The sequence below is a fragment of the Phalacrocorax carbo genome, chromosome 6 (assembly GCF_963921805.1).
Source record: "Phalacrocorax carbo chromosome 6, bPhaCar2.1, whole genome shotgun sequence".
NCBI lineage: Eukaryota > Metazoa > Chordata > Aves > Suliformes > Phalacrocoracidae > Phalacrocorax > Phalacrocorax carbo.
The window spans coordinates 35,073,547-35,311,378 of record NC_087518.1 but is presented as its reverse complement, the minus strand read 5'-3'; the positions used below and the strand labels follow the sequence as shown (position 1 = coordinate 35,311,378).

Genomic DNA, 237,832 nt, shown 5'->3' with positions numbered 1-237,832 from the left:
GCAGAGTGTGGGTGAGTAGTAACGAGGCATGGAGCTGTAAATGCTGCTTTCCTAAAGAGAAAGGCAAGGAACAGTCTCTCCCACATGCCAGCATGAGACTCCAGGGAGCACTTTTAAGCAACTCCTTTGCTGTGTTAAAAACAGAGAGCTCCTTTTCCTCCATCACACAGGACAGAGGCGCCACTGATGTTCTGTGTAAAGGAGGTGTAGGCAAGCTGTGCCTCCTGAGCTGCCAGGTGTGAGCTTGGTTGCTTCTGCGCGGCTGCTTGGGGCAGAGGGGTTTCTTCATGCATTAACCAACAGTTTGCTTCAGGCTGGGCTGAGTGAGCACCTGTGGGCTCAGGGATGTGGCTCCCTGCCCTGGTGTGCAGCAGCGAGCTGTGGGTGCAGCCCCACTGTGTGTGAGTGACCATGGTTGTTGGTTGCTGCTCTCTTGTGGGTCATGGTGCTTTGCGCTTGGTGCTGGGAGAGGTTGTAGTCACAGCACTGCACACTTAGTGCTGGCAGAGGCCCAGAGCTGGCCCTGGAGCTGCTGCCTGCAGATGGCAGTGCCTGCACAGAGCTGCTGCATGGTGCAGAGCCGTGCCCAGAGCTGGGGAGAGGAAGGGGGCTCCTCCGGAGGGCACCCGTGCCTCTTGGTCGCCCTGGGCTGCATCCCCATGAAGCTGGGGGTCTGCCTGCAAGGGCTCCCAGACCATGCCACTCGAGGCTGTGTCGCCTGGCCTCATCCCATCATGCAGCTGGGATGCTGTGACTGAGCTGGACGGTGATGCTTCCCAGCAGAGCATTTGCCTGAGTCACCTCCTACCCGATGCCCACCTCATTTCTGTTCTTGAGCTGCCCCTCTGCCTCCAGAGGCTCCAGAGCAGCCTTTGCCTGCTGGGTTCCCCCACCAGGCATCCCCTGGGTTCCTGTGCCTGCTCCCTTCAGCCCAGCAGAGCCCGAGAGTTACTGTCCCATGCCAGGCGCATGTGGAGCAGAAGGGAAAGCAGGACTTGGGAGCAGTGCAAAGTCCTGGTACCTCTGCAGCACCTGAGCCCCCTGTCCTGGAGGGTGTGAGGGGCGGAGCTGGGCTCTCCCTAGCCCCATGGCATGCCTGTTGCCGCTGGGAAACCCTTGGCACAGGGTACAGGCCAAGAGCAGCAGGGTGCAAAAAAAAAGGGGGTGGTGAGAGGTGCCCCAGGGCCTGCTCTGCTCATCGTGTAAGCACAGAGGTGGCAAACCTTGTCACAAGAGTGAGCATTCAGAAAAGCCGTTGGGTTTTGGCTGCACTTGATGCTGCCACTGCTCAGCTCAGGTCTGGGCATCCCTGGGTGACTCTGTGTCCACAGGGCCAGGGGTGCTGTTGGGGGTAGTGTCTGCTGGAGGGACTGTGCGTGGCTGTGCCCACCCTGACCTATCACAGGGCTGTGCTGGGTGGCTTACACTGCCAGGCATGCGGGTGCTGGGGTTTTTTCCCCCAAAAGTCTGAAAAGTGAAGCAGCAAGGGCAGACAGGCAGATCTGGTTCCTGGACGCTGCCAAACCTGCCATGGGTGGGGCACGGCACTGCGGAGAGGAGGAGTGTGCAGGACGGTGAAGGCTGGCAGGGTGCTCCAGCCATGGTGTCAAATATAAACCAGGTTTCTCCTGGCAGGGGCCATGGTAATGCTCTGCACCGTCATCACTCCTGGGGAGCAGCCACTCAGGCACTGCAAGGTTTTGGTTTCTGTGTTTACTTGGGCACCAGCTGCTTCCCCCTCTTTGAACCAGCTCCTCGCACTTGCAAACCCCTCTTTCAGGCAGGTTTTTAGAAAAAACCTACTTTCAGCATCTTTCCCTCTGGGGCCCCAGGGGAGTTTGACTGCGGGTGGTTTCTGGCAGCTGCTTTGCCATGAGTGAACATCCCCGTGGCCTGGAGGACCGTGCCAGATCCCTGCAGCAGGACAAGCACCTGCCCGGGGTCACCCAATGCCAGATAACTGGGCTGCCGGGGTGGCAGGGCTTGGGGTTCAGCCTTCAAGCCCCCTAGTCCTTGTCCTCCCTCCCTTGGGGGCTGCTGTGGGCTGGTTGGCACCCAGGGGCTCTTTCCCAGCCAAATGCTCTGTCTGGGGGGCTCTTGATCCCACCAGGGTCAGGGAGGGAGAGACCCAGGCCCCTGCAGAGCTGGGCTGCGGCGCTCAGCAGGTCACCTTCTCTGCCCTCTCCTTGCAATTTGCTCTGCTGTGTTGCTGCTGAGGTGATCTTTCAGAAAGGAGGATGTTGATTTTCTGCTGCCCAAAAATGAATGCTTTTCAGATGGCAAGGTGCTGGGCTTGGCAACTGGCCGCGGGCAGCTGACTGCTGGGACCAGCCCTCCCGCACAGGCCTGAGTCAGCGCTGCATACCATCCCAGTGCACCCCCAAACTCTCCCACCCCACTCCCCCGTCCGGGGTGACACAGCTGGGCAGAACCTGGAGCACCTACCTGGCCCCTGCAGCCTCCTCAATCCATCTCTGGAGTCATGCTGGCCCCCCAGACCTGAGCCCTTTGAGGGTCGCTGGGGGTCTGGCTGTTCCCAAGCTGCCACAGCCAGCATCGGAGGTGGAGGTGGTGTATGACCTCTCCACTGCAGATGCTCTGCCTGCGCTTCCTGCACAGTCTGCAACCCAGCTGCCTACGCATGTCCTCGGCTCTGCTTCCCCCAGGGCAGCCGTACCACCTCCCTCTCTTCTCCCCCAGCTTGGGCACCATTTGGGTCCCCTGCGGGCGCAGGGGTGCCCTTGGGTTTGCGGGGGGCCGTGCCCACAGCACTGAGCCCTGCAGCATCCTGCGTGGCTGCTCCCAGCTGGCTGCAGTCACGTCTGAGCTTGCAAATCTGCTGGAGGGGTTAAAGCAGAAGTTGGGGAGTCCCCGCTCCCCGTGCCCAGCCTGGCGGGGCTGCCAGACCCCTGCCATGGGGCTTCCTCTGGGCTGACGGCTGCATGGAGGAGCCCAGTGTGATTTTGAATCATAGCTCAGAAAAACCCCTACGGCTGAGCCCCAGTGCTCTGCAGAGAGATGATTAATCTGTTTCCTCTGTCACCACTTTCTTTTTCTTTTCCTTTCCCCAGCATCCCACCAGCAGCACCCCGGCCCTGCAGGTGCTCCCCAGTCGCCCCAACACACTCTGCTCCCCTGGCACAATGCCCATGCTTGCTGGAAATGGGCCTCCCCAGCCTCATCACAGCACAGCACCCAGAGCAGAAAATGCACCCTCCCTGTCGGCTGCTGCTGGGGCCCCCAAAAATGGCAGCAGACACAGGATTTGCATAAAGGAGCAGAACTAAATGTGCTTGCTGGAGTCACAGTGACCCCAGGTCGTCCACACCAGGACCCGCGTGGCTCACCATGGTGCCAGAGCCCACAGGAGCCTGGGGTGCAGGTGGCTCCCCAGGACCTCTCGTAGAGCCGTGTGTACCCCCTGCTCCATGCATGGCTATGAGCCCCTCGCAGCTCTGGTGGCATCTTGCCCCCAGCATCTGCCCTGGGAGAAGAGGGGACCATTGAGGCGAGAAGGGAGGCCAGGCAGTCTGCAGCTTAGTGTGGCCTTGGAGCAGGCTGCACAGAGCAGCGCGGGGCTCCCTCCCAGTGCCAGGCAGGATGTAATGGCACGGCCAAGGACTGAGGCTGGGTTCCACGTTCCACAGGAATAGGAAGAAACCTCTGTTCTGCTTTCCGATGCCCCTACCTGCATAGGGACCTGGAGGGGTGGCTTGCATGGGCTGTGCATGCACTGGGAGAGGAGCAGAGCAGGGTGCTCGGCTGCTGCAAATCACTGCTTTAGCTCCCCAGTGGCTGCAGACTGAGAGGGAGAGCTGCAGGCTCCCATCTATGCTGCTGGTCCTAACCTAAAAAAGGCAACCAAGGGATGGATCTGAGTGGTGCTGAGCAGCTGCGCCTTCCTTGAGTTGCAGCTGTAGCCCAGCATTGGCTGCTACCTGAAGTGAATTCTTACTCCATCCCATCCCGAGAGCCAGGAGCATTTCAGGAGCTTCACAGCCACCCCATATGTCAGACAAACTTTGGACAAATCTGCGTGCATGGAGCTGTGTGGCTCTGTCTGCAATATAAATACTCCAAGAGGCTGCTGAGACCGAGCATGGTGGCAGGGAAGACAGAGGGTACAAATTCCCGGGGTGATTAAGCGGGGTAGCAGAGGCAGCTCAGGGCACCCGGCACATTCCTGCGGGGCCTGATGCAGGAATGCCTTTGCACTTCTCTGGGTTTTTTAAGATGAGACTAACTGTCAGGTAAGGTAATTGCAGCAAAAGCCAAGTCATGTGAATGTTAAGAGTTAGCAGATGAGCCACAGGACAAGCTATTCGTGGTGTAAGCACAAGGCTGCCAGCCCTGAAGATTTTTTTGGAAGCCTCTCTTCCTCCTGTTTTTCTTAAACCTCTTGGCTGCTGACATCTTGTAACTATGAAATACCCCAGCTTCCATTTTAACAAGGCTCCAGCTCTTCTGTTTGCAAAAGAAAAAGCTGGGACACATGTCTCAAGCATGTCCTAAGGACCCCCAGACCAGGGGCAGGTAAAAATGAAGAAACATTCATCTGGGTGTGTAAAATGCTCGGATGTGAGGCAGGCATTTGGGTGTGGGCTGAGCTGAGATCTGAATGCCTGAAGCACCAGCAATGTCACTGAAAGGTTATTGCAAGAAAACACAATTTATTCTGAGAAAGCTAATGCAAAGCTGGTGAAACCAGCATTTCCTCTAAGGTGAGGGACAGAGGAGAAGTGCCACACCACTCGCTGGCCCTGTACAGACACCCAAAAAGTTCTTTTGCTCAGACTGTTTAAATACATTTTGCCTTCTGTGAGGAGAGCTGGGGAGAGCACAGCAGAGCCCCCGGGCACCTCTGCCTGGCAGAATCCCCTGGCTTGCAGAGTGATGAGCCACACGGGACGTGGGGATGTGCCTTCACATGGGCTTCCTCCCTGAGTGGAGCGAGCACAGGTCAGGGGCAGGACGCCTTCACCCCTTTCACAGCCAGCAACACCATCTGCAGAGACCAGCCACTCAGCATCACTTGGGGGGGCTCTGCTGAACGGGGGGACCTGGACCCTGACACCGCGAGTGACAGCCCAGCGCCTCCACCTGCCTCCGCCCACCGGTGGCAGCTCGCGAGCTGGCACACAGGGCTGGCTTTGAAGCAGTGGGGCAGGGAGCCTGAAGAGTGCTGGGGCTGGAGAGCAGTCTGCACATGCCGAGATCAAAATGAGCGCGCCACTGCTCTGTGGAGCGGGCAACTAAAATCATTGCAGAGCGAGACTCCTAACATGGAGCTGCAAAGAGGGCTTGATCTCTCTGCCTTTGTCAGCCAAAGTGCCAGGATTTCCCCAGCTGCTGGGACCATTTAACTAGCGATGCTGTGGATATGGAGTCTGTTCAGCTCTCCTAATCCCTCAGCTGGCAATGTGTCCAGCGCCAGAGCACCGCCCAGCCAGCCCTCTGCCAGGCACCAGCACCAGGCCCATCACCCTGCCCACCTACCCTCACCACACTGGGTGGCTGGGTCTCAGCTCCCACAGCTGGGCAAGATGCTCTGTGGGCAAAGCAGGGCAAGGCATAGGGGAAAACAGATGGAAACTATGGAAAACCTTGCCACAGCCTTCCAGTTGCAGCACTGGCCACTGGTCATCTCTGGGTGGGAAACTGGGGGTGAAATGACATGTGGTAGGGCTGGAGGGTCAGGCCACTTCTGCTGGCAGGTGCCCTGTGTGACAAACCTTTGCTAGTTTGCACACGGTTAATGTTAATGGGACTGTGAAGGGGCATGTAAGATGAAGCACTGTTGAAGGATATTTTAAACCCCTTTGCAAAGAGCTTATTGCTTAATGAAGCAGACCCACGGGGATGATGGGGAACTAACTGACTAGCTTTGGTGTGGGGACGCAGCAGGGTGCCTGCCCCTGTCCCCTTCCAGCTCTGCCCTGCGCATTCCCTCCCAGCATGGGCAGGCTGCCTCCCCAGGGCAGCCGTGGGCAGCTCGGCCCTCGCCTCCCCAGTTGCAAAACCCGCGCTGCCCGTCCAGGTCCATCTCCTCCAAACCTTTACCAGGCCAGTGGCTGCTCTCACCCCTTTTCTCCGGCTGACAGAGCCGCCATGGGATGCTCTCTTTTGTGGGTGGCTACGCCCACATACACCCAGGAGAGTGGGATCAGAGCAGAGAGGTGGGAGCAATCAGCAGGTTCCCCAGACCCACAGGAGAAAAGCAATGCTTTCGCTCGTCCCAGCTGGATTCCCCCAATGAGCCCCGTTTGTCAGGTGGAGCTGATTGCCCTCATGGCAGCTTCTGAGAGCTGTGCAGGGGCAGCCACGGATGCTGTCCCTGTGCTGGGGATAAGTACATTGTGCTCAGGCCAAGCAAAATGCAGACAACGGACAACTGGCCACTTCAAGGTCAGGGATAATAAATAATGCTCAGCACTGGGGGGGAACTGGAAATGGCAGCTTTCAGTGAAACACCATAATTCCTCCTGAATTAGCTGCATTAGGGAAAGCAAGCCTAAACCCTCCTTGTTCCGGTCACATTCCTCCCTGTCCCTGCTCGATTCCCAGCTTGGCTTCATGACCTTTTTTTTGTTTTTAGAGCATTGGTTGCTGCCACCCATAATTTTATATGTGGAAAGTTTTGGGCCAGCTGGGGGTATGGCCTCCACCCCAGCAGACGAGGAGCTGTGGGGCGGGAGGTGAGCCAGGAGCAGTGCTGTGGGATGGCCATTGCAGCTGGAAAGCACCATTATCTGCCCGTGAGCTGCTGTTGGAGTGGTGGTGGGAAGCTCTGGCAGCTGGCAGTGACCATCCAGCTCCATGCCTGGGAGGAGCTCTGGGATCTGGCAAATTACAGGGGGGGAAAACAGTGAACTTTATTCATTGTCCCCTCTCTCTCCCCCGAACCCGGCACAATCCTGCCTTCGCAGGCCAGGCTGCCGTGTCAGCACCGCACACAAAGGCCTCTCAGTCTGCGGGGAGCTGGAGCCAGGCCAGAAGGATTTTTAATGCTTTAAATGATGGCCGAGCACTGGGAGGGATCTTGAGGTTCAATTCAGGGGCTACAGTGAACGGCGGGTGCTTTACAGCCCCTCTGCCCTCCCGAGACCTCCTCCATGGGAATCTGGCTTTCTTCCTGGGCTTCTGCAGCATGAGTAGCTGTGGGGCTGAGCCGTGGGGTGCTGGGCTTGTACGCCTTCTCTGGAGGCTCCCCTGTGCACTGGGGCAAACCTCTGGTGGCTGATGCCATTTCGGGGTTTCCCTCCCCACTGGTGCTTGCCCTTGGGCAAGGCTCATAGAATCATAGAATGTCCTGAGCTGGAAGGGACCCACAAGGATCATCGAGTCCAACTCCTGTCCCTGCACAGGACAGCCCCAAAATCCACACCATGTGTCTGAGGGTGTTGTCCAAGCGCTTCTTGAGTATCGCCAGGCCTGGTGCCGTGACTGCCTCCCTGGGGAGCCTGTTCCAGTGCTCCACCACCCTCTGGGTGAAGAGCCTTTTCCCAATATCCAACCTAAACCTCCCCTGGCACACCTTCCTGCCATTCCCTCGGGTCCTATCGTTGGTCACTAGAGAGATCAGCGCCTGCCCCTCCTCCCCCTCTTGTGAGGAAGCTGCAGGACGCGGTAAGGTCTGCCCTCGGCCTCCTCTTCTCCAGGCTGAACAAGCCAAGCGACTTGGTCAAACCAAACTGCTCCACCACCGCTGCCCGCAGCCGCCCGCACACCGCCCTGGAGCAGAGGGGAGGGCAGCGCCCCGGCCTGCGCGGCGGGCGGAGCGCTCTGTTGTCCTTCCCCGTGGGCTCCCGCCACCGCGGCCACCACCCCATGGGGGCGTGACAAGGTGTCCCGCTGCCCTTGCCCTCCATCCCCACGTCGCCGCCGCCCGCCCTGCTCCCCGACCCAAGCAGCCCCCTGCCCGCCCGGCCCCGCCCCGGCCCGGCCCCGGCCCCGGCCCCGGCCCCGGCCCCGGCCCCGGCCCCGCCCCGGCCCCGGCCCCGGCCCCGGCCCCGGCCCCCGCCCCGGCCCCGGCCCCCGCCCCGGTCCCGGCCCCGGCCCCGGCCCCGCCCCGCCCCGCGGTCCCCGCGCGGGCGCCCCCTGGCGGCGGGCGGGGCGTGCCGGGGCGTGGCGCGGCGCGGCGGAGGAAGCGGGGGCGGCGCGTCTCGATCGTGTCCCTCCGCGCGGGCCGTCGGTCGGTCGGTCCGTCCGTCCGCCCGCCCGCTCGCAGGCGCCATCGGCGGCCGGGCAGATCCCTCCGCGTCGCGCCGGTGGCGGCGGGAGCGGCCGTGGCCATGGCTCGCCTAGCGGGGCCAGCGCTCGCCTCCCTCCTCGGCCTGGTGCTGGCTGTGCTCCGCTGCGCCGAGCCCGTGGCCGGTGAGTGATGGGGAGGCGGCGGCGTGGGGGGCTGTGGGGGCCCGTGGGACGGAGGCGGTGCGCGGCCGGCTCCTCGGCGGGAGGCTGGGGGTGCTCGGGGCCACCCCCTGCCCGCCGGGGTCGCGGCGGGGACCGGCCCCTCTCCCGGCGCCGCCTCAAACGGGCCGGTGTCACCTTCCTCCCGCGGGCCGGCCCGGGGAAGGGGACCCGCGGCGTGGTGTCATCGGGTGGGGGGGCGGCCCTGCGGGGGCCGCTTGGCGTGGAGCGGGGTCCCCTGTGTCCGTATCCTCCCGTCCCCACGCCCCGAGCCGGGCTCACCTGCGAGCCCAGCGGCTCCCCGGGAGCGCAGGCGGCGTGTGGAGGGTGCACGCGTGGGGACTGCTCTCCCCCTTCTCCCGCGGGACCACTCTCCCCTCCCGTGGGGGCTTACACGTAAGGGAAAAGTGAAATGGAAGCCGTCCTTTACAGGCAGCGCACGGCAGCGATGTACGCCCTGTTGCAAAAATGGTTCGAGTGCTTGAGGTTTTTTTGATTTCAAAACACGGGAGAAAATGGTTTGCTGCTTTCCACCGCTTGAAATACCTCTGCGTCATGTTCATTCTAGGCTCTTTGTTGAGGAAATATCCACACATCCAGAAAGAATTTCTGTGTATCCTCCTCCTTCAACTGTTAATCGGTTCAGGCATCATGAAGCCATGTGTGCACATCTGAAGAAACCGCTGCTTTTCGTCACTGTTCCCTATTACATGTTGGCATTTGCAAAATATTTTACAGCCAGGCTGCGGAACGTGGTCCGTAGCCTTAACTGTTGGGTCCTGATGGATTTCTTGCCTCCCCCAGCAGCAGTCCTGCTCCTAGAGTAAAGCATGTGCAGCCTTGCAGCGCGGTAAAGCTTTCAAGGACCAGCTTATCGATTACTTACGTGACTTCTCATTCTTTCTTCCTTTTTGCTCCTGAGAGGCCAGGTTGCAGATGACTTGTGAGGAGTGGGAGAAAGTGGTAGTGGAAGTTGTTTAGTGTGCGACCGAACAAGATGCTGATAATTTCAGCAATTTTATTCTTTGCCATGGTTAGGAGTGGAAGCCGACATCTGCAGAGCTTTTACCACCACTGCTGTCTTGGATACAGAGTAGTCGCATTAATCTATTTTGACTCTGAAGTCGTCATTGTGTGTCTCCTGGATAAATGCGTTGTTCCCCCCCCCCATAACCCCCTCTGAAATCTGACTTGCTTAGTTTCGCTAATATGTTGCAAGAAGATGCTTGGAGTAGGAGAAAAAAAAAAAAAGGCGATTTCCTGAATATGTTTTGGACAGCTTTGCCCAAAAGGGGCCAGAAAGAGGGTCTTCTGAGGGTAGGGGTCTTATAAATGCAGAAATATGCTTTCTTGGTAGGGTAGAGGTGTGGTGCGTAGTAGGACTGTTATTTCGGGAAATGGCTTGCACAGTCCCGTAAGGAAGCAAAATGCTATTTTTTGCAAAGACTGAATGTCGTGTCCACTTAGTTAAACCATACCTTCATACCAGCAACTGATCAGCTTATTGCTAGCCCTACAAGTTCCTTCTCTGAGAGCAGCTGAGAGGAAAAGTAGCTGCGGTATCACTTGCTTTCACTTGACTGGGTAGGGTCACCTACCAGGCCGGTCGAGGTCCTCCCATGCTGCAGAATTTTTGGCATGGTGGGTGAAAGCTCTTCCCAGTGCGAAACACAGACTGCTTGTCAGAGATGACAAATCTAGACTGAAAATTACTCCTGTTGTTTGTGAGGTATTGACCTGCATCTGGTTCTTGGGAGTGGGAGCTGTGGCTTGACTTAATGGGAAAGGGAAAGATGAAGTCACCGAAAGGGTATTTTCAGGTGCATATTCAACTGTCTTGATGCTCTTGTGCAAGAGAGGGCAGGTATCTGATGTCAGCCCTCTTGGTCAATAAAGAGGAGGCTCCTGGATGCACTAAATGCTATGGTTTGGACTACTCAACTCTGCCTCATCATGCAAGCCTAATGGTGTAGCAACTTGCTTTTCCAGTTGAGCCGTCACTTAGTTTTGCAAAAGGCTGCAGTTGAAGTTGCAGTAAGCTGGGGTGGGGCAGCAACACCTGTGCTTTCGGTGAGGATACTCTTCTGATAATTGCTGTGAACGTTTTGCTCCTTTTCTCATCAGGCAGCGCAGGGTGCAAGAGGAATCCACACCAGTAGAGCCCACCCTAATTACCCACTGTCATTATTAGCGCTTGGGTTTTGCTAAGCCCGGCTGCTGTTGGCTGTCTGCCCGCATCTCTAACAGGTTGCTGTACGTTTTAATCTGAGAGCGCAGAGGACTGCAGTTTGAGATATTTAGTATTCAAACAGTGAAACTTTTGAGGACTTTAGTTACTGCTGACAATGCCGGTCTGCTTGATGGGGATTTGCTCACAGAAGAGCAAGTTTTACTTGATCTTTTGAAGGTGTTACTGTCTATCAAATTTGTTCTTATCAAAGATGCTGATTTAGACTTTCCAAAGGGAGTGTGATGAGAATCTGGCTAACTCACATCTCTGCCTTCAGGGCATCAATTAGTCAGATTAGAAATACGTGAAGATCTTCTTGCTGACATTCTCAGGACTTGAATCCTTGGGAAAAGAGGACTTACGCCTCTGGTGGCATTTGGCATTCGAATCTCTTACAATGGGTGGGTTGGGTGGTTTTTTTTTTTTGTCAGCTTCCACAGCTATTTCCCTCCCTCCCTCATTCTGGGTGTCTTGCTGCTGTTGCAGTAAGTGGGAATTTCTCTTCAATATGCTCTGGTCCTGTTCAGCTTGTCCTGTTTTCAGAAATGGCATCTGTGCTGTGACAGAGGCTGGTGGCTGGTGTCCGAACCCAGGACAAGGAATAGGTGGAAGAGCAGCAGCAGTGGGATGCTGGCAGCCTCTTTCTTCTGGAATTGGGAATCTTGCTTAACAGAAAAACTGAGCAGCCACAGTTTGAAACTTCAGATATAACGTGGTTTCCCTTATGTCTGTACTCTTGGCTAATGAATGCAAAGTTGAGGAAGAATGCAGTGATTATTAATTCTCATTTTCCTTTGGGACACCTTAGGGAAATGTCACCCGTGTTGGGGAAAAAAGACCTTCCCTAAGCATCTGTGTTAAAAAGTCCTTCCTTCTGTAGTTACAGTCTTAGTTTCTGTAATCATCTCTGAAATCATCTTGCTCGCAGAAGTCAAGGGCTGTCAGTGCCCATCTAAAAGAAACAGTGCTTATATAATTCTAAACACGGTCATCTGAGAGCTGCAGAAATAATCGTTCATTCTGTTTAGAAAATAGTCTGTTCCTAGGGCACATGTCCTTTTTTTAGACTGCTATGAGGATGAAAAAAGAGCTTTGTGTCTCAAAATGGCACGGGCGTCTGCTGTTTGTTCCATGCAGCAAGCCTTCATCTCATTTCTCTGACATCACCCTGGACGGCTGCGGAAGCGCTGCTCAGCACAAGTAGTGGGCTAGCACTTCTGTGCAGGCAAATATACTTAACGTTCAAATTAGTAAAGATTTAGCGCTGGAGAATGACGGAAGACTTTGGAGAAGACGGGAGCATGGATCCTGTCTGCCAGATTGCCATGGCAACACCAATACCTCTTCAGCTCTTTAATTGCCTTCCCTACATTTTTTTGTTGAAAACTTTTTTTTTTTTTAAAACAATGCTTCGTGTTGCTGTTCTGGACTGTAGGCATTTTGGCTTTGTTGGGAAAACTGAAAAATAGGGGAAGGCGGGGAACAGTAGCTGTACAAGGAAATGGAGAATATGGTGACTGACAGACTTTTGAACTGTATTATGAGTTCCTCCTGAATTCAATATGTATTATAACTTGTAGTTCTTCACCAGGAACAGTGTCACACAAACTGTAGCTGCATCTGATAGAAATCGCAGTCCTTCTGCAGGTTCGTAGGCCTAAGACCCTGAGGACAGGAAAACTTCAACTCTATCTATGAATTTGCACAACGGTTCCCAGCCCTGTTCTTAGGAGGGCTAATTATTTTTTGCCAGTTCCTAAATATTTGGAGGAGAGATTTGAAGCAGATCATGGCAGGGGGTGCAGTTTTGTGCGTTGTGTGTCTGAGAGCTTAATGTAGTCAGATCTGCAGTTTGCACTCTTGAGTTTAAAAAAAACAACCACCTGATGAACTTCTAAAGCAAAATTTCTTCTCACTGGCTTGTTCTTCTAAAATCCACTTACATTTTTTCTCCAATTTTTTTTCACACTTCTCTTACAAAGCCTAGAGAAGCTAGCAAAGAAAACCAGTTTAGATACTTGGGTTTTCTCTCCTAAAAGCTGCAGGATGTTGGCTGAGTGCCTTCACACTCCTCTGAGCTCTGCTCAGCTTCTCTGTTGATGAGTCTTGCATTATCCAATTGATTTTAGGCTTTTGTGTGTTAAAACAGTGGAGTTCTCTTAATAATCTGATTAAAGCATTTTTACTTTACAGAGAAGCTTTGTCCTTAACTACTACCTTCTGTCTGTAGTGTGCAAACTGCTTGGCTTGTTCAAACCCCCCCAATGTTAATGTTTTCTAAATCTGAGCTGAATATAAGGGTTTATAACTTTTTCACAGTAAGATTTTTTTCCTAGTTTGTTGTCCCCTGTCCCCCCTCACTGTGGCTGCTATAGGGTGATCTGTTCTTAAGAAAAAAAGAAAAAGCTACTTTCATATTTTCAGCTAGCACTTATTTACTAGTTGGTTCTTCTCTGGTATATAATCCCACTGGAACTGTAGCCTGTTAAGGTTAGTGAATAGCATAATTAGTTACCACTCCTTTGTGGTTTTCCTCCAAAATTTTGTTATCTTTGGGTATTCTCTCCATTTCTACAGTGCTTCTTACTCCTTACCAGCTTTTTCAGCAGCTGTTTGTGCGGTGCAAGGTGTTGTCCTAGGAGTATTTTGTCCCTTTCTGCACAGAGAGGACCTACTGCTCTTCCTCTAAAATTGTACCTCATGTTTCAGTATTTTCTCTTGGCTGTTGTCTTTCACGCTCTGTTCTTCCCAAAGGGAATCAGAAGCTGGTTTATGCTCCCTTGGAATTTGAGACCTCTTGATTTGTAGTGTAGCTGGTATTTCTGACCGTGCTGGTGGTTGTCCTCTTCAGAGCTGATACAGCTACGAGCTTGCGTAAAGATTCCCCGTGCATCCTGTGTTGCTGCTGTTCGAGGGCTTTGAATAATTTTTCCTCCTTTCTCTTCACACATAATGGGTAACACATTTGAAATGACAGGCTATTTCTCATTAATGTCAATCGAGACAGAAAATCCACTGACTACATAAAGGTTATTGAAACCTCTTTTGTCCTTTGGTTTTCTTTCTAGTCTTTAATGTATTTTTAAGCCTGACTTCTATGTTCAAGTAGGTTGTTTTACACCCTCTCCCACAAGAGAGCTTTTGAACCTATGGACAAGTTTCAACCAAATACGACAGAGGTCTAGGTTCTTAAAACATACTGAGTTTCTATGAGCTTAATGGAAAATCCACGGACCGAAAGAGGAGAGAGAAACCCATATAGAGTCCTCCTAAGGAGAAAGCTGTACCACCAGCTCAGCTGTGTTCTCTGCCGGAATATTGCGTTCCTCTTATTTAAAGTAGAACCTTTGGTCAGAGCCTGCACCTTCTTACATGCAGGATAATCAACCACAAAACTACAGAAAACCAGCCTTATAACGTCTCTTCCTCACAGCGTTAATTGTTTTGGTATTTTGCATTTTTATTTCTCCTTGGCTTTTTCTGAACTGGTGGTTGAGGAGTTTATTGGCATTACTTTCCTTTAGTGTGTACAACAAAGGCCTTTCAGATTTTCTCTGGTTGTGGCTCTGTTTCCCTATAGCAGCCAGCTCTCTTAAAAGTTGAACTCTGACTCTTACAGCTTCTGATCTTAATCCTCCACTATTTCTTTTAATTTTCTAGCCTAGAAGATACCTGAATTTATTGTGAACTTATGAAGTATAGAAACCCAATCAGAATATCCAGATCATCTTGGCATCCTAAAGAACAATGAGGCAGAAACACAACTTTTCTTTTCCTCCTAGATTTGCTTTGACTGTCTCTTTAGTCAGAAAGATTAAACCTAAGTGAAATTGTACTCCCATTAGTGTGAGCTTTGGTAGATTTGGATGATGAGAATCACAGCACTTCCTATAGTGTTTCTGTGAGTAACATTTCCTGCTTGAGCTCATTTTACCGTAGCGGCTACCTGGTTTTTTTCCCCTCTGGCCTTGGAAAGTACTCCTGATAGGCTAACTGTCAGGTTAGAATTTGTGTCTAAATGCAGGCATGTGCAAGGGTTTGTATGGACTCTAGGCTGGGTAGTATAGCTAATAACATTAATCTCACATGTATTTAGAGCCCTCATCCAAGAAGTCTTTCAAACTTGGCTATGATGCATGTTAGAAATTGGGTGGCACTTTCACAAAGTGGTGGCCTGTCCACTTCTTACGAAGCCAGTCGTTCGATAATCGTGGGGTGTCTTCCCAGTATTCCCGTAATATGCCCAAAAGGACTGATAAAAATCATGAGGTGGTTCAATACATTAAAAACCATGGGATTTCCCCTTGAAAACCCACTGGTGTATTGGAGCGAGCCCTCCACTGCACAAAGGTGCGAGGATTTGAAACATCGCTGCTTGCGCTTGGTCTGGGCTTCGATAGTCTTGGTGGTTTTGGCAAGCTAGAGCAAGTCCAGAAAAACAGCAAATAGTTCACCATTGCTGGTTTTTTAAACGCAGCAGAAGACTGTCAAAAGCTGCCTGTTAAACTCAAAGCCTTGACAGCATGCTGATGCTATCTCTATATGGCTTCTAGAAAAGTGGCTTTATCTTCTCAAGACAAGGCTGTCTTCTCTCATGCTGTACACAACAAAAGCTTCCCAGTTAACATAATGCATGTAGCAAAATGTAGTGGTTTTTTGCTGGCCGAGGTAGAAGGTAAAGTTTCTGATACTGTTAACTCTTGAGCACTACATGGTAGAGTAGCAGAAAAGTAGCTTTTGAAGAAAGTTGTGTTGAAATGCCTTGGTTTTGTATGCATAGTGAAATTGTTAAAGATATCGTGAAATACAAGAAGACAGTGCATTGTGCACAGGAATGTTAATTTTACTGTGATAACTGTAGTGTCAATTTCCTTTGTGATTTTTAAAGAGAAGTGGTTATGTTACTTTTAAAAACTAATTTTAATATAGAATATGGTTATATATACATCCACTTCAGCTTTAGCTGCTTTTCAGTGTATTTCTAGTCAGCCTATTTTAGTCTGAAGCTGAAAAAGTACACAGTAAAAGTACTTTTTGCTCCTTTCACTTCTGACTTACTGTGTACAAAATATATATTTAGCTGCCTGTGTTGCCTCATTCACTATGTGTCTCTGTTAAAGAATTCTAAAGACTAGTAGTAGTTTAATGACCTGCTAAACAGCAGTTCAAGGCAGGAATAATTTGTCAAAAACCAGGAGAAAATTAATCATTACTTTGCCAAAGCTTCCCTGGTGTGTCTGTGTTTGGCCTAGCAAGCTAAACGGGAATGACCGATTGGGATCCTTACTGTGACCCTGAAAGTCATCACCCTTTTGTTCCCCTCTGTGCAGTTGTGCCGGGAGGTGTTTTTGGCCAAGTGCTAGTTAAGCTTTTACTATGTGGGTTACAAAATCAGCTGGCTGTTCAGGTCTCGCTGGGGACATGGGTACTCGAAGAGATTACAAAATTGTGCTTCAAAGCATGGGCACAAAAGAAATAATCCTCTGAGTATTTGCTTCACTGGCTTGATTGGTGTGAAAAGAATGAAAATTCGAGGCAGTGAGGTGAGAATACCAAGAGTGCTTCCCCTCCCGGTTCTCTGAAATGTGGTAAGGCTCATTTTAACCCTCCTCCACTTCCCTGGAGTAGCATAGGTGGTAAGAGAAGTCCTTTTGCAGTTTCTCTTGAACAGTCTAACTGAACTAGCTGGAGCTAATCTGTGCTGTGAAAACAAGTTGCTGTAGTATTAGACAGAAGCAGATGAAGTTTGGAGTCGAAGCCTTGTGGTTGTTGCCGTTAAATGGGATAAAAATTGTCAGACAGGTGCAAATCAGTTTAAGAGTTGTTGACCGCTGTGGGGGGGGGAATGCCATGCAAAATCCGTGTTAATATTTCTGTCGCTTAGTAACCCTGACCTCAGGGGTTATCTGAAAGGGGCTCAGGGTGGAATTTTGTTCATTTCCTGAGAGCTCTGTGGAAGCAGCACCATCCAAGTGCCCCCTTTTCAGAAATCAAGTTAGCAGAAACAGGCATACTTGTATTATGGGAAATATTGATAATTTTCTTGGGCAACTGGGTTTAATTTAACTGTATTCTCTATAGGGATTGCAAGTGTGAAACAGTCCTATGGTACTTGGAGTGCATATGACCTGTTTCCGTGCTCCAGGGTTATTAACACTTTAAGCCCTCGATAGCACTAACGGGAGTCTGTTGCAAGTTGTCTTAATTGTTGGGCAGAATTTCGGCTGATTGCAGGGAGAGCTTAGTGGGACTGATATGTTAACTCTCCTGTTTTTGAACCCCATTTCTTAATCACCAGCACATAAACTTTGGTGGTGATTTGGACCAGTTTTTCCTGATGCCCCTTGCTGAATTTGTATTGAAAATTTAATACGCCTTGAGGAAAGGAAAACCATGCTTAAAAGAAACAAAGGCAATGTGCCCTACAGGAGTTTAGGTTGTTGGATGTTTTTGATGCTTCTAGGTGCCTTAACTAAGATTGGTTAAATACTTTCCCAAATGCAGTAAGGTGGTTGAAGTAGGGTACAGAAAGACACAGACGTGTGTGTTTGGGGGCTAGGAGACAGAACTGGAGGCTGGGAAGAGCATGTGACTTCTGGGTATGTGGGCAAGGTTAGGGTAAGACCCATATCTGGTTCCAAGAGCTTTATCCACTAGTTTGGTGCCATTCAAATGGCAGGCTCTGGTGTAGGTGGACCGGGTACGTGTTTGTGGTTCTGCAGTGCCCTCTGCTTCTGCAGGGTTTCCATAGTTCTTGCCCTTCTGCTCACTGGAGAAATAGCCACAGCGTGCTGCTTCGGGTCCCCGTGAAGCACTTTTCAGAGCTAGAGCTTATGTGCCGCTTCCGTCAGAACGGCCCTCACTAGAGCTTCCAGTAGACTTGGATAAAAATTGACCAGCCGTGAACTGTATCATACCTAATGCCTTTTTAAAAACATAATACCGAAAATGTCAAGTTTGAGCTATAGAGTATCTCCTCCTCAGAAATATCAAATTATTTGCTGAAAGTCTTAATCTCTGATGTTTTCACTTACTCCTGAACACAATCATGACTGAAATCAGAGTGCCGCAACAGTAGTAATGTTGCAACAAGTTCTGGATTGCTAGAAATGTACGCAGGTGAGCTTATGAGGGACAGATGCCCCTATTCTAGTGCCAAGTGACCCTAGAGACAGTAGAAAAGAAGGAAAGAGTTTGAGATAAAATATTGTTAAAGAAGGCTTAGGAGTAGTTGCCTCTTCAAAGAATTTCAGTCCAGAATTTTGATCAGAAAGTAGTAATTGGTGACACTTAACCCAAAATACGTGAGTGCTGACATGGATGTCTTTGTAGCTTGATGAAATTACTGACTGTCTTGCTTTGAAAATCTACCTAACAGAAATTCTGGAAGCATTTAGTTGCCTGATAGACAAATCTGTATTTGATTCTTCTTTCAGTCTGGCTCTTTTGATGCTGCCAGAGGTCAGTTTAAACTATGTGATAGTGTCTTTGCTTCTGTTCCAGTCATGAAATTTTCTACTGTAAGATTTTAATTCCCTAAAATATGCTAATGAAGCTTTGACTTGACATGTATGGCTACTGATTTGACTCTTGTTTTCTTTTACTTCCAGCTTTGCAGTGTATGGATGAGTCCAAGCCATGTGTTAATGAGGGCAAGTGCATTCCATATCAAAATGGTACAGGATACTGCAAGTAAGTTGGTTTCATTTCTAATCAATTTAATTACCAGTCTTCTTTCATTCAGGGTCCTACCCAGAAAGGAAATGTGAATTGTTAAGATTTTCTTATCAGGTGCATTCAGCATAATGTTTTCAGCACAGCTGGTGTTCTTGATAATGTGTTAGTTCTTCTGTGCTAGCTTTTTGTAATGTAAAAAATCTGGAGTTCTTGTTCAGATTTTTTGGTTTGGATCTTGTTGGTTTGATTTCTTTGCGCGTTAGTTTAGGAAGCGAGGCCAAAGCAAGCATAGAGGTAAACTCTGTACCTTGCTTCCAGATCCACAAGTTGTTGGAACTTGCTCTCTGTCTTATATCTTGCCTTACTTCAGCCCTAATTTGAATATTTTTATGAGGTTTTTCAGAACTACTCTGCACTCTGGAGTGTGCCAGTTCCCTTCCGCATGCTGGAGAGCAAGTAATATGTGGAAGTTGCAGAAACAAACTTACAAAAAAAACCAAATAAACACCTACATTTGTCTTTATTGTGTAATTGATTTTGGTAAGTGTTGACACCTATCTTCAATGGTGCCTTCACTCTGCTGCTGCATGGGAAGCTGATCAGCAGGAGCTGTGGCGGAATGTGTGGCGTCTGGAGAATGATATCACATCTATTTAAATGCAGTTCACCTTTCAAACTGTAGTATTTAGATTTTTTTTTTAATGAAGTGATATTTTGCAAAAATATAAATCCTTCTTGTTTGGCAGGGTTAATTTGCTATGTCTGCAGTAAATGGATTTTTTTCTAAACCTTGTTTATTTCATCAGTGCAAGTTGTGCCATTTTCTGGCACCCTAAATCCCTCTTTTCCTAATGCTAACATTCTTTAAATATTAGTGAATTTTGTCTTGTTGATTTAGCTCATCTAACACACAGCTCTGCTCTTCACCCTTTTCTACACATCCATCTTCCCTAGCCACAACCTTTAGTTCTTTCTGTTTATGTGGTACATTAAACTCGATATACTTAAATTGCACCTGTGGCACACAAAGGGGAAATCATAATCTAATCTGAGGTTCTTCTCAGTTTCAAATCAATACCTGGTGTGCAGGAAGGCCACAGAAAGGCAAACACGTAACTTGTTATTCCCTGTTGGTTTTTTTTCAAATCTTTAACTATTACTGCTTCCTAGTCTTTTCCTTTCTGTGGCTTTATGCTGCTGTCAACAGAAGTGAGCTGCCCTTCTGAAAAGAAAACTGGAACTTTTCCTGCTTTTCATCTGTAGTTTAAGACTGAAACAAGAAAACGTGTGATGTTAGTAGGTCTTTCTGACACGTACTTAAGCATGTTAGTCCGGAGCCAAAGTGTGTGGGTCACGGTGAAGGTAATAAACGAGACTGGTTGATTTTGGTGCTGCTTGTACCGCCCTAAGAACATTTTCTTCAACTTGTGTGTTCCTTTTAGACATGTTTTAGACTGTAAAGGGAAAAAAAAAGGTTTAGTTTGTTCATCTGATTAACTTCCGTTCAATATTTGTAGCACAGTCCAGATCTTGACACATTTCCCTTATCACAGTGGCAGCTTTGACCACTCTTACGTTTTATTTTAGTGCACAGAGTTATTTATAATTGCAATGTCACCACCTTCCTTTTTGTGCAAAGGCTTCTTGCAGGTCTTAAGCCAACCCCTCCTTCAAGTAACAGCTTGGTCCCTTTGCAGGTACCAGAGTAACTGGAAAGGCTAATAGAGGCCTGTATAGCGAGATCAGAATGTGTCTGTGTTCTGGTTCTGGCTCAAGAACTCCTTTATGCAGAAAGGAAGGAAAAAATAGCAAAAAAAAAAACCCCTCAATTGTGGAGACTCTACCTTTAGCAGGCTGATTTTTAGCATCCTGTTTTGGTTTTAATTTTTTTTTTCTTTCCTGCACTATGAGGAACTCTGAATAAGGGAACTTTCTATCTGGTGTAGTAACATTAATGACTTTCTGAATTTTTGATGGCTGTAAGAGTAGAAATGTTTTGTTCAGGAAACTGAACTTATTACTAAAGCAAATGTCTTCGCTTCTGGCTCTGCAGGATCACTCACTGATTGGCTAAATCTCTACCCCTTCCACTTTTTTTCAAGTTTTCTGTGGTACTTCCTCTGCTCGGCAATAAGTTATTATAATACGCTCTCTTCCTCTTTCTGTACCTCCTCTTGGCCAAGTTGTTTGTTCTAGTGTGTGGTCAGTCCATCTAGTTCATCTTGCTGTCTGTAAGAAACAAGCAAACAGATGAGGGACAACCTGCATCAGAGATAATAATATATAATGAAATAGTTGTGAACAACTCAAGCACCAGTAAGCAAAATGCCTAGTTTAGATATCTGGCAAAGCAGCAAGTCACAGCTTAGAGCTGAAACAGCTTTCTTTGTCAGAAAATCCTGTAGTGTGTCTCCATTAAAAGAGAAAGCTAGCTTTCTGCTAAGAAACCTTTGTTCTGGTGCATCTGGCTTCTGTTATGGGAACAGCGATTGTGACCCTTGTAAGGAAATCGGAGTTGGATCTTTATCAGATTGCTCTTGCAAGCGCCCTTTAAGTAACTCTGTTCCCCTGATGACGCTGCGGGCCCATGGCTGTCGTTTTGTGGCAATGTTTGATAGAATTACTGACCTTCTTTGACCTTGGTTTTATATTTGGAAAATTACACATTCCTGTGCTTGCGTCTTCCAAGGTCAGAATTTTTGTTTAAGAGCCCTTTCTACCCCCATTCAGTGACTAGCATGGTAAGGATGCAGACCTTATTCCAAGGAATATGGCCATATCTGCAGTAGCAGTACAAAGGGGACCTGTCATTCCAAACTTTCTGGGTCCTGCTTTGACAAAAGGCAGTTTCAGCTTGGGGTTTGGCTTTGCGCTGCGCTGTGGTGGGGTTTTTGTTGTTGTGGGGTTTCCCTCCCTCAAAGCATCTGCAGGCAGCCTTTTGCACACTGAGGTGTTAAGCATACTCTTCCATACTCTCATATCCAGCAGAGAAGCAGGATAACGGTTGCTTGTTGCTTAATGCTAATTGTGAACATCACAGGAAAACCATTTCTCATCTCCCTGCAGCTAGAGGACTGGGGATGTAGTACTGGGAAGAGTCTGGGAGATAGTACTTGTGGTACTTCTGCAGTTGCGAGCAGGTTGAGGAGGTGTGATTACAGGGAGCTGTTTCAAGGACAAGCAGAGCAGAGATTTTTGGCACTGCTGCCTGCTGTTTTCTGAGCACGAGAGTCTGTGCTGATGCAGATGGATGCAGGATTGGGCAGTCCCTCTGTGCTTGGAGTGGGGCAGGGCCCTGAAGCAGAGAGTATCTTAACTGGTTTCGCAGTGTTTGGCAGCTGTGCCCCTCCCAACTTCCTTCCCCTGTGCTCCAGTGGCAGGGAGCAGAAGCAAGGCTGTGCCAGGGAGAGAAGCAGAAGTGAGAAGGAAGGGAGTTGGGGTAAGGGTGCTCCAAGGTTTAGGGAGGAAACTGGGCCTTGCTCATGCATCATAGGTTTTTAAGATTGGATTTTTTGACCTTGGGACTGTTGCACACTACGTGCCCAGAAGGGATATCGTTACCTCTGTATGAACCAAAGAACTGCTTTAACTCTAGTGTATTTTGTCGAGTCCTGATTTTTAAAAAAAAAAACAACCAAACCAACCAACCAAACAAAACAGTACTGTGGCAATCATGGCTTGTTTGCTGTGCTTAGTTAAAAGTGGACCGTGCTGAAACCAGCTGATTCCAAAAGGACAGTCTCCTTCAGCACATCCTTTCACGCCCAAAGCTGTCAGGATCCGTGCAGCTTTGTGTGCTTCTGTGCCCCTTTGGTGAGCAGTGTTTCTTCTCACCATGCGCAGAAGTTTGTGCACACTTCTACATTGCATGATACAGTTTTTACCCCTTATCTGCAGGGTGGCAACAGGAGGACCTCAAAGCGTGCTAAACTCAAAGCAAGAACAGCATGGCAGTAAGGAGCTTCCAACCCAGTTCTAACCCCCAGTACCTCCAACCCCCTTGCCAGGTTTTTGACCTACCTTTCTTTCCAGCTGGATCTTTATAAATGAATTTTAGCTTGATTTAAGAGGACTTCTGGGGCTGAAAGCAAGATCCTAGACTGCAGAACTGCTTCTGAGACTGCAGCAGATATCTTCTCAGGGTCTATCTCAAGAGACTAATCACTCCTAAACCAGTGAATGGGGAATACCCATAGGAGACCTTGTAGCAGGATGAGGTCTGAGAGTTTTCCAGAAGAGGCTAAATGCAAAAGTTGAAAAGTTATCCCTTTCTGAGAATGGGCTGGCCTTTCCTCTTTCCTTCTGTCTCCTTTCAGAAGTTAAAGGAGACCCTTGAGACTAGGGTAGAGGAAAAAGGAGAGAGTACACACACTTCAGCTTCAAATCTGGGAACAGGGCAGTGATTCAAGTCATTCGGTCAAAATTTTCTCTTGTGATTTACCTGTGCATAGCAAAAGCTATTTAGCTCTGATGGTCAGAAGAAGCTGAACTAAACCTTGCCCATGCAGACTTTGGTGGCTGTTAGTCCTTGGTATACTGCGGAGTGGTACACTGTAGAAGTGCTTTCTGTGGACTGGAAACAATAGCTGTGTACTGCTTTAAACGCAGAAGAGAGAGGCCGTCCCATCCCATAGTTTGCATTCAAAGTATGACGCATAAATGGGAGCCTTGAGACATGGGAAGGAACATTTGTAAAGCTAACCAGAGAATCCTGTTCTCCCTCCTGAGAGGAGGTGTAGGTGTGGGAGTCAGAACCCGGGAGCCAGAGGGAAGTCTGGTTAAAATCTGTAGCAAAATAGCTGAGACCCTTCTCACGTTAGTCATCAGGCTGCGTCCCCCCCGTTCCCTTCCCCCCGTTCCCTTCCCCCCCAACTCTGAAGCGTCTTCCAATCAAAGTGAAGGGAGCATTGGGTTGGGGGGGAGAAAAGCAAGACTACTAGGAAATTCTTCCCTTCACGTTTTAAATTAAAACCATCTGCTTCCTTCTGTGCATCTCCAGATGATATCACTGGGCTTGAATAGGAAACTCCCATGAAAATCAAACATCTGGAAGACTGGTTAAAACAGTCTATAAGGTGCATTTGAAAAGACTGTCCTATGAATGTGCAAATACAGTAAGGCAGATGAGGAGGTTTTTCCAATAGGCCAGACATATTTTCCAGAAGTCTTTTGAAAGCAAGAAAGAGCTAAGTGTTAGGAGGTAACTTCAATGTAGTTTTGTGGCAGATGAGCCAAAAATTCAGCTTTTGTGAGCCTTCTACATTCACTTTTTGTAGCATTAGGCTTTTAAGGTGAATGTAGCTTTGTGGATTTGTGGATACTTCAGATTTGGATAAATACTTTAGTTTTGTTTTTATGTCTCTTGTTTAGCTCCATGAGAGCCTGAGCTAAGGCAAATGCAGGCTGGAGCTGAAAAGGAGGAAGAAAAAAAAAAATGGGCTGAGCTCTGACTAAAGTATTTGTGCTGGAAAGTAGCCCAGAGAGAGTAAAGGAGAAGCTTTAATTAGAAGCAGCTGCATAGCTGATGCAGCCCACAGGACATTTTCCCATTTCAAACTCTCTAGCTTTCAGAAATCATGATTTGAATTAAGTTGTATGTGAAATTTGTTCTAAAAGATTAAATTCCTGTTGAAGTAGGTTAAGAGACCTCATGTGCTTCCAGAAAGTGCCAGAACAAAATTCGTCTTTCTGAGTGTTAGATGGAAAACTGAGGAGAAACAGTGGCTTTTATTTGGGAAAGATTTGGTTTCCTGTTCTGAGCATGTCATTTGGAGCTGACACAAGCTGCTACAATTTTAAGCTGCTCTGTAGACAAGTGGCACTTTTTTTTTGTTCTTCTAAAGAGAACTTGAAAGAGTAGGTTGGGATGAGAGCAGGGCAGGGGTGGTGGGAAGCTGGAGTTGCTGTTGTGGATAATCATATCCTTTAAAGAAGTCTGGACTTAAACCCCACTTTTTCAGTGTTTCCCTCTATTTTTGGAGAAACAATGTGGTGTCCAACATGAATCGGGCAAATATTTGCAGTTTTGTCTACACCAATATTTAGAACTAAATTACTAGTATTTATGCCTAGAAATGATGTCAGGAGACATGGTTGAAAATCTGGACTGTAGGTTTTTTGTTCTTTAACATTCAAAAATGATTGTACTGAATTGCTGGAGGGGAAACTTGCATAACTGTGTGACCAAGCACTTCTCCAGGAGGAGAACAAAGTGGTGGGTACAAGAGCCATGTATACCTGACCTACAATCTTTCCCGAGGCAGGCACGTTCCCTCTGGCATATTCTGTAAGGCTTTGTCCTTCCAAATATGAAGAACTAAAGTTAAAAGAGCTTCTGCTGTTCCCTGTTGGAGTGCTCCTTCATGTTTTTCAGATTAGCCTCAGAAGATAGCAGAACAAGCCCAGCCTTGGAGACCTCTTCAACTTCGTACCAGAACATTTGTGTATGAAACGCTGGGCTGTTTGTGGGTGATAGTTGTGAGCATCGTTTTAGAGCCCAGGCGTCAGCTTTCCTTTTAAAATCATACCAGCAATACTCTTAATCAGTGTTTAGGCTCCCTGTTGCCTGTGGGCAGTAGTTAAATACACCTTCCAGTATCCCCGAGTGTTAGGAGGGTGGGAGAGAAGGCATATTTTGGTGGCTTATTTGCTTGTGGACAAAACATGAGGCATTCCTTTAGACCTTCTAGTTTGTTTTACAGGCTTTCAATGAAAAAGTACTTCAGGGCTTATCGTTTAGGTGGGTTTGGTTTATTTTGTATTTGTTGGAGTGATGGGTGGCATTGGAGGACCTCTTGTTTGCCTGATGAGATGCCCTAGGTGGGGTTCTGTGAAGTTCTGGTTTGTTGCTCTTTCTTTCATGATAAAGAGAACTACAAGTGCATGGCCTGTGTCTGTTGCTGTTAGTTGGAGGATCTTGGTGTACTGATGGCACTGAAGATGTCTGAGCTGCTGAACTCTCACCATCGCTGGTAGTAGTGAAACCAGAAGAAATCCCTATAATGAAATCCTGTAAGTCTTCTGGGACTGAAGTTCAATTTGACTTTACACATTTATCAGCTGCATATAGGTGTCCAGAAGCATGACTTAATTGTAGTTATCCAGATGGTCTCTGAGTATAGCTAGCTAGTGCACCATGTGCAGGCTTGAATGCCGTGGGAGTCGAGCAGTCCTCCAGCTTCTGGCACAGTCCTATTTGCTGGTTGCCAGATTTCTATGTGATTGAGCTCCTACAAAGCTGTGCTGTAGCGCACTGGCATTTCTAACTGATTTCTAAGCCGTATCAAGGAAGGATTTGGGATGTTAAAGGAAGCCTATAGAACTGCCATGGTTTAGGCCCTGAATACCCGAGGTGGCCTCTCGTGTGACATGGCAGTAGCTCATGCTGACTGACAGCCTTCAGCTGTTATACCAAGGATGGCAGAAGAGGCAAAGGATATTCTGCAAATGGTATTGTCTCAGGATTTGGCTTCTGTAACTTTATTAATCCTGCTTTGCCCTGCAAAAACTCTTCTTTCATGTCTGTTCTCAGGCATGAAGTTGAAAGTAACATGGTATGGTGAAAGGAGCTTAATTTGGGTGTGGGGAATGGTAAATTACAATTATGCACATCTATTATATCACTTTCCTGCTTTAGACATATGGCTAAGGCTAGTTAATAAATTTTAACATGAGAAAAAACAGTTGTGGTCATCTAGTAATGACCCCTTGCGTAACTTGGATAATAACCTCTCTGAGTAGCTGTGTTTGAACTAGCGTGCGTACTCTTTCTGAAACGGCCAGTCCTGGTGTTCTTTTAAACAAGCATGAGTGATGGAGAAATTCTGCTGCAACCTTAAATGCAGTGTTCCAGTTGTTTCTCTCTGCTGCTGAGAGACTGTGTATAAGCCTGTGTCTGAAGATAAAGATATTGTCCTGTTTCTAATTTGAATTTATCTAGCTTGAACTTCTAACTGCTCAATCCCGTTACCCCTGTACCTTCTAGATTGAGAATTATTGTTAAATCTGAATTTCTGTGTGGGTGCTTGGAGCTTTTAACTGTCTCCTTCTCTTCTCCCTTTGATAAACAGACTGAGCCACCTGAGCTTTTCATTGTGTCAAGAGTTTTCTATTAATCATTACTGTTGGCTTCTTTGAATTCGTTTCAGCTCTTCCTTCTTAAAGAGCAGACACTAGAACTGATGTAGTGGTCTGGTAATGGTTGTGCCGTGCAAGTATTATGTGTAGCATAGTCTCATTTACTCCTCCTTGATATTTGCTGTTTGTACAACTAAAGTATTCCTGGCTGAACTGCCTTGCTAGGAATTCACGTTCAGCTGATTGTTAGGAACCCCCAGAGCAAGCCTGTCTTTCCCAGATCAGTCTCCTGTTTGGGGGAGGATGCTTTATATGTTTTGTTTCTAGATGCATGACTTCTCAGGGCTTAAAGTACTCTTTGCATGCTGACTGCTTTGTAAAGCAGTTCATGTTACTACTCTCTATCAAGAATGTGTTTTCTCTCTTACCTACATGTTTGACTAGTGTTGTTATTCATGGATAGGTGTTGAGTAGCACAAGACCAAAGGCAGATCCCTGTAGTATTCTGTTAAAAACACAGCTTCGTGACCCATTCCTTTTTTTTTTTTAAACTAAATTTTAATGCCTATCCAGTTAGGTGGTGGGTTTTGTGTTGTTGGGTTTTTTTTTTTCCAAGCCGCCATACACATCTAAATGCATAAGGAAAAGGCAGTCTCTTTCCTGTTACATTCTTGTCTTGGGGCTAGCTAGACACTTTGTGTTTCTTGCAGTTGGAATTCCTCCCTTTGGATTTAAGTAACTCATTGATTTAATAATTGCACCTATCCTGTTTTGGAACAAAGAGCATCTAATGTTCTGAACCTCTGAATTTTTTGCAGTGAAATACATGTCCTCTCTGGCTGTCTGTATCCTGGGTTACATACCAGTTACAGCATACAGCTGTGCACTATAGGAAAAACTGCAAGTGGACAGCCCTGTTTTGTATGTTAGGTGTTATTTTTATCCAGCATAAAATCTAGCAGCTTTCTGTACCTTAAAGAAGCCAGTGGAACCATGGGTGAAACAAAGGTGGGGTTTGCAGGCTTGCTTGCCTGGGTCCTATATTGCTGGAAGTTAAATGGAAAATTCGTAGTACAAAGGCCAGCTAATAGATGGATTACAGCTGACAAGTGTAGTCAGACTGTATTGACATAAGTTTAGGTTAGAGAGAAATAACTGCAATTATTCTGCAATCGCAGATCTTTGTATAAAATATTACCCTAGTTATAGATAGTGTGTGTGTACTCATTTTTCTGTGGGAGACAGAGGAACAATGACCTTGTCGTTAGGGTGCTAGCCGGGGCGTGGGAGACCTGGCTTCAGGGCTTGCGCTGCTAGCTGAGTGCAGGCTTCAGCATGTCATAGTCCCAGATGCACTTATCAACATGAGGATAACAGTATAGTCCTGTCTCATGGGAGTGTTGTGGAGAAAGATCTGTTACAGATCTTCAGGCCCTCAGACACTGCGTTTGTACAAGGTTTATAAATATTTTGGAAGATGGATAATACCTGGTGTTAATACCTATTACTGAAACTGCTTGGCTTCCTCCTAAAAAAGGATGCTTATTAGAATGGGAGTAGATGCAAGGAATTAATTGTTACTCAGCCATTCTTTAACACTTAGGCTTTTACTGAAGTTTTGAAGGGAGGTGCAAGGAGTTCCTGCATTTGATGTAACTCTGATTGTATGCAGTATTTTATTTATTTTGCAATTTGAAGTTAAGTTTTCAGTGGCCTCCTTTGGGACATTACCAGAAGACAGCCCTGTTACATCTATGACGTTAGCATTTACATCTGTTAGCGCTACCGTTAATTATGGCAAATTCCAAGACTTTCCGTGGTCATGGGATTTCATTCACGGTGTCTTTCCAGGACAGCAAGGCTTCAGGTGAATATGCCGCAAGTAACTTCTTCTCTGTTGCAGGTGTCGAGAGGGCTTTCTTGGAGAGTACTGTCAGCACAGAAACCCCTGTGAAAGCAATACCTGTAAGAACGGGGGAACTTGTGAAACTACGCCTGTGATAGGAAAGGCTACCTGCAAATGTGCTCCAGGGTTCACGGGAGAGGATTGTCAATACTCTGAATCCCACCGCTGCTACGTGTCCCAGCCCTGCCTGAACGGAGGAACTTGTCATCCCCACAGCCAGGATACATATGAGTGTGTCTGTCCTCCAGGTTACACAGGTGGGGTTCTGCCTTTGTACCTTCAGACTCCCTCCTTTGTGAATTAATTCATCTTGGAATGTTCTGGAGCAGTCATAATACACTCTCAAATTTACTAGCTCCAGCACAGGAAATAAGAAGTCGTCGTCTAAACAACTTCATGACCAAAAAAAGCAAAGGGGGGGTAGGGAATCAAACTCCATACCCTTTACGCATAAGCAGAAAGATATTTAGATCTTGTGAGGTTCTCCATGTGGGAAAACTGAGTGCAGAAGCTACTCTGGAGTAGCTATTACGCTTCGAATTCAGAGTCTACCTTCTGGAAAAGTTGAAGTAAACATGCCAGCAAAATCTTTCTATGGGAAAACTAGGATTGAGTGCCTGAGGGGAAGCATGGAAACTCACTCTTTTCTTTCTTGAAGGGAATGTAGAAGAAGAGTGACTGTCAGTGTGTAGTATGATTTCAGGTCATGGGTTCTTTTTATAAATTACAACATTCTGTATTTGCTGTTACCCTGTAAATAAAATGACTTCATACTGTAACCACAAATTGATTTTTGTTTCAAATATAATACTGTAAAATGCAGACATAATTTTTCCTGTAATAAGTTTAAGATTTAGTACATCAATCTCTTGAGGTAGCATGAAGGAAATACTGTTTTCCATAGAAATAACTTTTTGTTAATGGAGTGCTTTGTCTTGATCCTACAGGAAAGGATTGCCAGTGGATTGATGCCTGTACATCTCAACCTTGTGCCAACGGAAGTACATGTACTGTATCTGGAAATAAGTTCTCCTGCATCTGTCTGTCTGGCTACACTGGCCAGAAGTGTGAGATAGATGTGAATGAATGTGCCACACCAGGCCTTTGTCAACACGGTGGGACCTGTGTCAATTTGCCTGGTTCCTACCGCTGCCAATGCAAGCCAGGCTATACAGGGCATCGTTGTGAGAGCATATACATGCCCTGTTCCCCATCACCCTGTATGAATGGAGGAACTTGTCATCAAACAAGTGACTTCACCTTTGAGTGCAACTGTCTGCCAGGTAAATGGTGCTTCTTCAAAGTGCTTGGTTTTGTAGTCCTGCCACTGCATTCCTGCCTGTGTGCTTCTGAAAACTTATCTTGGAGTTTGTGTGATACTGGTGTAATGTAACCCTGAAGGGAGAAATTGCATCAAGGCAGGAAGCTCTGCTAGGATGTTAACTTCTGAGTGTCAGGATTTCATTATGTGGAAGGGAAGAAAAGGGAACAAGGCTAGAAATGTCAGGTTTCTTTGTGGAATGCAATTAGAGGCAGAAAATCAAATAGGTAGGAACTATGAGGTAGATTCAAGGAAATTAGGGCGGTATCTCATGATGCCCATTTGGAATACCAAATTCCATAAATATATAAAATAAACCCTTATAAATACATGGTTTTGTGTCAGTAAAGGCCACAGTTAATTTTAGTGCTTGAATGAAGATGAATGTCTTTTTCCTTCTGTCTTTACTCTTAAAACATGTTGGTTTCTATTCCCTTCCTTTTTCTTCTCTAGTTCCACCAGATCTTATGAGATATCATTCCCAACTCACCATACCCTTTTTGTCCTCTAATACCTCCAGATAAATTATGCTTGCTTGTTTTCTGATGCTGTTAGCTGCTCTGAGTTAATCTGCAGCAGGGGTGACATGCTTACTCAGGATGATGGGCTGTATTGGTTTTGTGTGTCAAGCTGGGCTCCAATCACCAAGGCATCTGTCTCTACAAATTACCATATGTCACCTAGTTGGGACCCTGGTGGTCTCATCCTGTCCTGCTCCTCCCCATCCACTTGTCATACTGACCTCAGGGCAGTACACGTTGTCTTTGCGCATCAGGTTTTATTTTTTCAGGCTGCTATTTTTTTACTGAGTGATTCAGTCCATGGGAAACTGATTGTTTGGAAATGCTTTTGACTAGACTTCCTACTTAAGTGTATTGCAGTTTGGCACATGAACACTTGGTGTGTGGTAATCTAGAAAAGTAAATTCTTTTCCCTTAAGCATTTCTCTGTTGTTATTTATGTGAAAGATGTAGCTGCTGTATACTGCTTAGGATGAATGCAGAGTGACTGCGTTCTCATGAGGATCACCTGGAGTCATAGGTATCTGTGGAAAGAGCATTTAGAACTTGTGAAGAATACTCTCTTTCTAAAGACCTTTGCATTGAAGTGTTGGTTCAAATGACCTTGAACATACATTGCCAACCTTAGCTAGTGCCTGCACAACAACTTTTTGGGTTGTCTGGGCAAGCATGTGACTTTGAAGAATTTAGGAAAGTTATCTTAAAATAGAAGGTTGTATCATGTTTATTTTTGTGTGAAAGCAACCATTTCTAACTATGCTTGAAGAAACAGTGCTTGTACTTATGATATCTTTGAAAATGCCATATCTTAACTAACAGTTGCTCTCAGGGAATTTACTGCTTTTCTGCTATGCACCTTTTTAAAAGGAAATTGCAGACTAAGTAGCTCTGGATTAACAGGCATGATCTGAAATTTAGAATTTTCTTAAAGTCAGGTCTGCTGAGCCATTTTAAGGAGTTTAGGATCTCATGCAGAAGCAGTGTGATGGGAAGAAGAGGGGAAGATCAAGTTTGAAGGACTTGATCCTTTAAAGCTGATAAGTTTGTGTTCATGACTCTTACAGGGGCACGAGACTGGGTAGGAGCACATTTTCCCTTAGACAAGCGTGTGGGCTGGCTAAACTACGGTCAGGAAATGAAAATGAGATTACTATAGTAACAGTTAGACACCCACACTGCTCACACACGTTTTGGGTTATTAGCTGCTTTTTTGGACTTGTTACACAATGTGTATAGTGGGGGTGAGTTAATGCGGCTTTGAGAGCCTTCGCTTCTGTATTTCCTGTATTTGTTTAAGTTGGCAATGTTGTTTTGCTAGCTTGATTTTTTTTTTTAAACTAGTCGTTTGAAAAAGAGCAAAAAAAGAGGTTGGAGAGGCAAAAATGCTTACATTAAACCCTTTGATAAAGGCAAGGCATCCAGCCATTTCTTCTCCCTTAACAGTGAAGCATGCAGCACAAAATTTCTGAAGTGTTGGAAAGGGTTCTGTCTGGGAAGGAAAGGTCAACAGAGGGAGAAGAGAAATTGTGGTCTGTTGCGCCCATGGAAGATGAGAACAAGGTCTGCTCATCTGGAAGAGAGTGCCAAGAGTATTGACTAGAAATTCCTCTTTAGACTCCTTCTCTAAATTGGAGCAATGCCGATAGTACTGTGACTATAATTGGAATTGCTCTAGCCCTTCCTTCTGGACTGCCTAGAGATGTTACCATAGCTCAGCGTAGAGGCAGGAGTCAGTTACATCATAAACTGCTGGAATGGTTTTTGATATGATTTTGTATCTTATGACCTGTGAAACTGCTTTGAAGAAACTGACTGTGCCCAAGCAACAATTTAAGCATAATCAGGTTACTCCTGGACTGGCCCCAGAATAAGTTCTTGTTTCCTGTAGATGTTTTCTTCTTTGCTTTTGAGTGAATTTCAATTTTTGTAAATATAGATAGATGAGAATGAGAGCTTGAAAATATGGAAAAAGCCTACAGCCTGGGGTTACACATCACAGCAGCTTCTTCTACTTAGTGCAAGCACTGTTTACTAGTGCAAGTACTGTTTATCCACAGTGTAGTCAAGCTGCTATTTTAAATTCTCAGGTTCCCATTTAACTTGTGGATTTACACAAACAAATCTTGCATTAGGTAATTCATGAAGTCATGTGTTAGAAAAGGTCAGCATTTGGTGGCAAGTGTAAGTGAAGAGTTATAATTACTGTTGGTATTATATCTGTATGAATGGTAACTTATTTTCCATCCATCTGGTGTAATAATTTTTCCTCTGGGCTTTGATTTAGATAAAAAGATTGCAGACAAGTGAGCATGTTAGGTCAATCATAACAGATAGTTGTAGTAAAAAAAAAAAAAGGCAAAAAACAAAAACACCCAAAACAAAATAAAAAACCACCCCAACCATCTGTGAAAGAGACTTAACCTGAAGCATTAGCAACTCCTTTAAATAGAAGGATGAGCTCGTAGTTATAAATATTTGACAAAAAAAGAGTTCATTTGGCAACTAACCTTTAATGGAATGTTGAACAAGTCAATAGAGGAAGTCCTTAGCTGGGAAAGTGATTATTCATTGTTATCCATCAAAATAATTACCCATTAACTAAGATAAGGACCCTAGAGAATTCCAAGGGCTTGTTCAGGAAACGATCTGTCAGGCTGGAGCAGGCTGTTTATGAGAGCTGGAACACTTCCTGGGAAGAGGAAGTAACCTCACACCGGTTTGTAGCAGACTGTCACAGTGCCCCGCACAGTGAGCATCATTAATGGTGTCTAGCAGACATACAGAATTTCCCGTGGTGGGGAAGACTCTGCTTGCTGAGGTTTAGAGATGAGCTGCGTCCCATGGGGTGTGAGGTTCTGCATGATGGCAGTCTTGGGGTACCAGACAGCGTGCGTTCCTCTCTGCTCCGGGTGAGCTGGCTCTCACGTGGAGCAGCCCATCTCACGTTTCTTCCAAGAAGCTGAACTGTCGGAGTTGCATGCAGGCAACTGCAGTTGGGCACCTGGTATGTAGAAACTTACTTCTCTGTTAAAATGATGCAGGTCAGTTTTAGCATTCTGTGTCGAGATCCCTAATTTCTTGTCAACAGGCCGTAAGTCTGGAAATAACTTGATAGTTTAATTCAGGTATAATTTCCTGTATCCGTACATAATTGGTCCTGCAGAAAGTCTGAGGTGTCATAGGTTGAAATAGGCTAAGGATTAAGATTTGGAAAGAATTGGCTATAGTGCTCTGGAATGGGCTGGAGGTTTCGGATGACATAAGAATAAAGTTTTATCTACATGTATACCTCTGTGTACTAGAGGAGGAACAGCATGCTGTTAACAGTGGGAATGCTCTTCCCCTTGAGGTTTTTATTCCTTAGTTTACTCTGCTTGGAGATTTGGAGCAAAAGTCAGGATATGTATTGCAGACTGTTCTGTTGGAGGGAGAAAGCAAAGTCAACATATGAGTCTCAGCACAGGAGGGAATGGGAAACAGTGTCAGGTGTCCAAATACATCAAACCAGTGAACTCTCTGGCTTTCTGGAAAACAGTCAGGTTATGTAACTACAAAATCAGGTCCTGCAACCCAGCTTAAGTTCATGCTTGTCATGCTCAAATGTAGGTGTGTTGGCCCAGACGACCATGGCTCTAAAGGACCTGTTTTATGAAAGATTGCTAAACTTTATTAGGACAGTTTTATTTGCAAATTAAGCAGATTGCAATATTGTGGTGTAAGTTTGACTTGAAGAGGACACAAAATTCCTGCCATTATAGCTGTAGATGTTCTGAAACTAAGCCAAAGTTGTTCTTCAGAGTAAGACAAATTTAAAGGGAATTTGGGAGTTGGGATGTTACCAAAAATGGAAACTTGTGGGTTTTTCAGCTGTGCACTCAAAATAGTGTCATCTTCACGATTTCAACCCTTCCTGATTCCCTTTCCCTTGGAGATGTCTTTTGACTGAGTACACTTGGCTGTGTGTTATTTCTCTTGAACCATTTACTACACCACATTTTTTTTGTAAGCTCTTTTTTTGTTTCTATTCTACTGTCACTAGTGGTATCCTCCAGCTTTTAGTGTGGGATTAATGGTTTCCTACATTTGCATGAGGTGCTTGAGGACCAGCTCTTAGATGGTAATATCGCTGGTTAAAATGTGAACATGTACAATGGCTTGGTGAGGTTTTAGTATTGGGGTGACTTCCATGGTTTATTATTACTCAAGATCATTGGGGTGCTTTCAATTTGTGTGCACTACAGTGAGATACTTCTAAATAAATGCCTGCTGTCGGGAATTTGTTTACTAGAAAGTAGGGTAGGTCTTCATATTGTCTGAGCCGAAAGGCTAGAAACTTAAACCTTTTGAGTTTGTGGTTCTGGGTGTGTTTCCATGCTGATCACGTTGCTGGCGTGAGTGCCTCTGTGGTCGGTGGGATGATTTTCCTCAAGCCAAAAAGCAAGCTGCTAGGACACCCCTGTGTTTTACAGCTGAGGCTTTGGTCATGCATGGTAGCTTTATACAGTTTTAAATAGTGATCTGATACTAATTGTATTCCTTGGTGGTTGTTCCTCAGCACCTTTTGCCAGGACGGTGCTGCTGTGATGATATGGCTAACCACGTATATTTCCTCTTCATTTTAACGTTCCCTACTGCCATGAAATTTGCAGGCTCTTGGGTGAAGGTGGGAAGGGCTTTGAAGGGAGAGGGTGGTAATACAGGGGTGTCTGTCTTTTTTTTTAATGATGAACCTGTTCTTCTTTGCTGATGGATGCTAATGCACTCGATACAGCTTAGCAACAGCACTCCTCTTTGCTTCTGCCTCTTACCTGTGGTACTGGAGAAGTTCGAGGCAGGAATGCATATGAATCATCTCAAATCTCTTGAGAGTAGTGGTAGTCTGGAGAAGATGCTTCAGAGCTTTACAGTCTGTCTCATCTGCCACACAGCAAGATCTGTGTCAGACCAGATGTTGCTTACAGGGTCTGTGTGACTTGACACAGATGTTATGACAGTGTCTGGAACAGGGCATCAAAAGTAGAGGGGTAAAAGCATAATTTTGGATGAGGGGACTGTGTCATGTTAATATTACATTCCAAAGCAGTGAAAAGCAGAGCTGATGTTTTAAATTAACGCGTGCATTCTGGAATCATTTACTGCATCCACTTGTGCTTTGATAAATAGTGCTCTCATCCAGCAGAAATGGCAGGTTTATTTAATGAAGCATGAAGTAAATCAGCAGGGAAAATCAAGGGGAAGATGGATTATTGACAATTCCCTTCCCTAATGTCCCCACCTCTCCTTATTTGAGAGGAGAGGGAGATCTAGCAAGGATGTTTTGCCAGTGTGGCTACATTCATTAGGAGCCTTGATTTTTCATTGGGGAAGGGTGTCTGGTTTCTTCTGCTTTTCAGTCAGGGCTTAGTGTATAAGCATCGCTTGGGTGGTGGCTGATCTGTTGATTGACTGACTTGTCTAGCACTGCAGAGGGCCAAATTAGGAATTTGGAAGCTCATTTTCAAAGCATAGAAGGTCTTTTTTTGATGTTGCCAAGACACATGAACTATGCAGAGGTATTAATGAAGTGAACACCAGGCGCTCTTTTGCCGTGGGAAGAACTTGTCCTGGGTGTGCTCTAACTGCTGCTTGGTGGGCAGTGATGAGTTTACCTCATAGTAAACTAAATCTCTTGGTCTTCACTTTGTTTGCTTTGAGTGACAGTGCTCATTAGTGACATAAAGAAAAGAATATCCTTGTCTTTTTGGTGGTGAAAACGTATTTGGCCATCTACCCACAACACCAGTGTTGTAACTGTGTAATCTGACCTCCATGCTATCAGCAAAGGCATGCAACGAAGTCTCTGGTCAGCGTGCTACATTGAAGTTCATTAGGATTAGGTTAGCAGGGTAAATCTTGAAAGGAAAAAAAGAAGCGGGGAAGCTGCATGAAGGGTGAATTCTCCTCAAAAGAGTCTGGAAGCCTGTTTCACTGTGCTCTTTTTCTGTTTTGTCCAGGTTTCGAGGGAAGTGTCTGTGGGCACAACGTTGATGACTGCCCAAATCACAACTGCCAAAACGGGGGTATATGTGTGGATGGTGTGAACACGTACAATTGCCGCTGCCCACCGCAATGGACAGGTACGTACTATGGAAAACATTCCTGTATGGGCTGGGCACACTTTACAGTAACAGAATGCAGGACTTCTGGCCTTCATCCAATGTACAATTGAAGTTGAATACGGCTGAATGCAGTTTGCATCTGTGACTTGTTCTGCAGTCTGGGGGCAGATGTCAGTGGAACCCTTAAAAGAAAATTGTTTGCATCAAAGCCACCACAATGGAGGGCAATTTCCCATTGCACCAGGCAGTGTTACAAGCTTGTATGTGCATGGGTTTGACAGACAGGTACTGTGATTCTGGAGCCTCAAGGTAGTGCAATTATCAGAGGTGCACTTTTGCTTGTATGGATTACTTTATAAGAGGATATGTATTATACAAAAGTATAAAGCATGGCTTTGCTATTACAGGTGTGTGCATTCATAGTGCTTTGCTGATACATCCTGGGGGTATTTTTAACCTGGGATAACAATCCTCATGTAGATAGTAGTAATGCTGCTGAAGAACAGGGCAAATCTGAAAGAAGTCATAGGTGGGGGAAAGGGAGGGGAGAGAAGTGTATGTATGGAAGCTTATGTTTTTGCTACCCTTATTTTCCTGCTGTGACTGATTTTTATCTGGAGTTCTCTGACTAGCAAAGCTACTTTTGCTTCGTAAATGAGTCTGCTTTACTCTGAGTCTGTAGGGGGAAAAAGTGTGAATTTCAAGAAAGTGTTATGCATGATGTAAGGAAGCAGCTTACAGGAAATTCAGTGTCATCTTTAGTCACAAAATGTCTCCATACCTCAAAAATAAACAAATACCTCCGGTTTTGGGTTTGTTTTTTTTTTTTTTGAGTCATAGTAGTCATTCTTAGCTGGCACACTTTTCCAGCTGAGTATAGTTTTGCTCTTCTTTCAAAATAATAGGTAAAAAAACAGCCCCAGAACTGGAAAACTGAGGTATGGACTCAATTTGCATTTTTCCTTTCATAAAGTAGATTGGGATACTTGTTTTGGAACTAAGCTTGAACTACCTCCTCAGGTTCTGAAGAACCTTTAGCACATTTTCCTCTGAATCCAGAAATTACTGTGTTTGAAACAAGAATGTCTGTAGTGATTGGTAGTTCAGACAAATGCACCGTGAGGAGTTTGCTAGAGACCAGAGGTTTCATGTTGTTCTAGTTTGTTTTTTTTTTTCCCCCCTCAGCATCATCCACATTATAAACCAGTTGTCATTAACTGCAAAGGAGGCTGCCAGTTATGAACCCTCATTAAATACATTATATATTCTTAAATGAAGTTCAAGCCACATAAGTGAAATGTGCTGCTGCTCACATAGCTTTTTGAAACTAGGTGTAAATAGGAGAAAATGAGTCCTCCCCTTCATGAGCAAGTACCCTTGCTTCTATACTGCTTCTCTCTCTGTATGTCCTTGAAGCCTGCAGAAAGTGAAACCTGCAAAGCAAAACATGAAGAGAGCTTGGGTGTGGAGCCAACAACCCTTTAGTGACCCCTAAAATCTTACTCCATGCCACAGAAATTATAAGCCTCGTTATGGCTTCTAGCATGTCTCAGTATAGATTAATCTCAGGCTTATTCCTGAAGCATAGAGGATATGATGGATCATGACTGTGTACAGTGTGAGTAGATAATCTACAGGGGATTATTTTGCTTTGTAGAGGCATTGTAAACTTAGCTTGGTTTACAGGATTTGGGTGGATGGCTGCTGTCAACTAGGGATTACTTCTGCAACTCACCTGGAGGAGACCTTGGTGGTAATAGGCTGTGATTCTGTTTGCTTTTGTGGTAGATTGTCTCTGATTAACCACTAAAGTTCTTTACAATGCAGTTGTGGTGGTTCCCTCTCTGAACCTCTTATGGGCTCTGACTGACTGGCCTTGAGAAAAATTTAGATGCTTGTTGTGGCCTAGCCTTCTGCCATCTTTCTTCTGTGTGGACAGTCTTTCCAGAAAACCTTGTGTGTGTGAAGGATGCTTCCCTTAGGTGAAACCGTGGAAAGAGAGAGAAACTCCCCAAGCCTTATGTTCCCATGGCTTTCTACAACAATTTAATGGAATGGGCTTTCTAAGAATTTCCCACATTTATGGTGTATTATGGTGAAGTTAAGGTTATCAGTGCAGCAGTGGTTTTAGATGATGGCTTCTCAAGGCCATTGACTTTCTAGACTTCAATGGCAATGGCTGTCTCACGATGGCGATGGAGGTCTGTGTCTGGGGCCTTCTCTATGTTGCTTTGCTTGAAAGCCTGTGCAGTGAAAAGCTCTTGGCCAGCTGGCCTTTAAGAATTCATTTATTTTACCTGTAATATTCCTTTGCCCAATAACTGTATGTGCAAGTTATATCCCATGATGCCCCAAAATCCTGTCCAGCTCCACAGTGAATGCAACCATATGGCACGAGTGGACAAACGTCTTGCAAGTCACCTTAATGCCTCTTGTTCTAATGTGGTCCTGCAGCTCAGCCCGGCAGTGACTCTGCCCTGTCATCGCAGTAGCATTTTCTTAAAAGAAGCTGTTTCTCTGAACGGACTTCAGTCCCTTTCCTGCAGCTTCAATTACAGACCAAGAAGGTGCAGGATAACAGTACATGCCCAGCTTGGAGACATGAGGTGTGACGCTGAGGCAGGGCACAAAATAGGGAAGGTAGGCAGAGGACTGCTAGAATAGATCAGAGAGAGATGGTTTTTTCAATATTAAACTGCAGCTGATGCTGACGGGGGTAAACTACATTTAAAAATGAGTTACTGGGCAATAAGGAAATGTTGTATAAGTGCAGGTCCATCCTTTGCACAAATGTGGTTTATAACATTGTAAATCATCTCTAAGGTAAGTGAAGAGGGGAGAGCTGAGCAAACAACTCTTTCAGAGTCTCTCTTGATAAATACTTAACAGCCCAACAGTGTGGAACTGTGAGAGCGAACACTTCAGGAGATCAAAAGCTTCCAATGAGACCTTGAGTTTAGAGGACGTGTGCAGCTTTAAAACAAAAAAGAGGCCCAAACACACCTGTTTGTAAGTAAATGTCAGCCAAAAATGAAAGGATGTTAAATTTTTTAAAGTTATTAACACTGTAGATGTGCTGTCTTCATAACAGTTCTTCTGCAGTCTTTTCTTTCAAATACTTAAATAATCTGGGAGAAGTTTAAAACTGCAAACAGACCAATTTAGTCTTTATTTAATCTTTGTGCTGTGGATGATGATCTAGCATGTTTGTTAATATAGTCTGTGCTTCATGGCATAGAAAAACCAGTCCCATTCCTTGCTAGAAAAATGAATCAGCTGTACTGCATTCGATTAAGAGTAGTTTTGTGTAAAGTAATATTGAAGCATCCTTTACTGAAATGGAACCTGTCCTATTCCTTTTGGTAACCATCTGCCTCTTGTAATTCCCTGACAGGTGGTAGGTTGGACTACATAACCATGCATTTTTTGAAAAATATTTTTCTGCTTGCTACTAGAATCTAGCTTCTGAGATACTGTTTGCTTTTGGTCTCATTTCCTAACCTCAAAGAGAGCTCACGGCTCCCTTTTTATTGAAGTGCGTGCCTTCTCTTTCTCATTTTGCAGCTTTTTCCGGAAAGATAAAATCTTGCCTTTCAGAAACAATGATGAGAAATTCCTGCTGTCATTAATGTTTTTGTCACCTTCAAAGTTCTCGTATTTCATATGGTTATAATGATTGTCAGCCTTATAAATTTGTAACTGGCAAGACAATCTTGGATGTGTTTTGGTGAAACTGCCCCAGATCTTTCCTGTTGCTGAATGTTAACTGATATTTGTTAGTTTGTTTAAGGATGACTTTATCTTGTCCCAGGCTAAATCCTTTGTCAGAACCAGTGTTTGCTGGGTCCTTCCAAGGCACGATGTTGCAGATGCATAATGAAGCTCACTTTTTCTTGCAAATAGATAAGCGTGTTTTCGTGAAAGACTGAAGTCTATTCCTCTGTGCTTGGCAGACCAGAGAATTTGGTGTGTTTTAAGTGCGATTTGAGTCGAGATTAGCCCAAAATCCTGGCTAATGTCTGTGCCATGTGAAGACCCTGCTTTTATGCTGCTGTTTTGCAGCAGTTGACCCAGCCTGATGGGCTTACTGCGGTCAGAGGAGGAAGGTGTCTCTGCCTTCTGTGCCTGCTCCCAGCCACCCTTCCCCTTCCTCTCAGCAGGCTCTCGTACTTGTGGGAATATGCCACTTTAACTCACTAATCTAGTAAAAAATCCTGTCCAGCTGCTTTTTTTTTTTTTTCTTGTTTGGGGTCAGGAATTAGAATTCACAGAGCAGACTCATGGGTGAGCAGATGCAGAGGAAGTGATGGCAGTCCAGAGCTGTAAAGTTGTGTGGAAGGTTAGGGTGTCCTTCCACAGAACACAGTGAAACAGTCTGAGGATTTAAAGGCAGCTCAGTCATTCCAGATGACAATTCATATAAAGAAACAAAACTTGGTTTCAGATGCACCTATTTACTGCATTGATCTAACCTATGCAGTTTCGTGTCAAGAAAGATGACTTGAGAATTGGGTACCAAAGTGATCAACAATATGAAATGCTGAGAATGCTTTTGTTTTTCTTGACTGAGGAGGGTTCCTACTTTGCTGTGGAAAGTTTGCAGTGTTTCAGAGGATCATCAGGAATCTGTGTTTGGCCCAAATGAACTTTCAGGAATGTTGCACAGCAGAGGTTAAGATTTGTATCCTCCATGGAGTTAAGTCCTTTGCATGGTTTGCTTCTGAAGTGCTGCATATGGGGTTGTGGGATGAGTCTCTGGGTTTGGGGGACACATGATGGCCACACTCGAGTGAGTTTTGGAAGACCTGCATTATAGTGCTTCAGCTTCAGGCTTGGCCTGCTTGCCTCCTTTCACTGTTTCTACCCTGTGGCTGGGAAGGCAAGACTCCCATGGCAGTTGTATTTATTTAGTCTTTGTTTTCCCCTGAAAAGGGGGCTCCAGTGAACTGTGTATTTTAAAATCTAGGAGATCTTTGTCTCAAGGGAAGCACAGTGTGCTAACAGCTGACTCCACCAAATAACTCCAGCATTGAGAGGTAGCTTAAGAAGCAAATGTTTGTCTTGAGCAGAAAAGCTCTTCAGGGAGCAGGGCTGTGCTTTTTAATTAAAATAGCTGTTAGCTTGGTCATATGCTCTTAAACACTAGCACAAGGGTTACTTTTTCTGCAGAGCTTTAGGCAGGAATTTTCAAAGGGGGGAGTTAAGGGTTCGATTAGAGTAATATTTGCTCCATACCTTGGTTTTCTTTGAAAATCCCAGCCTTAAACTCTGGGCAGATGTGACTTCTTTGCTAAGAAGGGAGGATAAACATCGAAAGGCTAATGTTTAACATTTTTATGTAAGACCATATACTCTGGTATTTTGTTTTTTAAAACTTTCTTTGCCAGATACCACTTTCCTCAGCATCTGTGTCACAAAGTATACAGTAACAAGTCATGCTAACTCAGTGTTCAAAAATACTGCCTTGCTGGAATACTTGGAGGCTTGAAATGTAGAGGAACTAACTCTGACATAGGTGACATGGATTGTAAATGTTGGACATGCCAGTCTTTTAAATGATGGAATATACATCCTAGCTACTTTCTATAGGGTATTATTACCTCCAGAGAGCGCTGTCAGGGTCGCACTTTTTTCTGGTTCTGATTGGCATGCACATACATGAAGAGCAGTTTTTATATTGTATTGTATTTGCACATTTACACTTTATATTTACACTAAATTTGCATATTTACACTTTATGTTGTATTGTATTGCTTTATATTAGCACAGGGAGACTGGATCAGACTCCCGTGATAAGTGCAGCCATCTTTCCCAGTGGTGTAGCAATGGTGGACTTCCTGGTGCTTTTCCAGGCTTTATTAAAAAGCATAATAGCCTCTTTGGTACTGGCTGAGATCTGTCTATGCCAGACTTGGCAAGTTGGCTGGTGATTTGCTGTCACTACAGTAGTATCTCCAAGAGACCGCTCTCTGAGAGAGGCCAAGAGGGATTATGATTCTTTTACTTCCGTCATGTTTGAACTGGCAGATACAAAGGGAGCAGGGAGCACGTGGCAGGCTTCAGACCTGGCAGCTCCAAGTCTGAGTGTACAAATGATTTGAAGCATCGGACATAAACAAACTTTATCCTGGATGTTGTTTGTTTCTCTTGTGGTACTTCATTCAAGTGTTGTGCAGAGCAGAGAGATTTCACAGGCATTGAAAGTTACACCATTAGTACTTCATCCCGTATGGATTCTGGAACACTTACCACAACTGCGTGTTCGTTCCGTGCTGCTTTCCATTTCCCAACACCAAGCCTTGGTTAGGGGGTGGCTGTAATAAAACACCTGAGGTATTAACAGCTGAACTGATCTGATGACAGAATGACAGTATCCCATTTAGACCACGCTGCTGCCTCTTCCCTTGTGCCTTTGGTGACTTTCCAGGCCAGCAAATACTCATTGCGATCAAATGTGCCAAAAAAGTCTCTTGCGGAGCTGTCTTTTAAGTTTTCAGTACATCTTGCATGTGTTTGGCACTACAACAATATAGGCTAGACCACGCTGGTGAGGCTGGGTTGGTGGATGTGCACGGTGAGACCAGGCTAATAGCTAACAGTTGTTTAATCTGCAGCTGACTCGTTTCTGGCAGTTTCTGTCCCTTCCCTTGTACTTAGAATGAGGTGATTTGTCTTTGGATAATTACTAAAGATGCGTCGCTGAGATAGCTTGAGCATATGGAGCTTTTATTGTAAGTTTTGGCTCCAACTATTAAATTTTTGCCTTGCAGATCTTTTAACTTGTTAGGTATTTGCCTGGATCACTGGATTTTCCCGAGAAGGTAAAGAGAAGGGCAAAATGGAGAGTAACTTGGTGATGTGTGTTTCCTTTTGATTACTTCTCTATTCTGCTGCTGTCTGCTGTCACTTCACCTACCACTCCCATATTAAACCAGTCTGGTGTTAGTGCATTGCTAATGATTTTTAAGGCATTCAGTGCATTTGTATTACTGCCTCTGAAGAGCTTTGTCAGGACTGCCCTCTCTACCCAGTAGTCTGTGATCAGTGATTTAGGGCAGTATTTAATGGATCAGGGTGTGCATAAGTCTCTTAAAGCCCAGAGTTTTGTATTTGGGGGTTGTAAAATCCCTTGTAAAAGCCCATTAGTTCCACTACATGCTTCCCAGTGTGGTTATGAAATTAAACTCTTCTCTCCACCATGTTAGTCTTCAATAAACACAGATTTTACTCTGCTCACTACAATTGTAAATTCATCTTCAATTGTTCAAATTCTATATTAATCTCTTAAAGTTTATATCTTGGATGGCATTTGGCATTGCCCAAGACACAGTAGGTCTATTAAAAACAAAACCCAGCACCTGAGGTTTGGGAATGGTCGCTACTGCTTTGCTACTCTGTAGTTCTGTATTTCAAATGGCAGAAAGATGCTGTGAGATCCTGGGGAAGGAGCACTTTTTTGAGGGCTATGATGCCTCTCACTTCCTCATAAAACTCCTGCAAGGGAAAAAATATTTGGCTTCAGCCTTGTTTCAGGGAAGACTACTGTAATACTTAAGCAGGGAAGACCTTTACTAAACACACATGCAACTGGGGGCACTTTTTGCAGAGGTAAACAGTGTAGTCCTTTGAATTCTGTGTGTGCCTGAAGCCATCCTTGGAGCTGAAAGCAGCAGTTGCATTCATTGGATTGCCTGCAGGAAGCTGTGGAGATGGCTTTGTCAGAGAGTCTGGAATTTGGATGTGATCTGGACATCGCGCTTAAGATCCCCTTCAGTATTACCTGCTTATTGCTCTGGATGTTCTTGTCTGTATAAAGATGTCACCTCTTTCAGAGAATTTTGAAGTTCTTTTCATTGAAATACCTTGTGTTGATAAAGCAAGTTATATAAATGAACAAATACTTTCTTTTGTATACTTTCCATGTGCTGTATCTTCCCCGTAGTAGCTGTTGTATTATACTTTCTATAATCTGTCTTTCTCCCTTTGTGGGTAACAGTTGCTTTGTAAGTCTTTTATTAAATTCTTCTCTCCATTGGTTTGTCAGACTCTGAACCCTACCCCTTTTCAGTGTCTTTATTAAGAGGTGGTGGCTTAAATACAGCAAAATGTATTCCAGACTGAGGCTTTGCCATTGCTATTATACAACAACTGTTTGCATTAGTTATTCTTCCTTGTAGTCAAATGTCTTGTCAGTGATGTTTATTTTGTTGATTAAAGCTGTGATTGAGTGGAGGTCCCCACTGAACACTTCCAGGGAAGCTGAGTCTTTCCTCAAGGAGTGCCTAACTGAAACCTTCTGCAACAAGTCTGTTTGCTTTTGTATTTTACTTGGCCTTGGTGCATCAAGCATTGTCTGCTATTGCACTGCCCAGCAGACTCGCTTGGTTGAATCTGTCTGAAATTCCCTGGCTTTCTATTAGATAATATAAATATTTTGTTAAAGATATTACTGCCTACTGTTCATCTTCTTCGAGGCCACTAATTAAATGCTTCAGTGCCTGTATGCATTCATTAATTGTAACTTAGTTTTTTCAGGGAATATGGATAATTCTGTGGGTTAAAGATTAATTATATGTTCCTTACAAATACACAACTCAAAAATGTGGGGGCTAAAGTATTTTTCACAAACACCATTTTACTAGAAGGCCTGATGGTTCCATGCAATTTTTCCTTTTTTCCATTTGCTGAGGAGACTCACACAGCAACTTGAGGAAACTGAGCTTTGGCCTCACTGACCAACATGGGTTGGGTTACACTGTTTTCCTTGTGTTACAAGAGAGACCTGGACAGAGAAATGTCCTTCCCCAGCCAGATGTGGCCTGCCAGCCAGCATCCTGAATATACACACTGGTGGTTAGAGAAGGGAAGAAACTGCATGGTTCCGTGCAGTGTGGCACTGCTGACCTTCTGTCACAATTAGATTCGGTCGTTTATACAAATACTGTTTCTTATCTCTTAGCCTGTTCTTGAGCCTTGATAAGATGCTGTTCACCTTCTCACTTGGTAGTCCTTTGAAAGGTGGAGAAAAAAACGTAAACAGTTCCAATGAGCCATCTATAGCTACACTGATTATATATATAAAAAAAACAAAACAAAACAAAAAAACCCATACAATAATCTTTGGAATACTTTGTGAATTAAATTACTCTTTCAGAGAGTTTCTGTCTAGGTCTGGTCTATAACTTCCCAGATAGCCCTTTCAAGACAGCTAGAGAGCTCTTCCTTGTGTACTGGAGTGCTAGTCTGAGATAAGTGGCAAACTTCTGGTGGGGTACTGAGAGGATGGAGGTGTAAGAGCTTCTTGAAACCTGATGCTCCTCTTCCAGTGAGTCTCTTAGGACCAGTTTGTGATTCTTGCTGGATTATTCTTCCCTTCCAGTATCACGAAACTTTTAAGATAATCTGACTTCCAGTTCAGTCTGAGTCCAGTGTTGTCGTGGTTGTGATTGTGAGAGAAATGAACATTGCTGTCTCCTCCCAGCTCATTTTCAAGGAACTGATTTTTTTTTTTTTCAAGCCACAGAACACTTCTTTGCATCCTTTGTCCTACTAGATGTTTTTAGTGCTTAAACTGCGTGTCAGATCTCCTCTCAGGAGCTTTAGCCTCTGGTACTCCAGCTGTGCATCAGCAGTCTTTCCTGCTGGGGAGCTGTTAAGTGGCCAAGAAAACTTTCTCCTTTGGCAGAGCAGACTTTCCATAAAGATGAAGACCTCTAATTGAACCAGCTGAAGGTCCTGCATTCATCTGCAGGACCAGTGCTGTTGGAATTGGGGTTTATGCAAAGCCTCTATGGTTCAATAGGATCAGCTTTTGGAGGTACCTGTTGCTGCTTCCCAGGGTGACTGTTTTGATTTCTTATTTGCTCAAGCTAATGCTCTGCTTTTTCAGGGCAGGATTGTACTTATGTGCTATCTGCCTTACCTTTATACAGGCTTTATTTTCTTTTTAACATAAAGACCTCCAGGAGAAGGGGCTGGTTTTCTCATCAATTAAATCTGGTACAACTACTTGAGGGCCTTGAACCACTGTATCCTGTGTGCCTAAAGAGGAGCTCCTGGAGTTCAGATCCAGTTCCTGCTGGTCTGAAAACAGGAGCAATCAAAGCAGCAAATGTCTGCCTTACTCCATGTGGCTTTTCTGAGGGGAAATATGCAGGAAGTAACTTAGTTTCATAGTGGGCAAAAAGTGCTAAGAATTGAAGGCTGTTCCCTTTTTCTACTTCTAGTTTTCAGTTTTGAAATACCACATGGACTAGCTGTTTACTTTGTACAAGGTCACTTAGAACCTGAGTCGGCATTTTGCTGATTTGCCAGGCTCTGCAAATATCAAGGTCAGGTTAGGCTTTTATTAGCTTCTTGGAGTAATTTGTGTTTCCTTTCTTGTTGTCTTTTATATAAATGTTTCTACATTTCCATTAAAATATTGTACAGTTAATGTATTCTTGCCTTCACTAGTTCACCCTATATTTACTATGTTTCTTTTAGAAATGTAATTGAAACTAGCAAGACCACAATAAAAGAAATACCTACAGAAACTTATGGCTAAATGAATTAACATTTAGCTGAAGTGGTTGTGGCTTTCAGAAGCACTAGGGTTATGAAGATGTGTACTACACTGTACAATTCAAAATTAAGTTTGTACTTGGAAGTTGAATTTCAGTTCTGTAAATGAAAGTCTTGATTCTTAAAACTTAACAAGCAGGAAAGAAGCGTACCAAGTACATTGCTACAAATAAATATACTTGGTTCAGTTAAAATTAAGTCAAAGCAGCATCCCTTAAGTAAACTGTTTCAGAGCTCTTTTGTCTCATTTGATTTAAATCTACCAAACCTGGCAGTGAGAAGTCTTGTGCAGAATATTCATTGAGAAGTTTTAGAATTGAATCATGTTTTATGTCTGATGCTGAAAGCAACTTCTGTCTCTGCTGTGAAGTCGTCATTCAGGAAGGTCCCAGGACAGATACTACATTGGAGACCTAGGTCGCTAGCAACATAAGCATCAAATCCTTTCTTTGGGCAGGTGCTGCCAAGTATTCATCTATTTCTCTCATTTGCAAAGAGTTGAAGTCTCTACTGAGGGCACATTAGCCCTTTCGGGAGGATGAGAAGTTGGGGCCATCCTGCAGTCCCACTAAGAATTAAGTGATTCTGCTGCTTTGAGGGAGGGCAGCCTTGAAAGTCATTTACAAGTGTGTGTGCTGGTTTCTGGGTGGAACCCAACAAAAGAACCCAAACACCAGCAACAAAAAAAACCCAAACCCACACCTTCCAAAAACCTGTGTGGAAGAACTGCAATACTGACCATTAAACCTGTGTTGCTAACACCTAAAGATTCAAAACCACCATATAAGCAACCATAGCATATCTAGAAAAGCCCAAACCTCACCAAACCACCTCACATAAAAACCCTTTATTTCTGTTTTGAAGATGCTGGGCTACAGCATGTGTTTCCCAGCCACTCAAGCCCCACTTCAGCAATAAGGGCTCAAGCATTTTCAGTGAACTTCAAATTGCTTTACATTCTTGCCAATTCATCAGCTCCAGTTAAGAAATGAGCATGCCGTGGACTTTAGTCTGGGATTTGTAGTGTTTTAAAACATAGTTCCAAAATCTTTCAAAAAACTATTACACTTAGATCGCCTAATGGTGATGAGACTGAGTACTTGTTAATATAGTTAAATTGATATGCTCTGCTTGCCGTATGTTGCTTTCGATTCCTATACTTCTGCCCAGAAGTTGAGTCTGGATTTAAATTATAACTTCAATAAAGAACAAGTTTTTTTCATTAAAATACACAATAGTAAAATGCAATAGTTAATTGCTCATTTATGCCTCTCATCTATTGATTTGAATTTCCTTTGTTTTTAAAACAAACTGCATTAAGATGGAGCTGTGTTTGATTCATATTCATAATTAAATACAAATATGATTGTGATTTAGTAGCTGCAAAAGGAGCATTAAACATCTCAAGCTATGCGAAGATCAAATTTAAGGAGCTCAAACGTGCTATGTTCTTGAAATACAGTTGAATTGCTTGGTGAAACTTAAGCTCAGCTTTTTTCCTCCTCTTGTGGAGACATTCATATACTTTTTAAAAGTTCAATTCATTTTAGGGCTGTGGAAATATGGAATAGCCTAGGACACAGGGTTATTGCAAGGACATCAGTGAAGTCACTTGGTACTGTCCTTTCTAGAAGTGGAGAGTTAGTGCTAGAAAAAAAAAAAAATCCTAAGTGTTCATATTACTAGTAACACTTGAAATGGGAAGTTAAAAACAAACCTAGAGAGTTTATATGGGGGAGTAGTTTGGTGATCTTTGCTTTAAAAACAAAAACAAAACAAAAAAACCCAACAACAACAAACAAACAAAACCAAACAAATCACACAAAAAAACCCCACAAAATGTTATATTTCAGGAGTTCTGTTCAGCCACTCACAAGGCAAGTGATTTTGAGAGGCATAACAAGCCGGAGCCGTGTGGCAACTTTGATGCTGGAAGCTGTTCATGCTTTAGTGATACTGAGCTTAAATTGGCCGCCGTCAAAAGGAGGATGTGAATGCTGCAAGAACGCTTCTGCAAAACAATTACGCTATGGATGAGTGTTCGTCAGAGAGGACGTTCTTTGATCTGGGTTGGGCCCCCTCCAAGAAAAGAAGGAAAATCACTTTTATAATAAGCAAATAACGTCTTGGTTATTTTGTTAAAAGGAAGTCAATTGTGTTAGTGGTGAGATATGCACAACTACTAGGAACCAGTCTGAGATAACTGACTCTTTTCAGTTTGGTTACTGATAAACTAATATCGAAAGCTTAATGAACAAACAACTTCTATTATGACAAATGCATGGGTTTGTTTTTTCATAATATAGAGAGCTATGTTTTGCAGATAACAGTATGAAGTGTTAGATTTTCCCCCCAACTGTTTTACTAAGTAAACTGGGATGTGAGGATTAATCCTGAAAACTCTTATATGTTTATTATCACTGTTAAAATTTTATTATGTTTTTTTCAAGTGATAAAATCCTTCTTTTGAAGTAGTCCTGGTGGAGGAAGGAATACATGTACATAACAAAATCAGTTTGTGCAAGTTTGGTTGGTGGGGGGTTTTCTTGGTTGTTTATTTTTGGTGGTTTGTTGTTTTGGTTTTTTTTTTTTTTAATAATTTTATTTCTTTGCCACTAAGGGAAAAAAATCTAGAGCTCACAGGACCAAAGGCTAAGTACTTTGAAAACAAAAGGAATCGTGGTTTGGGTACAGTAGATGGAGATGGTTAAGACGGAACATTTTTACATTCCTGCCAACAATAAATGTTTCAGTTCTGTGTGTTGGAGGAGGGTGTGTGTGCACTTGCACATAATTTCTGAGCCATTAATGAACAAGGTTACTGTTAAGCAGCATCTAGTAAGTATTTTTAAATTGGCAAACCTGAATGAACTGGAGCCCAGGCAAATCAGCAGGGAAGATCTGTGGCCTGCTCTTTAATTTTTTATTCTTGGAACACAGGGGGAATTCCAGGCAAACGTAAGTGTGCAGCTGATGCTGTAGTTGGAGATGACAAATAGGTGGATCTTGGTAGTAGCAACACAGTTACTTAGGAGTCTTGACCCAAATAGTGGAAAGCTGCTGCAAGCTAGTGAGGGAGGTGATGATGTCAGCTGCAGGCTGTGGGGGGGGAAAGTCACATCAAACAAATCTAATCTTATTCTCTGATAAAGAGCGATCTTTTGGTGTTATGTACATCATATCAACATTTTAGGAAGGGTGGTAAAAACAAGTTATAAGGAAGTGTTTAAAAAAAAAAAAACAAGCTTTCAGTGCTAGCAAGTTCTTAACGTAACAGAAAGGGGAGAAATAGTTTATCAAAAAGAAGATTGTGGACTGTGACCAGTACTCCGTGGTTGCACATGTGCACCCATATGCCAGCCTGGGAAGAAATTAGCTGGTGCTTAGCCGTTAGGTTTTATCTGTTCAGGAAACTCAAAATAAGATTGAATACTTGAAACTTAAGCTAAACAATTTCAGCTTAAAAGTAAACTATGCAACTTTAATCGGGAAGATGAATAAGTGTTGAAATAAAATATTGATGCAAGTGGTAGGTTCTCCGGATCTTGATGTCAAAGCAAGATGGATTTGGATAAATAAATATTTTAGTAAATGTTAATTGTAGAGCTTCCGATGGATGTGACTGTGAAATTTAGTATCCCTTGAAACTGATTACCTAGTGGTCCAGTGGTTCTTTTCCTTAAAACTCCCTGAATCAGTGTACATTTGTTTTCTTCCCTCCAATATCTCCAGTCAGTAAAGCATTTTCTTAAAGTATTAATTTTGTTTCTAAAAAAATAACAAAATAAAATTAAAAAAAAAGCAACCAAAAGAACCCTAACTATTGGTGGCTGTCTGTGCAATTACCTGGGGGAATGAAAATGAGTATTTTAGGTAGAAGAGTCTCAAAAACTCTCATCAAGTAATATTCATTGCACAGTTATATAGGAAAGAATGAAGTTCTCACAAGAGTTACTTTGCTGCTGGCCTGTTGACACTGTTTCGGCCAAGATTTCCTTGTGAGACCATCTTCTCTCTTCTTAGTCCCTCTGGCTGCTGCGCAGGCAGACCTTCATTCTTTCTGCTTCTCACATCCTCACAGATGTATCTTCCTATACTGTAGGCTGCCGGCTGGCTCTGACACTATGCCTTTTTAAAGTTATTTACAGTTCAGCTCCTGCTTTGGGGTCATTTAGGGGGGCTAGTTGTCTTTGCCTAATTTGACAACACCATTGTTGGTAGTTCTCAGGCTCGAATGTCTTAGAAATAAGAAGCGGCCATCAAGTTGGACTAGTGTTTCCCTTGGCTGTATTGTCTGTGCAAGAATCTTCTTGTGTCTGAGTGTCTGAACTTTTACTAAACTTGTTTCTTTCTGTGCATCAGGCCAGTTTTGCACTGAAGATGTTGATGAATGCCAGCTCCAGCCCAACGCTTGTCAGAACGGAGGTACCTGCACCAACCACAATGGTGGCTATGCCTGTGTCTGTGTCAATGGTTGGAGTGGGGACGACTGCAGTAAGAACATTGACGATTGCTTCACTGCCTCTTGCGCTAATGGATCTACTTGCATTGATCGAGTGGCTTCTTTTTCATGCATTTGTCCAGAAGGAAAGGCAGGTAAGGGCTGAAAACTTGCATAGGTCTGTCACTTAAGAGAAGATACTTCCTGAAGTTTATGCATTTGCTTGAAGTGGTGTGTTTATTTTATGCACTTTGTGACCAAACCAGGAAGAACAAAAGGAAACACGTGCTGTCCACGAGCAAAGACTTCTTAAACCTCTGTAGCCTGGGACAAAGACGTATCTGTATTAGGCTGGAAGACATGCTTATTACAGTTTAGGTTGCAGGGAAAGCAGATCTTTTTCTAGTGCTTAGCAGGACCTGTATTGGCCTGAGAAGTTATGCACGAGGGTGACTTGCTCTGTGCCACTTATAATTGTACTCAAAACTCTAGAAGGCAAATTTACATATTTTTGCATGAGTGAGCATGCCCTTACTGCTATCGTGGAAAATTTGCTGTTGTATGGTAGGTAAAAATATGAAGGTCTCCTGACTACTAGCCAGAAATACAAGTGATCAGCATATCTGAATTAAGAAAGTGAACTTCATGTGCATCTGTGTTTTCAGCTGTCAGAAATATCATCATGCTGCTTAGGGAGAAGAGTTAGTTAACTGCTCCAAGTGGGAGATTTTGGTAATGGTAAGGCGTTGTACTGCTCCAGAAGTGCTGGAGACACCTCTGAACTCACAGAATCTAGGTATGTTTTATAAGTGTGTGGTGAAATCCCTCTGGTAGTCTATAGGTTGAAGTCTATAAAATATTGCTCAAGCTTCTGGCTGTGGGAGTCTCTATTTGAAATATCAGATCAGTGGGTTTGATTGTGGAATGTACAGTCTGACTGCTGTATCTCACTTTTTTGAATAAACTCTTGGATGCTCCTCTAGGTCTTCTGTGCCATTTGGATGATGCTTGTGTTAGCAACCCATGCCAGAAGGGTGCTCTGTGTGATACCAATCCTGTGAATGGACACTATATCTGCACCTGCCCTCAAGGCCATAAGGGAGCAGACTGCACTGAGGATGTGGACGAATGTGCAATGGGTGAGTTTCAATTCGCTCTTTGTGAGTACATGAACAGGGAGTTAGGGCCTTTGCTTTATGAACTAACAGAGGGGCAAGAACACGCATTTTGTCATAGCTTCTCAATGTAAGTGCAATTCCTTTCCTGCTCTCCCCCTCTCATTTCAGTGTCTTTAGATGAGTTTTAAATCTTGTGCGAGACTTGGGGCAAAGGGCTGAGCCAGAATAGCTTCCCATGTTTGAACTGTTAGCCTATGGAATATGAAGAGCAGTGAGATGCTTACCATTCCTCGTTGTGCAAGAGGGCTTTAGCATTGTGTGAGGAGTGCATGCAAACAGATGCGGTAATTAAGCTGACCCTTAGAACTCCAGTGTACAACAAAAGGACTGCATTTTGTGTGGGAGCTGTTGCAGCTCCTGCCTTGGAAGAAATATATCAAGGGTGTCTGACAGCCAGAATATGGCTGGATCTTTTGAGTGCATTCTGAGACTGGTGACTATGTGGGCTTTTAAAGCTGTAGTTCTGTGATACCACACTGTTGTGTTGTTTTGGTGATTAGCTGGACTCTCACAGACGTGCTTATAATATTGTAAGTGCTAGTTTATATTTCGAGAGTGTGATGTATGAAGGTAATACCTAACCAGCACTCATGGAAGTATTGGAAAGAAGCTCTTCTTTGAATTTCGTTCCTCAGTCTGTCTTGGACGAGAGTGCTGTTCCTTTTTGAAAACACAGGAAGGACTAGTTTGGTGGTTTTGTGCCACCAAGGCATCTTGACAGCCTCAGGAGTGAAGTAAATGTAAAAGACGATCTAAAGATAAGGCCTTGAAAGCATCATTAATTCTCTAATCCCTGCTAGTTGATACTCTTAAGAACTATCATTAGTAATACGAACTAGTATTGCTCCTTTGGTCCATGGGTAATGACGGTAATCTTTTTGCCTCTGACAGGCAAGTAACTGCCAAAGTTTTCTTCACTCACACTAACCTTTCCCCAGAAGGATGAACAGTCTTTCCCCAGTATTACTTGCCAGAAAGGAAAGACCACTGGAAAAGACCGTGACTAATAAAGAATGTTCCTCCAAGGAGAGGTTTTGACACACTGATATATATTTTTCTTGCAGCAAACAGCAATCCATGTGAACATGCTGGGAAATGCGTAAACACAGAAGGTTCTTTCCACTGTGAGTGTTTGAAAGGCTACACAGGACCTCGCTGTGAAATGGACATCAATGAATGCCATTCAAATCCGTGCCAAAATGATGCCACCTGCCTGGATAAAATTGGAGGATTCACATGTCTCTGTATGCCAGGTGAGGGGAGTTTCTGACAAAGGCAGGGCTTCCAGCAAAGGAAAAATTCAGAAGGCAGAGCGCAAGGAGGGTTGCCAGCTCTGCTGAGGTGGAACACAAAATTGCAAAGCGATGAGGCTAAATGAAATGGTGAGAGAGGGTTTGCTGTGGTGGCACCAGCCACGAGGACTTCACATTTGTATGCGGGAGGGAGGAAGCAATTAGAGGACTGAGAAAGAAACCAACCTCTACATCAGCAAAGGAAGTTAACAATCTGACCTGGAGTATAAGTGAACATATTTGTTGCTATACCCAGTAAAGTGCATGTGCAGGAACTTTGTGAAAGCAAAACAGGTGAAAATATTAAGAGTGTGTTTTGAGATACGTATATGATGATTCTGGATAATAGGGTTTGGGGTTTTTCTCTACTTAAAATATCCCAAATAATGCAAGCTCCCATTTACCTGAACAGATAACTGTAAAAAAGTTAGTTGATTGAAATTGTGCTTGTAAAATATACATCTGGCATACCGATGACCTGTGTAGTCTGCTATTTTGCTTTCTGATAGAAAGTGGTAAAAAAGAAAAGGGTGCAAGTTGCCAGTTGCACAGTCTTAGAAAGTATGATGAAAGAACTGTGACCCCTGCAGGTGATCAGCTGATACCTTGAAAACTAGAAGGAGTTTTTATTACTATCTAATATGTTTTGAAAGGTGGAACTCTAGTCCCAAGTATTTCACTCTTCTTAATGTTTTTCTTTTACTCTGTCATTAATTTTAGCTCAAGACTTTTTAGCTATCTATCTGCTGTGTTTGTTTCTTTGCCTTTTACCTTCTATTGGTGCATACCCAAATATATTGATACCTTCCCAAGTGTTAAAACATAACCCCTTCTCATCAAGTGGAAGAAAACATTAGATGTGAATTCAGCACAGGCTTGTCCTGTTACCGCCGATTAAGTGCGCGTGTTCAGCAATTGTGAAAAATACACATTCGACATCTGTTTTCATCCTCTGGTATATATCCTTACCTCATAGGTTCTGTCCAAACTGCAAACTTGCAATGAAACTAGGCTTAGACTTTCAGCACTGGTATAAGAGGCAGTTACACTCTTAAGGGCATATTCTAAGGCCTTCAGTCACTACTTTATTTTTTTTTTTTAAACAGGTTTTAAAGGTGTTCACTGTGAAGAAGATATTGATGAGTGTCTAAGTAATCCCTGTGTGAACAACGGAGAGTGTCTTGATAAAGTCAACCGCTTCCTCTGTGTCTGTCCTCCTGGTAGGCACTTATTTCTTGAAGCTTTTCCTGCTTTACCTCATTGCATAGATAAACAGTGAGAGATTGCAGGCAGTATATTTCTTGTGAGTTTCTGTTGTCTTAGTGCAGCATCTGTTTGAATGAGTGAGTTGCAATCACTGATAAATAAGAATAGATATGTATTGGTTGCAGTACGATTGTGCCTGCAGCGGGATATAAGTGCCAAGAAACATACAGTAGGACATCTCACCTTAAAGGGTAGTTGGCAGCAAGAACTTCTATTATTGTGGTTATCGTAGTGAGATATAGATCAGTAATTCTAAATATATATTTAAAATCCAGAACCTCTGCATGCTTTCTGTCTTTTTCTGAGGTTTTTAGCCAGAAGCTATTTTTGCATCAGTATAGCTTATATTGCTTGCATGAGGACAGAGATGGGTTGGGTCTCCACTTCCAAAAAGAAGGACAAATGCTGTGAGCCGAGACATCAATGTTAGCTATAGTGTAAACATCACTTGTCTTTGTGAAGGCTGGCAAAAAGTTTTGAGGTCAGAATATACTTGACAAAAGCCTGCTCTGCATCTCTTCTTATTGAGTAACAATGTTCTGGCTCCTCCTTTTGTTCTTTCCTCCGAGAAACATTCCTGGAGTTGGTTTTTTGTTTTGTTTATCCTTGAAGTACCTAAGGATCTGCATCAGGTGACATAAGCTATTGATAGCTCGTTAACTATTTCAACAAGTGTAATGAAAGATACAGTGCTGTATTGTACCACACTTCACACTGCTCTAGTAATTCTAGTCTGGAGGCTCTAGTGATGTATGCATTATTGTTTCGTTTTAAGTTACTTGCTTTGATTACTTGAAAGCTTTTATTTGTGGCCCCTTGGTTTTATAGACAGGCATACTGTCCAGAGGTGGACACCACTTGTGCTCCATCTGCTTTATTTCTGTTTGACTTGGCCAACTCAGTTTTCAAGCTGAGGCTCCTTTGACCTGGAGGATAGAAACTATGCTTTGGCTGGTGGTTTGGACGAGGAACCAATCCACCCAGGGTGTGGTTTGTGTGCTTAATGATGCAACAGAGTTTAGATTTAGTGAGCTTATATTTGGGTTGTTTTAAGGATTTGCTAATAAGTAATTCCTGACAGTGCAGCTGTTTACATTAACTACTTCAAATTACTTCTGGATTTTCAACTTTTTTCTCTGTCTTCCAGGATTCAGTGGTGCCGTGTGTCAGATTGATATAGATGACTGCTCCAGCACCCCATGTCTCAATGGAGCCAAATGTATCGACCATCCCAATGGCTACGAGTGCCAGTGTGCCACAGGTTAGTCGTGTGTTCAGGGCCCCTGAACTGGAGATCATGTGTAACCTAAATACATAAAGGGATGGTCAAAGAAGTGTCAGCATTCTTTCTTTCTCTGAAATACTGCTTGTTTGTTGCAAAGCTACTCCTTTGCAGCATAGCATAGCATTTGAGCACAGAAAGCCTTTCACTTGTGACAGCAGTAAGTTTGCAATTAGGGGGAGTTCTGGCTTCCCTCTTTCAGCCCCATCTCTTACTTCCCCGAACGTGACAGCTTCTTCTGTATTGACTGTGGAATCTGCAAGTGGAGTAGCAGCAGTGTGAAGCCTTTTATCTGTGGCTTACCTTTCTTTCTTCCAAGTCGGATTATATAGTATACATTTGAAGAACAGGAGATAGACAGAGCAGTATTACTGTGTATTCTGATGTCTGTTGCATCAGGCTACTTTATGTCAAAAGCGGAAGATTGAAATGCAGTAAACATTGTGTCCTCTGGAAGAAATACTGCACAGTAGCTGCCTGCCAAAATGTAGTTAAAATGATTCATCAAGCATCATACAGAAATTTTGACAGAGCTGTGGATGGAACTGAGGTGGATTTTTTGTATGCACTGAATTCCTTTACTGCTTGGTTAATTACACATTTAGAAGTGTCAGGTTTAATTATGGGATTTTCTTATCTTCAGACCTTTAGGAGTGATGTAGATATACTTTATCTTAATTTTTTACATCTGGTCAAATAAGAGGATGTGGGCAGTTGAGAGCCGTTACACTCTAATTCTCATTAAGGAATGACTTTTGGTTGCTTTCAGTTAATGGTGCCTGATCCATTGCTCGTGATGCAGGTTCAGGCGTGGAATGCATTGGCTTTAGTTCTTCCACTAGGGAAGAGGCCGAACAATTCCTGGAGCTGCCTTTGTCCCAGAGACGTGCTGTTAGGTTCATTACACTTATGTGCAGTTTTTCTCATTTTGAATCGTTCAAATAATCAAATTGTTAAGGCAAATTCGACTTTGCTAATTTATTCTGCGATGTACAGAATATAGCAGAGATTAGCATAAAAATTCCTCCCCAGGCTTTTCACACACACCCCCTCCCCCTTCCCCAAAGTGCCTGAAGGAATGATGAATTTGTTGGAAGTTGGGGAGTGCAGTAGTTCTAATCAGGAGAGGAATAATTATTGTTGTCAGAATTCTCCTTTTGATTACTGCGTGTGACAGAGTAAGCTGACACTTGCAAAAAGAAGAAAAAGCTCAAATATTCTCCAAACTTGGAAACTACCTTAGAAAGACTTCCTCAAGCTTGTGGGTGGTCTGGTTGCTTTCATTCACCAAGAGTGCAGAGCTTATCAGGCCTAGGAGGGTTTTGGGTCATGTAGCAGAGGACAGCATGGAGAGCTGTGCCTTGAAAAGCATGTTCTGAATTTGGGCACTAAACTACTGGAACCACCATCAGTGCTTTCCCAGATGAGGAGGGAAGACTACTGCTTCTGTGAAGGCACATGGTGTATGGAGCATTTTCAAGGAACACGCTGAAAGCAACCAAATGTACGTTACTGAAGCAGCAGCTCTTAGTAAAATCCTTCATTAGTACTTTGGCTGAAAATGGAAGATGGACTCTACTAGGGCCTTTTCCGTCCTGTCTGAGGGATTCTTATGTTCTGTATCCAAGTGGGTTTTTTCTAGTCCAACTCTTGTCTGCAAAGAGTGAAATCTTATCTCAGAAAGGTATGTTCAGTTAAGAGACCGAGAAATATATCTGATCTTTAAGTGGTTCAGCTGAGCTACGATAGGAGGCAAGGTAGTAATTTTTGAACTAATATCCGCTAAGTATTATATTTAATATTGACAACCTTCTATAAGACTGAAATGTGGAATTCATCATTGGGGCAGGTCAGTTACTGGAAAATAATGTTTGAATATATTCTTGCTCTATTAATCTCATATTGTGACTGATACGTGTTCCCTGAATGGTAATCGCCAGCTGCCGAAGTGATTAAAAACTGCAAAATGTTTGGCCAAATGCTGTACAGATAGCTCTATTTACTGCTTGCTTTTTGTCTTTTCTTTCCCTTCTGGCATTATTCCACTTCTCCTTCCCAGTGGTAGATCATGGCTTTTCTTTTCTTGAGTTGTCTTAGGTCTTTCCTCTTTTCTTTGACTCTGTACTCTTTTTTTTTCTTTTTTTTTTTTTTTTCTTTTTGCCACTGTTCGTCCTCTTACCGGTTTGTTTTTCTTCCTTCCCTAACATCTTTTTATATCCATCTCTCTAACTAGCTTCCCTTCCCTCTCCCCACCTACTTCTACACCCATTCATCCATGCATACGTTCGCAGAACTTGGAAATGTTAGCCGTCACCTGGTATGTTTGACCAGAGAAATAACCACAAACCTGTATGAAAAATGGGGAGCCTGTTATCCACTTATAATACTCAGGTGAGAATCACTCTTCAGCTGTTGAAATCCCCTGCAGCTTGGTTTGTATCAGTCTCCAGATGGTGTTTGAAATTTGAAGTTCTACCTTCCTAATCTCCAGCTGCTGGAAGGCAGTGTGAGCTGTTGCTCCAAAACCTCCTTTCTGAAAACCATTTATTTTAAATTGTCCCCGTTTCATATAGCTCTGCTCCATCATGGAAAACAGAGCTCTTGAGGGACTTGCTTGCTGCTCTGATCTTCCTGAACATTGTTTTGGCCCTCTGGTGAATAGATTTTGTCCTTCTCTGTTGCTCAGGATGTTTCCCAGCTGAAGCAGAATGAAACAGGCCAAACTGCTGCTTGTTTCATTTCTCCTAACTGAAGAGGTTGCATGCAGTCTTTCACAAATTTGCTGTTGGTGCTTGATTGGAGTTACTGAAAGGTTTTTCAATGAGAGGGGCAAGAAACATTTTAATAAGCAGAGCTGCAGAAGCTTTGACATGAGCCAATGGAGTTCCCTTGGGAAGGTTTCTGCAGCATCTTTTAGTAATTTCTTGTACTAAAAAAGCCAGCCCCCTTGGTATCGTGTAGAGGAAATAATGACAGGAGAGTGCCTTCAGATAGTTTATACTGATGAGAATAAATATTTCTCATTGAGATGTACGTGTTTCCTCTCATTGCTACTGTTCTGAATAAACTGAAGGTAACCACTTCCAATGCCAGGATCCTCCATGCAAGATGTCGTTCTGTAATGCTGTGAGCAGTGGAAGAGTGTTGTTTTCCAGGGCTGGAAAATGGGCATCATTTGAGATGCCCAGTTACCCTTTGTGCTGTCTGCCACTTTGCTGATTCTTAATATGGTTCTTTCTATACTTGCGTTATATTCACTGCAGCATCATACCAGTTAACTTCTTAATTATTCCTGTTCATCATTTTTCCTTAGGTTTTACTGGCCTTCTGTGTGAGGAGAATATCAACAACTGTGATCCTGATCCTTGCCACCATGGGGAATGTCAAGATGGAATTGATTCATACACATGTATATGCAATCCTGGCTACATGGGTGCCATATGTAGCGAGCAGATAGATGAATGCCATAGCAGTCCTTGCCTCCATCAAGGGCGCTGCATTGATTTGGTGAATGGCTACCAATGCAACTGTTTGCTAGGCACTTCAGGTATATAAAGCACAAGTGGAAGGACTGGATTCTAACAGAATTCAAGCCTTTAATTCTTATGTGTGCTCTGGTGTGTGCTAAATTTTCATACAGAGATAAGGTTATGGTATGAGAGTGTCCTTTGCACATTACTGTTCCTTGCTGGGTTGTGTGGATTGCCTAACCCTTCCTAGTACTGCAACTCATCTTGGAAAAATTTATATCCTATTTACTCCCAAAACTTAAGCATGCAGTAAAAAAATTAGGTATGCTGTTCAAAATGGTTTATTGTTTCGTTTAAACATTTAGTACAAGTTTAGGGTCGTATTCAGTCGGCACCCAGAGACTCAGGTGGCATTGCCTGGTGTCATGGTGCTTCTGCATTGTCACTTGTTTGAGTTGCACCAATGCACGTGTAACTTCAAAGCAGGTGGGGTTCTTAATTCGACTATTTCTGGGAAATAATTTTGTTGCCTGCCTTGTAAGATTTGGCCTCCTTATTTGTCTAACTTTTTTTTTCCAGGAGTGAACTGTGAAAATAACTTCGATGACTGTGCAAGTAACCCATGCGTTCACGGTGACTGTATTGATGGCATTAATCGCTACAATTGTGCTTGCAAACCTGGATTTACAGGTAAAGTCAGCTACCTGATATCTTTGAGTTGTTTTGAAGATAATTATCCAGGTAGCTAAGGAAGCTGTTCTTTGCATATTGGCTGCAAGGGATTCAGTTAGTATCTGGTAAATCCTTCTAATCTTTGAATCTCAGCTTCTTACATTACAGCAAGTTCTACCAAGCAGAAAAAAATGGCCTAATCTGTGCTATGAAATGCCATTCTTGTTAGGTAATTACGTTCAATTCATGGTTCTTGGTTTTTTAACAAATAAACCCATGTGACTTCGGTTTATTATTTACAGCTTCTTTCCAGAGAGACTGCGGACAATATTAGAGAGATGTTTGATTAGACAGTACCTTGGGCTTTGACCATGAACAGTATTTCTCCTTCTGTGAAAGCAAAGCATTAAGTCAGTGTTCTAATGAGCTGCTCTCCACTCTGAAGTCTCCAACTGAATAACCTGCTTTTTTCAGTACTTTTCTTTCATAGTGTGGTCCGTTCTGTTTCCTTTTTAAATTATAAAGACTTACCTAATGCAGAAAAGTAGGGCTGAAAAGAGAAGCTTTTAGGCACTTTTGGATCCATGCTTAGAACTGTAGATCTACATCAGGACTATTTCTGATGACTAAAGCACATCTCAACACTGTTTATAATGGACTTAATATGTTTTGAGCCCTGTAGGGTAATACGCTCATAAAATAATTGTTGTAAGGCAGTTGGAACTGTTTATAACAGTTTTCTCATCACGTTTGTTACTGTTTATGACTGAATGATTCTAATTAGAATTGATCTGAAATGCATTAGAAATAGCACTAAGAGGTTTCATGTGTCTTGTGCTTTTGTCTTGGTGTCTTTCTGAATTTCTGATGCTCCTTCCTTCCTTTGGCTCTGACATGGTGGTACTCTCTAGTCCCCAGAGCCGGAAGAGGAATGATCCTGATCACTCTTGCCTTTCAGTCTTCTTTGTTGCTGGCATACCGTATTTGTTGTCCTACTGGACTTCTTACTGTTATGCTGTTAAAATAAGTCAGTAATATGATGGATCGGCATGTTCCAGTATTTAAAGAGCTGGCTTGCATGGGGTCTCATGACTTTGTCCTTTCCTTATGTTAAAAATGCTTTCAACTTACTGCAACATTCACTTTGTTTAGCTTTTCAGCCTCATAGAATCTTACGGTCACTACTTCAAGGATCTTGCAGTCATAATCAGAGGCAGGCAAAACAGGAAACGGTGATTTTAGAGTCCCTTTTGCGCAATAAACCACAAGAACTATATTTACTGCAGACAGTATGGCAGTATTGGTTGTTCAAAGGGTAGGTACTTTCAAAGCAGAAGAGCAGGGATCAAGAGGTTTGTTCCAAGCATGATACAGTTGAGTGATTTTTGTCTTCCTAATGAATATTAACCGGTGATTTTTGGTAGAATTCTGTTGAGATTCTTGAATGGTTTGTAAACACTTGTTGAGTGTAAGTGCTGTTTTCCAGGCACAGAAAAGCACTGCATCTTTCAAAAATGCTTCTCTTGACTTCAGTTAGAGCACGGAGGCATGCAAGATCTGTCCTGCTGCATTGGCTTTACTGAGTTGTCTCTCAGTGTATGTTCTTGCAGACATGCAAAGCAAATGTTTATAACAAATATTACTTAATAAGTATTGGGTTTTCCCCTAGGCCCACGTTGTAATGTGGACATTGATGAATGCACATCCAGTCCCTGTCATAATGGTGGAACATGTATAAATGAAGTCAATGGCTTTCGGTGTGTATGTCCTGAAGGTTACCATCACCCTCACTGTCAGTCACAGGCAGATGGCTGTCTCAGTAATCCCTGTGTACACGGCAACTGCACACATATTACTAGTGGGTAAGTACTTATTTTCACGTTAAACTTATCTGCTGCCTTCTATAATTTTTTTTTTGCTTGCCCAGAGTTTCATCTTGACTTGATGTTTCTGATTTTTCTATAATTTCTCAGATTAGGATCCAGACTTATCCACTGCCCATGACATAATCACAGGAAAGTGTAGACCTTTAGTCACCAGCTGTCTATGGTGTTTCAACATAGGTTTTTCTGTCCCGCATTGTATTCTTTGCTGTCTTTGCATGGGCATGTAGCGCAGGGTGGACTGCCACCGTCTAAAGGGAGAGTGTGGCAATTCAAGTGAGTGGAGTGAATGCAATTAAAATAAAGAAATGGTTCCAAATTGAATCTTTGGGGAGCAGCAGCTACCTATTCCATTGAACTCTGAAACGTTGAGCATGGAGGCTTTGGCTAGTGCTGTTCTTGCTACCCAAATAATCTGTATTAAGGAACAGGCAGGCAACTTTTGACACCAGGAAACAGAACAGTATTTGGCTTAGAACAGTTTATCCAAGGCTGAGATTTTTCAGCTTTAGTCACACTGTTGCATTCCTGAGAGAAAGAAGGAAAGCTCTTTCAGGCTATTTTGATGGCAGTAGTTGATTCTGAATCTTCCCATCCAGGAAGACCAAATGCTGATTTCAGGAGGCCAGAATCAGACCTCTTTTTGGTAATGATTAGTCTGGAAGTGCAGGGCCTCCGGAGTCAACAGGTTTGGGGAGGTAGGGCTTGTGTTTGCGAAACTTTCCAACTGTACGTGGAATAGCAGTGCCTCCCAGATGTGTGCTGTGTCCTGGGAGGTATTGTCAGCACTTGGGCAAGGAAGTGATTTACCACTGCAGGGTAGCTAAGTAGGGCAGGATTCAGCACTTTCCCTGGAGCTGGAAGGAAGGCTGCCTTTATTGCTAATTCAGCCTCTATGTAAGCTTGGGAAACAAATGTTTTGGTTCATCTTGTCTATCATCTGTCACCTGCATTCTTATTTATGCCCCTGTACACCTTACGCTGGGTGCCAGATAAAAGAAGTCTTGTTTGCATGACAGGGAGGGAGGTCAGTGTGTGTGTTGTGTGGCCTGAGTCCAGGGTGATTCACCAAGTCCTTGGTTCTATGTCATATGGGTGGAGTGCTGCTCTACTTCAGATTTTGAAACATGATGGAGAAGGTTGCTCCTGCTCCCAGCCAGCTGTTCTAATTTGTAACCACTACTTTGTATTAAATCAGGCTAGTTATCTTTGGAACCTATTGTTCCCCTCCACTTTTTCAGTATCTTTTTTTTCCTGTCTTTGTTTAAATGTGTTGAGATGGTCTTATCAAAGCAGAAGCATATTTCTGTTTGACAGAGCACTTTGTGGAAACTGTAATGGAGGGAAGTGTGGCTTCAAGGGAGGGTTTATTTTCGGTATTTTCAAAACTATACAGCTGGGGTAAGCAATCTAAACATAACTTAGGGCTCTTCTAAAGAAAGGTCTTCTGGTTTTCTCTCCAAAACTAATCTGCAGGAGAAGCTGGTGGAGGAGTTTTTTCAGAATGCTCTAAAATTACTGCTGCTTTTGCCTTTGAAGGTACAAATGTGTCTGCGACCCAGGCTGGATAGGAGATTACTGTTCAACAGAAGGGAACGAATGTAAATCAAACCCATGCCAGAACGGAGGAACTTGTGAGGATCTGTTGAATGGATATAGATGTGCCTGTAGGAAAGGCTTCAAAGGTGAAAATTCAGATAGAAGTTTCTGTTCTCTTTTTCCTTTCCACTTCACTGAACCCTTAGTGCATTTTAATCTTTTCATTAAACTTCATGGAAGTAGGAATCAAGAGGGGAAATGCCATGGTTGTATGAAGTTAAAATACAGGCACTTCATGTAGACACGATACAGTATTGGAATACTTAGTAAGACCATATCTAAGCCTTGTTTGGACTCATTAAGAAATGTCCTGGTGGCAGCTCAGCTTCATTTTCTTTGTAAGAAAGTTAGACTGAGATATATAAATGCACTGGGAATTGAAGGGGCATTAAACTCAGAATTACTGTGGCTGCTCTCTGCTTGTATCCACTGAGCCCATGAGGAGTTTCTTTCTTTTTTTTCTTTTTTCTCCTTTTCCTTCTGCTTAGATTTCTCAAATATGGAAATGCTGTCCACTGCTGTGTAGGATAATCATGCAAGTCACAATCTCTTTGGTCCTTCTTCCGAGAAGCACCAAGCTCTTAGCAGCATACTCTTCTGGTTTTTCCCCTTCTGCTCTCCAGGTGTGAACTGCCACGTAGTGGTTGCTCCTTGTTCCCCTGATCCTTGTGAGAACTCGGGAATTTGCCAAGAATCTCCTGACTCTGAAGGCTACACCTGCCAATGTGCCCCTGGCTGGGAAGGTAATGTGGATGGGGAACATGCTGTACTTCCAACACTGAGCAGTATTGGCACTGGGCCTTTTGACCATTGCCTCAAGAGGGGTCTTACTTTGGACTCTCCGTGTTTCAGGGGAGAGATGTACAGTGGATATTGACGAATGTCTCTCAAAGCCCTGCAAAAATCATGCTCTGTGCCATAATATTCAAGGCAGTTACCTGTGTGAATGTCGGCCCGGCTTCACTGGAGGAGACTGTGACAGTAACATTGATGACTGCCTTTCAAGTGAGTATCACCAGATTGTTCTGTTTTCCAGTTTTCCCTAGAAATAATTTTACTGTACTATTGATGACTGCTATTTGACAGATACTGAAAGTTCTTTTATAATTTCTTACCAAAAAGAAAAGAAACCCCCAAACCTCAGCTTTGTAAGACTTGCATGTTGGAGGGAGTCAAAATCTATCGTGTTCAACCGCTAGAAATGGACTAGTGTTGTAACTGATAGCAGGAGCTGTTCCCAGATTCTTACCTTGAAAAGTTCCTTAGAGTTTACGTACTTTAATAAGGAGCACTGTTAAATGAAGAATTACATTTGCCTGAAATTTTCATACACCAAGTTAAAATAACACTGCAGGGCTTACCTGTATTTCATCATTAAGCTTGATTGAGGTGTGGTTAGAATCTGGGATACAGCAGTCTTTCCTGAAATGCCTCTGTCTGACATTAAGAGAGAGTCCTGTTGCTGTTCCAGTTAATCCATATTTGGAAGCAAATTAAGCAGCAAGAAGGTACTCTGTTCCAGAATAGGTATCAGTTGCAGCAGGATAGCCTATACACTGATGAGTACTGAAATTGTTTAAGTTGCAAGAAAGCAAATGTTAATTTCTTGGCCTTGACACTGCTGTTTACAAGGGAAACCAAACACATAGTAACTTCTTTTTTCTTGCTGCGCATACTCCGTATCATCATCAGTTAAAATCAGAGTCTCCTGAGAAGTGTCATGTGTTTCAAAGTTCAACTGTTACTATTTGAAAAGTGTTGTATCAAACCTTGGAGGAGTTCATAATGTTGTAATTGTTTAATTGGCTGTCTCTTTAAAAAAAAAACAAAAATCTATTTTTATTAGCATAGCTTAAAGCAAAACTGAAGTTTTAAAGGCTTTAGGTATGAACTTGGAGAGTTGTGTTGTGCATTGAAAAAAATTTAAATTTGTGAGTGCTGTAGAGAAGGATCCAAACAAGTCTATTAGCAGAAGTTACCGTGGGAGACCCCAAAGCAGCACTGCTGAAAGAACTTCTAAGACTGCTGTCTCAGCCTGAGCTTTTGATTGCCTTTTTCTGAGCAAGCAGGTACAGTACCAAAAAAAAAGTCACGTAGGTGCATTGACCCAGAGCTTTGCTTACTGAAGCCAACAAAATTACTTCTTGTCCTGTTAGTTTTTATGTGGGTGTCTGGAGATAAAAATGTTTTTAAAGTGTTCATGTTTGTCTCTTGAACAGCTGGGGAATCTTTCTCTATTCCTAAGTGTTCTGAGAGCTGAGAGATTCATCCTGTGTTGTCTGTTAGGCAGCACACCCATGAGGTTGAAGAAGAATTTTAAATTACTGCTACAGCTGATTTCATTTAGCATAACAAAAACCTTCCATGGCTTGAGCCAAATGTCTTTAATCTATGAAGCAAACAAACCCTCCAACAAGAACTTATTGAAAAGTTGATACTCGAGTCTCCTTTTTCTGTCAGTAAATGTACAGCACAGAAAATTAATGCGCAGCTTTTGGCTTCAGTCATAAATGGCTGGCTGCCATAGACACAACATTTTATAGCTGCCAGGGGTCTCACTTTGTGCTTTTTCTCTGCAGTAGTCAGATGACCTTTAAATGGGTGCAGGTGTGTCTCTTATAACACAATTTTTTATCATGTGAGCGTATTTCTTAGTCAATAAATGAGCTTTAATTACCTTTCACATCTGTTTTCTTCATTTGCCAGTGAACAGAATGATCTTGTACTTATGTTGAACTCCAGATTTTTGGTGGAGACTATTTGCATTTTAAAGTTTGTGTTTTAGTAGTACTTAAAGATAGTCATAGATCAAATAAAAACCCCACTCCGTAACCTTTTTTTCATCCCCCTTCCTGTATCCCCTTTTCATCCACCCCTTTGTCCCCAAGTTTCTCTCCCTGCCTTCATATACATAGGCTTTTGGTCTAGGAGATGCAGACTAGAAAAGGAAACTGGCTTCAGAGGCAGTATCCAACAGAGGAATGTGGATCTTAATCCAAGAGTGGAAGGAGCAAAGCAGGAAGAAACTACTGAATGCTGGAGCTATTTCAGGCAGATTGATACTTGTGGAAGTAAAGGGAATATAGCAGCAGGGGGTGGCTTAGACCAAAAAATGGTGATACACAAGTAGCAAGACCATGGTAGGGATAAAGAAAATGTCAAGAAATGCAGAGGTGAGGAAAATCCAAGGTTATGTATGAATTCGTGAGCTTTTCTACCAGCCTTTCCCCAGTCAGCCTTTCGTACTGAGAAAAATGTTAAGCGCTCAGTAACACATTAAGTGCTCATAGATATACTAATTTAGACATACATATTTGATTTGACTGGACTACTTTCATGCTTAAAATGAAGCACACGAGTCCTTTCATGTGTTGAGCAGTGTCTGGAAAAGAGAGAGCAATCTGAGTTCTCTTATGAATAAGACTTGATTAGGAAGAAGAAACCGTTGCTGTGCTGTTTGTATTGTCATTCTCAGTAGGCATTTATCAAAAAACAAGAGTTTGAATTTTTAAACCATGAGACTTTGGGTCTGGTTTTGTTGGTTTTGGCTGAACAAATCCCAGCAGAGAAGCCTTTAGGCCCTGAAGCTTGGTCTTGATCCACACCTTCTTGTGAATTTGTTGTATAATGCTTTGCAGTTATTTCTTCCATAAAGTGGCTCAGAAAAACTTGTTAGTAGACTGTCACGCTCTGGGCTGTGTGATACTTATTTTTTCCCAAAAGCTACTACTCTAGGCCTGGCCTTTGACTGTTAGATATTTTAACACTTACTGTAATGCTTCTGTCTTAGATCCCTGCCAAAATGGAGCTTCATGTGTGGATGGGATAAACTCCTTCTCATGCATCTGCCTACCTGGATTTCATGGAGATAAATGTCAAACAGATACCAATGAATGTCTGAGTGAACCATGCAGGAATGGAGGCACGTGCACCCACTATGTCAACAGCTACACATGCAAGTGTCAGCCTGGGTTTGAGGGAACCAACTGTGAGAACAACATCGATGAATGCACTGAGAGGTGAGATAACTCCACGGGGCTGCTCCACTAAGGAGCCACACAATGTGTGCTCGTGGTTTGAAGTCATTCCTGCTCAGAAGCAGTTTTCAACAGTGAGGATCTGTTTTCCTGCCTTTTGTCACTGAGGCATACTTGCGATTCATGCAATGAAAACTTGCTTACCTTGTGCAGGATACCAGTTGACAGACAGTTGCCTCTCAAAGTTGGTCTTCAGTTTGCAAGACTAGTTAGAAGCTTAGTTCCATAGTAGGAGGAATATGACAGTGTTTAACAAATGTTAAGACAGTAACAGATGCTGGCTTTTTAAAACATAAATAATTTATATTTTTATAAGACCATTATCATATAGGGGAGGAGAAATAATTAGTTGGTTGTAAAGAGTTACTGTGTTGAGAAATACAAAAGCTGCAAAAAGGGAAGTGAGAGCCAACTCTCAGAAAGGCAGGAAAATTAAATTAACCCTGAGCTGAGTTATTGACTGCAGATAGTATGAAGAAGCAACCAGAAGGAACACTAAATCCACAAATTCTGTACTGGAAAGGTTTAATCATCAGAGATCTTTTAATGCTCACAAATTGGATGTGGTTTAACAGTGTTGAGATAAAACCTGAGGTCATTCTAAGGGGGGACATGTGCAACGGAGTTAAAATGCTCAAACTGGTCCTTGTATAAATGGTTCACTTAGTTTTAAAAGCTCTTTGAGAGTTAACCCTGTGTCTCCACCATCTGCCTGCATATTTATTTTAAGCTTTGTTAGGATTGATGTAAGTAACTTCAGATTCTCAAATAGAAACAATTTCTAATAAAGCTTGAAATGTTTTTTTAAAAAAACCACATTAAAAAATAGTCTGTTCTAGCCTAGTTACCACAAGCAAATAAGGTGCCTAAATGCAAAGCTCTTGGCATTCTCATGCGTTTTCTGCACACAACGAAAAGATCTTTCTTATCTTTTATAAAATTGCATTTGTGGGGGAGGAAATATTTTAACATCTTTTGCTTAGGAACAGGATTGTGTCACTAATGAGGGTGTGTTTAATTTGCACAACAGTTGTTTAATCAAGTGAAGTAAGTTGGGTGTCTTAGCAGATCGCCTGGTTCTTCCTTGAGGTTTATCCTGGTTTTGTTTTTGTTATCAGTCAGGACAGAAACCAGTCTTGCAGGTATGGATGAAGGATGTAGCAATTTTCAATGCTCTGCCAAGCTTAACCAGTCACACCTTCTCAACCAAAATTTACTGAGCTATACTTAAGAGCACCGCGATCGTTGGTTAATTTGAATTTGGTTCAAATGATTCTTCCATGTCTTGTGTGAGAAGCCACCTATGAGAGAGTGCCCTCTTCTTTTAGAGATGGGTACCTGATTTCAGTGAAACCTGCCGAGTGATTGACAGCTCCTCTGCCTTCTTTTCCTTGTTTTGCGGTGAATGTAAACAGCAGTTTCTGCTCCCTGTAAAACAAAATTCAGCCCACAAGGCAGAGGAACATCTCTTAGAAAAAGGTTAATGTTGACATCTCTACTGTAATCACAGTTAGAATTTAGATACTTAAAACTTGGGCTGGTGGTTCAAGGAGGTGAGTCAGCGGCTTCTCTCATGGAAGCACCCTTTGTCAGTGCACAAAACAGATAACAAGCATGAATTAGTTTTTTGTACTTTATCAAACTGATTATCTTGAGTCTGATCTAGGGTTATTTTCAGAGGAGCAGGATTTTCCTGGCAGGCATTTCTTTAGAAAGAAAAAAAAGTCAATTTTGTGTGAGGCATCACCTCTCCTAACTTTCCCAGTCACTTCTCCATAGGACACCTAATCTGGCAGAAGTTTTTATGATCAGAAGATTGGCGGGGGGTGGGGGGGTAATTCCTTTGATCTGAATTCTGCCAGGGCATGTATGAGTAGTTTTACAAATCAAGGACTTAGGGTTCTCATGAGAAGAGGAGAAAGGGATTTAGCAATACCAGTACTTTCACATAATTTCATGAAGAACATGCTTGTGCTTTGCATGTTACATGAAATTTTTCCTTGAGAAAACATAGCTGTGGGTCCTTTGAAGCTTTAAAAAAAGGCAAATTGTTTTGTTTCTCATAATTCATAATAAAACTGTAATTTGTAGTAAAATTTTAATAAAATTTATCAGTCTAAGCAAGCCACACGCCTGCCTGGTACAGTACTGTTTGTGGTCACATTGAAGCTGGGAAGATTTCATTAAATAAGTTACCTCCATCACTAATGACTCATTGAAACCCTGCTTTACTTTCTTTGCCTGCCAAGGTAGAAGACAGCAAGCTGGAGGGTGAGGAGCTGGAGTCCTCTTGAATTGCTGTTTTCTGATTTAGCAGGAACTTACCAGTAGTCAGAAGATCCTGTTTTCCTCACTCATTTCAGTAATGTTTATGTGCTGTTTTGGCTGTGAGCTAATTGCGTTTTGTCTCAGCTTACCTTTGTTCTCACTCTCTTGCAGCTCCTGTTTCAATGGAGGTACTTGTGTGGATGGGATCAATTCCTTTACTTGCCAGTGTCCGGTGGGGTTTACAGGACCCTTCTGCCTCATGGAAGTTAATGAGTGTGATTCACATCCTTGCTTGAACAAAGGCTCTTGCGTGGACAGCCTAGGCACATACCGATGTATATGTCCTTTGGGTTATGCTGGGAAGAACTGTCAGGTGGGTGACATTTTCTTGCCTGTTTTGCACAGGACACAGATGTGAGGTACCAAATGTGGCAGAACTCTGGTTCCTTCAATTCCAGTTCCCTGGGCTGCTGCAACCCAAGGGAAAAATAAGTCCAGTGCCTCCGTCTTAACAGAGCAGGTGACCCTGTTCAGAACTCTGGAAATCAAAAGTGTTTAGTTATACAGAGGAGAAAAATGCTTGGTTATTGATGAGGACAGGTGTCACTGCAAGTTTCTAGATCAGTTTTCTTCTTAAATGAAAAACAGCTGTTAGCTTTGAAAATGGCTGCATTTCATCTGAAGCATAAAATTGTCCTGATTGAAGGCAGAGTCCTGTATTAAAAAAACACACCAAACACACAAACCAAGACAAATCCCCACCACTTTAAATGGCAGAATATCAGCCTGATTAGCAGGACCTTGATTTAACTGTTCTATTTTATACAGGGAGGTGTAGTTATTCTGGGTTGATTATAGATTCCCCCCTGCCCCCCATAAGAAGCCAGAAAATGTTTTGGGGCAGTGACTGATAAGATTGTCCTGTAAACAACCTCAATAAAAATCTCTAGTCTTACTTTCAGACTTAAGTTCAGGCAATTTACAGTTTTCCACAGCTGAATATAGGAGCTGCAAACCCATAGTGTAAATGGCTGACTAGTACCTGTTAAAGACTTTAAGCTTGGCATATGACAGTGGAAACAGAATGCTGATTTTATTTGTCAAATCAGAGCTTTTTCTTTTTATTCTGTGCATATCAAAATAGCAAGAATAATTTGAGACTATTTCTAGCTTTGAAACAGTGAACACTATATTGCCTTCCTTCATGAGAAGCCTGAGTGCTGCCATTTAAAAAAAAAAAATCTGTGACTTTTTTAAACTACTGGAGGACACTACAATTTTGTAAGGATTTTGCAACTGTCTTTCATGCCAATGTGTCTTTATAAAGCAGTGGGTGTTAAAAGAGGCATTTTAGTAGCCGTGGGGGAGGTGCTTTTCCAGAAGTGTGTTGCTAGACATTAAATTGTCAGGTCTGCTTCTAGGTATTGCTAATGGAGGAAGTGAATGCAAAATAATGAAGTGATATAAAAACCAACCCCTGTGCTACCCTGATTATGCATTCTGGGCACACCACTTAAACCTCATTGGGAGAATTAGCATTGAGAGTGATCGTAAAGTACAGTGAAGTTCAGTAGTTCCTCATCTGTTATGTTTGCTTTGTTTTTAAACTTGAGAAAAGGATTAATGTTCCTGTCCCCAAATTAAATGTTGTGGATTCTCAGAAAGTCTGCGTTATGTTTGGAAAAGCTTGATCATAACGTATTACTCATTTAATACAAGGAATCAGAACTTTCTAAATTCATAAGTACTATTCAAAGCTGTATTGGAGAGATATATAGATTACAGCTACACTGTAGTTCTTGTCTCAGTGGTAAACTGACTTGACCTAATTAGCAAAGCTAAATAAGCAGCACAAAATCAGACAATGATTCATAAGTTTTAGAATTTGCATGTAAAACAGTCAGCTACTCATTACAAATGCAGAAGCAAGAGGCTTACTGTTTTAGTTCTTCACGCTCAACTACATGTGATAAAACTTAATTCCAAGTTTCTTTTTGGTTGCCTGTGAAAGCACAGATTTTTCTGCTTTAATCTTTGTGAGCAGACAGTTTGCATCTGAAAAGCAGAACTTTCTGCAACTGAAATTGCATTTTACAGCCAAAATTCAGTACTACTGGCTTTAAAAACCTTGTTCTTCCTTCAAGTCAGCCTGAAATCAATCAAATAGCTCCATTACTTTGAAGACTAAGCGCTCAAAAAGGAAATTATGTTTAGTGGCTGGTTTATATTAGGTCAGACAGAGTTATTTTGGGTCCTCACACCACTTTCCTATGACAATTTACTGAGTTTTAGTCTCTTTGTTTGGAAACTGTTGGTTTTTTTAATATAAGGAATCAAGAAAAGCAGTATACTTCTACATATCTTCAATTCATAAAACAGTTGTGGGGTTTCAATTGAATCTCAGAAGAGAGACCATACTAGAGCAAACGGGGCCAAAAGCAGGTATGGCGAGCTAATGACAAAAAGGAAAAACAAAAAGGAAGAAAAAAATGTGTGGTACACACCTGTCATCTTCAAAAAGCAGTGAAGATGGGGGGAGTTTGGGAGAAGAAAGGGCACCTCTTACTGTTGACAGCTGGAAGTCTTCTACTAATGTGGAACTAGAAGCCTAGTCTGAGGTAAAACTTAATTTTCTCAAACCCAGCCAGCCAAAGATCCCTCTGCAAGGTGTGAGGATCAGCTTACTCTTGAAATGCTGCTGCCATCTGGGGTTTCTTCTCTGTACATTTGTGCTTTCCTAGGCATATGAGCTCTTGAGACTGTTGGTGAAGCACCTGGCTTAGACTTGGGAAGTACTATCCCTTTCTTTCCAGTGCACATGGAACCAGTTTTGCAGAGCTTCCTTTCTTTGTTTCTTGAACTTGTACTCTGAGTAGTGTTTCTTACGGCGCTTGCCATATGTCACGTTGTGGATTTTTTATTTTTTTTTTCTTCAGGCACTTACAGATCTGTGCAGCAAGTCTCCCTGTAAGAATAAAGGCACGTGTGTCCAGAGCGGAGCCCAGACTCGATGCGTTTGTCCATCTGGCTGGACTGGTGCTTACTGCGATGTGCCCAATGTCTCGTGTCAAGTGGCAGCTTCACAAAGGGGTAAATAAGCATCCTCTGTGCTTTAACTGAAAACATTTCCCCATGCATCATTAATCTCTGCCTCCTTTCCCTGTACGCCTGTGAGCACAGCATGCATTGGAAATCCCAGAGAGCTTTGCCTCTAGGTGGTTGGTCGTGATCGCTTCTAAGCTAAAAAGCTCTCTGCAAGGTTGTATTTAGGAGTCAAGGCTTTCTTGATTCTCCCTGACATAACAAGCTAGCTTCTACCATAAAAAACGTAAGAAAAGAAGATTTAAACAGTTTATGAAGTCTCAGAGCTTCAGTAATACTGTTTTACATGGACCACCTTTTTGGAAAATACATCAGCTATTTACGCCTTTCTGCTAAATCCCAGGCAGGCCAGGTTTAAGACATGTTGTTCTTGTACAAGAAGGGCATCTTTTAACTCATGATCTTTGTAAGTATTTTCACAGAGAATACTGGCTACTAAGTGTGCTATTTAGCTATATAGGTAAAATACCACGGCCCCCAAAAGTAGCGATTTCCTGCTTCAGATGATGTACGTGTAAATATTCAGTTTTGAAGTTAATTTCTGCCTGGAAGGTGGCTTGTAGCTCAGGCTGATGGACAGTGTCATGCCATTTTTAGTCCAGGAAATCAAGCAGATTCAGTGTCAAAGGAGAAGGGTGTCAAGCTCCCATACCTTTCGCAGACATTCTAGGTACAAACATTGAACCTTTGTACTGCAACAGTAGTACTTCATATGTGTATTCACCAGCCAGTAGTAAAATAATACAGCAATACAAATACTTCATGCCGGTATTGATGCTGATGATCCAAAGGGGACAGAGCAGCAACTTCATTTGGGAGCCAGTAGTGGTTCTGACCCACTGTAATTTAAAGAGTGACTCTTCAATTTCTGAGTTTCAACTTTTCAATTTGTTGGGTCTAGCCATATTCATTCCTGGCTGAGCTACCAACACTGGTGGCAAGTATTTTTCTTACACGTTTGCTCACTTTATTTAACATTGTTTCAGGAGTCCCAGTGGACCAGTTGTGCCAGCACTCTGGCCATTGCCTCAATGTTGGAAACACGCACCACTGTCAATGCCAAGTGGGTTACACTGGCAGTTACTGTGAGGTGCAGCTGGATGAGTGTGACTCCAGCCCCTGCCAGAATGGTGCTACCTGCCGGGATCACTTGGGTGGATACCAGTGCGAGGTAATGCATGGTGGTTTAATAGAAAGAGGTCTAAATATTTGAAGCATTGTAACTCAAAGGAATCAAAAGAAATCAGAAGCACATGCAAGTGGTAGAATAGCTTCAAAGAGGGGATAAAAGCAACCTGTCGCTGGAAAGAATTTTTAGTTTAGCTGTGGCAGAAGCAGTGCTCCTGAGAGGCTTTTAAGACTGAATTAGAGGTGTGATCATAAGGAGGTTGATGGGCATTTGAACTCATTGCCTCTTTGGGGATGAGTTCTTATCTTGAAAGACTTTTTTGCCCGAGGTGTGGTTTATAGTAAAATATAGGTAGCATGCATTAAAGGAATGTTGTATTCTCCCTATTGGATGGGCAAAGTATCCCTTGCCTCTCAGAGTGGGAGATGCCTTCTGCTGCTTTCTGTTTCCTACAGCTGATGCAGAGAGCAGTGCATACCATGGGATTATGGAATATCAACCTTCCTAAGATTTTCAGAATGGTAGAACACCTTGAAAGCTCATACCCAGAAGGAAACAATGAGTTTTATGTAAACCTTAAGTCAAAACTACTAAGCCAGCCTCAGTGCTAAAGGGTGTCAGGATTTGATCACTATGTTTTGCAGGAGTAAAGTGACTCAGATTGAAACATGCAGTGTGCTGTTGTGTAGTCACATGGTCAAGTTGTGTGTCTAAGCTGGCTGGCTGTGCAGCCCTTGAAATCACTTGCAGTTGTATAGCTTCAAAGGCAGTCATAATCTGTCCCATTGAGGGTTGGTTTTGTCTGTGTTAGCCTTTCTCAGATGTCTACTAATGTATCTGTTAGGAGAAGTTATTATTGACGCTTCTTTTTATACTGGCAGTGTGTGCCTGGATACCAGGGTGTCAACTGCGAATATGAAGTGGATGAGTGCCAGTTTCAGCCGTGCCAAAATGGAGGAACATGTATAGACCTCGTCAATCATTTCAAGTGCTCCTGTCCACCAGGAACTCGGGGTATGAAGCTCAGCAATTAAGTGAATGTTACAAGAGTGAATTTTCCTTTCTGACTACTGGTTTCGTGATGCAGAGTCTAAAGGGAATGCGTTATTTTCTTTGAAGAATGTTCCCAAAGTGCATTGAATCCCTTGAGATACATATTTTCCCTTTAAAAATAAATATGCTGCTTTTTTTCCTTTTTCTTTTTTTTTTTCTTTCTTCTTTTAAAGGAATAGGTCATGACAGTGTCTTTTTGGAATGTATGATCCATCTTTGGCAATCCATCTAGATGGACTAGATTATCATTAAGGTCTCTCCCAACCCTAACTGTTTTGATATAGTAAATCCAAGGTTTCTTTTTGGCTAAGATGCTGCAAAATACACAGAAAACTTGCTTGGCTCTTGCATAATTTCCAGTGTCCTTTACTTGTTTAAATTTTGGCCCTGCATTGTCTTCTGTCCTGGAGTCTTTTGTGGAAAAGTTCAGTGCCTCTAGGCTAGCTTTAAACTATTTCAGCAAATTTGAGCTCTTTTATTAAAAACTCTTTTTTAAAAAACAAAAAAGTCCACAGTTAACATAATGGTGGTTTTCAGTAAGTGTGATTCCACAGCCTGTTTAATGTCAAGTCTCTTGAAACCTAACCTTCCATTTCCCTGTTATATCTGACCTGATGGCCCTGACTTCTACCCTTGAAAATGTTCAGGATTGCACATTTTAACTCATCAGTGAATGTTTTCTCACTTGACTTCTTTTCTTAAGTTTATTTCTCAAGTCAGTTAAAGATTACATTCCTCTGAATTTACTTTTTCTTTCTGAGGAATGTCGTCTCAAAGTAGACAGATTCTCCAGATGTGCGTCAGAACTAAATTCTTTGTTCATAAAGTAAATTTAAGGAAAATTATAAAATAATCTCATATATTTGCCTCCTGCCCATGCACATTACCAGTTTATTCACTCTAGTGTGGCTGTCAGCACATCTCCCCAGTCTTGATAAGTGTTTATTTCATTGTAAATCATTGCATTAGCAGTTCTTCATGGATTGTTTTTAACCGATCCTCCAATTTTAAAAAAAAGTTGCTTCTTATGTCTCTACATCAAAGTGTGTTTTTATATACTGATTTCTGCATTGCCAGAATTTCTGTGTTGTACTGAAGCACGCGCTCCTGAATATATTGCTTTTAATTCTTCAATCTTTATTTGTTGAGATTGATTAGGTTTTGGATGTAATAAATTTTTTTTAAGTGAAAGGAATTGGAAAAGATTGATATAATTACTTATGATATCAAGACTTAGCTTTTGTCCCTGGCCGAGTTTGAAATTAATACTTTACTGATACCGGTGTAAGCATCCTCCATGTGTAGGTGAATGGCTTTACTTGCTCCAGATGAATCAACTGTATTAATGGACAAAAGTCCTTGCTCAGCTTACCCTCTCTGCCCCTTTTATCTATTATACTGTGCAGTGAAGGCAGAACCAGTACCAGACATTGTCTCTTGAAAGGGAACCCCATAGGGAGAGGGAGAAACTGCCATCCCTAGCCGGTGTTGAGAGTTTACTGTAAGTCCCCAGAAGTCAAACTGCAGGAATGGCATGCCGGCCAGGAATCTGTATTTTATCACAGTTGCTTTTCTGTTGGTTTGTTGTTGCTTCTTTTAATGATGTTGCTACAAATGCTCTTTGCCAAGTTTCAGGGTTACCGCCAAGTTAAATGAATGGTGGGAAGCTCGCAGCCTTGCAAGGGCAGCGCAGGGCTCTCCGGCTGTGCTCAGTCGCAGGGCTAAATTGAGTGCATCTTTTTTGGTTTGGTTTTGTTTCTGTGTTTTTAATTATGCCCTTAAATTAAGTCAAGCATGCAGGCTGCTAAATACCAGTATGACCTACCATTGAGAACAGCCTGGATCTAAAACACATGCTTGCTAGGTCTGATCTGAGTCTGGCTGGCTGCATGGGGTATGGATTGCATTAAGCTGAGGTCTTTACCTGTTTATATCTGGGACTGTGTGTGACACAGTCTTAAAACTCGATGAGCAGCATAGGAAATGAGGCTGTGACACTGTATCCTCAAATTGTTACTTTTTACTGTCTCAACAGGCCATTTCTGTGAGGAGAACCTCGATGACTGTGTTTCAGACTCAGGAGTACCCCGTTGCTTTAACGGAGGGCAGTGCATTGACCAGATCGGGGGCTACAGCTGTATTTGTCTCCCAGGCTTTGCAGGCGAGCGATGTGAGGGCGATATCAATGAATGTCTGTCTAATCCTTGTAACCCTCGTGGAAGTCTGGACTGTGTTCAGCTGATAAATGATTATACATGCGTCTGTCGTAGTGCTTTTACTGGTGAGTAGTCATAAACATGCTTCCAATTTCAGAGTAATATCTTGAAAAATGGTCATTCTTTCCCTTTCTGGCAGTCATGTTATCTCGTCGCTTCCCTTTACAATATCTGGTTGTTTCCCTACTCCATGTCTCAGTTTTTAAACCAATCTTTCTTTCAAACCTTCTAAGAAATTTGGCTTCCAGAACTGTCTCAGACAAAGGAATCTCCTGAGACACTTGGCTGCCAGGACTTTTTTTCTGTGGTACTTTTCTCTCCTTCATGATTTCACATTTCTGATATTGGAAGCTTAACTGTCCACATGTCAGCTTCTCCATGGCTTTTCATTTTGCAAAGCAGCTTATGAATTTTCTCTACGAATCAGTGTCATGGTATCCATAATTAGCTTTTGGCTTCCTTTTCTACTCCTCACTCCGTTTCTTCCTTACATTGGTGATGTGGTCAGGATGGAATACTCTGTGCATAGACAGACTGTACATTCCTAGCTTAGTGATGTGATCCTTCCGCAATTCAACTTTGAATCACAACTTTTGCAAGAATTTCACGCTGCACAAACTTACGTCTCACTCTCTCTAGATCTCTTCTTTGTTAGCATTGCTGCTATTCTGCTCTCTGCCTCCCACTGGGCATAAGTCTGGGCTAATAGTCTCCAGATGTGTCTTAACTTTCAGCTTTCCAGTTTCCATGTCCGTTTAACTGCTTATGTATTCAGTTTTCCTCTGTTAAAACCTTTCACTTTCCCTGCTTACCATTGACCTTCTCTGCATGCTTTACCAACAGTTTTTACTTTTTTTTTCTTAAAATTTAAAGATGCTGTGATTTTCCACCAAATTTCTGATTGTCAGATGCAAAGAAATAACAAAGACATGCATCTGAAGAATTCACATAGTAGTTTTTGAATGCATTACCTAGACTGACAAAAGAAGTTCCTAAAAAAGCGACACATGAGGGAAGCGGAGCCAGGCTAGCTAGTGGGACACTGGTGCTGGTCATCAGATGAGTTTATATTTAAGCCTGTCTGTTAAGCTTGCTTTTATGAATTATGCCTCATGCCGCTTCTGGCTCTCATGGAAGTGTTGCTGGACTTGGGGCATGGGGAGTGTAGACCTCCTGGACCCTAGGAGGAGCAGGGAGAGCTGCTGTATCTCAGACATTAAATCTGTCTGGAAATGTTAGGCACAGAGGGGGAGCATGCTTCTTCCTCTAGCTGTTCGTCTTCTGCACATTCCACATTGACCCTTCTGCCTGGGAGGGGACGGGGGTGGCTTTGCTGTGGTTTGTGACTGATAGGATGCCAGGATTCCGAGGGCTATCGTGCCCTGTGGGCTCCTGTCTGTGAGCAGTCATTCTTGGCTGCACATGTGTAGAGACTTCTATAAATTTTTTCCTAGGGGGTCCAAGTCATGCTTAGGTCATCCTCATCTTTCTGAAGTCTGGTGTCAGTTTGACTTTGGGAGATGCTGCAAATGCTAGTCAGTGCAGTAAGGCCTCTCTGTCTAGCTGATCAGTCTGACGAGGCTCCGCTTACTCGTCCTATTGGCTCGTGGGGCATCTGGTCCTGAGGGTTGTTCATTCATGGTTAGTGATTTGCCTTTGGACTCATTGAGCATCTCCCAAAAAGTAAAGAATTCTTAGGAACCCCCAAATCGATGTGGTACAGCACCTTCAGCCTCTGCACCTGGCTGACTTGGGGGTGACAGCAGCAAATCCTGTCTTTGTGCTGGGTTGCATGCATTCTTGAGGAGGCAGACAAGGTGGACTGTCTCCAAATACACCTTGTGGACTCTGGGGTTGTGCCTTCCTCTGCCTCTACTTTGGCAGCTATTGGAGACCATATGTTATCTGAAGAGATGTTCCCTACCTGAGGAATGTTCTGAGGAGAAGTTCTCACTGCAGTGTTTGGCTTGTTGGCTATTCATTGGAGTGTTTTGCTTTTGATGGCTTTTTGATGTGCGCGCGCACATATTTCCCTGCTCTATTCTCCCCATGTGTGTACAACTCAGGTCGTCACTGTGAGAGTGTAATAGATGTGTGTCCCCGGAAGCCTTGTCAGAACGGAGGTACCTGTGCTGTTGCCAGCAACATGCCAGATGGGTTCATCTGCCAGTGTCCTCTGGTAAGCACTGTATCCTGAAACTGGATTGCCTGCCTCAGCTGTAGAGTTCAGTGGCTACAGTCTCATCAGTTTTACTGGTTCACTTGTAGGTCAGGGTTATCTTTCCTGTGCTACTTGCAAAGCTGTGTCCTTGGACACTCTTTACCCACATCCTTTAGTTTATCTGCTTAGCTGGGAAACCCAGGGCTTCCAGGTGCCCTAGGAGAGTGATACTGCCTGTTGTTACCCCAAACAATTCTGCTGTTGAGGCAGGATAGCTGGCTTTTCTGTCTTAAACCTACCATTAAATTTCAACAGGTTTTTTGCTATCCTACGTTCTCTGTGCTTACAAGACTCCCCTTGTTCATGGCTCTTCTAAGTCCATTTCAAAACGTAACAGAGCCTTACAAGTTCCTAGTTTATCCCTGAGGCTAGATCCAGAAAATTCTGCAATGAAGCTAGAGAAATTGTAGGGGAGAAAGGGTTTGCACGTGACACCTTGTCTCCAGCCCTCGGAGTGCTGAAGAACATCTGTGAGTGTGGTTGTTTTGCCTTTTTGTTTCCCCCATAGGGCTATTCTGGAGCAAAATGCGAGTTCAGCAGCCACAGTACTTGTGGACAAGTGAAATGTAAGAAGGGGGAACAGTGCATCCAGACATCTTCTGGTCCACGGTGCTATTGCCCCAAGCTGTCCCTGGGAGAGGAATGCCAGACAAACACGGGTTGTGCCAGTGCCCCCTGCCAGAATGGTGGAAGCTGCCACCCTCATTCTCAGCCTCCTTACTATTATTGTCAGTGCCCTGCTCACACCCAAGGCAGCCAGTGTGAACAGCCTGTAACTTTCACACCAGAGCCCCGAGGATGTTTGGATTCCCAGTGTGCAGAAAAAGCAAAAGATGGCTATTGTGATGAAGACTGTAACACTCATGCCTGCCAGTGGGATGGAGGCGACTGCTCCCTGACAATGGAAGATCCTTGGGCCAACTGCTCCTCTTCATTGCGCTGCTGGATGCTTTTCAACGGAGAGTGTGATGAGTTCTGCAACACACCCGAGTGCCTGTTTGACAACTTTGAATGTCAGCAAAATAGCAAAACATGCAAGTAAGGCTTGATCCTGAGAACGGTTTCTCTGTGACACTAATCTATCTGCTGCTAGCGCTTTCAGTAGTTGGTACGCTTCATGCCTGCTGCTCCCACCTCTTCCGTTGTTTCCATTGCTGTCCTTGCTCTTGATGAAAGTTTGGCATCATGGAGTTTCTGGTCCTTTGTGTGTACTTTTCGTCTGTTTTTGGAAAGAAGTTCTGGAATTTGTATGCGATGAACTAAGCTGATAGCCTGAGCAATGGTAATGTGTTAACCTGCTTGATGGATGTGCCCTGCTTTCTGTGAAAATGTAAATAGGAGGCATTTCACCTTGTACTTGATTTTAATAGTACTGTCTCCTATCCTGAATTTCACTCCATACCAGCAATACCTGTATTTTTACTTCCTCCTTCCACCCTGCCAGATTGCAAGCTTATCCTGGAGTTATGTTTCTTCTCCTTATATTCAGAATATGAGTGTTATTTTACCTCAAATGATAATGAAGAGTGTAAGTCCTTGGCCCCTAGACTGCAGGTAGACTGTACAGAATGTAGATGTCCTATATGCTGCCTGTAACCCTTTCACTGTTCTAGGTATGACAAGTATTGTGCAGATCACTACGCAGACGGCCGCTGTGACCAGGGCTGTAACAGTGAGGAGTGTGGCTGGGATGGTCTGGACTGTGCTGGTGACAAAGCTGAGAAGCTGGCAGAAGGGACCCTAATCATTGTGGTCTTGATGCCCCCTGACGAGCTGCTGGGTGATGTTCGCAGCTTCTTGCGCACTTTGGGAACTCTCCTGCACACCAATCTGAGAATCAAGCTGGACTCCCAGGGAAACCCCATGGTATTCCCATACTATGGGGAGAAATCAGCAGCACGGAGTCGGCGATCGCTTGTGGTCATTCGCAAGCACAGAGAACTAGAGCAAGAGGTCATTGGGTGAGTGTATGCCTTTGTGTTCCTCCGGTCTTGTTATGCTGGTAGCTCTTTGGGGCTTTCTAGACCTTTTGGGGCTGTAGCCCATCTATGTCTTTATGGGAAAATTTGAAGCTATTGCAACTGCCAAATTCAGTGCTGGGTTGGAAAGACTAACTTAAAAGGCCACAGTTTAAGCTGGTGCTTTTGGCTAAAGTTTCTGTTGCTGAACTCTCTGCCCTTTTACTGTGTTTCTGCAGCACCAGGGTGTTCCTTGAGATTGACAACCGTCAGTGTGCAGAGGATTCAGAGCAATGCTTTCAGAATACAGAAGCTGCTGCAGCTCTCTTAGCTGCACAGGCCATCAAGGGCATGTTGCCCTATCCTTTCGTGTCTGTCCAAAGTAAGTAATTGCAGAGGAAGGATGGCTTGTGGAGGAAGGCAGTCAGTAAATTTGAGCTTGCAAAATTCATGCTTAGATTATTGAACATATATCTCACTGTTTGATATCGTTTCTGGGAGCTAATTTATTCATCCCAGTTATAGAAGTATGTATGTGCAATATACTTATTCTGCTCTGAGAGAACATCTGGTTAGTAAGGCAAGGAATTTAAGTTTGGAGCCTAGCCATTTTAATACCTGTAGAAACAGTAATCTCATGTGCTGCAGCTGTGTGTCACACACTGCAGTGATCTTGTCTGCACTAAAACTAAGCCATGAATTTGATGAAAAAGGTGCCCTTAGAAAAGGGGGGAGGAGGGCATTCCTCAGACATTTTCTCCTCCGGCTATATGTAATCCCTTTGATTTCTGCTCCCCTCTCCCTCAGTCTGAGGACTGGCTGCAACTTTGTACTAGGTTGGTAATATCACTATTTCTAGTTGAGTCATGCTTGTATCTTTATGTAGATCAGCTCTCTCTACACTGGTCCAGGGTGGCTGTCTTCAGCCAGCAGGACTCTTGAGGGAGGAGCAAGATCTTCAGTTCAGCAGTCATATACTCTAAGAAATACTTTGAGAAACAAGATTAGGCAAAGCCAGAAAGACTGGAAAGGATGTATTCTTACAACAGTTGCAGCAGAGCCTAAACTTCCTCAAGCCTGTGCTCTAAATGCATCACAATATAGAGACAATACACTCTCTCTGGGGAAGGCTCTGAGTGAGAAGGGGAAGTATATAGTCTGAAAATCGTTGTCTCCACTTTAATCTCATTGTATTTTAACTGGAATTTTTAGGTGAACCCTTGTTACCACCGAAGACCCAGTTGCTTTACCTACTTGCTGTGGCAGCTTTGATCATCCTCTTAATCCTTCTCTTGGGTGTGATGATGGCAAAGCGTAAGCGCAAACATGGTTCATTGTGGCTCCCAGAAGGCTTTATTCTGCGCAGGGATCCTAGTAATCATAAGCGCAGAGAGCCAGTTGGGGAAGATGCTGTTGGACTCAAGTAAGTTCGCATTTAGGCCACGGATGGTGTGTTTATTAGTGTGTTAGAGGATTTTGAGAACATGGTGTATAAGTCTTTCATTAAAGGTACTTAACTCCATAGAGGAAGCTGCCTTTTAGGCTAAGACCTCTTAGGCTATTTCTCTAAATTTTAATACATTTGTTTTGGATAGAAGAACTTTAATTAACTGTGATCTATAAAATGCCAGTAAGGAATCCAATCTCCTGGTTATGTTTGGTTTTCTGACACTCTCTTTACTTCAGCGGTTGGGTACTGTTTGCATGATTTTATCCTGGATTAGGTAGTGACGTTTTTAGGTTGATAGGTAACAATGAACTTCTAACACATGTAGCTCAATGCGTTAAAGACATGACCTGGAAATAATGGAAAGTTTCAAAATAAGAATCCCATTTATGTGGTTTTGGCTTTCCACTGAATTAACCAAGTTTGCAGTTCTAAATGCATGTAATGCCACTGTTGGCTGGCTGAGATTTCTGGTTTCTTGGTCTATCTGTTTGCAAGCTACCACACTTGCAAGCATCCCAGCCTTGGTCTCTGCAGGCTAGTATAAGAAGCAGTAGTAGCACCTGGTCAGCCTGCAAAGTGATGTGTTCTCCTTGTTTGTTAGAAATTTGTCCGTCCAAATCCCAGAGGGTAACCTGTCAGACTCTGGACCAACTGAACACTGGGCAGGTGATGGTGGACCTCAGCCAAAGAGAGCAAAGGTAAGAAGCTTCAAGACTTGAGTATCACAAGCTTACCACAGAAACTGCTAGTGAGGAAAAAGCTGCATTAACTTCCAGAGTATGCCCCTTGCTCAAAGCCTCCCTTTGCTTAGGGGTTTGTAATATATAACTAATTATATCTGAGGAGCAAATCCTCAGGTTAACACTGCCACCACAGGCCAGTAGAGAAACCAGGCAGCTTCTCTTCCAGTGTCCCCTCCCTACCCAGGCCCTCCTGCATCAAAGGGAAGAGAAAGTTAACAGTAGTATAACGTCTTCCAGTTCAGGCCTGATAGCATATGGTCAGAGTGTGGAAGTTGAGAATGCCAAGCAGAGGTAAATGGAGACTGTCATTAGCTTAAAATAAAACAAAACAACAACAACAAACACCCCCCCCCCCAAAAAAAAAAAACCAAAACCAAAACCAATGAAACAAAATAACCCAACAAACCAAAGCAAACTCCCAAGAACTTTCAGTGTCTTTGGCCACTTGAAGAGCATTTTGAAGCAACCGCTTATTTTCCAACTGCTCAGGCTGAGGATCAAGCCTTGCTCCCCGAAGGTGATGAGCAGATAGATCAGCGCCAGTGGACACAACAGCACTTGGAGGCAGCAGATGTATGTGGGAGCACGTCACTAGCCCTTACACCACCTCAAGCAGATCAAGAAGTGGATGTGCTGGATGTCAATGTCAGAGGGCCAGGTAAGTACTGTGAGTGTGCATGTGTTCTGCCAGCCAGCCACCAACCTCCCTTGTCTCCAATGGCTGGGATTGCTAACATTTAAAAATTACATGGAGCATACAGGAACACCAGCAGAAATTTTATGGTACTCAAGGAAAGCTCATGTGCACTCCAGAAAAGAAAGCTAAGAGATTGGGTCGTGGTCTGTAGCATATGAAATGCCATCTAATCAGGAGAAAAATAGTTCATTTAGCAAGTACCTGTAGGAACTACAGCTATAGGATCTCCCTTATAAGAATGCGTGCCTAAAAGATACTGTCAGAATGCCATTGTGGCAGAAATCTGAAATGCATAGCTGTGCTGGAAACAACCCCCAGCTTCTCCAGCTGGATCACTGCAGAGATCTATGACAGACTTCGCTGAGGACCAGCTTAGCAGGATTTACACCTGATGTGTCTGTTATCTGAGGTGGAAGCAAGGATGGCCTTTTCCTGAATAAGGTGGCTTCTGGCAGACAGTATACCCCAATTAGCAGTGTGTGAGACACCTGTGTTGGAACATAGTGGCAATGTAGCAAGCTTGCCAGTGATTTTTTATTCATTGATTTATATCCTCAACTTACAAATTCAATGAGTTGATCACTGTAACACAACTGTGAACTTTGAAGGAAACTTCTTTAACACGCACCTGTGCACACAGACTTGTTCTCTTTCAGACTCAAATGACTAGATGCAGTAAGAATGCGCTACTGCTATTTCTTGGTGTAGCACTAGGGCTGTGTAAGCTGGTAATGGACTGGGTGGGTGATCTGGTAATAACCAATTCCTGTGTTCTGAGAGGAGAGGGTTGACCAAGAAGTTTATCCTGGTCAGGAATGCTGCAAGCGTGGCTCTTGTTCATATGCAGAGAAATGATTCTGATGATATTGCTGCAATTGCTTTTTTATTGGATTTTGTGGGAAAATTTCCATGCAATTTAATGATGACTGGACCCATTATTCTCTCAGTTCCCTTCTATTGTCTTTTCTGCTCCTTGACCCATTAGCTATCCTAAATGCAAAGCACAAGGAAGGAGGGATTTCCGTGTAATGAGTGTGAGAACATAAACCATCAGTTTCTGCCAAAATTAAGCTTTTCTTTGTTTTCCCTATTGAAGCTTCTAGTTGTGTGGTGGCCTAAAAGCTTTCCAAGTGCAGGCAATAAAGTTCTTAAGACTTCAGACTGCTTAGTTTCACGTTCACTCAAAGCTTTGTCCAATAATAGCAATGGAGTAATACTGACCTGTGAGTTGCTTTCCCGCCATTCAGATGCAGCTGTGATGCTTGAAGCAGGCTGCTGTAAGCTATCCCGCTCTGCAGCATCAGAAGCAAGCAGCTGAGTTATTGTCAAGGGAAGAAACAGTTTAAAAAGTCTGAGAAGCGTTGGAGTAATGGGTTAGTAAGGAAGGGTAGAATTCCTCAGTTAATGTAGCTGTTTATCTGCCCTGGCCACCTTTCTCTTACTTTGCAGGCAGAGGGAAGAAATAGGCACTTCTGAGAGGTAGTTCACCTCTGTCTCAAGCAGAAATCTCCTGAAGACTAGGTGGCTCGTACTCCAGACTAGATGCCTCACTGCTCCTAAGTACAAAGGGTGTTGAGGCTGACTGACTTGGGTGCAGGTGTCTGGGCTGGAGCCATCTGAAGCTGGGTCAGTTAGATCCTGGTCACAGGTCCAGGTGGCAGGTAGAACAATGGAGACCTTTTGTAGAGAGAGGAGAGGCAAGTCAAAACGCCTTGGTGTACCCAGAGGTTGTTCCCTCTCCTAATCCAGCGCCTTCTGCCATCTCTCGAATTCAGGGGGATCCAAGAGGTCCAGTCTCCTATAGAATTAATGCCTAGAGATTTTGCCCGTGGGTTCTCTGCATCCCAGCTTTCAGTATATTGTTTCTGTGTAAGAATCCTTCAGTTGTACCTATCGGTTGAACTTCTGGTTTTACCATCTCACTCTGAGTTTTACATTTACTCAGGAGCTGTGTTCTTGAAAGACAGCAAACAGAAATGTTTTTATAAAATGCTGCTGTCACCTTTGTTTCCCCATGCTGTTCTTTCTCTGAGTCCCCCAGAGTGGTGAGGACATTCTTTTCACTGGAGTTATTGTGAATGTGTAACCAGGGTAATGCAATTATAGGCATAACTGGTAACACCACCTATAATTAAAACTGATTAACTGTCCGTATTATATGCCCCTCTTTTTCTGTTACTAAAACTTTGGTGGTTCGGACTGGAATTTTCCATGCTGTGTGTTTGCTTCCAGCTGGATCCTTTTGGGGTTTTCTCCAGCTATTTCAGAGAACAAGCTTGAAGGAGGAAAAAAAGACATTGTCCCCTCTTTTTTTCTAGTAGTCCATCAAGCACTTAATTGTGACAGTCTAGCTGGACGTGCTTTTTGCTAGCCTCATGAAAATACCCGTGTGTGGCCAACTTACAAAGCTCTGAAAAGAATTGCATGTACCTGAGCCACTTTTTGGAAGGTGGCAGCTAATTTTTCCAAGGATTTAATGCATACTGAAGCTGTGTCCCTATAGAACAGCTAGGCACGATCCATCCAGGACTACTGCAGTGATTGAGCAAGGAAGACCTTTCCTGTGAGTGCTTTTCCCAGGGCTGTGGTTCTGGAGAAAAGGAAAGCTCCTTTCTGTGTCCGTCTCTCTGCTCTTTGTGTACGGGCAGTACGGAGGAGACCACAGCCTGACTTGAATACTGAGAAGTGTTCATCTGGGTCAAGGAAGCAGAGCCAGCAGTGGGAGGGAGAAGCACAAAAGGAAGTATAGCCTTGGACAACAGGCAAGGGGGTCTATAGACAGAACTGGATCTTGGAACTGAACCCAGGCCCATACGTCAGCACTTCGCTGCCATCCAGCAAATCCTGAGAAAGCAGCTCTGCAAAAGCCCGCGTGTCCTGTGATTGTGAGCCACTAGGAGGAGCATGCATGCTGCTGCTGCCAGCCTGGCTGGCTGGGGAGCAGACCTGGAAGCCACAGCCCTCATCTCTGCGGGTGCTCGACACTGTTCCCTGTGGCAGAACAATACATTTCTAGAAAGTTTTGGAACTGCGGTAAAATGAGAGTCAGGAGAGCCTGGTGATCAGAAGGTGGGAAGTGTGTCAGGGCATTAGAATTCTGTATGTTACTTTCGATAGGAGATCATCGCCTTGTTTATTGGCACAGAATCTGAAGTCTGCCTCCACGCCATATGCCATTCTGTAGGGCTCATGCACTTCATTCAGTGCAGATAGCGCGCTGTAGATTGAGAGTTGTGCAGGCAGGGAAGCTGGTCTCTTGTAAGGTCCAGGAAGGTCCCCTGCTTGTACATGAAATAAATCAGGCAGTTGCTGAAAGATTGTCTTGAATTTCTGCTAGCAAGCCACACTGGAGAAGCAAAATTCACCTTTGCAGAGCACCAGTGGGGCATTTAGCTCAGTATTTCACTCCTGCTGCCACCTTAGTGCCTCTTACTTTCCAGGTGCCAGTGATGTGTGTGGAGTAAAGCAGTAAAATCAGTAAGCAAGTATTAGCATCTACAGCTTGAGTCTTTGGGTTTAGGTAATGAATATGCTGTAAAGTTCAGAGTGTGCTGAAACTGAAGCACTTGGTGTTTGATAGGTTGCTGAAAATATGGGGAGATGTTTCATTAAAAAGGATGAAAAAGCAGCATGAGCTAGTCTTCCTGGACCACCCTCTCTGATCAGCAGACAGGGAGGGGAGGTTCTTCTAAGGGAGCTAAGTTAAATTAGAGGTTTGGAGGAGCCTTTCTCCTTCCAATGGCAGTGAAAGAGTCCTGGTTGGATGAATGTGAATTTAGCCTTCATGGATGTCCCATCGGTGTGAGCCCATCACTGGAGACTTGTGGAGAGACACAAGTATCTTTCAAAGCACTCAAACTGTGGTGAGACTTCCAGCAATTTGTAGCTGCGGACAGTCCATGCTGCGATGGAGGGATGTGTGGGGAACAAGGCATTGTGTGTGTAGGATGCTACTGGTACGGCAGTGAAAAATACTGGATTAGTTCCTGTTCTGTGGGACCACCGGAACAGGTGTACCTGGTGTACTTCTGTGAAACTACAGTGTGTGCTTGATCAGTCTGTTAAGGGCTCTAGTCATGGAAGTTATTAAAAGCGGAATGAGGTTGGTTCAGGCAGTCATACTGTGATGCTTTTCAGCTCTGAGCGCTTGACTCACAACTTCAGGGTCCTTCTAACGAAGGCGTTGGTGTGTAATAGATATAAAGGCTTTTGTCTGCATTTCTCTTCAGGTTACTGTCTGTAAAATGCCATCAAGAATCGGTGGCTCATCATCCAGTGATTTTTTTTCTCTGTAAACGTTTTGTGGTTTGGGTCGTGGCCCTCCCCCCCCCCCCAGTATGTGATTAGAACATCCACTTAGCCATCTGAAGTCTCTGATTTTTATAGCCCTTGCTTTTCTTTAGGAACTTTGCTAGCCTTTACATTTTGAGGAAGATTTTCACTCTTGCAGCAAACGTTTTTTGTTTTATAATGACCTTACTTATTTGAGAAGTATCTAAGTTTTGTTGGGGTTGCAGTAAGTATTAAATTCCTGCTCGGGAGGAAAACACCGCACTAACTCTCTTGGGTTTTAAGATAAGAGACAATGTCTGAGTTAAAGTGACTGGAGGGGTTGTCTCTAGCTGTAGGTGTTCAAGGGGAGAGGATTGTGTGAGGGTTTCATTTCCGTTGCTGTCATCACCAGGTTACTACAATAACATCTCTTCTATTGCAGATGGATGTACTCCGCTTATGTTGGCATCTCTGCGTGTGGGAAGCTCTGATATTAGCGAGGATGATGAGGATGCAGAAGATTCCTCAGCAAATATAATAACAGATTTGATCTATCAAGGTGCCAACCTGCAGGCCCAAACAGACCGTACTGGGGAGATGGCGCTGCACTTAGCAGCCCGTTATTCAAGAGCAGATGCTGCGAAACGTTTGCTGGATGCTGGTGCAGATGCTAATGCACGGGACAACATGGGACGGACTCCCCTGCACGCAGCTGTAGCTGCTGATGCCCAGGGTGTCTTCCAGGTACAGCAGTTGAAGAACCCCTTTTAGAGTAGCTGTGCTCTGTAATTATATAAGCCTACCCAAGCTGTGCTCTGTTCACTCACAGCCTTGCTCTCACGCCTTCCACAGTGTGACGGCCAGGTGAAACTGTATTTTACATCCAGTTTCCTCAGGTATTCATAGCTTGAAGAACCCAGCATGCATCAATCATCTGGCATGTATTGATTTGGTCTGTTTGCCTGTGTCACCTATTACGTGCGTCCTTGCATTGCAATGCTCAGGGTGCTTTTTCATTATGAAGTTTCTCTTGAGTTTCTGCCAGATCTTCAGTTTTGCTCTGTAGTGGTATTGAAAAAAATCCATCTTCCCTGTTATCCAGATCCTGATCCGTAACAGAGTGACGGACTTGGATGCTCGGATGAATGATGGAACAACCCCATTAATTCTGGCTGCACGGCTGGCTGTGGAAGGAATGGTGGCCGAGCTAATTAATTGCCAGGCAGATGTGAACGCCGTAGACGACCATGGTAATGTGAACATGACGTACTGGGCTGGGCAAACATTTGTCATGGTGCAAGTAAGGCGGGGTGGGCTTCTGCACTACCAGAGTGTGGGCTGCTCATAAATTCTGTAGCTAAATCAGACACTAGGCCCTCCTGCAGAAGTCCTCCCAGCAGTAATAACTGCAGGCTGTTGCACAGTGGCTTGGTTAAACAGTCCTGGAAGAGAAGAAAAAGAAATACGGGGTTGGATATGCTGGGATTTTCTGGACTGCAGGCATGACTCTGTGGATAGGTGATTTTAAAAAATGAAAATAAAAAAATCCCAGATCAAGTGCTGAAAGTCCCATTGCAGTTTGGTAGCATAGGGGTATGTCACAGCGTGGTGATTTCCAAAGTGTAAATTTGACTTCAGGGCATGCTGTGAGCTGCACTGCAGTCGCTTTCTTCCCTCAGTGTACTCTGCGTTGGTGCTTTAGGAAACAGCTGCTCGGTTTGTTACTGAAGTTGTTGGCTTTCCCCGCAGGTAAATCTGCTCTTCACTGGGCTGCTGCTGTCAACAATGTAGAAGCGACACTAGTGCTGCTGAAAAATGGAGCCAACAGAGACATGCAGGATAACAAGGTACAGTTTGGGTGTGCTCAGCATGGCTATCCTTCCTAACACAAAGCATCTCATTGCTGTTTGAAGTGAGCTAAGTTCAGATTTTCTAAATTGGGTGCTCAGTGCAGGTCTTCCAACCCCGAGGGTGACTGGAACTCTCCCCAAGTGCTGCATGTCCTGTAGGATTTCTGATGTGGGAGAGCAGTTCTTTCCCTTGGGCGGCCAAGTCCTGGGCATCAATGCTGTCCTGCAATACGCAGACAGTGGTGTGTGAGAGCACCAGGGTAAAGTGCTGCTGGTGTCAAGCAGCTGGATTCTGGTTAGCAGAGAGCCAGATCTAGCAGCACAGCAGCTGTCATGTTTCCAGGGATCTCAATGCAGGGTGGATATGGGGGAGAAGCCCCTCAGTTTGAGACACAGTTTGCACTGTGCAGACCTCCTGTAGCCTCACTTAGTTTTGCTGTGTCTTAGTCCTTGATTTCTTTCCTCTTCCTAGGGTTTCTTTTTTGGATTATTATGTATTTCTCAGTATATTTTAGAGCTACCAGCAAGCTGCAGTTCTTCACTGGGCTGTTTTAGTCCTTTTTATCTTTCCCTCATAGGGGATAATGGGAGAAAGGCACCAGATGCTTTCACAGTTCCTCCAAGGACCCATGGCAGAATAGTGCACTTCCTGGTGGGGTAGTTTAGCCTGTGTGCTCCACTGCCGTGTATGAAATAATCTCCTGTAATCTGCCTTTTTCAGTGAGCACCTCTCAGGGTGGGTCGTTCTTGGAGACAGTTAATGCAACAGTGCATTAAATAGTGCTTGCAGGTGTTGCCGCGCCATTAAGGGAGTGTTAGCTGTAAGTCTCCCCACAGTGGAGCCACTAAAATACTTATTCTCTGTCTTCTCAGGAAGAGACACCACTCTTCCTTGCCGCTCGGGAAGGCAGTTTCGAAGCAGCAAAAATCTTGCTGGACCATTTTGCCAACCGAGACATCACAGACCACATGGACCGCCTGCCCCGAGATGTGGCGCAGGACCGGATGCACCACGACATAGTGCAGCTTCTCAACGAGTACAATGTGGCGCACAGCCCCGCTGGGCACCCCGGTGCCATGCTGAACTCTGCCCTCTCCCCAGTCATCTGTGGTCCAAATAGATCCTTCCTCAATCTGAAGCATGCTTCGTTAAGCAAGAAGTCACGAAAACCGAATGCAAAAGGCATCATGCCCACAAACCTCACCAAAGATGCAAAGAGGAGAAGGAAGAAGTCCCTCAGTGAGAGCAAAGGGCAGTTTTCTGAGAGCTCAGTGACCCTGTCACCAGTTGATTCCCTAGAATCACCCCATGCTTTTGCATCCGAGCCAACATCATCTCCTGTGATGCCGTCACCGGGGGTGTTACACTCGTCACCCAGCTCACTGCTGACTGCTCCATCGGTGCAGCCTGCGCACGCAATGTCTTTCTCCAACCTCCATGAGATGCAGCCCTTAGGACGTGGATCCAGCACTGTGCTCCCGTCTGTCAGCCAGCTGCTTTCACAGCACAGAACCACCCCTCCTAACAGTGGGCTCGGCAGGCTCCGGCCAGCCAACGTTTCCACTGAGTGGATGAACCGTATGGAGGTGAATGAGTCCCAGTACAACGAGATGTTTGGCATGGTGCCGCAGGTGATGCATTCACACCCCAGTGTTTCTCAGCAGAGCGGCTTGGTTCAAGCAGATGCAAAGCACATGGGAGTATCCAGGGAGTCTCTGCCCCCTATCATGACTTTCCAGCTGGTTCCCAAGAGTGGCATAAACCAGCAAGCACTGCCACAGCAGGCCCAGTCAAACTGCGCTCAGAACATGGCTGCTCCTCTTAGCTCCATGTACCAGATACCGGATTTAGCTCAGCTGCCCAGCGCGTCATTCTCCGTGGCTGCCATCCCTCAGCAGGACGGGCAGGTGGCTCAGACAGTCCTCCCGGCCTACCACCAGTTCCAGAGCTCGATGGGGAAGTACCCCACGCCTCCGTCACAGCACAGCTGCTACTCCTCGGCCACAGAACGGACTCCTAGCCACAACCGGCACTTACAAGGGGAGCACCCGTACCTGACTCCGTCACCTGAATCTCCAGACCAGTGGTCAAGCTCCTCCCCACACTCTGCCTCTGACTGGTCTGATGTGGCAACCAGTCCCAGTAACAACCAGCGTGGGCCAGTGGCCGCTCACATGACAGAGCAGCAGCGGAACAACATGCAGGTGTATGCCTGAAAGCTGGCCAAGGTGAAGCCCGATTAAAGTGGACTCCAGAACTCATGAAGGTCTTCCAGCATGTAAATGAAGAACCATTTTAGTATCCAAGAGTCTTAATGAGCCCAGGCTGATCTTTCCTTGGGAGGACTTGGTCATTGTAGGCATGTATGCTTTTATGCTAAACAGAGAACTGTAGAAGCTGGTGATGGAGAAGACCAGCTGGGTCACTTCTAACCAACTCCCATGCACCTTGGGTGTGATTGCTGTCTGCGCTGGATTCTCCAGTCTGCTTTTAAATATGTTCCACCTTTTCTCTGGGGAGACAGCTCTACAGCTTAATGCATCTCGTGGTCGTTTCTCCAGAAATTTAGCCAAAACCAGCTTTGTATCCTTATTTTGTTACTCCTTTTTGTTAGCTACATAACCTTTCTCTGAAGCACCTTCTATTAGTTCTCCTCGAGTTCAAGGTGCCTTGTCTTGACACAGCTCAGAGCTGCATCCACATTCCTAGACCCCTCCTTCCTGCGGCCACTCTTGCTCAGCAAGCAAGCCGGACTTCCCAAAACACCTGCAGGTCAAGTGACACCTTCTGTCACACAGCTTCACCCTTTCCTCTTCAAGGGTCTTTGTCTTCTACAAACCCACTAACTCCCCTTAGCATTCTCACTGCCTGCCCCCCAGGTATTATGAGATTATATATACATATAGTCTTCTCTTAGGTCTTTCCCCCCTACACACCAAAAACGCTGGTCTGACCTGGTCTTCCCCCCGCAGCGGCCTTTAGGCACTTCTCTCCCACGTTGTATGTCTTCCCTGAGACACGCCTGACCATTTTGACACACTACCCTCCCTGTGCCCCCGTCCTGCCAGGTGTGTCCGTGACTGCCTTCACGGGCTTCCGTGCCGGAAGAGATGCCCTGCAACTAATATAGGCCTTTTGGGAAACTCTTGGGATGAGCATGAGTGTTTCAAAACCTGATAACACAAGCTCCCAGCGTTCTTGCACAGTATTCCCCTCCCCTCCATCCAAGGGTGGCTGTGTGTCCTGTCCTCAACATACCATATGCTGCCTCTTTGTCATCTTATCAAGAAGAGTTGATGATGTCGTTACATGTTTGCTTTGTGTGTCCTTCTGCATCAGGAACGGCATCCAGCCCTTTGAATGTGCCCCTTTCACTCCAGCCCTGGGGCGGGGCTGCCTCGCCTTGGCACGGTGCCACAGCCAAGGAGGCTGCAGGACTGACTCCCAAGTAGGCTTCCAGCAGCAGCAGCAGCAGCATGCCTGAAGCCAGGAGCTGGGCTTAAGCAGCAGACCAAATAGCTCAGAAACCACTGCCTCATGCAGTTTGGTTAACAGGTTTGGGGCTGTCCTCTGCTCTCAGCTTCAGCCTGTATTGAGATTTCCCAACTGAGGTGCCCCACATGCTCTGTGGGACAGTAGTGCCATTTGTACTGCAGCTCCCCCGATTTTCTGGAGTTACGGAAGCCAGCTGTCGCTGACCTTAGACAAACAGCCGCTCTTCCTGCTTTGTCCGCAAGAGTAAAACTTCCCTGAAGGGCTGTGAACTGGTCAGCAGCCAAAGTGAACATTTTTAGGGATGGTTTGCTCCTACCTCTTCGGGGGAACCCTGCAGACACGCGTTCCAAAGAGATCGGGGCTGTTGGCTGCCGCCAAAGGACAGAGAAGGCCGCTCCCCTCCGAGCAGCGGCCATTCAGCATCCTACCATGTACAGTATTTTCTCTGATGTTTCTTTCCATTCTAATCAAGAGTAAAAGCTTTCTCTTTCGATTTGACTCAAGGGTACATGAAGGCAGGGCCTCAGGAGGAGCTGGTTCCGGGGGCCATCAATTTGGGCTGAAGTTTTTAATTTTGAAGTTACTGCTTTTTACGATGCACACAGCATTCCCCGGCACGCTCGCCACAGTGTGTCCTGTGAAGTTTAGCTGCAACCGACTCAGATCTCCGGGCAGGAGTCTGCAAGCTCCTGGAGGTCTGTCCAGGTACATGTTTCACTGCAGATAATGAAGTGTTGCTACATCAATGCTAAAGAAACAAAGGGCTTTTCCTCATTAGCCCCAAATAACCAAGTGCCTTTTTATATATGTGGCTACCTTTTACAAGATGAGTGCTTTCTGTGGAACGAAGCCAGTTTTGTGCCTGGCGTGTTAATATGATGGCCCTCTGCCTGCCTTTTTTTTTTTTTAACTACTTGTAAAGATATCTCCTTAAGGTGGTATTTTATCTCATAAGTTGTAGAGTAACCATTCACACAGCAGCATTTTCCTATATTAATAATGGAAAATATTTGCTTATTTTTACATTTTTTATAAAAGTCTTTTATGAAAATAGTTGCTGCAAAATGTATAAGCAATTTTTATCCCCAGAATAAAGAGTATGTGTCCGGCATTTGTATGCTGCTGGTTTTTTGTCTTCCTGGCTGTCACAGCACAGCCACTGGATTGTAAAGACAGAATTATAAATGAATCATCGGTGTTCGATAGCTGTTCAGACCCCTGGCAAGGGAAGGCTCGTTAGGACCTCCACGGTCCACATCAGGAGAGAGCATTTGAGGATCAAGGGTCCTCTGTGCTGTGGCTCAGCAGTGCACGAACCCCACTGCTTGGCTCCATCCAATGGAGTTGTTCCTGGGGGCTGAAAGCAGCCTAGCTCGGGTGTGTAGCAGGACAATTCTGGGTCTCTTGGTTAGCTGAGAAGGGGTCAGTAACCTACAGCCAAGCAGCTGGGCACGCTGGGAAGGACAGGGAGGGACTGGGATGGGGCCTTTTTGAGATGCTTTGAATAAGAGCTCTCACTTGCCCGCGAGCTGGAGAAGGGCTGGAGCTTTTGTGTGGCTTTTAGAAAGGTTGTGGGCAAGCATGGGTCAGGCGGTGGTTCGTGGAGCTGTGTATTCACTCGCCCTTTCAGGTCCTGCTTGCTGCCCTGGGCTGTTTCTGTTCCTGCAGCCAGGACCAGGCCCTCATCCCCGGGGCTGAAGCTGCCTCCCTGGCTTTGGCTTAGCAGCTGATGCAGGAAGATGTGTGATTCTCCATCCTCTGAAACAGGGAATCACAGCTCCTCTGCGTCATTTCCAGACTTGAAAAGTTTTACTTGAAAAATTAAAGAACAAATTGACAATGGCTGTGTTCCTATATTTTGAGCAGGGAGGTGCCTTGGGCTCAGCCAACTCTCACCTGGCCCATTTCCAGCTCTTGCTGTGGACTCAGATGGAGCCGGTAGCTGAATTACAGCATCTTGCAGGGATAAAGCTGCTGGGAGCATTTTAAGAGTTTAATATTCAAACAGCACGGCTCCCTTATCTTCCCGTAGAGCCAGCGTGGCAAGTACGAACATCCGGGAGGCTTTCATCCATCTTCTCCCACAGGTTGCACATCTATGCCAAAGTTTAGCGAGCTCTGCTGTGTCTTTGGCACAGCTGCATCGAGTTTGCTGGTGCTCAGGCTGAGACTTGAAACTGCATCTCCTAGGGAACGACGATGCATGCCTCTTCCCCTGCCTGGGATGACACGGGGCTTGTGAAAACTTGTTGTGTTGCATCCAAATAAGCCTAATTGAACCAGCCAGGCAGGGAGCTGGGGTACACTTTGTCTAACCAAGGAGTAATGGAGTAGCCTCAGGCTCCTTTGGGAAATGTCTGCATGGTTTTTCATTAAACAAGAGTGGAGTCGTGTCTTCTGCAGGGATTTGCTGTATTCGAAGAGTTTACCCATTAGTCAGTGTGGCTGATCTCTGAAAAGGTTGTTTCAGGAGAAATGCAGCAGCTGTGTTTGGACACAAGAAGGCTTCAACCCTTTGATCCTGGAGGGCGCCTAGCAAGCTGGCTGAGCCTTGGGAGGTCTTGGGGAGCAGCAACAGCTGTATCCTGGCTGTGTGGGTGAAGGAGATGGGTCTGATCCTCCTCCCTCCCTGGGGCAAAAGTCAGACCTGCCTTTGCATGCTGGCAAGGAGCTGCTCCCTGTGGGCGTAGCAGCGCTCGCTGGGCGTTTCTGCAAATGGTGCCACAAAGGAGCCATGGGATATCCCATGGCTTGAGCCTGACAGTCAGAAGGAACGGCTTCAGCCAGCTACAAGCCCTCTGTGTTGGGAGATGATGGGCTTGGCTTTGGTCTGGATCCTCCGCAGGTAGCTGCCTCCTGGGTAGCTGCCAGTGGCCTCCTCCAAGAGTCTCTGAGAGGACTCAGGAAGAAAAGCCAGGCATTGACTGTAGCTGGCAGCAGCAGGGCACTGGGCAGGAGCTGCCATCTTTGCAGGAGACAGCTGGAAGAGCTTTCAAAGCTGCTTTGGTATGTTAGAAGCCAACAAAGCGATGCTCCAGAGCAGCATGGTTGAACCAGTAGGGTAGATGACCTTCAGCCACCTCCACCTGGTGCAAGAGGACACCCTGGGCTGAGGAGCAAGGACCATGATGGAGAAGGCTGTGCCCACAATGCCGAAGGGCTCTGGCTGCTGGGGCCAGGGGCAGCCCCCACGCTGTGGCTCCATGCCAGTGGCAGCCTCCCTGGGGCCAGGGCTGCAGGTTCCCCACATGGAGCAGGGGCAGTGGGGGGCTTCTGCTGCAGGATCTGTCCTTTCCTCCTGGAGGGACGCGAACTGATTAAGTCCTCTGTCACCACCAGCCATGGGGGCTGGGCACCCCCACTGCTATCTGATGGTTCCCGTCAACCCCAGCCACAGGGTGTTCCCACATACCCACGTCCTGCATCCTCCTGACAAACATCCCAAGGCAGTTCAAACACGGGTGGTGTGTGGGTGACGCACGGATGGGCCAGGCAGGGCGTGGGGCCTGGCCAGCTGCCATCCTTTGGTCAGGGATATGGGCGATGCTGGCGGGTGGTACCCACAGCCCCACTGGTCACTGCAGGGATGCTCTGGCTGGGAACAGGGCAGCTTCCCCCAGGGCTCATCCCCACCAGCCCCTGGGCCAGCTGGGGCTGGGCCAGCGGGCATCCCTGCCTGGTGTCAGGCTGTCACCAAAATAGGGAATAAACCTCCTAACACCAGTGTAGTGTTAAAAGGCAGGCATTCTTTATTCACAGTGCCGGATGCACGGGGGATCCCTCCACATAACACGCATACGGCGGATTACATCAACCAAAACTTATATTGTCTGGTTACATACATATGCATCAAATTTCCCGGAACTAATTATCATATTTACATAGTCATTACGCATGCGTCCTTGAAAGCTGAGGGGCGTCTCCGGTGGTCCCTGGTGGTCTCTGGTGGTCATATCAAGCGTCCTTTGATTGACCGCTTCCTACATGCATGCGCACTGCCAACATAATTTGTTTCTTTCTCCGTAGCACCCAAGCGGAATGTAAAGTATGTAAGGTAGAACGCCCTTCACCAAGGTTTCTAAAACACACCAAAAACCTATTACTTTGGTTACATTAAAACACTCCTCAACTTATTATTAAAATGGATAGGATACATAGGTAGTAGCCTAGCAATAATGTTCACATTTTAACTGTCCCATCACCTTGGTTTCAGAGACTAAAATACAGATCAAAGAATGCATAACAAAACCACTACTATCTTGGTGCCAAGGCTGCTCTCCCCTGCAAAGTTACCTCTGTGTTTCATTGGTAATTAACCCTAATTGCAGATGGTTTGTTGATCAACTAGGAGAGGTTCTTCCTGTCTTCTCCGGAGAAACTTTCAGTGTAAACAGTGGAGGTCTGGGCAGCTTTCCAGCAAAGCAGGGGGGATGGAGGGGAGTCAGTAGTAAGATTTTTTATGGTGAGAATCACCTGAGCTGGGCAAACAGTGATGCTGGTGAGCACTAGGCTATAAAGGGCAGCTCCTCTCCTCTCCCGGTGACCCAGGAGAAGCCATTATTCCTCCTGATCTCCAGACAGCAGGTGAGGAAGGGGACCCTCACAGCATGGATGCCGCTTTGGGATGCTCTGAGGTGGCTTATGGGTGAACAGGAGCCAGTCAGTCCCAACGCCGACAGCTCCCAAGAGCTGAGTGCTGGCCTTGCTGGATGGGGCAGGCTGCAGCAATGCAATTTTCAGCCCCGTGTTGACTTTTGTCACTGCTTCTTTGAGGGGAAGATGAGCTGAGTCTGCAAATTGGCCCCAGAGCCGGGGATTAGCCCAGATAAAGGGGAACTGCACTGATGTGGCTGATTTGTCTCCTCAGCTTGGGTCTGTCAGGGATGAAAACAATGCAGTGCACGTAGTCCCTGCAGCCCTACCGGCCCTAGCTCTGCCTGTGCTATTGCTGCTGCTGCCCAATGCCAGGGCAAGGCTGGGATCCCCCACCTGTGCCCATGGCACCACTCTGCCCATGTCCCCACGGAGCAGGTTGGCTCACCCCAATGCCTCCCACTGAGACTGGGACTGGTGGGGCTGGGACACCCTGCTGCCAGTGTGCGCTGGGGACGCCAAGCCATGCCTGGGAGATGGGGTGCAGGCATGAGGCAGTGGCATGTGCCAGGGAGGGGAGAGGAAGGCACAGACCCCAGGGCTGCCGTCTCCTCCAGCTGGCTGAAAAGGGCTGGATTCAGTCTGTATGATGGACTGAATCAAAATCGATCCATATGATGATCATGGGAATGAAGCACCTCTCTATGAGGAAAGGCTGAGAGACCTGGGTTTGTTCAGCCTGGAGAAGAGAAGACTGGGGGGGGATCTTGTCAATACTTATCTGAAGGGTGGGTGTAAAGAGGATGGGGCCAGACTCTTTCCAGTGGTGCCCAACGACAGGCCAAGGGGCAATGGGCACTAGTTGGAACACAGGAAGTTCTACCTAAACATGAGAAAAATCTTGTTTACTGTGAGGGTGACAGAGCAGTGGCACAGGCTGCCCAAGGAGGCTGTGGAGTCTCCTTCCCTGGAGACACTGAAAACCTACCTGAACACGTTCCTGTGCCCCCTGCTCTGGGTGTGCCTGTTCAAGCAGGGGGGTTGGATGAGTTGATCTCCAGAGGTCCCTTCCAACCCCTACCATTCTGTAATTCTGTGGCTTATAGCAGGGCAGGTTTGCACCTTCTGGGTGCAGGCGGTATTCCCTGTCCCCAAGGGACTCAGTGTGACCCCTCAAGCTCTTGCAGGAGACGCATCTGGGAGTGAGGAGGATGGTGGCAGCTGTCAGACTCACCCTGCTGCTGCTGGGCTGTGCAGGGCTCCTGCAGCTCGCTGGTGAGTCCCACGGCTTAGGTGGAAGCCACTTTCACAGCGGGGCCGGGAGGGACCCATGCTTCTCTCCAGCTGGCAATGCCAGCTGTCCCCCATCCCTCACCATGGCTCTCCCTCCACAGGTGCCCGGTACATAAACTACTGCCCTATGGGCTGGTACTACTACAAGCTCAGCTGCTTAAAGTACTTCCGTCAGCTCCTAAGCTGGGATGAGGCTGAGGTAAGCCCACTGGGGTGTGCACATGGCTTTGGACCCCCCATCTCCCAGGGGTGTCCCAGCACTGATGGCTCTCCCTGCAGAGGCAGTGCCAGGCCAGTCATCCCAGTGCCCACCTAGCCTGGGTGGAGGAGCCCCGGGAGGCAGCCACCCTGCGGAAGATCATCTCCTACTACCAGCAGGTGCAGTCCGTCTGGCTCGGTCTCCACTACGGGCATGAGGTGAGGTGGGGCCTGGTGGGGGTGGTGGGGGGCCAGGGAGCAGCAGAGTTATGCCTGTGACCCCTTTTCCCTGCACAGAGCCGAGCCTGGCAGTGGGTGAGTGGGGGCAAGTACAACGTTACCAGTGGGCTGGCTGGGAACAGTGCCCATGGGGGTACCTGTGGCATGCTGAACCACCTGAGCAGTGAGTGTCCAGACCCCGTGTTCTCCTCTAGCACTTGGTCTCGGCCGGCATCCCCCGCCACTCCTCCTCCTCTGGGGCTCTTCCCCCGCTGGGGGACTGTGGCGGGGGGAGCTGGTGCACTGTCCTCACTGTGGCCCTTGCTGACCCCCGGCCTGTCTCTCTGGCAGGCTTCACTCTGTGGTCCAGCGATGACTGCACCCAGAAGTATCACTATATCTGCAAGTTCACCCCTTAACACTGAGTACAGACCCCAGGCCCATGGGGGATCTCGTGGAGGAGCCCACAGCAGCGATGCTCCTTCCTTGCCACCTCTGTTCTTCTCTCCCCAACTCCTAAAAATACATCTATAAAAAAACAAGCATGCAAGTGCTGTGTGATTTTGGTGCTGGTGCAAAGCCCTGGTACAGTCCTTCTGCAGGCACCTGGGCAAGGGAGCAATAGGTGCTGCTGTGGCTCCCCAAGCTTCCCAGCTGCCAGGGGCTTCAGTGCTGCTGGTGCCAGCAGAGCTATTTAGGGGTGAGTCCCCTGGAGCTGTGTGGCCAGCAGCTCTCCTGGCTGCATGCCCATATTTGCTCATCCCCATCCCTCTGGTGCTAAATGGGAGGGGTGGGAGGATGGGACATCCCTGGGGTGCAGGTGGGGAGGACAGGAGTGTCCCCAGGGTGCAGATATAGAGGAGAGCTGGGGCACAGATGTTGGTGGGGATGGGAGCTGTCATGGGTGTGCAGGCGTGGGAATGGGTGCCCCCCCCAGGTGCAAATGGCTCCACAGGGGTCCAGGAGCTGCAATGTTGCCCCATGGCCATGTTGACAGCAGCACCAGGACCAAAGGTCCCTTCTTGTGTCACTGCAGTGTTGCCACAGGTATCACGTGGTTGTTTGCTCTGCTGTTTTGAAGATGGCTCTGTCCCCACCCAGCTCACGGGGTTGTTCACCCCCCCCGCCACGGAGCAGCACGTGACAGAGGTGAACCGCGTCCTGGGCAGCACAGATGGTGCGGACACCAAAGCCCCGGCTGCCCTCTGTTCCCTCCCCGGGACCGTGGGGGCAGTCAGGGAGGCCATACAGCACCTGATACACTGCGCAGTGACCACAGCCGTGCCAGCAAGCCACAGGCACCAGAGCTACCACCCCACAGCATAGGGAGCCGTGGAGAGCTGCCCTGGCCCCAGCTGAGCACATTCCCAGGCTTTGGGGCACAAGATAGAGACGTCTTGCAAGTCCCCCCCCTCCAAAGCCAACACTTGTTCCGCTGTCCCTGTCGCGTTGGCTGGCGCTCAGTGACCTTTGAGCGCTGGGGTCCGGCATTCTGATAAGGGCCTGGAGGGCTGTGCTGTGCCGCCTGCGCAGTTTATAAAAGCACCACGCAGGGCCCATCCTGCTGTCTGTCTGTCCATCCCTCTGTTTGTGCAGCAGCTGGGGTGAAGATGCTGCGCTTGGTCAGCCGTGCTGCACGCTGCTGGGGGGCAAGGCGGGCAGCGCAGGGGCCAGAGCGGGCACCCCAGGGAGCCCAACACCCCATGGCTGTGCAGAGGGCATGGTGAGCACCCACGCGGATTGGGTGGGATGGAGGCATAACCAGGGTGGGGGGTTGGGGAGCTGGCAGTGCTATTAAACTTTGCCGGGGAAAGGGGATGCTCTCCCTCCTCCCCACAATACCACCTGGCACAGGGAACCAGCAGGGATTTTCTGTGCCCATGGCCTGAGGTGCTTGATGGTGGCATCAACTTGGGGCACCGCCTGTCCCCAAGGCTCAGGGCCGCCATGGGACCGTTGCTGCTCCCTCTGCCCGCAGCCTCTCCAGTGCTGCTGGAACAGGCACCTGGCCCAAGGACGTGGGCATCCTGGCACTGGAGGTATACTTCCCCGCCCAGTACGTGGAGCAGGAGGAGCTGGAGCGGTATGATGGCGTGGAGGCCGGCAAGTACACGCGTGGCTTGGGCCAGCAGCAGATGGGCTTCTGTGCGGCTCATGAGGACATCAACTCCCTCTGCCTGACGGTGGTGCAGCGGCTGGTGGAGCGCGGGCGCCTCTCCTGGGATGCCATCGGCCGACTGGAGGTGGGCACCGAGACAGTCATTGACAAGTCCAAGGCCGTCAAGACCGTCCTCATGCAGCTCTTCCACGACTCGGGCAACACTGATGTGGAAGGCATCGACACCACCAACGCCTGCTATGGGGGCACAGCCTCGCTTTTCAATGCAGCTGACTGGGTGGAGTCCAGTGCCTGGGACGGTGGGTGTGGGCAGGGACTGTGCTGTGGGGATGGGGGAAGGAGGCAGGAGGTGGCCTGAAACCTAAAGATGCTCCAGCAAGCCTCAAAGGGAGCTTCTGCCCCCCCAGGCTCTCCATCAGCCCCATTTCTCACTTGCTTTGGCTGTCACACCCAGCAGCGTGGGGATGGGGATGTGTGAGGGCTGCAGGATGGATGCTGTCACCCACTGATGGAGCCCCTGTCCTCCCCCAGGTCGCTATGCCGTGGTGGTGTGTGGGGACATCGCTGTCTATGCCACAGGGAACGCACGGCCTACGGGAGGTGCCGGTGCCATTGCCATGCTGGTGGGACCCAACGCCCCACTGGTGCTGGAGAGAGGTCAGTGCCATGAGACCCCAGGGGTGACGAGCAGATGGGTGCCATCCCTGGGGGCCATACGCCCATGTAACAGCCCCGGACGGAGCTGCTGAGCTCTGGCAGCACCAGCTCTGCTAACCCTGGTGGCTGCCTGGTGCTGGGTACCCCAGGATCCTGGCTGGCTGCATACCTGTGGGCACCTTGGAGCGATCCAGGGAGGCTGGTGGATGCTGGGGCTGGCATGGCAGGCAGCACCCATGGGTGCTTGCCATCCAGCTGGGACCGCCTGGCACTCCCTGGCAGTCGGCTCTTCCTGTGCCCCCAGGCCTGCGGGGAACCCACATGGAGCATGCCTATGACTTCTACAAGCCAGATCTGGCCTCTGAATACCCAGTGGTGGATGGGCAGCTCTCCATCCAGTGCTACCTGCGGGCGCTGGACCGCTGCTATGCTGTGTACCGCCGGAAGGCAGAGAGACAGTGGCAGCAGGGTAAGTGGTGGCACCCCTGGGGTACCCACACCCTCCTGCTAGATGCTGACAGCCCTCATATTGCCTTCCAGCTGGCATCCAGAGGCCCTTCACCCTTGACGACTTCAAGTTCATCATCTTCCACACGCCCTTCTGCAAGCTGGTGCAGAAGTCAGTGGGGCGGCTGCTGCTGAACGACTTCCTGGCCACCCCCAACCCTGATATGGCCACTGGCCCCTACAAGGGGCTGCAGCCCTTCCGGTGGGTCTGCATGCTGTGTCCCCTGTCCCCCAGCCCAGCTGGGGATGTGCCTGTGAGGGGTTCGAGCCGGCCTCTCTCCGGGCAGTGGCGTGAAGCTGGAGGATACCTACACCAGCAAGGAGGTGGAGAAGGCGTTCCAGGCGGCCAGCCAGGAGATCTTCGACCAGAAGACCAAGCCGTCCCTGCTCCTCGCCTCCCGGAACGGCAACATGTACACGCCTTCCATGTATGGTTGCCTGGCCTCCCTCCTGGCACAGTGAGTCCACCCAAAAGCTGGCTCAGGGTTGGGGGGGAGTGCATTTTGGGGAGGGTATTCTCTGGATTGGCTGGTTTAGGGAGCAGGTGCCAACACTCATGCCCCTCCACTGTAACAGAGACCCAACGCTTTCATTGCACGTAACCTTGTGCTGTCTCCCAGCCAGCCTTTTCATCCCAGTTTGCTAGAGCTGGGCTGGCACATAAAGCCCTTCTGTCAGCGCTGGGAGGATGAAAACCCCCTTGTCATGACTGGGAGAATGGCTGTTCCTTGCCACTGCCATTGGCAAAGGAGCCATGGGAATGCCAGGCACCGGGGCAGGGGGGACAAAGGCCTCATCCCACTGCCCCTCCTTGGGCAGCCCTGGTGCTCCCCAGCCCCAAGCCCCTGCCACAGGCATCTTCTTGCTCTGGGGCCACCTGCCCTAGGCAACGTGGCAACGAGTTGCCATTTAATCCAGCCCCAAGTCCCAGGTCCCCCCTGCCTGTGAAGGGTACAGGAGGCAGCTGCTGACATGGCCCCCACAGCCCTGCATCCCCTCCCCAGCCCATAATCCACTCCGACCCCACTAAGCCCTCATGGCAGATCCTCGGCGCGGGACCTGGCTGGCTCCCGGATTGGTGCCTTCTCCTACGGCTCAGGGCTGGCTGCCAGCATGTTCTCCCTTCGTGTCTCACAGGATGCAGCCCCAGGTGAGCACCATGGGAGAGGGGGGCCAGGAGGGGAGGGCAGCGTGGGGCAGTGGGGCCAGGGCCACTGGCAGTACCGTCTCACCTGGAGGGTCCCTGCCACCAGGTTCACCCCTGGATAAGCTAGTCTCCAGCCTGGCCGACCTGCCAGCTCGCCTGGATGCCCGCAAGCGTGTGGCCCCACAGGACTTTGCTGAGATCATGAAGAGGCGGGAGGAGACGCATCACTTGGGTGAGTGGGGCCGGGGGGGTACGTGACGCAACCCTGCTGGTGCCCCACAGCCTGGCTGAGCATCACCACCCTCTCCACACAGCCGACCACACTCCCCACGGCTCCCAGGCAGATCTCTTCCCTGGCACCTGGTACCTGACACGGGTGGATGCCAAGTATCGCCGGGAATATGCCAGGAAGCCCATCTAGCGGTGACCAAAGCGGTGAGCTGCAGGGAGGGGGACGCTCTCCTCCCCACCGGCATCCCTGCTCACCCCAGATCCAGTGCTGGCCTCTGTGGGAAACCTCACCCTGGACGGCCAGGAAGTGGCGGCAGTGCCTTGGGCTCCAGAGCTGGTGGAGACAGAGGTGTTTTCTGCAAAAGCCCGGGCACCACAGGGGAATAAACATGCAAATGAGAGGGGGCAGCAGCCCGGCTCTGGCTCCTGGTCACAAGTGGTCCCCTCCCACCCCAGGGCCCTTCCCTCAACCACCACGGGGCTGGATCCGTGGTCCCTTATGGGATTTATCCCATGGGCACCCAATGCAGCTGCCTGCCCCATTGGACGTGTGCCTCAGTACCCCCCATTTTCCTAGGATGGGAGCATGCCTCAGCATTTTGGGGGAGCCAGGTAAACCCCAGCTCCCCGGTCTCCAGTTTGGGGGTGGTAAGGTACTGTTTTCCCTGTGATGCCAGCAAATTGAAACATCCGCATGGGAAAACCCAGGTGGGAGGAGGGGGCAGGCGATGTAGGGGCTTACAGGAGGGCTCAGTCCCCCTTGGAGCACTGCCTGCTCGCTGGGCCATGCCCTGGCACAGGACCATGGCTGGATGGGACCTCAGGAGGGCTGCAGCAACCGTGGAGGCCTTTGCACCCTTGAGCAAACAGCAGCAGGGCCAGGGGGCAGGAGGGACTTGGGCAGGGGGCAGGAGGGACAGAGCCTGCAGGAGCTTTGGGGTTAGGAACAAGGGACTGCACAGAAAAGATATCACACACTCTCCCCTCGTGGACCCTTTATTGAATGTGGGGCCACCCCAAGCTCAGCATGGGAGCCAGGGGTGGCCGGGTGTGATGCCCGCCCAGCTCGGGGGGGATCCAGGTGCTGTGGCCACGGGGGGAGTCCTTGCCAGCAGCTGGGGGCTACAGGTGGAGCTGGAAGACCTCCGTGACATGTGGCTTCAGCTCACCAAGGTTGGACAGGGGGGCTGAGAGCCCCACGACACTCCACTGCTCCCCAGCCACTATGCCAGAGCTGTGGTAGGACTGGAGCTGGACCCCTGCCTTCCCCAGCAATCCTAGGGAGAAGGAGAGGGGTTAGGGGCTGCAGGCTGCCCCACCACCCAAGCATCCAGCAGGTAGCAGGGCTCTGCCCACCCCAACACTCCTTAAGAGATCCACGATGCCATTTCTTTCCCCCACTCCAAGTACTTTTCTCCAAGCTGCCAACCCTGTCTCTCCATGCAACATCTGCCCCCTCCCTGCTGCAGCTAGAGATCAGTTCTGGGGATGATGTGGGGTCCCCCCAGACTGCCCCCCACTTGGGAGCAACATGGGGTGCTCACCGGCAAGCGCGGGCAGCGCGCTGGACTCGGAGGCTTTGGCTCTGTAGATTAGGATGGGGCCAGCCAGTGGGGCCGGCTGCTTGAAGGTGGCCCCATTAAGCTCCCGCAGCACTGGGGTGCTGCCCTGCACCGTCCCCGTTGCCCGATGCGGGGTGCCCTGCAGGGCCACCTGCAGCAAGCCGGCGCTGCTGTCGGGCTCAGGGGCCACATCGCTGTGGGTGGTCATAACCTGCCGGAGAGACGTGGCTGCTCAGCACCCAGGTCCTGCATGTGGCAGGGTGCGGGGAAAGGATGTCCTCAGAGGCCACCCTATGGGATGCCCCCCCAGTCTGAGAGGTGCGTTAACAGCCCCACAGGGCGACCCTGGGCTTGTGCTGCTTGACAGGGAAGGAGAGGGTCTGAGTGCGCCACGCTGATATGTAGAGCCCCGGGTGTGCACGCACCTTCAGCCCAGCCTCCTGGGCCAGCAGCAGGGCGTTCACCAGGGTGACCTCCTTCTGTGCCCCTCCAGCCAGCATACCCGCGGCCACAGCAGGTGTCAGGTAGCTCCCAGCCTCCCGCAGGGGTGTCCCTGGGGTGCAGGGAGGAGGCAGGGGGTGGATGGGTGAGCAGCAGAGAGGTCAACCCCACACTGGAACTGCCAGCCTGGGGGTGGTCCTTCCACCAACCCATTTATACATCCACCCTCCCTCCCATCCATGCACCCGTCCATACCGCTACACCCCCATCCTCCCACCCCACCATCTAACCACCCTCCTGTCCATCCCTCCACCTGGCTGCGCACCCAACCCCCTCCCATCTGACCAGCCCAGTGGGTCCCCACTCACCCCTGTGTGCTGCCCACCCATTGGGGTCCCTGTGCCCGGGCATGGGGTGCAGCCTGCCCAGCTCACCTAGAGTGCAGACCTGCACGCTGCCCTGTGCCTGCTTGCCTATCGTGCGCAGCACCACGCCCAGGGCCCTGGCCAGGGTGATCCAGGGCTTGCTCTGGGGTGCGAAAGCCTTGCTGAGAGCCTGCCCATTGACCTGCGAGGGAGCGCAGGATGTGTTATGGGAACCCGCCAGTGAGCACACAGGATTGCTCCCAATGCACCCATGCTTTATGGATGGGGAAACTGAGGCACAGAGGTCAGGTGCCAGGTGGGGGAACTCACTATGCCAGCCAGCCCCTTCCCTGTGGCCATGTCCACGATCTGCATGGCGATCTCCTTGCCGCAGCGGCTCTGCGCCTCCTGCGTGCTGGCACCCAGGTGCGGGCAGCAGATGACATTGGGGTGGTTCACCAGGTCACGGTCCTTTGGGGGCTCCTGCCAACACAGCCCCATGCCATCGTCAGCCCCCGGCACCCACCTGGGAGCCTGGGGTAGGGCATTTACACCCTCTTCCCTTGCAAGGAGAGGAGCTGGGGAGGGCTGTCCCTGGCTCAACTGGGTTTGCTGCTCTGCTCTGCCCTGGCCTGGCTTGGGTGGAGTTAAGGTGATTCTTAGCTGAAGCCAACCTCCGGGGATCCCCGTGGCCCCACTCACCTGTGTGAAGACGTCGAGGGCAGCCCCACCACACTGCCCTGACTGCAGCGCCCGCAGCAGTGCGCCCTCATCCACAATGCCGCCACGGGCACAGTTCACCACCTGCACGCCACGGCGGCACTTGGCGAACGTGCTGTCGTTCAGGAGGCCTGCGGAGGGAGGGAGCCATGAGGAGCCGTGAGGTGCCGTGAGCAGTGGGAGGCTGCCCCTGGCTCCCTCTGAGCCCCCCCCTCCCCGCCAGTGCCAGCCCCATACCCATGGTGGAGGGCAGCAGCGGTGTGTGCACCGTGATGAAGTCGCAGCGGGGCCAGATCTGCTCCAGCGGCAACTGCTCCACACCGAAGGCGGCCGAGGCTTCAGGGGTGATGATGGGGTCATAGCCTATGGTCTGAGGCAGAGCGGGCCCTCGCTCCTGCAGCCTGGCATGGTGCTTACAGCCATGCCAGGGGTGTCCATGCTCCCCATTGCTCCCCATCGTTCCTCCCTGCCTCAGCTCCTTACCTTCATGCCAAAAGCCTGCATGCGGGTGGCCACCTCCCTGCCGATGCGCCCTAGCCCCAGCACGCCCAGAGTCTTCCCGTTCAGCTCCATGCCCATGTACTAGGGTGCAAAGCAGAGAGTGAGTGACCGTGCCCTACACGGGCATGCGCCGCCCCATCTTGCCCAGGGCGCTGTGCCTGCCTCCTACCTTCTTACGGTCCCACTTGCCCTCCTTCATGGAGGCAGCTGCCTGCGGGATCTGCCTGAAAGGGGAGGCTGTGGTCAGCACAGGGGCAGGGGGCTGTGGGGTGCACATCCATCCCCCATCCTGCCTCGCGCTCACCTGGCCAAGCACAGGATCATCCCACAGGTGAGCTCGGCGGCGCTGAGGCTGTTCCCAGTGGGTGTGCTGGGGATGGAGAGTGGTGTCACTGGTTTGTCACCCCCAGGCTGACGGGGGTCTGCATGCACCCTGAGAGGCCAGACACCCGCAGGGTGGTGCCGGGGTGGGGAGGCACCCTGCTGAAGCCTCCCCGGTCTCCCCAGGCGCACAAGCAGGGACGTCCCCATGCTCCTGCTCTTACTTCATGACCAGGACACCCTTCCTGGTGGCCGCCTCCACGTCGACGTTGTCCACGCCGGTGCCCGCTCTGCCCACCACCCGCAGCCTCTCCGCCGCCTCCAGCACGTCGGCCGTGACTTTGGTGGCCGAGCGGACGATGAGCCCATCGCAGTCCTGGCAGGGGGGGCACAGGCACGGCAGGTGGGACCGGGGCTGGGGCTGGCAGTCCCGGGGTGGTCCCGGGGGGGCCGGCGGGCTGGGGACAGCCGCGGCCGGGGGCTGGGACCCGCCGTGCGAAACCGGCCGCGTTCTTGCATCAGACGGGAGGCGGGGACCGCCAGGCGAGGGGGGTTCTGCGGCCACCCGCGACAGCCGAACCCAGCTGCGCCCACCCACGCCCCCAGCCACCCGTGGGTGCAGCCCGGCCGCGCCACGCTCACCCGGATCTCCCGCAGCAGCTCCTCCTTGCTCAGGCCGGGTTTCTCCTGCACTCGGAGGCCGCCGGCCTGCAGGATCTCCCGGCAGCAGGGGTCCAGGCTGTCGCTGATCAGCACCTTCTGCAGCTTCCCCAGCGCCATGGCGGGACCCGGGACGGGACGGGACGGGACGGGACGGGGGTGCCGGCTCTCGTCGCACGCCGCCGGGAGGCTGCTGCTGCCCGCCCGCCGCGCTAAAAGGGCTGCGAGCGGGGCACGTTTTTCGGGCTCATTGGGTCCCGTCTCCATAATCCCACCTCCTTCCCTTCCCCTCCCCGCCCCGGGTCCCCCCCCGCCCCCGGAGGGAGGAGGAGGAGGGGAGTGGGGTCAGGGCTGCGGCGGGTCCCCCCCAGCAGCCCCAGAGCAACGGGCTGGAAAGCAGCGAAGCCGAGGGGAGCGGGGGGGCAGCGTGTGTGTGTGGTGTCCCCCGGCACCGCGGCCGTGCCTCAGTTTCCCTGTCCCGCACATCACAGCGCAGCGAGGCAGGAGGGGAACGGTGGTGGCAGTCACTGCGGTGCACGTGGTTCCCCGCAAAGCTGGGGGTGCGGCCGGCAGGGGAGCAGCCCGGCCCCCAGCCCATGGCAAGCCCAGCCACGTCTCCCCAGCTCGCCCAGGAATGGGGGTTCCCCAGGCCCCATAGCCCAGAGGTGAGGCAGTGCCGTGGACCCGGGCCACCCCCAGCATCACGCCCACTGTTGAGCAATGCCCCCGATAAGGGGCCAGGGGCACGGGGCCAGCCCTGGCCACCTGCTCCCAATGATGTGGGGTGCACAGGAGCCGCCCAACAAACACCCTCCGTGGGGCAAGAGCTATGTGGCTGTGTCCAGTGACCTCGTTGGGGAAAGTGCCGGCCTTCAAGAGGGGATGGTGTGGCGACCCCATGGGGCCGCACAGCCTGGCACACGGGATGGCAAAGGATGGAGGATGTCCCCTTGCTCATGGGGACAAAACCTCACAGTACAGCAGGACCAGACAGACACCAAGTCCTCCCTGGGGGGAGCCAGGATGTGGCCCTTCCTTGCCCACCACTTCCCATGCACTCGGGGTGGCCAGCAGGGATAGCGTACTCCCAAGCCAGGTCCTGATGGGACTGGCCCCCTTGTCTGGGCTGTGTGTGCCCCAAGCAGCAGGGCTGGACCAAACCACCCTGTGTGAAGCCAGGGGCAGCCCCAGAGGCTGTTAAACCCAGCAAAGCCCAAGTGATGGACCAGTGCTGCCAACATGTGAGCACCCAGCACTATGTACGCCCCAGCACTGCATACACCCTGGTGCTATGTACACCCTGGCACTGCCTATACCCCAGTGCTACGTACATCGCAGCCACAGCCAGGGAACAACCATGACGCCAGAGGGGAGAAAGTCCAGGGCAGCCAACACAGGGCAAGAGATAGGGTCAAGGGCAGCAGCTGAAGAAATCTACAGCGGGGTCCCAAAATGGCCCATCGGCAGGGCTGTGACTTGGGGACAGGGCTTCCCCTCCACAGCCTCACACGTGGCATGGGCTGGGGGCACCCATGCTGCGGGAAGTGCTGTGGCTGGGACATGGACCAGCAGCCCCGCTGGCCCTTGGCACAGCCCCACCACCAGCTCTGGCCTCTGTTAACCATTAAGACCTTGCTCAAGGTGCACACCGACCCGGCGTCTCAGCACCCTGCCGGTGCTGTCTGGGTTTACCCAACACCTCCATACATCTCCATGGACCCCTTCCTGCACGGCGCCTGTGGCCCGCTTGTACAGAGGCCACGCGTGGCCAAGCCACCGCTGCTGCATCATATTTGCCGTCTTTTCCCGGCCGTCTGGTGCCCTCTCCTGGGGAACAGCGCTGGAGGCACAGCAGCATCCCAGCACCCTGTCCCTTGCGAGGGGCCTGCTGGGACGCAGGGGGTGCTGGCGGGGTGGTGATGCTGCCAGGCATGTCCTCCCACACTGTCCAAGGGAGCCAGTCGAAAAGACCTGAATCCGGTCCCTGCCTGTGTCCCGAGGAAGGGCCCTCGGGCTGGTGGGGACCCCAGAGCTGGCAGACCCAGGGGCATGGGTACCCAGGGAACATGGGCTGTAGCGGCTGATGAACCACCAGGGTGGAGTCTGGGGGTTATGGGGTCACGGCAACCCACTGCTGATCCCATTAACACTGGGGTCCTGGATGAGCTCTGCCTGGTGGCAGGTGTGGGGGGGGTCAGAGGGTACAGCCAGCCAAAGGGCCGTGAGTGCAGGATGGAGGAGAGTGTTGGGGGGAGTGGTGCCTGCAGAGGGAATGGGACTGGGGGACAAGGCAGGGGCAGTACTGGGACTGGGGTGTCAAGCAGGGAAAGGAATTAGGGGGGTCAAAGGGGACCGGGGTTGGGATAGGAGGTGGCAAAGGAGAGGCAAGGGGAAGGGCGACTGGGGTAATTAGGTTGGGATGGTGGGTGTTAAAGGGTGGTTGGGGTGATGGTGGGGTCAAGGGGGATAGAGGATGACAGGGGTGTCCCAGTGAAGAACTGGGAAGTCATGGAAGATTAGAGAGCAAGTGAGAGTGTTGTGGGGCTGGAAGGGCACCCGGGGGCCTCATGGGGCTCTGAGGGTGACAAGGGGGATTGGGGGTGTCAGGCTGAGATAGAGGCAGCCACGGAAAATGAGGGTGATAGGGGATGACAAGGAGGACTGGAGGTAACTGGGGTGACAGGGATCAGGGATGGTGCCTGGGGGACTGAAGAGTGGGGAAGGATTGGGGTTCAGCCCAGAGGGAGTGGGGGCAATAGAGGGTTGGGGCGGGGGGTGGCCGTGTCGGTCGGGGCAGGATGGCTGCTGGGTGGGAGTCGGGGGAGACGAAGTGGGGGGATGGAGAGAGGGAGGGGGGGCAGAGGGAGGGAGCAGGGAGGGATGGAGCAGGAAAGGAAGAATGGAGGGTCAGAGAGAGGGATGGAGGGAGGGAAGCAGGGATGGATGGATGGATGGATGGATGAAGGATGGAGGCAGGGAGGAGGAGGAGGAGGAGGAGGAGATGCAGCGGCGGGCGGAGCCGGCCGGTGCCGCAGAGCCGCCTCCCCGGCGCACTCTGGGGCGGCCCGGCAGCGCCTGCGGAGACCCGCCGGCTCGGCCCGGTGCCGCCGGTGCCCGGCCCGGTGCCGCCCGGTGCTGCCCGGTGCCGCCGGTGCCCGGCCCGGTGCCGCCCGGTGCTGCCCGGTGCCGCCCGGTGCCCGGCCCGGGCAGGATGCGAGCCCCGCGGCGGAGGTGAGGAGCGTGTCGGTGCGCGCGTGTGTCATCCGTCGGTGATGAGGGTCGGGATGTCCGTGTGCCCAGGGCACACGTGGGGGCTGCGTGTGTCCGGGACGCCCGTGGGGGCTCCGTGCACCCACGCTGGGCTGTGATGCCGCGGCGGGTTGAGGCCCAGGTACCGACCGGCATCGGTGTGGCCGGGATGCGGCCGGGATCGGGTGTGCTCCCTCGGGGCTGTGTGGGGCCGGACACCGCCTGTCCCCAACGCTGTCCCCCTTGGGCCGTGGGTGTCCCCTGCCTGCTGCTGGAGTTCCGCGGGTTGGAGTTGCCGGCAGGGCTGTGGGACACCCCTCTTCCAGCTGGGCTGTGGCTCGCTGGGCCCTGTGCGAGGCAAGCCCAGGAGCACTGCCGGCCATCCAGGCAAGGGGTATGGGGGAGCTGCCGGTGTGTGGGAAGGGAACGGGCACTGGGGGCACACGGGAGCTCGCTGCCCTGGGCCGTGAGGACCCAAAGGCGCCATGGAAGCATGTGCTGTGCCAAGCGAGAGCTCCACAGAGCTGGGCTGGCACTGGCACCGGCACCAGCGCTGGGCTGTCCTTGTCGGGGGCCTGGGCAGGTGGATTTGCTGTGAGGTGCTGGGCTAAGGGTGGCCCTACGGGCAGGGCTGTGGTTCGGGATGCTGGCGCAGGGATCTTGGCTTGCCCCACCTCTCCAGCCCCATTTGCATCCTCCCAGCTCTTCCCCTGGCTCTGCCCACCTCCAATTCCATCCTGAGCCGCCGGCCAGACCGTTTGTCCCGGCACCCGGCCAGGGCTGCCGGGCCCGAGGAGCCGTGCCGGCTGCCACGCGTGCGGTGCAGCACCGGGAGTCATCCTCGCCAGGCGTGTGGGTATCACCGGCCCCAGCTCTCCCCATCCTGCCTCGCTCAATGGAGACCTTGTTGCCGTGCCCTGTGTGCAGGTGGGTGGCCGTGCCGCATGGCGTGGGCTGTGCACCCACACCCAGGCGCACAGGCGGCCGCCACGGTCGTGGCTGGCTGTCCCCGGCTCCACCTCCCCCGTGGCGGCACTCAGTCCCTGCTGAAACATTTGTGCCGACGAGTCAGATGGGAGCTGGGCTGTGACACGCTAGGCATCCCAGCCCCGTCACTGAGCTGCTGCACTCGCCCTCTCCTTGCCCGGCCCTCGCCACGGCCCCTCTGCCAGCCTGGAGGCAGTTGCTGGCACCCAGAGCGCCTGTGGGTGAGCACAGGGCTGGGGGCTGCTGTCTGTCACTCCGTCCATCCCTCTATCCATCTGTCTGTTCGTGGAAGGTGATCCCGCAGCAGGACGAGGTGAGTTGCCGTTGGTGTGCTGAGTGGTGCCAGGTGCTTCAGGGATGCTCTTCCGTGGGGCAGTGGCCACCCTCATGCAGCCCATGTGCTGGGGCCCTGGCAGCCACCCCTGTGCTCTCCCCTCTCCCCAGCGGCACCCCAGAGTGCTGGTGCTGGTGCTGGCCAGCAGCCGTGGTGGCCCTGAGTGATGCCATGGAGATGCTGTGAATCAGCGGGTGCTCTGAGTCAGGGCCGCGTGGCACCCCTCGTGCCAGGGCTTGAAGGTACATCAGTGGTGGGAAGGTCTGCACGGTGTGTGTGGGCCCCTGGGTTTGTGCCCCACTCCAGCTCTGCGCTGTGCTGGCGGCTGTGCTCCACGCCCCGGAGTGGCATGGCCAGCATGAAAGAGCTCTTGTCCTCCTGCAGCCCCAGCAGCACCGCAGTGGCCTCCCCTTTGCAGCAAACAGATTCCCAGTGTTGGGCACACAGACCGGGAGGGGGAAGCCCCCGTCTATCCCAGCCAGCCGTGGCAGAGCCCAGGACTCCTGCTGGCCCAGCGTCCCTGTGGCCTGGCACAGGGCTCCCAGTCCTGGGTTGGGGGGTGCTGGCTGGGCAGCTGGGCTGGAGCAAAGCAGGTGCTCTCCTCGCTCACCCCAGAGCCCATGGCCAGCAACAGTGCTGGCCTGACCCTGCCTCCGGGTGGCCCCAAGGAGCCCCAGATGTCACACCTCCTTGGGTATTGTACTGTGTCTCCCTGGGTTTTGTGCCTCCTTGGGTATCAGGCGTTCAGCTGTTGTGCCTCCTCGGTTGTTGTGTGTCCAGGTATTATGCTTCTGGGTGTCATGCCTCCTTGGCTGTCATGTCACTGGGTATTGTGCTTCTTTGGATATTTTGCCTCCTGGGATACCATGCCTTGGGATATTGTGCTGCTGGATACTGTGCTTCCTTGAGTATTGTGCATCCTTGAGCATCTTGAGTCTGGGTATCATGGCTCCTTGGATGTTATGCACCTCTGGGTATCATGCTTTCTGGGTATCAATCCTCCTGGAGTGTCACGCCTCCAGAAATCATGCCTCTTGCATATTGTGCCTTTGGGTATCAGGTCTTCTTGGGTGTCATGCCTTCGGGTATTGTACTTCTGTGTGTTGTGCTACCTTGGATATCATGCCTCCGGGTACTGCGCCTCCAGGTACTGCACCTCTGGATACTGCACCTCCATGTATGTACCCCTGGGTACCATGCCTCTGGGTATCATGCCAGTGATGGTGCCTGGCAGGGCGCACGGCCATGCCTTGCCAGCGCTGGTGTGCTTAAAGCCATCATGCCTCAGTTTCCCCTCATGGCGTGTTGTTGGTGCAGGGGCTGTGACTCCCCACGGTTGCCTTCTCCTGCTCCCTCCCCATGTGGTCTGGCAGTGCTGTGTCCCCTGCCCGTGAGGTGCCGGTGTAGTGTCCCCTGCTCAGTGGGCACGGTCCCAGAGCCCCCACCGTGACCTGTGCTGTAGGGACCTGCTGGCTCTGCCTGACTGCTTGGGCTCAGCATCGTGCATGTGGGCAGGACATAGTGCCTGCCATGGCACTGGGGACAAGGGCCTACTGCTCCACTCACAGGACCCCACCAAAAAGCTGTTATGCTGGGATTGGAGAATAAATACTCTGATTTTTTTTTTTTTTAAGGAAAAAAAATCTGCGTTTCTTTATTTGTGAGTTGTTTTTTTTTCTTTCTTTTAAATCGTGAAATGACTCACGCTTCTCTGCTGAAAATAAACCTGATTGCAGCTGCGGTGGGGAGCTGCTGAGCTGTGAGAGCACAGAGGCAGGGGGCCCCTCGGAGAGTGGCTGGGGCCAGACCTGCCTTAGGCAGCCCCTGCTCGCTGTCAGCACCCAGACCCCCTCCCTGGGGCTGCGCGAGGCTGCTGTGGGGGCTCAGGTGGCCCTGCAGGGCTGCTAATGGGGCTAAAGTGCTCCTAAGGGGGTACCCCCACCTGCATGGCCCCTGGGGCCTCGTGTCTTTGCACTTAGAGCAGATGCCTCCTGACTGCGGGAACACACATGGGCACCCCCATGTGTGTACGGACGCCCGTGTGCCCCGTACATGCACACACGCAGGTGCAACCCCCCCTGCACCCCCACGGATGTACAGAGGGCTTTCCTTGCCTGGAGTTCACCCCCCACCCTGGGCAGGCTTTTGCATGACTGTTTGATATTGGGGGCTCACCTGGCCACGCCCCACCCTCAGTGCCATGGAGCCACCTGCAAACCCTCAGGGTGGAGGAGACACAGCAGCTGCTGTGCAGAAGCTTTGGTAAAATCCCCTTGCGCCCTCCCTGGCCCCTCTGGCCCAGCAGCTGGGTGGTGCATGGGGGCCATGGGGGCTGGACCCCCCACCCCATTCCTTGTGTGACACGGCCATGTGCTCCTCTCTGCAGGGACCCCTGTAGTGGTGACGGGCCAGCTGTGCTCCCCGGCACCAGCTGCATGGCAGGTAAGACACCCCAAGAGCACCCCACCCGTATCCTGCATGCCCCAGCCCCTGGGCCAGTGCCAGTGACATTTTGGGGGCAAACGGTGTGCAGAGCAGCCACTTTGCTCATCTGACTGCTGCCCACCCTTGCTCCCTCTCAGCTTCCAAAGATGGGCCGTGGGGTGAGGGCGATGAGGACCCTGCGCTGGCCAAGCTGGGGGCGTCCCATGGTCCCCCGGGTGCTCAGCCCGAGCCTGGCCCCTTGGTGCAGACTTGTCTCCTCCGGGACCTGGAGATGGGTCCCCTTGCTCAGACACAGACCCTGCGGGACTTTGAGCAGGTGAGACCACAACATGCTGGACCCCCCCATGGCACTACTAGGACCCCCCAGCACTGCCAGGACCCCCCCAGCACTGCCAGATGCTTGCAGGATACATGCTGGATTCCCTGGGTGCAGTAGTGGGGTGCAGAGGGCAGGAGGGTGATGCGGGGCAGGCAGTGGTGGGACGGGAAGAGGGGGCTCAGCCCCCCCGGGCACCCCGCTCCCCCTCCCTGCCTCCTGTCTGAGGCACGCGGGGGCCGCCGGAGCTCGGGTTTCACCACCCGCCTGTCCCCACCGTCCCCGCTCTGGTGATTCCTCAAATAGCTCCTAGCTCCAGGAGCCGTGGAAAAAAAGGAAAGGGGCCGTGGCAGGGACGGCGGCAGGAGCTGTGGGAGGGCAGGAGCCCCGGGCTGTGTCCCCAACGGCGCCATGTGAGGGGTGCCGGGATGCACCCCCCATGGAGTGCCGGCCATGGCTAATGGGTACCGCACGCTCTCCCAGCACCTCAACGACCTCAAGAAGGAGAATTTCAGCCTCAAGCTGCGCATCTACTTTCTCGAGGAGCGCGTCCAGCAGAAGGGCGAGGGCAGCTGGGACGATGTCTACCAGCGGGTGAGTGCCCATGGGGGATGGGTGCCCAGCTGGGGTTTCCTTCCCGATGCCCTCCCTTTGCCGGCAGGAGATGGGGTTGTAGGAGCACAGCTGGTGGGGATGCCGGGGAGGGTGTTGGACACGACACTGGGGCTGGGGGATCCTCTGTGCGGGAGTTTGCCCCTTGCTGCCTTTGGAGTGGGGAGAGGGTTGGGGAGGGAGTCCGCATGTCCAGGCAAGTATGGTGGCATCCTACCTGCCTGCCTCCCACCCCGCAGAACATTGAGCTGAAGGTGGAGGTGGAGAGCCTGAAGCGGGAGCTGCAGGAGAAGCAGCAAGCCTTGGACAACACATGGTGAGTGGGGCTGGCCAAGCCCCTTGCCCCGGGACAGACGCGGCACCCGTGCTGTCTGTGGTGTTTGCATTGGCATGGGGTACAAGGGTTTTCTGCCTTGCACCCTGCTGCAGTGGGCAGCTGGGGGTTTTGCAATAGGGCCAGAGGGGCTTGTAATGGGGCTGGGCACCGACAGTGCTCCCCTTACAGCCCTAGCGCCAGCCAAAAATAAAGGGCAGCACCTGTTTGGCAGGGGAGGGCAGCACCGTGCCTGGGGGCCATGGCGTGGGTGTCCCACGGCAGGGCACCGCTGGGCGGGGGGCTGGGAGCCCCCGGTTTCAGGAGCATGCAGGGGCTGCTTTGATGGTTCAGAGCCTGAGTGTGACCAGGTGCTGCTGGAGGACCGGTGTCCCCAGGGCAGCAGCACTCAGAGGTTACAGTACACTTTGCCCAGGGGTCCTGCAGAAACAGGACCCATAGCATGGGGGAAGCTGGGCTGGTGGCACCCAGGGTGGCACAGCTCACCCAGCCCAGCCAGTTTGGGGTGGGGGCTTTTGCAAAGGGAGGTCATGCTGTGCCATGCCATGCTGTGCCACACCCTGCCAAGCCATGCCATGTTGTGCCATGCCTTGTTGTGCCATGCCATGATATGCCATGCTGTGCTGTGCCATGCCACAGTGTGCTGTGCAATACCATGCAGTGTTATGCCATGTCACGTTGTGAGATGCCATGCCATGCCATACCATGCTGTGCCATACTGTGCTGTGCCATGCTATGCCGTGCCATGCCATGATGTGCCTGGCAGGGTGGCCGCGGAGAACCAGACAACCCGCAGCCAGGCAGTGCTCCGGCAGCAGTATGAGGAGCGGCAGCGGGAGTCGGAGCACGTCTATGAGCTCCTGGAGAACAAGATCCAGCTCCTGCAGGAGGTGAGCCCGGGGATGGTGGAGGCTGAGGTGGGGCCGGGGACTGGTTGCTGGGGACTCACCCCACTGCTGTGCAGGAGGCCAGGCTGGCACGGAGTGAGGCCGAGCAGGCTACAGCACTGGCCAGAGCTGAGGCAGAGCGGTGCCAGGAGCTGGCAGGGAAGCTGAAGGAAGCTGCGAGGACGAAGGAGGACAGGAGTGATGATGTCTGTGAAGCCATGGCACAAAGGTGGGTGCCCAGGACCCGTCCCCTCTGTGCTGCCAGACTGTGCCCTGTGCTGGTCCTTGGGACTACCAATGGGCTGCTGCTGTGTGGCAATGGGGGGTTGTGGGCACCCAGGGGGGTGGAGAGGGTCACTCCACCGGGAGAGAGCTGGACTGTGGGGGAGAGGATCATGCTGAGCATCTCCCATGCTTCCCTTCCTCACAGGAGAATCGAAGAGCTGACCCAAGAGCTGGCCGATAGCAAACAGCTTGTGGAGACGCTGTCAGCTGAGAAGCACAACCTGCAGCAGCGCCTGGAGCAACCCCCAGCTGTGGGGGGACAGGTGGGTGTGCAGGCACAGGGTGACCCCAGCCGGCACCCCAGGGAGGAGTGCACCCACCCAGGGCATGGCTGGCAGTTGTCATGGCTGTCCCCTTCTGGGGCTGTGGCCAGGGCTGTGCCACATCCAGCCTGGCAGCGTCAGGCGTTTGTGCATCTGTGCCGGGGGGAGCAGGGGGGCTGGGAGGGCCTGGTGCATGGTGTCAGAGGAGAGGCCACCAACCTGCGTGGTTCTTCTGTGGCTGTCAGCACTGCCTGCACGGGTCTGTCGTTTAAATCCTGGGTCTTAAAATACCCCCAGCAGCCTGGCACGGTGCCAGGTGGGATTTCAGGGCTGTGAGGGATCAGAGCAGCATGTTCCTGGCAGCCTCACAGCTCCGGCCATGCTGCGTCTTGGTGGCACAGCAGCCACAAGCCACCAGTGCATGAGCTGCCCATGTGCCAGTGCCGCGTCCCAGTCCCAACACCCGTGCAAACGCCCATCCCCAGTCGGCAGCTCCGGGTGTGGGGGGGATGTCTCCACAGCACAAGGCCACTTTCACCCATGCACCAATACCTGCATGGCACGCCATAGCACACACTGGGACTGGGACGCAGCGCTGGCACGGGGGTGGGGACCTGGCGCTGGGGTAGGTGCTGGCATTGCGGATGGGCACTACCTGGGGGTGCTGACACTGGCATTGGGGCTGGGCCCCAGCCACTGGCCCTGAGCTGTCGCTGTCACTTTAACGGTCACTGTCACGCTCACGGTCACCGTCGCCGTCCCCAGCACTGCGCTGTGCCAGGCCCACGCGTGCCCGGGCTGCGCCGCGGGCGGCCACAGCGCATGCGCACCTTCCGGGGGTGAAGACTACAAATCCCGGCAGGCGCCGCGGCCGGTGCGCGTGCGCTCTCTTCCGCTGCCATCTTGAAATCTGAGCCACAAGCCGGGCGCTGCCGTGGCAGGAGCATCCTCGGGGGCGGCGGGAGCGGTGGGGCCTGTAGGGCGGGGGGCAGCCCCGGATGAGGGGAGGGGGTAGTGAGGAGAGGGGTGAGCTGTGAGGAGGGGGGGCAGGGAAGGGCGGGCGGGCGGGCGGGGGTGTGTGTGTGTGTTAGCCAGGAGAGGGGGTCAGCCCTGGTGCGGCTGGGCTGAGATGCGAAGGAGATGTTGTAGGGTGGGATGTTTCTGTAGCACCAGGAATCCCAGTGTGTCACCCTCCTAAAAAGGGGGGATTGGTGGGGTGAGAAGTGCCAGGGGGCTCCGGGGTTGAGGGAGCTGTGCCCTGGGAGATGTGCTGAGTGAGCAGTGGAGGCCTCAGTAAGGTCTTCTGAGAACCACCAGAAGTGGGTTTGGGTGCTGGTCAGGAGGGAGGATGAAGGAAACCTGCCGGATCTGTGCCCGGGAGCTGTGTGGCAACCAGCGGCGATGGATCTTCCACACAGCAGCCAAGCTGAACCTCCAGGTGCTGCTCTCCCACGTCCTGGGCAGGGAGCTGTGCCGGGACGGCAAATCCGAGTTCGCTTGCAGCAAGTGTGCCTTCATGCTGGACCGCATCTACAGGTTCGACACCGTCATCGCGCGCATCGAAGCCCTCTCCATCGAGCGCCTGCAGAAGCTGCTGCTGGAAAAAGACCGCCTCAAGTTCTGCATTGCAAGCATGTACCGCAGGAACAACGAAGACTCTAGCACAGATGACAGACCTGGGGATGGGACTGTGGACCTTTCTAATCTGCCTGATGTACGGTACGCTGCCCTCCTCCAGGAGGACTTTGCTTATTCTGGGTATGAATATTGGATGGATCAAGAAGACCACAGCTTGGAGCCACACAGCTGCCATGCTTCAGAGGGAGCAAGTAACCGCCCACGGCGCTGCCGTGGCTGTGCTGCGCTGCGGGTGGCCGATGCCGACTATGAAGCAATTTGCAAAGTGCCACGAAAGGTGGCCAGAAGCATCTCCTGTGGGTTGTCCAGCCGGTGGTCAGCCAGCATAGGCAATGAGGAGTCATCTGTGTGTGATGCAGCAGAGTCCACTAGCGCCAGAGGGCCTGTGGATGGGGAAAGCATGGAAGAAGGCACACCTGCATCCTCTGTTGAGTCTCTGGACACGACTGTGGAGGCAAGCCTTCCGCAGCAGAAGGATGAAGATGCAGATAAGGGGGCGAAAGGGAATGGGAAATGTGATGATTTCTCAGATGACCACATGACCCCAAATTCTTCGCTGAGTGGGAACAGGCTGGAGCTGGCCCTCAGCTTAATCAAGGCTTTGGACTACAAACCCCTTCAGAGCCCCCGAGGCAGCAGGCTACCTATTCCTGTGAAGTCCACCTTACCCCCTCCCAAGCTCAGCCGTGACTCGGCAGATGGCAGCGCGTCTGCTGGCTTAGTGTGTGCTGGTTCTGCCTTCCTGAACGCAGACAGAAAATCCTTTTCCAGAGCTCCTTTGGGTCTTTCCCTGGAGATTTCTGAACTGCAGGAGTTGTGGGATGACCTCTGTGAGGATTATATGCCGCTGCGGGTACAGGTAGAGGTCATCGTGCTGCTGTTCAATGGAGCAGTGTCCCCGCGGCCTGATGCTGAGCTCACTAGGGATTCTTTTGTGCTGAGATAATGCAGATAGCCATGTGTCACTGAATCCAGGGCTAAGAATAGGCAGCTTGGTCCTTTTTAGGTGTGCTGCCTCTCTCCTCTGCCATTTTCCTGTCATCTGTTTCCTCCTTGTGTTCTGGGAAATTAACTTCCCCCCCACCCCATGCCCCATCAGCTCTCCCTGTGAGTGCAGCCAGCCAATCAGTCTAAGCTGTTAGCATGCTTTGTCATTTTTCTGCTGAGAAAACACCAGTTTCACTTCATCTTTCTCTTTAGTAAGTCAGTGTGACTTTTACCCATAACCAAGGGGAGTGTTTTAAGCTTCTGGGCATGTGTTTTCCAGCAAATGTATTTTCTTTGGGCCTGGGTAATGGTCCAGTATTGGGAATGCCTGCCTCCGGAGCCCTGCCTCTGCAGATCAGGCCTCCAACCTGCCTAATGTGCAGATCTGTGCAGGGATCTGTGGCGCGTGCCCGGAAGAAAAGGTGTTTTCCTTAAACGTGGATTTGTGCCAGAGGGTGTCTTTAGGGTTGGTATTCTAAATAATTGGTTTATTTTCTGATCCCTTGAAAAGATTCATCAATTAACAGTGGGTGTTGCTGAGAGGTGATGAAAGCTCCTGCTTTCATGGGACTTCCTGGTGCTGTTCTCTGCCTTGATGGTAGTCCTTGTGTAGCTCCGACTGCCTGTGTTTTGCTGGCTTTAATGAAATCTGCATTAGTATGCAGTCAAAAAGCTGAATTTGTAACTCCTTTAACCACTTTCCTTAATGAATGGAAGGCCTCAGTCAGCTTCAATTCAGGAATATCCATGTCAGCCTAATTGCATTCCCATTAGCAGCCTTAGTGCTGTCTAATGCTCTAGGTAGCCCTGGGGGATTAGAAAAATGCTTGTTTATTACTATGGCAACTGTGGCTGTGCTGAATTACACTTCCTATTCAGCCAGCGCCGCTTGCTGTCCCATCTGCTTGGGTGTTTCCAAGAGCTGTGTGCTTTTCCCGTGAAAGCCTGCTCAAGAGATGATGCTGGGGAGAAACATAGGAAAAACTACACTTTGATCTGGTGCACAAAGCCATCATGCTGGCAGCCCCCAACTGATGATGTGAAGCAGGGCGTTGCTGCTCCTGTAGTCTGTGTTGCTTGCTACTGATTTTCACTGCTAGGGATATACTTACAGCATAAAAATAGGCTTTCTCTTAACAGAATGTGGCGCAATCAACGTGACGTGTTTACAGCTTGGATTTGTGTCACACGTTGCCATCCTCCTCTTGGAACTGCTTTAGAGGAGTTTCTCCAGTCTCTGCTGTCCAACTGTCCCTGCCAGGAATTCATCCTGCAGGATTTTCTACTGCCGGTTTCTTGCCATGGCAGCAGCAGCAGTTGTGGTCTTTGGTGCAGGGTCTGGCAGAAGAGGGGAAGTGTTTAATCTTTTGTATGGCTTTAACAGCAAAAATGAGAAGCTGGATGCTGCTAGTAAATGAAATGGTTCTCCTATAAATGATTTTCCTTTTTCTTTGTATGAGCAACACTGTTTCTAAAAGTCAGGTACTGCTGTCCAGTGATACGTATACAGAAATGCCTTTCTGGTAATGTGAAGGGTATATATAGATATATAGGGCCACAGTTCCCATATTGGGTTTGGGAAACTGCAGTTCTCCTTTAAATTTACTGCTGTAAGCTACAATGACCGAGAGAGATCTGGTGTCAGGGCACATGATCTCATAGGTACTGTCCTGGGCATTTTCTTGAACCAACAATTTTTCCTCTTCATCAGTACAGCCCCAGAAATACCCCTGAATTCAACCTCTGTCAGACACACTCTTGCAGCTGCCTGCAGTGCCCTACTGACAGCCAGGCTTTCACCCACTGTTCTGGGCAGATGCGAGCCTGGCATGCTTAGATAACAGTGATTATTATTCTTATTTTTTAAAGTAGTATTCTGTCTAGGGCAGTGTATGCTGATATTGCTGGAGCTGTACTGAGGAGAGATTGTCAGTAAAATGCTGATGTAGTAAAAACTGCTGGGGAGCTGTGCTCCTCCTCATGTGGCATGGCTGCAGGGAAGCATGAGCAAGGGGAGAGGCCGCTTGGGCTTTTGGACTTTGGACTCTGGACCTGCCTTTGCCTTTCCCTTCCTTGCTTTTAACTCTTTGCAGGCTTTTTGCTTATTTTTCTTTGGAATGTGCAAATTGTGAGGAAATGTGTGTTTTCCTTTTTTATTTCTTTTTTTCCCCCTTCTGTTTTAATGAGCCTTATTTCAAAATAGCTGCTGTGTGAGAGGTTCCAGCAGCTCTCTCTGTCTGATCCAAAGCTTCTGGCTGGGCAAATTTGAAATTACTTGCTGTGACTGTTCAAGGTTTCACTAAAATCTTAAAACATCAGGGTAAAGGGAAGCATTGCTTCTGTATGAGAGGCAATGCACAGGCTTGGGAGAGCTCCCCTGTGCTGCCTGCCTTTCTGAGAGACAGCATTCCTGTGGCTGCTGGAGATGAGGATTCAGTCTGACAAGGCTAATCAGAGTTGGCTGTTGTTCTCACTGCTCTGTGCTGCTTGGAGCTGGTGCTCTTGTGTGCGCTCTGTAAAGCTCTGTCATGTTCTCATAGCATCTGCGCTGTAACCCTGTGCTTACTACGGCTCCCACTTAAAACTGACACCAGTAGAATCAATCTTGTATTGCAGATGAAGAGTCCTGTGAGGGCTGGCGTGGGTGGCTGGGTTTGAATGCTGCTCTTGGGAGTTAATGACTCGCTAGGCAGCAAGTAGCAAAATAGTAAGAAGGGATGACAAGGGATTAGTGTGTCCTCAGCCAGCAGGGTCTGGCAGGCCGTGCATCAGAAAGTAGGCTGTTTCCATTCTCAATAAATGGGTATGTATTATGAAAAAATCTCAGCTGTGGCACTGAATTTGGTACGTCTTTTGGAGCTGCAGGGAATCGTACACAGCATGGGTGCTGGAGCAGGGGGAGCTGTGAAGGAAAGCTTTGAGAATCCTAAGTGGAGGGGTTCAGAGCTGGGGGTGACTGCCAGGTCATGGCAGGAGGGTATCTGGTGGGAAGGATGGAAGGTTGTGGGCTTGCTTAAGACAGAAGCTTGGCAGAACAGGGACAGGAGTTTGTTACGGTGCTGGCTTTGCTTCGAAGCTTTCTGAAGCTGCCAGTAGGGCACATGGGAAGGAGTGGAGGTTTCAGGGATGTGGCTTGGGTGTGGGGACCAGATCTGTCATCAGCCTGCAGACAGTGGTTAGAGCCAGGCAAGCTGCTGGGCTCATGGTTATGGGAGTGAGAGACAGGGAACCCAGCCAGAGCCTTAGGGCAGCAGGGCACTTCTGGCAGGCCAGGCAGAGAGTTGCCAGGTGCCACCCTGCTGTGCAGGTGAAGAGACACATGGACAGCATGATGTTTCAGAGACAATTAGAAAAGCCTAGTAGGGCATATTTAAGCCCATGCTGCAAGGTCTCTGATGGCTAACAGCTGAACAGAAGCCAGTGCAAGACTTAAGCCATTTCTTTCCCTTTTTTCAGAATCTGCAGGATGAACATCAGCAGCCAGCTCCAGGTGACCCTGCAGTGGGGGAGCAGGCATCCGATCTGTGTGCTGCAGAGCTGCAGGGCAAAATCCAGCAGTTTGAAGCTGCCAACAAGGTATTTCTTCATGAATAGCAAATTCAGTGCCTGGTGAGTCTGGTGTAGGTAGTATTGGAAGATACTTCCTAGCCTGGCCAGAGGCAGCACCTGTACCTCTGTTCCAGCAAGGGCATGTGCTGATGTGTAATTCTCACTGCTGTTGTCTGCCAGCTTGCGTTAAAATCATTTAATTTTCCCTGCAGCTGTGCTGTGTAAAATTTTCATATTTATTTTTGCAAACCATTATTTTGGAAGAACTTCCACTTGCCTGGTGAGCCTTCCAGAGCAGGTGAAGGAGAGATGCACAGGGCTATTTCCCTCTCTCTTGGCTTTGCATGGGCTAAGCCTGGTGCAGGAGAGGAGGGCACCTGCCTTTTGAGACAGCTGCCTTCTTTTTTGCAAGCAGTAAGGGAGAGCAGAGCACAGGGTGTCCTGTTTTCATTTTGATTTAAAGGCTTTCTTAGGAAAGAAACATGCAGCTGAGTTGTCTTAAGGCAGATCAAATTTAACACATGTTGCGAGGAGTTGATGTTCTTAGTTATGCTCTTGAACTATAAGGTAACCTATACCCACTGTGAAAACAGAGGGATTAAATAGGAAAAAACGTTGGGGTGGGATCTTTATTTAAATCTGGGGACAGCTGTAAGCTGTTGGAGCCGTCTGAACCACAAAGGATGACAGGCAAATAAAGAAGCCCAAGGCCCAGTAAATGCAGTTGGAAGTGTTTAAACAGTTTAGGGGGAGTGTCTTTTAGTGAAGAGATAACATGACAGGTGTGTAAACTAATGAGCAACAAGTGGAAATCGTGTGGCAGCACCAACTCCTTAAGAAATTGAGGCTTGATTAAGTTCTGAGGAAGATTCATATCATCCAGGACTGAGGATACCAACAGGCAGCCTGTTTAGAAATGCTAACAAGCAGCTGCTTAAATGCACAACATGCGTTGTGTTATGAACATTCTGGTAAAAGTAGAGAACTGTCCTAAAACTGTCTGAGATGGTGGAAAAAGTCTAAGGGGAAAGTTCCTCAGGGTGTAAACCAGCCATGGAGACTGGTGAGATGTTCCTGTTTGCTTTGCAGCTATGCTGTTGGCATGCTGGTGCTGGCTAGACCCTGTTGTGCTGAAGCCAGAACTTGAGGCTAAATAAGCTACTGTTCTGATCAAATGCAGAATTACCTAGACCGGCAGTGGCTGCAAGAGTGCCTGGGTGGTCGAAGGAGACAGTAAGAGAAGGGACTGGAAGATTGTAAAGGGGCAGTTGCAATGCTCTGGAGGACCTCAGAAGCAAAGGGGACAGTTCTTAGAATGTGTAGCTTCTCCAAGTTGATTTTTTTTTTTTTTCAGATCTCTTAGGTGGTTTTTGGGCTGAAGCAGCCCTTTTCTATCATTTATTTCTGTTCCCTTAAGAGGAAACTGGGAAGGCTGCTGGGCAGTCTGAGCAAGACTCTTCTGGAGTATGTGGGAGGTAGTAAGATGTGTGAACCCAAGCCTGGAACCTCTGCCCTGCACATGGGGGCTGTACTGGAGGGACCAGAAGCACTGGAAGAGTCCTGTGGAGGGATTGAAGGCTTTGTGTTTACTCACCGGTCTCCACCCAGCTCAGACAGTATTTATAGACTCTAGAGGGAGCCGCATTGATCTTGATCTGGTGTACACCTGGGCTGTGTGGACTTGAGTAAGGAGTGGAGGGAGTCCTAAGGGTGTTTATGTAGAGCATTAAGCAGGATTAAAACACCAACATATTTCTGTCTTCAGTTGTTACAGGAAAAGCTGAATGAATTGAATTTTGAATTAAAATCTGTCCAAGAAACATCGCAGAGGCAAGATCGCACAATCCAAAGTCTGAATGAGGCCCTGAAGAGCAAAGAGAATAAGGTAATAGTTTTGGGTGGTCAGGATGGTGCTCACTGAAAGAGGAAAGTGTGCTAGCCCTGTAGGCAGTGACAGGAAAGGAATGTTTAAGCCATTACTAGGCATCCTGGATCTCATTAAATTATTTCTTGCAAAGCCTTTACTTCTGTGTGTTGCTGACACATGTCGTAATGCATGCTGGTGGCTTGGGATGGGAGGCTTTGCTTGGTTTGCCAATGACTGGGCTCGGTATCCTTTGACTTGTAGACAGAAGAGCTCTACCGTATCATCGAAGGGCAGAATGAGACAATGGCCAAGCTGCGGGACATGTTACACAGAAGCCATTTGGGACAGTTGCAGGTATGTCTCTGAAAAGCCTCAAATACATCAGGTTTAATTCTGCAGGGATACTGATTTTTAAATATCTCTTGTGAAGTGAATCTTTGAGTTTCACTGCTTCCTACTCTTGTTAGATGTCAGAGAGCCCACCCTCATCCCAGGAACAGCAAATGTCACTGCTAGATCTTCAGAACACACTTTTCTGCACCAAGCTGGAGGTGCAGAAACTGAAAAGAGCTCAGCGCCAGAAAGAGCATCAACTGGCTGAAGCTAGGAGAGCAACCCAGCTCCTAGAGACCATGGTGCATGAGGAAGAGCAGCAGAAAGAGGCAACCTGGAAACACAACCAGGTATGACAAAGCACTTAGTCTGGAAGTCTCTGGGTTTACACAATTTAAGAAGCACTGATGTAGTCAGTATTCTGCTCTCATTCATCATTTCTGCCTATACCAGTGTGGGCACACTTGCTATCCCCTTGTCACATGTGACAGGGAGAATTCTCCAGCCTCCTCAGCTTCATATCTGAGGATTTAGAATCAGCAAAGACACTTGATAGTGGGTGTGTTGTCACTTGTATGTCTTTGGCTGGTGCAAACGTCCTGTCTTTTTGTGATGTTACAAAGTTAATGTCCACTGCTGCATGGGTTAGCTGTGATTGACTGTGAAGCTCTGCCTGTGGCCAGAGCATGGGCTTTAGATGGATGGATACCCTGGGAAATTAAATAAATTCAAGCTTCATCACCATGGAAGTGTGTTTTGAGATGTGAAAGCTGTAGTGCTGCAGAGCATTTTTGGCTGTTCTCACAGCCCTTGTTGCTCTTGGCTTCTTCAGATTGGCCTGCTGTTTACAGGTCTGTTGAGGACTGACTGCCAAGGTATGTGCTTGTCCCTGCAGGAGTTGCGTGCTTTGGTACAGCAGCTGCAGGCAGAGCTTCAGGACAAGGCTCAGCAGCTCCAGACTGTGGAGTGGGAGAAATGCCGTGAGCTGCAGACCCAGGAGCAGAGAGTTCAGCATCTGAGTCAGCATCTGGCTCGCAAGGAACAGCTTCTGCAGGTGAGACACAGATTCAAGTTAAGCATAATTAGCCAGGGCCTCTGTTCCTTGCTTGCTATTTGGTGATGCAAAAGTCAGTTTGTAGCTTTCATGCATGCCCTTTGAAGAAGGGAAGGAAAGAGATGCTTCTGGGCTCCCAAGAGGAGGAAGAAGGCACCAGGCGCTCTGGTGGTTTTCTGGACTGGCAGTTGTACTAGGGGCAGTGTGTGTGTCCTCTAGGAATCGAGGGAGCTTCTGCAATGCCAGCAAAGCTTGGACAAGAGCCCTGCAGCCATGAATGCCATGTTGGAGAAACTGCAGCAGCGAGTCAGTGACAGGGATGCTGCTCTGGAGGTGAGCACAGTCTGTTGATGATGTCTTGTTTTTTTTCCCCTGCGGCTCAGCCTTTGGGCTACCATCAGCTGTGTGGCCCCAGGCTGACTCCAGGATGACCATGTCTTCTACATGCTCTTCATGGCTCATCCCTCTGGAGGAGCCCTCTGAAAGGGAAAGTTGAGGTGCCCCACAAAGTGAGTGGTGGGCTGCAGAGCCCTACTACCCCATTCTGAGCAATCATCCCCTCTCACCTTAGCGAGCAGTAGATGAGAAGTTCTGTGCCCTGGAGAAGAAGGAGCAAGAGCTGCAACAGCTCCATCTCTCAATAAGGGAGCGTGGAAGTGACCTGGAGAGGCTGCGCAATGTCCTATCCAGCAACGAGGCCACCATTCATGTGAGTGCTTGTTACCGGGGCATGTGGTGTCCAGCCTAGCTGTGGTGTGGTGCTAGATAAACATTCCTGTGAATGCTCTAGAGGTTGCTGGGAAGAGCAGCTGCCAGTGTGGTTGATGTTCCTCTGGCCCTGTGTGTGGGGCTTGTTCCTGGGTCACTCGTGTTTCTGGGCAAGTTGTAGAGGTGAGAGGACAGGGGTAAATCTATTTGACTCCACTAGCAGAACAGAAGAGACTGGTATTTCCAGTTCTGCTTAATTCAGGATAAAGTCTCTGTCCCTGGCTGAGCTGCTTCTGTTGTGGTCCCCAGAGCCTGGAGAGCCTCCTGAAAGCCAAAACCCTGGAACTAGAGCAGGTGTCAGCAACCTGCCAAAACCTCCACTGGATCAAGGAGGAGATTGAGGCCAAGTCCTGCAGCAGGCAGAAGGAGCAGGAGGGGATCATCCAGCAGCTGCAGACCTGCCTGCATGACAGGAACAAGGAAGTGGAGGTAAGGTCTTAGCGTGGCTTTCTGAGCCTTCAGCCGGTTTGTCTGCAGAGTGATCCCAAACCAGAGCCTCTTGTCTGCCTGCCTCTGAGGAGGGCACTTGAACCGATGCCCAGTGCTCCTTGAACAGCTTGCAGTTTGATGGTAGCAATGTCTCTCCATCTCTCCCTCCTACCCCTTGTTCAGGAGCTCACAGCGACTCTGCTGTGCAAGCTTGGCCCAGGACAGAGTGAGGTAGCTGAGGAGCTGTGCCTGCGTCTCCAGCACAAGGAGAAAATGCTGCAAGATCTCCTCAGTGATAGGAACCAACAGACCATGGAGCATGATGCTGAAATCCGGGAGCTGTTGCAGGCTGTGATCACCAAGGAGCAGCAGAGCAGAGTGAGTTGTACACAATGGGGAGGCGGGGGTGGATGGCTCTGCCTGGCATTAAACAAATGGAAGCTGCTCTCTCACTCCTGTTGGTGTAGCCTGGTGGAGCTGCTGATTGCTCAAGAACCACATGAGATGTCAGGAGCTGTTTCTAGGTTGGTCTGAACCCATTACATGGGAGCAGTTATGAAACAGCAGCTCTTGCAGCAGTGTTCAGATGTCAGGTCCCTCTCACTAAGTGGACTGGGCAGAGTTTGTGTGTGTGATGGGGAATGGGGTGCAGACCCTCCTAGATATCTGTGCTCCTGGGCTTGGAGCAGCAGAGGGGCCATGGGAGGGACGCGGCCTCACATGGGTGTTACCAGACTAGAAAGGAAGACTGAGCTGTTCCTTGTGTAGTGCGGAAGTCAGAGGAAGCCCTGCTCATTGCCTCTGACTTAGGTAACATTAGTCAAACTGGTCCTGGGCATGTAAATGCTGCTTGAAGAGCCACAATTCCTACTCTGCCTACTCTTGCACACTGGCTGCGGTTCAGTGTTAACCAAGATATTGTGCATTGAGTTTTCTTCCTTAAAAAGGGGGCTAAAAGGCCAAGCACTGTCTCCTCTTCTTTGTCTGTCCTCTGTCTTTCTCCCCTTCTGAATGGGGGGTGAGAAACTGAGGAGCTTGTTCCTCTGTAGGCAAAGAGGCTGAGCCTTGCTGCAGCTGTCTGGCAAGCAGACACGGGAGGGCTGCAGTGGAGTTGCTGTGAGTGGCCAGGAGCAGTACCTCCCAGGCTGGTTTGTAGATCACTTGTCAACTTGAGCCTACAGGTCATTCAAGTTGGAAAAGACCTCTAAGATCACCAAGTTCTACCAGCAACCCAACACCCCCATGCCTCCTAAACTGTGTCCTGAAGTGCTATGTCTATGTGTGTTTTGAACACCTCCAGGGATGGTGATGCCGCCACCTCTCTGGGCAGCCTGTTCCAATGCCAATCACTTTTTTCCTAATTTAGGAAATTTCCAAATTAGGAAATTTTCCCTAATACCCAGTCTAATCCTCCCCTGATGCAGCTTGAGGCCTTTTCCTCTCATCCTATCTCTAGTAACTTGGGAGAAGAGACCAACCCCCACCTCACTACAACCTCCTGTCTGGTAGCTGTAGAGAGCGATAAGGTCTCCCCTCAGCCTCCTCTTCTCCAGGCTAAACAACCCCAGCTCCCTCAGCCGTTCCTCATAAGACTTGTTCTCCAGACCCTTCACCAGCTTTGTTGCCCTTCTCTGGACACGCTGCAGCACCTCAACGTCCTTCTTGTAGTGAGGGGCCCAAAACTGAACACAGTATTCAAGGTGTGGCCTCACCAGTGCTGAGTACAGGGGCACGGTCACTTCCCTGCTCCTGCTGGCCACATTATTCCTGATACAAGCCAGGATGCCGTTAGCTGCCTTGGCCACTTGGGCACACCGCTGTGCACCCTGACAGATAAACATTGAGAGAGTTTCCCTTAGTTTGTAGGGAAGGTGAGGGGTAGGGATCCTACCCCTGGTCACAGCCCTGACTTTGCCTGTTTTTCGTGCTCAATCAGACAGCTGCTGAGAAGATGGCGCGCACTTTAGCTGAAAGGAGCTGCGAGTTACAACTCCTACGCCAGCATGTGTCAGGGAAGGAGCCTGTTGTAACCCAGTCGGCTGGTGCCAGGCTGTTGAAGCAGGATAAACAGCCCATACAAGTAAGAATTGTGTGCTGTGTTTGTCTGCCTCTGACCTTGGGGCTCCAGAGACAACTGGTTGCACAGGAGGAAATGGGAGAGAGGGGAGCACCACAGAGTATGATAGAAATGAAAGTGAGATTAGGGAAGAGACTTCCTAAAGGAGGAAGAGAAAAAATTGAGGAGCAGAAATGCTGCCTGGATGTTCTGATCTTGATTCCACCAGCCTTTGTCATTCAGTGTCTCCTTGCATTTTGATCAGGCAGTATTTGATTCCTTAAGGCATGTGAGAGTATGAAAGAAATCTATGCTCTGACCTTCCAGCATTGACCCAGTCCTTCCTTGGGCTGGGCTGCCTTGCTGTATTGTAATCCCCTCCCTGATATTGTCACATTCTGGAGGGGACAAGAGAGCTAATTTTAGGTCCCACTAATTCTTGGCAGAGCCTGCTGGCTGTTTGCTGTCTCCTCCACAATTGGAGTTGGTATTTTTAAAGCAGCTTTGCTAAAAACCCCTTTGAGGCTGAACACAACTCTGAGGGTACATATGCCACGCTTCTACATGAGCAGCTGTTAATGGTTTGTTGGTGAGCTGACATGCTGAATGTTTTTAAGCAGTTGTAAACAGGTTGCTCATTTCTATTCCCAGGATCAAAGTGAGCTCTAGAGACTTCCAGGGATGTGTATATGGGCCAAACTCTGGTTTTTTTTCTTTCCTGCATGGTCCCTCTGGGCTACATTCTTGAATTAAGGTGTAGGTCTTTATAGAGTCTCAGCTGAAACATGGGTTTGCTGCAGTTGAGTGAAACCTGTTTAATCCTTACTATGAAGACACTTACTGCCAGCAACCTCTGAGTGCCAAATAAAACAAGGCCGGAGCCCTGTTGCCCACGCATACAGCTTCTGGGTTTGGCACAATTCACTCATCCCTGCTGTCTGGCTAGATCCCCTTCATTGGTTTCTCCTGTTTCAGAGCATCAACAAAGCAGCCAGCAGCTTTGCTGCAATCCTGGAGCTCTGGGGAACCTGTGAGTGCTAGATTCCCCATAAAGGTGCAAACCTGGATGCTTTTATGTTTTCAGGAAATACTGCAAAGAGCTTGTGGAGCTACAGCCGTTGCTGGACCCCCACAGGGTGACAGCAGCTGCAGAGTAGAGGGAGGTGAGTGTGGTGGCAGCTTCTTTCAAGGTCCCCAAACATGGCCAGGGCTTTTTGCTGTGGGGGAAACATGGTTACATGAAACTGGGAGAGAACAAAGAGCTTTGAGCAAGACTGAGTATTTTGAACTAAAGTTGTGCCTTCTCTTTAGATGATGGTTCAAGGATGTCTAGGGATGGGAGTGTGAGAAAGAGAAAGGCTGGTGTCAGGTTTGAGGTGAGGTGCTTCCACTGCAGAGGTGATGCTGTCCAGTGAAGGGGTTTTGACTTTAGGGTTCAGGCTGGGCTGACACAAGTGCAACTGGTTTGGGTTTTGCTTTGGGGCCAGGACACCTGGACTTTGCCGGGGGTGGGACAGCAGGCCTGGAATGTTGCTGTTGCCTTGGGCTGCTGTTTAAGGATCAAGCGGGGAAGAAGAGCCTTTACCTAAGAGTCAGTGCAATGGGGAGCACAAGCATTGTGGACCTATCTTGCCAAAGAGGGATTCTGTCTAACCCTGGGGTCAGAGGGAGCAGCTGGCAGATGGTAACCCTGCAGTAACCAAACTGTCTTTGCAGTTACGACATCAGCAGCAGAACTGGAGAAGGATCTTGTTAATGCCAAAGAGGAGCTGGAGTTAATGGCAAAGAAGGAAAGGGAAAGCAGGGTGAGCTTGTGATGGAGCCTGTGCTGATAGCCCTTGCTTACAGGAAACCATTGGGCTCACTGGAGGTTTCGGACCCTGCTGTTGTGAGGGTACCCCAGTGAGAGAAATGGGGCAGCAGCTTGCAGTGGGATTTTGGCTTTCTGAAGTCTTTCACGGATTTCTCTTCTCTCCCTAGCGGGAGCTAACTGCTCTCCAGTCTGTCGTGGCCACACAGGAGGAAGAGCTGCAGGTGCAGGCCTCTGATATAGAGTCCTTGACCAGGACCATCCAGATCAAAGAGGACCTCATCAAGGTGAAATGATGTGTTGTGCTGGGTCGGTTCCTCCTGGGAAGGCTGTGGATGAGTCTCCTTTTTCCCCCCATTGTGTACCCCATGCTGACTCACACTGAATGGCAAGACACAGAAACCAAGCTGAAGGTTTCTGTGATAGCCATGAGCGGGTACCCTCCTCTAAGGAGTAAGGGACCTCTTCAGAGTAATGTGGCTGGCTGTCCATGGGTGTTATTGCTGCTGGTTTGCCTACGGCCCGCTGTGTTACTTTGGCCAGGAGGCAAAGGCCCCAAAACCCCAGAGTGGCATTATTTGGCTTTTTGCTCCTTGTGTACCGAACACCCTTTGAGAGTCTTTTAAACAGAGTTCACTGTGTCCCTTATCAGTTCCTGCCTCCAGGCTGTTGTTTGTGCCTAATACACTGTGGGTGCTTCAGTATTTCTTTCTTAGGAGACCTAGGTCTTTCCAAACACTGGAAACTTTTGGCAGTTGTGTTCCAGGGAGGATTATGAAGGTCCAGCTGTCCTTGTTACTGATACCTTCTTCACTGAGCCCTCCTGCTCTTGGTTTTCAGGATCTGCAGATGCAGCTGGTAGATCCTGAAGAAATTCCAGCCGTAGAAAGGCTGACACAAGAAGTGCTGGTGCTTCGGGAGAAAGTGGCCATAGCAGAGTCACAAGGACAAGAGGCTACTGGAAACAGAAGGCAGCAGGTAGTGTGCCATGTGGGGCAAGCTTAGATGTGTTTACATTTCAGCTGGTCCTAAGTTACGAGGCGCTCTTTTCAGCCTTTGGATATGTTGAGATGTGCTTGTTCTTGGAAGCTGGCCCTGTACAATAGGAGGAATACAAAGGAGGAGAGTCTTTTGGGAGTCCAAGGGTGACACTGGTCAACTTGATCACTGAACACAAGCAAGAAAGGAAGGGAAAGCCCCTGTTTCTCTGGGACAGCCAGATGCTTCCTTTGATTTCTGTCTCTAAGTGTTGCATCTTGTCTGTTCTCTCCAACCAGTTGTTACTGATGCTGGAAGGGCTGGTGGCTGAAAGGAATCGGTTAAATGAGGCTCTCCAGGCAGAGAGGCAGCTCTATGGCAGCCTGGTAAAGTTTCACACGCACCCAGACAGGTAAGTGAGGCTGCCTTGGCCCTGTGCTGCCCTGCTCCGCTGCTGGGGCAAGCGTGGGTGGTCAGTGGGGCAATCCCTGAAGCAGTGATCATTGTGCAAGTTTGAGAGCTGTCTGTGGGAAAGAGGGAGTCGGGGCAAAGAATCAGAGAAACGTGGCTTTGGGAGTCCAGGTTATAGGCTGCCTTCCTCCCTTGAAGAGGCTGCAGTGGCCAGTTTGAAACGCTATGTAAACTCCCGCCATTGCCACCTCTTGTTCAGGCCCTGGGATTTGCATCTCTGTTCCCCAGCATATCCATTTCCCAGTTCAGCTTCCCACCCGCACTTGGCTACCTTTCAGAGGCTGCTGTCTAATTCCCAACCAACTGTTGAGTTGATGAAGATCTATCTAGGTGCTTATCCAGGCGGTTGTCCCACAGCGCAGTATGGACTGCATTCTCTGCCCTCTGCACTAATCCCCTGCCCTTAATGGGGCTGCAGCCTCTGGGATATTTGAGCTACCTGATAGCAAGAGAGCACATAAGTGGAGTGCTTGGGTAAGTACTGAAGAACAGCTGTGACTAGGAGTCCCCTACCATGGGCTGGAGCCTTTTTTGGGGATGGCTGTGCTCTGGGGAGGTTTAGAGGTGAGGCAAGAGGTGGCTGAGCTGCCTGGGGAGCGTGCAAAGTCTGTGCCTTGAGTAAGCGGCAGTCCCGGATGGAGGGGCCAATTTGGTGTGCACTTGCTGCAGCCTGTCTAACCCTCTTCCCTTTTATGCGGCATGTCTGATTAGTGCTGCGAGAGACCACACTCTGCAGGTGGAGCTGGAGGGGGTCCAGGAGCTCCGGGGACAGCTGGAAGAAGCTCTTGGAAGAAGTTTGGAGCGTTTGAGCAGGCTGGAGATGCAGGGCGTCATAGGAGGTGGGGAACAGGAGCGTGTGAAAGTCCTACCCCAGCATGCCTTCTGAGCACTGGCGCTCGCCCACCTGCCACGGAAACGGTTCACTAACTGAGCGAGCCTGTCTCACTGACTCTGGGAGGGTTGCTTTGGTACTTAGTAATGGTACGATAGAACTGGTGCAGGGCTTTTTTGTTTTATTTTGAGCTGCTTTGGAAACGGCGATTAGTGCAATCCACCTGTCTCGTGTATGTTCCTGTCTGACCCACCCTGGTGGCCACTGATGTATTTGCACATTCAAATCATTCCATTTTAGTTGATTTCCCTCAACTCCCTTCTCCTTCCAACCCCATGGGCCAAATAAAGATTCCCTTTCTCTGAAGGAAACACCACATGTCCTCTATCATCTCCCAAGTGCATGAGTGTGAGTTCTTGTATTCCCTCACTGTTTTTTTTACCCAGTGACATCCCCCTCTTGGGTTGATGGTGGCCGGCCCAAAAGAAGAAGGGGTATGTGGAAAAGTGGGTTCCAGAGCCAGAGAATTAGAGAAGGGCCACAAGACCTGGTGGCGCTTCCTGGGGCTCTTACACAAATCTTTTTGTGGTTTCTTTTTTTTTTTTTTTTGAACCAATTCATTTTGTGCTTAAGCCAACTCCAACTCTAGTATTAATGATTTTACTGACTAAAATCCCCCCTCAGCTGTAAGTTGTCTCAGCCTGGTTTGTGAGTGCCTTCAGGGGAGAGCTGCTTCTTTTTGACAGATGGTTTGGAGTGACTGAGACCTGTCCCTGCTCCCAGGGTCTGGGCTGGGTCTGCTCCCTCCCTTGTATGCACACATCTCACTGACAGGCTCCACATGCCCCTTGGGTAATGGCCAAGGCCTTATTTCTGCTTTGCTGGGTACAGTCCCACTTGTCACCAGTGCATACCTATTTCTAGGGCATCTTTAACCTCCTCTGGGAGTGTTGGAGCTGGCATGAGAGCTGAAAAACAATAGCAACAGCTTTCTGATGACCAGCTGCGCTTCCCATGCACAGCAGGCTATGGATCAGCTGTCTCGTACTTTATCGCTCCCCAAGGTGTCAGGATCAAGTTTTAAACTTCTGAGCATCTGTTTCTGCTTGCTTGGGGAGCTGAACTAGGAGTGGGTGGAGCAGAAGAGCTCCATCTTGCTAGGCTGCACCACCTGGACCTGTGACTGCTCTGCTGCACATCTTTGTGACTGTTCCTTATGGCACCACCTGTTGCATGCTTTGCACCCATGCTGAGGTCTTCTCTTCCCTGCCTCAGATGGGGTGGGAGGCAGCACAGCTCTCCCTTCACACACAGCAAGCCGGCACTACTCTGGGTGTGCACCTAGCTGGGTGGTGAGTGCAGCAGTTCCCATGTGGCCTGAAGGGACACAGCTGGTGGCTGCTGGGCAGCTCTGGTTCTTGATTAGCTTTTCCTTTCTTGTGTTTCATCTCATTCCCTTCCTCTCACTTCTCTGTGTAGTACAATCTTCTCTTTCTCCTTCTGCCTCTCACTTTGTAGAAGCCTTTGTGTCCCTGTCCTTACCTTTCCACCTTCCTCCCCCCATCCTGGCTCTGATGCCTGGCTGGCTCCCTGGTCCCTCGTGAACCATGAAGCCCAGGACCCAGCACAGACTCATTGGCCTGGCATGAGGGAAGTCTTGGCTGGTGCTCCAGTGGCTTCCATGTCTTCTTGTGTGTGAGTTTAGCTGCAGATCTGCCCCTGACCTCTGCTAGCATCACTGCTGTGAAGTGCTCCATAGGGGAGTATTATCCTAGGCTGAGGTGTCCCAACTTTTCTGCTGTGTTCTTTAGGGCCTCCTTTCGTCCCTGATATCCCTGGCTGTGTACTCCTCTTCCCTTCAGGAGAACCTGCCTAAGCATCCTATGGCTGAGACCACCCTCTGTCAAACTGTGTAGTGCTTTGTGCTGTCTCATAGCTCTGTGAAGGTCTCCCCTTTCTCAATTTTCTTGGGGCCTTGCTTCCCTTCCCTTGTTCCCAGCAGTGTGAAGACTTTGGGCACAGCCAATGCACCCGGGTGTCTTGTGTGTCATGTTCAATTTTTAAGCCATGCAACTAATTCTCTTTGCCTTCAGGCTAGGTGTGGAAAAACAGCAGAGTCTGTGAAAAATAATGCTGGGGTTGCATCTCTTGTCTCCTTTGCTGGTAATACAGAGAGCTGAGCGTCCCCTGTCCCTTTGAATTTGTACCCTGGTGTGTTCCTGCTGCAATGAAGGATTCAAGCACTTGGTGAACATCAGCCTGGGTAGTCTGCCCTGTGTGCACACTTCTCTGCTCCCCGAGCACCATCTTCCACTTCTTCCTCCGTTGGTGTTTTTTTTGCCCCCCATCTTGAGATTTGTGCTCCCTTTTTGTGCCCCAGTCCCAGAGAGCTGAGCCGTGTGGAGCTGTGGGCGATGGTGAGAAGTGGGGTGCTGTACCCTGGCACAGAAGGTGGTTCTCCCATGTCCCCAGAGCAGCTGTGCTGGCTTTGAGCCCCCCTGCCCACCCAGCTCGGGACCCCTGTGCACATGGCCCTCAGCCCTCCAGCAAAGCCCGCAGCTGAGGGTATATGTCTCCTCATGCTATGGGGCCTTGCAGCCATCGAGATGTAGCCCTAGGTGGTTTGTTACCTGGCAGGCTGTGTCCCTGGGGGCCCACAGAGCTGTACTTTGCCTATGCTGAATGCCACCCACGGGAGCTGCTTCCTCATGGGGGTGCTGCTGCCACTTCCAGCTGTCTCCAGGTGCTTTGCTCCCAGAACAGCGCTTCTCCATGATGGCTGCCCTTGCTCCCTGGGGCTCGGCTGCTTTGGCGAACAGACTCTGCCATGCAGGGTGATGTCTGCCCAGCCTGGGCAGCGAGATGCCCCTGATTTTTGCAGCCTCCTGGCAGTTGCTTGTCACGAGGGGGTCTCCTGAGTGTGCCACCATTTATATGCATGTGGTGCTATGCCCCTGCTGCAAGGCGTGCTCCTGGCTGAACCTCGGCTCTCCTTCCCAGGAGCCATGTGGTTCCCTGTGGCTTCTCCTTCACCAGTGCTGTGTGGCCTCTCTCCTCCTGCCAGGATCTCTCTGCGTTCCCTTGCTCCATGTTCAGCCTTGTCTGGGACCTCCACACCTGATGGTGCTGGGCTTGGCCATGGCCAAAGCAGCTGCATCTCCTGCTGGGCACAGGCAGCTGTGAAACCTGGCCCTGCACAGCCCCAGAGGCTAGTCTGGAGCCCTGGGGCTCTCTGCCTGGGGCAAGAGGAATTGGGGATACACCTGTGTCCTAGCCCAGGCAGTCTGAGCCGAAGCAGAGCAGGCAGGGCCCTGCAGCTGGGTAGGAGGAAGGCTGCATCAACAAGGGGTGCAAGCCCTTGCCCTGGGCTGTGCCCCTATGGGCCAGGAGCAGAGCTCCACAAGCAGAAAAGCATGTCCCATGCTCACTTCTGTGGGGCAAGGTGCGTCCCAGCCCCCTGCACACTGTGGTATGAGATGGAAGCGTTCCTTTAGCTCTGCTGCAGGTCTGCAAGGCCAGTGCAGGGCTTGCAAAGAGCCCAGCGCCACCCATGGCAGCCAGGCTTGGGCAGCATGGGCAGGGTGGCCCTCCCTAAGCTGCCTCTGCCTGGGCAGGCGATTGTGTGGGGTGCACCCCCACACTCCTGCCAGTCTGGGACAGCTCCAGTGAGGCCCCTGCCCAAGCACCTGCTGCTGCTACTGGCTGTGCCTTGTGAAGTGGCTGTAGGGTGCGTGGCATGGTACACGTGTGTTAGGGCAGCAAGGACAAGGTGGTGTGAAGGCAGAGATGTGAGTGGAGCAGGTACCACTGCTGGGGTGTCATCCCCTGAGCTGCAGGCAGCTGGAACTGTCTCTTCCCTTGGTGCAGGGCCAGTACAGGGTGCAGGGTTGAGCTCCAGCATGTAGAGAGGGGGTGGCAGGGTACAGGGACTGTGGGGAGACCTCAGTCCTGCTGGGAGTACCCCAGCACCAGGTATGTATGAGAGCAGGCACCTGCCCCGAGGCTGCCCACCGTGGCCACGGGCATCACCAGGGAGGAGGGGACAGAGGCAGTGCCACCATTGCCAGTGCTTTGAGTGCCTTGTTGTGCTGTGCTGTCCCCTAGGTCAGGCCACAGGCATAGATGCTGATGATGCCAGCACCAACTTCACTGACAGCATCAAGGAGGAGGCAGTCCACAGCGTGGCAACTCAGCACGTAAGCCAGGGCAGCGTGGTACCGGGAGCAGGAGTGGCAGAGTTGGGCACTGAGCTGCTGCCAGACTGTGTCCTAGCCCCTTTGGAAACATCCCCATCACCATCTGTCTTTTTCCCTCTAGAGCAGCCCCCGGTCCCCTAAGGAAAGCGGGGGCGCTGAGAGGGCCCTGAAGGGGAGCACAGCACCTGTTGTGCCGGAACGGGAGCTGCGGGCGGAAGAGGAGCTGCGGGACTTGAAGGCACAGCTGGAGGAAGCTGGCTTCTCCTCTGTCTCCCACATCAGGCAAGAGCCCCAAGATGTGGGAGCCAGGGCATGGCAGCAGCTCAAGGGGGCACCCCATGTCTTGGCTGCTGCCTGCCCTTCATAGTGCCGTGTGCCCCCAGGAAGGCGATGCTGAGCCTGTGCCTGGAGAATGCAGAGCTGAAGGAGCGGATGGGCGAAGCCACGTCACTGCTGGAGAGTGGGGAGCAGGAGGAGGCTGGGCCAGGCAACCCCCTGGCCCTCGAGCCCCACAGGCTGCAGCGGAAGAGCCGCAGCACACTTGGGGACCGCCTGGCTGGTGGCAATGGCAATGGCCAGGGGGTCCCAGGAGAGAGGGGAGCTGTGCCAACCAAACGCCCAGCGCTGGAGGCACGATCACAGGATGATGTGCCAAAGAGACCCTGCCCCGGCACCCTGGGTGGAGGGGATGGAAGCCATGTAAGTGCCCTGGGAACACAGGGACCGGGATGGGGATGGGGATGGAGGTGGGGAGCTCACAAGCCATCCCCCCTCTAGCAGGCAGAGGGCATGGCCCCTGGTGGGGGCTGGCTGGGGCTGGGTGCGGAGCTGTGTTCCCAGATGGCACAGGGCCAAAGGCAGTGCCAGGAGCTGCAGGACAAGCTTGCCGCCTCGGAGGCCACGGTGCAGGCACAAGCAGAACAGCTGGAGAAGTACCATGTCCTGCTCCGTAAGTTAAAACCCCAGGTGGGACAGGGGGTCCTTGCTGAGCCTGGCGTGCCCTGTTGCATGGCACTGTATGTGGGGCAGGGATGGTGAACCCTGTCCGGAGGGGAACCCTGAGCTGACAGCGCTGCCCGGCAGGTGAACCCCATGCCCAGCAGCTCAGCAAGCAAGTGCAGGTAGACTTCCAGGACCTGGGCTATGAGACATGCGGACGAAGTGAGACTGAGGCTGACCGGGATGAGACTACCAGTCCAGGTAAGGAGAGCCAGTGGCTCCAGGGATCCCTGTGCCTTGCGTAACTGGCATGGAAAAGTGACACTGTGCCCTGTCCCCTCTGCAGAGTGTGAGGAGCCAGATGTATTCAGTGAGCCCAGCCTGGGTGAGGATCTGGGGTCCCCATTCCGGCCAGGGATGCCCAGGGTGGGCAAGGCTGCCCGGAATGCCGTGGCATCTGCAGATGTGGGAGCCCTGCGCCAGCACATCCAGGACCTCAGGATACAGCTGCTTAATGCCAACAAGGTGATACAGAGCCTGCAGCACCGTGCCCGCTCCATCTCTGTCACCAGTGGCTACACCTCGGGTGCCGAGCGGCCCCCACTGGGTCCCACAGCCCTGGCCTCCCCGGCCCACAGCCTCACTGATGAGGACGAGGGCTGGCAGTCAGATGGCCATGGCACCCTCTGCCCACCCGCCCTGCAAGCACACCGTGACCTGCAGCACCTGGTGCACCGCGTTGCCCTCCTCGAAGCACAGCTGCCTGCAACCAAGCCCAGAGGGGTTTTACCAAAGGAGCTACAATCTGCCACCTGGCCAGGGTATGACTGTGGGGTCAGGACCAGATGGGGGCCTACAGGGGTCTCCACAGGTTGCCCAAGGTTGTGGCTTCTTGTTGCATGCTTTCCTGGCAGCCAGACCCCCAGGGTGTTTGCACAGTGGGGCAGAGACCCAGGGGTGGATGGTGCCCAGACCCCCCATGGTACCCCATCCCTGTCATGCTCTCTGGGTGGGTCTGGAAGCCCTGTGGACCCCGAGCTTGCCAATCCCCCCTAGGAAGTACGACTCGCTGATCCAAGCACAGGCTCGGGAACTCTCCCACCTGCGGCAGATGCTGCGGGAGGGCCGTGGGGTGAGCCGCAGCCTGGCCCAGCACCTGCGCAATGCCCTACGATCCTTCGAGGAGCTCCTCCGTGGCACCGACATCGACTACTACCTGGGCCAGGGCTTTCGGGAGCAGCTGACCCAGGGCAGGCAGCTGGCTGAGAGGCTCAGTGATAAGCTGGGGACCAGTAAGTACCTTTGTGGGGGGCACTGGAGCTGGGCACCATGGGGCATGGCGGGCTGGGAAGGGGTGCTTTAACGGGTGTCAGGAAGGGCTGGGGCCACTCGGATACCTTGTGCTGTGTGAGCTAACCACTTTGAGCTGGGCTATCCTTCTATGGTTCTTTTTGGGGGGTGGGTAGCCTGGGCCATGGGGATACTGACTGGCTCTTCTCTGGCTTGGTTTTTCAGGAGATCGACAAGATGGAGAGGATAAAACAAGCCATGAACTCCTGGCACTGAGGTACCTGTTCCCAGGGAGGGCCTGGGGGATCTGCTTTGCGTGGGTACCCCAGGGGCTATCACTGCTCTTGGGGTGAGGGTCTGGGGTACCCTCAGGGTCTCTGCTCTGGGTGGGCATCTTGTGGCCACCTCTCTGCTGGGGATGGAGTGCCTCAGGCTTGGTCTGGGCACCCCATGGCTCTGGGCAGCCTTGCAGCACGGGGGGGATGCGGTGTATGGGATGTTATGCTGGAGTGCGCACAGCACAGCAAGGAAGGCCTGTGGGATGGGGGTCATCCTGCCCTGCCAGCCCCAGTGATGGGCCACCTCCACAGGCTCAGCCGGGAGCTCCAGGAGAAGGAGAAGATGATCGAGAGCCTGGAGGCCAAACTGCAGGAGCGCTGTGAGTCCCCAGGCAGCAGCCGCCCACCCTCTGAGTCATCGCGCTCTGCCACCAGTGCCTCCTTCGTGTCTGAGGGGCTGGAGCCCTGCTCCGACGGGGACATGGCCAGCGAGTGCAGCCAGTGCCGTGAGGAGCCTGCCCGACTCACAGGTACCGCAGAGTGCCCGGGAGCCACAACTGCGGGCTGGGGACATGCAGCCCTTCTGTAGCTTGTTGGTCCCTGCAGCAGTAGGTGCCCATCAGGCCTGGGCAGGGGCTGCCTGTGGAGCAGCATGCTCCAATGCCACCCTGGGCATGTGAGCACACAGTACCTGGGGCTGCAGAGGAGCGTCTTGGGAAGCCCTGCTATGGTACCACAGCCCTGTAAGGCTGGGACCTCACTGGCCTCGTGTGGCCCATCCCAGCCTGCAGTGCCTCCGGTCATGGGGACTCAGCTGCTCGGGGCATGCCAGGGTCCCTGGGGAGAAGGGGGCCCTGCCAGGCTGAGCCAGAGCTATGCTAACATCTTTCTTGGTCTCTCTCCTGTCTGTAGGCCTTCACTTTGACTCCTTGTCCAAACCCGTTAGTGCCCCCCTGCCTGCACTGGCCCCTGGGCTGTCCCCCTTCCTGCCTGCTGGGGCCCCACCTCCTGCAGCCCCCCCGCTTCTGGGCTGCTGCGGGACCCCCGCCTGCTCCCTGGCCGAGGCACAGCAGGAACTGCAGGTGCTCCAGAGGCAGCTGGGAGAAAGTGAGCGCGTGCCTCCGGTGTGGGGCAGGTCCTGTCTGCCCTGCATGCCATGTATGCTGTGCTGTGCCCTGCTGTGCTGCATGGCCCCCCACCCTCTGTGACCTGCTTGTCCTTCCCTGGCCCTTCTTCTGCTACCTGGGGCTACTGCTTTAAGGCTGGGGCCCCAACTCTGGCTGGGGGATAACGGGGACATGTGGCTGACAAGTAGAGAGGACCTGGTAGGTGGGATGGACATAGGCTGAGGCAGTACTAGCCCTTAGTGTGGGCACTTGCACATCCCAGGGCCCCTGGGAAAGGACTGGTTTGGTTAATTGTTGTATAGGCGTGGGGCTGAGACCCTCCAACTTGTGTCATGTAAATAGCAAGCGCTGGGAAAGCTTCTGCTCTTCAGGGGGAATGGGTATGGCTGGAATGTGTTACCCTCATTCTTCCTCCCTGCTCATTGCCCTCCTCCTCCTGACTGCTTTGCCCTGTGTGTGCAGGTGTGACACTGCCCACGGCACCAGCAAAGCCCACAGCCCCATTGAGCTCCTTCGGAGAGGGCAGCAAAGGTCCAGCATTACTCTGCCGACACAGCGCACTGCAGAGCCTGGCTGAGACCCCTGGAACCACTGAGCCCCGCTCCCTCTGGGACATACCTGCTCCTGGCCATCCGATTTACGGGGCCCTGCCGTTGGGGTATCCCTCCAGCCAGAAACTAACAGGTATGGTCTATGCTGGAAAGCATGGGGACATCCCAGCTGGGTGTGGGGGAGCAGGGAGGAGACCCAGCACTGGAATGGCTTCTGGCATGGCTCCGGTATGGGGCAGGATAGAGGAGACTACACGGGGCAAGCACTACAGCCATCCCTGTCCTGAGCTCTCTCTTCGGCTGTGGCAGGGGCAGACCTGCTGGAGGAGCACTTGGTGGAGATACGCAGCCTGCGCCAGCGCCTCGAGGAGTCCATCTGCACCAACGACCGGCTCCGGGAGCAGCTTGAACGCCGGCTGGCCTCCACAGGCAAGGCCAGCGGTACGGTGCTGCACTGAGGCTGGGGCTGCCTGGGAGCACTGCAATCTGGGGGAGCCCAACATTTTCACACCCCATTGTATGGGGAGGGCACTTACCCTGTGCATGGCAGGGTGTCAGGAGAGAGACTCAGCACCAGTTCCCCTTTTGCAGGATTCCCCAGTGATGTCTATGCCCAGGGGCTGGAGCCAGGGCTGCAGCTGCGCGAGGAGAACCAGGCTCTGCGTGAGGACAACCGCACCCTGCGGCTCCAGCGTGACCACCTCTCCCAAGGTAGGGCCAGGCCACCAGCATCCCAGGCCTGAGTCCCAGAGGGTACTGGCTGAGTGGGGTGCCAGTGACACCCCTGTGCTTTCCATCCCCAGAGCTGGCGCGGGTGCAGGAGGCGCTCCTGGCTGCCTGCTCCCGGGCACGGGAGGCTGAAGCAGAACTGGACCAGAGGCGCGGGGAGCAGCGGAGGCTGGCGGAGGAGCTTGCTGAGCGCCAAGAGAGCCTCCGGCAGCTCCGAGAGGGGCGGCGCTCTCTGCAGGAGGACAACAACAGGTAAGGTTTGGGGCATTGTGGCCTTGGGGCCAGCAAGGCTGGGTGACATGGCTGGCCCTGGACCTGTGTGTCACCCCTCTGCAGGCTGCAGCACATGGTGACACTCCTGCAGCAGCAGTGTGAGGAGCAACGCCTGCTCCTGGAGACCCTGCGTGCAGAGCTGCACGTCTACGAGAGCCTCCCTGTCCCCTCTGCTGAGACCCGTGCAGGTACGGGACCTACACCCAGCCCGCCCAGCCCTTGCCACCAGCCCCAGCTCTTCTGCCCAGCTCCTGGTCTTGGGGTGCCTGGCCCTTCTGCAACCCTTGGGTGGTCCCAAACACCTCTCCTCTTGGTGGCCCTGCAGGCAGGCAGCAAGGGAGGGGAGGTCCCTCAGCTGCTCATTGTATGGAGCTATGGCCATCCACAGCTTCTCAGGTAGCTTCTTCTTCCAGGCTGCTTCCCATCTCCTCCAGTGCGGGACGTTGGCACGAGCTCAGCAGCTCCCCTCTTCTCCCCGCTGTCCTCTGGCACATTGGCAGCCCAGCAGATGGATGGTGGGTACCAGAGCCTGCCCACACATGTGCCTCAGGGCTTCTAAGACCTGACAAACTCATGGCACCACCCTTGCTGAGCAGGGACAGAAAGCCAAGGGCAGAGTCAAGCCCCCGGGATGGGATGGGGAAGGTGGTGGGGGAGCAGGCAGTGATCCTCACCCTGCCCTGCTTGTCCCACAGAGCCACGTGGGGCAGACCCACCAGGGAGGAAGAGCGAGGGACCGATGGGGGCTCACATCGTTGGCTGCCTGGACACCTACCGGGCACTGGAGCAGCACATCCTGGAGGGGAAGGCGCTGGCCCATGAGCTGATGTGTCTCACGCGCCCGGCACTTGGGCTGCCCAACTGCCCGCTCCCAGGAAAGGAGGTAAAGCGTGGGCAGGATGGGGCTGGCAGCGGCTGTGGGACAGACCCTGCTCTGATGACCCTGCATAAAGCAGCTCCTGAGCCCAATAGCAGCCCCGAGCTTTGCAGGGCCGGCAAGTGGCAGGTAGCATCCAGCCTGGGGGCTGTTGCCGGCACTGCCCAGCAGCGTTGTGCTGGCCGCAGCAGGACCTCAGGTGCGGCAGGATGCAGGTGCCCCAGCAGCACTCGCTCCCGCACCCTTCTCCCACAGGCCCTGGGGTGGACGGGCGCAGGACACCTCTGGGGCAGCGCCAGCAACCTGCACCGTGTCCTGGAAGAGTGTGCGTCTCTCCTCGCTGCCTTCTGGAACACGGCGCTGCCCATCGGCCCTGCCCAGCACCAGGACAAGGCAAGCACTGGGCCAGGGGCTGGCAGGGCAGTGGGGCTGGATGCTTGCTTGCTGCTTATCATGCTCATCTCGTCTCAGGAGCAGGCACTACAGGGAGAGATTGCGGCGCTGCGGGCCCAGCTCTCGGAGAGGGAGGATGCTCTGCAGAGCACGGCTGAGCAGCTGCGCAGCACGGCCCAGCTCAAGGACAGCATGGAGCAGTTCATTGTGAGCCAGCGTACGTGGCCCAGGTGGCATCCTGCTGCACGGTGGCACGGCCGGGCTGTCCCAGTAGTCACTGACCCTATCACCTCTCTCTCCCCCTTGCAGTGACCAGGACTCACAGCGTGCTGCGCAAAGCTAGGACAAACCTGGAGGTGAGTTTGCCCTGACAGCGGGCGCAGGGTAGGGGCGGGTGCCCCTGCCCTGGTGAGCCCTGATGCCCTGGGGACAGGCACAGATGTCAGACACCCTGTGCTCTGCTGGCAGTGGTGGCTTCTGGGGGGCCGTGCTGAGGGGCCAGCTGGGTGCAGAGTGTGTGTGTGTGTGCGTGTCACACAGGGACCACTTTTATTTGGCTGTCTTTAGCCTCCATGTCCCCAGGGCACTGCAGTCCTCCTCCGTGGGCCTGCCCTGGCAGTGCTCCCCCTTATCGCCACATGTGCTCTCTCCACTCACCAGGTGAAGGCCCAGCAGGCCCTGCCCATCGCATGAGCCCCAGGCAGGGCAGGGAGTGACGCCCCTAGCTACGGACGCCCCATACTGGAGCAGACCCTGTCCCTGCTACTCTGAGGGCTGGGGTGGACAGTTAGTGGGTTTAGGCTGCTGCAGTGGTCACATACCCTCCACCTGCCTCTGCTTGGCCTTGCAGCAGCAGCAGCAGCTGCAGGCTTGGACTTTGCCTGCCCCATGCTTCAGCGCTCACCCCTTTCCACCCATGGTGCTTAGAGTGGTGTGTCACAGCCACCCACACTGAGCACCTCTCACCCTGGGACTTGGTCCCCTTTGTAACCCTGCTGCGTACCTGTCCCTGCTTGTGGATGTATGTATATGTATATAGACAGAGGTGTTGGAGCTGCATTTCAGGGGCTCCCCAGGCATGTTGGGGCCCCAGCACGGGAGGAAGTTGTATGAAATGCCACGTCCTGTTCAGCAGCTGGAGAGTCCACAATAAAGGTTTCCTTTGGGTTGTGGTGTTTCTGGCATGCCCGTCTCTGCAGCCGTGCTCCCCCCACCCAAGCCACCCATGGCACAGGGTGCCACAGGCACTGGCTGGCCCCAAGGCAGTGGCTCTGAGCCCCACCCCAGCACCCCACGGGCAGCTCTGCACCCCACTGGGTGCTCCCTTCCCTCCCCTAACTGCTCCAGAGCCCCCGCCAACATCAGGCCAGCAGCACCGAGAACAATAAATACTGTAATAAATAGAGAAAACGCTGTCACATGGCACTGCTCCGGCAGCAGGCGGTGTAGCTGGGGTCCTGGGGTACCTGCCCTGCTCCGCTCTCCCCAGGGCGCCTCCAGCGTGGGTGTGCACAGGTGACCCTCTGGCTGTGATGGTCAGCCCTGCCCCACAGAAGTGCTCCGTGTTGGGGATGGGGCAGGCATTCAGTCCTTGGTGGTGCTGTCCCGGTGGCAGGTAAGCGCAGCTGCATCCAGCTGTACCCTCCCTCCTGCCGGCTCGATGCTGAGCCTGGGGCAGGGCTGGGGCTGCAGCCAGAGCTGAGAGCACTCCTCAGGGCTAGGGAGCACAAGGAGGGGGGCAGCCCCACACTAAGGGCTGCAGGACAGGGAGCAGGTGGCAGGCTGGGGTGTCCCACAGCCCCTAGGGATCACGGTGGCCTTGGAGGCTCATCACCAGGACAGCACAGCAACCTTCAGCAGGTAGGACACGGTCCTGGAGGCCTGGGCTGGGGGCAGTGCCAGGACTGTCTTGGGGCCCTTGCAGGCTGGAGAAGGCAGGTAGGGTGAAGCCCTTTCCGTGCCGGCTGTGAGGAAAGGCTGTTCTGGTGAGCAGCAAAGTGGCCCCAGAGACTCACAAAAGCCAAGGGGAGCTGTAGGTCAGTGGAAACCAAGGGTTAAATCAAACCACACCAGTAGGATGGGGCAGTGTCACAGGCCCCAGCGGCCTCGGGCTCATCGCCAGGGCCTGTGTCCCTGCCAGATTCCAGGCTGGAGCCAGTGGCCAGTTCTCACACAGTCCCGTGGCCCAGTGTGTGCAGACAAAGCGGTGTTTCGTGTCCTGCGTGGGGGGGTGGGCAAGGCCCCAGCTCAGATGGGCTTGTACAGCAGTGTGGTGACGTACTTCTTCTTGTAGCGGTGTGTAGCACTGAGCACCATGACGCCGTCCTGTGAGAGGCACAGTGTCAGCAAAAGCAGGGCACCCCTACTTCCATCAGGAAGAGGGCTCTGTGGGCTTGGGGAGCAGCCCCAGCCTGTCCCTGCTGTCCTGAGCCTCGCAGCCAGTGAGACACGTCCAACACCCACCACAGGGAGCCAGGGCAGAGTGAGGGAAGGGTCTGGTATGCACCAGGAGAGCCCAGGACTACCCAGCGCCACCAAACTGGGGATGCAGCTACAGGGAATGGGGCTGTAAGGAGACCACAGCCTACATCCCTGCATGTGCCATAATTCATCGGCCAGCCAAACTGTCCTTGTGTGGGTCCTCCCACCTCTGCATCACTCTCTCCAACCCACAGCTGTCTGAGTTCTGCTCCCTGCAGGCACTGCAGGCTCCTGGGAGCCACAGCAGCTCCCCTTCCCTCACCCAGCAGCCCCGCGGGACCTGCCCTTACCTTGATGGAGAGCGCGTAGAGGTGATTGAGCATGACATGGTTGGGTTCGGGCAGCAGTGCTGGGTCACACTAGGACAAGAGGAGTGTCACAGGGGAACAGCAGGGCCCTGAGGCCCCAGCCACCACAGGGAGCTGCCATCTCAGGCAACTTGAGCTGCTGGTGTCTCTGGCTGTTCTCAACAGCAACAGAGCTCAGCTAAGTACCAGGCAGAGCAAAGGGCCAAACCAGCGTGGTTAATGGGAAAAGCAACGCTTTTCCCAGGGAATGCCGAGGGCCAGGCCCCAGCCAAGGGGAGACCAGGCTCCCTGAGGACAGGACTCCCAACCCCTGTATACAGCTGTATACAGCTCTCCGTATACAAGCAGTAGGCTGGTACCCACCGAGATATTGGTGTCCTTGTTGAGGATGACCTGGAGGAGATGAGGCGGGAGGATGGGTGGGGATTTGAAGCGCTCCTCAGGCCGGTATACGTACATCTCTTGGCCATATGGACCAGGTGGTGAGCTCGATAAGTCTAAAGAGAAGAGACAGGAGGAGACATGAAATGCCTAAAGCAGGACTGGTGAGCACAGATCAGCTCCCAAAATGCTGAGAAGAACCCAGCAGGGTCTTTCAGGTACACACATCTTCCATGAGCCATGGACACATATCCTATAGCAACAACTCAACCTTTTCACAGCAGAATAAGCAGCCAGGCGAGCCTTGGATGTTTCCAAGCAGGGCTGTAAGCTGGTACATGCACTGATACAACACAGGCACCCTGCGGTATCCACCCCAAGAGCCCGGCTCACAGCAGAGCTGGGTCCCTCTCCCTGTAGCAAGCATCTGGCTTGCCCCAGAGCTTTACCATTTGCAGCAGGGGCACAGCAAGCAGCACGCCTGCACACTCTTGATGCTGCAGAACTGCCTGACAAGGTCCCAGAAAGGGCAGATGGGAAGTCCAAATTGAGCAGCTGCTCAGTCCATGTGAGGGACCATAGGAGCTCGAGGTCACTGGAAGCTGGACTGGCGGTACCTCCCAGCCACATCTGACCTGATTGTTTTGGAACAGCCAGCACCCGGATGGGCTCCTCCTCCCTGGAGCTCCTGCTGCTTGCTGGCTTCTTTCCAGCGATGTATCTCTTGCCCAGGCTGAGCAAGAAGGTGGAACTCAGGCTACATCTGAGACGGGGTTTGTACCAGGGACAGCAGGCTGCACTCAGAGCTCCCTGGACAAAACATAACTGAGCAACCTGCCAGCTTTACACACCAAGCCAGCACTTCTGGTGTCTGCGTGGTAACCTAACCTGCTGCTGTAACACAAGCAGAGAGGGAGGTTTCTGATGTGCTAGCACTAGTACAAATTACCTTGGCATGAAAATGAAGAGTGGCTGCTGAAAATAACCTGGGTCCTGCTCTCACCTAGCTTGTACCCAGATCAGATGACTTACTCACAGTTGAGCAGGCAGAAAGGGGCGATGTTCCCAGCATTCACCAGCCTGAAATGGCTGCCTCAACTGCGCACGGGCACTGGCCCTGCTCTGGGACAGTGCTGCCACAGAACAAGTTACACCAGCACAGCCCCTCCATGGAGACAAGGCCTCAGCTGTGGGCTGCTGAGAACACACTGCCAAACACTACTCTTCCTGGGTGCAGGCCCACACCTCTGCTCAGGGGGTCTGGTCACCCCCCTGAGCAGCGAGTCTCAGAGCAGAGGAGGTGGAAAATAGCACATGCAAAGCTGTAATGCCACAAAAACTCACCCCGACCTGAGGTTTCTGAGCTCTCCAGGGAATCCACCTTCAAAGCATCGAACACCTCAAAGTCAGACTTCTTGACGTGAATCAGGTTGTTAATCGTCCCCATCTGGCTGGTGACCACAGGCTGGAGAGAACTGAGGTAAGAGTCTTCCTATGTTCACCTCCATTTGAAGCACATGCGATGCTTCCTAGGTCCTCCCAGCTCACGCTGTCTTTGCTACGCTATTAACTCAGAGCACAGGTGGACAGTGTCTAGCTCTGCTCTGTGCTTGCAGATCCCTGCTGTTTACCCTGGGAGGATTTCCCTTTACTCCCAGGCTCCTACATCACCTCCTATTTTCATCCTCCATCCTGCTACGTGCTGATGGGTAAGTGACCTCTCCTTCTCAGGCTACTACCGTGTGACTCAGTTTGGAGAACCTGCAAGTGAGTGATAACCCCATGGCCCATCTTCCCACATAGCCAATTCTGAATGGGGCTTAAAGGCCACCTGGTGTTTCCCTGCCCCTCGGTACCTCCCTGACATTCCCCCAGTCAGCATGTCTAAGCCCAGAGGAATCAGCCTCTGAAAGGACTCATGGGATGGAGGTGCTCCTTTCATTTTGGCAGATACCCTCTGCTCTTCCTGTTCTTTCTCTGCTACAGCTACATCATGTCTAGTCCCCTGAAGGAACAAGATCTTCAGGGATAAAGCTTTAACCATTACCTCAGATGGGTCATGGACCCACTGGCCGTCCACAAAAAATTTGTACTGGTGCTCTCCTTCTGGGAGGTCCAGGATAGCGACAAAGTCATTGTGGCTGTGCAGAGAGAACAGACGTGCAACAGCATTACCCCATTGATGCTCTGGATGCTGCTTTTCCAAGGGGTCCCAGAAGACTGCACTTTTTCATGTACTGCCCAGGCCCTCTACCCCAACACCTTAATGCAGGGTTAGGCTTGCTCATCGTCAGCTACCTGAGGTACAGACACCACAGGCACAAGCATTCAGAGCACTAGTGTGGCTCAAACCCCTAGGAGTCCAGCTGCAACAAGCACAGGAGGCAGTCCAGCTTGCAGACCTGCCCTGCGTGCCCAGAGAAAAGTGGTGTGGCAGACACCCTGCGCAAGACACACTGGAGAGGATGCATGGGCAACACATCTAACACTGCGATGGCATTGCAGGACAGGGGTAGCAAATGTAGCAGGTCTGTTAAGCCTGCACTTGAGATAAACCCATTCCAGATGATTTGCTGGGATTATGCCCAGAGTCCTACACACCACTTCCACAGAAATCACAGATGTATTGCAGAACATCATTAGGGCAGGAAGACACGTGAGGGACAAAACACCAGCCCTCACTGGCAACAACACAACTAGGCACAGGGTAAGGCCACAGCCAAGGGAAGAGCCGACAGCTTCCAGGGGACTGCTGCATACCTGGGAAGGGCTCTGGTGCCAGGACTAGCTGCTGTGTGACATCCACCTGGGCAAGCAAAGTGGCCCATCCTGCCCTGTCCCTCTGTTTCACAACTTGCCATCACCACACAGCACCCCACAGGGAAGAAGCTGACTATACACTTGTGCTCAGACACTCTAACTTGGGTGAGAAAGCCAGGTGAGCAAAGGGAACAGCAGCCAGCACACAGAAGGGAAAACACTCGCTGCAATTGAGTGGAGGAGAACACAGAGTGACCTGAGGGACTGGCTACCTCTTGATGAGCGGGATCTTGGTGCTCCAGTTGTTGAAAGATCCGGAGATGAAGACCTCTTTGCCTCCATCGGCCCAGCGGATAACAGTGGGACGAGCCTGTTGGGATGGCTTCACTGACTCCTCCAGATCCGGCTGCCACGACACAAACTCCTTGTCCCCAGGAATCTGAGCAAAGAAAACCAGAACCTGACTGAGACACTGAGACAACTGGGACCACATTTACTTCCCCCTGGCCTCTGCCAGCCCACCTGGACATCCCAGACAAGAGCATCACAGAACTCCTCTGGCCTCCTAGCTCTCCACAGACCCCTCACATGGCTGGGAGCACAGCCCCACACAGCCAGTGAGCTGAAGCCCCAGCAAGGGCCCCAGGGAGCAGGACAGGGAAGGCAGAGGCCAGCCCCTACCTTGGAGTCGTGGGAGCTGAAAACACTGGGGTCGTCAGTGCTGCCCACCATGATCTTGTGTGGGTGCTCCTTGGCAGGGTGGGGGCCACTGGAGCCGTCTGAGCGGTGGGACTTGGAGCCATGGCGCTCCCCAGACACTCGCTCACTGGTGGTGTTCCCCATGACAGCTCAGCAGCCCCTGTGAGAAAGAGAGGATGGCAGTGTGCCTGAGCCCATGGGCTCCGGCAGCAAGGAGGGGAGTAAAGGTACCGTTTCCCAATGCTCTTTGCCAGGGAAGACTGACAGTAATCCTAAAAAAGGCCCAAAGTTCATTCCCACTGCCAAATTTGGGACCTGAAGGGGAATTTAACAAACAAGACAGCTTGACCTAATTATAGCCATATCCTTATGATATCACTCTAGTTAAACTGGTAAATGTTATACTCCAAACCCAATACTGGTTACACTGTGTCCCACATAAGCCCTTAGCAGCTCGCATAGTAGAGGACCTGATTTGAAAAATAAAGCAAATCTTTAGTGGCAAATCAATTGCTTGGCATTAACAGAGCCTCTTTCACAGTCCCACCGTCAGGCTTTACAGACAAATCCCCTATATCCAGCAAGAAAACAGCCAGAGAGTGAAAGTAGCAGCTGTTTAACAACTCCCAACAAATCTCCAAGAGCTTGTGGGCAGAAGAGCGGAGCCTCGCGCCTGGCAAAGGCAACAGGAGTGTTTAAAGCGTCCGAGTGGAATCATCCAAGCTGGGGCTTGGCCAAGGCATGGGGCTAACACCATGGTGTCTGCAAAAGGCTCAGCTCTTGACAGCATTCACTTACGATTCACCAGGCAAACCACCACGTCAGCTGAGGCACAGCTCAGTGAGGAGGTCTGCTTGTTGTGACCCAAACCAGAAGCACCACCCTGAGCGCTCTGGCGTCTGCCCAGCCATCCGGAGGCGCATGACAAAGGAAGGGCAACACCAGCCGCCTCAGTGCCACTCTGCAGCTGGGCATGGGCTGTCACCCCTGATCTCACCCAGCTCAGAGAAGGCAAAGCAGAAGAGCTGGCCATTCAGTGCCAAGCCATGAACAGCCACACACCTCTTGGAACAAATAACAAAGCCACCGCAAGCTACAGGGGACTCTTCAGGCCTTACCAAGTTTCCAGAAGCTGAGATGGATTGGGCATTCTTGCCCCTGTCCTGGGCTTATTTTGCAGCTTTCAGCTTACTGCACCGATCACGGGCTCTGCAGGGCAAGGCAGGAGGACAGCCAGCCTTGCTCCATGCACTCAGTTGCAACATTTGGGGATTTGTTTAGAAGATCAAGTTATATGAAGGGTGCCAGGCGAGGCTGCCAGCCAAAGCCAGGCTTTAGAACATTATGGAGCAATTACTAAAGTATTTCTTAAATCCTGAGCACTAAGAGGCAGCTCAAGAGGACAGCTAACCCGAATCCCCACCCCCTCTCAGTGAGGATCAAGTGTACCTGAAGAACCAGGGCAGATGAGTTGCACCACTTGCTCTGACATCTTCCTGCTCTGCCCTGGAGGAGGCTCAGCTGGCTCCTCACTAAACCTGACCCTGTGCCACTAGACCTGCTCTTCAGGAGCTTCTTCCCCAGCTAAGGCTCCTTTACTTCTCATCTATGGGGAGGAAGGTAGGAAAGCCTGAACATCCTCTTGTACCAAGACATACCTGAGCGATATGTGCAGGTGTTAACAGACATGAAAGCTTCCCTTTCTCTTCTCTAAAAGGAATCCAGTCCCTCTGGCTGACCCTCACAGGTCATGCTCTCCAAACACCTCCTGAGGTTCCTCCTAGGCGGTGGCTCCTTTCCAGCGCATGGCATTCAAAACCCCGTGCTGGCAAGACCACCCCACCTCCTGCATTGTGCACACAGGCATCCTGCTGCACTGGGACAGTGAGCTCTTTGAGCATAGCCCACAGTCCTTGGTTTTATGGCATTAACTTCTACAGCTCAAACCCTCCTGCATTCAGACAAGCCCTTGTAGCACGGCATGCTCTGATGGAGTGCCACAAGTACATCCAAGTCACTAATGGAAGCGCTGCCCGTACCAGAGACCAAGCAAACATCCGCAGCGTCAGCGCATCCGTTCCCAGTTCGACAGCAAGATGCTGCCAGCTGCAGTCTGCAGTAAGGTGGGTGCCTGCCTGCGGATCACTAGGCCCCTTCAGTTTCACCCAGCCCCACCTCCCCATTTTGCTTCTGAAAATGACACACGAAATACACCAGTGGGCCCTGAAACATGCCATGCTGGCTGCCTCTCCCACCCGGTGACCCGCACTAGGAAACGCTGGTGGCCAGCCTGAGAGGGTTTATTTTGGAGAAATGGGGTCTCTGCTCAGCACACTTAGTCCCAGGGAAGCATGACTCGCCTGGACTCTCCTGCCTCCCTCCTTCAGAGAAGGGAACCAGAGCTCAGCCGTGAGGCTGCTGTAACATTAAGGGGATGAGCTGGGAAACCAGGGAGAGGACTCACGCCAAGTGGGCACGGCTAGGACAAGGGCTCTGCAAAGCGGTGGCAGGGCTGTCACGGCCCGCTTGGCCCACGGCCGCCCGCTCCCCTTCCACGCCGGGTTGCAGGGAAGCAGCGGCTGCCACGGCCCTGAGGAGGCCAGGGTCAGGGCCCTCCTGAGGGGCTGTGGGCCGGCTGCAGGGCACAGCTGGGGCGACTATGCATGAGGGGGCCAGGCGACCATTACCCACCTCAGTGTCATCCGTGGGGACGCCCAGCCGAGCCTCACCCACCGTCTTCCGCAGCAGCGCCCGGCCCGCTGCCACCCACTCGCGGCCGGCCAGCCGTGACTACCCCGCTGTCACCACACGGCCCCGCCGCGGGGCCCAGCCCCCGCCCGCGGCCCCACCTGCCCGCCGCCGCCGCCGCCGCCGCCCCGCTCTCCGCCTCCGTCCAAAATGGCGACACCCCCCGCCGCCGCCGCCAGCCTCTGCGGGGCGCTGTGGCCCGCCCCCCCCGCGCCGCTCTATGGCCGCGCCCCCCCCCTCCGACGCCGCCGTCGCCGCTACCGCCGACCCGATCCCCGCTGCCTGGAGCACCGTGTTTTTTGAGGGCGACTTCGCCCATTGCCGTTAATTGCGGCCGGCCTGGCCTTGGACATGGCGGCTGAGGGCCGTGCGGCTTCACCCTCCCTACAGCGGGTGGGCGGCCACGCCGGTTTAGGGCAGTGGTGGGGCCGGAGCCTGGGGGTGGCAGGGAAAGAACGGATCCGGGATGGTCGTGGGTCTGGGCTGCCGCGCCACGGGTGGGCAGGCTGGCTGTGGGGTAGAGCTGGCTGGCGGTGGGTGCAAGCGGCCAGGGGGCCTGTGGGCTGGGCAGGCCCTGCGTGGGCAAGACAGACGCCTCAGGATGGACACCAGAGACTGAGACATCCCCGCAGCCTGGTCCCTGGTCCCCCTGGCACAGGGACCAGCTTTATTGCCCTTTTCCCGAGACGCCCTGGCCAGGCGAGTTCCTGGTTTCTGCACCACCTCTGTACGGACAACTCATGGGTAGAGCTTGCGGAGCTGCCGGGCCAGGATTTAGGGAACGGAGCGATCCGTGTCCTCAGAGCAGCCCCTGAGAAGATCTCACGTGGCTCTGGCAGAGCAGGAAGGTGAGAAAGAGCAGACTGCATCTTCAAGGAACCAACCCCCTCCATGCCTCCTGGTGTGGCGGCAGACCTAGTACGAGACTACAGAAACACCTGAGCCCAAAGGAAGAGAAGAAGATTGCCAACAGGACCCGCTGCCTCCTGCATTTTGGGTTAAGGAGAGAGCGAGACATAGGCAAGGGTGGCCACAATCAAACCGATGCTGAAGAACTTGAAGATGTGGGATGTGGTGCTGGAGTGGGGAGGACGGCCCTTGGCTGTGGTTTGCAGGGGCTTGACCACACGCTGATGCTGGGTGAGGATCGCCTCCCTGGCGCCCGGCCACTTGCCCGGGCCCCGCAGGCGGTACTGGTATGGCGTGCAGGGCCCGAAGAGCACCTCCAGCGCCAGCTTGGGGTCGGTGAGGAAGAGGGCGAGCAGGTTGGGCTTGACCCCCACCTGGCAGGCGAGCTCGTCCATGTAGGGGATGTAATCCACCTGGATGGTGTGCCGCTGGCTCTTCACGTACCTGTGGGCAGGGAGGGCAGGTGGGTGCTGGCATGTGGACATGGCAGTAATGGTGGCAGCGGTAATGGCTGCGCAGGGTCCTTACCGCTTGGCCATTTCCTCCTTGGTTTGCATGATGTCAGCCAGCATGTTGGCAGATGGTGGCAGGTCAAGCAGCCCTGGGGAAGAGGAGGCCGTGGCAGGAGGGAGGGCTGTGCTCCCACCATGGTACGTCTGGCCTCTGCTTGCACACAAAAGCCTTTGGGGCTTTGGCCACGTGCCATCATGGCAGGAGCAAAGGACGAGGGAGAAGGTGGTTGTAGATAACGGAGCCTGTTAGTGGCCCCCACAAGAAAAGATGAGCACGAGGCTCACTGCAAAATGCAACGGTGGTTTTTGTGCTTATGAATAAACAAAAGGAGGACAACAAAGGCGAGTGGAGGGAGGCGGTGTGCGAGGGGATGCCACCACTTGAACAACTGAGCCTTGCTGTGGCCTGGGGAGCCTGGCTACATCCTCCCACCCTGCCTCGCTTACCCTTGAAGACGCGGGTGGCCCAGCGACACTGGAGCTCGGAGATGGGCATGATGGGGCCCAGGGGCTGGATGAGGCCAATGAAAGCCAGCGTTGGCTTCTCCAGGTCAGGGGGGAACATGAATTTGTAGAGGGGGATCTGGTTCTCCACCACCTTCACGTAGCCCTCGAGGAAGGGGAAAGAGAAGCTGTATCCTGTGGCAAAGACCACAGCATCAATCTCTTCCCTGGTGCCGTCATCAAAGATGGCAGACGTCTCCGTGAACTCCCGGATGTTTGGCTTCACCAGCACCTTGCCCGAAATGATGCGGTTGGAGAGGTTGTCGCTGACAGTTGGGTGCTGTTCAAAGACCCTGGAAAGCACAGAAGGACCTCATGTGTGGCCCAGGTAGAGGGATGGGCAGTGCTGGGGCAGGTCCCTGGGGTGCTGCTGGGGTGCTCACGTATGCTGGGGCTGGAGGCCATAGAGCGTGTGATTGAAGCGGGCGTTCAGCTTTCTGCTTATGAGAAAGTTGATGATGTGGGGCATCAGTCTGTAGAGGAGCTGTAAGAAGCGTCTGAGGTAGAGATAGTCAAAGGGGTACCCCCCATCTGCCACCCGGTGCAGCACCCAGGTCCCACGCCGGGTGCTGAGGAAGACCTGGGAGGAAGGAGAGGAGACGTGGTGGCATGGCAGCGTCCTCAGGTCTGGGCTGGGCCCCTGCCGTACCCCTTGGACAGGGATGCCAGCACAGCGGCTGGGACCACAACAGCCACCTGCATCGAGAGGGCCCAGGGTGCTCATGGCTGGATGCTGGAGGGAGTGGGAGCCCAAGGGATGGTGGGGGGGTCGCTCGGTGCCCTCTGGGGAAAAAGAATAGGCACCCCAGCCCCACTGGCTCTCCCAGCACACCTGCTTGGCCACTTGGCTGAGCTCCACCGCAATGTCGCATCCTGAATTCCCGGTGCCGACCACGACCACCCGCTTCCCCCAAAAGGACTGCAGGTCCTTGTAGTCCCGGCTGTGCAGGTACCAGCCCTCAAACTTTTCCAGCCCTGGAAGAGATAGGGAAGCCACGCCAGGCAGGAACGTGGGGCAGGGGGTGGATTTTGGGAACAGGCTAGGACGAGCGAGACCAACGGGAGCGATGCAGCCCTGGGATGGTGCCCAGAGAGGCGGTGGCCTCTCCAGCCTGGGAGATGCTGAGCGTGGCCCTGAGCATCCTGATCTGGCTTTGGGGCCAGCCTGGTTTGGAGCAGGTCTTGGACTGGAGACCGCCATGTTCCCATGCCAACATCCTTCTGCAGTTCCCGCCCAGTGCCAGGCCCTGGGGGCAGAGGAGCAGCTGGGGTCTGTGCCATCCTGCCACACCCCGGTGATGGTGTGCTCCAGCCTGTTCCCCACCCAAAGAGGGCCTCAACAGCTGAAAGCCCTGCAGGTGTTTTTGCCTGGCACCCAGAGGAGAAGGCCACCACTAGTGCCGAGCTCTCAAGCCTTGCCAGGGAGCTGGAGAGCCCAGCGGGTGTGTGGCCAGCAACTGAGGGAGCCTGTCTCTGGTGGGAGAGGTGACCTGGCAATGGTGGCACCGGCCAGCAGGGCGCTTTGGTCAGATGCTGAGAGCATGTCAAGAGCAACCAAGGACAGACCACCAGGATGGATGGGATAGCAGCATGCTTGCTCAATGCCACCAGGTGCGTTAACCTGTGGAGGCACTTTTGGCAACAGCCAGCGCGAGGTGGGGGCTAAGCCAGAGAGGAGGGTGCTGCCAGGGGTGTCAGGGAGCAGGTGAGCAGCCCACGGGGCGGTACCTGGGAAGGTGCTCAGCGGGAGGTGCGCGTCGGTGTGGTGCCCGGTGCACACCAGCACGGCGTCAAAGACGTCCACCTCCTGCTTCCCCTCGCTCTCCGCAACCACCTCCCACTGGCCCGTGGCGGCAAAGTCGGGGCGCTTGGTCACACGGCACACGTTGGTCTGGGTGTGGAGCGAGCGGGCGTCAGGCACCCTGTGTCCCACGGCCCTGCTGCCACCGCGCCCCCGGATCCCCCAGCTCTCACCCTGAAACGGATGTGGCGGAGCAGGTCGAAGTGCTGGGCGTACATGCGGAAGTACTCCATGATCTTGGAGTTGTGCATGTAGTTGGGGAAGTCCTCAGGGATGGGGAAGTCACTGAAGCACATCAGCTCCTTGGAAGCGTTGATGATAAGGGAGGGGTAGATGCTGGCGCGTCCCTCCTCGGGGTGCTCCTGTTGGAGCAGGGCACAGCTAGGTGCTGGCGTGGGAAGCCAGGGCTGCGGGTTTGCAGTGGACACCTGCCTCCCTGCCTGGCGCGTCACTGTGCCCATGGGTGCAGGATTAAGCCACACGTGGTTATAGCCCCTGTCCTTGCACCCAGCACCGTGCTGCAGGTGTGACCACCTGCCCTGCAAAATGGGGCAGGACAGACATGGGACAGCCAGTGGGGTGAGGTGGGGCCAGGATAGGTAGGAAGGGACTGGAGGGGACCGGGAGCAAAGCAGCAGGGGAAGGGATGAATGAGACCAGGAAGGGAGGGATGGGAAGGGCAAAGGCTGAGCTGGGAGAGTGGGCCCTGAGGTAAGGTCCTTGGGGAGGATTTGTCCTGCTGCTGGTGGGAAGGAGACGGGTCCAGTGTGGCTGGCACACCAGCTGGCACCATGGGCACCTCCCGCTGCCGCAGCAGGTCTTTTTTTGCCGTGGTTTTCCTGGGCAACCTGCCTGCTGCACGCATGGAAAGCAGGGGAGCAGAGCTTTTTAGCTGCCAAGGACTCATCCCAATGCCATCCGTACTGCTGCTGCGGGGCAGGCTGACACAGCCTGGGCCTTACCTCGAAGCGCCAGAGGCCCCCGATGTCCCCGCTCCTCTCGAAGCAGATGGGTACCAGCCCCTCATCCAGGCAGCATTTCAGGGCACACAGGCCAGAAACCCCAGCCCCAATGATTGCTACTCGCTGGGCAGTCATGTCCCGCAGTGCGGTGGTGGCAAGGATGGCAGGGAAGCCTTGGCCAGGGGCGGCACGTGCTTGGTGGGGTGTGGAGCCTGGCAGGTCTCGCCGGGGGGATGCGTGGTGCTGCTCGGTCAGGGATGGCTGTCCCTGTGCTCTCCATGTACGACTGGGGCCAGGTGCGGCGGTACAAGTGTGTTTCTTCCAGACATGCTCTACAGGTTCCCCCTGCCCACTGTGCCACACCTCCTGCCTGTGCCTGCCTTTTGCAAGGGGCTCATTAGGTTCTGTAAGCACTTAATGATGCTGACGCTGCCCCAGGGCTTCCTGGGGGCGGGGGCTGAGATGTGGCCACACTCCGGATTTTGGCAGGTCATGGTGTGGAAAACAAAACTGGGGGATGCTCAAGGCACGGGTGGCTGGCAGCCGTGCTGGCCCTGGCGTGCGGTGGCCAGGACCCCCTGTCACCACTCCGGGTCCCCAAGCCACCCAGCCGTCCTCTGGAGGAGCCACGTGCAAGTGACGAGGGTAGCACTGAGCCATGTCGCTGAGACCACCGTGACCCGCTCTGTCAGCACACGCCCTGGGCGAGGCTGTTTTGCTGCAGATACACGCATGTGCATGCATGCAGCCCATGCTGCTGTGAAGTCGGAGCTGTGCTGCCAGCGTGAGGCCGACCTCAAACCCGGGTGTATCCCCCCTGGCACCCCCATGGGGTGAAGCCAGTAATGGGACGGACGCCTGGCTCTGTTTAACACACTTTTATCCATTTAGGAGGTCTGTTGTGCCTTTTCTGCTTAGCCCTTGTGTGAGCGTAGCCAGTGGTGGCTCAGCTGGGTTATGGTGCCAGAATATAGGGGCATCCCCGCTGGGTAAGAAGTGCTGGCCATGAGGGACTGGATTTTACCCTTCGTGTGAGCAGGTTTCCTTCTCCATGTCCAGGGTGGCTCCCCGGAGGAGGCGCAGAGTGGGCGCCAAGGTGTTATTTTGGCAGCCAGGGAGGCTCCATGCACCGCCAGCTTGCGGCATGGCCACAGCGGGGCTGTGCCAGGCAGGACAAGGGCTCCTGCCAGCATTGGGCTGCTCAGGGTGCCGTGGGACGGGGGTTGGCTGTCCAGCCCCACTGGCACACTGCAAAGCCTCCCTTCCCTCTGGGCAGCCCAGCAAGGGTAGGCACCTACAAGTAAGCAAAAACGAGGGCGAGGACAGCCACGGCCCCGACCAGCTTGAAGATGAGGGGCAGGGTGGTGGTCGAGGGATGCTCCTCCACATGCCGTGTCTGCAGGGGCTTGATGATGCGGTGCTGCTGGTTGAGGATCGCCTCCCTGGCACCCGGCCACATGCCCGGGCCCCGCAGGCGGTACTGGTATGGCGTGCAGGGCCCGAAGAGCACCTCCAGCGCCAGCTTGGGGTCGGTGAGGAAGAGGGCGAGCAGGTTGGGCTTGACCCCCACCTGGCAGGCGAGCTCGTCCATGTAGGGGATGTAATCCACCTGGATGGTGTGCCGCTGGCTCTTCACGTACCTGTGGGCAGGGAGGGCAGGTGGGTGCTGGCAGCAGAGCTGGCAGATGCCCTGTACGCCTGCGAGGCGGTACTGGACAGACCGCTGTCGGGAAGGACCAGCAGGGAGGGCATAGCATGGCTGAGTGCATCCCTGCCATCCGTTGGCACAGCAAATGTGCTGGGACGCAGCCTCGGGACAGGACGGGTGGCCACGAGCAGCCGTGCTCAGACCGGCCTTGTCCCTTTTTGCGCAGTGGTCTTACCTCTTTGCCATCGCTTCTCTTTTATGCTTGATGTCAGCCTCCATGTCATGCCGTGAGGGCAGCTTGTTCAACCCTAGGGAGGATGGGCCACAGCATGGGGGTGCTGCACCCCACTGGGGACAGTGGCTGGTGCAGTGCTTCCCTTGCCTGGCTGCTGCGCCCCTGTCAGCAGCACCGTGCGGGCACTCTGGCACCCGAGGCATGTCCCAGCCCCTCAGGATGGGAAGGACCAGGCAATGGGGCGCAGGGTACGGATATCCCTGCGCTGCTCAGGCAAAAGCCTGGCTCACCATGATGGCTGCAAGATGGCCATGCCATCGCCCGTGACTAGGGCGTGACCAGCTGGCTGCTGCCTCCCAAACATGGCTGGGCACCGTCTGCCCTGGCTCCCGGGGTGCAGGCCCAGGCTGCAGCCACAGGGGGGGTTTCCTTCACTTACCCTTGAAGACGCGGGTGGCCCAGCGACACTGGAGCTCAGAGATGGGCATGATGGCGCCCAGGGGCTGGACGAGGCCAATGAAAGCCAGCGTTGGCTTCTCCAGGTCAGGGGGAAACATGAATTTGTAGAGGGGGATCTGGTTCTCCACCACCTTCACGTAGCCCTCGAGGAAGGGGAAAGAGAAGCTGTATCCTGTGGCAAAGACCACAGCATCAATCTCTTCCCTGGTGCCGTCATCAAAGATGGCAGACGTCTCCGTGAACTCCCGGATGTTTGGCTTCACCAGCACCTTGCCCGAAATGATGCGGTTGGGCAGGTCGTCATTGATGCTTGGGTGCTGGTCAAGGATCCTGGAAAGCACAAGGAGCCATCAGGGTGCTGTGGTAGGGTGTCTCTGCTCCATGCCCTGCTCTGGCCATTGCTCCTGCTCTGAGGATGCTTGTCCGCAGGGATGCTCAGCCCCAGGGATGCTCCTCACCAATAGTGGTGGTCCCCCAGGGGTGCTCAGCAGCTGCTACTGCACTGGTGCCACCAAGGGTCCCCAGAAGGGGCTCCCTTTTGCCTTGTCTGGTCAGAGCAGAGCTATTAACTGGGTTTCCAGGCCTGGTGCCTCAGCCCCAGCCTGGGCCCAGGGAGCAAGGAAATGGCCAAGTGAGGCTGGACATGGCAGGGAGCCAGGGGGTCCCTCCTGGGCAGGGGGAGCTTTTGCTGGCACCTGTGCTTTGGCTTCAGGCCGTAGTGCGAGTGGTCAAACCTCGCGTTCATCTGCTTCTCTGCATAGTCGCTCGCCATGGAAAGGCCCAGCAGCATCTGCAGGAACACCTTCATGCGGGTGGTGAGGATGGTGTCGATGGGGTAGCCCTGATCTCCAACACGGTTGAGGATCCATGCGCCGCGGCGGGTGCTAAGGAACACCTGGGTGAGGAAGAAAGCATCACCTCCTGAAGGCTGTGACAGTCCTAGGGGTCTGCCCCAGGGTGGGCATGTCCGCGCACGGGGATCACTCCTCTTCATGCTGCCTGGGTGCTGGCAAAGACCCAGAGGGCAGTGGGAGCCAAGGGTGGGCAGCTGGCAGGGAGAGGTTGGGAAGAGCCGCAGGGGGAGCCCCAGCCCAGGGCTGGGCACTGGAAATCAGGGTATCCCTATGGGATCGAGTCTCGGCTGCCACTGCTGCCTGGCAGCTGGGACTGCCATGTGCTGGCAATGCCAAACGCGGCCGTCACCGGGACGGAATGGCGGCCATGCCAGCACATTTGTGCTGGTGTCCTCATGCAGCCAGCAGTGTCCCACGGTGGGCTGCCCTGCCCACTGGGTCCCCACTCCTGCTCCTCACCTGCTTGGCCGTTTGGCTGATCTCCACGGCCAGGTCCAACCCTGAATTCCCAATCCCGATGACAACGACCCTCTTGCCCGTGAAATCCTGGGGATCCTTGTAGTCTCGGCTGTGGAGGTAGCGTCCCTTGAACTTCTCGATGCCTGTGGGTGGGGTCGAGGGATGCTTGGCTTCCTGGTGCTGGGGCGGAGGGTCACCTCCCCAAAACCAAAGTGGGGGCCCTCCCTGGCCCCACCAGACCCCTCCTGGGGAGCGTGGGAGCGCTGCCTGAGTCAAAGCAAGGCAGGGGAATGCTGAGGCTGGGAGGAAGAGCAGCAGGGAGAAGAGGGGTTCCCATGGTCGAGCTTTCTGGGGTGTCTCCTTGCCATGGGGCAGCCCACGGGGCGGTACCTGGGAAGGTGCTCAGCGGGAGGTGCGCGTCGGTGTGGTGCCCGGTGCACACCAGCACGGCGTCAAAGACGTCCACCTCCTGCTTCCCCTCGCTCTCCGCAACCACCTCCCACTGGCCCGTGGCGGCGAAGTCGGGGCGCTTGGTCACACGGCACACGTTGGTCTGGGTGCAGAGCGAGCGGGCGTCAGGCATCCCGAGCTCCACGGCCCCGCTGCCACCGTGGCCCCGGATCCCCCAGCTCTCACCCTGAAATGGATGTGGCGGAGCAGGTCGAAGTGCTGGGCGTACATGCGGAAGTACTCCATGATCTTGGAGTTGTGCATGTAGTTGGGGAAGTCCTCAGGGACGGGGAAGTCACTGAAGCACATCATCTCCTTGGAGGTGTTGATGATGACGGAGCGGTAGATGCTGGCGCGTCCCTCTTCGGGGTGCTCCTGTGGGGCAGGGCAGAGCTCGGTGCAGGGACGGGGCAGTGATGGGGAGGGATGGGTGGGGCTGATGTGGTGGCCCTTTACGTGGAGCCCCTGCCCTCAGCCTCCTCCCCAGGAGCGCGCTGTAGCTGGCTGTGTGGCACCCCGTTGGCCACCGCTGCTGATTCCCGGTCGCTGCGGTGCTGACCCCCAGCAGGTCATGTGGCTCGCAGTGATTACCTCAAACCTCCAGAGCCCTCCGATGTCCCTGGTCCTCTCGAAGCAGACGGGCTCTAGCCCCTCTTGCAAGCAGGCTTTGATGGCACACAGCCCGCTGCTGCCCCCTCCGATGATGGCCACCCTCTTCGCCATGCTGCCCTCCACCACTGGGCCTCTGCCTGGGGACAGAACCGGAGGGTGGGGCTGAGGGGCAAGGGGGACAGCCGTGCAAATTTTTGGCCCTGTGCAGCAGAGGTCCCAAGCTGAGAGGCACCCCCCGCAAAAGTTTGTCTGGGGCTGTGAGGCAACTGCTATTCCCCACCTGGGCAGGGACCTGGCCAGCCGGGGTTTTGCACCACTGCGGTGTTGCCTTTGGATGCCCTGGGGAGAAATGCTACCGAGTGCCAGGGAGCCTTGAAATCTCCCTGCCCACACAAAGTCCAGGCGATGGAGATGTGCCAGAGTGCCGTGCCCTGCCTCGGGTACCGATGGCTCCCTCCTAGGCGGGCAACAGCCCCTCTGCCTGCGCTTTACCCCCTTTCTTCCCTGGGGAGATGTCCGTCATGCCGCCCCAGCACCCACTGCGTGCCGGCAGCCCGTGGGGAGGCCCTCAACCGACCTGTGGCCGTGGGAGTGGCAGCCGGGGAGGGCTGTGGCAGGCGAGGGGCTGCGTGAGGGTCTCTGCCGGCTCGCCCCGTGCCGTGACGCTGGATGGTGGCCTGGCTTTATGGCGTGTAGCAGCGGCGGCGAGCAGGGCGTCGCCCTCCGCCACTCCTCCCATGGTGCTGGGGAGAGGAAGCCAGGACCCAGCTGACTCCTGGCTGCCTGCTCGGCTTTTCCGGCAGCAGAAAACCTCTCGCAGCAGCCTTGGATGGTGGGGTAAAGAGCTGTCCCGTGCTCCTCACCGCGAAACCTCACGCAGAGACACGGTGGGGACACAGGGCTGCAGGAGAGACATGCAGCCGGTCCTGGTGGCACGCATGCCAGGTAAACAAACACTGCCTTGAATCCCAGTGGGATTATTGTGATTAGCCCAGCCCTGTCTATGCTGGTACCTGGGGACACACATGGCTTAGGCTGCTCTGGTGGCACCTGGGACTTCATCGCCCACGCCCCTGTGCCTCTGGGCTGGGCACGTCGGCAAGACATCCCCGTAGCCACAGCTTGCTTCTAGCCCATCAGGGAAATTTGCTCTCCTGTGTCCAGGGAGCTGAGCAAGGCACCTGGCTTTGGAGGGGCCAAGCTCTGCAGCTGAAATGGTTTGAACCTTATAAAACTCACAGTATGTTGGCAGTAAATGTAATAAAGCTCTTTCTATCCCTCACTGTTGATAAGGGTTGATCTCTGTCCAGGGCAGAGGCGCCGAACTGCCAACCCACGCTCAATGTCTGCCTGTTGAAAAGCATCGAAAGCATCTCTTACCAAGTAGGGGGATCGCCGCGGGGACAACGAGAAGACAGCACTGGCAGCACTACCTTCCCTGCTCCACTCCCAGCTGGCTTCTGGCTCTTTTGCAAGCTCTGCAGGGACTGCCCAAGGGCAACTGGTACACTCCTCCCAGCTCTCAACCCCACTGCCGTGCTATGAAGCCTCTGTGCAGGTAGCCTTTGAATTTGCCCTTCTCCCTTGGTGGCTACAAGAGGCTGCACAGCCCTGGACTTTGCCCGCAGTGTGCTTGGGCTCATGGCCTGGCCAAAGCATGCCGTCAGGCACAGGGGACGGCAGGAGTGCACCAGGGTCAAGCCATGACATTTTGGCCAAGACCAGCTTGTTGATGTCTGCAGGAAAGCCATGGTCCTCGCTGCCTGGCAAGCACCCAGGACGGACACAGTGGTGGGCAGTGTGTGCAGACACGTCTGCTCAGTGCTTCCACAGGGGACAGAGGTGCCGTGGGGCTAGCGAAGCAGAAAGCACCAGTCTCCTCCTTCCTATCAGCGGGCTGGCACCCGTGCTTGGAGGCGCAGTGACAAGTGACAAGCAGAAGAGGAGACCAAGGTCTCGCTGGCAGAGGCGGGGAGAAGCAGGGCAGAGATGAGATGGCAGCAGGGCAGCCCGTGACCCAACGGGGCTGTGCACTGGTAATGGTGGGTGCCACCAAGCAGCTCACGGAGGGTCCTGCATGTGAGTCAGGAGCAACTTCTGGCATGCACATGCATGTGGGGACAATCCACAGATGCACAGAGTTGCTGCCATACTCCTCCCTGGTCTGAAGAGGAAGACTCCAATGGCTGTAAGAACCGCCTGGACGAAAAGCACCCCGTACTTGGGAGCTTTTGTAGAGCTAAGAAGTTTTGGCACAGCTCAAGCAGCCCTGGTTGCCCCAAACCCTGACTACACTGGAGCGTGCCACCTGCCCATGATCCTGCAGCCATCACAGAGTTTGTCTCTGCCTTGGGGCCGGAGGGCTGGCCAGAATGGCTCGGTGCTGCCGTGCACATGCCGGACCAGCCCAGCCGGCTGCTGGGCATACATTGCAACCCAGGGAATTTTTTCTAATTTGGTCACTGTACGAGTCCCAGATTGGAGTGCATACCAAAGCTGGTAGCTTTATCGGCTCACGATGCCACTAGGTCATGGTTCAGCTCTGGGGGAACCTTGTCGTGCCAAGCGCTTTCATTTCAGCCCCTGTATAGCTGATGCTGGGTGAGAGACAGAGCCAGGGTGCTTGTACCAGTGGACCTCAGGCTGTTCCTGCACACTTCACCCAGAGGAACAGCACTCTTCAACACTGCCTGGTTTTAATACGACTTAATGGGGTGGCTCTGTATGTTAGGGAGTGTTTTGATTGTGTAGAACTTAACAATTGTGATGATAAGGTCGAGTGCTTATGGGTAAGGATGAGGGGGAAGGCCAACACGGCAGATATCCCGCTGGGGGTCTGTTACAGACCACCCAGCCAGGTTGAAGAGGTAGAAGAAACATTCTACAAGCAGCTGGCAGATGCATCACAATCAGTTGCCCTTGTTCTTGTGGGGGAACTTCAATTTACTGCACGTCTGCTGGAAATACAACACAGCAGAGAGGAAACAGTCTAGGAGGTTTCTGGAGTGAGTGGAAGATAACTTCCTGATGCAGCTGGTAAGTGAGCCGACCAGGGGAGGCGCCTCGCTTGATCTATGGTTTAAACAGAGAAGGACTGGTGTGAGATGTGGTGGTCGGAGGCCGTCTTGGGCTCAGCGACCATGATATGATTGAGTTCTCAATTCTTGGTGAAGCAAGAAAGGGTGTCAGCATCCTGGCTTGTATCAGGAATAGTGTGGCCAGCAGGAGTAGGCAAGTGACCATGCCCCAGTCCTCAGCACTGGTGAGGCCACACCTTGAATGCTGTGTTCAGTTTTGGGCCTCTCACTACAAGAAGGACGTTGAGGTGCTGGAGTGTGTTCAGAGAAGGGCAACGAAACTGGTGAAGGGTCTGGAGAACAAGTCTTACGAGGAGCGGCTGAGGGAGCTGGGGTTGTTTAGCCTGGAGAAGAGGAGGCTGAGGGGAGACCTTATCGCTCTCTACAGCTACCAGACAGGAGGTTGTAGTGAGGTGGGTGTTGGTCTCTTCTCCCACGTTATTAGAGATAGGATGAGAGGAAATGGCCTCAAGCTGCATCAGGGAAGGTTTAGATTGGGTATTAGGGAAAATGTCTTTACTGAAAGAGTGGTCAGGCATTGGAACAGGCTGCCCAGAGAGGTGGTGGTGTCACCATCCCTGGAGGTGTTGAAAAAACATGTAGACGTGGCACTTTGGGACATGGTTTAGGAGGCATGGTGGCGTTGGGTTGACGGTAGGACTTGATGATCTCAGAGGTCTTTTCCAACCTTAACGATTCTATGATTCTATAATCCGTGTCTTCCTGGGCCTGAGCGCACTAATAGGCCTTAATGGCCATGACGAACCTCACCTGCGCCCAGTCACCCCACCCACATGCTGGGGCACTATTTAAGCTCACTCCAGAGCCCTCACTCCCTGCCTGGCTGTGGTTCCTGTACTTTTCTGTCTCAGTCTCAGCCCTGGCTCATTACAGAGACTCCTCATGGTCCCTTCCTGCCAAGGACAAGCAGTCTGCTATGAAAAACAGCCTGCCTGGAGCACAGGGGGCCCCAGCAGTTGTTGGCAGAGCCAAGGCCCCTTGCTGTGGGAGGTGCAGGTGAGGCTCAGCTCCCGGGGCTGCCCAGCAGTCTGGGTAGGGTGTGTTGCTAGCCATGGCTATGGGGAAGGGACTGACTCCGCAGCATGCTGTCAGCAGCATTGGTAATGTGCTGACAAACAGGAGTTGCTGGGAATGCGCAGTACCCGCTGGGAGACCGAAAGTCCTGTGGAGGGGGGAAGGAGCTGTAATCTCTGCCCCAGGGCTTCAACAGCAGGGTGTTGCTGGGAGCTGCTTCCCCAGTTACCTGCTCTCTTAGAAATGGCATGGGTGGACCAAACCCTCAGTTGCACCATTCTTTCCCCATGGCACTAATAGCCAGGTGCTTTTGTCTTTGTTGGCTGCGACCTGGCCTCGGTGCAATGCTCAATTCAAACGCAGTAGGGAAGAGGCACGTTGCTTAAGAAGGCAGAGCTCTTTATAAACCTGAGGACAGACCCCAGTGAGTCCCCTCCAGGCAGGCATTCTGCAGCAGGCTGTGCAGGGCACGCTCATGACAGCAACACGATCAGTGTATTTACAGCATACAGATACATGGGCGATTGCAGAGGAATCTCTGCAAAGCCACAGCTACCACATACACCACAGGCTAATGCAACAGGTGCCCAGCAAGGGCATGCTTTTCACATTATCAATATTGATATTTCACAGTATCAAGAGTGAGCTGCTGGATGAATGTGCTGAGCCTTCCCAGGGCTCTGCAGAGACTGGTTTTTCACAGGATGGTTCCATCAGCGCAGCTGCTTGGTCAGTGCACACCCTGCCTGACGGTATGTCAGGAGGGCAGGATGGCACCAAACGTCTGAATGTGGGCCCGGGAGCCTGCAGAACTGCTAGCATTGAAGTCTTGGCTGGATAGACGGGGTCTAGGATGAGAGTTCAAGTCCCAGTATCCCCTCCCTGTGGACGCTTAGAAAACTGGGTACCCGGCTCCTCCTTTGGGAGGGACCCAGCCATCAATGGCTCCAGAGCGCAAAGATGGCAGGCGCGTTGAGTGGGGACAGCCAGCAGTACTCCACCACGCTGTACAGCGTGTAGCCCAGCAGCAAACCGAAGAGCACGTCCGTCACGTTGTGCCTGCCCAGCATGACCCTTGAAATGCCGACAATGAGAGCCCAGAGCACCATGAGGACCCGCAGTGGGACGGCGAGCACCAGGTGGTGCAGAACAAAGCGGCACACCAGGGCGGCTCTGGTGGCGTGGCCTGACGGGAAGGAGTACTTGTCCACTGAGATGGTGACGAACATGTCCATCTTGTTGTGGGTGGGCCGCCGACGCTTAACGAGCCCTTTCACCACTGCCACCAGCACCAGATCCAGCAGCAATGCTAGGAGACAGTAACAGTGAGTGAGCAAGAAAGTAAGTTGTTTTTTATTTTTTTCCTCTCCCCCCTGCCACGGGAGACAAGGCAAGAATGAAACCAGAGTCACTAGCTAAGAAAACAAGGCTGTAGCTACCACAGCCTGCTAAGTGAAGGCAGTGTTTCCCATGGCTATGATGGCCGGCTAGGGAGAGCGTGGCACTCATCCAGCGCTTGGCCTTCTCCAGCACGAGCACATCTTCAATCTCCACTCTTGCTGCACGCAGCCCTTGTGCAATGCCAGATCCTCTGCTGATGTTGGCCGGGACGCCGCCAAGAGCTCTTCTTTCTGTGTAAAATCTGATCTCACTGTGACTTAGGGCTCAAACTGACCCTTAATCTGAAGACAACAGGAGGGTTAATATTCCCCACAATTCACTTTCTGACAGTTTGTCCTGGCTCAGTAGCTGCTATATGGCCCTCTACCCTTCAGTCCTTCTACCCGCTGCCTGGAGTACCGTGTTTTTTGAGGGCAACTTCACCCATTGCTGTTAATGGCTTCTCCCTGTTGTGCAGGTATGGTGGCTGAGGGCCGTGTGGCTTCACCCTCCCTACAGCGGGTGGGCGGCCACGTCGGTTTAGGGCAGTGGTGGGGCCGGAGCCTGGGGGTGGCAGGGAAAGAACGGATCCGGGATGGTCGTGGGGCTGGGCTGCCGCGCCACAGGTGGGCAGGCTGGCTGTGGGGTAGAGCTGGCTGGCGGTGGGTGCAAGCGGCCAGGGGGCCTGTGGGCTGGGCAGGCCCTGCGTGGGCAAGACAGACGCCTCAGGATGGACACCAGAGACTGAGACATCCCCGCAGCCTGGTCCCTGGTCCCCCTGGCACAGGGACCAGCTTTATTGCCCTTTTCCCGAGACGCCCTGGCCAGGCGAGTTCCTGGTTTCTGCACCACCTCTGTACGGACAACTCATGGGTAGAGCTTGCGGAGCTGCCGGGCCAGGATTTAGGGAACGGAGCGATCCGTGTCCTCAGAGCAGCCCCTGAGAAGATCTCACGTGGCTCTGGCAGAGCAGGAAGGTGAGAAAGAGCAGACTGCATCTTCAAGGAACCAACCCCCTCCATGCCTCCTGGTGTGGCGGCAGACCTAGTACGAGACTACAGAAACACCTGAGCCCAAAGGAAGAGAAGAAGATTGCCAACAGGACCCGCTGCCTCCTGCATTTTGGGTTAAGGAGAGAGCGAGACATAGGCAAGGGTGGCCACAATCAAACCGATGCTGAAGAACTTGAAGATGTGGGATGTGGTGCTGGAGTGGGGAGGACGGCCCTTGGCTGTGGTTTGCAGGGGCTTGACCACACGCTGATGCTGGGTGAGGATCGCCTCCCTGGCACCCGGCCACTTGCCCGGGCCCCGCAGGCGGTACTGGTATGGCGTGCAGGGCCCGAAGAGCACCTCCAGCGCCAGCTTGGGGTCGGTGAGGAAGAGGGCGAGCAGGTTGGGCTTGACCCCCACCTGGCAGGCGAGCTCGTCCATGTAGGGGATGTAATCCACCTGGATGGTGTGCCGCTGGCTCTTCACGTACCTGTGGGCAGGGAGGGCAGGTGGGCTTGGCATGTGGACATGGCAGTAATGGTGGCAGCGGTAATGGCTGCGCAGGGTCCTTACCGCTTGGCCATTTCCTCCTTGGTTTGCATGATGTCAGCCAGCATGTTGGCAGATGGTGGCAGGTCAAGCAGCCCTGGGGAAGAGGAGGCCGTGGCAGGAGGGAGGGCTGTGCTCCCACCATGGTACGTCTGGCCTCTGCTTGCACACAAAAGCCTTTGGGGCTTTGGCCACGTGCCATCATGGCAGGAGCAAAGGACGAGGGAGAAGGTGGTTGTAGATAACGGAGCCTGTTAGTGGCCCCCACAAGAAAAGATGAGCACGAGGCTCACTGCAAAATGCAACGGTGGTTTTTGTGCTTATGAATAAACAAAAGGAGGACAACAAAGGCGAGTGGAGGGAGGCGGTGTGCGAGGGGATGCCACCACTTGAACAACTGAGCCTTGCTGTGGCCTGGGGAGCCTGGCTACATCCTCCCACCCTGCCTCGCTTACCCTTGAAGACGCGGGTGGCCCAGCGACACTGGAGCTCGGAGATGGGCATGATGGGGCCCAGGGGCTGGATGAGGCCAATGAAAGCCAGCGTTGGCTTCTCCAGGTCAGGGGGGAACATGAATTTGTAGAGGGGGATCTGGTTCTCCACCACCTTCACGTAGCCCTCGAGGAAGGGGAAAGAGAAGCTGTATCCTGTGGCAAAGACCACAGCATCAATCTCTTCCCTGGTGCCGTCATCAAAGATGGCAGACGTCTCCGTGAACTCCCGGATGTTTGGCTTCACCAGCACCTTGCCCGAAATGATGCGGTTGGAGAGGTTGTCGCTGACAGTTGGGTGCTGTTCAAAGACCCTGGAAAGCACAGAAGGACCTCATGTGTGGCCCAGGTAGAGGGATGGGCAGTGCTGGGGCAGGTCCCTGGGGTGCTGCTGGGGTGCTCACGTATGCTGGGGCTGGAGGCCATAGAGCGTGTGATTGAAGCGGGCGTTCAGCTTTCTGCTTATGAGAAAGTTGATGATGTGGGGCATCAGTCTGTAGAGGAGCTGTAAGAAGCGTCTGAGGTAGAGATAGTCAAAGGGGTACCCCCCATCTGCCACCCGGTGCAGCACCCAGGTCCCACGCCGGGTGCTGAGGAAGACCTGGGAGGAAGGAGAGGAGACGTGGTGGCATGGCAGCGTCCTCAGGTCTGGGCTGGGCCCCTGCCGTACCCCTTGGACAGGGATGCCAGCACAGCGGCTGGGACCACAACAGCCACCTGCATCGAGAGGGCCCAGGGTGCTCATGGCTGGATGCTGGAGGGAGTGGGAGCCCAAGGGATGGTGGGGGGGTCGCTCGGTGCCCTCTGGGGAAAAAGAATAGGCACCCCAGCCCCACTGGCTCTCCCAGCACACCTGCTTGGCCACTTGGCTGAGCTCCACCGCAATGTCGCATCCTGAATTCCCGGTGCCGACCACGACCACCCGCTTCCCCCAAAAGGACTGCAGGTCCTTGTAGTCCCGGCTGTGCAGGTACCAGCCCTCAAACTTTTCCAGCCCTGGAAGAGATAGGGAAGCCACGCCAGGCAGGAACGTGGGGCAGGGGGTGGATTTTGGGAACAGGCTAGGACCAGCGAGACCAACGGGAGCGATGCAGCCCTGGGATGGTGCCCAGAGAGGCGGTGGCCTCTCCAGCCTGGGAGATGCTGAGCGTGGCCCTGAGCATCCTGATCTGGCTTTGGGGCCAGCCTGGTTTGGAGCAGGTCTTGGACTGGAGACCGCCATGTTCCCATGCCAACATCCTTCTGCAGTTCCCGCCCAGTGCCAGGCCCTGGGGGCAGAGGAGCAGCTGGGGTCTGTGCCATCCTGCCACACCCCGGTGATGGTGTGCTCCAGCCTGTTCCCCACCCAAAGAGGGCCTCAACAGCTGAAAGCCCTGCAGGTGTTTTTGCCTGGCACCCAGAGGAGAAGGCCACCACTAGTGCCGAGCTCTCAAGCCTTGCCAGGGAGCTGGAGAGCCCAGCGGGTGTGTGGCCAGCAACTGAGGGAGCCTGTCTCTGGTGGGAGAGGTGACCTGGCAATGGTGGCACCGGCCAGCAGGGCGCTTTGGTCAGATGCTGAGAGCATGTCAAGAGCAACCAAGGACAGACCACCAGGACGGATGGGATAGCAGCATGCTTGCTCAATGCCACCAGGTGCGTTAACCTGTGGAGGCACTTTTGGCAACAGCCAGCACGAGGTGGGGGCTAAGCCAGAGAGGAGGGTGCTGCCAGGGGTGTCAGGGAGCAGGTGAGCAGCCCACGGGGCGGTACCTGGGAAGGTGCTCAGCGGGAGGTGCGCGTCGGTGTGGTGCCCGGTGCACACCAGCACGGCGTCAAAGACGTCCACCTCCTGCTTCCCCTCGCTCTCCGCAACCACCTCCCACTGGCCCGTGGCGGCAAAGTCGGGGCGCTTGGTCACACGGCACACGTTGGTCTGGGTGCAGAGCGAGTGGGCGTCAGGCATCCCGAGCTCCACGGCCCTGCTGCCACCGCGCCCCCGGATCCCCCAGCTCTCACCCTGAAACGGATGTGGCGGAGCAGGTCGAAGTGCTGGGCGTACATGCGGAAGTACTCCATGATCTTGGAGTTGTGCATGTAGTTGGGGAAGTCCTCAGGGATGGGGAAGTCACTGAAGCACATCAGCTCCTTGGAAGCGTTGATGATAAGGGAGGGGTAGATGCTGGCGCGTCCCTCCTCGGGGTGCTCCTGTTGGAGCAGGGCACAGCTAGGTGCTGGCGTGGGAAGCCAGGGCTGCGGGTTTGCAGTGGACACCTGCCTCCCTGCCTGGCGCGTCACTGTGCCCATGGGTGCAGGATTAAGCCACACGTGGTTATAGCCCCTGTCCTTGCACCCAGCACCGTGCTGCAGGTGTGACCACCTGCCCTGCAAAATGGGGCAGGACAGACATGGGACAGCCAGTGGGGTGAGGTGGGGCCAGGATAGGTAGGAAGGGACTGGAGGGGACCGGGAGCAAAGCAGCAGGGGAAGGGATGAATGAGACCAGGAAGGGAGGAATGGGAAGGGCAAAGGCTGAGCTGGGAGAGTGGGCCCTGAGGTAAGGTCCTTGGGGAGGATTTGTCCTGCTGCTGGTGGGAAGGAGACGGGTCCAGTGTGGCTGGCACACCAGCTGGCACCATGGGCACCTCCCGCTGCCGCAGCAGGTCTTTTTTTGCCGTGGTTTTCCTGGGCAACCTGCCTGCTGCACGCATGGAAAGCAGGGGAGCAGAGCTTTTTAGCTGCCAAGGACTCATCCCAATGCCATCCGTACTGCTGCTGCGGGGCAGGCTGACACAGCCTGGGCCTTACCTCGAAGCGCCAGAGGCCCCCGATGTCCCCGCTCCTCTCGAAGCAGATGGGTACCAGCCCCTCATCCAGGCAGCATTTCAGGGCACACAGGCCAGAAACCCCAGCCCCAATGATTGCTACTCGCTGGGCAGTCATGTCCCGCAGTGCGGTGGTGGCAAGGATGGCAGGGAAGCCTTGGCCAGGGGCGGCACGTGCTTGGTGGGGTGTGGAGCCTGGCAGGTCTCGCCGGGGGGATGCGTGGTGCTGCTCGGTCAGGGATGGCTGTCCCTGTGCTCTCCATGTACGACTGGGGCCAGGTGCGGCGGTACAAGTGTGTTTCTTCCAGACATGCTCTACAGGTTCCCCCTGCCCACTGTGCCACACCTCCTGCCTGTGCCTGCCTTTTGCAAGGGGCTCATTAGGTTCTGTAAGCACTTAATGATGCTGACGCTGCCCCAGGGCTTCCTGGGGGCGGGGGCTGAGATGTGGCCACACTCCGGATTTTGGCAGGTCATGGTGTGGAAAACAAAACTGGGGGATGCTCAAGGCACGGGTGGCTGGCAGCCGTGCTGGCCCTGGCGTGCGGTGGCCAGGACCCCCTGTCACCACTCCGGGTCCCCAAGCCACCCAGCCGTCCTCTGGAGGAGCCACGTGCAAGTGACAAGGGTAGCACTGAGCCATGTCGCTGAGACCACCGTGACCCGCTCTGTCAGCACACGCCCTGGGCGAGGCTGTTTTGCTGCAGATACACGCATGTGCATGCATGCAGCCCATGCTGCTGTGAAGTCGGAGCTGTGCTGCCAGCGTGAGGCCGACCTCAAACCCGGGTGTATCCCCCCTGGCACCCCCATGGGGTGAAGCCAGTAATGGGACGGACGCCTGGCTCTGTTTAACACACTTTTATCCATTTAGGAGGTCTGTTGTGCCTTTTCTGCTTAGCCCTTGTGTGAGCGTAGCCAGTGGTGGCTCAGCTGGGTTATGGTGCCAGAATATAGGGGCATCCCCGCTGGGTAAGAAGTGCTGGCCATGAGGGACTGGATTTTACCCTTCGTGTGAGCAGGTTTCCTTCTCCATGTCCAGGGTGGCTCCCCGGAGGAGGCGCAGAGTGGGCGCCAAGGTGTTATTTTGGCAGCCAGGGAGGCTCCATGCACCGCCAGCTTGCGGCATGGCCACAGCGGGGCTGTGCCAGGCAGGACAAGGGCTCCTGCCAGCATTGGGCTGCTCAGGGTGCCGTGGGACGGGGGTTGGCTGTCCAGCCCCACTGGCACACTGCAAAGCCTCCCTTCCCTCTGGGCAGCCCAGCAAGGGTAGGCACCTACAAGTAAGCAAAAACGAGGGCGAGGACAGCCACGGCCCCGACCAGCTTGAAGATGAGGGGCAGGGTGGTGGTCGAGGGATGCTCCTCCACATGCCGTGTCTGCAGGGGCTTGATGATGCGGTGCTGCTGGTTGAGGATCGCCTCCCTGGCACCCGGCCACATGCCCGGGCCCCGCAGGCGGTACTGGTATGGCGTGCAGGGCCCGAAGAGCACCTCCAGCGCCAGCTTGGGGTCGGTGAGGAAGAGGGCGAGCAGGTTGGGCTTGACCCCCACCTGGCAGGCGAGCTCGTCCATGTAGGGGATGTAATCCACCTGGATGGTGTGCCGCTGGCTCTTCACGTACCTGTGGGCAGGGAGGGCAGGTGGGTGCTGGCAGCAGAGCTGGCAGATGCCCTGTACGCCTGCGAGGCGGTACTGGACAGACCGCTGTCGGGAAGGACCAGCAGGGAGGGCATAGCATGGCTGAGTGCATCCCTGCCATCCGTTGGCACAGCAAATGTGCTGGGACGCAGCCTCGGGACAGGACGGGTGGCCACGAGCAGCCGTGCTCAGACCGGCCTTGTCCCTTTTTGCGCAGTGGTCTTACCTCTTTGCCATCGCTTCTCTTTTATGCTTGATGTCAGCCTCCATGTCATGCCGTGAGGGCAGCTTGTTCAACCCTAGGGAGGATGGGCCACAGCATGGGGGTGCTGCACCCCACTGGGGACAGTGGCTGGTGCAGTGCTTCCCTTGCCTGGCTGCTGCGCCCCTGTCAGCAGCACCGTGCGGGCACTCTGGCACCCGAGGCATGTCCCAGCCCCTCAGGATGGGAAGGACCAGGCAATGGGGCGCAGGGTACGGATATCCCTGCGCTGCTCAGGCAAAAGCCTGGCTCACCATGATGGCTGCAAGATGGCCATGCCATCGCCCGTGACTAGGGCGTGACCAGCTGGCTGCTGCCTCCCAAACATGGCTGGGCACCGTCTGCCCTGGCTCCCGGGGTGCAGGCCCAGGCTGCAGCCACAGGGGGGGTTTCCTTCACTTACCCTTGAAGACGCGGGTGGCCCAGCGACACTGGAGCTCAGAGATGGGCATGATGGCGCCCAGGGGCTGGACGAGGCCAATGAAAGCCAGCGTTGGCTTCTCCAGGTCAGGGGGAAACATGAATTTGTAGAGGGGGATCTGGTTCTCCACCACCTTCACGTAGCCCTCGAGGAAGGGGAAAGAGAAGCTGTATCCTGTGGCAAAGACCACAGCATCAATCTCTTCCCTGGTGCCGTCATCAAAGATGGCAGACGTCTCCGTGAACTCCCGGATGTTTGGCTTCACCAGCACCTTGCCCGAAATGATGCGGTTGGGCAGGTCGTCATTGATGCTTGGGTGCTGGTCAAGGATCCTGGAAAGCACAAGGAGCCATCAGGGTGCTGTGGTAGGGTGTCTCTGCTCCATGCCCTGCTCTGGCCATTGCTCCTGCTCTGAGGATGCTTGTCCGCAGGGATGCTCAGCCCCAGGGATGCTCCTCACCAATAGTGGTGGTCCCCCAGGGGTGCTCAGCAGCTGCTACTGCACTGGTGCCACCAAGGGTCCCCAGAAGGGGCTCCCTTTTGCCTTGTCTGGTCAGAGCAGAGCTATTAACTGGGTTTCCAGGCCTGGTGCCTCAGCCCCAGCCTGGGCCCAGGGAGCAAGGAAATGGCCAAGTGAGGCTGGACATGGCAGGGAGCCAGGGGGTCCCTCCTGGGCAGGGGGAGCTTTTGCTGGCACCTGTGCTTTGGCTTCAGGCCGTAGTGCGAGTGGTCAAACCTCGCGCTCATCTGCTTCTCTGCATAGTCGCTCGCCATGGAAAGGCCCAGCAGCATCTGCAGGAACACCTTCATGCGGGTGGTGAGGATGGTGTCGATGGGGTAGCCCTGATCTCCAACACGGTTGAGGATCCATGCGCCGCGGCGGGTGCTAAGGAACACCTGGGTGAGGAAGAAAGCATCACCTCCTGAAGGCTGTGACAGTCCTAGGGGTCTGCCCCAGGGTGGGCATGTCCGCGCATGGGGATCACTCCTCTTCATGCTGCCTGGGTGCTGGCAAAGACCCGGAGGGCAGTGGGAGCCAAGGGTGGGCAGCTGGCAGGGAGAGGTTGGGAAGAGCCGCAGGGGGAGCCCCAGCCCAGGGCTGGGCACTGGAAATCAGGGTATCCCTATGGGATCGAGTCTCGGCTGCCACTGCTGCCTGGCAGCTGGGACTGCCATGTGCTGGCAATGCCAAACACGGCCGTCGCCGGGACGGAATGGCGGCCATGCCAGCACATTTGTGCTGGTGTCCTCATGCAGCCAGCAGTGTCCCACGGTGGGCTGCCCTGCCCACTGGGTCCCCACTCCTGCTCCTCACCTGCTTGGCCGTTTGGCTGATCTCCACGGCCAGGTCCAACCCTGAATTCCCAATCCCGATGACAACGACCCTCTTGCCCGTGAAATCCTGGGGATCCTTGTAGTCTCGGCTGTGGAGGTAGCGTCCCTTGAACTTCTCGATGCCTGTGGGTGGGGTCGAGGGATGCTTGGCTTCCTGGTGCTGGGGCGGAGGGTCACCTCCCCAAAACCAAAGTGGGGGCCCTCCCTGGCCCCACCAGACCCCTCCTGGGGAGCGTGGGAGCGCTGCCTGAGTCAAAGCAAGGCAGGGGAATGCTGAGGCTGGGAGGAAGAGCAGCAGGGAGAAGAGGGGTTCCCATGGTCGAGCTTTCTGGGGTGTCTCCTTGCCATGGGAGCAGCCCACGGGGCGGTACCTGGGAAGGTGCTCAGCGGGAGGTGCGCGTCGGTGTGGTGCCCGGTGCACACCAGCACGGCGTCAAAGACGTCCACCTCCTGCTTCCCCTCGCTCTCCGCAACCACCTCCCACTGGCCCGTGGCGGCAAAGTCGGGGCGCTTGGTCACACGGCACACGTTGGTCTGGGTGCAGAGCGAGTGGGCGTCAGGCATCCCGAGCTCCACGGCCCCGCTGCCACCGTGGCCCCGGATCCCCCAGCTCTCACCCTGAAACGGATGTGGCGGAGCAGGTCGAAGTGCTGGGCGTACATGCGGAAGTACTCCATGATCTTGGAGTTGTGCATGTAGTTGGGGAAGTCCTCAGGGACGGGGAAGTCACTGAAGCACATCATCTCCTTGGAGGTGTTGATGATGACGGAGCGGTAGATGCTGGCGCGTCCCTCTTCGGGGTGCTCCTGTGGGGCAGGGCAGAGCTCGGTGCAGGGACGGGGCAGTGATGGGGAGGGATGGGTGGGGCTGATGTGGTGGCCCTTTACGTGGAGCCCCTGCCCTCAGCCTCCTCCCCAGGAGCGCGCTGTAGCTGGCTGTGTGGCACCCCGTTGGCCACCGCTGCTGATTCCCGGTCGCTGCGGTGCTGACCCCCAGCAGGTCATGTGGCTCGCAGTGATTACCTCAAACCTCCAGAGCCCTCCGATGTCCCTGGTCCTCTCGAAGCAGACGGGCTCTAGCCCCTCTTGCAAGCAGGCTTTGATGGCACACAGCCCGCTGCTGCCCCCTCCGATGATGGCCACCCTCTTCGCCATGCTGCCCTCCACCACTGGGCCTCTGCCTGGGGACAGAACCGGAGGGTGGGGCTGAGGGGCAAGGGGGACAGCCGTGCAAATTTTTGGCCCTGTGCAGCAGAGGTCCCAAGCTGAGAGGCACCCCCCGCAAAAGTTTGTCTGGGGCTGTGAGGCAACTGCTATTCCCCACCTGGGCAGGGACCTGGCCAGCCGGGGTTTTGCACCACTGCGGTGTTGCCTTTGGATGCCCTGGGGAGAAATGCTACCGAGTGCCAGGGAGCCTTGAAATCTCCCTGCCCACACAAAGTCCAGGCGATGGAGATGTGCCAGAGTGCCGTGCCCTGCCTCGGGTACCGATGGCTCCCTCCTAGGCGGGCAACAGCCCCTCTGCCTGCGCTTTACCCCCTTTCTTCCCTGGGGAGATGTCCGTCATGCCGCCCCAGCACCCACTGCGTGCCGGCAGCCCGTGGGGAGGCCCTCAACCGACCTGTGGCCGTGGGAGTGGCAGCCGGGGAGGGCTGTGGCAGGCGAGGGGCTGCGTGAGGGTCTCTGCCGGCTCGCCCCGTGCCGTGACGCTGGATGGTGGCCTGGCTTTATGGCGTGTAGCAGCGGCGGCGAGCAGGGCGTCGCCCTCCGCCACTCCTCCCATGGTGCTGGGGAGAGGAAGCCAGGACCCAGCTGACTCCTGGCTGCCTGCTCGGCTTTTCCGGCAGCAGAAAACCTCTCGCAGCAGCCTTGGATGGTGGGGTAAAGAGCTGTCCCGTGCTCCTCACCGCGAAACCTCACGCAGAGACACGGTGGGGACACAGGGCTGCAGGAGAGACATGCAGCCGGTCCTGGTGGCACGCATGCCAGGTAAACAAACACTGCCTTGAATCCCAGTGGGATTATTGTGATTAGCCCAGCCCTGTCTATGCTGGTACCTGGGGACACACATGGCTTAGGCTGCTCTGGTGGCACCTGGGACTTCATCGCCCACGCCCCTGTGCCTCTGGGCTGGGCACGTCGGCAAGACATCCCCGTAGCCACAGCTTGCTTCTAGCCCATCAGGGAAATTTGCTCTCCTGTGTCCAGGGAGCTGAGCAAGGCACCTGGCTTTGGAGGGGCCAAGCTCTGCAGCTGAAATGGTTTGAACCTTATAAAACTCACAGTATGTTGGCAGTAAATGTAATAAAGCTCTTTCTATCCCTCACTGTTGATAAGGGTTGATCTCTGTCCAGGGCAGAGGCGCCGAACTGCCAACCCACGCTCAATGTCTGCCTGTTGAAAAGCATCGAAAGCATCTCTTACCAAGTAGGGGGATCGCCGCGGGGACAACGAGAAGACAGCACTGGCAGCACTACCTTCCCTGCTCCACTCCCAGCTGGCTTCTGGCTCTTTTGCAAGCTCTGCAGGGACTGCCCAAGGGCAACTGGTACACTCCTCCCAGCTCTCAACCCCACTGCCGTGCTATGAAGCCTCTGTGCAGGTAGCCTTTGAATTTGCCCTTCTCCCTTGGTGGCTACAAGAGGCTGCACAGCCCTGGACTTTGCCCGCAGTGTGCTTGGGCTCATGGCCTGGCCAAAGCATGCCGTCAGGCACAGGGGACGGCAGGAGTGCACCAGGGTCAAGCCATGACATTTTGGCCAAGACCAGCTTGTTGATGTCTGCAGGAAAGCCATGGTCCTCGCTGCCTGGCAAGCACCCAGGGCGGACACAGTGGTGGGCAGTGTGTGCAGACACGTCTGCTCAGTGCTTCCACAGGGGACAGAGGTGCCGTGGGGCTAGCGAAGCAGAAAGCACCAGTCTCCTCCTTCCTATCAGCGAGCTGGCACCCGTGCTTGGAGGCGCAGTGACAAGTGACAAGCAGAAGAGGAGACCAAGGTCTCGCTGGCAGAGGCGGGGAGAAGCAGGGCAGAGATGAGATGGCAGCAGGGCAGCCCGTGACCCAACGGGGCTGTGCACTGGTAATGGTGGGTGCCACCAAGCAGCTCACGGAGGGTCCTGCATGTGAGTCAGGAGCAACTTCTGGCATGCACATGCATGTGGGGACAATCCACAGATGCACAGAGTTGCTGCCATACTCCTCCCTGGTCTGAAGAGGAAGACTCCAATGGCTGTAAGAACCGCCTGGATGAAAAGCACCCCGTACTTGGGAGCTTTTGTAGAGCTAAGAAGTTTTGGCACAGCTCAAGCAGCCCTGGTTGCCCCAAACCCTGACTACACTGGAGCGTGCCACCTGCCCGTGATCCTGCAGCCATCACAGAGTTTGTCTCTGCCTTGGGGCCGGAGGGCTGGCCAGAATGGCTCGGTGCTGCCGTGCACATGCCGGACCAGCCCAGCCGGCTGCTGGGCATACATTGCAACCCAGGGGATTTTTTCTAATTTGGTCACTGTACGAGTCCCAGATTGGAGTGCATACCAAAGCTGGTAGCTTTATCGGCTCACGATGCCACTAGGTCATGGTTCAGCTCTGGGGGAACCTTGTCGTGCCAAGCGCTTTCATTTCAGCCCCTGTATAGCTGATGCTGGGTGAGAGACAGAGCCAGGGTGCTTGTACCAGTGGACCTCAGGCTGTTCCTGCACACTTCACCCAGAGGAACAGCACTCTTCAACACTGCCTGGTTTTAATACGACTTAATGGGGTGGCTCTGTATGTTAGGGAGTGTTTTGATTGTATAGAACTTAACAATTGTGATGATAAGGTCGAGTGCTTATGGGTAAGGATGAGGGGGAAGGCCAACACGGCAGATATCCCGCTGGGGGTCTGTTACAGACCACCCAGCCAGGTTGAAGAGGTAGAAGAAACATTCTACAAGCAGCTGGCAGATGCATCACAATCAGTTGCCCTTGTTCTTGTGGGGGAACTTCAATTTACTGCACGTCTGCTGGAAATACAACACAGCAGAGAGGAAACAGTCTAGGAGGTTTCTGGAGTGTGTGGAAGATAACTTCCTGATGCAGCTGGTAAGTGAGCCGACCAGGGGAGGCGCCTCGCTTGATCTATGGTTTAAACAGAGAAGGACTGGTGTGAGATGTGGTGGTCGGAGGCCGTCTTGGGCTCAGCGACCATGATATGATTGAGTTCTCAATTCTTGGTGAAGCAAGAAAGGGTGTCAGCATCCTGGCTTGTATCAGGAATAGTGTGGCCAGCAGGAGTAGGCAAGTGACCATGCCCCAGTCCTCAGCACTGGTGAGGCCACACCTTGAATGCTGTGTTCAGTTTTGGGCCTCTCACTACAAGAAGGACGTTGAGGTGCTGGAGTGTGTCCAGAGAAGGGCAACGAAACTGGTGAAGGGTCTGGAGAACAAGTCTTACGAGGAGCGGCTGAGGGAGCTGGGGTTGTTTAGCCTGGAGAAGAGGAGGCTGAGGGGAGACCTTATCGCTCTCTACAGCTACCAGACAGGAGGTTGTAGTGAGGTGGGTGTTGGTCTCTTCTCCCACGTTATTAGAGATAGGATGAGAGGAAATGGCCTCAAGCTGCATCAGGGAAGGTTTAGATTGGGTATTAGGGAAAATGTCTTTACTGAAAGAGTGGTCAGGCATTGGAACAGGCTGCCCAGAGAGGTGGTGGTGTCACCATCCCTGGAGGTGTTGAAAAAACATGTAGACGTGGCACTTTGGGACATGGTTTAGGAGGCATGGTGGCGTTGGGTTGACGGTAGGACTTGATGATCTCAGAGGTCTTTTCCAACCTTAACGATTCTATGATTCTATAATCCGTGTCTTCCTGGGCCTGAGCGCACTAATAGGCCTTAATGGCCATGACGAACCTCACCTGCGCCCAGTCACCCCACCCACATGCTGGGGCACTATTTAAGCTCACTCCAGAGCCCTCACTCCCTGCCTGGCTGTGGTTCCTGTACTTTTCTGTCTCAGTCTCAGCCCTGGCTCATTACAGAGACTCCTCATGGTCCCTTCCTGCCAAGGACAAGCAGTCTGCTATGAAAAACAGCCTGCCTGGAGCACAGGGGGCCCCAGCAGTTGTTGGCAGAGCCAAGGCCCCTTGCTGTGGGAGGTGCAGGTGAGGCTCAGCTCCCGGGGCTGCCCAGCAGTCTGGGTAGGGTGTGTTGCTAGCCATGGCTATGGGGAAGGGACTGACTCCGCAGCATGCTGTCAGCAGCATTGGTAATGTGCTGACAAACAGGAGTTGCTGGGAATGCGCAGTACCCGCTGGGAGACCGAAAGTCCTGTGGAGGGGGGAAGGAGCTGTAATCTCTGCCCCAGGGCTTCAACAGCAGGGTGTTGCTGGGAGCTGCTTCCCCAGTTACCTGCTCTCTTAGAAATGGCATGGGTGGACCAAACCCTCAGTTGCACCATTCTTTCCCCATGGCACTAATAGCCAGGTGCTTTTGTCTTTGTTGGCTGCGACCTGGCCTCGGTGCAATGCTCAATTCAAACGCAGTAGGGAAGAGGCACGTTGCTTAAGAAGGCAGAGCTCTTTATAAACCTGAGGACAGACCCCAGTGAGTCCCCTCCAGGCAGGCATTCTGCAGCAGGCTGTGCAGGGCACGCTCATGACAGCAACACGATCAGTGTATTTACAGCATACAGATACATGGGCGATTGCAGAGGAATCTCTGCAAAGCCACAGCTACCACATACACCACAGGCTAATGCAACAGGTGCCCAGCAAGGGCATGCTTTTCACATTATCAATATTGATATTTCACAGTATCAAGAGTGAGCTGCTGGATGAATGTGCTGAGCCTTCCCAGGGCTCTGCAGAGACTGGTTTTTCACAGGATGGTTCCATCAGCGCAGCTGCTTGGTCAGTGCACACCCTGCCTGACGGTATGTCAGGAGGGCAGGATGGCACCAAACGTCTGAATGTGGGCCCGGGAGCCTGCAGAACTGCTAGCATTGAAGTCTTGGCTGGATAGACGGGGTCTAGGATGAGAGTTCAAGTCCCAGTATCCCCTCCCTGTGGACGCTTAGAAAACTGGGTACCCGGCTCCTCCTTTGGGAGGGACCCAGCCATCAATGGCTCCAGAGCGCAAAGATGGCAGGCGCGTTGAGTGGGGACAGCCAGCAGTACTCCACCACGCTGTACAGCGTGTAGCCCAGCAGCAAACCGAAGAGCACGTCCGTCACGTTGTGCCTGCCCAGCATGACCCTTGAAATGCCGACAATGAGAGCCCAGAGCACCATGAGGACCCGCAGTGGGACGGCGAGCACCAGGTGGTGCAGAACAAAGCGGCACACCAGGGCGGCTCTGGTGGCATGGCCTGACGGGAAGGAGTACTTGTCCACTGAGATGGTGACGAACATGTCCATCTTGTTGTGGGTGGGCCGCCGACGCTTAACGAGCCCTTTCACCACTGCCACCAGCACCAGATCCAGCAGCAATGCTAGGAGACAGTAACAGTGAGTGAGCAAGAAAGGAAGTTTTTTTTCCCTCTCCCCCCTGCCATGGGAGACAAGGCAAGAATGACACCAGAGTCACTAGCTAAGAAAACAAGGCTGTAGCTACCACAGCCTGCTAAGTGAAGGCAGTGTTTCCCATGGCTATGATGGCCGGCTAGGGAGAGCGTGGCACTCATCCAGCGCTTGGCCTTCTCCAGCACGAGCACATCTTCAATCTCCACTCTTGCTGCACGCAGCCCTTGTGCAATGCCAGATCCTCTGCTGATGTTGCCAGCAACAGGCCTTGGCCGGGACGCCGCCAAGAGCTCTTCTTTCTGTGTAAAATCTGATCTCACTGTGACTTAGGGCTCAAACTTACCCTTAATCTGAAGACAACAGGAGGGTTAATATTCCCCACAACTCCATTCCTGACAGCCCGTACTGACTCAGCATTGTTCTTTCTACCCTTCTGGCTGGGGTTGAAACGGACCTGGGTGAATGATCAACCCCATTCAACAACAGCTCAAGGTGAGGGGCCCTGAGCTCACATGGCACTGCCAGGCCTACTATGGTCTGTCTTTTCTCTGCTGCTGTGGGGGATTAATGCTAGGAAGTTAACCATGCTTTTTTTCTTTTCCAACAGCTTAATAAAGGATGATTTAAGTAATGCCAGATAAAGAGCTAAAGGTTGTGGGGTAGAAGTCAGAGGTGAAGCACATGAGAGAATTCTTCAGCCAGTATTTGGCAAGAGCTGCTTCTCACTTAGGGCAGAGGGTGGTTTCTCCATCCCTGGTAGCTCAACTAGCGCAGCAGTCACAGCCAGGGGTACTTCTTCCAAAGAAGTCTTGTGCTGAGGGACTGATTTCTGCTTGTCCTAAGGCTTGTTTCTGGGCACCAAATCTTTCAGTCATTTCAGTGCAGTCCCTCTGGTTAATCATTTAAGATCAAATATTTTTTTTCCACATGTAAACCTAGTTCTGTTGCTTTGCTTTTTTTTTAATATTGTTTGGAAGATTCAACTTGGAAATCAGGAGAAACCCCTTCCCGATTTGGGTGCTGCAACCCTGGGACAGGGCCTCAGAGAGGCAGGTGGCTCTGGCCTGGAGTGCTGAGGACCAGACAAGGCCCCAGTGCTGGGACACTGTCTCAGAGCAGAGCTTAGGTCAGAGGCCTCCAGACCCTTCTCACAGCTCTGCTGTGAGACTGTAATTTAACCATGCGCTGTTAGGTGAAAAAGATGCACAAACCCATGTTTCCCACCAAATGATGATGGTGAGATACCAATTATTTGCAACTTAATAAAAGAACTAGGATCTAGAAAAGGTCTGTAGCTCTGGAGCTATTTTCTAAATGAGCTTCTAAATGAGCGAAAGTGAAACACCTAAGTATACTTGTATAGGTCAGGATGTTAGGTGGGGAATATTACACCTCACAAAATTAAAATGCATGCTTTAAACTAAGTTTCCTCATTGGCTGATACGGATCAATCTGAGCAGGTACAGCCTGCAGGGAGCCCAAGGGTGCACGTATCTGTGTGCCAGAGCAGCTTTTCAGGGAACAGGCTGGTGTCTCAACATTAGGCAGCTGCAGATGGAACGTGCTGTTCCGATAAGGTGAAAAACTGAGAGTTCATCTCCCTGAAAAAGTTTTGCGCAACTGCAGCAGTTTAGCTATTGGGAGATTCACAGTGTGTGGTTGGAGCTGTGACAGAGGAGCCACACCCACACCACTGTGTCCTCCAGCTGCAGGGCTACTCACTCTGGCACCAGACACCCCAGACAAGCCTGTAGCAGTTACTCAAAACCAGTGGGCTCCTTCAGGGCTTTAGGAGGCTGAGGTTTACTCAGCTCTGCCCCATCCTTCAGGTTGCATCCTCCCACCTTGGTTCCAGCCAGCCCCCACCCGCAGAGCCCTTTGGTGAGTCCCCAGCCTCACCGAAGAGCAGGTTGAGCAGCACTTCCCTGGCTGCCGAGTTGTCGCTCTGGCAGAGCCCGTAGCAAGTGCCCAGCAGCCAAGGGATGCCATGCCCTGAAACCTCGATGACCTTCATGAGGGGACGTGCGCTGCCCCAGGCCGAGCCCTCTCCAGCGCACACGCCCAGGCGCTTGGAGGCCCAGAGGTCGATGGCGAGAAGGGAGCTGAGAGCGATGCCCAGAAAGGAGGGGTTCAGCTTCATGCAGTCCTCCTCGGGCAGCGGGGCCACCGCGGAGCCGCCCGACTCCCTGCGGCGTGACGGGCTCTCTGGGGCGCCGGGGCTGCGCTGGCTCACGAGGGAGAGGAACTCCAGGCGGCTGCTGTTGCTGCCGCCGGCGCGTCGTTCACGGCTGCTCCGGGGACTCGGCATGGCGGGAGGAGGCGGCAAGGCGGAGGCGGTGGCCGGTCACAGGCCGCCGGGCCTGCTCTGGCACCGGGACCCGGGCGAGCCGCTCAGGACCCCGCCTGTCACCCCCTGCCCGGTCCCGCTTCTCCTCCCCCTCACCGCAACCAGCTGCAGGCCCCGACCCGACCCCCGCGGCCTGCCCGCACCCACCTCCCGCCACCGGGGCCCAGCTCCCCCCTCCCGGTGTGTCCGTGGTCCCGCCCCCCACCTCAGGAGCCCCCCCGGCTGCTAGCCGCCCGCCCGCGCCCCTGCCCCTGCCCGGTACCGGTACAGCCCCGCTTCCTCTTCCGCCTCCCTCCGTGACGTGACCGGTTGCCATGGAGCCAGGACGCCCCCGGGCGGGGCTGCGGCGCCCCCTGGCGCCGCGGAGGTCCCGCCCCGCCCCGCCCCGCCCCACCCCGCCTCCCGTGCCCGACCCGGCCGGCGTACGGCAGCCGGCGAGGGCCGCAAGGGGCTCGGCGGCGGCGGCGCCTTCGCCCTGCCGGCGCCGGTGCGGGCACCGGTGCGCGGGCGGCAATGGGCGGCGGCGGCGGCGGCGGCGGCGGCGGCGGCGGGGGGCGGGCGGCGGCGGGGGGACGGGCCGCCCCCCCGGCCCCGCGGCTCGGCGGCGGCGGCGGCGGGTGACAACGCGGCGGCGGCAATGGGGTGCCTGCAGAGCGTGGCCTGCAAGGCGCGGGTGCGTCGGGAGCAGATCGTGGTGTCGGACGTGTCGGCCACCATCGAGCCGGCGGCTACCGCCATCGAGGAGAGCTCGCCGGTGGTGCTGCGGTACCGCACGCCCTACTTCCGCGCCTCGGCCCGCGTCCTCATGCCGCCCATCGCCCGGCGGCACACCTGGGTGGTGGGCTGGATCCAGGCCTGCAACCACATGGAGTTCTACAACACCTACAGCGACCTCGGCGTGTGAGCGCACCGGCACCGGCACCCCCGCACCGGGCTGGGGTGGGGGGCGGGGCCCCGCACCGGGCGCGGCCACCCGGTTGCACCGGGGCGGGAGTGGGCACGGGGGAAGGGAGGCTCGGCGGTGGGCAGCGGGTTGGGTACGGCACCGGGCACCGGGCACCGGCTGCGGGCGTCCGCCCAGACGGCCGCCTCCCGGGCGCTGCACCCCCAAGCACCAGGTGTTGCACCCTCAGCCCATGCCTGCACCCACAGCACTGCAGAAGCATCGCCTTCACCCCAGCGCCTGCTCCCAGCACTGTCCCGGCCGCCTTCAGACCTGACCCCAGCCCGAGCAGCACCCACGCTCGTCCTGCAGCCGGCTCCCGCACTGGCCGGGCAGCCTGAAGCTCGCTCGTTCGAGGGGTTTGCGGCTGCTGTCCCCCATCAAGTAGCGTTTCTTCAGGGGTGATGTTGTGTGCACAGGCAGTGCTGGGGGATTTGCCCTCTTGCCTCGCTCTGGGGAGCTGTGGGCCCTCGTGCTGCCTGCCCACCTCCTTGTATCATGGCAGAATCATTTGCACGTGGCACTGGAGCGCTTGGGGACGTTGGAGTGAGCAGAGGTCGTCCCTTCTCAGGGTGACGGCAGCTGGGTGTCCCTAGCTGCTTGCAGGCAGCTCCAGACCCCAGATGCATTTGAAGCCAGAGCTTGGACTGAGCAGGAGGTTTCGCCAAAGCTCACCGTTTGTAATTGCCACATGGCGATCGTCTCCCTCGCCGTAGCCGTGCGGTGTTGCTAACATGGTCAGCAGCCAAGATTCGGGCTGGAATTTTCCCCCCCCAGCCATATTGCAGGGATTTCATCACACCAGCGACAGGCATAATTGTGGTGTTTAATTATTGTATGTGTCTCTGTGCAGGCGTATGTATTTAGAGGCATAAAAATCAGAGTTTTATCGCAGGAGGGGGCTGCTGACAGGCTTGGCCAGTGCCATGGTCGCAGTGCTGCAGCTGGCAGATGGGGAAGGCTGTTCTCCTCTGGCGCAGGAGCTGATTAAGGAGAGGGCAGCCCCAGAGACTCAGCAATGATTTTTGGCCCAGTTGGTTTGATTGCAGGTTAATGAAAATAGCGTTTTTCTGGCAGAACAAAGGCTTCAGCTAGCCGTGACTGGCTTGGTGAAGGAACTGAAGCCAAATTTATTCTTGAAGGAGGTCCTTGAGAGCTTGCTGCAGACGGGGGGAGGGTCCCTAAGCTGCTTGCCTCCTCATCCCTCCCTCACTGTCCCTCGCTGCGTGCTGTCACTGCTGTTTCCCCTCTAACCTGGCCTTTCTCTTCCCATTTGCTAGATCAAGCTGGGAGCTGCCCGACCTACGAGAAGGAAGAGTAAAAGCCATCAGCGATTCGGATGGCGTGAGCTATCCGTGGTACGGAAACACCACAGAAACTGTGACCCTGGTCGGGCCCACTAACAAGATCTCCAGGTTCTCGGTGAGCATGAATGACAATTTCTACCCCAGCGTGACGTGGGCTGTCCCTGTGAGCAACAGTAATGTGCCACTGCTTACCAGGATTAAAAGGGACCAGAGCTTTACCACATGGCTGGTGGCCATGAACACCACCACCAAGGAAAAGATCATCTTGCAGACTATAAAGTGGAGGATGCGAGTGGACATTGAGGTCGATCCCATGCAGCTGCTGGGGCAGCGGGCACGGCTGGTGGGAAGGACTCAGCAAGAGCAGCCCCGGATCCTCAGCAGGATGGAGCCCATCCCACCAAACGCACTAGTGAAACCCAACGCCAACGATGCCCAAGTCCTCATGTGGAGACCCAAGCGAGGCCAGCCTATAGTTGTGATACCTCCCAAGTAGAGTGGCGCCAGGGCACGTGTGTGAGGACCTGGGTGCTGTCAGCCTGCTGCAGATGAACGGGGTTTCTGAGCCAAAGCAGACCTCTTTGGTTCTCCTGCCTTTGTAGCTGTGGTTGGAAATGTGGCTCCTCCTTAGTCAGAAAGAGAGCCTGGCCGGCACGGGGCACAGAAGAGGGATCACTGAGCTGGAGGATTTCCCAGGAAGAGGAATTGAGTACTTCTAGGGACTTGCAGCTGGCAAAGAGGCTGTCTGACCTAAACGACTCGTCTTTCCTTGCAGGGCAATGCAAGGAGCATGAGTGCGATTGAACCGTGCCTGTGGCAAATGCTGCTTTCCACCCAACTGGAGGTAGAAGTGGAGACCGTGCCTGCTGGACGCGGAGGGCTCCTGCGGTGACCTTTCCCACTGGGGTGTGGCTGTCCCCGTGGTGTCTATACCTATGCATTTTGGATCGATAATCGTCCCCTCGCCCTGCCCACTGGGACTGGGCGGGAGGGCCTGGGAGCAGAGCGGGAGCCTGGTGCTGGCCGTTGCCGCTGCCCAGGAGGGGTTTTACGCAGCTGATGGGAAGTGGGATGGTTTGCATGTGTCTGGGTGTGTTTGGAGTAGTTGTGAGTGTAGGAGATGCCATAGCTCTTTTCCGTCTTGGAGTGAGATCTAAGGGCAGGTTAGATGTCCTTTTGTTTTAAGGTGCACTAAATCTTTGCAGCTCCTCAACCTTCCCCCCACCCCAAATCCCACCAGCCCTTCTCTTAAGGAAGCAAACCTGATTCTCAGCTGAGCGAGAAATCAGGAGCCAGTTCACCCAACCCACGGTGACCAGGCGCTTGCTGACCATGGGGTACCCAAACCAGCTTGGAGGTGCCCTGGGGCTCGCACACTTCCACTGCGGATCCAAGTCCCTTGCAAGAAGTTGGGTGCTTGCTCATTTTCCACACAAATGCTGGCTTACATGGAGACTCCCTTCCTCCTCAGCCCCCAGGGAGCAGGGTAGATACCGACGGGGATGCCAGCACTGGTGGGGAGGGGTCAACACGCCTTGTGGTAACTCCGCAGGCTCTGCAGGGGTTGGGGTCTCCTTTCCATGGGTCAGAGGCAGGGATGTGAGAAGAGGCTGTGCGGGGCAGGCCTGAGTTTGCCTGGGAAGGAGGCAGCAAGTGCGCTGCCCCCTGCTGCTGCAGGTGCTTGCAGCATAATGGGTTTTATTTGCCTTTCTCCTCGCCCCTCACTGCCTGGATGGCTGGCATCATCTGGTCTGTGGGGCAGTGTTGGTGCCATGGGATGTAACCTGCCATTTCCTGCACTTTGCCCTTGGGATGCAGCAGAGGTGAATGCTGCGGCTGTGCAACCAATGCCGCAGGTGCCCTGTCACTCGTGGGCAGATGGTTATGGCTTTTGCTGCTTTCTCCACTCCATTTGCCACCCTGGCGTGAGCCCTGTGGCTCCTCTGTCTCACACCCCTGCCTTTGCACCATGGGAGGTTTGTGCTGCCCCAGGGTTGTGGGTAATTCCTGCTGGGTCTCACCTTCTGTCCCACTGCCAGGAGAACCCAGGAGGAGTCGCCGTGTTCGGCACCTCTGTGCAAAGGCTTTCCTGCAGTATTAGCAGTGCTGCCCTCAGCCTGGCTGTTGGGATGTTCCAGCCCAGCGCTGCTTTGCTCCCCGCGGTGTGCCAGCACGTCCCTGTGGCATTGCTCCTCAGCACGGCCAAGCTTCAGCCATGGCTTGTGCTTTTCCAGGGCAGGATATGCACCCTGGTACCCACTGGCAAAGGGGCTCCCCAGGCATCTTAGACCAAAAATCCCTGTGAAATCCCTGTGCTACTTATTATTCTCAGTAGTGTTTGCCGCTGATTCAATTCTTCATTTATTTTTCTTTTGGGAGTGTTGCATTTTGACGTCTCAACGCACACTTCCCCTTACCAGGGCTGGCGGTCCTGCTCCTCCCGCTTGGCCTCGCAAGCAGGCTGGGAACCTGCTGCTTTTGGTGCCTACATCTGGGTCACAGCGGGGGCTACAGCCTTGTGGTGGGAGAGGTTTGGAGGGAGAGGGGGCTCTGGGCTTTGGTTTGCTGTGTTTTCTGGAGCAAAGCTGCTTCTGGGAGCTTGCCGGCACGAGACGATGTCCTGCTCTTGTGAGAGTCTGCCCATGGTTTTGTCCTGGTACGGGACCGACAGCAGCTTTTTCCATTGCTGATGTTTCATTTTTTCAAAAAGCATGTGGAAGGGGGTTAGAAACTTTAAATACAGTTTTCCTTAAGATTTGGGGGAGGAGGAGGAGGGGTAAGTACATTTTGGTTTGAAATAAGGCAGATGTGTGGTTTTGACCCAGTGGGACAGAAGTGTCTCTGGCAGCACTGGAGCTAAAAAGCCAGAGGAAGAGGTTCCCTGACAAATGGGCAGCCCCGCAGGGGGCTTCTGGCTGGGAGAGGATGCTGTGTCCAGAGAGGCTGCACGAGCCAGCTCCCCAGGACCTGCAGGGAAGGGCTGGGGCTGCTCTTGGGGGCTGCACGCCAGCTGTTAGCCTGGGGAGCTGCTGTGGCACCACTGTGGTGCCAGCCAACTGGGAGGGGGGGAGCTGGTGCAGGGATGCTGTTGCATTCATTGCTGTCTTTTGGGGTGTGCTGGCTGGCTGGAGCCGTGGCACATTGCTGCGTTGGCATGACACCAAGACAGCAGCAGATGCTGTTTCTGTCCATGTGTGTCTGCAACATCCCCAGGGAGGTGCTCCATGCTGCCTGGTGCTGGTGTTGGACTTGGTGCCTGGCTGCAGCCATGTGCCTGCACTCCCAGGGCTTCCCCAGCCTGCAGGCAGGCTCTGGCCGAGCCCCGGGGCCATGGCTGTGTTCCCCTCTCCAGGCTCCTGTGCCCGCTTCTCTTGTGATGGCTGGACTTAACTTGGTTTGATGCATGGGTTTTCTTTGTGGTCATTTCCACATTAAAAAAAAACACCCAAAGTTTGTAAAGGTTGTTTGCAAAAAAAAATTGCGAACAATGGTTGCAAAAATTTGCAGGCATTTTGCATGTTCACAAAAGGTGTGTGTTCACACTCGGATGGAGGCACTGGGTGAGCATCTCCCTGAGGTCAGTAGCACTGACCAGTGGAGCCTGGCGGTGGGTAGGAGCTCCTCCGTGTGCGAGTCTGGGTTCAGTTCACATCCCCATAGCCTGCAGCCGTACTGATGGGTGCCCCCAGCAGGAGCCCTTCCCCACACCCCTCCTTTGTACCAGCACCCCATTATCTCAGTGAGGGGCAGGCCATGGAAACACTTGCTCCTTTCTTGCCCTGAGCCTCGGGATGCTGCTTCCCCTCTGTCCCCATCTGCGGGTCACTTATTTATTTATTATTTATTTATTTATTTAAGGTTTAAGTTATTTATTGGTATTTATTGATGGCTGGAAGTCGGGGGGTCATTTCTGCTGCATGACAGGGGCAGCTGGGGGTCCCCCCGCCACCCAGCCACCTGCATTTTGGGGTGCTGCTGCATATTTGGGAGCACCACTGGGGAGGGATGCTTGCGGGCCCCCGCGCTCCCGTCCCCTTTTGGGGGAGAAAGGAAGGGGAATCATGTTGGTGCCTGCAGGGAAGACACCTGGTGCCTGTCCCCTTTCTGCAGAAGCATGAAGCCCCCATGCCCCCTCCCATGCCCATCTGTACTTAGTGACCCAGCCTCCTGGCATTTCTCCGTTTGGCTCCAACTGTATTTGCTGTTGCCAGTTTCCAGAGATGGTGAGAAAAGCCAGGACATGTCGGTGTTGCTATGGAGAAAAGACCAAACCAGGTATTCTGCTGCCGTGTGGGGAAGATCAGAAGAAGAGGAAAGCTGGTTTTGCAGAGTGCCTTAAACACAAATGACTTATTTACCGAGTAGGGGGCTTGGACTTCTGTCTCTGGATGTTATTACCAACTCGAACAAATGTTGCATTTCACTTCTCTGGGATTAAAAGAAAACCACTCGAGCTGTACTGGAACCAAACCCTGTGTTTGCTTGAGTCCGTCTGGCTGGCTTGTGTCTCTGGGCCATGGCGGTGCAGGGGAGCAGGCAGGAATTCGTGGGCTCTCAGCTGTCAGCCCCTGCCTGGCTCAGCAGTGGGACCTGTGGCTGTCCCTGCTGGCTTTAAGCCCCTGGGTCTGGTGATGGGACTTGCTCCTCCTTGTCCTGACTTGCAGGTGCCTTCCAGAGAAGTTACACTAACCCTGCAGTGCACCTTCCCTGGGGAGGCCTGGAGCAGCCTGTTGGCACAAAGCTCGCCACGGGGCTGTGTCCTTGGGCTGCCTCACACTTTCCAGGCAGACAACCTTTTTTCCTTTAGGAAACCAGATCAAGGCAAGGGCTGTGTGCCGAGGGACAAGCAAGAAACCCAGGAGCTCTTGCAGCCCGGCTGTAGGGAAGCAGGGAAGATGCCAAGCTTGATAAGGCTGAAAAAAAAAAACTACAAAGAAAAGGGATGTTTCCCTTTTGAAATTACATATCCCTCTCTCGCTTCCTGCAGAGTGAAAGAGAGGGAACAAGGGTCAACACAGACAGCAGGTGATTTTGTTTTCTAGTAAAAATAACACATGGGTATAAAGCAGAATTTCATAATGAAGTTTCATTTAGAAGTAATTTGGGGAAAAAATAAAAACGTTCACTTTATAGTTCCTGACAGCAATTAAATACTAATATAAACCCTTTTTTTTTTTTTTTGATAATGAAAGACAGAGTTCTCTGAAATGCAGCCATGTTTGGGGAAGGATATCCTCAGTGGGATGGCCTGGCCTGCACATCAGGGTGAAGGAGGACAGCAATGGGTGCTGGGAGAAACCAGTGGCTCTAGATGTTGTCCAAGGACTGATGGGCTGCATCCCAGCTGGGTGCATGTGCTGCCTCAGAATTAGGGCCTGTGGGATGCTGGAGGGTAGCTCATTGCATCCAGTGTATTCCTTACCATGGCCATCAACTCCACTAGTCCCTGCTTGCTGTGGGGTACAGTTGTGCCCTGAGCTAGCCAAATTCTAACAGCTGCTCATTTTGAGTGTTGCTGACTGCATTGGGCACTGAGAGACGCTGGCAGACAGCCTATGAGTTATTCAGTGAGCAGGTTTCTTTCCTAGTGTTTTATATTAAAACATTGCTCATCTCTTGACAGATCCCTGAGGTGTAGGTGCGGGAGAGCAGGGAGGCATTCACATGCCCTGTATCACACCCTGGGAAGCAGAGTAGGAGCCCCCACCCAGCAGCTAACAGCAGGCCAGTTAGAGGTATGTTCTCTGAGCAGACATCTCTTCCTTTCCCCTGCTGAGGCTTTGCTGCAAAGCAGGGGCACTGCAAAGGGCAAAACTGCCCTGGGCTCTGCTGCCCTAGGCCAACCTGCATTTCCAAAGTGCCTTATTTACAGAGCAAGAACAAAGGCAATCTGTGCTGCTGCCACCCGCTCACTAGCACAGGCACACATCCCAGCAGCACAGCCTAGGGACCGAAGTAAATGGTGCAGGGTGCCAGGGATGCCAGCAGAGGCAGACAAGGGATACTGCAGGTAATACTGAACATCAGTTTATTTGCTCTACTCCCTCTTCCATAAAACACTGAAAACAATCAACTTTCCAGCAAGAGATGAGAAAGCAGAAAAAAGTGAGAGATTTGGCTCTGCAGCTCCTTCCCTATGCACGGGACCAGACAAAGGTGTTAATGCGTTAGCGACGGTTGCTCCGAAAGGCACACAGCAGTTTGGAGCCCCTGACGCTCCCTGATGGGAGCCGTGTAAGCCCAGCAGGAGCCCACTCTGGAGCCTGGCTGCTGACACTATGCTTCTCACCGTGCCTCCAGGAAAAGCTCAGCTGATGCCAAACAGGAGAGACTCCACAGTGCAAGCACTGGAGCCACCACTGGTCTGCTAACCTCTTCCTTGCAGGGCTGATTCAAGGCAAGAAAACACCCAGGTTTTAGTTTTGAGGGGGTGTGGGGGATGAAAGGGATGGGTAGGATTGGTTTAGTATTGCGATGCACCATCAGTGAGCGTGACAGTATGAGGCTGCTGATCGTGCGGTGTCAGGGAGGCAGGAGCTGGGCTTGGGGAAGGCTCCTGATGCTGAACGACCTGCAGCCTGTCGGGGCAGACAGGCAGGCCCACTCATTCCGGCTGTGGGGTGTAACGCAGGTACTTCTTGCCCGATGGGAGGTCCTTTGTGAAGACTCCTTTGGGAAAGAGCTTCTTGGCTTCCTCATCAGGTAAGGTGGGCACAACCATGACGCTGTCACCAGGCTGCGGAGAAAGTGGGAACCATGAGAGCAGCAGAGGAGCTGGCAGGCTCAGATGCAGGTGGCACATCCCTGCTGGCAGGTGACACTGCATCCCTGTGAACGCTCAGCCCCTGCGCCCCAGGCATGTGCCCTGCAGCTCTGCCTGCAGCCAGCAGTGAGGACTGAGTGGGAGCTACACCAGGAGGTGTGGGATGATGTTGAAAGGGAAAGCTGTGTTGTCTGCCAGCCCTGCCAACAGGTCCTACAGTCCAGCTCTTCCCCACAGCACTCCCACAGAACAGCGAATAACGAGAAGGGAATTTGGGCATCTCTGTGATGCGGGAGGGAGCACAGCTTGCCTGAGTCTGCTCATCTATTCCTACTGCTCAGACGCCCCTGGACAGGCAGTGCTGGCTCCCCCTTGGTGTGTCAAGCCCTGGGGAAAGGTGTTCTTCCCTGGCAGGTGGGCTGGTGAGTGAGCTGTCCCCACTCCACTGGGAGCTTATGCTGCAGGAGATAGGAGTCTTCAGAGGCAAAGCTGCCTCCATGCTCTGCTTTGCCCCCAGAAGTGAAGGTGCAGTTTGCTGTACGCTCAGCACGTGGATGCTGGTGTTGAGGGGTGGAGATGCTCAGTGAAGTGCACTGATACACCAAATTACTTACCTTCTGAGGCTTGTGCCTATGGGGCCTTCCTGCCCAGATGGAACAGGTGTTTGGGGCAACGGTCTGGGAGCCTAGTCCTGCCTCATAACACTGGAGGACTTCCTCAGGACACCCTGTAACAGCAGGAGTGTGTCCTCTGGCTCCAGACAGGCAGGCTTCTCCAGTAACAGCTATCAAAGCCAGCAGCAAGACAAGTCTAGGAGCTGAGCAGCTCCGCTGAGCTGAGGAAACACTAGTTATCTAAAGCATGCAGACTGTGCTGCTTGTTTGTGCTTTATCTTGGCTGCCCAAACTGTTTTGGGGAGTTTTAAATAATGCTACTGAACAGGGATGGCCACAATTAAGCAACTTCAACTAGTAATTTTCCACGAGGATAGGACTCAGCTTGTATGTGCTGCACAAAGTGGAGCCGTGCCCATACTGGCCCTTCCTGGCTCAAAGGCAGGAGTGCAGCGAGCCAGACCAGGGAGGGGTGCCCCGTGCTTGCTGCTTCACTGGCTTTGAGTGGACTTTGGGCATGCTGACACCTTGTAATGCCCTTCTTTACCACAGACAACAAGCACAGGGCCTGCCTTGGCCCAAAGCTCAAATACTGATAGCCAGAAGGGCTAAGCCCAGTATTTGCTGGCACCAGGGACTGAGGGTAGGGAAGGGAGGTTCTTATGGCTAATGTCAGATTGCAGCAGCCCTGTGCCCAGGGCTGGGATCTAACTCGTATCTCAGGACCCCAACAGCTTTCCTCACCACGTGGATCCCCCTCCAAGGGAGGCTGGTTGACATTTCAGTGCACATTTTCAGTGCCTGGCTGTGAGCTTTGCTCCCTTCCTCACCTTCCAGTCCACAGGGGTAGCGACCTTCTTGTATGCTGTCAACTGCAGAGAGTCCACCACTCTCAGGATCTCATCAAAGTTTCTCCCAGTGGTGGCTGGATAGAGGATGGAGAGTTTCAGCTTCTTATCCGGTCCAAAAACAAACACCTAAGCACAGGGAGACAGGGTCAGGAGCTGGGCTGAAGATGTTTGTCCAACTGCCCTGCTGGAGCTGCTCAGCCCTGGTGATCCTCCCTTTCCTGGGAGGTGGCCTGCTTGATTGCAGGTGTTGGGTCAGGGGAGATGCCAAGGTGGGGATCTCCTAGAGCAACAAGTGATGGCCAGGTACAGGGAACACAGTGTTTGCTCTGGGAGCTCCTGTTTCCAGTGCCAGCTTGTTTTGCTACTTGAGATGTTTCCTCCACTTGACCTGTGCCCTTCTAATGCAAGCACAGGAAAGGAGAGGGAAGGTCCAGCAGATCAAGCACTTTTGTCCTGTGTTAGGACAAGCACAACCATGATGAGCTCACAGCAACAGCAAGATGGAGCTGTTGCCAGCAGGCTAGTGCTGTGCCAGCCTCTTCCTGCAGCACAACCCACGGATCTAGCCCAAGGAAGTCAACCTAACTCCTGAAGATGGTCATGTCCATCCAGGTAAACTGCCCCCATCTTCAAGCCCAGCCCCACGGACACAGGGCAGGACAGCAGGCAATGCCTACTGCTGAGAAGGCTGCTGTGCAGCAGCGCTACAGGGCCAGGTACTCACCACGCGAGCAGTGAGGGGCATGCCATCCTTGTCCCGCTCATCTGGGTCCAGCATGCCCAGCTTGACAGCAAGCTCCCGGTTCGCATCAGCAATGATGGGGAAGGGGAGTTTCTCGTCAGGTTGTTCCCCATTGTATGCATTGATGTCCTGCAGAGACAAAACCATCAGCATGCTCCTGCTCCCTGTTGTGGGTACCACTACTGGAGACAGAGGCCAGGCAGGGAAACCTCCACGCAGGCTCTACATGTGTGGGGCAAGCTCCTGCAGAGGGGCTTTGCAGAAATATGTTCAGCAGCTGCTCTACAGGAGCTTGCGACTTGCTTGGCCCCAAGGTCTCAGACTGGTACAGCACAGCCAGGGACTCATGGCCTTCCAAGAAGTTTCTCTGCTTCCAGAAACCAGGCAACAAACCAGAAACCTGCATGCTAAGCTGGACTCTGCCTTGTTCTTAGAGATTAGTTGTTAGGCTGTCTGTACTCACACCATGTCACTCACCGGTGGAACTGCCTGTGAATCAGCTGCTTTGCCCAGGCAATGGGTACGGAGAAATAGGGAAGTCCTGCCTGTGCTGGTGACACAGGGAGATTTACCCGCCTTTCCCTGAGAACAGAGGTGCCCCTCTTCCAAGCCTCTCACAGTAAGTGATCTAGCACTACTGACAGATGAATTGGTGTCACACCTGAACTGGACTGTGCTCCAGTAGCAGAGCAAACCAGCAGCTCTACAGCTGACAAACACCAAGTGTTGAACACTTCACAGGTCTTGTGTGAGGAACCAGCTCCATTCAGCACATCACCCCTAGCTTCCCTAGCTTACTTAACTAAAGGCTCTTGAAAATAGGGTGAAAGTCTGAATGCAGGTACTGGGACACTGCACACTACTTTCTGAACCACGGCTGGGACAGAAGAGAAAACCATGCCCTTCCACAGCTGTGCAGGCTCTCCCTTGTGACCCTGGTTTGAGGTTGCTCCCTGTGCTAGTCCAAACTTGACCTGCTTCACAGGGGAACTGTATTTTGAACATTTCTGAATCTGGTCTGGACTTCACCAAATCATTCACGTTATCCTTGTAGTTTGCGGTACCACCCATATGGGTCATGCTGAGCCACAGCAGGGCTGGGAGGAGCCTGCTCAAGGCAGCACAAGCAGAGCAGCTGCCAGCATTAAAGCAAGTTTAATCCAAAATTTCTGACCCAGAACAGAGCTGCCTGTTCCTTCCGTCCTCTTTATGCTACAAGGGGACAAAACTGACTCCAGGGCTGACACAAGCCTCCCGCACACCACTGTGGTGCATTATCAGCTGAGCTGATAATTTGAGTGTACAACCCTCTCTGCCTTCCCTGGGCTTTGAAGGTGGGGGAACAGGCTGGGTCCTGCTCAGAGGGAACTCGAGGAGGGCAGGGTTTGAAATGCTGCCTGTTGGCACTGCCCACTGCTGCTCAGAGCACACTAGAGGCAGCAAGAGCAGGTGGGCCCTGCACCACGCCTCAGGCCTCTGAGGCTGACGGTGGTGACATAAGGGGCTGTAGCCCTGCCCTGGCTGCTCAGGATGCCACAAGCAGGTGGCAAGACATTTCCTTTCCAGCTTCTTTCTTGTTTTCTCCCCAGGGAGAAAGCACTGAGTCAGCAGTGCACTGCAAAAAGGGGCTGTTTATCTCTGCTGGGTTGTGGTCAGGCCTGCCTTGGATGGAAGGAATCGGTTCTGTTCTCCTGCAGACCTGCCAAAGCAGAGTAGAGAATGAAAGCAGAGCTGGAGAGGCCAGCCCAGGCAAAATGTTTCTGAATGCCCCACAGAGTTGCAGGAGGCTGTAGATGAAGGTCAGACAGTAACACAGACTGCCCCCATCTCTTCAAAGTGGGGACTGGAGGATGAAGAGAGCTCCTGAGAAGCAATATCTGAATCCTGTGGACTGTAACTCGTTCCAAAATGCAGTTATTTCATGATCTGGGGATCTCTGCACAAACCCCACCCTGTTTTGCAATAAGAAACCCAAGACTCACTCACTTCCCTATGAACCATTTTTCTTTCCAGAGTCCCAGCTGAAACCAGACATCATGGGAGTGATTTATTCACCCCCAACTCACCAAGGTGAAGGCATCAGTCACCAAAGAAAGCACTGAAACTTCCTCTGACATGCACAGCACATGCCAGTCAGCCCTTCTTAAGCACTCTGCTTAACAGGTATCTCTGTTAAGCAGTTTCCACCCCCGCCATGGCTGGGCAGGAGAACCTTTGGGGTTCTGGCTCTGGTCTCAGACTTACAGCAGGCCTTAACACCTGCCTTTCTAGTTCAGCTCTTTGGCTTTCTGCATTATCTGAAGCTCTTCTCTGCTTTGTTCAAGGACAAAGGAAAAGGATCACATAAAGCTGACGTCTTTGAAAAACTTATTGGAAATTCAAGTACTTTGTAGAAGTCAGCAATACCCTTTAGTTCTTCAAAGGGCTTCAGCCAACCAGGAGATGAGACTCCCTTACAAAAGCAAAACCCAAATGTTCCGTTATATTTAATGGGATCTGCTAATTTGACTGTTGGTTTCAGCCATTTTGACCAGTGCAGAAACCTCATTAACTGGTGTGGGATTTGTATGCTATTTTTCCCAGGCCCTTCTGAGGCTTGGTGGAACATCAGCCACGCATGACTCAGGTACGAAGGTCAATTTAAGCAATAAAGCAATTAGGTAATTTCTAAAGCCAGTCAGACATGAAACAACATTTGTGTGTGGAAATTTCTCACCTTTACTACCTGTATTACATGCATGTCTCACCCCTGGAAAATGCATGAGAACATTCCCAATTTTAAGACCAAAAAAAGAGGCAGGTAATTCACCCAGGGATTTTTGCACTCTGGCTGTATCTGTCTGAAATGTTTATTTTACACCCCTACTACCTATGAGCCCTGGAGTCGTACTCCCTGGCAGCACACCATTGCTGAGGTTGCATTTCAAGTTTTTCATTAGTTCCTTTTATGTTCCTTCAGCAAGCTATTTCATTCCCATCTTTTTTTTATATTCCCTTATGATGGTTTTATATTTAACATGCCCCTATTTGTGGTTTTATGATTAACATGCCCCTGCTTCTTCTCTGTTTTCTTTTCCCTGCCTGGGCATAAACTGCACCCTTTGAAGACTGCCTGTTCACTTCTCTGATGCCTCCCTTCCTTTCCTGTTTTATCACAGGACTTTTTGAGGGTCTGTGGATAGACTGCCTTCCTCTGAACTTTTGGCACTGCCCTCACATACGTTTTACCCCTTCAGCTGTTGGTGGGAAAGCAGTAATACTGTTTTCCTCTTCTTTCAAAGTGTCAGTGCATAGGGAGCCCTGGACTTTGTGGAGTTCTCCATAAGATGGGGCAGACCTTCCCGTTCCTGCTCTACATTTTAGCAGCTAGTATCCTACATGCTTTGGGATTCAAGTGTCTCACAACGTTATCCTCAGCAAATATGCTGTTCTAAGCCTGAGCTCTGTTCTGTGTGGGCTTTTCCTCTGGCCTTCAGAGCAAGGCAGCAGCACAAGCTCCCCTTGTGCCTCTCCGTGCCCCGTACCTTGCTCCAGGAGAGGTGGTCTTGGACGCTGTCAATGGAGAGGGCGATCATCTTCACATTGCGCTTGCTGAACTCGGGCGCCAGCTTCGCCGCCCGGCCAAGCTCTGTGGTGCAGACAGGCGTGAAGTCCCTTGGGTGGGAGAAGAGGATGCCCCATCTGAAAGATGAGAGCAGGAGATGGCATTAGGGCGAGATGTCATTCCGGTTTGTACTGCAGATGAAAAGCTATACAGATTGTACTGCATGGAGGCTAGTGCGAGAACAGCTCATCTCTCTGCTAAGTGAAAATCCTGTCCTGGGAACTCTTCCTTCCCTATTGCTAGAAGCCTTCACAATACCAGCCCCGTTCATCACACTCTGAGAAACTCGCTGTGCCTCACTCCCCCTCTACCTCCAGGATACCCCAGGGGATGCTGGAATAGCCCACCATTTCTGATGTGGAGGTGGACACCATGCCGTGTGAGGAAGTTTGGGGGAGCCACGTTTACACTCTATACGCCAGAGACCACATGTGTGAGGGCATGCAGATGTCAACCTGCCGGCCATGTTATTGCAGAGATCATTACTGATTTACAAGGCTATTCACTATCCTGTGTACCTCATTGACCACTGTGAGGAAACACCCACGTATACCATGCAACTTAAAAGAACAGGATAGGAGCAAACCTTAACCCAACTGCTGCCGTGAGCCGCTGAAAATACTTCATGAAAAAAAAAAGAATCAATCAACTAATGGGGGAGGCCACAAGTTAACATCATATTATGGCTACAGTTACAACAATACTGCCACCTCACTTTTGCCCACTGCTTCCCATCGGTAGGTTTTGCAGTTTTTAGAGCAGGCAAATACAAGTCACCCCACTTTGCAGGTAAGGCAACTGGCACACAAAGGCAGCAACGCAGCCCAGCAGCGAGGTGGGCTTATGGCAAAACGGCTCCCAGCTCTCAGGAGTTTCCAGAGGCTAACATAAAGCTACCCCCAACGCTTAAAATTCCCTGCTAGGGACTTATGCCGTTTCTCAGCTCAACACTCACAGGGCTTACTGCACCACTCTTCACCTGGTCCCCAACACTCAGTAAATACAGCTGTGTGCCACAACAGCTGGGTAAAGTTCTTATTGATTTGGGAACAGAGCTGGAGGGATCAAGCGAGGCACCCCGCATCTCTGCCAGAGCTGTGAGGTTGCCATGGCTCACCATGAAGTTGTGGGGCAGCTACCTGGCCGCTGGTGCTACAAAGTCTCTTAATATATTAAGTATACTACTTGAATAGAAAGGCAGCAAACAACCGAGTAGAAGCTGGCCAAGAAACCTGCCACGTGGGTGATCAGGCTGGAACAGCAAGTATTAAGAAGCCCTGCAACTTATTTTCTCACTCAGAGGGCTCCTTTCTCCCCATCTGCCCAAGCTCACAATGCTGACAGAAGCGGACTCAAACGGTGATTCAAGCCTGCCAAGCGAGTCTATGCCAGCGCCCTCCAGCCCGTGCCAGAAACGGAGCAGCAGGCTTTGAGGGGAACAGTGCCTGAAGGAATGTGGCTTACCACGTCGGGCTTAAACAGGGCCAGAGTCCTTTGCCGCTGCTCAGTGACACACCTTGTCGTGCCTGGGCTCAATCACAAGGGACGTATGTGACACATGAGCTGATCTCTGGGACCGGCCTGGACTAAGCGCCGCTCTGGCAAGCCTAGCTTTGCCCTTCCTCGGGTTCTGTCGTTTTCAGAGCGCTTCTTTCCTCTCGGCTCACCCGCAGTCAGCATTTTGAGAGCTAGCCCAGGGCACGGTCTGGCCCAGCTCTGCCTCCTCCCGCCGCTCACACGCCCGAAGTAGCGACACGGGGCGCCCAGCCGGTGGCGCGGAACTCCCCTCCCTCCCGCTCCCGGCCGCCCGCCCTCCCCAGTGCTCACGAGTCTCCCAGGAAGTCGTGGAAGCGGATGCGGCCCTGCGTGGTCTCCGCCTCGAAGTTGGGCGCCTCGTCGCCCAGCAGCAGACCCGGCATGGCTCCAGCTCTCGCTCCCAGCCGCCGCCGCCTCTGCACATGCGCGAGGCTACCGCCGCCGCTGTCGCTACCGGGGGCCCGGCAGGGTATCACGTGACGGGAGGCCGCCGCGCTTTGCGGCTGCCGCCGCGCTTTGCGGCTGAGGCGGGTGGGTCTGCCGCCCCTCTCCGGTGGCGATGGCGACGTACGTGAGCGAGCTGGAGGCGGCCAAGAAGAGCCTGAGCGAGGCGCTGGGCGAGAACGTGAAGCAGTGAGTGTGGCGGGGGGAGGCCGGGCTGCGCGGGGGAGGCCGGGCCCGGCGGCTGCGCGGCCCGTTCATTTTCTCCCGGCCTTCGAAAGGGCGCGCGCTTGTACCGCGTTGATATCCTGGAGAAAATGGGATTTTCCGCTAAGTAATAACAATGAACCGTGTAAGCCTGGCAAAACAGAGCGTGGCGGCCAGAGAAGGGCACTGAGAGGTAGGGAAGCGTTTGTTCTACGACTTTATCCTTGAAGAGAGTTGAGAGACTGATAAAAGGGAACATCCCGCCTCAGAAGACGCTGAGAACTGGGTGATTAATAGTCGAGGAGAACGACTAATTGAGATGTTGATAAGAACTAAAACTAAGTGTCGTTTAGGTGAACTATTCTCATTATTATAATATTAAAAGTCACGCCCATAGGCAAGAGAACCCCCCACTCAAACAAGCCCCTCAGTCTCTGAGCATGTGTGGTAAATTTAAAGGGTGCTGTACCTTTAAGGTGAAACGAGAAAGACACTAACAAATTATTAGCTGGGGGGTGTGAATATTAGCTGTGACTGACACGTTTAACTGTATAAATACCTTGTAGTGTCTTGGTGCGGGGTGCTGGCTTTGGGGAGTTAACACCTAGCACTAATCTTTGCCCAGAAATGAAATTAATAAAATACGTCTGCTCTGTGTGTAGCATGGTGTTTTGTGCACTGGGTGAAAGAACCCACTTTTTGGGAAAATGGTGTCTGTGCGGAAGGCTCAGGACTGGCCTGTCCCCAGGCCCCTTAGAGCTGCTGGTGGAAAGCAGTGGGTTTAGGAACAACACTTTTTGTTTGGTGTCTGCACCTTTCCCACTCTTCCCTAGGTACTGGGCCAACTTGAAGCTCTGGTTCAAGCAAAAGATCAGCAAGGAGGAGTTTGACCTGGAAGCACGCAGGCTTCTCACGCAAGACAATGGTAAAAAGCCATCTTGTGTTTGTCTTCCTGCCGGCTCTTATGCTGCCTTGCCCCTGTCAGGCCAGGCCTAGGGGAGCTCCTCCCTGCTGCGCGTTGCTTCCGGAACAGGAAAATTGCTGTGAGGCAAATAGGAATGGCCAGGGCTCCGGTAGCAATACAGTTTAAAAGGTGGGAGGTGCCCTGGTCTGCAGGGGGAAGTCCCTTGGGTCCATTTCCTTGGGTCCTATTGTTGGTGAACAGAGAGAAGAGATCAGCGCCTGCCCCATCTCCCCTTGTGATGAAGCTGCAGGCTGCAATGAAGTCTGCACTTGGTCTCCTTGTGTCAATACAGTAAAAAGGTAAAATATGGTGTCCCAGCAACCAAAAGGCCATTTGTTTTTGGTGTGTCACCTTAGAGACCCAGTTGTTTCCATACTGCACTCCCCCTTTGGTTGGGACTGAACTGGTGTTGTGGCTGAAGTGGGGGAGGGAACCCCCGAATTCACCTAGGTGATTTTGCAGCAAGCAGATCCCCTTCCTGGGCTTTGGGGGTGGCAGGTTGGAGCGCTGAAGGGTGAGATGCCTTCGGCCTCGCCTCTGTGTGGGTCTCCAAACATTGGCAGGCATTGCTGAGACCACTGTGGGGCTCCTGGCTTCCACGTTCATGATCCCTGGGGGGAAAGGTAGGGAGTTTGTTGGTGCTCGAGCTCAAAGGCCAAAAGGGGATCCTGTAACCCTCTAACCCTGGCCAATGAAGTTTGTCTTTGCTCTTTCTAATGCACAACTACTCACTCTGTGTTCAAGTAACCCTTCTGCAAGGAAACTGCGTTTTTATCTAGAACCTGTTTGACTTAACTTCACCTTCCTGGGGCTGGCTCTTACTGGTCCTTTTCTAGCAAAGCCAAAAGCCCTGTTCCCAGAAGTCTGTGTGGCAGGAGGGACAGCTGATCCTTCTCTGACTGGCTGAATACACCAGATGTTTCATGTTGCGTGCTGTAGGGCTTGATTTGTTTGTGTGGCACACTGAGAAGTGATCTAACTTGTTCCCGTGCCGCATGTAGTATCCTTTTTGCTAATGTGGTAGTAGCAGATTCTGGGTCCAGTAGAAGAAAACTCTCAAACTTAAATTGAAAGTTGTGCCTGTGTAGCTAAGCATGTGGGGAAAGCAAGACTGTGGAACAGCATAGCAAGCCATTTTAAGATTGCTTTGAGGGGGTGCCTCTGGGCACTGATGTGTTGCTAATGAACTGTCTGTCTATACGCAGTCCACTCTCACAACGATTTCCTCCTGGCTATTCTTACCCGATGCCAGATCTTGGTTTCCGCACCAGGTAAGTCCTGAGAAGCCTCGTTAAAAACAATCAGGTAGTGATGCTTTGCCACGTGTGTGTTTGGCGGGTTTTGTACAAAGCACTCCAATTTTCTGAGACTTAATATTGATGTTGTTTTTGCTACTACTTTGCAGAAGGGTAGCAAAGTAGTAGCAATCCAGCTGATTTCAGGAGAGATGCTTTTATAAATAGGCTGTATGTGCTTGATTGATTAGAGGCTAACCTGGATTTCTGTGTGCAGGTGTGTTTGATTTCTGGATTGGGTGTGTGCTGTGAGCTGAAGTGTGAAGGGAGATGCTGCTTTGTCTTTGATCTGCTTTATTTACCACTTCCTCTCTCTTCTGAATTTGGTGATGTTCTTTGTTCTCTCTGCTGGGGATATCATTTTGGGGAGCTGGATTTTCCTGGCTGATCTTGAAATCAAGTATGTATCTGATAGGAAAATGCATACAGTGAATCTTGACTAAGCTATGGCTGATTAACCCAATCTCCCACAGATAGTTAAGAGTTTAACTTTGTAAGCACTTAGAATGGCTGTCGTCAGGGTTGCCAGATATGTTTTCTTTGGTCTTCAAAAGAACTCTCAATCCAGAGATCTGACAGGAAGGACAATTGAGCTGCAATTCAAGATATGAAACTCCTGTGTAGTAAGGGAGAGAAAATTGTGGTAGCTCTGATGGGCTGAGACATGAGAGATGAGCTTTTTGAAAGAAGAGAATACCCGTTATTAGGGTACCTGATGTAGCTTGAGGAAGGAAAAAATGCAAAATTTATGCTACCCACAGCTTTTTTTTGTGTGATAGCTGGTCCTTAACTATACCAGCTATGCTAATTAAATGCTAACCTCCTCCACCTCCAAACTTGCTTTGTTTTGTAAAGTTCAAGAGTAAACAACTTCTGAGTCCCAGACTTGTCCGCTTTAACGGTCTGCACTCATGTAATTCAGAAGATTTATGTCTAAATCTTGCTGCTCCTTGCTTTTGACTTAGAGTACTTATAGCTGGATTATAAGAAGAAAACACAAGGACAGTGATTCCTCTGTGAGTATTACCTGAAGTAGCTGAGTCTGAATTAGGAGGGAGAGAATGCCTGAGCTCTCCGAGGTCAGCACTGAGCTGATGCAAGTGTTGGAGTAGAAATCATAGCTCAGAGGTCTTGCTTCTGAGTAGCAGTAGTCAGGTTAGAGGCCATTGCTGTGGGGCTGAAGTTGGTGGTGTTCATTCCTGTGTGCACTACTCTTTGCTTAACTGTATTGAATTTCATGTGTCTCTTTATACAGTCCCTTAGTCTCATGCAGCTCTTCTGCAGCCATCTGGTCAGGCTTCATCTTCCCTGGCTTGAATAGCTCAGATTTGTCAGCAAACTCTACCAGCACCCTAGAACCATCTTTTTCAAGGCTGTCTAGGAATGTCTTAAAAGTATGAGCCCCATCTCAAGGCAGTGCGGTGCTCCACGGGTGCCTTCCATGTGCTATTTCCTGCCTGACTCTTCTTTTAATTTTAAGTCCTTGCAAGGACTTTTCCTCTTGTCCAATGGAAGCTTACTCTAAGAGCCCTTGAAGAACGCTTCTTTGTAGTGCTTCAGCAGATAGGTGACAGCACATAATGGAAGAGCTAGCTGATCAGCTTATTTTACCAAGTGCTGATCAGCTGGTCACCTCCCGTGCTTTCAGGCAGGCTTTTGTTGGCTCTGTGTCCACAGATCTACGTAAGCCAGCTTGAAAAAAATCAGTTTAACCGTGTGTGTGTTCTAAAGACATGTTTAGTGCTATGCAGTTAACAGTTCATACTGCTAATCCTTTTTAGAGTCTCTGTTTTGATATCCTCAGATCATTGCAGAGTTTCCCAATGATTTTAAAGCTAATCTTTACTGATACCCTCTTTCTGGGCCGCTAACTGGTAGAGCTATTACACACATGTTACTTGCCAGTCTGCCATGTGTGGCATAGCTGACTGTACACACGATCCCAGGAAAGTGCAATATGAGTGGAATAGGAGATGCTATGTGTAGATTTCTTTTTCTCCCCCTAGATGCCAGTCTGAGACCTGCTAGGTTTTTTTTTCTTTTCTTTTTTCCCCCATTTAAGAATGGAAAGGTAACAGGCTTTTGTCTCCACCACTGTCTTTTTGGGTAGGAGGTGTTTACTTCATGATTTGTGGAAACAAGTAACTTTAAAGAAGTGTTCTCGATGTGCTTGGCACACCATTGCAAGGATTACTGATGTATGTACTTTCCACCTTCGTGTGAGAGAGACAAAGGGGAAAGAAGCATCTTTAAAATGCCAGTTTGTATTTTAAAAAAATGGTGTCGTCAGTGTTACAAACATATGTGATATTGTGGCATTTGGAACAGGAAGCCTTGGAGAAGGTATTTTTAAGGAGTGATTGTAACACGTGTTGAACCATGCAAACAAACCCATCTGATCCAAATTTTGGATCTGGCTCTGATAGTAGTGGTTCCACCTGGGATTATAAAGGGGAACATTGGGTGAATGTGAGACTTTGATGCTTTCCATTATCACCTCTCATCTGCTTAGGCTGTTGGTCATGCAAAATTCAAATCCCAGTTCAACAGCCTGTGTGGCATGGGATATTTAGGACTTGGTGGAGAAGGAGGAAGGTTCGTGTCTGTTCTGATGTGAAGAATGACCAGATTCTTTAATTCCTGCTGAGCTCACACAGAGGATACAGCAGGATCCTGAGGAATCCTAAATCTGACTTCTCTGCCCATTTGACAAATGGGTGATGCTGTTCCCTCTGATAGCCATGTTTGTAAAGACACCCACAAATACTTGAGTGGCACCAAGCTGTAACATAGCTGGGAAGCTATGAAAATGCCTGAAGAGAGAGGAACTTCCCAGAAACATGCCATCCAAAATACTGGAGGGTGAGTTAATGTTGATTTTAGGCTGGCTATACCAGCCTGAGCAGTGTGGCACACTTCCCATTGTAAGAAAATTGTTTTCTTTGGTATTATCTTTTTACCAACATTTTCAGAAGTGCTTTTCTGAAATTTTATGCCTGGGATTTTTCTTCCCCCAAAAATTGCATCAAGAGGAACTCCAATTTAAAGCCTTTCTTAACCTTGCATGGACTTGCTCACTAAGCTTATCTTGTTTGTTGGAGGATTGCAAGCAAGCAAGTTAGCAAGGTTTCTTGCGTTAATACATCTCACTTGAACTGTTCCCTCCCTCCTTAGCTAAATGTTAACAATAAAACTGAGACAACTTGCATAGTGATTTAAGGACTTAATTTACTGGTAATCTGGAGGCAACTAAGAGATGATTCAGCAAGTTACAACTGTTGCTGGCATAGCAGAAGCATTTTATTATATCAGGGCTGCCCTGAGGCTTTGCTTGGAGGGCTGCCAGCTGTGAGATGGGCTCAGGTTGCTTGTGTTCCACTTCTCTCCAGAGAGCTGGGAAGGGAGGAAAAGGAAGAAAAATGAGAGTGAGTTGTTGACAGAGGAGGGTTATCAGAATATATTTGACTAAACCCTTGTCCCTGCAAGAAGATTAAAAAAGCAAACAAACAAACCCCCAACATCCCCCACCCCCCGAAAACCAAATAAATAGGGGTGTGAAAATGCATGTTTCCTGTGCCTTGCTGTTTTTCTCTGTTGTGACTTTCTCTGTTTGTATCTTTGTCCTTTCCTCCCGTGGGGTGCTGGTACAGCACGTCAGGAAAACCTGACGCGGTCTGTCTGGCCTGGCTGGTGCCATCACTTAAGAGATGTGGCAGCTCTTAGAAAAACATTCTTATCTGTTGCTCATCTTTGAAGGCATATCAGCAGCCATTGCTGTGGCTTGTTAACATTTAATTCTATTGCTAGCAAGATTAAATAAAAACTGCTAACATCTCTGCAGTTTCACGCCTGAGCCAACCCAGCCGTGTCATTTGTGGCCAGGAAGGCAAGTACTGGTTTTCTTAGAATACTAGATGGAAATTTTGCTTTTTTTCATCTAGTGCAAGTCAGGCGTGGTAATATGAAAACCTGGAAAAGGAGCCAAAAAAGTTCTGCACTGGTCTCTTTATAATGAGGAATAGGAGATAGTATCTCACCTTTCACTTGTTCTAAGCTAAGTCTGGCTAAGTTTTTGTTAAAAATGCAGGCTGAGATTTGATTATGTTACACCTTTCAGGGTCTACTGTGAAAGCCTAAAAATTTACTTGCGTTTAGTTCAGAAGTTACTATGTCGTGGTTTTTATTTGGTTTTTTTTTTTTTTTAACAAGGCATTTTTAAAATTTGGACTCTGCTATAACAGTTTTACCTGTAATACATTGTCATATGAAATAGTGGTGTTAGCTTTTTCTGTCTTGGTCTGTTCCACTTTCTTGGTCTCTGCCACCTGGTCACACGGTTGGCTAAGAGCACTTTCCTAAGTGAGGCTGTGAAGGAGCTGTGTGAGACTTTGTGGAATCATAGAAAGTCCTGAGATGGAAGGGACCCACAAGGATCATCAAGTCCAATTCCTGTCCCTGTACAGGACAACCCCAAAATTCACACCAGATCTCTGAGGGTGTTTTCAAGTGCTTCTTGAATATCGCCAGGCTTGGCACTGTGACTGCCTTCCTGGGGAGCCTGTTCCAGTGCTCCACCACCCTCTGGCTGAAGAACCTTTTCCAATCTAAACCTCCCCTGGCGCATCTTCCTGCCATTTCCTTGGGTCCTATCGTTGGTGAACAGAGAGAAGAGATCAGCGCCTGCCCCATCTCCCCTTGTGATGAAGCTGCAGGCTGCAATGAAGTCTGCCCTTGGTCTCCTCTTCTCCAGACTGAACAAACCAAGTGACTTTAGCTGCTCTTCATATGGTTTCTCCTTTAAACCCTTCATCAACTTTATGCCCCTTCTCTTGACACCCTCTAGTAGCTTTATATCCTTAATGTGTTGTGGCGCCCAAGACTGCACACAGTACTCAAGGTGAGGCCGCACCAGTGCAGAGTAGAGTGGGACAGTCATCTCCCTCGACTGGCTGCAATGCAGGGCTTGATGCACCCCAGGACATGGTTGGCCCTCTTGGCTGCCAGGGCACGCTGTTGGCTCATGTTCAGCTTGCCATCAACCAGAACCCCCAGGTCCCTCTCCACAGAGCTGCTCTCCAGCCTCTTGTTCCCCAGTCTGTATGTACATCCAGGTTTGCTGTGCCCCAGGTGCAAAATCTGGCACTTGCCCTTGTTAAACTTCATATGGTTGGTGATTGCCCAGCTCTCTAATTTGTCCAGATCTCTCTGCAGGACCTCTCTGCCCTCAAGAGTGTCAACAACTCCTCCCAACCATGACTTCTGACAAGGAGGAAGGGCCTGGGGTGGGGTGACATTACAAGCTAGAGAGATGTGGTTTTATTGGAAGCTTTGAAATGGGCCAGGTAATTTCTGTGTCTGCCCTTAACACACCTAATCCCCCCTGCCTAGAAGGGGTCTGACCTGCTGTGGAGGAAGAAAGGACTCATCTGTACAGAGCAAAACATCCTGTGTGAACAGCATTATATTGATAGAAGAGGAAGAGTGGTCCTTCAGATGGCTGTCCACAGTGCTTTCCCACATGCCCTTGTTAGGCCTCTGTTGCAATGTTGTAGTGATGAGTAGTGACGCCAGCTTTATGATTTTCAGAGTGGGCTTATTTATTATCTTTTAATATCCTATAATTCACCACTAGATTTTGACAACAGGGTTTGTAGACTATTGGTTTTCATCTCACTAATAAGATGTAGCTAAACTTTTTAATAAACTTTTTTTTTTTATTGGGAGGATATGCCATCTTCGTGTTTGCATAGGTTGTTTCTAACCCCTCCTTAGCAGCTGACTGTTCATAAACTTCACCTGGTGTAGCCTTTTTTCGTAAACTTCCTCTGGTTTAGCCTGGTCCTTAAAGTCATGCTTGAGAAGTTTTTTTTCATGGCAGAGAACACTGTGCCCATGCTTCAACCATGAGTGTGGGAAGCTCCACGTAGCCAAGGACTTCCAACTAGCCTCGTTCCCTATAAAGAGGACTGTAGTATAACCACATTTATGAATCCCTGATTATGGTACGTTAAACATAGTTGCGAGAGCTGGAGGTAAGCATGCCCGTTGGCGCGAAGCTGGTGTTGAGCTGTGGCAGCCTGCAATAACAGGAGAGAATCAGAACTGGTTGTTTGTCAGTACTCGGTAATTGTCCTGGAGGCTGGCCAAGTTGTGGGTGGTGAGTTGTGGGATTGCTGTTGTTACTTCTTGTCCATGTCTGGAGGAAATGGCAAATGCTGGCGCTGGTGCAGTCAGGGAACATCTGAGACGTCACACTGCTGTCAGTGCCACCTGGCAGCAAAACTCCAGCCTCCATTTCGGAGGCAACTGAAATAACTTCAGAGCTGAGGTGTCCAAGCTCCCTGGAGGTGGGCAGGGACCCAGACACAGGGCGTACTCTGCTCCGAAGGAAAAAGGGTGCTTGCTTGCTGTGCAAAACCAAGGGAGGAGGATACTGGTGACACAAAGCAAAAGCTGCCTCTTTAGCCACAAGAGGGCCATCCAGTCTTTGGGTTGCACTTCTTGTTTGCTGTCAGCAAGTGCATACGCATCCAATGCAACGTTGTCTTAAGCCCCAAGTAGCTGAAGGAATTGTGGACAGATCCTGTAAACCTGTCAGCGGGAAGTCTGCAAGGCTGTTGTTGCCAAGAGCTGTGTTGTTTTCAGGATGTGGTTTGGCCTATTGTAGGTATAGCTGTCAAACAGCATATAGTGGACTTTTGAGCAGGCTCCTCAAGGTGATGTGGCCTAAACATATGTATTTATGGGTACTACACCGTAATCTCTTTTTTAGCTGCTTGCCAGTTCTTGTCAGTCACAAGCTCACAGCTCATGTTGGTGTCATCCTATTCCTGGGCTCAGTGGCCTTTGCAATTATTCCCCCTCTCCTTTCCCCTCAGTGTAACAAGAGTGATCAGCCCTGATGTTTAAGAAGGGTCTGAAACAAAGCTTGCTAAAGCTGATGGAGAACTGTAAAGCTTATGTAATGAGTCAGGCTGCTTGGTCTTGCTGGTTAGCATCTGACCTGGTCCAGGATCCCCCCTCCGGGCAAGCTCCTGTTGTCCTGTTGTCTTCCTGATGGAACAAATGGCTTATTCCTTCCTTGTGGCTTTCCTTGGAGGAAAGGCTCATCTCTCTCCTCCTGCCATGGGTTTTTGTGTGGTGTATGGACAGAAGTTTCTACTTCAGTAATGGGTTGTGAGTGATGCAAGCTGGCAGGGGGCTGACAAAGGAAGGGAAGGGCTGCCAAAAGCATTCTCCCCTGAGAAGTCCTTCCTCTGGGCCATGGCTGTTGATTTTGGGTTAAGGCTTAGATGGGGGCCAGATGTTATGGATGTTCCTGTGTGGACAGTTTCATCCTGGCTGTAAATCAGCAACACCTGTTGAGTGTTTTTTTTATTTATTTTCTTTTCAAATTGTAGAAGGTGCTGGATCTCTGCCGTGGCCAGGTGGCTCTGCAACTAAACCTGGAAAACTCAAAGGAAAGAAAAAGATTTCTTCGGTTCGACAAAAGTTTGACGTAAGTGACCACAGTCAAACGGTCATGGTTTTGTGACATTCTGTGGGGGGCAAAGAGCTCTGCACAGCATGCAGTTTTTGTTAGTACTGGGGATGATAAAAGTCCTTCACATGCAGTGATGTATGTTGTATTTGTTTTGAGTTCTGGATTGGGGTAGGAGCTGGGGGTTAGTAGCTGCTGCTTCTTTTGTGGAAGCCTCCTGAGAGAAAGGCTGCAGTGTGACCTGTCTTTGTTAGACACCAGAGAATCTGTGGAAGTACATCTAAATGTCAAAGTTGCAAAAGCTTGTATTCCAGAAACCAACTTCATGCATCTGCCAAGTTCTTGAAGCAAAAGTGACTTCCTATTTTTTCAGGCATTCGGGCAGAATTCATCTCTGCAGAGCTCTACAACCCAAAGACTTAGCAGTTGTTCCTTGGGTGGAATGTGTTTGGAGGGTTAAGTTTTTTCAGAAATGAAGATGCTTTGCAAAGGTTCTCTCTTCTGGTATGTGGCAGAGAAACGCACAAGATCCAGTTAATTTTGCAGCAAAGGCTCTGTATGTCCATCTGGTACTGTCACATGTCTGTTCTACGGTTGTTTCTGTGCTGCCAGACCAGTGAGGAGGGGCACTGATGTGAAAGAGGATGGGAATGGGGCACTGTCATCCAGTGGCAGGGTTTGATGATGGTTCAAACTGAATTAAGTTTGTTGAAAGGTAGAGTGTCTGTCTCTTACTGAGACAGATTTGTCAGGTGTCTGAGCGCATCGTAATTTGGCTCAGATCTCTGACAAGGCAGAAAACTAACCAAAAAAGACCCCAAATCCCAAGTTTTTCTTGTTCGTTTATTCAGCTGGATCGGCATTCTTTGCAGTTGGATGAATGCCAAAGTCAGTGCAAAGGAAGAAGGGGCAGCTGTATGGCTGGGGATAAGGGAAGAAAGGTGGGCAAGTGAAACCTCCCGCTCTTACACTGTGAGAAGTTAGCTTGGCTCAGCCAAAGTACACACCATGCTTCTAGGGCCTATAATCAGGCATTATATGTGTGTGCTTCAGAGGCTAGTGTTTCAAAGGGATGTGAGTCCACCTGAAGGCTCATTGTGTTTAGAAACTACTGAAGTATTTTGCAGTGTTCGCAGCTGTGACCTGAATTCTGACGGCAGTCTGTGTTATCTTTTTGGTTTAAAACTTCACTGTAACTTTTCAGTAGCAAGTAGAGGAGAGTTTGAGAGCCAAGTTGTGACATAGTGAAAGTTTTGGAATTTGGTTTACTCTGATACCCTCCCAGTATGTGACATTTCTAGTATGTGTTTATACACTTGTACCTGGAATGCTTGGTAGTAAGTACTGTATGAAGCGTATGTTACAATTAACAGGTTCGTCTGTTACTAGCGGTATTCCAGAGCTGTGTGAACTTGAAGTGCCTTGTATTTCCTCATGTTTCCCTCACTGGTCAGAATAACAGCTGTGAATGGTCACAGGTTCATTCCAATTGGCTTCTGCTCTCCCAAACCACATTCCCCTTAAGAGTTGCTTACATTTTGAAGGTCTTTTTTTTTTCCAGGCATACAGGCATGTAGCTTTCCTGTAATGAAAGCATAAATCTTCAGAATTACGGGGAGGGAAACCTGCTTTCACATCATTAGTGGGTGGATTGGTTTTTCACTTTGAGTTAAATGCCACACTGTCCTTTGAGTAAAGCAGCCCCCCTCCCTCTCCTGAAACTAAGATGTGAGAAATCCACTTTGCTCTATATTCATTGTCTATATTTAAAGTATGTGTTTGTCTTGATGCCCCATAAGAGCCTTGTGGCAATCTTTATTCCAGAGCCACCGGATTTGTGGCTTGGGGAACTGAGGGACAGGAGTTGCAAGAGTACTTGAGCGAGGGTCATGTAATTCCCTTGTGGGTTGGGGTGGGGCCAAACACATGTCTGGGCCCAAGGATCAGTCATTCCCATTTGCTTGGCCTCCCCCCCCCCCCCCCCCCCCCCCCCCCCCCTTACCTGAGGACTGAGACTTCCTGGGAACCACCACAAGCACTCAGAGTTTGAGACACCAGCACATCAAGGGAATTGTGCTGGAATCCATGTGTCCTGGAAAATAGGGGTTGCCACCTTCTGGTAGGAATTACTGTCTGTGATGTTCCGGTGTGGTTTTTTTGTTTGTTTGTTTTTGTTTGTTTGGTGGTGTGTGTTTGGGGCTTTTTCCCCCCCTTCTCTAAATAATTGCGTCAGTTCTGGAAAAATAGCCATAGTCCACCTTGGAATCGGTGGCTGCTCAGTAACACAGCTATGCTTAGAGTATTGAAAGTGCACGAGAAGACTAGAGCATGAAATTAAGAACTGGAATTTGGCAAAGTTTTTGCCTTTAAGGCTTTAAAGAAGGGTAAGAATCACTTAAGAATCACATAAGCTTAGGATCATTGTTTTTAATCTTGATGGAAACAGTACAGTTAGTAAGTAAAAATACACCCTCCTGTACAAGAAATAACTAAATAGAGGAGAATTCTTCAGCATAGAAGGAGGTGACTGAGAGATATGAAAGTCCTAACATCATCAGTGGCCTGGATAGCATGAACAGAGGTAAAAGGGACAATGACTGACCACATTTGAGACTTACAGGAGAAACAAATTAATCTTGCAGGTGGGAAGTACAGAGCAAACCAGAGGAGTGACTCCTCATGTGGTGTGTTATTACACTGTAGAATTTCTTGCTGCAGGATCTTGTGGATACCCAAAGTTTCGGTGGCTCAGGTGCTGCTGGACAAGTTCACGGGCTGTTTAATAAAAGGACACTGACACTGGCTCAGAAATTTCTTCAGTAACAAATTCTTGGGGGTTGAGAGAGTATCCTGGGGAGGACTATCACTCTGCTGGTTCTACTGTGACATGTTTTTATAGGTGTTTGCTTTCTGACTGGAGAAAGGATGTTTGGCTAGATGACCCAAAGGGTCTGATGGAGTATTCATCTTATGCTCTAATATTGTGTTCATAACAGCACCGGTTCCAACCTCAAAATCCATTGTCTGGAGCCCAGCAATTTGTGGCAAAGGATCCTCAGGAGGATGACGATTTGAAGCTGTGTTCTCATACCATGATGCTTCCTACACGTGGCCAGTTAGAAGGAAGGATGATCGTAACAGCATATGAGCATGGGCTAGACAATGTCACAGAGGAGGCAGTGACCGCAGTTGTTTATGCTGTGGAGGTGAGACTGGGCTGGGCAGCAATGGTGATCTCGTTACACCAGTGATAAAAGGCTCTGTGCACAGTATGGGGTAGTGTCCCTCAGTGGGGAGAGGAAATCCGCTTCTCTAATTGCCCGTTTGCCTCAGGAGGAGTAAGATGAGAATCAAAGGACTTCCAGATTTGTGGCACCATAGATGTAAATTCTTGGGTTTCTGCCTGCAAGTGTTAATTTTGAAGTACTTGCATATGAAGAACTCCAGGCATGCTTAAGTACATGTTTTGGAAAATGCTATTGCTGTCACTTAAAAGCAGGGACAGAATGGGAGCTCCAGTTTAAACAGTTCTATAAAAAGTAATCTGTTACAGGTGCAAGTATCTGGCATGGAAGAGAAGTGACAGAATTGGGTAATACCTGCAGGCGAAGTACCTTCTGTTGCTGGTTTTGGCCATCAGTGGTGCATTACCTGACATATCCCAGGAATGATACAGCCATTACTTGGAAGTGTTGGTGTGTTGATGGCTTTCTGGAGTCAGGATGTGGAGGCCAACACGAATTCCCCATCTGGGAGTGAGGCCAAATTAAGAAGGAGTTGTCTGCCTGTTTTTCAGACAGTTGCTTCTCCAGTGCTTTCCAGGCAACTGAACAGTCTGAAAAAGAGGAATAAGTGGCTTTTCACTGCAGTTTTAGGGCCAATATTTCAGTACAAGTGTAACATCTAGTGCCAATTATGAAATCTTTTAACTCTTTATCAAAGGGATCAGGGGTTGGGAATTTCCTAGCATTTAAGAAACCTCTTTGACATTTGAAGCAGTACATCGGGTATTAAAATACAGTTCACAGGCTCCTGCATACAGTACTGTCACACAGTGCCACGTTGTCGGCATCCAACTGTATCAGATAGTGAAAACATACTGTAACTTGGCCAAATCTTGGTTACCTTATGTCTCTAGGTCCTTGTGGTCATAGCAGTACTATGTCGTGCCAATTGGTGAGGTGCTTCTCACGGTTGTGGCTTGGTAGGGTGAAAAAATTGCCATGTATAAGAAGATTTATTTTCACTGCAGAACCATCTTAAGGATATTCTGACATCTGTGATATCCAGGCGGAAAGCCTATCGTCTGAGAGATGGCCATTTCAAGTATGCCTTCGGAAGCAATGTTAACCCTCAGCCGTATCTGAAGAACAGTGTTGTTGCTTATAACAATTTAATTGAGTGGTAAGCAGCTTTTGGCACACATAACAGGAGGGAGAATGTGGGGATTTCTTAGCAGTGGAGCTTAGGACAGTATTAAGTCTCTCTTCCTTGTCTGTGCTTGTCCATCAGTGTATGAGGGTGGTCCCTGGCCCTCTGAATGTCCTTAGTAATTATTGCTTTTTGGAAGCTGTAGTGAATGACACAGGAACTTTGCCCCAGGCAGAAGAGCCCTGCCTTTGTGGGGGCACTGCTGTCGTGCCACAGGAATGAAATGTCAGTGAAGACCTGTGGGACACTGGCATCCTGTCATTTCCTGCATCCAAATGCATTTATGGTTCCCTGGCAGGCCTTTTCAGTTAGCAGAGCTTCAAGGTCATCTTGTTTTCCAGAGTCTCTAGGCTAAACAGCTTGTGCTGCATGTCTGGCAGCGTGTGTGTGTGAAGGCAGTAGTGTTTGTCTGTGACTGCTTCTAGCAGTTGACAGGAGGCCATGGGTGTTTTAAGGTTTGATTAAGCACTACAAATGCAATCCACTCCAAACAACTCTGTCTAACAGCTAGCGTCTTTCAATTTATTGTTGCGGGTGCCTTAATTTTTATGCTGCGTAGAAACTATTGGCTGTAAATAACAAGTTGCCCAATCAAGATCAGTTACAAAGCAGGTTTGAAGCATGTTGAGGATTGGTTTGTGCTATTTTTATTAAACTGGAATTTTAAAGAGATGTTAATTACAGCTGAAATAATCTTATGTATGTAAAGGCTAAGTCAACTGATACAGAAAAGCAAACCCTGGGGCCAAGCCCCTCCTGCATGACTTCTAAAGGTGGTGCTATTTTCTTGACTGGAAGGTTTTACTGCCTGCTCTGTCTACAGCCCTCCAACCTGCGCAACACCATCTGCCGGTCAGAGTCTAGCTCCCCAGCCGCTGCCGGATGATGCTGAACAGCAGGCAGCTCTACTCCTAGCGTGCTCTGGAGACACATTACCAGCATCCCTCCCACCAGTGAACATGTATGACCTTTTTGAGGCATTGCAGGTAAGCTGTTCATGTTACACTATCGTGTCACAGGCAGCGCTATCATGAGTACTAGTCTTGGATCCGGTCTTAGATTTGGTTTACATGCATGGAGGGGGATCTGATTTCTCCTCCTTCTTTCCCTCTCAAATTTACAATTCTTTAGCTTTGACTTGTTACCACTATTAGGTAATGATTAACATAGAGTTAGCTCATGATTTAATGCCTGTTCTGCTCCCCTTGGTCAGAGAGTTGATGAGGAAATCCCTGTCTCTTCTTATAGCTGTGTAAGACGGGTGAACTCTTCATCTGTAGCAAGACTGCAGTGATTATATTGGAACTGAGCTAGACAGAGATTTTGACAGCAATGCAGCAAAATTACTTGCCTGGCATGTCCCTTCTTACTCCTCATGTTCCACCCTGGGTACTTGGAGGAATACTTGGTCCTGGGATGCAGGCTGCTGCAGTGGCTTAGCTATGATCACCCCAACCCTGGGGAGGTGTCTAAGGTAGGCTGGATGAATCTTCCTGTGGAGATGCATGCCTGTAGTTCCCTCCCTCACAAGCAGCTCTGGGGACATTCAGACTACTTTGAATGTCTAAAGTTACCTGTGAGAAATTCCCCCTTGATCTCTGCTGTTGTGAAGAGGCCTTGGGATTTTGTCTCAAGGCTGTGGAGGCTGACCATTCTCTGTAAGAGCTGTAATCAGCTTAGTCAGATAGAATTGTTGTTTGAAAGATTTTGATGACAAATTGTTATTTGTCATCACAAGAGCAAAATGATTATTTCCTTACCTTGCCCCCCTTACAAAAATCACATAACGGGTGGTTGTTTTGTGCTGGCTGGTGTGGCAGTGCCGGCAAGTTGCAGCTCTCCTCATGTGCTGTGACAGCCTGCATTCCTGCTCTGCAGGCCTGGCTCTCTGATAATCCAGTAGTAGAGGGAGGTTCTTCCACGGGCAACATGAGGAAATGTGTATGAAAGCATAAAACTTGTTTTCTAACATATATCTCCAGGTGCATAAAGAAGTTATTCCTGCGCACACTGTCTATGCTCTGAACATTGAGAGAATTGTCATGAAACTTTGGCATCCCAACCATGAGGAGCTACAGCAGGATAAAATCCATCGCCAGCGCCTGGCAGCAAAGGAGGGCCTTCTACTCTGCTAGAGCTAGGCAGCCATGTCAGGCCTCAGATAGCTACAGTGCTGTTCCTTGCACTTGACATTCAGATGCTTCTTACAAACCTGTTTCAGCATGTCAAGGATGACGTAAGTTATGAGTCAACTTTTCCTATGGAAATATGACTGAGTTGCAGTACGCTTTCTCTGCTTCCCCAGAGTCATGTGCCATGGAGTGCTTGCAGCAATCCCACTGAATTGGAAAGGAGAAACAAGATTTGTTTGCAAAGACTGTTTTTTAGGAAAAATAAATGTGAGGATGGAAAGATTTGGTTTTGAATAAAGTGTATTTGTGTTTTCTTTTGTGACATAGGCAATCTGCCTCCTCGCCCTCCCCTCTCAGGTAGTTTGCTTTCTGAGCTCAGTCTCCAGGGGCCTTGTCCAACTTCTGTTGCAGTTGGTGGGATCCTTTTCCATCCATGTAACTGGAAAAGGGGTGGGCGCTCGTGAAGTGAAGGTGAGGAATTCTGTAAGCTGACATTGTTCTTCTTCTACCAGGGGAACTTCTGATGAGAAACTCTGAGAAAACAAGGCAAAAAGGGAAAGGTCCTTTCTAGCCTGTCTTGAATCTGTTTGCATCACAAAACATGAAGGTGCACACTGTCATAGGAATCTCTCACCGGTTACCAAAATATGCAATACAATCAGGGTGGTGAGTAATGTTTTCCTATCAGCCTAGTCCTTTACTCACCCATGTCTTGTAGTAGTTGTGATCAGATGTTCTACGACTTGTTGGACCTATGACAAGAGGCAACCTCTGTGCCTGTCAGTACAGCTAACGATGTAGCCATCCCAGCAGGCAGCTTGACCACCCCTGAGTGGGGACAACAACTCCCAGAAACATATACCAATTCACTGTCTTAGTGTTGCAGACTCCTTGGGTTTGCAGCATGAACAAGATGTCTCATATTACTTCATCATAAAAACGTGCAGCCACACCTCTCCGTGTGGGGAGCAGTGCAGATCATGTAAAAAGGAAATTCTACCGGCTGCGTTTCAGGAACTCTACTGTCTTCTTGAGTCAGCTGTGTGCTTCTCAGATGATGAAAGCAATAGGCTTAATATAATAAGAGAATTCTATTAAAATGTCTTAGTTAATATATGACCTGTTTTTAACCACATCTGCGGAGGTACCTGCTGAAGGATAACTGGGCTTATTGTGCCTCCAGATAGCAGACTTGAAACAGCTTTCTCTGGTGGAATATGAAAGGGGAAGCTCATGGTTCCCCTCCATTCTACCTTTCCTCTGTTGGGGAAGTATTTGGCTAGGAAAGCTGTCATCTTTCCCATGCAGTTTCCTTCTCTACTGTGCCCCCAGGACTGAAGAGGGTGCAGGTCCCTGATGTTTCTTTTTTGGTTTGTTTTGGGTTTTTTTTTTTTAATAACTGCCTTTCTTGACCACCATGACTGTTCATATTGGACCAGAGTTGTAGCAAGGGGCTGTGCAGCTGTCACTGTGTTCCTGGCTTTCCTGCATCCCCTTGTGGGATGTGCTGTGGAGTTAGGCATAGCAAGAGGCAGTGCCCATGCAGGTATCAGTGGCTGTCTTGTGAGAAGACCATTTTAGGATTGTGAAGAAGCTGGGAAAGGCAATAGCAGAGAACTACAGCAGGGCCTGGCAGGATGAGCGCAGTCGTACTTGGTAGGTCATGTCTCTTACCGTATGGCAGTGTGTGGTAATAGGGGAGTGGGAGAGAGGAGGTGGAAGATTTATTTTGGTCCCTTTCTCTCAATTGCCATTTCTTCTGTATTTAAGTATAAATAGCTGTTCAGAGTGAGCCTTAGCTTACAAGTTGACCCCAGTGGCTTTTACATGACAGCTTTCAAAAGCGACATTGAACCTGAGTAACTGTATGTGGTGAGATAATCAAGTCACCCTAAGTACGGACTCTGGGATGTGGGAGGGGGATTTCCCAGGTAATTGTTATGCTTCTGGTGTAAAATGAAAGCATTAAGTTTGTTTGCTAGAAACTTTGGGGCAGCTCTGAGGATTTCAGAGCTGAACAAAGCATGCAGCCTCTGACAGCATCACGAGTGAGCTCTGAAACAAAATACTAAGTATGGCACAAGAAGTGCCTCTCTTCTGTTTGCATGTGCTATGGGGAAGGCTCTGCAGACAGAGCCTCGTGTTCTGAAGAGCTGAGTCATCTATTCCACACTGAAAAAAGTGGGTTATTCGGGACATCTGCTAGACAACAAAGGCTCGAATAAGGAAATCCTGTCAGCCCCATTTCACAGATCGGAAAACTGAAAGGTGCATGTTCTCAATGCACTTTCCCACAAAGTGTGAGGTCTCGTGAGAAGTGATGCTTCATAGACTTCTGGGGCAATTTAGCTGGAAGGGACATCTGGAGGCTGCTTTGTCCACCCCCTGCTGAAAGAAGGGCTAAGTTCAAAGTTGGAGCAGCTTGTCCATCTCCAGAGATGGGACAAGGGAGGTGGTGGCATTTCCTATTCTAGTATGAGGCCATGCTGTTTTCCTTGTATCTCATCAGAATTTCTCATGTGCCTGTTGCCTTTCAGCTTTTCCTCTGTGCCTTTGTGGCTCCCCATCAGAGAGTAGCAGATAAAGTAAGATCTCCCTTTTGCCTTCTCTCCAGGTTGAACAAACCTGGCTCTCTCAGCTTCTCCTTATACATTGTGTGCTCCAGCACAAACCATCTAGATAGCCTCCACTGAACTTGCTCTGGTATCTCACTGCCCTTGTGCTGGGGAACCCAAACTGGACACAGCTCTCCAGTCAGTCTCAAGTGCTGAGCAAAGACGCACGATCCCTCCCTGCACCCTGCTGGCTATGCTCCTCTTAGCGGTTGGCCTTTGCTGCACAGGTGCGCTGCTGGCTGTCGGATTGCTTGTCCACCCACACTTCTATGTCCTTTCTTGCAAAGCTGCTTTCTTGCCTGTTGTCTCCAGTCTGTTCTGCTGCAGTGGGTTACTCCATTCCCGTGGTGGGGCTGTGCATTTGACAATGAACTTCTTGAGGTTCCCCTTAGCCCATTTTCCAACCTGTCTAGGTCCCTCTGAATAGTAGCTCTGCCCCTTCAGTGTATGAACCACTCCTCCCAATTTGGTGTTGTCTGCCAATTTGCTGCCCATATGTTCCATCCTATCACCCAGGTCAGTAGAAAAGATATTAAAGCATAAGAAGCCCCAGTACTGACTCTGAAGTGTTGATCCCAGTATTGAGTGCCACTAGTAATGAGCAGCCAGCTGGACTCTGAACTGCTCACTGCTGCTCTTGGAGGCCTGCCCTGAGAGCAGGGTGATGGTACCGATAGGAATCGCTGTTAGGCTGGTGGCTTTCACTATCACATGAGGTATGTCTGTCTTCACTACAGTAATCAGCCCTCTAAAATGAATAAAACTGCGGAATTTCAAATCAGCAGCTTGAAGTAGCACTGATATTAGTTTGTGGAAGGGTCTATCTTCTGCCCCCAAGATCCATCAAGAACCCAAGAACCTGCCAGGTTTATGGCAAGCTGAGCTTGACCAAAACTGTTCCTGACTGGTGTTAGCTGAAAAACTTAAAATAGAAGCTTTCAGAGTTATCTTAGGCAACTTGTTGCACTGTTTAGTGGTCTTCACCACTGAAGGCTTTTTATGCAGTCCTGTGCCTCTTGCTGCAGTATTATATGGAAAGACAGAAGGGAAGGAATGAGACATCCTCTGTCACATCCCTGACAGCAAGAATTGCATCCTGCATTCTTAATCCAGTAGGAACCGTGCAATGTACTGAAAGTTGCCACTTGGGAGCTTCTGGGGCTTCTAGCTTCCACTTCTAGATTTGCAGTGGAAAACCATTAGCCACCACATGACGACTGGGGAAAAAAGTGCTTGAGAGCTTCACTGGGCCTACTTTGTGGCCTGAGTTTGGGTGAGGGTGGTCATCTGATCTCAGGATGTTGTCAATGCCCCTTGCAGTGTAGGTTGCAGAAAGAAAATCTTATCTTTATTTTTCAGACAGTTCCAGCTGCCAGATCTGGCTTAAGTCTGACTAAGCCTTTCCGGATGGGCGCCAAGCAGGATCCTAGAGATGTGAATGTAGCCCTCCTTAATTCCCTGAATAGCCAAACTCTTGCTCCCAAGACTGGTGACCAGGAAAGATGTTTCTCGTTGTTTGTTCACAGCAGAACCCTGGAGCATAGTACTTGCCATCAAACATGCACTGTGCTGCCTTTCTTTTAGTTTAACTGCTCATATATTTCCCCTCTCCAGCCTTTCCACTTTCTTCTGCGCCTGAGGTGGACATTTTTGGTTGTTGCCCCAGTTCTTTCTTCCTAGCAGAAAATCCCACTGTTGTAGAAAGCTAGGATTGGGGTCTGTTTGAGGGCCAGAAACTGTGTGCCAACAGTGCCTAAAAATGCAGATTCTGGTCTCTTAATAGAGGAAAAACTTAAACTAGTGACTTTGTACCACCTTCTTTCTTCTTGACCTCTAGGAAACTTCTGGCAAAGAGAGGAAAATGAGGAAATAAGACTGCTGACTTTTGGGTCTTTAGCCATGAGTGTCCAAGATCCCCAAACTGGGGTTGCAGAAGTGCTCCACTGTCCAGCCAAGGGAAAACAATACCAAGAAAGGAGACCTCCTTTTGAGCTCCTGGGATAAAAGGAAGTGTGTGACCTATTGCTGCAGTCTGATGTCATCAAAGAAGAAAGCCCCCACAGAAGAGGGGTTGTCTCCCCAGTTGTGAGAAGGCAGCTGCTGAGAGCGGTGGTGGCAGCTGCTCCCTGTCAGGGAATTGTAGGACATGATGGATGTTCCTTGCTGGTCTGAAATGTGCAGAAAGGTTTGCAGCAGTGCTGTAGCATGATACCAGCAAGCTCTCCTCCCAGTGAGCGGCACAGTTCGGGCTGCTAGAGGACAGCTTTGGCAGTATAACTTCGGTAGGCTCCTAGAGAGAAAATAATTTCTCAGAGCTGAAAGGTGGAGGCAGCATTAGTTATAACTGGACAGAAAACTGGTGTAAGAATAATTTTTCACCAAGAAGTGCATCCAAATGAAGGTTTTTTTGTAGTATTTTTGATTCATTTCTTGCCAGGAAATGAGTGTGTCTCCAGATAACATCTAGCCGATGGGGGTTTTATGACTGCAGAGTATCCTCAGTCTGAGGATGCTCTGGTGGAGTATTGGAGGTCTGGACGTGGGCTCTTCTTCTGCCCAAGAGCCTTTGAAGTGAGGACAAAAGGTCCTGCACGTCAGCAGTACAAGCTGCTCTTGAGGCTCTGCTCAGAGCCTTTAGCTCCCTGCAGTGGGTATAGTGTGGAAAAGAACTAGAAACTGCCACTGCAGTGAGTGTTCATGGCCCCCTAGTCAGCTCAGGTGTGCCTGGTGGAACCATTCCTATTGCACAGCCTGTGTCAGACCCTTTGCCACATGTCAAGCCTTTACCTTCACCCTGTGGGGCCAGCTGCTGGGGAGTTGTGCCCAGGAGCAGGGCTGGATGCCTGGCTGTGAGGGTGCTCGGCAGCTTGCTCCGCTCCCTCTGGATCTGGTGCCCAGGTAAGCCCTGAAAGAATACTTTCTGAAGAGAGCTCCCTCAGAAAGGTGGCAGACATCAGCTTAGTGACTGCCTCGCTGGTTGTGTGTTGTTGGTTGTCATTAAAAGTATTGTTTCCATTTGAATTTCTGAAACCAGTTTCCCGGTGGTGGGTTTTGTTATGTCTTTGTTAAATTTAAAAGCTCCCACAATCAGATATCTGCTTCTGTGCAATGACAGCCACTTCTGAAACTCCACTTCGATAAGAAGAAAGAGAAGGAGCTGGGGTTGCTTTTGTCTCACAGGAAGGGCTGCTGGCCTTGCCATGGAACAGCACATAAACTCTTTAAACCCCTTGAAGGTTTTTCAGACCTTGTTTTGGAGTGTGGAGGCAGTGTTCCTGTTGAAGTCCTGCCAGCAGTACACATGGGCAAAGGCCTGGCCTGTTCCCCCTCCCTTCCTTAGTCCTCCTTCCACACGCAAAGCTGGCCAGCTTGCTCTCGCATCCCAGGATGGGTTTTGGCCCTGCGTGAGCAGTCTTCCCTGGCGGTTCTTGAAGTTGTCATCCTGCCACAGGTAATTGTAGAAAAGCCTCCTTTAGATCTTTCCATTTTGGTGTGGGCTGGACTGCAGCAGTAAAGACACTGCAGGGCAGTCTCCCAGATGGTTTTATTTGTATCTTGGAAGCAGATGCTCCAGACAGGGTTTGGCAGAACCATCAGCCAGTGTTTGTCTGTGTACTGTAGGAGGTTGGCGCAAAGCCCTTCGGTGAACTGTAGGCTTGATTTTTCAGATATTAATACTTTGTTATTAGACTATATGAAACGCTGATGGTAGCGGATACTCTTGCTCTAGGGAAAAGCAAAAATTTCAGACGTTTTTCCACTGAAACTTTCATTTCTCACTGAAATGCTATTTTCCCACCAGAAAGAAACTCTATAATAACTGGCTTCAGAATAATACTTCCACCAGCTTCTCCTCTGTCCTCATCCACTCTCTGCCATGCTCCTTAAAGATAGGAAAAGGAGGGGCTTGACTGCCTATGGTCTTTGCTTCCATGTCCTGGGAGCACTTGGGGGAGGAGCAGCCCTGCTGTTTTGCAGATGGTTGGCTGATGGCTCGCACCAGCAGGTCGGTGCTGCAGAGGCGTTAGCAGGCTTTCGCCTTTCTCACATGTTAAGAGATTCTTCTGTATGAATTTCCTCCTGCCCTGCAGAATGGCTCAGCTGGACTCCCTTGCACTCCCTGGAGCCTGAGAGCGGGGGCTGGACCTCCATCACAGGCAGCAGTCACCACGCAGTGAGGTGGCCCTTGTTCTGGCAGGAGAGGAGGGAGGCAGCGTGTGTGGCCGTCCCTGAGCCAGGGACGTGGAGCGGAGCTTGGCTTGGTGTCCTTTCCGGAGCTGCAACAGGCATCACACGGGAGCCTGGGAGTCAGCCTGTGCGGGGTCAGCAGCTGCAGTTCAGAAAACTCGATATTGGCAGGGCTGAAAAAAGGAGTGGGGGGAAAAAGCCCTTAGGGGTGGGAGGGTGGAGGGAAATCAAACCAAAACAAAAATAAACCAAACCCAACAAGACGTCTTTACTCTCCTGCCCAAAACCAGCTTGTACACACTGATGCAGTGAGTCAAACAGCTGTGCCCTTGCCCCTAGAGTAGCAGGGCCCTGTGTGGCACACCACAGTGTGGGCAGGCTGTGTGCGGCTGTGCTCCCCGTGCTCCTGCTGCTGCGCCTGTGCCGGCTGGCTGCTGCTTACCCTCTGCTCCTGCCTCCCATCTGTCTGCAGCTGTGGGCTCTCACCAGCATGGCTGGGCGTAAGGCCCTGCCTGGGGCAGCCTGTGCCGCCCCCCCCGACACTATGTGCCCCCCGACGCTATTTGCCGTGCTGAAGCACAGCTCCCTTCCCTGACCCACATTTGAATGGCGATGGGGTGCTGCTGCTTGGCCCCACGCCCCCATGCGCGGCTGAGCCGTACGTCCTGGGCCGGTTCATGTGCTGGCTGCATTATCCCTCCACTTCAGCTTTCTCAGTTTCACTCCTGCCGGCTGCAAAAGCCAGCAATGCTGACGCAGTCAAGCAGAGTGCACACTATACCCAAGCGCAGGCATCCTGTTTCCAAAACAGCCGGTGCAACCCTGTAGTCTTCAGTATCCATGTCCCCAAGGGAAAAAACCATGGGGTGCTTGAGACCTAGGGCAGATGGGGAGAAAACAGGGGTGTGGGAATATTCCCCCCCTCCCCTCTCCTTTTTTTAAAAAAAATAACAGTGTTGAAAATGCCAATTTGGGAAGTAGACAGGAAGGACCAGTAGAACCTCATCTCTGAACCCCAAGAGGCTTTGGGGGCAGCCTTTGCTCAGCTGGCTGGGCGCAGGGAGCAGTGTGTGGTTGTTCAGCAGTTCCTGTGGTTTCCTGGTATTGTGAGCATCCCTGAGGAGTGTGAGGATGGCCAGGAAACCCATCACCACTGCCAAGGCTTCACCATGCTGCTTCCCCTGGAACAGCTCTCCTTCCTTTTACTGGAGCTCTGCAGTAGAACCAACATGCAGGGCTTAATTTAGGGGTTTGGGTTTGTTGGTTGGTTTTTTGTTTTGTTTTGTTTTTTCAGATGAGATCCCTCAGGCCAGCCTCATGCAGTGGGTCCAGGCTCTGCCAGCTGGTGCCAGGGGGACATGTTGGTGGCTGGTGGGGTAGCTGCACCGTCTTGGCTCGTGTGCTCCCTGCAGTGGGCTCCAGCTCCCCTCACCCCACTTGGACAGTTTGGGGAGTGATTTGCATTATTTGAGTCTTCAGGACGCCCACGGGTGGAAAAAACCCAAAAGAGGCAAAGACAAACACTTGGTAACTCTCACACACACAAAAAAACCCCACCTGAGCATGGCCCAGCCATTTCCAGTCGCCAGCTGCCGGTGATGAATGGCCACTGTGCTCACACTGGGAGCTGCTGCTCTGAAGACACTGCGTTTTGCAGGCCATTGCTCAGCCTGGCTGTTCCCTGCTGTCTGGTGGGTGTTACGTCTCACCCCTGTCACCTATTTCCAGCTCCCAAGGACTTGGTGTGCGAGCAGTGGATGTAGTCGTAGCTTTGTCATTGTAGAGAATAAGTCTATGTCCTGGGTCATCCAAACTGACCTCCTCCACCTTGATGCTCAAGGGAGGTGCTGGCCCCTGCACACAGCTGATCCCATTAAAACTTCTGCATCTGCAGCCAAAAAAAGAAAGAAAGCAAACAAATGCTGAAGAGCATCATTAATACAGAACAGCCACAGCCATCTGGCGTTCACACCTTTAACTATTGGTAAGCAGCCAGTGGGGCTGGCTTAAATCTAATGGCATCTGCAGTGACCCTGCAGGACAAACCCCTGATCTGGGGCTGTTTGGGGCCCATCAAGGTCCGCTCTGTCTCTCTCACCCCAGGGAGGTGTCAGCATTGCTGGCATCAACCCCCTTGGGCCTGCCTTGCCTTCATGTGCTGCAGTCACTCAAGGAGCCCTTCAGCTGGTGGCTGCTTCTTCACCCTGCGTGGTGCTGGGTCTGAGCAGCCCAAGCCCTCCTTGCCATCATGCCGGGCGAGCGCTGAGGGGTGTCTCTTGCAAGCTTGCCACCTTCGATGGTATAGGGGCTGCCGGGGGGCAGCACTGACCACATAGCATACAGAGACATGCCCCATCTTGCATAAATGACACAAAGGCATAAGCCAAGGAAAGAGCATCCACCCCAGTGCCAAAAGAGGTGCAGGCACCTTCCCAGCCCGTGTCCCCCACCCCAGACCCTCTCTGGATCCTGGCAGGTGGTGAAGGGTGGATGGGGCCAGGACCCCTGAGTGCTACACTGCTGCTGGCTCACCCCAGCACAGTGGGGACAGGGAGGGAGCAGGGACGAGCCTACAACCAACCAGGCTGCCTGGATGGCAGTGGTCATGTTCACCAGAGGGTAGCATGGGCATACCTGTCCTCCTGGGGTAAGCGGGAGCTCCAGGCACCATAACCTCATGTGCGACATCAAAGCGGCTGAGGTAAGCACATGATGCAAATGAGCAATACCTCAGAGCTGGTGCTTAACCACAGCTGTGCTTCTGTGTGTGCTGTGGGAATAAGCTGACAGTTCCCCTTTCTGAAGCTTCTCACATGACCTCAGAGGTGCTCGTGGTTTGCCCCAGGGCTTTGGCCCCACCTTGGAGGTGGGGGTGGGGGACTAGGCTGGGCATGGACTCAGTACTGTGGAGGCATGTCCTCCATGGTCCTGCGGCATCACTGGAGGCCAGGAAAGGAGCAAGAAGAGCATGGGCCCCATGGGTGCCTTTGCTGGCATTGGAGCAAGGGTACACCGTGCCCTCCTGGTGCCCTTAGCACTTCTGCTCCCCTGGGCACTTAATGGCTATTGCTCTTGCTACTAGTAAAAGGGAATATGGAAAAATAAAAGCATGGGCCCGACTGCCCAAATACTAGATCATCTAGGTGAGGGAGGAGCAGCTTGTTGCTCTTGGCAATTGCTGGCTTACTGCCTGGTCGTGTTTCTAGTCCGCTAATTGTTTATTGCTCTGGTATTAAATTTGGAGGAAGCTCAAAGACCATTAGTCATGGCTTCTGCTTTCTGGGCTTTTGATGAGTTATTCATTAATGTTTTCTGAAAATGGCGACCACAAGGGAAAAAAGTGGCCTCTAGCCTGAGGCTGAGCTTAAGTGACTGGAATGACCCTGGCCATCACAGTTTTTTATAAGACAAAATTTCCAGTCCCTGTGGAATTGTGTTCACAGCCTCACACTTCACTCTCTGCCAGGCCAATGTTGGCACCGTGGGGCCAGGCTCGCCCCATGGCCAGGCAGCGAGGGCACCATGTGCCCTGGGCCTGTGAGTCTGGCACCCTGGGCCACTAGCATGCCTTGGCCACAGGTCTGTGGTTCCTGTCGGTGCAACAGGCAAGAGGAGCTATAGCTGCTTTTCGAACTGAAACTGGGGTGGGAGAGAAGCACTAAGGATTTCTTTTAAAAACCAGAGCGTGGAGGCATGTCCGGTGCATGTCTGAGGCATGTTTGCTCCCGCAGGCTACGGTAAATGTGCTGTACGCCTCCCTTGTGTTGCCTGCTACAGTGGGGGCAGGACCATGCTGCTTCCCAGCTTGTTTAAAGCCTAGAGAAATCCAGTGTTACAGTGTGGCTGGGAAGGACCCGGGTGAGTGGGAAGAACTACACCTGCTGGCAGCCACGCAGGAAGAGGCTGTGGCCAGTCTCCATGCCTCTCAGGGGGCTCACAACCTGGTGGGCTGGGGAGCAGTGGCTGGTCTCCTGCAGCACACAAGGGGGTGGTTCTGAAAGCCCCCTTTTGCTGCACTGCCCAGCTAGGAGATGGGGCTCAGCCTGTCCCCCTGGAGCGGGTGCGTTACCAGAGACGCAGGCCTCGGCCGGGCCAGTGCTCACAGCTGCAGTCCCAGGGGCTCCTGGCAACTGGGCAATGCTTCACAGACGCATTGACCCAAAAAAGTCTGGTGAGGGGCATAGCAGCCCTGTTTGGCATTGCTACCAAATGCAGAGCCACAGGTGCCAGAGAAACTGCAGGGAAGCCATCTGGAGCTGAGCACACACCATGGCTGGCCACAAAGGGAGAAAGGGAGAGGGTGGGAGCACCACGCAGCAGCTGCACTGTCGCCTTCCCTTAACAGCTGGAGAAATACTAGGCTATACAGGCTGAGCAGGACTGCCAAGAAGCAGCCATCTGGATGCTGATGCTACCTTACATCTTCTCCCTGTCCCTGTGGATGCCAGCATATGGCTGGGAGCTGAGGCCAGTGTCCCCTCTTCATTGCCAGGTGGGAGCTGTGCCACCCATCACTGACTGTGCAAACAAATGGCCACGATGCTGTGGGCCAGGCAAGGGTAAGCCCCTGGTGTGCTCTGTGTCTCCACACACTGCTTTGGGTCTTTCAGAAATCCCCTGGCACCTTGGCTAATCCGTGGTGGCTGTGTGGGGCCAGCAGAGGCTGAGGCTGGGGGCCATTGGGGAGGTCAGGGAGGGCTGGGGCTGCCACCACAGCTTGCTCCGTCAGGGGAATTCCTTGGCAGTTTAGCCACATCTTTGTGCCGTCCTTATCTGTGGTTTTCTGCTCACTTCAGAACTGAGTTTTCTCTTTAAAGCACATCATCTAAAGTCTAATTCCTTCCTGGGATCACCAGGGAGAAGCCTATCAGTATTCAAGCATGAAGGCTGATGCATATGTCCTGGTCCCCACCAGCTCCTGGCTAAGAGCTCACCTGGGGAGTGGGGCCAGGGTCTCACTTAGCACAAGGATGCTGCTTTTCCCCTTGTTGTGGGCTGGGCCCAGTGAATTACGTGTCTGTGAAAAAAAAGAGGACTTGGTGGTGTCTGGGTAAACGAGATCTCGATCTTTGCATGCTTCTTCCTGTAGTGTTTTTGCAAGTGCTTTGGTTCAGCCTCATCTTGGTGAGTCAGAACCATGGAGCAGAGGAGATCCGTCACTGCAGCCCCTGCCCACCTGGCCAAGGACATGGTCAGCCCCTGACAGGTGCCCACACAGCACCTGGGCAATTACATGTGGTGGGAAATGCTCCTCCAAAGCCTGATGAAGCCATGATACAAATACCACCGAGATAATGCGGGGGATTCCTCCTGGCCCACTTTTGCACCCCATCTCTGAAGCATGAGATTAAGTGCAGCCCACCAGGACCTTGCTGCATCTGTGTGCAGGCAGAGAGCTAGCAGTGACAGTGGGGATGCCTGGGGGGAAATGGGCTGAAAAGGGGATGCTATTGGCAGCTGAAAGCTTCTCGGAGTGCTCTGCACCCAGCTGAGAGGCTGGATCCCTGGGCTGGCACCACTCTGAGCAGCACACTGCCAAGGAGGAAAGATGACAGTGAGACCAGCTCCTCTGTCCCCATCTTACAGCCTGAGACCACTGCCTGCCCTGAGGTACATGCTATGCACTGCAGCTGATGTGGCTGCAAACTATTTAATTAAAAAAAAAAACCACAAACATATAAAAGCTCTTAATGGATCATTTTCTTGACTCCCATAGACAGCTCCAAAGACAAGATGTGCTTTATGGTAGGGAGGATCTTGTCAAATAGGAAAAGAAAAGAAACCCATGCAAAAGCCTGATAAGAAGCACAATTTTAGCACAACAGTACAGCACAGTCCCCAGCCCCTTGCTGCTGGTTAGGGCTTTGCACCACGTCACTGCTGATACGGGAACATGACTCTGCTTCTAGGAATGCAGGGAGTGTGTGGGAAGGGTTATTCACTCCAGGCTGCACTTGGAGCACCTTCACTGGCCTGACTTCCATGAGTGTAGTCCTCGCCAGGCAGATGCATGACAGAGCAGTTGCCATCCCACTGCTGCTGCTCCATGTGCTCATTTCCTGTGGTTTATCCTCACTTGGACAACTCGCATGCTGTAAACGAGAGCGTGAGTGCCAGAGAAACTTCAGATCCAGTAACTCAAAGGAATTAACGTTGCAGAAACCCACAGGAAACCTGAAAAATGCAAACTCATTTCTCTTGGAGTTGGAGCCAACTGGGCCACATGGCCTAACACCAAGTGGTGGCATACATAAACACCAGAGAGTGGTGAAAGGCTGAGCTCTTACAGGCTTAATTCATTGCTTAGTGCAGATATCTTTTATAAATGAGCTGGCTTCCCAAACGGTAGCTCCCATCTGTTAGCTTCCCTGCTCCCAGTGGTCTGAAATCCAACTTAATAACTTCATTCCTGCCATTCCTCCCATATGGCCTCTTGGAGCAAATTACACCTCATCAATAAGGCAGTCACCAGAAGGTGAGTTAAGCTGACAATGGGATCCCAATATTTAGCAGCTTGTGCTGGGGCTGATTTTGAGCCACGACAAAGATGCAGGCGGGCAGGGAGCCCTGCAAGCCATCCAGCTTGCCCTTGGTCAAGTTTCCCAACAACAGGTGATGTGTTGCAGCATTTAGAAGTGATTAAGTTTGCTTAAACTGATCGTCTTCTGGATTAACTGATGGCCAGCGGATTGCAAGAGATTTTTTTTTGACCCCAGAAGGTGTCAGCTTGAAAAGAGGTCTAAAAGAAACATGAAAATCTCTACCAGTGGGGAAGGGAGAGGGAGCTGGGCAGTGGTTGTAGTGGGCTCGGCGCTGCCGCACTGCCAGCTCAGGGTGAGATGGACAGGACACAGGTTGCAGGGCTCACCCCGGTGGTTTCCCCTGTCACAGTTACCTCTGTTTTGCTTTTGGGGAATCGATGGGTTGTGGCTCCAGGGAAACTCCTCCCTGCTTCCTGTCAGAATGGCAAAACTGCCTGGCAAGGAAACCAGTTTGTTTTCCTCCCTGCAGCTCTCAACAGAGACAGAGGGTCTGGCATTCCCTATAAAGGCAAAGACTGCTCGAAAATAAGATCTGCCCAAGCATTCTGGAGTTTGGGGCACACCAGTTTCCTGCAGTGCCAGAGACCTGTGGCTTGGGTGCTCTCGGCTCTCTGACCCTCTGAGGCAGCTCCAGCTGGGCATGGGCATGCAGCTATTGGCTGCTTGGATGCTTTCTGGGGCCTCAGGGCAGTACTGAGGTTTCTAGCCAGGCTTTGGAGCTGCCCTCGAGTGGCTCCTGCAGCAAGGGCAGGATGGAGGATGGCACCCTGGGGACAAGGCTGTGTCCCTGCTCTGCAGGCAGTGCTCCTCTCAAGGACCTGGTGTCCAGCACTGAGAGAAACCCTCCACCCCTGGAGCTTGTCAGCCTCTGAAAGCTGGGGTTCTGTTTTTATATCTTTAAAATGTCTAGGAGAGTTACAGAAGTTTTGGAGATGCAACCACTGGATTGCTTTGACCCTGGGACAATCACAGCCTTTTAGCCCGTGTTTGACTACATACATACCATATTATTAAAAGCCTACACATGGCTCTGCATGGGGTGGAGAAGTGCCACCAGCCCGGAATGCCCAGCATCAAACACCCCTGCTCACCTTGAGGGAACCTCTGCCAAGACGACAGGGATCAGCTGGCACCCACTAGATCTGGGGTGTTTGCCTTAGGGGAGCAACACCACCCCAGGCTTGGGACATCAGGCGTAGGGGCTCCCAGGCTCCTACTATGTGTCTAAGTCAGCCTGAGTCAATAATTTCAGTGAGAAGGTATGGGAGCTTTCATTTAGCTACCTGAAACCGGAGTTAGCTGGAGACTGCCAAAGCTCCTGATCTGCATCTGCCTCTTGAGCAGCCCCACAAAACCCCTGGCCCCCATTTCATCAGGACACATGGCTGAAGGAGAACCTTCTGTCTGCATTTCAAAGGCTGGAGCTGCCCCTCCACCTCTGCTGTCTCCACCTGGGGCGTCATGGTGCTGAGGCTGGGACTCTCTCTGGCTATTTGGGGAGATTGTGTGCCTGAGCATGGCTGTCAGACAGGGGCTGTTGCACGGCTGGGGCTGCCGGTCATGGTGGGTTCCTGGGAGGGAGCGGCACTGCCTGCAGACACACACTCCACCTGAAAATTTCCAGCTGACTTGACCACTTTCGTTTTTTCCATCCTATATTCTACACAAGTCATAGCAGTATTGATGATATCGCTGCGTTGAGAGACATGACTGCGCCCGCTCCCAGCAGTACGCAGATGACTCCACCATGTTATCAGCTGAACTTCTCTGGGATTTTTTTTCTTTTTTTTTTTTTCTTCAGCCACCAAATACCAGAAGTCTTTTTCCAGCAAAAATGCTGATTTCTTTGCAGTTAATCTGCAACAAACCCATATCAAGCAAATGCTGGAAGGTGAAGTGGATCAGAAGGCAGCTCTTCAAACACTCCTTCTGGCCTGATGAAATGCCATGGGGACAGTGGCTTTACAAAGCCCTCCCTTCACTCCAGTGTCACTGTGGGAGAGGGGGCCCACCAGGCAGAGCTAGTGCGTCACAACCTTGAGACAAGTGTGGGTGCCATGTAAAGCCACGGGGGCTTTATTTTCCAGCATTAACCAGCATCTCTACCCAGATCTACAGATTTTGTAGATGGTAATGGTGCAACTGATGAGTCATAACCACAAATATTATTTATCCATTAGCATAATTATGGTGCTAAACCTGCCAGGAATAACACAACCACAGGGAAATTATCAAAGGAAGTAGAAAAATGACTGGGAAAAACTTTGCCTGAAAGTTGGGAAAGCAGGCTTAAAACCTGGCAAAGCACCACACAAACCATTTGAGATTTGATGGTACCGCACAGGTAGACCTCTTATGGGTACCTCCATACTCCACCATCAAAGCAGGATAGGGCACCAGCTTGGAGGCAGTGGCCTGCTTTCCCGTCTGCCCCAGCCTGCCTGACCAAGCGCCCCAGCCTGGCAAGCTGGTGGGCTCACTCCCATTGGGTCTCACGTCGGTTTCGGTGCCCATGGGGAGCTG

General features: G+C 51.1%; 15 protein-coding genes across 34 annotated transcripts; 6 read left to right on the top strand and 9 right to left on the bottom strand.

The window, feature by feature from the left end:
• Nucleotides 1–8,142: 8,142 nt before the first annotated feature.
• NOTCH2 (notch receptor 2) lies at nucleotides 8,143–95,487 on the top strand. 2 transcript variants are annotated; one of them, XM_064454682.1, is made up of 33 exons: nucleotides 8,143–8,373; nucleotides 18,250–18,331; nucleotides 28,296–28,555; nucleotides 29,246–29,581; nucleotides 36,134–36,256; nucleotides 51,164–51,397; nucleotides 52,226–52,381; nucleotides 53,485–53,673; nucleotides 54,819–54,932; nucleotides 56,126–56,239; nucleotides 59,574–59,807; nucleotides 60,310–60,420; nucleotides 62,072–62,264; nucleotides 63,825–63,970; nucleotides 64,508–64,627; nucleotides 64,737–64,889; nucleotides 67,675–67,903; nucleotides 70,361–70,562; nucleotides 73,126–73,279; nucleotides 74,278–74,462; nucleotides 75,302–75,434; nucleotides 77,509–77,754; nucleotides 79,756–79,868; nucleotides 80,419–80,948; nucleotides 81,524–81,871; nucleotides 82,108–82,250; nucleotides 83,081–83,291; nucleotides 83,920–84,016; nucleotides 84,551–84,719; nucleotides 89,473–89,774; nucleotides 90,133–90,280; nucleotides 90,780–90,877; nucleotides 91,754–95,487. In XM_064454682.1, exons 1-33 carry the CDS (start codon nucleotides 8,292–8,294, stop codon nucleotides 93,095–93,097), a joined length of 7,299 nt encoding a protein of 2,432 aa, XP_064310752.1. In that variant the 5' UTR covers nucleotides 8,143–8,291; the 3' UTR covers nucleotides 93,098–95,487. The 2 variants fall into 2 exon arrangements, with proteins under 2 accessions (XP_064310752.1, XP_064310753.1); XM_064454683.1 differs by lacking the exon at nucleotides 8,143–8,373 and adding an exon at nucleotides 16,084–16,182.
• Nucleotides 95,488–97,703: 2,216 nt separating this feature from the next.
• Nucleotides 97,704–101,215, top strand: REG4 (regenerating family member 4). Of its 2 annotated transcripts, none has more exons than XM_064454681.1 (6): nucleotides 97,704–98,960; nucleotides 100,148–100,244; nucleotides 100,364–100,461; nucleotides 100,542–100,679; nucleotides 100,758–100,863; nucleotides 101,031–101,215. In XM_064454681.1, the coding sequence occupies exons 2-6, from the start codon at nucleotides 100,181–100,183 to the stop codon at nucleotides 101,096–101,098; spliced, it is 474 nt and encodes a 157-aa protein (XP_064310751.1). In that variant the 5' UTR covers nucleotides 97,704–98,960; nucleotides 100,148–100,180; the 3' UTR covers nucleotides 101,099–101,215. The 2 variants fall into 2 exon arrangements, with proteins under 2 accessions (XP_064310751.1, XP_064310750.1); XM_064454680.1 differs by having other exon boundaries at nucleotides 98,309–98,960; nucleotides 100,157–100,244.
• A 1,020-nt stretch (nucleotides 101,216–102,235) lies between these two features.
• HMGCS2 (3-hydroxy-3-methylglutaryl-CoA synthase 2) lies at nucleotides 102,236–105,751 on the top strand. Of its 2 annotated transcripts, none has more exons than XM_064454679.1 (9): nucleotides 102,236–102,402; nucleotides 102,658–103,097; nucleotides 103,330–103,455; nucleotides 103,760–103,924; nucleotides 103,996–104,164; nucleotides 104,250–104,420; nucleotides 105,006–105,112; nucleotides 105,216–105,341; nucleotides 105,424–105,751. In XM_064454679.1, exons 1-9 carry the CDS (start codon nucleotides 102,290–102,292, stop codon nucleotides 105,528–105,530), a joined length of 1,524 nt encoding a protein of 507 aa, XP_064310749.1. In that variant the 5' UTR covers nucleotides 102,236–102,289; the 3' UTR covers nucleotides 105,531–105,751. The 2 variants fall into 2 exon arrangements, with proteins under 2 accessions (XP_064310749.1, XP_064310748.1); XM_064454678.1 differs by having other exon boundaries at nucleotides 104,994–105,112.
• A 569-nt stretch (nucleotides 105,752–106,320) lies between these two features.
• PHGDH (phosphoglycerate dehydrogenase) lies at nucleotides 106,321–110,137 on the bottom strand. Its single transcript, XM_064454676.1, has 12 exons — nucleotides 109,893–110,137; nucleotides 109,475–109,626; nucleotides 109,234–109,299; nucleotides 109,099–109,153; nucleotides 108,912–109,010; nucleotides 108,666–108,798; nucleotides 108,411–108,559; nucleotides 108,039–108,191; nucleotides 107,778–107,910; nucleotides 107,328–107,455; nucleotides 106,885–107,113; nucleotides 106,321–106,617 (listed from the first exon to the last, which is right to left on the bottom strand). Exons 1-12 carry the CDS (start codon nucleotides 110,028–110,030, stop codon nucleotides 106,463–106,465), a joined length of 1,590 nt encoding a protein of 529 aa, XP_064310746.1. The 5' UTR covers nucleotides 110,031–110,137; the 3' UTR covers nucleotides 106,321–106,462.
• A 2,755-nt stretch (nucleotides 110,138–112,892) lies between these two features.
• On the top strand, nucleotides 112,893–148,215 carry PDE4DIP (phosphodiesterase 4D interacting protein). 5 transcript variants are annotated; one of them, XM_064454672.1, is made up of 38 exons: nucleotides 120,687–122,119; nucleotides 125,704–125,823; nucleotides 127,562–127,681; nucleotides 127,925–128,017; nucleotides 128,131–128,346; nucleotides 128,892–129,050; nucleotides 129,270–129,383; nucleotides 129,622–129,759; nucleotides 130,068–130,247; nucleotides 130,431–130,625; nucleotides 132,184–132,327; nucleotides 133,388–133,466; nucleotides 134,020–134,108; nucleotides 134,284–134,400; nucleotides 134,954–135,091; nucleotides 135,391–135,503; nucleotides 136,274–136,401; nucleotides 140,499–140,590; nucleotides 140,712–140,872; nucleotides 140,974–141,289; nucleotides 141,371–141,539; nucleotides 141,674–141,790; nucleotides 141,876–142,350; nucleotides 142,586–142,821; nucleotides 143,045–143,096; nucleotides 143,410–143,627; nucleotides 144,010–144,204; nucleotides 144,687–144,908; nucleotides 145,085–145,216; nucleotides 145,367–145,486; nucleotides 145,579–145,756; nucleotides 145,841–145,965; nucleotides 146,191–146,292; nucleotides 146,473–146,660; nucleotides 146,910–147,047; nucleotides 147,126–147,264; nucleotides 147,357–147,403; nucleotides 147,708–148,215. In XM_064454672.1, the coding sequence occupies exons 1-38, from the start codon at nucleotides 120,971–120,973 to the stop codon at nucleotides 147,738–147,740; spliced, it is 6,747 nt and encodes a 2,248-aa protein (XP_064310742.1). In that variant the 5' UTR covers nucleotides 120,687–120,970; the 3' UTR covers nucleotides 147,741–148,215. The 5 variants fall into 5 exon arrangements, with proteins under 5 accessions (XP_064310738.1, XP_064310740.1, XP_064310739.1 ...); XM_064454669.1 differs by lacking the exons at nucleotides 120,687–122,119; nucleotides 140,499–140,590; nucleotides 140,712–140,872; ... (17 more) ...; nucleotides 147,357–147,403; nucleotides 147,708–148,215 and adding exons at nucleotides 113,002–113,060; nucleotides 113,102–113,141; nucleotides 113,862–114,086; ... (5 more) ...; nucleotides 119,152–119,303; nucleotides 119,505–119,622 and having other exon boundaries at nucleotides 136,274–136,765; XM_064454668.1 differs by lacking the exons at nucleotides 120,687–122,119; nucleotides 140,499–140,590; nucleotides 140,712–140,872; ... (17 more) ...; nucleotides 147,357–147,403; nucleotides 147,708–148,215 and adding exons at nucleotides 112,893–113,141; nucleotides 113,862–114,086; nucleotides 116,867–116,922; ... (4 more) ...; nucleotides 119,152–119,303; nucleotides 119,505–119,622 and having other exon boundaries at nucleotides 136,274–136,765.
• A 207-nt stretch (nucleotides 148,216–148,422) lies between these two features.
• PRKAB2 (protein kinase AMP-activated non-catalytic subunit beta 2) lies at nucleotides 148,423–156,548 on the bottom strand. Of its 3 annotated transcripts, none has more exons than XM_064454675.1 (8): nucleotides 156,368–156,548; nucleotides 153,659–153,836; nucleotides 153,250–153,416; nucleotides 152,265–152,358; nucleotides 151,568–151,682; nucleotides 150,200–150,333; nucleotides 149,819–149,887; nucleotides 148,423–149,372 (listed from the first exon to the last, which is right to left on the bottom strand). In XM_064454675.1, the coding sequence occupies exons 2-8, from the start codon at nucleotides 153,818–153,820 to the stop codon at nucleotides 149,295–149,297; spliced, it is 819 nt and encodes a 272-aa protein (XP_064310745.1). In that variant the 5' UTR covers nucleotides 153,821–153,836; nucleotides 156,368–156,548; the 3' UTR covers nucleotides 148,423–149,294. The 3 variants fall into 3 exon arrangements, with proteins under 3 accessions (XP_064310745.1, XP_064310743.1, XP_064310744.1); XM_064454673.1 differs by having other exon boundaries at nucleotides 151,562–151,682; nucleotides 156,368–156,546; XM_064454674.1 differs by lacking the exon at nucleotides 156,368–156,548 and adding an exon at nucleotides 154,795–155,071 and having other exon boundaries at nucleotides 151,562–151,682.
• An 859-nt stretch (nucleotides 156,549–157,407) lies between these two features.
• Nucleotides 157,408–157,818, bottom strand: LOC135314124 (flavin-containing monooxygenase 3-like). Its single transcript, XM_064455769.1, has one exon. It carries the CDS (start codon nucleotides 157,816–157,818, stop codon nucleotides 157,423–157,425), a length of 396 nt encoding a protein of 131 aa, XP_064311839.1. The 3' UTR covers nucleotides 157,408–157,422.
• Nucleotides 157,819–157,857: 39 nt separating this feature from the next.
• On the bottom strand, nucleotides 157,858–161,247 carry LOC104040803 (flavin-containing monooxygenase 5). Its single transcript, XM_064455768.1, has 7 exons — nucleotides 161,113–161,247; nucleotides 160,324–160,512; nucleotides 160,078–160,240; nucleotides 159,182–159,324; nucleotides 158,745–158,929; nucleotides 158,293–158,642; nucleotides 157,858–157,934 (listed from the first exon to the last, which is right to left on the bottom strand). The coding sequence occupies exons 1-7, from the start codon at nucleotides 161,245–161,247 to the stop codon at nucleotides 157,858–157,860; spliced, it is 1,242 nt and encodes a 413-aa protein (XP_064311838.1).
• Nucleotides 161,248–161,975: 728 nt separating this feature from the next.
• On the bottom strand, nucleotides 161,976–167,487 carry LOC135313911 (flavin-containing monooxygenase 5-like). Of its 5 annotated transcripts, none has more exons than XM_064454662.1 (10): nucleotides 167,210–167,487; nucleotides 166,110–166,168; nucleotides 165,809–165,966; nucleotides 165,404–165,592; nucleotides 165,158–165,320; nucleotides 164,768–164,910; nucleotides 164,150–164,349; nucleotides 163,435–163,784; nucleotides 162,996–163,068; nucleotides 161,976–162,752 (listed from the first exon to the last, which is right to left on the bottom strand). In XM_064454662.1, the coding sequence occupies exons 1-10, from the start codon at nucleotides 167,470–167,472 to the stop codon at nucleotides 162,407–162,409; spliced, it is 1,944 nt and encodes a 647-aa protein (XP_064310732.1). In that variant the 5' UTR covers nucleotides 167,473–167,487; the 3' UTR covers nucleotides 161,976–162,406. The 5 variants fall into 5 exon arrangements, with proteins under 5 accessions (XP_064310732.1, XP_064310733.1, XP_064310734.1 ...); XM_064454663.1 differs by lacking the exon at nucleotides 166,110–166,168 and adding an exon at nucleotides 167,113–167,179 and having other exon boundaries at nucleotides 167,263–167,487; XM_064454664.1 differs by lacking the exon at nucleotides 166,110–166,168 and having other exon boundaries at nucleotides 167,210–167,298.
• A 4,946-nt stretch (nucleotides 167,488–172,433) lies between these two features.
• LOC135314123 (flavin-containing monooxygenase 5-like) lies at nucleotides 172,434–176,272 on the bottom strand. Its single transcript, XM_064455767.1, has 8 exons — nucleotides 176,138–176,272; nucleotides 175,349–175,537; nucleotides 175,103–175,265; nucleotides 174,207–174,349; nucleotides 173,758–173,954; nucleotides 173,318–173,667; nucleotides 172,887–172,959; nucleotides 172,434–172,803 (listed from the first exon to the last, which is right to left on the bottom strand). Exons 1-8 carry the CDS (start codon nucleotides 176,270–176,272, stop codon nucleotides 172,449–172,451), a joined length of 1,605 nt encoding a protein of 534 aa, XP_064311837.1. The 3' UTR covers nucleotides 172,434–172,448.
• Nucleotides 176,273–177,000: 728 nt separating this feature from the next.
• LOC104047871 (flavin-containing monooxygenase 5) lies at nucleotides 177,001–182,527 on the bottom strand. Of its 5 annotated transcripts, none has more exons than XM_064454650.1 (10): nucleotides 182,236–182,527; nucleotides 181,136–181,194; nucleotides 180,835–180,992; nucleotides 180,430–180,618; nucleotides 180,184–180,346; nucleotides 179,793–179,935; nucleotides 179,175–179,374; nucleotides 178,460–178,809; nucleotides 178,021–178,093; nucleotides 177,001–177,777 (listed from the first exon to the last, which is right to left on the bottom strand). In XM_064454650.1, the coding sequence occupies exons 1-10, from the start codon at nucleotides 182,496–182,498 to the stop codon at nucleotides 177,432–177,434; spliced, it is 1,944 nt and encodes a 647-aa protein (XP_064310720.1). In that variant the 5' UTR covers nucleotides 182,499–182,527; the 3' UTR covers nucleotides 177,001–177,431. The 5 variants fall into 5 exon arrangements, with proteins under 5 accessions (XP_064310720.1, XP_064310721.1, XP_064310722.1 ...); XM_064454651.1 differs by lacking the exon at nucleotides 181,136–181,194 and adding an exon at nucleotides 182,139–182,205 and having other exon boundaries at nucleotides 182,289–182,527; XM_064454652.1 differs by lacking the exon at nucleotides 181,136–181,194 and having other exon boundaries at nucleotides 182,236–182,324.
• Nucleotides 182,528–185,428: 2,901 nt separating this feature from the next.
• PLPP6 (phospholipid phosphatase 6) lies at nucleotides 185,429–189,042 on the bottom strand. 2 transcript variants are annotated; one of them, XM_064454660.1, is made up of 3 exons: nucleotides 188,917–189,042; nucleotides 188,207–188,672; nucleotides 185,429–186,276 (listed from the first exon to the last, which is right to left on the bottom strand). In XM_064454660.1, the coding sequence occupies exons 2-3, from the start codon at nucleotides 188,613–188,615 to the stop codon at nucleotides 185,906–185,908; spliced, it is 780 nt and encodes a 259-aa protein (XP_064310730.1). In that variant the 5' UTR covers nucleotides 188,616–188,672; nucleotides 188,917–189,042; the 3' UTR covers nucleotides 185,429–185,905. The 2 variants fall into 2 exon arrangements, with proteins under 2 accessions (XP_064310730.1, XP_064310729.1); XM_064454659.1 differs by lacking the exon at nucleotides 188,917–189,042 and having other exon boundaries at nucleotides 188,207–188,821.
• Nucleotides 189,043–189,055: 13 nt separating this feature from the next.
• On the top strand, nucleotides 189,056–191,781 carry FAM78B (family with sequence similarity 78 member B). The gene is made up of 2 exons (XM_064454657.1): nucleotides 189,056–189,554; nucleotides 190,878–191,781. Exons 1-2 carry the CDS (start codon nucleotides 189,292–189,294, stop codon nucleotides 191,398–191,400), a joined length of 786 nt encoding a protein of 261 aa, XP_064310727.1. The 5' UTR covers nucleotides 189,056–189,291; the 3' UTR covers nucleotides 191,401–191,781.
• Nucleotides 191,782–196,915: 5,134 nt separating this feature from the next.
• PRDX6 (peroxiredoxin 6) lies at nucleotides 196,916–205,472 on the bottom strand. The gene is made up of 5 exons (XM_064454661.1): nucleotides 205,306–205,472; nucleotides 203,399–203,555; nucleotides 199,857–200,003; nucleotides 199,112–199,258; nucleotides 196,916–197,640 (listed from the first exon to the last, which is right to left on the bottom strand). Exons 1-5 carry the CDS (start codon nucleotides 205,395–205,397, stop codon nucleotides 197,509–197,511), a joined length of 675 nt encoding a protein of 224 aa, XP_064310731.1. The 5' UTR covers nucleotides 205,398–205,472; the 3' UTR covers nucleotides 196,916–197,508.
• Nucleotides 205,473–205,486: 14 nt separating this feature from the next.
• On the top strand, nucleotides 205,487–222,286 carry TADA1 (transcriptional adaptor 1). 2 transcript variants are annotated; one of them, XM_064454655.1, is made up of 8 exons: nucleotides 205,487–205,647; nucleotides 206,496–206,587; nucleotides 207,832–207,897; nucleotides 215,322–215,419; nucleotides 218,398–218,607; nucleotides 219,654–219,805; nucleotides 220,656–220,818; nucleotides 221,815–222,286. In XM_064454655.1, the coding sequence occupies exons 1-8, from the start codon at nucleotides 205,574–205,576 to the stop codon at nucleotides 221,965–221,967; spliced, it is 1,008 nt and encodes a 335-aa protein (XP_064310725.1). In that variant the 5' UTR covers nucleotides 205,487–205,573; the 3' UTR covers nucleotides 221,968–222,286. The 2 variants fall into 2 exon arrangements, with proteins under 2 accessions (XP_064310725.1, XP_064310726.1); XM_064454656.1 differs by lacking the exon at nucleotides 207,832–207,897.
• Nucleotides 222,287–237,832: the final 15,546 nt, after the last annotated feature.

What these genes read in the sequence shown, in the direction of transcription:
- PRKAB2 (XM_064454673.1), bottom strand. Translation starts at nt 153,820, where the DNA reads ATGGGGAACACCACCAGTGAGCGAGTGTCTGGGGAGCGCCATGGCTCC. An exon ending in AAGATCCCGCTCATCAAGAG is followed by an intron (nt 152,359 to 153,249) that starts GTAGCCAGTCCC and finishes CTCTCTGCACAG; the next exon opens with CCACAATGACTTTGTCGCTA. An exon ending in CTCAGAAACCTCAGGTCGGG is followed by an intron (nt 150,334 to 151,561) that starts GTGAGTTTTTGT and finishes TCTTCTCTTTAG; the next exon opens with ACTTATCGAGCTCACCACCT.
- LOC135314123 (XM_064455767.1), bottom strand. Translation starts at nt 176,272, where the DNA reads ATGACTGCCCAGCGAGTAGCAATCATTGGGGCTGGGGTTTCTGGCCTG. An exon ending in CCCGCTGAGCACCTTCCCAG is followed by an intron (nt 174,350 to 175,102) that starts GTACCGCCCCGT and finishes TATCTCTTCCAG; the next exon opens with GGCTGGAAAAGTTTGAGGGC. An exon ending in TCAGCCAAGTGGCCAAGCAG is followed by an intron (nt 173,955 to 174,206) that starts GTGTGCTGGGAG and finishes CCTTCCTCCCAG; the next exon opens with GTCTTCCTCAGCACCCGGCG.
- TADA1 (XM_064454655.1), top strand. Translation starts at nt 205,574, where the DNA reads ATGGCGACGTACGTGAGCGAGCTGGAGGCGGCCAAGAAGAGCCTGAGC. An exon ending in CGGTTCGACAAAAGTTTGAC is followed by an intron (nt 215,420 to 218,397) that starts GTAAGTGACCAC and finishes TGTTCATAACAG; the next exon opens with CACCGGTTCCAACCTCAAAA. An exon ending in CAGTTGTTTATGCTGTGGAG is followed by an intron (nt 218,608 to 219,653) that starts GTGAGACTGGGC and finishes TTTTCACTGCAG; the next exon opens with AACCATCTTAAGGATATTCT.
- PHGDH (XM_064454676.1), bottom strand. Translation starts at nt 110,030, where the DNA reads ATGGCGCTGGGGAAGCTGCAGAAGGTGCTGATCAGCGACAGCCTGGAC. An exon ending in GCTGCTGCCCTCCACCATGG is followed by an intron (nt 108,560 to 108,665) that starts GTATGGGGCTGG and finishes CTCCCTCCGCAG; the next exon opens with GCCTCCTGAACGACAGCACG. An exon ending in CCCTCGACGTCTTCACACAG is followed by an intron (nt 108,192 to 108,410) that starts GTGAGTGGGGCC and finishes CTGTGTTGGCAG; the next exon opens with GAGCCCCCAAAGGACCGTGA.
- LOC104040803 (XM_064455768.1), bottom strand. Translation starts at nt 161,247, where the DNA reads ATGACTGCCCAGCGAGTAGCAATCATTGGGGCTGGGGTTTCTGGCCTG. An exon ending in CCCGCTGAGCACCTTCCCAG is followed by an intron (nt 159,325 to 160,077) that starts GTACCGCCCCGT and finishes TATCTCTTCCAG; the next exon opens with GGCTGGAAAAGTTTGAGGGC. An exon ending in CACACGCTCTATGGCCTCCA is followed by an intron (nt 158,643 to 158,744) that starts GCCCCAGCATAC and finishes TGTGCTTTCCAG; the next exon opens with GGTCTTTGAACAGCACCCAA.
- LOC135314124 (XM_064455769.1), bottom strand. Translation starts at nt 157,818, where the DNA reads ATGTCCACATGCCAGCACCCACCTGCCCTCCCTGCCCACAGGTACGTG.
- PRDX6 (XM_064454661.1), bottom strand. Translation starts at nt 205,397, where the DNA reads ATGCCGGGTCTGCTGCTGGGCGACGAGGCGCCCAACTTCGAGGCGGAG. An exon ending in CACGACTTCCTGGGAGACTC is followed by an intron (nt 203,556 to 205,305) that starts GTGAGCACTGGG and finishes CTCATCTTTCAG; the next exon opens with ATGGGGCATCCTCTTCTCCC. An exon ending in CTACCCCTGTGGACTGGAAG is followed by an intron (nt 197,641 to 199,111) that starts GTGAGGAAGGGA and finishes CTTTCTCCGCAG; the next exon opens with CCTGGTGACAGCGTCATGGT.
- LOC135313911 (XM_064454662.1), bottom strand. Translation starts at nt 167,472, where the DNA reads ATGAGCCCAAGCACACTGCGGGCAAAGTCCAGGGCTGTGCAGCCTCTT. An exon ending in TCCGCCACATCCATTTCAGG is followed by an intron (nt 165,321 to 165,403) that starts GTGAGAGCTGGG and finishes CTCTGCACCCAG; the next exon opens with ACCAACGTGTGCCGTGTGAC. An exon ending in AGAGAAGCGATGGCAAAGAG is followed by an intron (nt 162,753 to 162,995) that starts GTAAGACCACTG and finishes CCCTGCCCACAG; the next exon opens with GTACGTGAAGAGCCAGCGGC.
- REG4 (XM_064454681.1), top strand. Translation starts at nt 100,181, where the DNA reads ATGGTGGCAGCTGTCAGACTCACCCTGCTGCTGCTGGGCTGTGCAGGG. An exon ending in AGGGCTCCTGCAGCTCGCTG is followed by an intron (nt 100,245 to 100,363) that starts GTGAGTCCCACG and finishes CTCCCTCCACAG; the next exon opens with GTGCCCGGTACATAAACTAC. An exon ending in TAAGCTGGGATGAGGCTGAG is followed by an intron (nt 100,462 to 100,541) that starts GTAAGCCCACTG and finishes CTCTCCCTGCAG; the next exon opens with AGGCAGTGCCAGGCCAGTCA.
- LOC104047871 (XM_064454650.1), bottom strand. Translation starts at nt 182,498, where the DNA reads ATGAGCCCAAGCACACTGCGGGCAAAGTCCAGGGCTGTGCAGCCTCTT. An exon ending in CTGGCCAGGTCCCTGCCCAG is followed by an intron (nt 180,993 to 181,135) that starts GTGGGGAATAGC and finishes TTCTGTCCCCAG; the next exon opens with GCAGAGGCCCAGTGGTGGAG. An exon ending in CCCGCTGAGCACCTTCCCAG is followed by an intron (nt 179,936 to 180,183) that starts GTACCGCCCCGT and finishes CCCCACCCACAG; the next exon opens with GCATCGAGAAGTTCAAGGGA.
- NOTCH2 (XM_064454682.1), top strand. Translation starts at nt 8,292, where the DNA reads ATGGCTCGCCTAGCGGGGCCAGCGCTCGCCTCCCTCCTCGGCCTGGTG. An exon ending in CTGCGCCGAGCCCGTGGCCG is followed by an intron (nt 8,374 to 18,249) that starts GTGAGTGATGGG and finishes TTTTACTTCCAG; the next exon opens with CTTTGCAGTGTATGGATGAG. An exon ending in ATGCTGGGAAGAACTGTCAG is followed by an intron (nt 70,563 to 73,125) that starts GTGGGTGACATT and finishes TTTTTTCTTCAG; the next exon opens with GCACTTACAGATCTGTGCAG.
- PLPP6 (XM_064454660.1), bottom strand. Translation starts at nt 188,615, where the DNA reads ATGCCGAGTCCCCGGAGCAGCCGTGAACGACGCGCCGGCGGCAGCAAC. An exon ending in GCTGCTCAACCTGCTCTTCG is followed by an intron (nt 186,277 to 188,206) that starts GTGAGGCTGGGG and finishes ACTGTCTCCTAG; the next exon opens with CATTGCTGCTGGATCTGGTG.
- PDE4DIP (XM_064454672.1), top strand. Translation starts at nt 120,971, where the DNA reads ATGAAGGAAACCTGCCGGATCTGTGCCCGGGAGCTGTGTGGCAACCAG. An exon ending in TGAAGAGCAAAGAGAATAAG is followed by an intron (nt 127,682 to 127,924) that starts GTAATAGTTTTG and finishes TTTGACTTGTAG; the next exon opens with ACAGAAGAGCTCTACCGTAT. An exon ending in CCAGAGGCAGCTGGGAGAAA is followed by an intron (nt 144,205 to 144,686) that starts GTGAGCGCGTGC and finishes CTGTGTGTGCAG; the next exon opens with GTGTGACACTGCCCACGGCA.
- FAM78B (XM_064454657.1), top strand. Translation starts at nt 189,292, where the DNA reads ATGGGGTGCCTGCAGAGCGTGGCCTGCAAGGCGCGGGTGCGTCGGGAG. An exon ending in ACCTACAGCGACCTCGGCGT is followed by an intron (nt 189,555 to 190,877) that starts GTGAGCGCACCG and finishes CCCATTTGCTAG; the next exon opens with ATCAAGCTGGGAGCTGCCCG.
- HMGCS2 (XM_064454678.1), top strand. Translation starts at nt 102,290, where the DNA reads ATGCTGCGCTTGGTCAGCCGTGCTGCACGCTGCTGGGGGGCAAGGCGG. An exon ending in CTGGCCTCCCTCCTGGCACA is followed by an intron (nt 104,421 to 104,993) that starts GTGAGTCCACCC and finishes GACCCCACTAAG; the next exon opens with CCCTCATGGCAGATCCTCGG. An exon ending in CTCACAGGATGCAGCCCCAG is followed by an intron (nt 105,113 to 105,215) that starts GTGAGCACCATG and finishes CCCTGCCACCAG; the next exon opens with GTTCACCCCTGGATAAGCTA.